At 41.8% G+C, this 271131-nt stretch overlaps 1 protein-coding gene, 1 long non-coding RNA gene and 1 pseudogene across 2 annotated transcripts in view; all 3 read right to left on the bottom strand.

Moving 5' to 3' along the window:
• Positions 1–5613: 5613 nt before the first annotated feature.
• Positions 5614–6095, bottom strand: LOC127697487 (40S ribosomal protein S11-like; annotated as a pseudogene).
• Positions 6096–24180: 18085 nt separating this feature from the next.
• Positions 24181–158268, bottom strand: Xpr1 (xenotropic and polytropic retrovirus receptor 1). The gene is made up of 15 exons (XM_052199884.1): positions 158027–158268; positions 127805–127856; positions 90014–90115; positions 76197–76420; positions 72289–72438; positions 71939–72022; positions 70790–70871; positions 59305–59495; positions 58917–59096; positions 55199–55370; positions 53835–54029; positions 36407–36573; positions 33407–33546; positions 28425–28646; positions 24181–26464 (listed from the first exon to the last, which is right to left on the bottom strand). Exons 1-15 carry the CDS (start codon positions 158093–158095, stop codon positions 26404–26406), a joined length of 2091 nt encoding a protein of 696 aa, XP_052055844.1. The 5' UTR covers positions 158096–158268; the 3' UTR covers positions 24181–26403.
• A 110034-nt stretch (positions 158269–268302) lies between these two features.
• The window catches only part of LOC127697319 (uncharacterized), a 5634-nt gene continuing 2805 nt past the window's right edge, over positions 268303–271131 (bottom strand). The window contains exon 3 of the long non-coding RNA XR_007980445.1: positions 268303–271004. This is a non-coding gene — a long non-coding RNA (uncharacterized LOC127697319). The remainder of the gene's footprint in view (positions 271005–271131) is intronic.

Below are 271131 nucleotides of genomic sequence, written 5' to 3' on the forward strand. Positions count from 1 at the left end.
GACCAGATCTCTCCCCGGGGACCCGGGCGCGAAAACGGACGGACGCCCGGGTGACTGGGGGCGCAGCCGGAGCGCAAAGGCGCCACGCTTCAGCCGACTCCACTGTCGACTGGAGCGGGAAGCGGAGGGAAGCCTTTGTATGGAGAAGGTTTCGGGATGGGTCGGCTGTCTCCTCCACAGGGCCGCCCTGTCACCCTTGGGCGTCCTCTTAGGTCAAGACCATTGGCCACCGCTCTCTGAGGCCTCGGGGTAAGCTAGCGAGGACTGCTCAGCGCATCCACCAAGAGCCGAGCGGGCATTGCCAGCTGCTTGGGAAGGGACGGCTTCTGGGAGAAGGGAGGCTTCCGAACAGACCTGGGTACAGGCCTCTGAGCGACCAAAAAGGCTGGCAACTGTGCCCCAAATCCGTGGAGCTTTCTCTATCTGCCCAGGAGGCGACCAAGTTTCTCCAATGTCCAAACCCATTTTGACAACCTCCCCTCCCCCCAAAGGTGCAGTAAGAAGAACCAGGACATTTCAGAAGTCTCTTCTTTCCTTAGCCAAGTTTCACGTCGTGTACTTAATGTTTTGTGCGGCTACATGGCAGGTGTAGCTCCTGGAAAGGCTGCATAAAGCTAAGGTCCTAGCAGGGTCCAGGAGGCAAACAGCCCTTTGTGCTGGTGTAGTCCTGTAGTCCCAGTTGTTGCAGAGATTAAAGTGGGGGAGGCGCTTGCTGCAAGTTCGAGGCCAGCCTAGGCAGTTTAGTGAGACATTTCCTCAAAATGAAAAGTGGGCTGCGAATGTAGGGCTGGATGTAGAGAATTTGCAAGAAGCCCTGGGTTCAGACTGTTACCATGGAAACAAAAAGGATGTCTACCTCCCCTTAAGTGAGCTGGATCGGGGAGGGCGCACCTAGGCAATCCAGCCCATATCTGAAGGAGACTCCTGAGAAACTTGGCAGAAGATTGCCCAGGACCAATTTAGGAACCAGGGAGGTTATCCTGGGCAAAGCCTGTATAAATGAGCAGGCCCAAGGCCCACAAGGCTCTGGCGAGCAGGAAGCATCTTCTGGTCCATGTTCCCAGAATAAGTTCCTCGGCAGGGCAGGGCAGGGCAGGGCAGGGCAGGGCAGGGCAGGGAAGGGCAGGGAAGGGCAGGGCAGGGCAGGGCAGGGCGCTTTCTGCTCTGGGTTAGTGCTGATCATGTCACAATACACTGAGAACTCCGTCCACAGAGCTCTGTCTCTCTGCACAGGCATTACCCTAAGCACTGCAAGCTCATTTTGCTGTAACCTCAAGGCTCAGAACTATTGTCCCTTTGTACAAATAAGACGACAAAGCTGGTCAGTGGCAGGTCGTCAAGGACCCCCGATCAACACGATGGTCAGTGTGGTTGTGGGCATCTGCAGCATAAGATGAAATATTTGGTTTTTGAAAACTCAAATCGAGGGGTTAGAAAGATGCCCCAGCTTTTAAGAGCACTTGCTGCTGCTCTTGTAAAGGACTGGAGTTGGGTTCCCAGCATTTGTGTGTGTGTGTGTGTGCATGTATGTGTATGTGTGTGTATATGTGCATATGTATGTGTGTGCATGTATGTGTATGTATGTGTGTATGTATGTGTATATATGTATGTGTATGTATGTGTGTATGTATGTGTATATATGTATGTGTATGTATGTGTGTATGTATGTGTATATATGTATGTGTATGTATGTGTGTATGTATGTGTATATATGTATGTGTATATGTGTGTGTATGTGTGTATGTATGTGTGTATCTGAGTGTGTATGTATGTATATGTGTGTATGTATGTATGTATATCTGAGTGTGTATGTATATATATGTGTGTATGTATGTGTGTGTATGTGTGTGTTGGAGTCTGTCGGGCTGGCTTCTTACTCCACCTTCAGGGAATCTGACCCTCCCTTCTGACTTCCAGGGTCACCTTCACACACATGGCATAAATACACACAAATAAAAATAAAAATCTTAAAAACAAACAAAAAAACCTTCAAATCAGGTGGTGATTCATGGCTTTTAAGTCAGCACGTTGAAGGCAGAGGTAGGTGGATTGTTTAAGATGTTAGTTCTGGGCAGCTTGGTCTACACAGTGAGTTCCAGTCCGGCCAGTGTTACACAGTGAGACCCTGTCAAAAAATAAGTAATCCTCAAATCATGTTGGGATGTAGCTCAGAGGCAAAGTGTTCCCCTGGCAAGCACTGAGTTTGGGTTTGATCCCCAGCACCACACAGGCTGGGCGTGGTAGTACGTCCAATACTTGAATTATAGCACCTAAGAGGCAGCTGGGTGGTGGTTGTACACACCTTTAGTCCCAGCAGTTGGGAGGCAGAGGCAGGCAGATTTCTGTGAGTTCAGGGACAGCCAAGGCTATACAGGGAACCCTGTCTCAAACAAACAAAACAAAATATTAAAAGTCAGACCTGCGGAAATGTGAGACCTGTCCCCCAAAAAACAAATGGCAAAACCTCTAATCAGGGCAGGAGAGAAGGCTCGGTGGTTAGGAGCACCGGCTGCCCTTCCGGAGGACCCAGGTCAATTCCCTGCATCCATCATGGCAGATCACAACTACCTGTAACTCTAGTTCTAGTCTAACTCTAGTCCCCACTCTTCTGGGCTCTGAGGGCACCAGGCGTGAAGTAGTGCACACACACACACATAAACTAAAGTTGAATAATAAGAATAAACCTCGGGGGCTGGAGAGATGGCTCAGCGCTAAGAGCATTGACTGCCTGCTCTTCCTCAGTTCAGTTCTCAGCAACCACAGAGCAGCTCACAGCCATCTGTGATGGGATCCGATACAGTCTTCTGCTGTGTCCGAAGAGAGCAACTGAGTACTTACATAACATAAATAAATCTTTAACAAAGAAGAAGAAGAAGAAGAAGAAGAAGAAGAAGAAGAAGAAGAAGAAGAAGAAGAAGAAGAAGAAGAAGAAGAAGAAGAAAGCTCAAATCATTTATGGGGGGCAGGTGATAATTGTTTTAAAAAGCTGGGGTACAAGAGACATCAGCTTGCTCCAGGCCACACAGCTGGCGGGTGCAGCTAGAATGTGAACCCAGTCCCCTTTATCTGGTTCTGCTGTGCTTCCTTCTTCTCATAACCCAGACTCCCACAGGTAATTCCCCAGGGCTCCTGGTCCCTTCCTCCTGAAGAAGTTAATGATCTGTAAGTCAGATTTCTGAACATTTCAGTGAAGGTTTAATGTTTAAAGGAGCCCTGCCTTTCCCCTCCCCCTCCCTCCTGTCTACACCCGCCCCCTCAACCTTTCCCCCACCCCCATACCCCCCACCCCCACTAAGAGGCAAAACAGTCACCTTCGGTTTACTCATTAAATTTGTTTGGGGAGGAAGAGAAGGAGCCTCCAATCCTAATGAGAACAAAGAGCAAATTCTTAAAATCCTAAGTTAAGTCATCTTGTCACGTGGGCGTGGTAGTGCATGCCTACAATTCCAGTACTCAGGGACCACAGCAAAGGAATTGCTATAAATTTGAGGCTAGCCTGGGCTATATGCAGCAATTGCCAAGGCTGATTAGGGCTATACTGCAAGGCCTGTCTTCAAAAACAAAAACAACAACAACAAAACAAAAAACAAAAAACAAAAAAAGGGGGGGGGGCTGGAGAGATGGCTCAGTGGTTAAGAGCACTGACTGCTCCTCTGAAGGTCCTGAGGTCCTGAGTTCAAATGCCAGCAACCACATGGTGGCTCACAGTGATCTGTGATGGGATCTGATGCCCTCTTCTGGTGACAGTGTACTCAAATAAACAAAATAAGTAAATCCTAAAACAACAACAACAACAACAACAAAGCTTGGACATGCTAGCCCCATTTCCGAGGGTACCTCTCTGTTCATCTGGATTCTGCCTATTTCCACAGATAATTGTTGAATTCCTCTGCTGTCTCAGAGTCTAGAGAACAAAAGGAAGCACCGTAGACTATGAGCCTGAGGAATTTCCAGCAACATTGAAGCAGGAGGGGATGGGCTATACACTTCTGTTGGAGCTTCGGGTCCGTCTAGAGCGGTGTAGATAGCTTGCAGGAAGAGCTCTGCATGAGAGAGGGTGTTGTGTGGGAAGGGGGGTCACTGGCAAACTGGGGCTCAGAATGAGCAGAGGGTAACAGAAAGAAAATGCATTTGAGAAAGAATAGCGTCTACACAGCATAGGCAGGTGTGAACCTGCCTGGTCCTGGTAAAACAAACCAGCCCCTCGCCCATTTGAGCAGCTAGAGGAGCCACTCTCTGGGAAGTCTTTGATGAAGGACACCCCTCCCCCACCCCACTCCACCCCCACTGTACTCTGAACCCTGCAGGACTGAGGAGCTGACAGACGATAAATCAGGTTTCACTTGAGACTGAGGAAGGAGAAAGATTGCCCTCGCACGGTGATGGTGGCCCATACCTTTAATCCCACCTCTCAGGAGACAGAGGCAGGCAGATCTCTGTGAGTTCAAGGCCAGCCTGGTCTATAAAGTGAGTCCCAGGACAGCCATGGCTACATAGAGAAACCCTGTCTCAAAAAAAACTAAAAGAAAGAAAAGAAAAGATTGTCCTTCTAGCTAACAAGGTTAGAGTCCAGTCAAGGAAAAACAAGGTGAGAGGGACACCTCTGTGTGCACAGACTAAGGGCCCTTGTCGGACTGGAAGCCTGTCTTTCCCCAGCTGCCCTGGCTTGTCCTTGGGTGGGCACATGGTGAAGGAGGGAGGCTGCTGGTCCCACAGCAGGGTTCAGGGCTGGGCGTCAAAACGACTCTTCAGCAGGAGCCAAAGACAGTGAGACTGGCCTGCTGTGTCCTTCCAGTGCCTGGGTGTCTAGGGCTGAGTCTGACAGGGTGCATGTGGACTTTCTGGTCACTGACAAAGGACTGACAAAGGACTGATTCCATGGTCTCCCCCATGGACGTTGATTCTTTAGATGGGAATGACCCAGGATTCCATATCCCGATGAGCTTGTGGTCTAGTACCAGGAAGCATTCGTGAACCCCCGAAAGACCAATCAGGAGCTGATACGATGCAATCTCACAAGGATCTTTATTCAGAAACGGAGCTTAGGCCTAACTCACTGCCTACCCACAGGTTGGTTCCAGTGGAGAAAGGCCCCAACATTCATTGGAACAAGGTTTTATAGGAAATGACTAGTGAGGGGCGAGTGTTTCCAGTGTGGCAAGCATCTAATTGGGGGGCTGTTGTGTCCTTTAACATGATTGGCTGATCCTGGGAGACAAATCATAAACTTAACTTTCGTTTTCCTTCTGATTGTTGATTGTTAGGCAAGGGCGGGCTTGTAACCTGGAGGTGCAGATTTGTTGTGGGAATTTGTTGAGAGATTGGTGTTAGATGCAGGTCTTGTGAGTGTGTGTGTGTGTGTGTGGGGGGGGGGGTTGCCTGGACCTGGTGCTAGGTACCAGCCTGTTAGTTTACTTGAGTTCAACCTTAGGTCAGGTTCATGTTCATTCTCTCTCCCTCTCCCCCTCCCTCTCTCCCCCACCCCTCCCTCTTCCCCTTCCCTCTCCCCCTCCCTCTGTCTCTCCCTCTCCTCCCCCTCCGCCTCTCCCACTCCCTCTCCCTCTCTCATTGGAAAATAACTTTATTTGTCCTAGGGCATTGGCCAGAGTCCCCTTAGAACTTCTGAAAGTGCTTCCTGATGCCAGGCAGCCTTGGCGACCTTGAGCACACTGAATAGAACAGTCTTACTCAGGGGCCTGCACTCTCCAACAGTGACAATGTCATCGATCTGTACATCCCTGAAACAGGGGGACAGGTGCACAGACATGTTCTTGTGACACATCTCAAAACCATTGCATTTTTGGACATAATGGAGGTAGTCCCGGTGGATAACAATGGTCCTCTGCCTGCATCTTCATCTTTGTCGCGACACCAGACAGGCTCTGACCTCGGATGGAGACATTACCCGTGAAGGGGCATTTCTTGTCTTTGTAGGTGCCCTCCATGGCCTCTTTGGGTGGCTTGAAGCCTAGACCGATGTTTTTGTAGTACCGGGGGAATTTTTCCTTGCTGGTTTCTCCCAGCAAAACATGCTTCTTGTTTTGAAAGATTGTAGGCTGCTTTTGGTAAGCATGCTCTGTCTGAATGCCCGCCATCTTCCTGGCAGCCTGAGAAAAGTAGGTCAGGCTCTCTAAGATGGAGTCTAAACCCAAAACAGTTGGTCTCTCAGTGGAGCAATCTGAGACACACAGCTCCCTCCTGCCTCAACTCTCACAAGCCTTGGCAGCTGCCCTCAGATCCTCACAGTGGCAAGCTGCTTTTCTTTCCCCAACTGCAGAGGCCGCTGCTCTCTCCTTGCCCTTTGTCCAGGTTTCCATCAGCTTGAAAAAATCTCGCTTCAATTCACTCAGTCACTGACCCTGCCCCTGAGGACCCCTCCCTTCACATCCTGAAGCCTTAATCCTTATTATGACCCTGTTTGGAGATGAAGGTTCTTGGGAGGTAATTAGGTCACAAGGATGCGTCCCGTGATAAGCTGAGGGACTTTACAAGAAGAGATGCTGGTGAGCTCGCTGTCTCTCTACCAACCTCTTCCCTGATAAATGAGAGGAGATGTAAACCAGGAGCTGGAAACTCACCAGACCCAGACCACCCTGCCTCCCCGACTCACAGACGTCAGGACTATGAGAAAGAAGTGACCATTCTTCAAGCCACACAATCCAGTTTACCTCTTTTTTGTTTGATTTTTTTGAGACAGAGTCTCCTATAGTCCAGGTTGGCCTTTAACTCTCATATATTAAAGACCCCCTGCTGCTACCCCACTGGTGTGCTCCATAGCATCCTGCCTCTGCCGCACTCGTCCCAGCATCCTGTCCTCATCCTAACATCCTGCCCAGTCCTACGGAAGCACTGACCACACAGGTGTTCCCATTAGAAAACCCACAATGCTAGCGTATGTCTGATCCTTACTGTGTCCTTGGCAACACAAAAGGTGTGGGTGGCTAAGAAAGAAAGAGAGAAAGGAAGGAAGGATGAGAGGGAGGGAGGGAGGAAAGAAGGAAGAAAGGAAGGAAGGAAGGAATGAGGAGAGGGAGGGAGGGAAGGGAGGAATGGAGGGAGGGAGGGAAGGGAGGAAGGAGGAGAGGGAGGGAGGGAGGGAAAAGGGAGGAGAGGGAGGGAGGGAGGGAAAAGGGAGGAGAGGGAGGGAGGGAGGAAGGAAGGAAGGAAGGAAGGAAGGAAGGAAGGAAGGAAGGAAGGAAGGAAGGAACGAAGGAACGAAGGAACGAAGGAAGGAAGGGAGGAGTCTCTACTAGACAAGCATACTTACGGACTGCTGCTTGCCAGGTAGACTTGGGTCGCTCTCAAGGCCTTTGAACATCCGCTCAGAACAGTGAGTCCTGCCCTCGACTCTGAGAATGGTGTTGAGGAGCAAGGTCAGGGTGGGCATTCAGGTTCTGACTGACACGCTCAGGACCTTGTGCTTGCCTGGAACTTCTCACACTGACCACAGGCAGCAGCACTGTCCTCATATTCCAGTTCTGAGATAGGTGGTAATTTGGAGGTGAAACAGCTGTAAGATAAGATAGTGGAGAGGGAGGAGAGGCAGAGAGAGAGAGAGAGAGAGAGAGAGAGAGAGAGAGAGAGAATGTCAAAGTAGAAGAGAACACAAAGGGGCGTGGCCAGTGTGGCCAGCTACTGGGCATCTCCAGATGCCACCATACTTTCTGTCATGTGCCCCTACACACTGCACGTGTAGTGAGAATTCTGAAATTTTGGTTTCTTAAAAAAACAAAACAAAACAGTAATATTAATAAATGTTTTCATTTTAATCCCAAGTGTGGGGGTATGGGCTGCTTCGCAGCAGCTGGCTATGATCCGCCTCATGCTCCATCATGGAGCATGTATAAATGAATAAAAACTCCATAGAGGCATGGTTTTGTCACCTGCACATAGTTTCTGTGACTGTGCAGTATTTGGAATTCTGGGAGTTTTTCAGAGGGTATATAAATGCTAGAGCGCCAGTAGGTTGGTTGGTTGCATTTTGTTAGTAGTTGTGCTCAAAGAAGAAACAAGGAAATAAGTGGGGAGAAGAACTCCACAGAGTAGCAAAGGTCAGCTATAGCACACACATGTACACACACATGCACACTTATGCACACACATGCACATGAGCACACACAAGTACGCACAGCCACACATGAGCACACATGCACACACATGTATGCATACACACACTCATGTACATGAGCACACACAAATACACACATGTACACACTCATGCACACACATGCACATGAGCACACACAAATACACACATGCACACATGGGTACACGTGCACACACATGAGCACACACATGACAGGCATGCACACACGCTAGCACACACGTGCACCAGCTCTCCCATGCCACAGTGGCTGCAGCTAAAACCCACGGAGAGCAGACAAGTGGTTCTTACTTGCCCACGGTCAGCTTCTCCTGCTCCCCAAGATGGGCAGGCCAGCAGCTCACTGGGACAGGGACCTTTCCCAGGGACTTTACTGCCAGACCTCACTGGCTTGGAGGCTCCTCACCGGCCTGAACTGATGCTGTCTTTACCAGGAGGCGGCTGCAGGGCTGGAGTCCAACTGCAGTGGGGTTTTTTTGTTTGTTTTGTTTGGTTTGGTTTTTGGATTTGGTTTTCTTGAGACAGGGTTTCTCTGTGTAGCCCTGGCTGTCCTGGAACTCACTCTGTAGACCAGGCTGGCCTCAAACTCAGAAATCTGCCTGCCTCTGCCTCCCAGAGTGCTGGGATTACAGGCGTGCGCCACCACCGCCTGGCTCAACTGCAGTGTTTTATATCCTAATCCTAATGACGAGGGAATGACTGGGATTAGGAGAGCCGTTTAATGCTCTGCCACTGGACTCTGCACGAGGCTGGCATTAGCACAGGAAAAGGATGTTTGACCTGCAGGCTGTTAGTCAATGGTCACCTTGTCCACATTCTCAGCTATGAGCAAAAATCTCTGGGAGAAGTGGGTGCTGTGGAGGGTGGCTAAGGGTGGAAGTTGTTATCATGTCACACTTGACCTTGAGAAAAGACAGAAAATCCTCTGTGCTATATTGCTAATTGGCTTAATACATAGCAGAGATGATGAAAACCTATCCTGGCAACGTTCTTATGGCAGTAGCTCAGTAAAGAGCCGCGACTATTTCTGGGAAAGCTAAAAAAGGTATTTGACAGGTTTCAACGCTGTGCTGAGTAGAGTCTGCCTAAACAGGATAAAAATATCTTTCCCAAATCCTCCATGCCACAGCCAACATGTTAAATTCACGGTGCATTCATCAGTGGCCCCATCAAAGGTGGAGGCTGGCGGAGGGCATTTGGAACCACCATAACCATTTACTGTGGTCTATAAAAACAGGTGATCATTTAGAAGGTTAAAATCGCTGCAGTGTTAGCGGATAGTGGATGCGGTCGTAGTTTTTACTTTTTAAAGTTGATATGAAGTTCTGGGTTTCATATATGTGTCATTTTACTCTGCCCTTACTTGTTCCCTCCCCTCCACCTCCCTCATTTCCCTCCCCTCCCTCTCTCCCCTCCCCTCCCTTCTCCTCTCTCTTTCCCCTCCCTCCTCCCCCTCCCTCTCCATCTCTTTCACCCACCCCCCCAAAGGAGGTCACTAACCTCCTCCCATTCCCCATGAAAAAAATAGAACAAACTGGACCCAAGATAAATATTAAAATGTAAGTTCCTTAAACACAACACTACTCAAACAGAATCAAAGAAAAAAATATCTTAGGCCAAAAAAGCAGTAATCCATTAGGAGTCCATTAGGTTTGTTTGTGCACAGTTGTTAACACCGGTACCGGTACTCTAGAGGCTGAGGCAGAGGAGCTCAAGTCCAAAGACAGGTTGGGCTGCACGGTGGGACCCCATCTCAAAAGCAAATGCATTAAAATACTACTACTAATAATAATCCATCTAGGGATGGTCTTCACACCAGAAGCCACTTGTAAGATAGCACTTAATAGTGATAGTGCATACAATACAGGATAACTGGAAACGACTCAAATGTCCATTGGGGACAGAAAGGACAATTTTGGCTTAAACGTAAAATGAAATATTGGACAAATAATGGTCGCCATCAAACATGACCGAGTCACACTAACGTATTGTTGGACAAAGTAAATTGAAAACATCATAAAAGGTTAAATAACACAAGGCTAGGGAGAACACTCAGCGGGTAAGGTGTTTGCCATGTGTGCGAGAGGACCTGAGTTTGGATCCCCAGAAACCATACAGGAAGTTGGAAGTGGCAGGAAGGTGGAGACAAGGACTTGATAGACAGCTAATGTAGCCAATAGGTGAGCTCTGGTTCACTGAGCACCTCAAAAACAACCAACCAAACTTACAAAATAACGCATTAAGATGGAAGGAGATTGAGGAAGGAACTCAAAGACAGTCTTCATCTCTGCCCCTGTATTCATAAACACATGAACCCTCACACACAAACTTAAACGATACTTTCCTTAAAGACACATGCGTGTGGGGTATAGCTATTGTGGAAAACAGAAAAATTAATACAGATCAAAGTGTCATTCTCAGTGTGAGAAGAGACTGGGGGTGGGGCGCTGGCGACTGGGCAGAAGGATTAGAGCGGTCTAAAGGGAACCGTGGGGCCCGGGTGTAGCTCAGAAAGTGTCCGCGGTTCCATCTTTAATCCTTAGCGACACACGTACAAATTGCGAAGGTTATACTTTGTAACGGTGAGTGGGGTGTGACTTTATGTTGTAATACATCTGTGTATCTGTGTTTTTCACAATTTAACAGTGTGTTGAAGCCATTTGAAAGAGCCTAGGGTGAGTACAAGCTCTCTCCCTCCGCCTTGCCTGAGGATGCTCCTCTGCCTGCGGGGACACTCCTCAGGCTCCGACCCAACCTCGCACTGCAGAGTTCCAAGATGAAAACCACCTAAGCCCTGGTTGTTCCTGTTGCTTAGCACTGGCTTCAACATGATGTCCCCCACTGTGCTTTGAAACTGAAGCCAGGCATGTCTTCTTTATGGAAGTGGTCTTATCTGGAGAAGCTCGGGGGTGGCTAGGTTTATCCCTCTGTTCACGGTTGCTACTCCAGTCTGTGTTGACTCTTAACCAATGCTCGCCCCCATTTTAAAGATGGTACAGGGAGATCTCTCTGGCTGCCAGGAGACCAGGGGTAGAAACGATGATGATGATGATGATGATGATGATGATGATGTCAACGAGGATGATGATTGATTGGTTTGTTTTCTGTTTGTGTTTTTTGAGACTTGTAGCCCAGGCTAACAGAAGCTGGCCTTGAACTCCTAATTTTCCTGTATCTACCTCTCAAGGTCTGGGGTACCCGCTTGTAAAACATCATATACTGGGCTTGGTAATTCTCTACTGGCCACTTCCCCCTCTGCTTTTTTCTAAGTGTATATCGATTGTATGATTTATCACACTGCTGCCCCATTAGTTTGTCAGGGTAAGCTGGGGAGGCGGGGTAGTACATGGGAGCAGCTGGTCTGTTTAGATTCTCTCATTTGAAGCTACCTCCAGGCCAGAGGGAGATCTCATGACGTCATTGCTTAGTTTAGCATTGGTCCCTTCAGCACCTGCACTGCAGCCAAGCCAGACTGGTGATGCAGGATGTGTTCACCAAGGTCACAGCTCTGACACAATAACACTGAGTGATGAGGCAACAGGAATGAGGCCACCGATGACTTCCCAGGAAGAAAAGGGAGGAGTCAGCAGACGGGACATTTCACCCCATCGAACACTGCAGAAGTCTAGCTGTGTACGTGGAGGGGGGCCTGCTTGGGAGCACAGCTTTTGCTCCAGTATTTTTTTTTTTTTTGCTAATTTTACTATTGCTAATGTGTATTTTTAAGAGTAGTGGCCTTCAGTGAAGATTTCAAAGAAACAAGGATCCTGGGTATATCCCATCAGCCCCTTTGCTGGACCTGCCTGCCAGCCTCGGCTAGCTGACTACAGATGGAAAGAATTTCTCTTAGGGTTATCCAGAGCAAAGCACTTTTTTCAAGACAGGGTCTCTCAGCTATTCCAGGCTGGCCTCTATTTAGCAGATTCAGTTAGCCAGGGATAACACTGACCTTCTGATCCTCCTGCTTTGACCCGAGTGCGCAGGATACAGGCGCGCACCACCACGCCCGATTTCATGCAGTGTCTGGGGTTGAACTCAGGGCTTCATGCATAATAGGCAGGCTCACTGCAGGCCGACCAGCTGAGCTACATCCTGACAATGAAATACATTGTTGGGTGGAGAGGTCAACCAGCAACTGAAATGGGGGGGGGGTTGATAATGAAGGACCATCAAATGGACTGAAAAGATAGAGTCTAAGTGTTCTGTCTTACTCCTCTTTTTAGTCGTTTTATGGGTAGTGCTGGCTTACATGCGCTGGATAGCAAGCCCAGGCCACCGCATATGTTAGGCAAACACTATCTACCACCATCTTAGTCAGGGTTTCTATACCTGCACAAACATCATGACCAAGAAGCAAGCTGGGGAGGAAAAGGTTTATTCAGCTTACACTTCCACACTGCTGTTCATCACCAAAGGCCTGGACCTCAAGCAGGCCAGGAAGCAGGAGCTGATGCAGGGGCGATGGAAGGGTGTTACTGGCTTGTTTCCTCTGGCTTGCTCAGCTTGCTTTCTTACAGAACTCAAGACTACAATCCCAGGGATGGCACCACCCACAAGGGGCCTTCCCCCCTTGATCACTAAGTGAGAAAATGGATCTCATGGAGACATTTCCTCAAGGAAGGCTCCTTTCTCTGTGATAACTCCAGCTTGTGTCAAGTTGACACACAAAGTCAGTCAGTACAACCACTGAGCTACACCCTCAGTCCTTTTTTAAAATTTAAATTTTTACTTTGAGACAGGGCGTTGCTAAATTACCAGACTAGACGACCTCACCATCCCCCTGCCTCAATTTTGGGTAGCTGGGATTACAGGAATGCACCCACCACGTCTGGCTACTATTTTATGATTTTATAAACGTAAGAAGACTAAGTCACAGAATTACCACAGGAACACAGATTGTGTTTGATGAGACCATTGCATGAACACTAACCTGTTGGACAGTTTCCTGTGTGATCATAAATTCTCATTATTTCTGGTCACGAACACTTAGGATTTGCTTTTAAACAAATTGTGATACTTAACAGACTTCTCATCAGTGAGTGACTTAGATAAAAATTCCATTGCTAGGGGACTGGTTGCTAGGGACTGACTGCTCTTCCAGGGGTCCTGAGTTCAATTCCCAGCAACCACATGGTGGCTCACAACCATCTGTAATGGGATTTGATGCCCTCTTCTGGTGTGTCCAAAGACAGCTACAGGATATTCATATACATAAAATAAATAATTATTATTTTTTAAAATTCCACTGCTAAAATTCCTTCCCTGGGGGGGGGGGGACATGAACAATGTTTACCCCTCCTCCTAAGGCTAAAGACAAACCAAGGTACACTCAACCACAGACCACTGTGGGGAGCCCATGAGTTTATTAGGTGACATTGCACACAGAGCAACGGGCGGGGAGTTCTGAGTAAGAGTGTGGGCTGCCTTAATATAGCCACACTAGATGGCCTGTACTCAGGATAAGGACTTCCTGGAGCCAGATGGATGGAGCCTCCCTCCCTAGGTCTTCCCACCTGTATATATCTAGCCCTCCCTTGAGGCCAAGGGTATTTAGGGCAGAATTGCGACAACAGGTTTGGAGTGGCTAGATAGTCAGGTGAGAGTCCCAAGACCTTCCAGGCCCCTCCTTCTGTGAGGGAACGAGCTCACCTGTGACATCTTTTCTTAAAGTAGGTTGGTGGCAATTTAAAGGATAGTCACCTACCACACTCAATTCCCCTTCTCTTCTGGAAGGCTGCCTGTGCCCTGGAGGGGATGACATAGGCATGCGACCAAACTCTGGTGTTCTCTCATTAATCCTTCTGTCTCCAGAACATGACGATTGGCAAGTCTCAGGGGCATTCCTTCTACTACAAAACACCGCAGGATAAAGGACGAGAAATGGGAAGTAGAAAAAAAATCAGAATGGACACAGACTATATTAATAGCCCATGACTGTAACCACAAATGTGGGAAAGCACCTTAGCCGGTACATCATTTAACAGAGCAATAGCGGGTGTGTGTCCACTGGACTGACTCCCCTGGTCACATGCTTTGTCTAAGTTCCCAGTATTGAATGTGAATTTCCCCTGTGGAATGGGGCCTTATGTCCAATGAGGAAGTTGGTTCAGTCCATAACCATGTGTGCCAGTATTGCACTAGCTGGTATACCTCACCTAGCTGTCCCATCACAGAGCACACAGGACCCGTGGCTCAGGAGGACTCTGCCTGAATTCTCTCCAGCACCCTTTGTAGCAGATTCCAGCACTGTAGGAGCTAGCAGGCAGGGAAGAAACAATTCCAGCCCAGTTCCAGCTTTAGTTTTCTAAATCCCCAAACCAAAGCAAGCTCTGTGCCTTGATCATTGGAAGCTCTAGAATGCAGCCAACCAAGGTCTCCCTGGCCTCTGTGGCCAACAACTAGCACTGGGATTCTTGACGATCTTAGTGCTTCCGGGAGCATCTGTCACCATGTTCACAAGATGCTTGGTTACTCTTTAGCATTTACGGGCCAAGACTGTTAGAGACTTTTTCTAATTACCTTAGTGGGTATTGTGTGAGTCTTACATGACCATCAGTCTCCCAGGAAAGCCACAGCAACACCTGGCTTTTGTAACTTTTCTGAACCAATGAGCCATGGCCATTCCTACAGGCACACCCATCTCTAATGGGTTTCCAAACCTGCAAAACAAGCAAAGGTTGGTCTTATGCCGTGTTCTATGTGCAGGATGCTGATGTGTATCTCTGATCCACCATTCATCCGGTAACCGAAAGCCTGTTGTCAGGAGCCCTGAGCAAGTATCAGGTGGTCACAGAAGTTCCCACTAAAGAGATCTTCAGCCAAACATGAACAGGCCCTCACACACCATACCACGGAAGGATTCCATCCAGGTGCATCTGTTGCTTTAACAGATCAATGTTGGGTACGGCAGCATGGACCAGAGGCACTAACTTAGCACCCCGGTCATCCTCTCTGAGCCATTCTATATTTTTCACACCCCGGAGCTCTTCCATGGTGAATGATCAATCCATGAGACCAGACAAGTGGGCATCATCCATTGCTTTCCTCATAACTAGTTCTCTCAGTAATACCTGTCACGGTAGTGCTCCAGCTTATGGTACCTATGGGGACCTCCACTGGTGATGATATATCCCTAAGGGCCATTCATCAGGGACCAATAACCCTCACAGTTCTAAAGGTTGACCTGGGCAGTGGTTCTGAGTTCATTGTCTCACATCGGTATAGATTAAAGACGCAGATACTCATGGGCGTATGAAGTGGAAGTAAGGTTTGTCAAGAATTAGAGAAAAGTTAAAAGCCGAGGAAAAGGAGGTAACCTCAGAGGGGAGTTTCCAAGAGAGGAAAGCCTTAAACTTCTTTGCCTGGTGTTACCACAGGGCTCGTGCAGAACCTGGACAAGGCTGAGGCCATTGCGAAGAAATCGGTTAATTCTCTGGGCTCTTGTGGGCTGAGTCTATGGCAGGTCCATGCTGTGTGTCTGTTTGCTAAGGCTCTGCCAGGCCGATGCTGTTCGTGCACTGCCTGCCCAGCTGGGGCTTGTGCTGTGCTAGCCGCTGACCTGGGCTGTCTGCTAGCTGTGAGCCCTGGGCTGACCTTGCAGGTGTCTTTCTGGCTGTTAAGTATATCCTTTCCTTGTCTTCATTACCCCAGATCCTAGGGTACAGAGCATCTAGGCTACAGACAATCCCATTTTCACAATGAGCTTGTAGCTGTGCTGCGACCGAGAACTCACTCTACCACAGTCACCAACACGTCTCTGCAGTCTGTTTTGGTTACCCCAGCTTTAGTTCCTTGTCTACGGAGGCCTCTGAAGTGGAAGTGATTTACAATTGGTCTGTTACAATTAATTGCACTAGAACCAGGAATATACGAACGCAGGGGCTGGGGAGATGGCTTGGAGACTAAGAACACTTATTGCTCTTGCAGAGAACCTAGCACCCGCATGGCCGCTCACAATCATCTGTAACTCCCGTTCCAGAGGACCCACCATCCTCTGTGGGTGCCTGGCACACACACGGTGCACATGCATACATAGGCAAGACATTCACATAAAATGCAAACACATTTTAAAACAAGAGAGTATAGGAAAGGATGACAGTGCCTCACTCATGTTCCGCCCAGAGCTCTGTTCCTCCCCTCGTGTGCATGGCTTCGTTGCCTCATACCCAGTGGCGAGCTCTCTTGTCCACCTTCCTTTGCCCTCACCATGCTGTTTTAAGCCCAGGCTCTGTTTACTGCAAACTGTGAGCCACCTGCAGTTTTCACCACAGGCCTTTTCTCTTGCTATGTACAGAGGGCTAGATCCTGCATTGTTCTCTCCTGATCTATTGTAGAGGATGTTCCATGCGCAGATGTTATGTTCCACGCACTGACATATAGCCCTCAGCTGTTGGACAGGATGTCCTGCAGGTATCTGTAAGGTCCATTTGGTCCGAGGTTCAATTTTTACCCTGAAGTTTGTGGACTTTGTGCCTGTGTTCACCTATACTGTACAGGAGTCTCTCTTCTCTTAGGTCTACTGATACCTGCTTCACATTGGCCTTCCTCGGTTCCCTAGAGCGGTTAAGTAATTGACTCTAGTGGTGTGTTTTGATTTATCGTTATATTTGGGTTGTTTCTATAGCTTTCTGCTTTCTGGATACTCTGAAGCATCCAATATGGATTGTAATAAAATTTTTTAAAATAAAAGTTTAAAGATGCAAGTACAAAGTATATGAGTAAGTTCACCATCTCCACTTCTCCTAGCATTTTGACTCTTTACATCTTCGTATATTGGCTGGATGCCATTAGCATATTTTAATTTTCTTATTGAAGCTACAGGTACGGCTTATGCAATGTGCTTGGAATACAGGAGCTTGTTTGTGCAGTTACACCAGCAGGCTCACACTTTCCTGGGTTTCAGTCATCGGCATATTTTCTGTTACTTTGCGACAGTCTCATGCTATAGCCCAGGCTAGCTTTTAATTCGGTGTGTCTACTAGGCTGTCCTTGCTTACGGCTCCTCTGTAGCCTCTCTGGTGTGAGATTGTATAGATCGGCTGCCGTGCCTCGCTGTTGGAGATTGTATAGATCAGCTACCATACCTGGCTGTCATTTCTTACAGAGCAGGTCTTGCTGGGTGCTCAACTTTTCTTGGTCTGGGAACGTGTTTCTGTATTTCTAAATGAAAGCTTTCCTGGACACAGTAATTCTGGTTGAGCACTTTTTTTCTCCCTTCAGTACTTATGAGACTCTCCTGCCACTCTCTTCTGACCTGTCGTTACTGTGGACTGGCAGACCAAGGACCTGGGTGTGCTGTTCTCTTGCAGGCTTGGGAACTTTCTCTTCATCTTTCCTTTTAAGAGCTTAATTATTTTATATGTTGGGCTAGATTCAAGTGCGGTTAAACTGACTGTCGACCCTGACTTTCTCTTTCCCAGCTTTATGCCTCGTTTTTGTTTGGGGGATTTTCTGTTATTTCTTTGGATAAGCTTCCTATGCCTTTGGCATTCTGTTTTGTTTTGTTTTGTTTTGTTTTTGAAACAGGGTTTCTCTGTATAGCTCTGGCTGTCCTGGAACTCACTCTGTAGACCAGGCTGGCTTCGATCTCACAAAGATTCTCTCCTACTACTGCTTGAGAGTGCTCGGTTGAAAGGCGTGTACCCCACCCCCATTCTCTCATCCCAGAAACCCTAATTTCTCTTAATGCCGCCACAAAGTTCCTGTCAACTCTCTCCATTCCTTTCCCCGCTCCGGGCTGTGTATTTTTATATAACCTGTCTTTAATCCCAGAGTCTCTATTTGATCTGCCCCACTACAGCTTTCTTCTATTGTTTTGAATTTTTCCAAGTCTTTTTGAAAGTTTCCCCCTCTGTGGTTAGGTCCATTTGAGTACTGGGAGCTCTGCGCTTTCCTCTCTTTGACTGAGTGCCCTCAGGCAGCTCTGACTGCTCACAGATGCATCCCCTCCTGGCTGCTTTCTGAGGTGAGGTCATGCTTTCCTCAAGCACATCCTGGGGTCACCTGCACGCAGAAGCAGTAGGTATTTCCTAGGTCTGTACTCCACTGCTCTTCATCTGGCTTTGTCTGTGCATGTCTTTCCTGAATTTCTCAGCTGGCTACAGTCACCATGTCTACACTGGCTTGTCCTTAATCCTTGGTCCTGATGTATAGGGAGTCTGTTGCTAGAGCATGAATTGTTTCAACGCTACAGGGTAGCCTACACCAATTTATCCCACATATACTTAACTGCCGGTGTGTTGCTAAGATCCAGGAGAGCACCTTGCAACAGCAGTCTGTCTTCTCAAGTTTCTCCCTGTGGCTGGAGCAGGACTGTAGACTTCCCCATAGCTACCATGCTATGGGTCAGGCGCAAGGGGATTCTGCCCAACCACAGACAGATTCACCAACCACAGCTGAACTAGCCTGATTCCTAAGTCACAACCGTGGCTACCATCGCTACCAAACCATGCCATAGCCCGAGCACATAGCTAACACTACACACCACTAGGGTAGGTTCTCCAGCCAGACTGCCACAGCCTGCCTATTGAGGGGTGCTTGTGGCCCCAGATTCCTGCAGCCAGCCATAGGTGGTGCTAGCTGTAGCTTTAGGCCAACACAGTGGGTTATATGTATTCTCTTGGTACTGAGGCACTTCCCAAGGCTCTGCGCACAGACAGGTCTGGGAATGGGGTTTCACCGGACAGCGGGTTTCCAGAGCAAAGACTTGTGCTTAACCTGCCTCAGTAAATAAGTACTTGAAGTACACTATACTGCCCTTGGTCTCCTTGGTTACAACCTAGTTAAATGACCGCAGGGGCCTGTAGAGTTTGGGAACCGGCATCAGAATCCATAGTACAGCAGGCTGACATGTAAGCCAACACAGGTCCATCCCACTTGGGTGCAGGTCTTTTTCTGGTATCAGAGCATTTTAGAACGTGTGTGTGCCTGCTGCCGGAGGTTGCCTGAGGGTGGTAAAGGCACCCCCCTCTTCACATTTGTTAGGTTATCCCTGGATTTTACCATGGAAAGTCTGGCTTCAAGCCTAAGGCCTATGGGCTTCATGGGAACTAACTAAGGAGGGGTCCCTTCAGTAAGTGGGAAATGTCTCTGCTGGGCTGCCTTAAGTACAAGAGGGGTGTGGTGGCAAGGGAGTCTCTTGTCCTGGCTTTCTGTTGTCACGCTAAAAACAGGCACTGGTAACTCACTGGACGTCCTTAGCTCTTGTGTATGTAGTGTTTCTGGCATGTAGAGTTGTTCAACTTGCTATTCCGTAGGGAGATGGTAACTGGAGCATCTTGGCTGCCATCCCGTTCTGTCCCACGCTTTACTTTCTAAGGGATGAAAAGTAATCAGAATAGGTTTTACTAACTGCCCAGGAAAGGGTGAAGAACCTCTGAAATTGGTAGAGAAAAATCCATCTGATTTTTGGGTGCATCTACCCAGAAATTTGGCTTATTTTCCAATGGTTCCATAAAAGTAACTTAAATAACAGTCTTATTACCATCTCTGGTTCATAAAATTAATGAAACCAACTTCAGTTGAAGTAATGTTGATCAAGCACATGGCAAGAACTTGATGTAAATTAATCTTTAAAAATGTAAGAACTCAGGGGCTGGAGAGAGATGGTTCAGAGGTTAGGGCTGCTCTTCCAAAGGTCCTGAGTTCAAGTCCCAGCAACCACAAATGGTGGCTCACAGCTATCTCTAATGCGATCCAATGCCTCCTTCTGATGTGTCTGAAGACAGCTACAGTGTACTCATAAATAAAATTCATAATTCTTTAAAAAAAAAGTAAGAACTCAGCCAAGCCATGGTGATACATGCCTTTAATCCCAGCACTTGGGAGGCAGAGACTGGCAGAATTTGAGGTCTGCCTGGTCTATAGATAGAGTTCCATGACAGCCAGGGCTACACAGAGACCTAAACCTATCCTGAAAAACAAAAGCAAAACAAAGAAAAACAAACAAAAATCCCCCCAAATTGCCCTCTACAATACATATATACAGCATCCTTGTGGGAAAATGTGGGAAACTGGGTCAGAAAGGTCAAACTGATTATTATTCTCATAACCTTTTAGGAAGATTTAATTTAAAAAATCCAGGAAAAGATACAGACGACTAGAAGTCCAAGGGGTGTCTAGACCAGATGTCTGGAGTGGCGGCCTCGATTGATCTAGGGTTACAGATGTGTTTGCTCTAGGTCTTAATTAAAATTGCTAACTGGTTCACATGTGACTGCAACGCTGTGTATCTAGTAAACAGGGAAGTCACAGATACACAAATGCTGTGCTACAGAAGGGTGAGGCGGCAGGGGTTCATACCAATGTACAGCCTGCATGGAGCAGGACAGAGGGGTAATAACACTAAAGGCCAGGCTCTACTGCTCAGCCAGCAAGCCACTCCCTCTTTTCATGCTGGACACATTTCCTCTTAGGGACAGTTAATTTTTAAACTTTGCCTAGTCAGACCTCAGTAGTACTGACTGACTGCCTTCTCACCTTGCCCATGAACTCAGAAGCAACAAGGGCCCAGCTCACCAGTATGCGGTTACAGTGTCTCATTTAATGTTGGAGATTCTTTGGATACATAAAGGACAAAACTTCCTGGGGCAGGGTCTCTCTCTCTCTCTCTCTCTCTCTCTCTCTCTCTCTCTCTCTCTCTCTCTCTCTCTCTCTCTCTCCCTCCCTCCCTCCCTCCCTCTCTCTCACCTAGGTGGCCCAGAACTATGTAGCCAGGGCCTGTCTCAAACTCACAGCAATTCTCCTGCCTCAGTCTGGGGCTCATATCCCACTATGCCTGCTTCTTTTTTTAAAAATTGTTTTTGGATTTAGTAAATTATGTTTTTCTAATTTACCATTGTAAGTTGTTTGTGTTAGGCCCATATACATGTTAATACTAAGGGGAATAATGGTCAGGAATCCAAGACAAACACACAGAGAGACAGCAAACAGGACACAGACTGCTCACTAGTGATGAGTCAGCACGATGTTGGAAAACAGAGCTTGTAATAATGAAAAAGGCCAGAGTTTTGTAACCAATCACTTATTTTCTTTTAAAAACACATAAGCACATTAACTTTTTGCTTTTTACACCATCTAGAATCTATAGAACAGTACCACATTGTGCATTTAACCTACTTATCCAGAAGGAAACTCCACGTCATAAGAATTCTACCCATAAAAGAAGGAAAAAGGAGACAGCTAATAGCAAGTCACAGGTACAACGTGAGTCCAAGCAAGCACGGATTCTTTGACGTCACCTTTTCTGTTTACCAGAGTGGAGAGCAGGAAAGAAAGCTAGGTGCAAAGGGGCAAGAGTCGCCCACAGAGGACTAACCACGATCATAGTTACTCTTGACAACTACAGTTCAGGGGGTCAACGGACAGCATCGTTTAACCAACACGGTGTGGAGGTGTGTGTGTGTGTGTGTGTGTGTGTGTGTGTGTGTACACAGTAGAGGGAGTGGGTTCGAAAAGAAAAATAACAAGTTTCACCCGATTTCCTTCCTAAATACTCTTCACTGATAAAAATTTCTGTGCTAACCCAGAAACCACACATAATGAATCATCATCACAATGTAAGAAAACTTCAAGGATTTTGGGTTTTTTGCAACTGAAATAGGAGTGTTTTACAATTTTATCTTAACAGTTCAAAACAATTACTAAGGTCATAGCAGTCCTTTTCCCTGTCTGCAGCATACTAGTGTTGCCAGGGACAACAGGAGAAGTGCAGGCAAGAACTTAGGAGTTGGAGAGACAGTGAGGCGGGACCCTGCCCTTTCTCACACGTCCACATCTGTCCAGCAGTGCCGCCGGCTGCCCTCTGCCTCGTGGTGGTTCAGATGGACAGGTGTCAAGTGGAAATTGAGTTCAAAGGTACACAAGATGAGACTCAATCAATAGACACTGAATCCAAGGCAAACAGTAGGTCATTTGATTGTCCTCCATAGGTGGATGGCACCGTATTAAAAAAAAAACGGAAGCTGGCATTGGTTTAATAAAATAAACCGAAGGTTTGCTACAAGAAAACATATTCAGTTGTAAATTGATATGGTTTTCCCCACTTCAGGGGAAACTCATCTTGTCCCCCTCAATTCCTCATCCACGATAAGAAAATATATTCTGAAAGTTGTTTCTAGGGGGCAGGCAAGTCACCGTCAGTTCTGAAAGTTCATGTAAGACAGGCATTAGGAGCCATGCCCAGCAGCGCCTCTTCTCCACCAGGCGGACTGCGTACTCTCTAACGTCAGCTCTTGCAGGGCTAATAAAATGTTTTCACTTTTTAAAAATATTCATTGAGTAGAGTGTGGTTAACGTTAGCCAGAGGGCTGCTTCCTAACACTGAATACCACGAACTCACGCTACAAAAGAGTCAACTCTGTCCACCCACATCACCATGTGTTCTGGCATTGTATAAACTTAAAGTATAGGCAGGCTGGGAGCTTTAATGTTCGGTATCATGACACCTGAAAAAGCAGAAATTCATGTTTAAGTGAATGACCACCAAAAAACAATAAGAAAACAGATTGCCATTTTCAAAATGTAACCTGAATTTCTATTTTCCATTGGTCAGTAATGACACTGGCTCATTAGAATAAAGTATGGTTTCTGTAGCTCAAGATTCAACACAATCAACATTTAGTCTAAGAAGTTACCTTAATTTCTGTTTACAGTAAAAAGTTCCTATTGAGAGAGAGGCAGATTTTATTAAACTAGCAAAAACCAACAACCTTAAAACATATTTATGAAATAGTGTAATCACTAGAGAATCCCATGGTTTTAATATAATGTCAGACAGTGTTATTTCTAAATCCTTTTCCTTAGACTAAGAAAGCTCTGCAGTTACTGCTTAGAAAATTGAATTTGGGAGTAAAGAACTATCCTTAAATAATGTGAAGTGGAGGAATAGAGGGACAGGAAGTCACAGCCCAAGTCACATGATTTACTGAGTGCCTTGTTCCTGCTGCCAAGGCCCCAGTCCTCTCTGTCATTACGCAATTCTAGACTCAGGCTCCCTGTCACTGTGCCTCCACGCGCCTGGATTCTACTCTCGCTTTGCCTTAGGTTTGCCTGCTCACAAACCAGGGAAGCATGCTGGAGAGACACCGCCCAAGAGATCTCACTTAGGACGCTGGGGAGTCATGGCTCCTAGGTGGGGCCTCCTCTAAGAGATCACCTGGGGTCTTGCTGAGCACCTGGCATTCACACTGTGTCCCCTGAGTCTAAAGCTAAACAGGTTGTTTAAGGAGTGTAATAATGGGGGGCTAGACATAAAAGGCCTGCACACAGCCATTACACCAAACTATGGGACTGATTGCATCACAGATCACGCCACTGCCTCTGTATGGGAGGGCGTCATCAAGCCCCACTGTAGATGCAGCTCAGGTATAGGTTAATTTGCAAACAACGAGCTGCTAGTGTCTCTTCACACTGCTTTGCTATCTACATGAGTATAAAATGAAAAGTGGACTTTAGTCTGTTTCATTTCTTTTGGGGTATTTCAAGCACTATTAAAAATGGGGTCCTTTCAAATAAAACCAAAATTAAGAGATCTAAGGCTACAATCAGGTAAGTATTACCTCAGGTTTATGTGACATGACATTGGTATGCTCCATCTAGAGTTTCAGGGTACAGGATTATCCAAGAGCACATTAGCAGGACACTGCTCACAGTGCCTAGGGCAGATGAAACTGAGGAAAGAAAAATGCAGTGCCTTTTTCAAAGGAAAACCATTAATGCCTATGTTGTTTCCTAGAGTCTTTTGATGGAGTAATCTCTTTAGAGCTAGGAGATGCAGCTGGAATCTTTACGTACATGGGGCATCTGCCACGGTAATCTGGCCAGCTTGTAAGTCTTCTGAATAGTCAACAGGACAGATACCAGAGAAGGAAGACACTATCACTTATTATTTATGAAAGAAATACTGACTAGATCCTGGAATCCTGGCAGGAGGAGAAAGACCAAACTGGCTCTTTGTTAACTGACATAAAGACATCTAGGAGTCAGAACATCCATCAGGAGTCAACTGTGAGTTGTGTGTGCCGTCATACAGGCTCACTACCAGAGAAAGAAACTGACGATTCACGGGGCTCTGGATATACAGTACCACTGATTTTATTTGTACAAGAAATGACTGGTCACTGAACTTTTCTACATATTCCTAATCATTACTGCTATTACCTCAGAATCCAGTGAAATCTATCCCCAGCTTTAAAGTACAAAACCCCAGAATAGTAAAGAAAAAAAAATCTAAAAAGAAATAATGCAACCTTTAATCTACCAAGGGTCTCTAAATTGTTACCACTGATTATTATAAAGTATACAATTTATTTATAGTTTTGTTTTTATTTTAAATAAACGTTTGCTCTTTAGTTTTGGGGCAAGGGACATGCTTGGCAAAACACAAAAAGCAACAGAACCTACAACATTGAGTGAGTATTTTTGGGGGGAGGTGGTGTTAAAAATCTCAATCCAGAAAGGAGGAAAAAAAAGGAACTTTGTCAGAATAAAAATGGAAGAAACTTTGTAAACGGAAGTTGATGAGTTAATTGGTAGGATTTTAGCAGTGCTGTAACTTTAATGAGTAAAGGTTTGATGCGCAGGAGGAACTAACGACAAGGTGAGAGTTAAGGGCCAGTAGCCAAGTTATAAAACAACGTAATTGTTAATGCTGTTCCTTTCCCTAGTCACCAGTTTCTCTGTCTACAGTTAACCTGACAAGGGCACACCTGAGTGAACGCGTGTGACTCTCCTACGTGGGACTTTCATCTAGACCTGAGGGGTGGGGCCATTTACCTTTTCCTGGTATTTATATTAATTTTCCTGAATAATGGCTGTTTCTCCACCCTGACGGGTGCTGGAGAGAAAATCAAGGGTCTCAGGAATGCTGGGTAGTCACTACAACCAATGAGCTACACCCTTGTGCTGACGAATACCAAATTTAAAACCAATCATTTTCAAGAAAGTCAGATGCTGCGTGTCTTCAGGCTTCTCTACAGAATTTATGAAGGGAGTGAGATAAAGAATAAAGCAGGTATTTACACCCAGAATTTTCTAAGAAATATAATTTTAAAAGTATGACCAGATTTAGAGGCCTCGAATTTAAAAGCAGGCCATGGGAGGGGTGTTGTAAAATTCAACGTCACCTTTTAATACAGCTGTGTTTAAAAATGGCCACCAAGATCTTTTGTGTCAATGAATATAAAGGAGGAAGAATTTGTTCTAGATGCTCAGAAATACAGTCTCCACAAAAGACTTTTTAATTTGATCAGATTCTGGCTGAAGTAGATGAGGCCAGAAGGGGAAACATCTATAATAAAGTGTGAAGAGTCTGAAATGGGCCTTTCTTTCCATTTGATCAGTAAAGATTATAATTCTCCTACATGCAGAAGCACATGGCAAAATGTCATTTTTGTGACTGCACCCACTCCTAAAGAAACAACTGTCAGAACCTTTTCTCTGAATGTCCTCCCCTGGGACACAAGTGGGACAGCTAGTCATGACAGTGATGCTGGAACTCTAGAGCAGCAACTTAAAATCGAGCAATAAAACTTTGGTTTAAAGTTAAAACAAATAAGGGAAAAAAAAATCAAACTGGTACAAGTTGTTTCCTGAAAGAGGTGTGTGGGCCTGACCCTCAGCAATGCCAGCCAACCTCAGTTCCCCCTGCCTCCCTTCACAGGAGTAGCATTCATTTATGGTTACGTTTCATAAATAATGAGAAACTGTATGTAACAAACACATCATATTCCCCACCCACCCGAAACCCTCCCTGGATGAGAAAAGTCACATCAAATTAAAAGTAGCTTTGTGGAGGAGGTGCCGCTCCAAGCTGCACTTTCCCTGCAAGTGCTGCCAGTGCCTCTGCGCCGGCTATGAAGGAAGGGAAAAACTCTCCATAGAAACTGACGGAAAATTTAAAAACCGGTGTCCGGTTTCAAACAGTCAAAACTGCCTGGTGAGGCTGAGTTACCAGCGCTGGGCCTCAGAGGTTCCTTCCCACGCTGTTCTTCATCCTGATGGGCATCTGTATCTTTGTGATTGTAAACAATCCATAAGATATTAGGTTTTTGTTCCTTAAAACATCTTCTGATTGGCAAAATGAAGTATTTGTTTTAAAAATAGAAAATGAAGATTACACCAGAAGAAAAGACACGAGACACGGTGAGCTTGCTCGGAGTCCATAGGACCCGATCTGCAGAGCCCGGGACGCGCTCTGTTTTCTCCTGTTCTCAGCTGGAAAAAGGTGCTGGAGGTTGCGTTGGTCGAGGAAAGGATTGTAGAGTAGAAAACCAAGGATGTTACTCTAGACTTCAGCGAATTCAAGTGTTAGCTTCATCATCTGTGTCTTCTATCAGTACCTTAGTGTCACGAGCCTTGGATCTAGAGGAATCAGAGGAATAAACATGTGCTGATCAGTCACATGAATGCTGGGGTATGTCCACTCTTTCCCATGCATGCACACTACTGTCAACTGCAAGGGGAGAAGCAGGAACAGCAGAGGGTAATGTGTAAACAGGCAGAGCAGTACCCAGAAACAAGGATCTGAGTTTGAGCACTGGCTACCCAGTGATAATCAGGAGCCACAGTCAAACTGTTAGCACTGCTGATGTCAAGTGGCACACCATTTAGGAGGCTGTGCAGATTCTCATACTGTATAAAAGTGGGATCTGGTAACCCGAAACCATTAGCCTCAAGAGGGAAGGCAATGTCTGTGACAGGAGATCTGTTACTCCCACTTGACAGATGGGTTAGCTGACATTCAGGAGGCTAAGGATGTGCTAAAGGTGCATAAATCCATGACATCAGAGCTGAGATTCAGATCTCACTTTAGATTTCCTGCACTCTTTGTACCATAAACCTGTTCTAAATGCCTTCCTCTGGCTGCCCAGAGTTTCCCAGCGTTTCCCTTTAAGCACCTGAAATGAACCCCAAGGAGCCTCCCTCTGGATCAGAAGCTGTGATGTGTTTAGACTGCCCTCTGCTGGCAGCCAGGAGACCTTCACGGTGAGGAGCTCTGGCTTGTCAGGTTTTCGGCACCCTTACCCACCCAGCGCCCCGGCACCCAGACTGTCAATACCTTCCTGAACAGACCTGCAGGCCGATTCAATGCTTTGTCCACTGACCTTCTGTGACTTCTGCTACTTTACTTTCCCCCCTCCCTAAGACTCAGCTTCCCGTTTTCTGCTTTTTCTCTACTCTTTCCAGAAAATTCCCAATCTCTAACTGAGGCTGTGGCAGGCCTGGGCTTCCGTACTCAGTGGGCTACAGCACCTTCTGCTCCTCTCCTCTGCGCTCCTTCAGTCTGACTTTACAGCCCCGACTGCTGATTGGTGCTAGCCTGTAGATTTCCCTCTCCCACTGCACTGTGCAGGTCGGCACAGTCTCTTTTCCTGTCACTCCTCTTTGGAAAAACATGTTTTGTTTTGTTCTCTCTTTTCCCCCTGCAAGATGAAGTTTGCAGTTTTTAGTCTTTGGCTATTTGTTTGTTTCTTTGTTTTTGAGACGGGATCTAGTATAGGCCAGGCTAGCCTTGAGCTTGCCATGTAGCTATTATTCTCTTGCTTCCTCTGTCAAAACTCTAGGCTTACAGTGTGGGTCAGCTCCGAGGAGCACACCCCATTATATTTTCTCATCACTGTCTGAGCACATGCGTTTCCTGTCTACACCCATTTCCATGGGCACAGTCTTTGACCTTATCCAAACACTCCCTCAGCTTCAGAAACTGTCTGTTTTATCGTACCCCCCACTCGGCTATCTATCTAGTCCTTTTGCAGAGTGAGTCGCTGCAGGCCTTACATTTCCTATTACCTTTAGGAATGCAAAGTAAATGGCGGGAGAGAGCCCCAGCTGTGTATTTAACACGGGAGCTTCAATTTCAACTTGCTGGGGGAGGGGTCCTTGCTGTGATGATACCCGGTGAGTTTCACAAATAATGAATTCATTCTTCTTAATCTCCCTCTGAACTATATACATCCCAATGTACAGAAGAGTGGTCACAGAAATTAAGGAATTTGGTCAAGATTACAATGATAGGATCTCTAAACTAACTTGAAGGTTCTCTGCACACAAAACATCATACTCAAGAATAAGATAAGTCATTGCACAACAAAAATTTTCCTATGGTCGTTTACATTCCTACTTAGTAGGAATACTGGCATTTCTCATGTGCTCATGAAGATATCCCAGAAGTCTAACCACTGAGTGCTTTGTTTCTGTGTAGAGAGGAAGCGTGGCTGAACACCAGCCCCTCTGTCCAGTCAGTCTCGCCGTCTAGCAGTCTGTCAGTCTAGCAGCCTTAGCTAACGTTACCCTGCTAACCGGATAGGAGTGCTCTACGTACTGGGAAGCCAGGCGAGGCCGGCGCAGGGATATGCTCTGGTTGTACTTCCACGACCGGTTCTTCTGGCGGTTTCGCACCCCATCCTCCTGGTCCATCATCTGCTCAAGTAGTGTCTGGTCATCCGCGTTGAGGGGGGCCACAGAGATGTCCCGCACGGCTCGGAATTCACCACAGTTATTTAGATGTTCGTTCTCTAGGCGGAAGAAGTTCCATACAAATCGCCTAAACAAAATAGGGTAAATACATTCATGTTAGGATTCAAATATATCACTACGGTAACTTCCAGGAGGCTCAAGTTCCTGCTCACCAAGGAGAAACAAAACAAAACAATTACAGGCTACACTATTAAAATCAAAGAGACAGTTAGGGACATGGTGATTGAGTCAGGAAAACATTCGCCTCCTAAGCAGGAGGACATGAGTCTGGATACTCACTCATAAAAAGTCAGGCACAGTGTGGTGCTTTTGTAATCCCAACAGTGGCAAGATGGGAAACAGAGGCATGCAGGTTCCTAGAGCTAGCCCAGTCTACCTGGCCAATGAGAGACTCTGCCTCAAATAAAGGAGGAAGGTATCCGAGGAATGATAGTTGAGTTTGCTCCCTGCCCCGCCCCCTGATGCACATCTGCACAATAAATAAAATGAATGAGAAAGATGGTGCAAGAACTGGGAGGTGAGGGGAGAAAACAAGAGTTGATTTTGGGACACGATTTTTCTTTATCCAGTAAATTTATAAATTTGTTGAGTGCTTATTAAAAATGAGGAAGTGGCACTGAATAACACAGGAGGGTCTCTGCCTCTATCCTGGCAGTGGGGAAGTGAGTAAATATTCAGCTGTGAGGTGCCCTGCAGACCTAACAGCAAAGAAAAGCAACCCAGAGTCCCCGTCTTAAGAATGCTTAGGGAAACTGATTTTGACAGGTGGCATCCAACAACAGTGTGATGATACCAGAGGCAAGTCACAGGAGACTCCTGGAGATACAGGTCTTAGGCGGGGGACAAGGACGAAAAAGGCCAGCTAAGAAAACATTGTTGGTGCACTGGAATGCAAGCTGTGGTTAAAACCGCAGGAAGTAAGAGAGAGGGAGAGGAGGACCGACCGGCCCCACAGGGAAAGAGCCCACAGCTCACAGTGAGCGTCTGAGGGACCAACAAGACTTGGTCTAAATGGATTACTCTACTGTGGAAGAGCGACTGGAGCAGGGAGGAAAGCCCAGAGCGAGGCTGGGTAGAAGGCTGGGTAGGGCAGTCCAGGAAGGCAATGGTGGCCAGAAGCTGAGACTCTAGCTAGATCTACTAGGAAGATGATGCTGACAGAACCTGTCAAGTGGCCTGAGACATCATTACTAGGACTGAAGAGCAGATCTTGCCAGGCTACAGCCTCCTACTCACTAGACAGGCCTGTGAGGGCGGGCTCAGCCCTCCAAGATGGTGTCATGAAGCATACGGTCTGTCTCTGTTCCAGGGCTTGTTTAACTACTTATGGACACGGTGCACGGCCTTGCTCCTCTGTATGACCAGTCTGCAGCTCAGAATAGTACTCTAAACTATGCTCTTTTCAGGAGTCTTGCTATCCTCTGTGTTTCTCTCTATATTACAGAACTGCCAAGCATGGCTGGCATATACCTGTAATCCCAGCACGTGGGAGCAAGCAGTAGGCTCAAGCTCAACCTTGGCTGCATAGGGAGCCGGTGTTTTAGTGAGCCTGTTATATTAGATGCTATGGTTTAAGTTGTTATAACAGTCCTCACTGTTCTACCCACACTTGTACACAGTGGGAAGATAACTGGTGTCAGCAGACAAGGGTTCATCTCTAACCACAATGCAAAGCTGATGGTGTTTATTATCGTGTATCTTTTTCTGTTTTCTGTTTCTTCCCCCCACCCCCAGGAACAAGTATTGATTTTTAAATTGTTGAAACTTTTATTTATTTGGTTTTGAATTTTCACTATGGTGCACAGCCTGATCTCCAACAATCTTCCTCTGCCACATCCTTTAAAACAGCGGTGACTATAGATGCATACCCCTTTGCCCAACCAGGCATCGTTAACAATGGCCTTCCCTACATGTAACAGGGTCCTCCCTCTTATTCTATTATGGTGTTAAATTACAAAAATTGACTTTTTAACTTTGTGGTAGTTTGAATGAGAATGGCTCCCATAGGTTCATATATGAGAATATAGGTTCCTAGTTGGTGGAGCTGTTTAGGAAGGATTGGGGGGAATGGCCTTGCTAGAGGGCATTGAGGCTAGTGTCACTAGGGATGGGCTTTAGGTTCTCGGCCTGCTACCCATAGATGAAGACAGAGCTCCTGGACACGATCCCTGCACTGTGTCTGCGGCTGCCATGCCTCCGGCCAGGTCACACGCTGACCCTCTGAAGCTGTAAGCACGGCCCCACTTAGATGCTTCCTTTTATCCATTGCTCTGGCCATGATGTCGTCACAGGAAGAGAACAGGAAGTAAGACAAACACTAAACCTTAACTCACAGAATGAGGCTAAATTGTCAAATATTAACCTTTTTACCTACTATCAGAGTCATTGGCTAATGTGTTCAGGATTTCTGCAACTATGCTACAAAACAGCATAATGACAGCACAGGGTCTTTCTGGGAGTCTCCTGGGAGGTTCAGATGATGTCAGGTCATGTTGGCCACATAAACTGTGAGGCATTCCTGTCTTTGTCCCCTCTCCTCTGAAGTTCTTTTAAAAAGTTCCAGTAAAAATTTGACTTCAACTATTTGGAAGACTTTTCTTAGTCTGGAGTTTTCTTCATGGAAAGTATTTTGATATAGATTTAAATTTTGATGTCTTCAAGATTTTCTATTTTCTTGATTACAGTAAACTATGTTTTTTTTTGTTTGTTTGTTTTCTTTTTTTAAAGGAAGTTGACTATTTCATCTAATGGTACTTACAGTCTCTTTGAAGCTGGCCCTGATAACAAAGGCACAGGTTAGCCAATCCTGAAGTTGTGAGAGTAGGAGAGTCGGCCTAGCCCCTTGCCAGCTGCAGAACTTGGGAGCTTGGCCTCCATGCCTTTACTGGGCAGCACAGTGGAGCTGGCTCCAGATGTGGGTGTGGGTGAGCTGGCCTGAAGGCAGGACAGCAGGAAAGCTTACTCTGCCTCCTGCGGTGGAAGCCCTGGGTAGCCTAGCTGGAGCGATGCGGAGAGCTTGCCCTGGTGCTGTGAATAAGGGAGAGTGGGCAGGCTGACCAGATGCTTCCTTTTATACACTGCTCTGGCCATGGTGTCGCAGCAACCATTCAGGCTCAGGTCCAGGCTTTGAGATTGCCCAGCACAAATCTATATCATCTATGAACTGTTAAGGTGCATGAAAACAAGGGTTAGTCCCACTGATCCAGAGCTGCAGGGTCTCCATGACACAGGGAAACAACAGGATAATCGGGAGGAGCCCTAGTGAGGATCCAAGATCGATACTGACATAGAAGCCAGAGGCCTCAAACTAGACCAATGACTTATTCTAATGAACATCTGCAAGTGAAGATGTGTGGACAGAGGGGTAGACTATGGGACACTATGACATACGATAGCTTCCACGATGAGATGTTCTCTATGCTCTATTTTTTTCAACCCAAAGGTTGCAAGGGCAGATACGAGGGGTCAGGAAGATGAGTGGGCCTGGGGCACAGAATGTGAAAATCACAAAGAATCACTAAAAAGTTTAAAACAACAAAAACCCAACTCCAGAGCTCCAGCCCTGTGCTAGGGGTGAGGCAGGGCTTAGCACATCTGTCTGGCCCCATCCCCCACCCTTAGGGCTTCTGACAGGCATGTCCTCCTCTTCTTCCTTTCCCTTCTTTAGCCTTATGTAAGCCCTTCACCAGCTGCTGCGCTTTTGAAGAATCTGTTTTTGTTAAAGTTCCCCACTGCACATTTACTTTCTATTCTGGTAAGAGCTAATCTGTGTGTCTTTCCTTCTTTTTGGTTTGGTTTGCTGTTTTATTTTTTTAAATTCTTTTTTTTCTTTCCTTTTTTTTCTTTTTTTTCTTTTTTTTTTTTTTTTTAGGTTTTTTGAGACAGGGTTTCTCTGTGTATCCCTGGCTGTCCTGGAACTCACTCTATAGACCAGGCTGGCCTTGAACTCAGAAATCCGCCTGGCTCTGCCTCCCAAGCGCTGGAATTAAAGGCATGCACCACTGACCGGCATTTTTCTAAATTCTTAAGCTTTCTACTTTTCTGATACATACATTTAAGGTTATGTTACCAGTGGCTTTTAGTTGTATTTTCCACTTTCTCTTTTCTATCACTTTCAATTTTGGTCTATTAAAAGTATTTTAATAGTTTTGTTATAATTTTAACTTTGACTGCAGGCATTAGTTATAATAATGGTTTCAATCTGCAATGTCTCCAAAGGCTCATGTGTTGGGTCTTTCCAGTATTACTTTGAAGGCGATGGGACACACAGGAGGTGGTGCCTGGTCCCCTGTCGGGAGGAGCCTCCGCCACCGCTGTGTTACTGTGCTCTGCCATGCCACTGCTACCATGCACTCAGACTCTCTCTCAGAAACCTTCCTTCCTATCCTGGACCTCTTAGTTCCCTTTCACAGCAGAAAATGCGGTGCATGTTTTCATTCATTTCTAAATGTCTGCTCTTTTTAAATCTATCTTTTTGTGATGATGATGATGACGATGATGATGATGATGGAGACAGAATCTCTGGCTGGTCTAGAACTCCTTATGCAAACCAAGCTGGCCTTGAACTCACAGTGGTATACTTGCCTCTGCTTTCCTGAGTGCTTAGATTCTGTCCCCCCCAATTTTTTTTATTATATTTAATTATCTTGTGTGTATATGTGTGGACTTGCATGCCATAGCTCATATGTGTCGGTCAAGGATAATTTCCTTCTATCACCTGGCGATCAGACTTGGTAGTAAGTGTCTTACCTGGTGAGTCAGCATACTGGCCTACCACTGGGCATCTTTTAAAGGAATCCTTGGTAGATTGTTGAAAAGTTTGCTTACCGGAAAACCTCAAGGGGGGCAAAGACAGTAGCAATGATGTCCCCAAGATGAGGCTTAAAAGTCGTAGCAGTAATAGAGATTTGGATAGTCCAAGCGAAGCGCAGAATCACATCTTCTACGATGGCACAGTAGTAATAGGCCTAGGAATGCAGACAGACAGACAAAGTTTGTTTCTCACCATTTTCCTCACTAAGGACTCAACAGTGTATCAGATGCTGAGACGTCAGTCCCACCCACACACTCATGGGGAAATGTTACACAAGTTTTAGCTTTCCTAAATAGTGCACTATTCAAAATGAAATGTACGAGTTTCAGAAATCCTTTAACAAATATCACAAGCCCACGCTGTACTCAGGCTCAGTGAGAACCCTGGTCAGCTGAGACTGCACGCAAGGAGAATCGTGGGAAGACAACATCTAAGTCACTAGCACTACAGGGATTAGCACATCTATTCATTGTACCATTTATACTTAAAACTTTCAAATTTCTTTATCCCACACATAATACAAGTTTTGTCTTGTTTTTTGATGTTGAAAAACAAAATGACGCTTGGATTTCAGAAACATGACTGAATATAGTATTCAGCTAATGCGGTTCACCCAAGAGTCTTAAATACACAACTGCCAATAGATTCCAGAACACATGATTTACTTATTACTAAGCAAAATTAGCACTTTAAAATGCATTTCAAGGCTGTGGCATTTTAGTAACTAGAACTCCTATGTACTAAGCTGTAGTATTTATTTACTTTTTAAAAGTATTCGTCTTTTATGTGTGTGAGTGTTTGCTGGCACGTGTATATGTGTAGTACGTGTGTTCTGGTGCCTTTGGACGTCTCTGGCATTGGGGTTACAGAGGGCTGTGAGCTGCTGTGAGCTTCTGGGGACTGAGCACAGGCGCTCCAAGGTCAGCAGGCATGCTCGGGCACTGCGGCATTTCTCCAAGCATGTTTTATTTAATCTTAACAAAGTCTCTTCACCTTCACTAGAGGGACAACAAGAACTGCAATCAGTCCCTTCTACTGCCCTTCTGTCCACTCCATGGAGACAAACATTTATAATTATCCATCCCATTTGCCCTCCATAATTTTAAATGTTCTATTGTTTTAATAAGTCAGTTTTAAGCTTTATCAGTGGACTGCTGATTCATTTGTAAATAAAAACTTTAAGCAGCATACAATCAGTGACAAGCTTCAGTAGGTATCTTTAGTCTTCATTCTGAATACTTCCCCTTGCCCTGGCCCCTCTTCTCCCCACAACAGCTCCTCTTCTACTTTTTTTTTTTTTTTTTTTTTTGTTTTGGATTTGTTTTTTCGAGACAGGGTTTCTCTGTGTAGTCCTGGCTGTCCTGGAACTCACTCTGTAGACCAGGCTGGCCTCGAACTCAGAAATCCGCCTGCCTCTGCCTCCCAGAGTGCTGGGATTACAGGCGTGTGCCACACCGCCCAGCTCCTCTTCTACTTTCAGGTCGCATGTGGTCATCACTCTCACCTCTCCCCCCTTAAGATCTCCTTAACCCTTTCATGGTCCCCTTCCTAGTTTCATTACACACACCCTCAACCTAGGTTCCCCACTGAGAGAAGGCAAGCAGCATTTGTATGAGGGCTTAACAGGATTTCATAACAAAAGTCCATTGGACTTCACAAATGGCTTCTTCACTTTTTTCTTATAAATTTGCAATTATAATTCAAGAAAGTATACACTTTATTTCCTAGAGCATTAAAATATGTAATAATAAAGAAACTGGCTGAAAGATTCTATTCACTACTCTCACTACATGGGAGCTAGTAAATGAGAAGTCTATGACAGAAGACAAACTAAAGTTTATATAGAGACCCTGATCTACAGCAGTCAGCACAGGAACCCACTGTCCCGCAGTGTTTACCGAACACCACAGACAGTCAGAGACACACACGGAGAACGGAAAGCAGCGTTACCTGGCCCGCTTTTCTTTAAAATGTTACTAGGGACTTAAATCTGCGACTTGCGCATGCTTGTGCCTGCATGCTGTCGCCTGGCCCTGCCCCTTATTTCCCATTAGTTGAGAATTATAAAAATATGTTCAATGCTTCAATTCAATTTCAAAATTTTCTAAATTTTCACGTCAGGATCCGTGCTTTCGTGCAAGAGCTCACCTGAAGTCACCTCACACATGCGTGTTCTGCACACTCACTCTGCTTCAGTCCTTAATACTACGGTCACATACTTTACAAAACACAAATTTGATATAATGGTGACATTTTGGTATAGGCTAAAACATTATTAACTCAGGTCTAGAGAGATGGCTTGGTGGTTAAGAGCCCTGACTGCTCTTCCAGAGGTCCTGAGTTCAATTCCCAGCAACCACATGGTGGCTCACAACCATCTGTAATGGGATCTGATGCCCTCTTCTGGTGTGTCTGAAGACAGCAACAGTGTACTCATATACATATAAATAAATACATCTTTAAAAAAATTATTAACTTGATCTTTATGCTATCTACAGCAGAACTTAAGGCCAAAGAACATATCAAGAGCTAATGTAGTCTAACACCCTCACCTTTGAGAATCTCCTGCAGTCTAGCTGCCTAAATGGCTTACTTGGTGGTACAGCTGTTGGAGACAAATAGCTAGATTCTCAGTTCATTGCTTAATATTTTCAAGATCTAATCATTGTATTTACCTTTACTAAATCATCTGTGTAAGAATACCATGCCCCTGTATTCTAAAATGCCAGTAAAATCCTAAAATAATATAAAATATATAAGATATATTATATACAATATGTATATTCTCCCACCCTGATTGAGTTGGCACTCACGTCTAACAAATGTCCCATTGCATCTACCATATAGCAAACAAGATAAAATTTTCTGTGGACTAGATTGGTATCTTGGATAATTATTTTGTAATCATGTTAGTTAATATAAGTAGATCTTGGGTCAGTACTGCTATATGACCTAACTACAGATATATCTAAAATTTTAATTTTTTTCCTTAAGTGTGAACATTCCATACATACTTTTTGAGGGTATACAATTTCTTCCCGGAGGAAAGTATTTTCTCCTGCATTCTTATCAAAGAGACCCCAGTCCATCTTGAGATCCCAGATGAGAGTGTAGCAGGAACTAACGATACAAAAGACGACCCACAGGTAAAAGAACACTGCGGTGTCAGAGTGACCTCGCTCTGGAGAAAGAAGGAAGAGCAAAAGAGAAACAAAGATTATTAGACTGAACTGAAGTTCCTAAGTAAGACTAATTAAAGATATTCTTCATAGTGCTCATAAAGAAATCAAGCTTAAAATAAACATCCTTAGTAGAATCATTGTCTAATGAAGGTTAATAACAAATATGACTTTTCTGAGGTACAAAAACTAATAGTATACAAAAATATACAAATGTTTACTAGGAGTCTATAACATTCCAATGGACTCTTTGGAAGTCTTTAAACATGTCATTTAAACTTCTACCATTAGGTGGCAGCTTAGGGTAAAACATAAGGGGAAAACCACAGAAATATCACAGAGAACCTGCACCACTTTTCTCCAAGACCTCCTGGGTTGCTTTTTACTTTAGAGCATCTCTTTACACACTGGATCTCATCAATGCTTACTGTTCAGGAAACAGGCCACTTCAGAGAAAGTGCGCTAGAGCACAGCAGAGGCTGTGACAAGGCACCAGCCCTTTATCTGTATGGAAATGAGCTTCCCTCCCTCAAGCCACAGAGCAAGCCTGATGACTTGCTTTTTTTTTTCTTCACACAGACATCACTCAAACAAAGGCTAATTTGTCTTTATGCTGGAAAGTTATGGCTTTATTCTGAGAATACAATAAAGCACATTAAATCAGAACAAAAATAATTTGTAAACAGTTATACAATTTAATCTTTTTGGTAGTAAGTGCCCTGTTTACTCTCTGAAATCCTCCTTTGAAAACTCCCTGAGTTTCCATGATGTTCTACAGTTTCAAGATATGGCTAGATAAGCAAGAATCTGGTTCTGAATTATCAGGAAAAATAATGGTGCACATGATCTAACTTCAAAAAGTTTTAAATTTTGGTCAGTTTCTCAGACTGTCTCATGCGTTCTCCACAATTTGTCCTAATAAAATGAACAAGCATTTATTTATTTATTTATTTATTTTTGGTTTTATGGATTTGGTTTTTTCGAGACAGGGTTTCTCTGTATATCCCTGGCTGTTCTGGAGCTCACTCTGTAGACCAGGCTGGCCTTGAACTCAGAAATCCATCTGCCTCTGCCTCCCAGAGTGCTGGGATTACAGGTGTGTGCCACCACGGCCTGGCTTAAACAAGTATTTATTAATCATTTTAAAGTTATTAATGAGTTGAGTATAGAATGATCCAAAGGTACTTTACTGAGTAACAGACGTTTGCTACATAAGTACAGCTGAGTTCAAATAAAGCACAAGGAACTGAAAACACATCAAGGAGATGGGAGTTTCCACAGAAGGAAATGAACATCCGTAGATTTGTGATATTTCTAGAAAAAGAAATAAACAATATTGCAGAAGCCAGGCGGATAAAGTGGGGTCATTCAAGGCTGAAGACATTTTTGAAAGGCTTTAGGTATGAGAGTGTGTTGTGTTTTAAACTTGATGTTTACATCTAGGGTTTGTAAGATATAAGCAGCGCATAAGACAATTTGTAACAACTTGAAATGACACTGGAAAAGACATGGGACTTGACTTCGGAATGCCTTCTTGGGCCTTAGGATCAGCTCTGTATTTTAGTAAAATAAATGCTCAGATATTGATACCAGAATTGCATAGTCAGAAAAGAACTGATTCCTTGAAGGTCTAGAACAACTGGAGTCAGTATGTCTCAGATCATAAGTTACATAACTGCTTGCTGAAACAATCATTATTAAATGGTAAGTCATATAAACTTATAATTAGGAATATGTTAAAATAATGGACACTTGGTGTTTATCACTTCTTCATGGTGCTAAACTCTGTTTTTCTCTACCCTTCTGAGGTTGTATACATTCTATGTGCATGACAGAAACACTGTACAATGCTGGTCTACTGTACATCTTTTTTCAACTCCACAGTCAACAGTCAGTAGCATAAAATTGTGTCTGATAGAAATAATCATATTATGAAAATCAAGAAACACTAAAACCCAGTGCCTTCAATCTATACTCCCACTCAAGAGCTGGTTTATTAAATAAATATACACCAGCATATAATTTGTTTAGCTTCTTACAGACAGTCAGTAGGAGGGAAAGGTAAGTGATTCTAATAGGATCTATCAAAAAAGAACAGAGGAAGAGGAGGAAGAAGGAAGGAGGAAAAGGAGAGAGAGAGAGAAGAGAAGAGAAGAGAAGAGAAAAAAGGAAAGGAAAGAAAAGAACAACAGAACAGAGAGGCTCTGACTGGACAGGAGACAATCCCCAGGTTTAAATTACAGTCACTGTGGTGGTTTGAATAGGCTTGGTCCGACAGACTGTTTGAAAGCTTGGGCTATAGAGAGTGGCACCATTAAGAGGTGTGTCCTTGCTGGAGGAAGAGTGTCACTGTGAAGAAAGGCTTTTAGGTCTCCTATGTTCAAGCTATGCCCAGTGTAACACACAGTCTCTTTTTGTTCCATGTGGCTCAGATGTAGACCTGTCAGCTCCTTCTCTGGTACCATGTCTTCCTGCACTCTGCCATGCTTCCCGCCACAATGATAATGGATTAAACTTCTGAATCTGTAAGTCAGCCCCAATGAAATGTTTTCCTTTATAAGAATTGTTGTGATAATGTTGTCTTTTCAGAGCAATAAAGCACTGAGACAGTCATAAAAGTTTTCTTCAGAAGTATATTGGTCTGAATATATTAGAACACTGAATATGAATTCTAAGTGTCTAACACATTATTAATTACGTATATTTGGAGTTGTTCAGAGGTCAGCTAAGTAGTATGAATTATCAGCTTAACAGATGCATTAAAACATGCTCACAATGAATCTACCAAGGTTTATAAAAATAAAGCAAATTCAGAAGTGGAATGAAATCCAGTTTTCATTATTTATGATAAGCTATGTAATCTACAAATATTATTTCAACTTTTCAAATAATAATCTATTAATTAGCTTGCTAATAAGTGAGGATTTGCACAGAGTAAGAGGTATATATTCAGCAGGTCACAGATTGGTGTTTATCAAGTGAGTATAGGTAGTATCAAGTCTTATTACTGAAAACTGATACTTTTTATTAATTACTGAAAAAATAAATATAAATTATTGTCAGAGGAAAAGAAATTAAAACTGAAAGAAACCAGTGTGTTAATCTTCCTACATTTCTAAATTTTGCCATGTCTTACTAGTACAATTGTTAAAATGGTATGAGCAGCTCCCTGTTTGTAGGCCCATTTCTCCTATGAAACTTCTAGGGGACACAGATGTACTGACTTACCTCACCGACTACTCCACAGTAAGTGATATTCTACCTCAGACTTCAAAGATGCACCTGTGCTGCATTTGGGTCTCATTTTTTATCTTCCCCATTTCCCAAATAAAGAATGTTCCTCCTTTAAATCCTCTTCCTTCATTGGTATTCAGGAGACACACTGAAAGGATGCTACCACCACTTTAAGCAAGCAATTACATCTTATTCTCTCTTGGCTTACCTTGCTAGTCCACTTTAGCAATGGTGAGAATCACAGAAAATCAAGCCATTGCTATTCTACCAGAGGAGTCTCTCTCTTACACATCTGCCACATTAGTGTCAGAATATATGGAATAAATTTATAGAAATGACACGTATTGAATTTAAAATAAAAATAAACTTCATAAGTGTTGCAAAGCCACAGCCATGAGAGGAATGAAAAGTGAAATAAGAAGTGGGAGGAGTGAAAGCAGGAGGTCAGAGCATCCTGCAGCAACCCGTCTCTTTCCAAAGGGAGCTTAGAGACGCCATGTGAAGGGTGTCTTTTCACTCAAAGACATCCTACTCTGATAATGACCACTTTTTAACCAAAAATTAAATAAAAAGTAAAATGGATCAGATATTGTTTTCAAAGTCCAAACTTTGGAGTAAACTCAATTATACCTGAGATTAGCACCTAAAAAATTCTGCATTTATTTCTATAGTCCCCAGATCAAACCACTGAGTTCTGAGATTATTACTGTTCTCTGAGAAATGAATATACACATAATCTGCAACATATAATAACGTAAAGGCCATATGACCTCAGAATAAATTACAGTTTGCATCTGACTAGTTACATGCTTCACAACACTCTCACAGTGACAGGCGGCAGGTGGCACAGCTCCAGCTCCAGGAGCTGGCGACTCCAAGCAGCTGCTCCTCCACCGTGCACAACTACCTGTGTGCTGTTAGGTGTACGGAACATGCTTCGACTTACCGTGTTCCCAGTGCACATGAGTCTACACGACATAACTTTATCCTATGTCAGAAGTGTCAGTACATAGTCACTCATCATTGGTGAGCTTTAGTTAGCACAGAAGACTGCCCGTGACACTCCTTAGGTGGTGAGCATCTTCATATGGAAGTATGAAAAACAGCCATTCTTACTTCCATTTACAGTTAAAGATACTAAAATTCAAAGAGATGGGAAGCAGAAAAATAACTGGTTTTGAAGTTAAAAGATCTGAGATGGAATCCAGACTCTATCACTTCCTAACCTTATGGTTATAGAAGACTTGTACTCTTATATAATTGATTCTAAAACGGGGCTAAGTAGGCCTAAGAATAAAAGAGGAGGAGAGAAATAGCAATTCTATTCAAGACACGTTTGTACCTCAGAGCATGCTTCCCTGAGCCCCTTCATGTTTAAAGTGAAAAGGAAGTTCTAGGAGTATGGAGTACCATTAAAAATATTTCTAAGATACTTCAGGAAAATAATTTCAAACTATATAGAGAGGCTAAGGGAGTAGCTCTGTGGTAGAGCAGTGCTCAGCATGTGTGAGACCTGCACTCAGCCTTCACATCAATAAAAACCCAGCTGGCCAGCATGGGAGCAAGGGGAACACTCCTCAATTGCTGGTGGGAGTGCAAACTTGAATAACCACTTTGGAAATCAATTTGGTGGTTTCCCAGAAAACTGAGAACAGTTCAACTCAAGACCTAGCTATGCCACTTCTGGGTATATACCCAAAAGATGCTCCACCATCCTACAAAGTCACTTGCTTAACTATGTTCATAGCAGCTTTCTTCATAATAGCCAGAAACTGGAAACAACCTAGATGTCCCTCAACTGAGGAACAGATAAAGAAAATGTGGTACATCTACACAACGGAATAATATTCAGCTATTAAAAACAAAGACATCATGAATTTTGCAGGCAAATGGATAGAACCTGAGAATATCATCCTAAGTGAGATAACCTAGACCCTAAAGGACATGTATGCATACACGTACTCACTTATAAGTGGATATTATTAGCCATAAAATACAGGACACACATGTTACACTCCACAAACCTAAAGAAGTTAAACAAGAAGGAAAGCACAATTGAGAATGCTTGACTCTCCCTTAGAAGGAGGAAAAAAATAGTCATACGAAGCAGATGAAGGGAAGGAATAGGGTAAGAGAGGGGATGGGGAATGGTATGGGGGTGTTCAGGCTCAGGTGCGGGGAGGAACAGGAGAGATGGCCAGATGACCATGAGAAGGAATGGAAACTGAAACTGATGGGGGTGGGGAGGTGGGGGAGGCAACTCCAAGATGAAACAGACCTGGGATAAGGGAGGTGCCCAATATCAATGGGAGCATCCTTAGCTGTGACTCACAGCATTGGGGATATGGCACCTCAAAAGGCCACCTCCTGTGGGCAAGGCAGGAACCCCAGTGGAGCAACAGAGACACCAACTCACCCATAAAACTTTGACCCAAAATTTATTCTGTTTATAAGAAATGCAGGGACTTGGAGCAGAGACTGAGGGAATGGCTAACCAATACTGGTCCAACTAGAGATATATCCCAAGGACAAGCACCAACCCCCGACACCATTAATGATACTCTGTCATGCTTGCAGACAGGAGTCAAGCATGGCTGTCCTCTAAGGGGTTCCACCCAGCAGCTGACTCAGACAGATGCAGACACCCACAGCCAAACAGTGGATGGAGCTTGGGGACTCTTATGGAAGAATAGGAGGAAGGATTTGGGGACCAGGAGGGGACAGGAACGCCACAAGAAGACCAACAGAATCAACTAACCTGGACCTTTGGGGTTCTCAGAAACTGGACCACCAACCAAAGAACATACAGAGGTTGGACCTTGGCCTCCTGGACAAATGCAGCGTGGACTTCATGTGGGTCCAAACAACTGTGGGAGGAGGGGATCCCAAAGCTGTTGCCTGGAGGGGGGGTAATATTCTTTTAGCTGGGCTGCCTTGTCTGGCCTCAGTGGGAGAGGATGTGCCAAGCCTCACAGAGACTTGATGTTTCAGGGTGAGGGGATACACAGGAGGGCCCCTACCAGCTTAGAGGAGAAGGGAATAGGGAATAAGGAGAAAGAATGTGGGAGGGGTGACCAGGAGGGGGCAGTGAGCAGGATGCAAAGTGAACTAAATAAAACAATAACAATAATGAAAAAGAAAAAAAAAAAACCCAGCTGAGGGGTGGTGTCACATGCCTTTAATCCCAGCACTCAGGAGACAGAGACAGGCAGGATATAAGTGATAAGAGGGTTCAATATAACTCTATTTAGTAACAGAATGCAAAAAAATTAAGAGAGGCAAAACAATCTAGAAAATGAAGAGTAAGCCGGGCGATGGTGGCGCACGCCTGTAATCCCAGCACTTGGGAGGCAGAGGCAGGCTGATTTCTGAGTTCAAGAGCAGCCTGGTCTACAGAGTGAGTTCCAGGACAGCTGCAGCTACACAGAGAAATCCTGTCACGAAAAATAAACAAAACCAAAACAAACAAATAAACAAACAAAAAGCCATTAAAAACAAAAAGAAAGAAAGAAAATGAAGAGTAAGGTAGGGGGAATTAGTTTACCAAATTTTGAGATTTACTATGCAGTTGCAGTACTGGCAGACACCAAACCCAAAGTAGGGACCTAGGAATAGAGCCACACAAAAATGCCTAATTGATTTTGACCGTGGTGTGAAAGTTGACATTCAATAGAAGAGAGACAGCCCTTTTCAACAATACTAATGCTACTAAAACCTGATACTCATAGATCTAATAGAAACTTTATGTCATAACTTACACAGAAATTAAGTCAAATAGACCATGGAATTACCTGTAAAACAAGAAAATAAGACACCAACAAAAACATAAGACTGAGATTTAACAAACAAACAAACAAACAAACAAACAAAAAACAACTTTCAGCTCTAGACCTAGGTAAAGAGCTGTTCATACAAGGACATGTTGATGAACTAAACTGCCTGTTAAAGCCCACGCTAGGAAGAGAAGCTGGAGCAGAAGCTTCCCTGTGGTGCCCTGGCTATCCTGGAACTCTCTCTGTAGACCTGGCTGGTCTTGAACTCAGGGATATACCTGCCTCTGCCTCCCTAGTTCTGGGATTAAAGGCATATGCCACCACTGATTGGCTGGAAAAAATATTTTTAAAAAACTACTGGATTTAAAAAACCACCCAATGAATTCTACCTAAGTATATAAAGAACTCAACAAATTTAAAAATAGCAAATTCAACCAAAGGTAAAAAATATACACTGATAACTCATCAAGAAAGACATAGAGATTCCAAATGAAATGTCTAAATTCCAAATTAATCATCTAGCAAAGTGGCATGTGTGCTTGCAGGCTGCTCTGCAGAGTGACCGATGAGTCCTCCACTAGTGTGTGAAAATGAGGCAAAACTCCTTCCTGTGACTGGTTCAGCGGCTGACAGCACTGGCTGTTCTTCCAGAGGTCCCAGGTTTAATTCCCAGCATCTACATGGCTGCTCACAACCACCTAGAACTCCAGCTCCAGGAGGTTCCAGGCCCTCTTCTGACCTCCAAGGATACCAGGCTACACATGGTGCAGACATACATGCAAGCTCAACATTCACATACATAAAAACATTAAAAAGGGAAAATTTCTCCAGTATTTTACTTGTGCTTTCGATATGCTTCTATCATACCATGGAGATCAACCAACCAAATGCAGATATAGGATTCTTACACAGAAGTTAAAGCTTACAGGTAAACTTAAGAGGTGAAAAGGGGTATTTCATATTTATGAACCTATAATTTACATTAGTGCCCTTTTTCAGGGTAGCACAGTTAATACGGGAGTAGATTAAGCCAGTCCTACTCCGTCTAAATTCCCAAGCCCATGTTCCAGCTCTTAACACAAGAGGGCTTTTCACTCAAATGCTGCTTTAAACTTCTTTCTGGCAGAGGACCTGGTTACATTGACAAGAGGGAGGTAGTGACACCTTACTGTAGGCAATACAAAAGTTAGGTGGAAGACTTTAAAACCCTATTACAAACAACACAATTTTAAGTAGTTTTTTTTTTTTTTGAGGGGGAGGAGTCAGAAGAGGAGGTGTTTGAGACAGGGTCTTGGTGTGTAGCCTTAGCTGTCCTTAAACTCAAAATCTTCCTGACTAAGGCTCTCAAGTGCTGGGATTACTGGCCACCATACCCACCTGTGAAGTTCTTGATGAAGGAAACAGAATAGTGTGTGTGTAAGAGACAGGGACAAGAAGTACAGTGCAGCAGATTTTAGATTTTGTATCAGTTTTCTCTGCTTTAGTCTTTCTTTACCAGAGATGAAATATCTCGAGTAGACTATAGTGTTCCACTTTATTTGGTAAGTGTTGATTTCCCTTGTGTAAACAGGTACAAATTTTGCCTTTAAAGAAAATATGCTCTAGGGTCTCCTTCAAAACCATTAAAAAAACACAAATCAACGTGAAGCCTGCCTGACTCAAATGCAAACGTGTGTCAATGAAATATTTAGGTGATGAGTAGACGTCTATTTTCTTTTCCACTAAATAGAATAGAAACACTTTTTACTGTATGAAACAAAAATTCTTTCAATGTTTCAATAAAAATCATATACTGTATCTTATTCAAAATATCACTGAAGAAGCCAAGGTTGTAGTTCAGTGTAAGTATATGCTTAGCAAGCTCAAGGCTTTGGGTTAAAACCCAGCACATGTACGTGCTAAGTGTGTACATTTTTGTCTACTACATTCTAAGAGATATATAGATGGCATGTCTTATTTATTAGCACAATAGCCAACTTCCTAATTTTTCCAACACTTGCTTTAATATAATATGTACATATATATTTTTGTTGTTGTTGTTTTGTTTTGTTTTTTTGAGACAGAGTTTCTCTGTGTAGCCCTGGCTGTCCTGGAACTCACTCTGTACACTAGACTGGCCTCAAACTCAGAAATCCGCCTGCCTCTGCCTCCCAAGTGCTGGGATTAAAGGCATGTGCCACCACTGCCTGGCATTTAAAATCTATTTTATTGGTGCTGGACAGATGGCTCAGATGTTAGGAGCATTGGCTGCTCCTCCAGAGGACCAGGGTTGAATTCCTAGCACTCACATGGCAGCCTACTGAGTTCCAGGAGAATCTGACACTGTTACACCAATATGCATGCATACATACATACATACATACACACACACACACACACACACACACACACACACACAGACACACAGACACACACACATATTTTGTTGTGGTTGTTTTTATATGTATCTATGTTTCACTTGCTTGCATGTCAGCTGTGTGCCTGGTACCCTGGAAGCTAGGACAGACAATCCCCGGGAACTGGAGTTATAGACGTTGAGTGAACAACAGGTGGCTGGGAATCAAACCAAGGTCCACTGAAAAGCAACCAGTGCTCTTAACAACTGAGCCACCTCTCCAGTCCCCTGATATTTCTGAAGTGGATTTAAGGCCATAAAAAAGGAGCCCAGCTTCGGCTGCCTTTCAAGCCTGGTGGTGGTGGCACATGTCTTTGATCCCAGCACTTGGGAGGCAGAGGCAGGAGGATTTCTGAGTTCAAGGCCAGCCTGGTCTACAGAGTGAGTTCCAGAACACCCAGGACTACACAGAGAACCCTATCTTGAAAAACAAAACAAAACAAAAACAAACAAACAGAAGACCTGCCTTTCATATCCAGGGCTGCTCTGAACCAAGCTAATTAGTACATGTAGCCATACACACAGCCCATAAATATCACATTTGGTATTAGTATCTTTTTTGTGCTTCTGTTGTGTGCATGGAGGCCAGAGGACAATGTTAGGAGGTCCTTCCTCAGGGACATCCATCTTTATTTATCCTCCACATACAGGGTCTCTCCTACCCTTTACCTTGCCAAGTAGAACTGTTTGGCTGACCACCAAGTTCCATTGATCCACCTATTTCTACCTGCTCAGCACTGGGAGTATAAGCATGTGCCAGCATACTTGGCTTTGTAATAATGTCAATAACTATTCTTCACCTACTCCTGGCGGGTGATGACATTATCCTTTGGCAGACTACCATCTAATACTTCATGTACTGCAGCTGCTAAATCTACTGTAAACTGGTTACACTCTTTCATTTTCTTCCTAAGGAATGCCATAAGCATGTCTTAATTTCCCTCAAGTTCTCTACTCTTTCTAGTTATGGAAGGGGATTTACTACAACAAAAGATATGTATTTTGGTTTTTTGAGACAGGTCTCTTTGTATCAAACTAACTCTGTAGACCAGGCTGGCCTCCATCTTAGAGATGTGCCTGCCTCTGCCGCTTAAGGGCTGGGATTAAAGATATGAGCTACCACACCTGGCTAAAAGATATACTTTTAAGACTCTTAAACAAAATAACAATTGCCTGAGAGCGAATGCTCACTGCCCTGTACCTTTATTTGCACTGAACACCATCACTCACCAAATATTTCTTTAACTTGTATTACTCTGCTACAAGTGAACTGAAACACTGTTTATGTATTTATTCTGCAAAATTATGTTTAGGTCCTTTGCCAATTAAGGAATCAGTTTGGATTGTTTTCCATGTAGTGGTTAGGCTGCAGCTGAAATATCATTCCCTTCAGCTATCTGTTTCCAAGGCAAGAGTATTCTTTGCCTGCCTCGGTGATGTGGGGTTTGGTGACTGGCTTTAGCATTAATTAGACAGGACAAACTTTTTTGGACCTGCTGTGTGATTTTCTTTGGCAGCAAGAAAAGAGGCTTTAAGTGCACTTGTGCAATAGGACTTGCTTTCCGCAGTGCCATGTGAGGAGCTTCCCTTGGCAAAGACTGCTTCATGAGGTGGGACTCCAGAATGAACATACATGGAACAGCCCACTCCCGTTGACAGTAAGAGCTCAGCACAGATAAGTAAATCAGGGCAGAAGCAGCTCTAGTGGCTGAGCTCAGGCTACCCCAGTCAGTCCCCGCAGACCCAAAGAGCCTCCAGCAAGGACACGTTACAGTTATTTAAATTACCGAGTTTTGCGTGGATTTATATGTGGCAATAACAGCTGATGAGTATGCTTACTATAGTGAACTATAAAAACAACTGGAATAGATTCACATACAATCTCCTCTGCTCCTAGAGTACCACATATAGAAGAAATAAGGCCTTATAATCTATTTGCCTGCTTATTGTTTCTGCCTTTTTTCTGCTAAAAATACATCAATACAATAAATTCATTGGTTTTTGCTGATAGCATCAAAATAAAGCTGTATGTATTGATTAAAATGAAAATTTAAAATTCTACCAAGTCTCAATTTTTTCTCTAATCAGACATTGGTGTATAAGTTTAATTCATATAATTTTCACCTCTGCTTCCTTTAAGCATCAAAAATCTTACAACTTCTGAGCAATATAGTATTATTAATTTATATACAAATGCTAACTGTTTTCCTTTGCTTTGCTTTCCTCCTCCTCCTCCTCCTCCTCCTCCTCCTCCTCCTCCTTCTCCTCCTTCTTGTTTGTTTTTTGAGACAGGCTTTCTCTGTGTAGCCCTGGCTGTCCTGGAGCTCACTGTGTAGACCAGGCTGGCCTTGAACTCACAGAGATCTGCCTGTCTCTGCCTCCCAAGTGTTGGGATTAAAGGTATGCCCACCACCATTCAGTTTAAATGCTAACTGTATGAGACGCAAGAACGATATAGAAAACCCATGTGACAAGAGAAGAGAACCAAAGCGGAATTAAAGTCCAACGTGATGTTACTTTTTACAATTAATATTATATAGAGAAGTAATTTATTTATACAGAAGTTTATATATAAAAACAATTATAGCCATTTGAAAATCAGTACAATAGCAGAAAATGGCAATTACTAATTAGCAACAGGTCTTTAGCCAATCTTGTAGAGATAGACTGTAAAAGAGTTTCTTCCCCTGTGAGGACATTACAACAGAATATATTAACTTCCAAAAGAGTTAATGTTTTGAGCTATTTTCAATAGTAAGGCAAAAATGAGAACATTTATCCAAATGAGTTTTTTTTTTTGTTAATAGAAGATATATCTTTTAAAGTTAATAGAACAAAGATTTCCCTAGAGAATTAAAAACCACAATTACCATTTCTATTACAGTATAAGCAGGTTAAAATGTAGACTAGAAGCCTATTATTCAGGGCAGCAAGAGGGTAGCAACTGGCTGAACCCCAGAGAAGCAGCACTTCAGGGCTGTGTGCTCACTCAAAATAATGAAGCAGCTACTGCTCCAAAAATACTGACTGAAGCCAAGAGAACTCCGTGAGAGGCCCAGCCTTCAGAATGCACAAAGGGGTCCATAAGAACTGGGCACCAAGAACATGGCTCTAAGTGAGCTCTAGAGACAACCTCTTTCAAAAAATATAATATCAAATCCTACCCTCAAGTCTCAGGAAACATGAAGTGTAAGCGCCCCTCCCCCCATCCCTATATGTGAACAGTAAGGTTCTAACTCCACTAGGAATTTATGTGAATTACAGAATGTTAGATGCTACAGATGCAATACAATATGATGACATACTCTCTCCTAACAATTTGCTAGAAGCAATAACATCATGCCTTTCTGCTACTGTACTTCCCAAATATCTTTCCTTGCAACGAACCTTAAGGAAGTCAAAACCAATTTAAAATACTTCCCACCTCCTCTAATTTCAATTTCCAAAAAAACACTTGTAGTTGTTGTTTCAAATATGGTCATGTAATAAAATATGAATTTTTAAACATGGAGATTGGCTGCTAGCTGAATTCCTTTGTCTCCAAAAATCAATGATAGAAAATAAATATATTGACTTATTTCAAATGTGGTTTTTTTAATATAACAAAAGAAGCCAAACTGAAATATTATCACAATCTTCCTAAATAGGCTGCCTAAATCCTCACCTAAAAAATGATTCTAGGTACAGAGTTAATGCATACACCTCCGTTTTTACAAATCATGCAGCATAGTATAAAAACAACCGCTGTAACAATTTTGAAAGTGCACTTAATATCATGCTGTTACTATGGTAACCCTGGCAGGCTAGGCAAGAATCGCATCAGAGTCTGAACAAGGTTATGTCATGATCTTTCACTCCTCTTTCCTCATATGTTTCTTTTGCAACAGCACACACACACTCAATAGAAAAGTAGCTACATAATTAGTCACTTTGACTTAATTCTTTTGATTCAGTAATTATTTCTAAAGTCTTTGTTTTTACTTAGGACACTGTCCAAGAAAATAATGTAACTTAGGGCTGAGGCTGTAGAATGCCTGCCTAACACGCATGAAACCGAGTTGATGCTATTACCACATAAAAGTGGGTGCTGCTGCACATCTGTGTAATTCTATCACTCAAGAGGAAAACAGAGAGAAGAGGATCACAAGTTCCTGCTTGCTGCATAATGAATTTGAAGCTAGCCAGACCTACGTGTGGCCTGACCCTGTTTTTTGTTAATTTTTATGTGAGACCTTGTCCTTCCTCCCCTCGCCCCGCCTCTTCTTCAAGACAGGGCTTTTCTGAGTATCCCTGGTTATCCTGGAACTCACTCTATAGACAAGGGTGGCCTCTGCTGGAATTAAAGACATGCACTGATGCCACCTGGCATGAGACCCTATCTTGAAGGAAGGAAGGAAGGAAGGAAGGAAGGAAGGAAGGAAGGAAGGAAGGAAGGAAGGAAGGAAGGAAGGAAGGAAGGAAGGAAGGAAGGAAGAAAGAAAGAAAGAAAGAAAGAAAGAAAGAAAGAAAGAAAGAAAGAAAGAAAGAAAGAAAGAAACCTGATCACAATTCAAATGTCAAAAATGTTGTCATCTCAAGTTCTAGGCTTTTTGGTACAAAATTATTGATGAACTTAATATGCAGCAATCATAAAATATTTTTAAAACTATAGGGATATGATCAACATAAACAATAAATGGTCTCTGCACTTTCCTCTCCATCCCATTCATGGAGCATACCTACAGATATATACTGTGATTTCAGCAGCAGTTCTTACACTAATTCTGTGAAGTAAATAGGCACAGGTACTATTATCTCCACCTTAAAGATATGGCTATGTGGGAAACAAAACAGCCGTGACAAATGGGGCCAAGGCAAACAGAAGTAGGAAACAGCATTGCTTCCCCTCACACTAAGGTGAGGCTAGGGTGAGCCCCGTGGCAGTGACTCCTGGCACATCACCCTCAGGGCCCTGAGCACGATCCTAGTACCACAAAATAGAAATAAAGAACAAGGCAGAGCAGCTCACATCTGTAATCCCAGAACTTGGGTGGTAGAGGCAGGAGGATCAGACCTGTGGTCATTCTCAGCTACATGTCATCTTTCATCTGTGGCTTCTCAGGCTGTGAGAGAGATTTGTGCTGTGGGCTTTCCTGATATACTGCTTATACAAAATAGTACTCTATTTTGAAGTCTTTCAAAATATATGGTTTCAAATCCCCATAAAATTTACCATCCTAACTATTCCTTAGTATATATAACTAAACAAAGCTCAATAATTTTAAGACAGATATGGGGAAAATTCTCTTAGCACTTTGTAGTGAAAGGACATAATGTGACATGTTTTTGTTGGTTTTGAGAATATATAATTTACTATCAGTTTACATATATATGTAGTAGATAAGTCATCAATGTATCAAATATATCAATGTAAAACTACACCACATTAAACTTAAATAGGAAATTTTTTTTTCTAATACAGAACTGCTTCATTTAAAGATAAATTATGCTGGGTCAAACTTCTGTTGACATTCTCCAACCCCCTGGGATGCTAGGGACAGAACATCCACTTCCACATACGCTGAGGTCAGAAAACAACCTGAAGGAGACAGTTCTCTCCCCTTACCATGGGTACTCAGGGACGGAACTCAGGCCGTCAGGCTTGGCTGCAGGTGCCTTTACCTGGGAAGCCATTGCTGGCCCATCCAGCCTTCTCTGTACTTTTTCTTACGCTGTGCTGAGGACTGAACACAGAGCTTCTTGCACAATGGGTAAGCTACACCCTCTGTCCACTATACTTATTTTGAGACAGTCTTACTATGTTGCTAGGCTGGCCTGAACTCACTCTGTAAACACAGCAGGCCTTGGACTTCATGATCCTTTTGTGGCGTTACAGGTCTTTATATAAACTGAAGTTCCCACAGGGAAAAAAATCCAAACCAGCGTTAAAAAGCTTCTACGAGGCTGCACACCATGGCTGAGCTTCCTGACTATAGGTAGTATGAAGACTGAAACCAGATTACCTTAGACTGTCCCTTCAAAAGCCACTCACTGTCCACTCCTGTGTCTGAACATCCCTGTGACTACCAAAATCTGTCAAATGCATTCTTTGTGTGTGGAGAGTTTGGCATTAGTGCCTTCCCCAGTCAGTCCCTACCTCAGTTTTGAGACAGGGTCTCTGATTTAACCTGGAGCTCGATGACATGATTAACATGACTGACAAGCAAGTCACAATGTCTATGTCCCCAGAGCTGGGATTAGAGGTGCTTGCTGCATGCACAGCCTTTACATAGGTGTTGGGGACCAAAGTCACATCCTCAAGTTTGTGCAGCAAGCACTTTACTGACTGAATTATCACTATAGCCCTAAAATGTATGCTTAGCAGAACACCAACCCTTACCATCTCAAAGCTGAAAGTGTTATCAGACATCCCAGACCGATAGAGTTTCCCTTGGTTTGCTGTAGTCTGCTTACTTGCAATCACCAGCAATGTGTTCAGTAAATACCTTGATTTATGATTTTCTTTGTTCTGTAACTAATAAAACCTCATCTAACCACTTCCAGTGGTTACAACCTGAATCTGTGCTCCCAGGCTACTGTTACTTAGGTTTGGCTCAAGAATAAACTATCTCTTATTTCCTGAGGTGAGTGCTGTATTTTGTGTCAATAGCACCAACAGCCTGGGCAGCTTTCAGCTTCTTAATGAATATATTACTAGTATATTCAAGTACTCATTTTTACTTAAGATGGGAGGCAGGTGTTTCTGATAATTTAGCAAAAGGAATCAATAGCATCTTATACTAAATCAACTGTCAAATTTATAAATTCTCTAATAACTTTATAAATCACAGTGCATGCTGGTACTGACTACTGGCATTCCTTAGCAAGAATTAAAATTATGGGAGCTGTGGGCATGTGCTTCCTTCACTGAGGTACTTAATTACATTCTATCACTTAGCAAGAATGGCTAGCTGGTGGCAAAATTATTGGCTACATTTATCAATACTATTCTAAGCACAGAACCTATGTCATAGTGTATATACTCAGTGGCACCAATCTTATGGTATTAACAGTGCCCTCATCTGTCATGACATGAGATACATGTTAGAGCAACAGTAGTTTTGTACTTCTGAATACATCTACCAATACTGCCGCACAGAAAAGGTTACTGAGAACAATTTACCTGAGTATTTAAAAAGCACTCTACTAATCCACATTAGTCACATCTCTTTGCACTGTCTAAGGTGTGGGCTGATGCTGTCTAATCAGCAGACAAAGAAGGAATGCATTTTAGTACTCGGAAGGGAAACCACTGATTGACAGTTCTTGGGAAAAGGTTAAAAATTCAAAAGGAGTGTTCAGCATGTGGCTCTGAACTTAAAAGCTTTTTTTTCTCTTCCCAACAGAAGAGCAGTAGCAAGTAATAGCAGGTTGCCATGGAGACGAGAAACTAGAGGGATCAGAGAACTCAATTTGCAGTTAAATGGGCTGGAAACAATCCTTACTAGTTGGTGAAAGAAAATGATTAAAAATATACTTGATTGCCAGAGGGATTCTTGTGCACCTAGCCATCTCTTAACCTCATTAATGAACAAGAAAATCTCAAAAAACCTCTTAACCATTAAATGAGAACGTAAAGCATCCATAGGTTAAAGCCACGAGCATCTGTCAGGACTCAAACAGTATCACAATTCTTACCCGACTCACTGTGAGTCTTGTTAATGGCATTTGCTAATATTCACTGAAATGAGATGAAAACTGTATTCATGGCTAAACTGGGATAAGCAGGGTCTGGTGCCTCAGCAGAACCAGCAGCAGGGAAGGCAAAGTCCAGGAAACAGATTCCAGGAGTAACAGCTAAGATGCAAACACCTCAGCATACCTTTGTGAGTGCTGTAAAGGGCTGCAAACGTCACGGTAAAGAATGTTGTGGAGTATTTGCCAGCATTTACTAGATGAGGAAAGGCTCTTCTTGTGTCACGGTACCGGCGCAGGCACTGGATGAAGCGAAGCCAAGCGGGAATGCACTGAACAATGGCTCGCACACCGTATGTATATCTGTGGCAAAATTCTGGTTCTGTGAAGATTTCAAAGAAGGAAAAAATATTACAATTCAAAAAAAATGAATTGTTCACACCATTTAGTCACACAGGACAACTACCTATCAGCATGTCCATAACCCTAACCCACGGGTTCACAGTCACCCCTTCCTATGCAGGTGCTATTTGCTCCAGCGCTTTAGTGGCTGATGAGCCAGGATGAGCCAGGATGTACCCAAGGCGACTCCAGGGAAGATTATGTTCTCTTAGATTTGTGAGTATCCTAGAATCAACTCAAGTGTGATTTTTCACTTTTTGTTTCAAGTGTAATAAAACCATAGGAAAAGTGTCTATGAATAAAAGGAAGAAAAACATGTGCTTTGTTCTATGACTTTAAACATATGGAAAACCTAGAACTATCACAGGCACAGCAAGAGAGTTTTGTAAGTGGCAAGCTACGATACAGCATCTACCCAGAGAACACCCTCTGTGATGCCCCTTCTAATCAGGAATAAGCCTATGTTCATTATTGGTTTTCACTACTGCTTAGTGTGGTTTTTGTTTTTGAGACAGGATTTCAATATGCATCCCAGGACTATCCTATGGTTTCAGCCTCCTGAGTGCTGGGTGGGACTGAAGGTGCTTGGTAGGCTGCTACACCCAATTCATCATTATCTTTTGTGAGTACAAACTACAGATCTGACTACACTGGATCTTTGATATGAATGCAAACTTCCTAACTCCATGAACTTGGCATTCCCAAGCCTGGGCCAAGAGCCAGAAGAAGGTCAGGATTCTGAACAGACCAGGATGTTCTCAAGGCACTTGACTTGATTCTAAGCAATCCGAACTTGGATCACCGGCACCTACAATGGCATTGTGAGCATTTCTGTGAGGACAAATTGCTGGCACTCTAGCATTTGTGATACAGCTACCAACACATATGAACGCTGAGAGATAACTACAGGATTCTTTAAGTGTAGGTTGTAAATTTCTTGGCAAATGGTTGTCTAAAACCCTAACACAACATAAAAGCCAAATGATTTCAGATAAGGAAATTGCTAACAGAGTGCCAAGCACATTTAATTCCATGTGTAATGCTCTTGGATGAGTTTTCATCATGACCTTAACTGTTGCAGTTATCATTCCCAATAGTTCGTGGTTTATGCTGGCAATCCAGTGGTGTGAATACAAAATCATACTCTACCTTGTGGATCATTTGGCAACAGGCCCTTACTCTCATCCCATTTAAGCTCAAAACTGTAGAAGCAGATCATATATTCCAAGTCCATGAGAATCACTGACAGGCTGTTCAGCTGATCGGCCAGCCAGAAATCAGCAAAGCCTACCTTATGGAAGGGAGCAGTAAATACTCGAAACTGAGAAAAAGAAAGAAAAAAAAATGAGAAACAGTTCTCCAGTTCAAGGCTGGCCATTCAGAGTGACTGCTGGTAAAAAAGAAACTAATAAATCACAGACACACACAAAGCCAAGACAACGAGGTTAGGTTAAATGGTAAAGTAGTAAGGAGTTGAACTCAACGTTGGAAGGGAAACAGTGTTCATGGGTGAAGTGTGGGGCTGCTGGTAGTTAAAAAGCAAAAAGCAAGAGGAGGGAGAATACACTAGGCACAGTGGTTCATTCCTGCAAGCCTGGTATTTAGAAGGCTGAGGCAGGATTACAAGAAGTTTGAGGCTAGCCTGAGCTACAGAGTAAGACTCTGTCAAGAAAAAAACAGGTGATGATAGCACAGAAAGGCAACCTGGTGTTAGGTTGCAAAACACTTGCTGGACAGGGGACACTTAGGTGACTGATGATGAAGCTCTCTTTGCCTATAAAGGACAGGAAGGGCCAGATGGTGGTGGCGTATGCCTTTAATCCCAACACTACAGAACACTATAGAGGCAGAGGTAAGTGGATCTCTGAGTTCATGGCCAGCCTGGTCTACACTGTGAGTTCTAGAACAGTCAGGGCTGCACAGAAAAACCCTGTCTCAAAAAGCCAGGGTTTCAAACCCAGAATCTTATGCACATACAGCAAGCACTCTACCACTTAACTGCACCTCCAGCCTATATAATATCGATTTCACTAATGTAATGGTAATGCCTGTGTTCACCTTGTAATTTCCACACAAATCACCTTTCTGACCACTCTTTTGAAAATAATGATAAATCTATTAAGCAACCATATTGAACCCTAACTCATGTAATATATTCTCTTACAGCTTATGGAATAGTATAGCTCAATCTTTATAACCATTCTTTTCTTAAGGGGAGTGGGTTGAGACAGATCTTACTATGTAGCCCAGGCTGGCCTCCAACTTGAACTTCTCCTGCCTTTACTAAGTATAGGATCATAGGAGTGTAGCAGCATGCTTAACTTTCTCAGAGCAATTCCAAAGCTAAGCGCTTTGTTATTCGCACTCACACAAACTCATCTTGACTTGTTCTGTATACACCTGTTATAATTGCAAAGGAAATCCTGGTATTGCAGAGCAGAATCAGACACTAGTGCAATCACCAAGAATAAACTCAATTTGTACAGAGGACCCAGATGATCCTGTATGAAGAAGTATGGATAAAGATAGCTTTTATCTTTTTCATCTTAAGACTCCCTTGATTTTATACCTAAGAAAATGTCTAATAATGTATTCCTCTGACACTGTAGTAATTTTGAAAACACGTTTAAACTCCTAGCTCTCTGGATGTATCACTGTATTCATTTAGTAGACACATTCACCCTGGGAATCTAGGGCAACCCTCCCCTCAGATGTGGCTGGTTCTTTCTAACCATTCTATAAGCATTTCTCTTCAGAGATACATTTCTATACGAATTTCTCTTCAGAGACATACAGACTATATCGTATGAATCATCCTGAGTGTCATCTATATCAGATACTGTATTGAAACTAGATTTGGAAAGAGTAATAACAAGCTCTCAAGAGCTGATATCTTTTGGTTCCATGATCCTCTGGAACTGGAATTACAGGCAGTTTTGAACTGCCATTTGAGTGTTGAGAATCAAACCCGGGACATCTGGAAGGACAGCTTGTGCTCTTAACCAAGTACAATGAGCATTCTCTCCGGCCCCTTCAGTTCATGTGCATGTACACAATTTTACTATAGAACTAAAAATACTGGTTAAAACTCATCCATAGTCTGGTGGTGTTGGCGCATGCCTTTAGTCCCTGGACTTGGAGGTAGAGGCAGGCAGATTTAGGGGAGTTCTAGAACAGCCTGTTTTGCAGATTGAGTTCCAGGACAACAAAGGCCACACCCAGATATCCTGCCTTAAACAACAACAACAACAACTACAACACAAAATAAACTAATCTCTAAATGACATAACTAAGGACTCTATTTTAAAACTTTAATTAGCTTACTAGAAGAATAAGGTAATGTTACTACTGGAAAATCTGAGGCTTTGCTTGTGCTTCCTAATTGGATTTCTAGTTGGGCCAAATACGGTGATAGGAAAGAGGACAAAAGACCTACTAAGTATAAAAAGACTGCAGTAGAGTAGACATACTAACATTGCAGAGAGTTAGTACTTAAAGTCCTTAAGTTTTTTTTTTTTTTTAGGGAAGGTAGCATATGTCAATTTCAAAGATTCCCATATAACTATGAATATAAATGGTGAGCAGTCTTTACTATTAAGACTAAGCATTTTTCACAGTAAAAATGGAGGTGAAAACCAAGGGAAATATGAGTTTTATTTTAGGACAAGCCTTTAAAAAACATTTTCAAAGAAATATAACTACAGTAAAAACATCCTATTAATTCTCTGACATACATTTTAGGGACTACATTTATCAGTGAAGTTTGAATAAAATAAATAGGTTAACTGATTTTAAATGACCTATACACAATAACACTTGTGTTTTAATAGCAATATTACAAAAGCAAGAAATTACTGTTTCTTTCTACATCTTACTGCTTCTAGGAAGGCTTTTACTAGTGTGTTAATCCTTCTTCTACATCCTGCCAGCCTATTCAATCAACCAGTCTGCATTTATCAACACACAGTGCAGACCCAGACATAAACATCCACTCAACAGGGATCATTCTACTAATCAGAGAAAGTAGCCATGCATGAAATCATGGCATCCTGCTTAAACAAAGAACACACTGGGGACTGCACACAATGTACACACCTACATCATCCTATTATTGCAATATTATCACAGTAAATTTTCCGAATCTTCCAAGAAAATCTCAATTAGAAATAATTTTATAGAAAAACTAGAGGGGTGGCTCAGTAGTCAATGTACTTGCTGCTCTTGTGGAAGATGGGGGTTCAATTCCCAGCACTCACAAGTGGTTCACAATTGGCTCTAACTAAGCTCAAAGGATCCAATGCCTTCTTTTGGCTTCCATGAATACCAGCCACACATGTGGTACACATACATATACGTAGGCACACACATATATGAATGAGGTAAAAATAAACAAATAGATGCTTTATAGAGATTTTATAGTTAAAGGTAATCTAAGATGATACTGATGCAAATGCAGTATAAAGTAGCCCTGGACTTCTGATCCTTCTGCCTTTAACTCCTAAGTAAGGGATTATATGATGCCACCATGCCTGGCTATCTTTTCTTTAGAAAGGAAAAAAAAAAGTTCTACTTATTAGCACACTGATTAACTAATCATAATGTATAAAACCAATTCATTATTTGGTCCCTTTATACTTCATTTTAGGGGGGAAAAATGTGAAGCACTTTCCCAGGGCTGCCTGGTTATAAACCTTCAAGGTTATCTGATAGCCATCAAAAGCACTTGCTCCCGAAGCTGGGCACCACTCACATGGGGCAATGTGACCCCTGCCTCTGAGGCTGTGCAAGCCAGCAGCCACGTGTGCAGGTGAGGAAGCCAAAGCTAATGCACTATCCTAAAAATGTTGTGCACGCCTTCTAGACTTACCAGAAGTTTAAGCAGCCAAAATCTGGATTTGTAGTAGAAAGTTTTGGTGGGGTTGATAAGAAAGAAGCCCATAAGCCCATAAAGGGCAAGTGGGTACACATAGATAGGGACGATACTAATTGGAGCAAAGAAGCATGCCAGAAGGCTCAGGCACCATAATATCCCCAGGAATCCAGCAATCTACAGAGTATAGGAAACACAAAAGAGAGAAAGTTACTTCTTATCATTACACAGAATAATCTTTAATAAACAAAGATAAGAAAAATGATTAACAATCCCACAATCCTCCAATGGGAGACAGACTCGGGAGTGGAGTACACTCATGAGACTCCCGGCGAGTTGGCCACTCCCTTAGTGAGGACGTGTTCACAGGACTGTGCTTTATTACCTCAAAGAGATGCTGATGAGACAAATTGTTTCTTGGATTAAGTTCAAAGATGAGGACATGATTTACTCCAGCTTGTCTCCAACCATATGTGTTGATGCCCAGTAGAAAAAGGAATTCAATCAGAAGAAAGCCACCCCGATAGATTCTTATCAAGGGCCATACAGTTCTATCTGTTTCAAGTTTAAATACAGCTGAAAGAAAATGTATTGGTTAGTTATAAAATCTACAATGTTCCCTTTAATGATCTTTTCTCTTCCTTCTCTGGGGCAGTCCTAGCACAGGGCATCTCTACAGAGACAATTGTGTCTAGGTTATCTCAAGAGTTTCTACAATCTGCCCCTAGGTTATCTCAAGAGTCTCTACAATCTGAGTCTAGGTTATCTCAAGAGTCTGATACACTTGCCTCTAGGCTCCTTTTTTGGCCTCTTTACTTAGAAAAGTACAATTGGAGTAATTTCCCTCAAACTTTTTATATCATGTTATTCCACTGTTCTCTAAGTTTTTGATTTTGCTTTGTTTTCTAAATTATAGAACAACAGCGTTAAATGACTTTGAACAGTAAAAGCAGCTTTGGTTTTTGTTTTGTTTGCAGGCCAGGCTGGCCTCAGACTCACAGAGATACTCTTGATTCTGCCTCCTGTGTGCTGGCATTAAAGATGTGCACCACCATGTCTAGTATAAGATTAGTTTTGTCAATAGTTGCTTCTTGTATGGTACAATTTCCTCAGCATTGCTTTCTCTGTCATTACACTAGCTACATAACTTCTACCTCACAGATTTGCTGTAAAATGAAAAGATACCAAACACAAGAAGACAATGTGAGAATTTGAATGTCATAAATAAATCATAGTCAACATGTATGGAATGCTTAATACGGTAAAGGCTTAATTTTATTCTTGGTGTGCCTTCCATGGAATAGTTTGAATCATTATAACTGTTTTGTGATTTTAAATTACTATGTCTATGCTGACTAAGAAAACTGGAGCACAGATAGGTTAAGTAATTTGCTCTAGCCAGTCTGGTCTACAGAGTGAGTTTCAGGACAGCCAGGGCTATACAGAGAAACCTTGTCTCGAAAGAACCGAATTCCTGAATCCAAAAAACCAAAAAACCAAAAACCCAAAAAAATAAAAAATAAAAAAAATAAAAAAAATTTTGCACTGGATTATTGAGCTGAAATGTAGCCTTTGGTTGGCCTGGCCTTGAACTTGAAGACACCCACCTGCCTCTACTGCCACACCTGGCTGCAACCTTTATCATTTTATCATTTTGCACACAGCTGGTGCTCTCAAGTGCTATGTTGCTCACATGCTCATGCACACACACACTCAGTACCACTGATTACTCACTACTCAACAGCTTTCCTAGAGTTATGATTCTCAAACACCTTAGCTCTGAGAACTCAAGTTCTGAAAGACATCTAATCTCCAACTTACTTTTCCCAAGCCCATCCTACAATACTTCCAGTGACCGGCCCGTTGCATCTCATCTTTTAAAAAATGAGTTTCCCCCAGCACCTTCTGTGCTCTTTCATTTCATCTCTACCAAGTTATACTTAATTTAAATAACTATTTGTTATTTATAAAAATATTTAGTAACTTAAAAGTAACAGGGTAGAGAAAGTGTTTGCTTTGAAATCAAATATATAAACCAGATATCAAAATCCTAGTGGGATAAACTATTTAACTTAGAGTTTCTAGTTCTCAGTTTCCTCTTGGTCAATGGAAATACCATCTGTTCTCACACTGGACTTGATCCCAGTACTGCATAAACTGGAATTATACATACTGGCTATCAGAGCACTTGAGAGATAGAGGCAGAGGATCACAAGTTTATAGTCATCCTTAGCTACAAAGTAGTTTTGACTTCAGCCTGAACTACAAGAGACCTAATAAAATCAAAACAAAAACAAACAACATACTTCGTTAAGATTAAAAGTGAAGAACACATCAAATACCTAATGCTTGATCCATTAAGAGTATTACGTATACACTGGTTTCTATTACTTGAAAAAAATTATATCCAATATCATCCTAAGAACTGGGGATTCAATAGTGAAGAGTAGACAAGATACCAATGTCCACTTAACAGCTATATAACAGTATATAGTGAAAGGGAAGGCAGTAAAACAGCAGACTAAGACTCTTAGGAGATCACACTTGCCTTATTACAGAATGAAGAATGAGCCCCTGGAATCTCTAGGGACTCCAGGTAGAGAGGAGGCAAAAAGAGCTCGGTGATCTAAATCCAAGGTCACTGACCAGCAGGAACTAAAGTTCCCAGTGACATATCGGAATGGGCTTTGTAGTGCTTAGTTCAGATTTCAGCTTTTATTCTGATGTATAAACTGGTAGAAAGTGTCACATTAATGGATGATTCTAGCTGTTAGGTGACCAATGGACCATAAGAGAAGAAGCAGAGTCAAGAGCAGCTAGAAAATGAGATGAGTGGAAACCAAATTTGTAGCTTTACATTATGAATTCTAAGACATCAGACATATTACAAAATATAGACGATTCTAAGAACCCACAATAAAGCTGTAAGAGTGAGTAGCTTCAGCAAAGTTGTAGAACATAAGGTCAATCAACATACAAAGTTCAGTTGTGTTTATATATATAGCAATAAGCAATCTGAAAATAAAATTAGGAAAATAATTTTAATTATAACATTATCTAAAATAATTAAACATTTAGTAGTAATTTTAACCATGGAGGTCAAAGGCTCACATGTCAAGAGTAAGAAAACATTTAGAAATTAAAGTGGACTTAAGTATATAGAAAGAAATGTCATGGTCATTGACTTGATAAGACTTGATAGTGTTAAGATGGCAGCAAGTCAATCTAGACATTTCATGAAATCCCTATCAAAATTCCAATGGCCATTTTATTTTCAGAAAAAATAGAATAGTCAAACCTCAGATTTACATGGGAAAGGGTCTCCAATAACCGAAACAGTAATAAAAAATTAATAGTTGGAAAATTCATACTCAAGTTTAGAATGTACTATAACAGTGCAATAATTAAAACAGTGTGCAAGGGGGTAAAGAAAGATTTATATACAAATAGAAGAGAAGGAGGAGGAAGAAGAGAGAGGAAGAGGAGGAAGAGGAGGAGGAGAAAGAACAGGAAGAAGAGGAGGAGGAAGAGGAGGAGGAGGAAGAGGAGGAGGAGGAAGAGGAGGAGGAGGAAGAACAGGAAGAAGAAGAAGAGGAGGAGAAGGAAAAGGAGGAGGAGGAGGAAGAACAGGAAGAAGAAGAAGAGGAGGAGAAGGAAAAGGAGGAGGAGGAGGAAGAACAGGAAGAAGAAGAAGAGGAGGAGGAGGAGAAGGAAAAGGAGGAGGAGGAGAACAGGAAGAAGAGGAAGAAGAACAGGAAGGAGGAGAAGCAGCAGCAGCAGCTAGAACCCTAATCTCATAACACAGACACAAAAATTATTTCAAAACTGACAATAAGCTGGGAATGGCAGCATGTGTCTTTAATCTCAGCACTTGGAAGGCAGAGGCAGGACAACCTGGTACACAGAGTGAGCTCAAGGCCAGCCTGATGAGACATTTTCTTAAAGACCTTAGCACATGAACTGAAACTATTAAATATTCATTGGGGGGGAAAAGATAAATCATCACAATGCAGTATTTGGAGAAACACACACACAGACACACACAAAAGAAAAAAATCGATAATTTGAACAAAAAATTCATAAGAATAAAAGAAAAGCTGTAAATTATCTCTCTGAAAAGTAAATAGTTATTCTATATATTTATATATTCTATATGCAAATATAGAATATATAGTAGTTATGTTATATATTATATATATTATAATATATTATATAAGAAAATAAAATAGTTAGAATATATAAAGAATTCTTCTAGTGGACTAGAGAGATGGCTCAGTGGTTAAGAGCACTGACTGCTTTCTAGAGGTCCTGAGTTCAAATCCCAGCAACCACATGGTGGCTCATAACCATCTGTAATGGGATCAGATGTTTTTTTCTGATGTGTCTGAAGACAGTAACAGTGTACGCACATACATAAAAAAAAATAAATCTTAAAAAAAATTCTTCTAGTTTCAGACAAAAGCAAATGTGGGCAAAAGATTTAGCCATCCAAAGACTACATAAATGACTAACAAGCCTAGAAGAAATTCAAATGATCAGTTATTAGGAAAATGCAAGTTAAAAGAATAACAAAATAGCTCACATCCTATTGGATGTGATTTAACAGAACCCTCATACATTACTGGTAGAAATGGAAAGTGGTCTATAACCTCTATAGAAATCACTATAGTGCTTTTCTGTAGTTAACCATGCCCCAAGCCTGCAGCCCTGAGCTCCATTTCTAACCCCAGTGAGGAGGAAGGAACTCACTCACCTGAGTCGCCCACACAGGTGTTCTCTGGCCACTGGACATGAGCCACAGCAAACACAAGCCCATGCCCCCCCCCCCAATATAATAATAGAAACACACAAACAAAAAATTTTAAACTGAGAAGAACCAAAATATTTATGAATACATGAATGGATAAACAAACTGTGGTATGTGTGTGGAATCAAGTACTGAATAATGTCATGACATGAATGGATGCTGAGAACATCCTAAGAGAAGAAGCCATATACATATACATGTTCAAAATTAAGATTTCAGTTACATGAACCATCTAGAATAGGTATATCCATAAAGACAGAAATAAGACAGTAGTTGTCAACAGCTGGAGCACCAGCAATCTGTGACTGAGCTTCCTTTTAGGACAATAAAATGTTTAGGTAAACTGCAACAATACTGAGTTCTTGTGAAATAGTACATTTTGAGGCCAGGGAAATGGCTTAGTGTAAGCAAGCATGAGGAAATGAATTTGCACCATACAGAAGCAGGCATGGTCATTGCTGCTTATAACTTAGTGCTGCACCACAGAGCTAGCAGGCCTGGCAAGTTCACTAACCAGCAGCCTAGCAAAACCACCAGCCTCAAGTTCAGTGAGCAACCTGACCTAAGGGAATAAAGCGGAGAATAAGAAAGACCCCTGCCATCCTCTTCTGGCCTTTCCACATGCATACAGGCTGGGCATACCTGTACACATGCATACAACACACACACAGAAACACACACACATACATAGACAGAGAAAGTGTTAATCTTTGCAATTCTTCTGTTAAGCTTAAATGTTTAAACTGTTTATCACTCACAGATTTAACATTCCACAAATTTCTAATTATCCCTAGGTTAACATCTATGGTCATGGTTTTAGGATATAAATATTTATGATCCTAGCAGGAATATTTCTACATACGAAGAAAATTGTCATGAATAGGAAAATATAATGCATAGTCATGAAATACACACACACACACACACACACACACACACACACACACACACGCGCACACACACACACACATGCACACACACAAACCCATATACTTAAAAAGACTGTTCTATTTGATAGCATCATACAAAATGCTTCTAATTAATAAGACTATCTATGTTGGTTAGTTTTTATTGTCAACTTGACATAACCTAGAGTCACCTGGGAAAGGGTATTCCCAGTTGAGAAACTGCTTGTGACTATGTCTCTAGGAGACTGTCTTGAGTGATGACTGATGTGAGAGGGCCCAGTCTACTGGGGGCAGTACCATTCCTAGGCAGGTGAGCCTGGGCTGTAAAAGAAAGCCAGCCACAGAGTGAGCCAGTAAGCAGTGTTCCTCTATGGTTTCTGGTATAGGTTCCTGCCGTCAATTAGGGCTCTGACAACTCTTAAAGACAGGTTGTGACTTAAAAGTGTAAGCCAAATAAAACCTTTTATCCCCAGCTTGCTTTTGGTCAGAGTTATTTTATCACAGCAACAGAGATGCAAACTAGAACCATGATATTGAACAAAAGCACCCTTGAACTCTACACTTTATTAGAAAAATTGCTATCATCAGTGGCAGCAGCTACAGCCAACAACAACAACGCTGAGGACATTCAATAAGCTGGTAAGTGCCACAGAACTAGCATCTGAATGAAAACACAAGACTACATTTGCTAATGAACCAATTTAGCTTCAAAATGCTTCAGAGACACACAGCAGTCTTAATGGTTAATAGTCACGTTATTCATTCAAGAACACAAACTTTGAACTACACAGTCTCTAAAAGGTGAGTGCACCTGCTCACAATATACCAACTTCTTTCTGGCACGATCTCTCCAGTACAACCCTTTTGTAGGTAGGCTGAGAATTAAATTACAACATTTTTTGCTAGACAAGATCATCACAAAAAAAAATCCCAAGGAATTACAAAATAAGATAAGTTACTATAATTCCTATTTAAGAATGTCACCCCTGTGGATAATGAGCTCATATAATAAAAGCTACATACTGTTCCATTCTAAACTCTCATATAGATTTATAAGTTCTTACTGAAAGGATAGCTAACATTCATTAGGCAGCTGTCTTGGGATAAGTGATGTTGTGCTGATTGCTGTGTACAGTTTTATTAATTTTCACAGCAAAAAACATCCTTTTTTTTTTTAACAGAAGATACATGAAGAAACAGTTAAATCAAGTCCCCTGTCTAAGGACACAGATTTAATTTCAGTATTTCAGCTGCAGAGCCAGCTGCAGTTGTATATAAGTAATATACAAACCACCACATGTCTGGTAACTCAAAACAAAAACCAATGACCCAAACAGAAGCCTATTCTAAACCTTACAACTACAGTCCTCACTGTATTGGAGCAAGTTGCTGAATCTGTTTTCTTTTGTTGTTCTAGGTCCTGATTCCCTGTTGAAATTTATCACAAAACAGCGCCTACACTTTCCATCCCTTTCCAGCCATGGTAAGCACTGTCTTCTAACACTAACTTTTAATGTTTATTGTAAATTAAATCATATAATGTATACTTTGGTGTTTGGCTCCTTTTGTTTACTTTACAATGGTTAACTTCATGTTCCACAACCCTCACCTCTAAGCTTTCATCTGGGCCCCGGCACATGGCTACACCTCATTCTTCTCCCTTCTCCACACATTCCCAGTGGGTAAAAACATCTGTTATGTTGTTGATAGAACATTTCGATTGTTCCAGTCTGGGGACATTAAAACAGTAGTTACTAATGTTCTCGAATGCTTTCTCGTAGACATATGTACTCATTTCTATTACTAGAGATGGATAATAGGTTAATACACAATCAGTTTTGGTAAACAGTGCCAAGCGGTTCTCTGAAGTGCTATGTCTATCTTTCATTTCCACATTACCCCATGATGTGCCACTGTACAGGGCAATACAACTCAAGTACACAGTTCAGTCAATGGCTATGTGAGCAGTTTTTCTAAGATGCTACTATTATATGCAGCAGGGCACAAAAGAATTGCTATGTACTGTAGACTCCTAGAATATAAGCTACATTTATAAAAAATAAATAAATTAAAAATGATTGTAACATTTTACATATGCTACCAATTATTCTCAAAAGAGATGACAACAATCAATAGTCTTGCTATTAATTTACAAGTGCTTATTTTAAACCCTTATATCTACTGCAAATGTTAAGTAGTAAGTGAAATCTGGCATACTTTGATTATTTCAAATTGAGCAAAGAAGAAAAACTAAAAGACAAAAATCCATACAGGAAATATTTCATTTTCATGAAATTAAAACTCTGGGATATGATATTTTTCTGGCAAATTATTAAACATGTCCCCTTGAGAGACCACAGCAATTATGGACATAATTTTTTATGTGAATGCTCAAAGAAAAGATTCGTGCTTGTACATGCATTACTACTGCTGCATTTCCCTTTGACTCTCAACACTGCTATCTTTTCAGTACCCGAGGGGAGATAAATAAAGATAGACAGCTGGCTTTATCTGTTTACCCTCCCCCTCACCAATCACATGGAAATCAAACAAAAAAGGGTTCTGAGGCTAGAACTTAATGCACAATGCTAGATGTGTAAACTGCATGCATTCAAAAACCAAACCGTCACAATAATACATTCTATGTTTACTAAAAACTCAGCTTGTCCTAAGTTAAAAAGTAAAACACAAACAAAACCCCTTTCCATTTAATTCACATGAAAAGAAAGACATCTGCTTCTCCCCTTGTCTACTTAAGCTCCTAAGCACTGATTTCTGGTTTTTCAGAACTGGGGACTGAACTCAGGAGCACGTTTATGACGGACAAGCATTTAGCTACTGAGCTAACAACTCATTCCTCCCCCAACCCCCAAGCTTTGTTTGTTTGTTTGTTTGTAGACTACTCGACAGTCGTGAGACACATAAAAGTGACTTGTGGGTTGACTGGGGAGATGGTGCAGTGAGCAAAGAGCTTATGGTGCAAGTGTGAGGCTGAGTGTGACTGCAAGGGGTCCACATAGAAAGTGAGATTTTATAACACTGGTCTACAATCCCTGTGCTCCAGCAACAGGAGGGCAGGTGGAGCTAGGAGAATCTTGGAAACCCTGCCTCAAAATAAGATGGAATGACGCCTGATGTGGTCCTCTGAGCCTCTGTCAGTGGCATGTGACTGTGCTTACATTTACATTTATGCAAAAACATACACACACATCAGATTTTAAAGCTATTCATGAATGAACAAGTAAAAATAAATTCTCAAGTAATCCTATAAGTTTAAGGTACTGAGTTTGTTGAATAGATGAGGAAACTGTTTTAGAAAAGAAAAGTTGTCCATACGACCTAACCCTAACAACCAATGGTAGAGCTGTAACCGAGACTCAGGTGGGGTTTATGTTTCCATGGCAGCTAGCTTGATAATCCAAGTGAGTGTTGGAACTGTAGAACTTTCACATATTTTATACAACACAGAAACAGGTTACAAACTACCATAAATCTCACCAATATTAAACTGTATGCTATGGGTGCATAATACTTTTTAGCAACTGGTGGGAAGGGGAACTCTCGATGTTTTGGTTGTAAGTAATGGCTCTCTAGCCAGAGAACTCTAATAATACAGTGAAAACATACTGTCAATAGGAAAGTTCATGTAAAAGCCCTTGCAACTAGGGTTATAACTTTATAATGTAAACAGACAATGTTGAGGAGAATGCCTTTGAGAAATAATAAACTTCTGTACATCATTTAATCTCAACTGGTTTTCTCTTCTATCCATTCAGACTTCCTCAATACTTGTTATGCTCCTTGTAGTATTCTAGTACTTAGAGACAAAAGCCCAGGCATGGAGGTGTTTGGGATGAAGTCCAAATATTGCTTACACGATAGTGGGAAGTAGAGGCGTGAGTGCGTGATGGATGCACTGTCATACCACAAACATCTGAAGAAAACTAATGTAGGCCAAAGGGATAGAAATACAGCAGACTATTTTAGTGTAGGGTGATTACAGAAGGCCTTACTGAAGAGACAGCTTTGAATAGAGATCTAAATGAAGGGAAAGAATAAGACAAACAGACACCTTGAGAAAGAGCTCATTAGGCAACAGATGTGTTTAAAGAATAGTAAATACAACTGAGTGAACATGGGAGAAAGTCAGGATAGGAAACAAATAAGCTGCAATATCCTTGAAGGTCTTGTTTACTATGGTGAAGGAGGGGCTGAGGAAAGGAGAACTGGAGAACGAAAACCACCCTCCCACAGACTTGTGGTTAGAAGAGGCCACAGGGGATACATACTGTTATACACACAAGAAATGACTGGAGACAAAGACAGTACTAATGGATGGAGGGATAAGTGATAAAATTCAAACAGTATGAAGACATAGCAGTAAGATTTCTTATATGAATGTGATAAAACATGAAAGACGTTGTTTGGAATCTAAGTGTTGGGCAAAAGTTATGTGTCATGTGTGCTGTCTCCCAGCTCGTAGTGTTAAGAAGTCAGACTCAGTGAGCAACCTGGCTCTTTAATATTGTGACCATCATGATGTTCTGCCTTGCCACAGGCCTGAAGTGTCAGGGCCAAGTGACCAAGGACTAAAATCTTTACAACCATGAGACAAAATAAATTTTTCTTTTTTGTTTTTTAATGATGATTTTAGCTAACACAGGGGTAAACAGGGATTTGGGGGGCTTTATGGGGGGGACTTAAAAAAAATCAAGGGTTATTTTGTCTATTTAATAGGAAATGCCTGTTATACAGCCAAACAGCCAATTAGAACTTTTTCACAGGAGAGAGAATATATACTTGTGAGTCATTAGCATATAGATAGTATTTGTTGCCATAAGCTTGGATAATTTGCAAGGATAGAAAATGAACATAGAAAGTAGAAATATGAGAACTGAATATATTGAAACTATCCAACATTTCAATGCCACAGAGAACACTATGACTTGGGAAAGAAACTAGGAAAGAAATAGTAAATAAATTTAATAGGAAAAACAGGTGGGGCACGTGAAGGTTTTCTAGTTGTGATAACATGAAATGCTACTGAAGGGCTGCTCAAATTCTCAAGCAGGCTTCATAAAGCTGGTACTATAGTTGCTCTTCTAGAAATCCCTTTTTAACTTCTTTGGGTGTGGGTTTGTCTTAGTTTTTGAGATAGGCTCTCATTTACCCCAGGCTGGCCTCAAACACATGCACACACTGTATAGCAAGGAAATTCTCGACCTTTGTGCCTCCCCATCCTACATGCTGGCATTATAGGTTTGTGCCCCTGCACCTGGTTCTATGCTGTGCTGGAGAGTGAACACAGGACTTCATACATGCTAGGCAAGCATTACCACCTAAGCTCCAACCCCAGCCCTACTTTTAGATTTCACTGATTTGAAAACTACATAGCTAAGCCTCTAAAGACTGCATGCAGAGAAGTTATAAGCAGATTCTGGGGAAATGTGTGTGTGTGTGTGTGTGTGTGAGGGTCCCTATAATAAGCAGAATAAATAAGGGTTAGTGTTTGAACTTTGTAACATATTTATCTTCATCTATAACCAAGAAAACAAGTTCTTATATTAATTACACTTTTTACTTAGTGTGTGTGTATGTGTGTGTGTGCGCGCGCATATACTATGTCATACACAAAGACGTCAAGGGACAATTTGTGGGAGTTGGTTTTCTTCTGTAGGGGTCAAAACTCATGTAAGTCAGACTTGGCAGCAAGCATCTTTAACCAGTGAGCCATCTTCCTGGTCCAAGGTTAAGTTCTTAATAACTGGAGTCTAGAAAGAAGTTGAGCCCAGAAGTTGTGGTGCACGCCTTTAATCCCAGCCCTTGGGAGGCAGAGGCAGGCAGATTTCTGAGTTCAAGGCCAGCCTGCTCTACAGAGTGAGTTCCAGGACAGCCAGGGCTACACAGAGAAACCCTGTCTAGGGAAAAACAAAACAAAACAAAAACAAACAAACAACAAACAAAAAACAAAGAAAGAAGTTGATGTTCTAGAAAATTATATCCCAAAGGAAAAATAAACAAATGTCTAAAACTTCTTACAGTAGTTTTCGTAGATATGTTTTGGTATATATGCTTGATTCTTTACAGAAGGGCAGAATATGACATAAACATAGTAAGAACAAATGAGTTGAAAGAACAAATGAGATAAGAATTACCTGCAAACACAAGGGTAATATTCAGCACAATGAATATTCCACAAAATAGGCCAACTCTAAAAGTAGTCCATGCTGGTGCAGGCTGTGGAGAGAAAACAGAACTCCGAGTGAAAGAGGAGAGCAAGCACATGTAACGTGTGCCACAGCAGAGTAACTGAGTAGCATAAACCCCAAAGCTGTACAAGGACAATACATTTTATTCTTTGTAAGCTGACACTGTATTCGGTAAGCTGGCAAACCCTGATTAGCTGCAGTAGCTATATGGATCACTGCACTTTCTACAGAGATCATCAAGTCACCGATAACAGACATAACAGACAAAACAGCAAAACAACAAAACCTCCAGCACTTTTACTTTTTTCTTTCTATCTTGAATGCCTTTTATATCCCTTTCTGACCTTATCACATTGGCTATAATCACTGGGAAAAGGTTCAATGACAGTCCTAAGATGAATACACAGTTTGTTCCTGGTCTTGTAAGGGAAGCCTCAGTGTTCTCCTGTGAATTGTGACATTAATTCTAATTTTTCATTCATATTGGTTATTATATATAAACGTCATTATCAATTTTAATACACTGTTATCACACAAAATATTCTATGATAAAAATTATTTTAATTTATTGAGACATGTTTTATGAGACAGATATGACTTAAATGCTATATAAATAGCATTTAATTAATCCCCCACCCTCCACTTTTACAGGGGGTATAACCATTGTTTTGGAAAAAGCTATATAGTAACCCAGGACATCTAAATCTCCCATATCATGAACAACAAAAAGCCTCATCTCAGCTGATAATACCAAGAAGCAAGTATATATAAAAGAAGCAGGGGAGGAGCTGGGGGCAGCATAAGAGAAACGGGCAAGGCTCTGCAATTCATTTTCCTTGAATGAAATTTCAATTTCTTCCTTGACATGGGGTCTTATTAACTCAGGCTGACCCTGAACTAGTGGTTATCCTGTCTTAGCCTCCTAAACACTGGATTAAAACATGTGTCACCATGCTTGAATCCCAGAGTCTAATTTTTTTTGAATGAGAATAGTAGCAACCTACTTACAAAACCTTGTAAAGAAATGACACCAGACAACAATGTTATGTTATTAAATATGCAAAAGGGACCGAAGCACTGGAAGCCAGCCCTAACCTGAGCAGCTCCCAATGGAGGGACCCGTAATCGCTTCATAGCCTTTTGTCTGTCGCCATCTTCAAGTTCATTGGTGACCACAGCCTAAAAGAGAAATGATCAAGTTTTGTATAAGTTATTCTAAATGAAAGGGATATGCATATATACGCATGTTATAATGTCTTGATAGCCTCTTGAAAAGTATACTGATAAACAAAGGAAAAGCCCGTAAACAAGAGCACAGGTAGTAAATAAGAGCAAGATGCGTACTATCAGCCAGCAATTTACAAAAGCCCGCAGGACAAACATTATTTCTTTAACATACACATAAATGAGGCTGAACATGCATGGCAAACAACCCTGTGCTGTACCTCAGTCTCAGAAATGAGCTGGTTGATTTTCTTGCATGTATAAAATGGGGCCACCTCTACGTGAGCCACTCGCCAGTCTGCTCCACGAGATGTTTCCAGGATCTTGTCATGCTTTTTAAGGATTTTTCGAAACCCTGTAAAATTCAGATTCTATAGGAGGAAAACAGAAATACAATTATCCTTCATAGCATCATTAAAGAAGATAAGATCAGTGAAGCAGTAGACACTGACTGCACTGACCTAGCCAATACTGAGAGCCAGGAGCACCAGCGCTGTCCTAGGAGCATCCCCACACTGCCCACAGAGGAAGGCTCTCTGGGCATAAATTTTCTTCTTATTTTTCTTCCAAGTAAATTAATGAAAATCCTAAGCGCCAAACATTTTTATTTCCAACTTTCCTACATATAACCATTTCAAAATGGGTTGTTTTACTGCACTGGTCAAGAGTCCCTTCAAAAATGTCTTGCATTCATCATTCACTGAATGCATTTCTTTAAATCTTTGTTTTCTAAGGGTTGTTTCTCTCCTCTTCTCCTTCTCTTCTACTCCCTTCCACCCCCACCCCCCAGTGGTAAAGAAGAGATTTTTCACTGCTACAGGCATGAAGAACAGACACTTAGCTAGTTCTCTTAACTTTCACTTTCTTTCCATTCATCTCAGCTTAGGGATGCAAGAGAGGAGGAGAGGCCAGAAAGAACCACTGCACAGAAAGGGCAGCGACAGGGTGGAAGAGGAAGAGACTGCATCTTCTTATACCCAGTCCCTGTGCTCCTCATCTGAATGGCAGGAAAGCATGGCCTGCAGCTCTAGATTAGATCTCTGTGCATCATCTGGATTTGCTAAGGCTTCTTGCTCACTTCTCAGAATCCACTCCTCGTACCATAATGCCCGATGAAACTGGTGTGTGTGTGTGTGTGTGTGTGTGTGTGTGTTTCCATGCAGTGTAGTATATGACCATGCATGTGTATAGATTTCTCCATCTTTCCTTTTTTCATTCAGACAGGGTCTTTGACTGCCAGACTGGCCAGCCAAGACTCCCCAGGCATGCTCTTGTCTTCCCCTTGACCTGGGATTATAGGACTTTTTACTTTAGTCAGTTCTTTATGTTTTCATGAAAAACACTTTCCCCAGCCCTAGATATGACTTTACAATTTCCTTTCATCCTCATTTTAAAACAATATATTATTGGGGCTGAAGAGACTGCTCAGTGGTTAAGTATATGTGGTGTTCTTGCAGAGGAATGGATTCAATTCCCAGAACCTACATCAGACAGTCAATCACAAGTGCCTGCAACTCCAGTTCTGAGGATCCCACGCTCTCTTTGGTCTGTATGGATACTGCATGCAACGTACATACAGATAACCAGGTACACATACATACATACATACATACATACATACATACATACATATATATACATAAATTTTTAAATTTTTAAATAGGAATATTTTCATACAGAGTAGAACAGAATTTTAAAATATCCATTTACTTGTATTTATGAAGCATTCTGCCTGCATGGATATAAATGTACAGTGTGCATGTCCAGTACCCTCAGAGGCCATTATGTCTCTCTGGAATTGCAACACATGCTCCTAAGCACTGGGTCATATGTCCAGCCCTAGAACAGAACTTTTATAGTTATTAGAGATGGCTTAGCAGTTAAGAGTCCTTGTTGTGGCAGAAATCCCAGGTTGGATTCCTAGCACCTACATGGTGGCTTACAAATGTCTGTGTGTAGTCCTTGGTTTTTGTTTGTTTGTTTTAATAATTGTTCAACACAAAAAGTTGCTGAAAATATGGATATTTCCTATTAATTTTTATTTTTTGCATATGTGTTTATGTAACTGTAGGTTACTCATGTACAGGAGCCTGTAGCAGCCAGAAAAGGACAGCACTTAACAGAGATTTGGGAAGCTCCTGGAGTGACTACTGGGAAATGAACTCAGGCTCCCCAGAAGAGCAGCAAGCGCTCTCAACAGTTGAGCACTATGTTAATACTAAATCAAAAACCTGTGGAAAAACATTTAGTTATTGATATGAATTTTTAAAAATTAAAGTATAAAGCTAGGGGGAAAAAATGTCAAAAACGGGGCCCAGGTGTGTGGCTAATTAACCAGGCATTCAGAAGGCCAGGCAGGAGTAATTCAAGTTTCTGATCAGCCTGGGAAATCTAACGAAGGCAAAGGAATTTATCATTTATTTTTCCCTCATTATTACTTTTCTGAATTATTTCTCAACTGGGTTCTCCTTTGAATGTTAAAACATTAAATCATCAAAGAAAATTATGAAATTGATTGGATAGGTACACATATTAACAACTTAGACCATTGTAGATATGGATTTCAAGTACTTTGTATTCAAAAATTCCAACACTTGCTGGGCAATGATGGGGCATGCCTTCAATCCCAGTAGAGGCAGAGAAATTTCCATGAGTTTGAGACAATCTGGTCTAACAGAAGTACTTCAGGACAGCCAGGGTTACACAAAGAAATCCTGTCTCAAAACAAAATAAAACAAAACAAACAACCTGACATTATAAAGAAAACCTTGTTCTGTATTATTTTGAGATAGTCTTAAAGCCTACACAAACTCTTTTCAACTCCCTGTGCAGCTGAGGATGGTCCTGAACTCTTGCTTCCATCTGACTAGTGCTAGAAGTATTGGCATGTGCCACTACACCCAGGTTTATGCCGACCCAACCCAGGACTTCATGCATGCTAGACAAGTACTTAGTAAATCAAGCTGTATCACTGTCACCACAGGTAAACATTTGTTGTGGAACTTTTACTTTTTAGATGTCCTGTTGTCTTACAATGTGCAAACCATAAGTTATAACCAGAGACTAAAATGCAAAGTGGTACATCAGACTCTGAGATGTAAATGTTTATTATTGAAAACCTGTTTTGTAGTGATAGCAAATTACAAATGCATGAATTAAGATTTATTTTAGCATATATGGATGTTTACATTTTTCATTAGGTTTAAAAATATTGATATAACAGCTCAGATTTTTAGCCTTTGCATCTAGCTAGCATAATCTAACTTAATTTTTTGATCTAGTTACTTTAAAATTGGAATTCTTTTAGTGGTAAACTAAAAAGTGAAGCTCTTTTGTTTTATCATAGCAAGCTGAAAAAATGTTAGCTGTCCAGTTGCTTTTGTTTTGTTTTATTAATGCCTGTTATTGAAAGATCCAATACTTTTCTGAACTTCAGCTATTGGTTAGGAATATAAAGACCTACATAATCCACATTGTGACAAACATTTATTTTTGTTCATCAAAGAATTTAAATATGAAGCAAACTGCTGGTATTTGAGTCAAAAGATAACCCTAAGTACTGCATAAATGATTTTTTTAACTGAGTGTGTATGTGTGTGGGGTGGAAGTTGATTTGAGTGTCTTCCTCACTTGCTATCCACTTGATATCACCGAGGCAGGCTGTCTTGCTGAGCTAAGAGCTCCCTGCTTCTGCTAGTCTGGCTAACCACATTCTCTGGGAAATTCTTGTCTGCCTCCTGTATGTCAGAATTACAGGGGGCTGCCAGGTCTGCCTGGCTTTTATATGGGCTCAGGGAACCTGAACGCCAGTGTTCAGACTTGAATGGCAAGTGCTATATCTGCTGAGTCATCCCTATAAAAGAGCGCGCATGCACGCGTGCGCGCGCGCGCACACACACACACACACACACACACAAACTGCTTAAAAAACAAGTCTTGTTAATAGTTTTAATTATTCTAATACATGGTCATTGGTTTTTGTTTTTATTTTTCCACAAAGACATCTAAATTCCAAGAACCCCAAGAATAAAGATGATTTTAACCTTTAGGGGATTCAGTATAGACCAAGGTAATTCTACTTACTGGAATCTTATTTTACAATGCCATTCTGTAGGGTAAGACTAAGCACCTGATAGTTCTGCAGCAGGATGAGACTGAGGTAGAACTCGCTGAAGGCCAGCTTAAGGTCTTTAATATTCCTATGTTGGACACGCTCCTCGTGGGACAGGTGGAACACTGGCTTTCTGCGTTGTCGCAATGTTGTGACACCAGTGCTTTCTTTCTGCACATCCAGGGATGATTGAAGTTCATTCTGAAGTGTAGCAAACCTGCGCTGAGCCTCCGCCAGCTTCTCTGTAAGGAAGAGCATTATCCAGTCAGGTTAAAGATCTTATATATATAATATCATATATATATATATATAAAATAAAATGTATTCATCTACTAATCTTGTATTATAAAAGTGATAAAGATGCCCAATTTTGAATCATTTTTATTTTATTGAATTCTAAATTTTTCTTGATTATACTAATTTGGTTCCCTAGAATTTCTAGGGAAAACATTATACAAGATATGTAGAATACAATAAGAGAAAGCATTTTAGCTCAAAACCTGTGCATTCTACCTTAAACTTCCTCCCTGGAAAAATTGTTTCTGCATCCTTTCTTTTCATAGATAAGACAATGTAGGGTCACTAAGAATAAAACTATAAAATAGTACAATTATTATGAATTTGGAAAACAGTTTGGAGTTCTCAAAAGTTAAACATGAAATTTACCACGCGATCAGCAACAATGATCCTAGGTATATATCTAACAGGACTGAACGTAAAGTACCCCCCCACACACAAGGCACTGATACAGAAGGTAAACACGTCATCCTATCAGCCAAAGGTCTACCAGTTGATGAGTGGGTAGACAAAGGTAGTGTGCTGTATATACAAACGTATATACAGAATGGAGTCTCAGCCGTACAGAAAAGTAAATACCAGACTCCACTTACACAAGCTGTCCAGAACAGGGACAACCACAGAGACATACAGTACATGACAGCAGGGAAGGAGTGCTGCAGAGTGGCTGCTAGCAGGACTAAGGGGGAGCACTTAAGGGATGACAACAATGTTCTGGAATTAAATAGGGGTGATTTACAACACTGTGACTATACTTAAATTACGCATTCTAAGAGAGTAAACGCTAGGGCTAAGGATATAGCCCAGTTAGTAAAGTGCTTGTCTGCATGCATGAGGCCCTAGGATTTATCCCCAGCACATGAATAAATAACAAAACTGATTTTTTTTGTGTGTGTTATGTTTCTTATTTTAAAAGAACTATGTAAGATAACACTTCTGAAGGTCCAGCAAAGGGCCTCCAAGTTATTCTCTGACTGCCACAAACATACTGACGTACATACTGGTTCTACAACTTCACACACAAACAGGACTGGAATTAGAGTTTGAGGCTGTGCTTGCTGTGTCTCCTACAGTGCCTCATCACAAGTTTTCTACAAGTTTTCAAAACCACACTAAAACTAATGCATTGAATGTTAAAAACTAGACTTATTTCTGGACAGGTGTGTTTCTGGTAGACATATATAGTTGTACCTCAATACAAGGACTGGTTCCAAGCCCCCACCTCTGCAAGTGTTTCTACCAGATGGAGTAATGCTTGCAGATGACCTACACAAACGCCCATATACTTCAAGTCTCCTTTCAGTTACTTATATTTATACAGCCTTTTAAACTCTGGGTCACAATCAGATGGTATTATATAGGTGAATATGGGGTTTTCAAAACATCTGGCAACAGTAAAATCTTTCTGAACATGTAATGACAAAAATTTATCTCAAAATCAAGCAAGACAAGGAACTAGTAGTTAGTTTGATAGTGCTTACTCAGGGTGCATTGCACAACTTCATTTAAGCCTTGATTGTGAATACACAAATCCACTTAGCTCTGAACCAAGACTACTTATATGTTATGAAATGCAGTGCCTTTTCTGTATATACAAGGTTTCCTGCTCCTTGAATCACGATGGTGTAATTACAGGAACGGTTTTCAGTCATTTCCTACCACATCCCTCTAAGTACTGTACCAAAATGGTGTCTATTCAGGTTGAACTGCTAGAATGTTTGATTTCATAGGTTGCTATGATCTCCTTCCATCATAGACACACCAGTGTGAGCTGCAGCAAGTAATGACAAAAGTGCCTTACTATTTCTTCAGTATTCCTGTTGGTGTAGACAGAAGTACAACCATCAATGTTTAATATGCTTATATTTTTGAAATTAAAATATAATTACATTGTTTTCCCCTTCCCATTCCTCCCTCCTACTCTTCCCACATACACCCTGTTCTACCTTATGACCTTTATTTCTTTAACCATTGATATAGCTGTCTATCTATCTATCTACATATATATGTATGTGTATGTGTATATATATATATAAAACCTGCTCATCACAAACATTATTTCCTAAGAACAGTGCTGTATGTATACATGAACATTATTTTGCAATCTTTATTTATTATATTATGTGTATGATTTGTGTGCATATGTGTGTGCGCGCGTGTGTGTATGTGCGCATGCGTGTGTGTGTGTGTGTGTGTGTGTGTGTGTGTGTGTGTGTGTGTGTACACCTGGGGGATAGAGGAAGACTGTGTGCAGCTGCTTCCCTCCTATGTGAGTAGTAAGGATCAACCTAAGGTCCTGAGGCTTGCATTGCTGAGTGACAGGACCTGAGGCCTCTGTAGCCCCATTAACATCCACACTGTAAGTTAAACTTAAAATAAAGCTATATACTAAAGTTGGTATTTATTTGAGAAATATGAGTAATATTTTTATATCAGGGTGAGACATGCTCTGTTATGGATAAGTGGATGAATTTGAACAGAAGAGGTAAGGCACAGACAGCAGCGCCGCAGCCTTTGCCACAGAACAGGATATGCAGGAAAGTCACTCTTGCAGGATTTACTTTGAATAACTGTGATGGTGTGGAAAAAAAAAAACCTCATCTTAACTGAAAATGAAATTTTAGCTATGGAGACTATGAAACCAGTTAAATTAAAACAACTTAATACTAAACATGCAGTAAGCTTAAATAAGCTACTATTAATACTTTGAGTACTTTTTTAAATCTTAAAAAATAAATATAATATTTTGAGAAATTTGTTACTGCCAATTAAAAGTATTTCCTTGTATTGTCTGAAACTTCTTATCTAATCCCAAAATGTAAAAAGTGCTACATGGGGAGTGGGTGGGTGGGTGAGTGGGGGAGGGGGGTGGGATGGGGAGTGGGTGGGTGGGTGAGTAGGGGGAGGGGGATGGGATAAGGAGTGGGTGGGTGAGGAGGAGGGGGATGGAATGGGAAGTGGGTGAGTGGGTGAGCAGGGGGAGGGGGATGGGATGGGGAGTGGGTGGGTGAGTAGGGGGAGGGGGATGGGATGGGGAGTGGGTGGGTGGGTGAGCAGGGGGAGGGGAATGGGATGGGGAGTGGGTGGGTGGGTGAGCAGGGGGAGGGGAATGGGATGGGGAGTGGGTGGGTGGGTGAGCAGGGAGAGGGGGATGGGATGGGGAGTGGGTGGGTGGGTGAGCAGGGGGAGGGGGATGGGATGGGGAGTGGGTGGGTGGGTGAGCAGGGGGAGGGGGATGGGATGGGGAGTGGGTGGGTGGGTGAGCAGGGAGAGGGGGATGGGATGGGGAGTGGGTGGGTGGGTGAGTGGGGGAGGGGGATGGAATGGGAAGTGGGTGAGTGGGTGAGCAGGGGGAGGGGGATGGGATGGGGAGTGGGTGGGTGGGTGAGCAGGGGGAGGGGGATGGGATGGGGAGTGGGTGAGCAGAGGGAGTGGGGATGGGAGGGGGAGTGGGTGGGTGGGTGAGCAGGCGGAGGGGGATGGGATGGGAAGTGGGTGGGTAGGGGAACAGGGGGAGTGGGTGGGTGGGTGAGCAGAGGGAGTGGGGATGGGATGGGGAGTGGGAGGGTGGGGGAGTAGGGGAGTGGGGAATGGGATGGGGAGTGGGTGGGTGGGGGAGTAGGGGAGTGGGGATGGGATGGGAGTTTTCGGAGGGTAAACGAAGAAGGGGGATAGCATTTAAAATGTAAATAAAGAAAACATCTAATAAAAAATGATGCTAAGCTAAAAAAAAGTGCTACATGACAAAAGATTTTGTGTTATCTACTGCTACTAAAAATGGATAGTACATGGGGAAAAACATAGCTATGAAATTACTAAAATTTCCTTATCAAATCATGCTGCTTCTTAAAAAACTTATGGAATTTGTAATGACCAATAAAATCAGTTTCTTACAGGCAAACTTTGGGTTGTCCATATGCACAGTTTGTAGTCTATTCTGATACAATATAACTGTTTCTTTATGTAGGCATGTTTAAGAAGGAAGTATGTGTGAAGAATTATTCGTTCACCACCTTTAGGAAGGGTGGCCATCACTTTAGAGTTGATATCAGGATATCAAGAATTGATATCAGGATATCACTTAATATTCACAAATGGAGTTTTTTATATTGAAAATATGGTGCTGGAGCAAGACTGGAAGAGACATGGAATTCGCAGCTGGTGCGCTGAGCACAGTTACCCGGGCTTCACAGGGAGGCACTCATAGCCATCAGAGCACCAGGTAGACCATTTGTTCTGTGATATCAGAAAAATCATTAACTTCACTAAAGGCTGCCTGAATAGTAGCTCATTTTTGAACCTTTGCTTGAACATTTTTCTAAACAGCTAACAAACAGAACAGGGTTAAGGAAAATTCTTTAGGGGGCTGGAGAGACGGCTCAGCAGTTAAAAGCACTGACTGCTCTTCCGAAGGTCCAGAGTTCAAATCCCAGCAACCACATGAGATCTGACGCCCTCTTCTGGATGTCTGAAGACAGTTACAGTACTTACATATAATAATAAATAAATCTTTGGGCTGGAGCGAACGGGGCTGGAGCGAGCAGATGTCCTAAGTTCAATTCCCAGCAACCACATGATGGCTCACAACCATCTTTACAGCTACAGTATACTCATATAAATAAAATAAATAAAATACATCGTTTAAAAAAGAAGATTATTTAGGGGGGAATAAAATAGTCTTAAGAGGCACATGGAGGGAGGAAAATGAGTGGGAGGGGGTGGGGGAATGGGTAGGGGAATGGGCGGGGTTCAGAATCAGGTGTGGGGAGGGACAGGAGAGATGGCTAGATAGCCAGGAGAATGAATGGAAATCTGCATCTGGCAGGGTAGGGGAGGTAAGGGACATCTCCGGGACAAGACAACCTGGATAAGAGAGGCACCCAAGAAGCAATGGGGGGCATACTTAGCTGTGACTCACAGCACTGGGAATATGGAACCTGAAGAGGCCACCTCCTTTAGCGAGGTAGAAACTCTAATGAAACAAGAGAAACACTAGCCCCCACACAAAACTTTCAACCCCAAATTTATCCTGTTTACAAGTAGTGCAGGGACAGGGGATGGAGCAGAGACTGAGGGAATGGCCAACCAATAAGTGGCCCAACTTGAGACCCATCCCATGGACAAGCAGCAATCCCTGACACCATTAATGATACTCTGTTACACTTGCAGACAGGAGTCTAGCATGGCTGTTTTCTGAGCGGCTCCACCCAGCAGTTGACTCAGACAGATGCAGACACATCCATAGCTAAACAGTGGATGGAGCTTGGGCACTCTAATGGAAGAATGGGAGGAAGGATTTTGGGCCCCAGAGGGAATAGGAACTCCACAGGAAGACCAACAGAGTCAACTAACCTGGACCCTTGAGGCTCTCAGAGACTGAACCACCATCCAAAGAATATACATAGGCTGGACCTAGGTCTCCCTGAATTTTTAGCAGATGTGCAGCTTGGACGTCATGTGGGTCCTGAACAACTGGAACAGGGGCTGTGGGGCAGAGGCCAGTCCCAAAAGCTGCTGCCTGTACACAGGATATGTTCTTCAAGCTTGGCTGCTTTGTCTGACTTCAATGGGAGAAGTGCCTAGTCTCACAGAGACTTTAAGTGTCAGGGTTTGGGGATACACAGGGGGGCCCCACCCACTCAGAGGAGAAGGGGTGGGAGATGGGGGAAAATTGTGGGAAAGGGTAACAAGGAGTGGGGTAGTGAGTAGGATGTAAAGTAGAGAAGTTAAAAAAAAAGATTCTTTAGGAAAACATGTACTTGAGGCTTCAACGCAGCCTGGATGGGTAGAAGACAGCCAGAGGCCAATGAGCAAAAATATGTGGTGGAGAGATGGGAGAGACAGAGAAGAGAAAAGATTTGTGCACTATGAAGAGAGGCTGAACTGAAAACACAACAGTGGTGAAGAACAGCCTGACAGGAGTAGTCTGTGCTACTACGTGAGGCCATGGTGAGATCTGGGTCCATGTTGTCACACAAGGCCATGTCTGGGTCCATGGCCTTGCCACAACAGGAGTCTGTGCCAATGTCTGTGGCCTATTTTACCACCGAAGTTCCATGTAGACATCAGTAGTCTGGGCTGCCGCTGCCGCCTGAAGCCATGCTGATGTCCTAATGCTGATCTAAGCTTACCCTAATGGCATGAGCCTGGTAGAGCTGGCCCTGGTCCCTGCCTGGGCAGTACAGAAGAAGTGACTCTGACAGCATGGATGTGGGAGACACACACATGCACACAGACACACATGCACACACGCGCGCACATACAATTTGCAATGCTAGGGATGGATCCCATGGTCTCATACATGCTACTCAAGTGCTCTACCACTAATCTATGCCTTTCACTCTCCTGATTACTTTCCTAAATATCTCTGGTTGATTAAGAGATGCAGACTCAATTGGTATGGAAGGTCAATTACTTGATAAAATAATTGTAACGAACATTCTAAGGTCATAATTTAGTATATGGAATTAGGCAGATTTGTGTTAAAATCTTTGCTATTAGCTCTTAAAATTTTAGTTCAGTTTATTTCTTCAACTCTTGTAAGCCTTTCACAGGTAAAATAAAGATATAACAACTCTCCTAAAAAGTACTTGTAAAGATAAAGTGAATTATAGAAATGCCATGGAGCATAGTTAGCACTTGGCAAATATTGTTATTAAACAATAACAATAACAAGGAATTCGCTATGAGCCATGCCCAGAGTTCTAGCCTTCTTTGCCACTGAGACTATTATACATGCTAAAGTGTAGTATTTAGTTGTTTTTGTATTCTCTGGTACTGCTGCTTCCTTTGCATAAGTATTTCTCAGTCAGAAGTTATTTCTATTGGATGCTTCTAAGACTCATCTCTATCCTTAACTACCTGACTTTCATTTTCATATGCTTCATAATTTATTTTTCATGTTTGTCCGATTAAAAACTAAAATCAGGTTTTGCTGCTCTTTCCAAATTAATTTAACCCATCCTTATAGCTCCATTTATCTGAGATCTGTTTATAAATACCAGAGATCACTTTCTCCATCTCTAAAACATTCTTTCCTAGGAGGTCCAGAAAAATCCCTTCAGTGGGTACTGTAGAAAGTAAGTCACTAAGAAAGCACCTGCATCAGTGAAGAGCTCTGAGTCTGCTTTCCCCACAGAATAGGCACATTCATCAGAAATGGACCCATCATGGTTCTTTGGTTTCAGCAGCAACAAACAGATCCTGGAATAGAAGGGCCAGGTGGTAGCATATAACCCCCCCAAAACAAGGCAGTCATGCTTATTATAAAAGGCAACTGGGTGAATCACTAACAAGAATGGTTCAGCCCACAAGATTTTTAGCTGTGGTTACTTGATTCAGGTTTTTCTTAGGAATGAAACAATGGGCAAACTATTAGAATACTGCTTGACCACTGTACAGCTAGTGACAGACATCTGAGTTTAGTTAACTGAGCACTTGTTTTCAGACCCAGAGCTAATTCACATACAATGAGATCCCTGACCGAAATACAGCCAGTTGCCCGCTCTTGCCATTTCCACTACATTATAAATCTTTTCCCAATCCTTCCTCAAAGGACCTAGTGGCCATCTTCCAGGATGACTGTGCCTTTGAGAAAAAGGATACTTCCAGACATTTCTAGAATTACCAGGAACTGGCTTTTGTATTGGTTTTGTATTACTATATAACAAATCACTACAAACTTAGTGGCTTAAACAAACCAAACATGATGTAGCTCTACTGCACCTCAGGGCCATCTAGAGTTTGTGCTCCTTTTTCACATTCACTGGGATGTAGATGAATTTAGTTCTTCGTAGTCCTAAGACTAAGGTCACTACTTCTCTGTTGAATGTCACTGGAGGGTTGCTTTTAGCTTCTAGAGACTGCTCTTACTTTTCTACATTTTCAAAGTCACCAACAGAGAAACATTTTTTTTGTCTTTTTAAAAAATTGGATATTTTCTTTATTTACATTTCAAATGTTATTCCCTTTCCTGGTTTTCCCCTTCCCAGAAACCCCCTATCCCCTCCCTCTCCCCATGTTTCCCATCCTGCCTCCCCTGCCCCCTCAATTTCCCTACACTGGAGTGAGAAACTCTTGAGCCAAGTCCTTCTTTACTTTCTATGATCCTCCTCCAGACCCCCACAGTCCCCAGGGTTAGCTCAGTCCCTTTTAAGGACTTACTTAACAAAGTTGGGCTAATCTGGAATAATCATCATTACTTAATAAACAATTCATCTAGAACCTGATTATTCCTGAACAAACATCTCTTCTAGCAGGAATTCTGTGCTTGAATGCTATCTTAGAACTATGCCTATGACAACAAAGAACTGGCACAAATTTTCAGAATCTCCAAACACTACTGTGGTTTAACAGTCAAACTAATGTTCAAACCATCAAGTACATATTCAGGTTTAGCTCACAGCAGACAGTTGGTCTACTGACTCACCCTACGGCACCTTCTCAGTCCCAAACTGGGCAACCGTACAGACAATAGGCTACATTCAGATTTCCATACTGATTGTGATCCAAAAGTAAGAACAATGTGGTACAGGGAGCTAAGTGTAAGTTCCTGTAACTCAACAATATCACAAAAAAAACTTTAAAGGTGTCACAGCCACACAGCTGAAAGACAAAGGGATGGTGAAGCCTATTTACATTGTCACTTAAGGTAACACTTGACTTTGTAGAGAGTTGAATAACTCTTGGGAAATACAAATTTTACAGTTAACCAAGTGTTCTGTCCCATAGCTGCTGCTCTCTGGACACAGTGTCTGCACTAAAGCAAACCAATACAGCTCCTAGCACCTGATATGCACCTGCACACCTAATAATGTAAATGCTCAACTACACTCTTGGCAATGCAGCTACTCACCAGATAAAGACTACTCTTAACCCTCAGGTATCATCCCCACTACCCACTGCGACTACCTAGATACTTAGGAGCAGGTTGATTACATTGGTAAGTTTCCTACAATATACAGGATCAATTAAACCACCTCTGTATCATCAACCAGCTAATAAGAATTAATCAATTTACTCTGATGAGCTTAGTTTTTGCTAGAATAGCAAAGCAATTACATTGTTGTAAAAAAAATTAAAGAATCTTTCTTTACAAAATATAACTAGTATCTTAGACTAATTTTATTGCTTACCAGTTCTGCAATGTTACTATCTCACTGATTCAGTGTAAAGACTTCACTATTTTTTTTAAATGCAAGGGAAACTTATGTTGGGCCATCATAATCACTCAATATAGTTACTCTTAATTTTTATACTGCTTTCATTTGGGCTCTGAACACTTGGAACTGCACACCTCAAATACCAAAAGACCTAGAACACTAGGTCATAAAACTCCATTACTCCATTGTGCTTGCGTATTGTAATAGGGCCCTAGATTTAGAAGGCTCTGAGACCTTAGCACAACTGACTCCATGATGGAGTGTGCTACTCAGGCTGTCAAACTCAGTACCACCTGCCAATACTAAAACAAAGGCCTAATCCATCCAAATCCATATGGTGATCTGAATAGGAATGTTCCATAGTGAGTGGTACTATTAGAATGTATGGCCTTATTGGGAAAGTATGGCCTTGTTACAAGAAGTATGTCACTGTGGAAGTGGGTTTTGAGGTCTCCTATACTCAAAGTTCTACCCAGTGTGGAATCCAGTCTCCTCCTGGCTACCTTCAGATCAAGATGTAAACTCTTTCCAGGACAGCCAGGGCTACACAGAGAAACCCTATCTTGAAAAACAAAAATGGAGGATGGAGGGGGGATGGAGGGGGAGGGAAGGAGAGGGGGAAGGAAGGAGGGGAGGAAGGAAGGGGAGGGGGAGGAAAGGAGGGGGAGGGAAGGAGGGGAAGGGGGAGGGAAGGAAGGGGAAGAAAGGAGGGTGGGGGAGGCAAGGGGGGAGGGAAGGAGGGGGAGGAAAGGAGGGGGAAGAAAGGAGGGGGAAGAAAGGAGGGGGAGGGGGAAGTAAGGAGGGAGAGGGAAGGAGGGGGAGGGAGGAAGGAAGGGCAGGGGGAGGGAGGATGGAGGGGGAAGGGAGGATGGAGGGGGAGAAGCATCTTAAAAAATGCTCAACATCATTAGTCATTAGGGAAATGCAAATCAAAACAACCCTGAGATTTCACCTCACACCAGTCAGAATAGCTAAGATTAAAAACTCAGGAGACAGCAGGTGTTGGCGAGGATGTGGAGAAAGAGGAACACTCCTCCACTGCTGGTTGGGTTGCAAATTGGTACAACCATTCTGGAAATCAGTCTGGCGGTTCCTCAGAAAACTGGGCACGTCACTTCTGGAGGATCCTGCTATACCACTCCTGGGCATATATCCATAGGATTCCCCAGCATGTAATAAGGATACGTGCTCCACTATGTTTATAGCAGCCCTATTTATAATAGCCAGAAGCTGGAAAGAACCCAGGTATCCCTCAACAGAGGAATAAATACAAAAAATGTGGTATATATACACAATGGAGTACTATTCAGCCATTAGAAACAATGAATTCATGAGATTCTTAGACAAATGGATGGAGCTGGAGAACACCATACTAAGTGAGGTAACCCAGTCTCAAAACCCAATACGGGTCAAGACCAAAGTGACATACATCTTTAATTCCAACACTTCGAAGGTAGAGTTAGTCCAATCTTGTGAGTTCAAGGCCAGCATAGCCTATATAACAGCAAGTTCCAGGCCAGTCAGAACTGCATTCTGATACCTAATCTTAAAACACAGACACACAGACACACACAGACACACACACACAATTTAGACTATGATCAGCATCCTAAAACTCAATCAGAAAACAAAAGTATAAAAACAGAATAGATTAAAAGCAGATAAAATACTGTTTGATTAAAAAACATTTAAATTATTTAAACATTTGTATATTCATACTCAGAGGTATATTTAAGTACACATAAAATATGAAGGTCTTGCTGGATGTAGTGGTGCATGCCTTTAATCCTGGCAGAGGCAGGGTTATCTCTGAGTCTACAGATCAAGTTCCAGGACAGCCAGGGGTACACAGAGAAACCCTATCTTGAAAAACAAAAATCAACACCAAAAAAAAGATTATGCTTAATAATAAAGTAATTTTTTCTATAACTCAAAATTATCTATTGCTAAGAATAGATATTTATTTTTCTTTGTAAACTAAGAAACACTATGCATTATATCACAAACTACCAATTTAGATTTAATCAGAGATCCCTTCTAAAAACATCACAGCTAATGAAAAATGTTAGTAGACCTGACCTTACATGCTTTTCACTTACAGCCTTAGATCTTACCTAAAGCATTTACTTAATGTCGACACACTCTTTCCAATACTCTTACTTCTGTGTCATGGTAACCAAAATACCAGACAGAAACAGGAGGCAGAATTTGTTCTGGCTCAAGGATTCAGATTTGAGCCCAGCAGTGGGAGGAGTGGCAGAGCAGTGTGAGGCAGAGGCTGCCCAAATCACCCAGAACAAGAAGCAGAGAAAGTAGACTACAACCAAGGGCCAAGGCTAACCTTCAAACGCCTTGCTATCCATGATCCACCTCCTGAGGATTCCACAGCCTCTCAAGACAACAATCCCACTCAGAAACAAAGGGTTAAACATGAGTCTGTCAGAGGCAGTTCAGATTCAAACTACAGAAACCTCCCACAACAGCTGCCCTGCTCTGTCTCCATGGCTGGTTCTTCCTTGACCTTCTAGATCCCAACAGGAAATCACATGTGTCCTTTGGACACTACAATTCTTTCTGCACAGTTCTCTCTTGAACACCTACCCATTTCTATGCTTTATTTATTTGAATAAATAAATATCTATTCAAATGTCAGAGAAGCTCATGTTGGGATTTACTAATGTGGAGGAGAACAATTCTGGGCAAGTATGGTCAAGAGAGAAATACATCAAAGTAGAATTGAACCCAAAATGGACTGTCCATACAGGTAATTAAGTCACCAGGGAGCCAGGCACTAGTGGTGCACACCTTTAATCCCAGTACTTGGGAGGCAGAGGCAGGCAGATTTATGAGTTTGAGGCCAGCTTGGTCTACACAGAGAAATCCTGTCTCAAAAAAACAAACAAAAAACAAAAAACAAACAAAAAAAACCCCCAAAAAACAAAACAAAACAAAAAACCCAAAAAGTCACCAGGGTTATGCAGAAAGTTGAGGTAAAGCTTTAAATGAGAGCTGGACATCTCCATTCTCAGGAAACAACCAAGAGTTCAGCAGCAAACTCTGTAAGATACTGGATGTCCAAAGATCCATTTTGCAGGAGACATAGGAGTGCTGATGTTGAAAAAAAAATGGCAGCTAAAAGAATGCTAGCTCTAGCCTTTGATGGCTTTGGCACCTCTCCATCCAATCTCCCACTGCGCCATGAAAAGAGTAATCAGGCCCATCTGAAGGCTGCTGAGAGAACATCTGAATAAGATGCTTCCAAAAACTGTACACAAGCTAGGAGGAAAAAACTCATCCTTTGAACAACTAATAAAATAATTAAATGAAATAGAATAAATAAATATCTATTCAAATGCCAGAGAAGCTCATGTTGGGATTATTTAAATTAGCTGGGAAACTAATAAAGTCATATGAATAGTCATCCCTGGACTAACCCATAATAGTGAGGGGGGGGGTGTTGCTGTTAGTTTGTTATGATTATGACAGTACTAAGACTTTAGAGGGTATTTCCAGAGACTTTGTCAAGATAAGAAAGAAATTCATAGCCAGGCAGTGGTGGCGCACACCTTTAATCCCAGCACTTGGGAGGTAGAGCAGGTGGATTTCTGAGTTTGAGGCCAGCCTGGTCTACAGTGAGTTCCAGGACAGCCAGGGCTACACAGAGAAACCCTGTCTCGAAAAATCAAAAAAAAAAAAAAAAAAAAAAAAAAAAAAAGAAAGAAAGAAAGAAAAGAAAGAAAGAAATTCATTATTGATCATTATATTACATCCAGGAGATAATTCAAACAGGAAGGGGTAAGTTTAGTAATGTACAAGGGAATACAAGATGAAATCTCTCTGAATCTGACTCACTGATTTGATTCTGGACTCACAAAAGCATCTACTTATCAACAAGGCTCTATGAGACTTGTGATGCCGAAGGCAATGCTCTAGGCAATCTATTATAAGGACATTACTAATCTCTAAAGTACATTAAAACACAAACTTTAAACAAGCTACACATACAAAAATAGAAGTTAATACTTTTTTCTCAAACTCCAACAGCACTTTGCAGATGAGACTCTGGGGACCAGTACTTAAAGGGGTGCAGATAGTGTTTTAGCCAATGAAAGGGCCCGGAGTTAACCTAAGCAATAATCTGGAAGTGGCAATAAAAACTTATAAAAAGATGAAATCAAATTTATAACTCTGAAGGTCTTATATATAAGGGAACCTAAGCAACTTTATATAAATTGTAAACACTAAGGTGCTAGACATGTCCTTAATCCATCCAAACAAGCCCATTATTGCAGCAGAAGCTAGCATAAGGTAGCTTCAAATGACACTGAACAAGTCTGAGGTGATCACAGAAAGTTTCTTTCCTTTGTGACTACTCACCTGAATAAAATGTGTTGATTTTGGCAAGTTCCTTTTCACAGGTTTGGAAAAACTTTTCTTCAAACTTGGCAAAATATCTCTTAACTGTATCCTCATCTGTAACTGAAAAGCAAGAAAAAAACATTCAAATTTAGGGCAGAAGACCAACTGGGGAAAGTAGGGTAAAATAAGGCTCGTTTTCTTAGTCTTCGGAGCTGCAAGCAGAAGCCAGTATGTAAGTACCTGGAGTGGGAAGAGGCTGATGCAGGCACACTACTGCTATAATAAAAGTGACCATGTGAGAAGAGAAATGCTCTAAGACTTCATAAGAGGGAGAAACTTCTGGAGGCAGTTAATCAAGAAGATTCAAGGGCTGGCAGCTGAACTGAGTAGAATTAACTTAATCAAAAGGAAAATTAAATGTTTCAGAAAAGAAAAAAATACAACAACAAAGACATGAAGAAGAGAAAGTGCAGCGTGTTTCAGAAAAATTGGTTAGATTTGTGTTTTATATTATGCCAGTATTCACTTATTTTTATTTTAGCTGTACAGAGGTGGTCTGTTCTGATGGTCCACAGTGTTGGTCAGAAGCATCCCAGTAACATAATGACTCAAAAAAGTCACCTGTACAGTGGGTAAATGACAGCTGATACCTTCAGGTCAAAAGGTGACTCCCAGAAATACCACCTAATCACTTTGTGTGTAGATATGGTTTATCAGATCCTTCAGTCTTCTAGGATCATAAATATCTGTAACATAAATCTAAATATTTTTAAAACATCAAATGGGCCAATGATATGTCTTTCTGTAAGCTAGATCTACTTTGTACATTTTGTCCTAGAACCTACAAACTATTAAATCTACTGGAAATGCAGAATAAAGAGCTTCAGGGACCTGCAAGACCATTTTTTTTCCCCACGTAAGATTTGACTAGACTTCCCAGATGTTAACCAAAATATAGAACCTTTCCATTTTTGGACCTAGAGGACCTTAACTTTAGATGTATAGAAAAAGAATAGGCTCCTTTCCATCCCCAAACTCCTAGAATGTTAATGCAATCCTAGAAACCTTTAAATATTCAACCTGTGTAAAAATAAATGAAATGTCATTTCCCTAAGAAATATGATACACACATAACACATATACATATGCACATACACACACCCTCAGCACTAGAAATACTTTAAAGAGAGATGAAAATCCCTGACAGTTTTAAAGGGTTGTCATATCTGAGCAGTGAGATGGCTCAGAGGGCCATCAAGTGCTGGCCATCAAGGCTGACAGTTCCTGAGGTACAAACAGTGGAGAGAACAGACTCTTCTAAGCTGTCTACAGCTGGCAAGTGTGTCCCCCTAAATAAATAAATATAATAAAAGAACTTTTTAAAAGGTTATCAAATCTATTCATTTAATTTAAGTCTAAGCATAAATTTGGAATGCTGTATTGACTCTTCAAAAAGTATGGAAGACTACTTTATGTCCCCAGGTAAACCAGCAATTAAGGTTTAACAAAGGCTGCTCAAGGCCACTGAGAATCATTTGCTTTTCAAAGAGTAAAGCAGGCCCCAGCTTTTTAAGGAAGCTGACCCTGAGTTCCATGGTAACAGATGCTGCGCTTAGAACAGCATCTTGCTCCAGCTAATTGAAAATAAGAGCAATAAATTATTTTCCTACATTTTTCATTTTAATTTTGCTACCTATTGCTAAAAAAGAAATCCCCAAAGCAGAGATGGGCTTGGCTATGTTTCCTGCACTTTTCTACTACATTAAGATAAAGTACCAAAGTCCAGCAAGGTAATTTAAATATAGCTTCTATTGGTAAGAACAATCTTAAACACATTAAAGTTTATATAGAAGTTACATATTCAGGAATATCAACAATGTAATATATTGCCGAGGACTTAGAAACAAAAACATCCATCTATGCATTAATTGTGAACATTCTACTTTTTTACTTTAACCACTATTTCATCTAAAATATCAGCAGTCTGTTATCTCTATTCACATACAACTTCATGGCCAAGAATTGAAACAGAATACAGTAAGGTTTCAGCAACACAGGGAAGTCAGAGCTGAGAGCAGAGAGACACTGTAAGTAACAAGGGCAGCGATGCAGAAGAAATCAATACTGCTGCTACTGCTGTCCTCTCAGATTAAAGACCTGATACACATAGGAACTGGAGGCAAACCACAGGTAGACGGTTAGGAAAAGACAGAAAGAACAGAGATCTAAACAGACCTGCACATAAAAGAATGGATTATACAGAAGTCTCTCATAAAAACTACACAAAATACAGAAGCCATAAATAAATGATTAACATGTCTACAAAATGAAGTATCTCACTTTAAAAATGCTACAAGTGCAATCAAAAAAGAAGTGGGAGAGGGAATTTTCTATGTTCAGCATTTAATAAAAAATTTATATTCAAAATTTACACTCAGAGTGGGGAAATGGTTTGGCAAGTAAGAACACTTGAGTTCAGATCCCCAAAATCCATGCGAAATTTATTTTAGAAAATGTTTATAAGTCAATATTAAAATTATTTTTTATTTCTTAATAAAATGGGCCAATTAAAGCAATTCATAGAAAAGTGACAAGCGGCCACACACACACACACACACCAAAAAAATTGAAAGGAGGCTCAACATCAAAATTCCAAATAAATTCAAGATCTAAAATATAAAATGAAATTTCACTGTCAGATTGGGAGTGATTTTAAAATAGTAACATTGCTCTGGCAATGATAAGGGTAAATCAACAGTCTCTTTCCCTTGCTGTCGGTAGCTGTGTGGCTCTGTAGTCTCTATAGGAAGATAGTTTGGCAGTAGTTATTAAAGTGCTCAGTATGCTCAATCCTACTCACAGAAAAACATGTTAACAGAATCTGCACAAAATAATGTATGGATTTCATTCACCATTATTTTTTAATGATGAATTAAATGGGTCCAGAGAAGACAAATGGGTCCAATTACACTATAGCAGTATTTTTTAAGTGTACATGACGTTTTTGTGACATCTCCAAGGGGGTCAGTTGTATCAGATAAAGCTGAGTATCTCCTTCCCAGCCAACAACCATCAGAAACTCACTAAAGAGGACCATGAACACAAGCTTTGTACTATCTATGAAAACCAACATACAGAAGTATGTTGGTACTTCTTGGCCACAGAAGTAACTGCTGATGCTCTAGCTGAAGACTGGATGGGTTGTGTGGTCGGAATCAATGGTGGGAATGACAAACATCGTGTTCCCACAAATCGGGGAGTCCTCACCCACAGCAGAGTGTGCCTGCTGCTGAGATGGGCATTTCTAAAATAGACCAAGGAGAACTGGAAAGAGGAAGCACAAATCTGTTTGTGGATGTTAACTGAGTACTCTTAACTTGATTATTGCTAAAAAATAAAAATAAAAAAAGAAGAGAAAGCTATTCTAGGGCCGTGCCTTGGTGAATAAAGCCCCAAAAGAGCCTAAGAGAAGTGAGCACTCTTAACCTCTGAGCATCTCCTCAGCCCTAGGACTGACATTCTTACAGGAATCAAAGGCGCTGGAGAACTCCCTCCTTCCCCCATCACGTAGGGGGAAGGCAATGTTACGGACCATTTCTCAACACCAAAAAGCTACACCACAATACAACCCTCGCAGTATTCTGATCTTGATATTTGCCCCTTTAGAATGATGAGATAGTAAATGTCTTTTGCTTATACCACCAAGCCCGTGACCTTCTGTAATAGCAGCCTAAGCAGACTTCATGAGTCAAATGTGTCCTAAGCTCAACAATTTGTCACACCCCCCCCCCCCCCACACACACACACAAACCCTAAGCTGAAATCAAGCTAGAATGAAATAGAGCTAGAATGAAAAAAGTACAAATCTTGGTAAGACATATCAATGTATCTTATGCCGATTAGCATTAACATGGAAAAAGTAAAGTATGCAAAAAGAATTGATAGTTGATCAAGACTGGTCAGAGAATGCTGCTGCAGAGATGCCTCTGCTCTGGTTAAGCAGTCAATTACAGTAATACAGTCTGAGTCCTACATTTCTACAGTTGTCTTATAGCTACTTCACATTTGTGGGTGACAGACAATTTTTCATCTAGCTCGCCATGCTCTTTAATAATACCAGTCAAGACAACTACTGTAGCTCAGAAATCACTATCAAGTGCTTTACAAACACTCTCAGGAAGATTTTAATTTTATACCAAAGAGGTCATTTAATCTTTTAATGCAGTACCTGGGCTAGCTAGATCAACACCAAACCTCTCAAGCCCAACTTACAACTTCCATGAATTGCATTTCATTTCTGGTGTTTCATAAATTTTTTATGATAGTCTTATACAAAGAACAGTCCTAATTTCCAGATCTGTAAGATACCTAGGCTTTGTCTCCATTATTTAAGTCCTATGTCAAACCATCATGTGCTCCATATAGTATTTCTGAAAAGTAAATGTTGAAATTGCATTAATATTATGAGGACGATTTATTTTGTGTTGATTTATTAACATTTAAAGTCAACAACTGATGAGGGAGTGGCTCAAAGGATAAAGCCACGTAAGCCTGGGGGCTGACGCATAGATCCCCAAGTCCGAGTCAGCTGGGAGAACATGGCAGCTGCTTCGTATCACAGCCCTGGAGACAGAAAACTAACATCTCTGGGGCAAGCTGACTACCGAGGCAAGCTGGAACTGGTGAGTACAACTTACAGGAGTTGGTTCTTTCCTTGTATCATTCGGGTTTCAAGACCCCAACTCAAGCCTCCACTGGTTGGCAGAGACATCTTCCTTCCAGCCCCACCTGCTGTGGATTTGTCAGGTGTTATTCTCAATGGTGGGAGATCTGCTTCCTAGAACTTTTTGGTTGTCATAATTGACTTAACAGGTTACTATACTCTAGTGGGTAGAGGCTTGAGTACTGTCAAACATTCTTCAATGTCTAGGACAGCAATCCTTCCCTGCCCGGGTCCCTTGCAAACAATACCTCCAAATATGTGAGGCTGAAAAATCTGCTTTCCAGCCAGTAAGCTTTACTCACTAGTGAGGGACTCAGGCTATTGTCCAGTGTCACACTAACACTGCGGCCCTGAGGGAGTCTCCAGGATCAGTGCTCCTGGAGGCACTGACTTTTCTGTCACCGTGACTACCTCTGCATTTTCACTGCAGTCTACAGGCAATGACTTATCACTTTATTCTTATCAGAAAGCATTAAAATTTTTAAATATGTGACTATCAAAAATAGGAAGAATATTTAGTGTTACTGGTTTCATGCTTTTAAGAAAACTAGTAAGAATTTTTAAGAGTGTGAAATTTATAACTAGGAATAACTAACTTGAAATTCTATTTTTTTCCCAGAAACTACACTTCATCCACAGATGGGAAGATAAATTATAAAAAGCATATTGCAAATAAGATTCCAAAGATAAAAATGTTACTCTAGAATCATTGGTGTAGTAGAAATGGGAATAGACTGTTATTCATTCAACAATACTATGTCCCTCCTACACACCAAGCAATGTGGCAGGTGTGATGAGCAAAATACATTAATTCTGCTCTCAGAGATACAGCCTACATAGGAAAGAGATGCCAATTAATGTTAACACGGATTCTGAAGAAAAGGCAAAAGAGAAAAACAAACTAAAAAAGCTCCAGTAGTGAGACCATATCAAATCTAAAAGCACTAGGAGAAGATGTGGGGGGGTCTTTAAAGAAGTGTCCTTAGAGATGAACTCTACGGGATATTTAGTCATTCACTGAAGCAGCAGAGGGTCCAAGCAGCACGAGCAGCATCTAACAAGATGCTGAATACGGAAATGGAGAAAGTAAAGCTGAGACTGAGGCTGTGAGGGGACCAGGGAACCATGGTGCCTGTTAAAGCTAGGAAGCGAGCAAGGCCTGAGCAGGCAGGGCCTCAGGAAGACTGGCTTTCTTTCTAAGAAGAACGATTACCACAGAGGGGTAATTATGAGCAGATACGTTTTCTAAATGAGAGCTAGGAAAGACCCATCAGGCACAGCACAGGAAGAGGGAGACCATGGTGGCCTGAACTACTTGAGGATGAGAGGGGGAGCTCTTCACAAGGCAGCCTGTAGGGCTGGGGCTGGTGGGCAGGCAAGGGCTGTATGGTCAACGAACCTCTCTTCTGTTCCTTTCCTCAGTGTGGCCACACTGAAGGAACCCTCTCTTTGCTTCAAATTAAGAACTGTTTAACAGGTAAAATTAGCATTTTTCACAACAGGTTTTGTGCCAATTGCCTAAGAGTTTGATGATTCTGTACATTCTCTCTTTAAAAAGGTGGACATTTGAATAAGTACTCTCAAAATGTCTTTCTTATTTTTACATTTTGTATTCCATAATTTAAATTGCTAATTTGTGCAAACTGATCTGAATTCTGCCTGGTTTCTGTGGCCCTAAACAGGAATCTCTGAGTTGAGTCTGTCTTTGAGGTTTTATCACATAAAGTTTTAACCAAATGTGATTTTTAAATATTCTTGGCAGAACACAGACCAAAAAGTCTTTGAAATCATGCTAGTGATGTGTAACAAATGAAATTAATTTCATCTGTAGTAGCTTTAATACAATCTAAAATATTAATTATGCTAATAAACATGTGCCTAATATCTGCTAGACAAACAAGTCTCCATGTGAAATACTGACAAATACATCCAAACCGGGCATCATTCAACAGTAAAATGAGCTGGTGAGCCTAGTGATTTTCACAAGTTTTTTGCTCTTGTAACTCCTGAAAGATTTCTGAATCTATCTTACACATTTCTAAGTTAAGGATTTTTAACAAATTTAAGTAGTTAGAGACAATGTAATTTCCTTTGGATTGTGATTAAAACAATACTGTGAGAAAAGATATAATGGAATTTAAATGTACAGTAATTTCATCACTACTACCAAAATTCACTACTACTTCCAAATACATAAATAAAAGGACTAGGGACACAGGGCAGCAGTAGACTGCTTGCCAAGCAAGCCTAAGGCCTTGGGTTCAATACTCAGTACTGCATAAAAACCAAAAGCACTCATCTAACACATGAAAACAAAATCTTATAGAACTGAAATCCATATATGTTTTCCTCTTGAACTTATATTTCCATTCTATTCAGATTACAAATTTTATGTTAATATATTTTTATATTTAGTCATTTACTGAACATACCACCATAATTTCCTGGGCATTAAATATTCATATGAATTAAAATTTAAGTACTAAAACTTTTCTAACTACTATGTTTTAAATATTAAAATTCCTCTTGCACTGAGCTAACACAATTATTAGAATGTACTATATCAAAATAACATTAATATTTACAAATATTAAACATAAAATGGCATCATTGAGGATTTGAACATAAATCTCATATTGAAATGGATGGAGTGCCTTCTCTAAACTCATCCATAAATCCTTTGATAAGTGTTATATGGTTACTAGAGAGATAAATATTATATTGCTTGTAAGAATAATGGATATTATATTGCCAGCACATTATAAACTGTAGAAGATCATCTCTTCATTTTGGAAATCATATCCAAAGGAGGAGAAGCTTTGTACACACAAATGATTAGTATATACAAGCAAATAATTACAACAGACATTCCTCCCTACCCCCAAATGTTGGCTATGTGCCAGGCACCAACCTGCTTAGGGACATAGTGATTGAGAAAAAAAACTCAGTCCCTGTAGTCTGAGAGAAAACAGACACTTAGTAATCAGAAGAGCCATTTAGTAATGAAAGGAGAGCCCAGGGCAGGAGAGCACATGCTCAAGGCACTAACCCATAATAAAGAGTTCAAGCAAGCCATGCAGAGGACAGACTGTGCAGCTGAGGTCTGAAGGGGCGACTGAAGGATGTGGGTAGGAAGAACTAAGAGAAAGGAGACCAGGCCAGACTAATCACATGGTCTGAAGCAATTTAGGCAGTTATTGTGACTAGTAAAAGGTAAAGAGACTGCGCTTCATAGTACAGAACACCTAACTGCTGGGGCCTTGCCCACCATATAGATTCAACTGTTGAAGCTCCAACCCCCAATATATTATTCAAAAGTGGGGCCTTTACAATTAATTGGGTTTGGGTAAGATCAAGAGGTTAGAACTCACATTAGAAAAAGAGAAAAACAAGATTACTCTCTGTTGGCACAAACCACATGCCATGTGACAACATAACCGAGAAGAGAGACTTACTTCATTAGAACCCAGCCATTTTTGATACCCTGAGATCTTGGACGTTCAGCCCCCAAGACTATGACAAATAAATATATATTGTTTAAGTCAGTGAGTCTGTGATGATGTGTTTCAGCTGCCATCTCACTAAATGTGTAACTAAGAAAGAATAAGGAGAATTTTCAGGAGCCAAAAACATGGGAAAAAAACCCTGCAAGTGTACTGAGCACTGAAACAAAGGACCTGTAATACCGCACAGGAGCCTGGAGACATGCTGACTGGGCAAGTGGCAGAATCATCCAAGATAAATAGTGTTTAATTGGGTATGGATCCATCTCACCGGAGATAATGTGACATGCTTTCTCTGAAGGGGCTTCATGAGCCACACAGCTAGGGACACCCAGTGGAGCTGTTCTTTCTTGCTTGCTGCTTGTGTTCATTTGTTCCTTGCATTCTAGGTGCTACTATATTTACTCTTCAGTAAACCCTCATTTTACTTGGTTATTCAACTTGTTCTCAGTAAAAGAGCACACGCTTTTACTTATTGCCACACCTGAATATACATAAGCCTTGAAGCCATGCAGAAGAATTGGTGTCTACCTCCAGGATAAGTCTCTGTCACCAGTTAATCAGTTTGTGTGTAGAGAAGTTCAACCCAAGAGCTTAATGTCTACAGTTAGGCAACTTATGCAAAGGCACAAGACTATATAACCCCTGGCTCCCAGATTCTTTCTAGAAGACTGATGTGAGCATATAATTATATCTGATAAGGCCTAAGACAGACCATAGTTGTTCCAATCAAGATTGCCCTTAATTTGAGAATAGAAGGTACTTAATCCTACTTTTTGCTTTATTGATCATCTCAAGTTAATAAAATACAAAATGGAAGGGCGTACCCTATGTATGAAGGGCTGAGACTCTTACCTTCACTGACTCTTTCATAAAACCAGATCTTTTGCTTAATATTTAGAAAGCATCAGAGTAAAAAAGAAGTAGATAATAAGATATAAAGCATTAATGATTTTGAGTAAGCAAAATAAATAGTTCTTTAGAAAAAGACAAAACCTATGCAAATGAGTATCTAAAAACAAAACAAACACACAAAATCAAAGATACCACCAAAATGTATTCTTAACCAGAGAGTCCTAGACAACCTTTAGGGATTTTTTTTAATCGATATATTTTTTATTTACATTTCAAATGATTTCACCTTTTCTGGCCCCCCCACTCACAGAAAGTCCCATAAGCCCTCTTCTCTCCCCCTGTTCTCCCATCCACCCCTTCCGACTTCCCTGTTCTGGTTTTGCCCTATACTGCTACACTGAGTCTTTCCAGAACCAGGGGCCACTCCTCTGTTCTTCTTGTACATCATTTGGGTTTTGGGTATTCCAATTTTCTAGGCTAATATCCACTTATTAGTGAGTGCATACCATGATTAATCTTTTGAGACTGGGTTACCTCACTTAGTATGATGTTCTCCAGATTCATTCATTTCCCTAAGAATTTCATGAATTCATTGTTTCTAATGGCTGAATAGTACTCCATTGTGTATATATACCACGTTTTTTGCATCCATTCTTCCATTGAGGGATACCTGGGTTCTTTCCAGCTTCTGGCTATTATAAGTAGGGCTGCTATGAACATAGTGGAACATGTATCCTTATTACCTGCCGGGGAATCCTCTGGGTATATGCCCAGGAGTGGTATAGCAGGATCCTCCGGAAGTTGACGTGCCCAGTATTCTGAGGAACCGCCAGACTGATTTCCAGAGTGGTTGTATCAATTTGCAACCCCACCAGCAGTGGAGGAGTGTTCCTCTTTCTCCACATCCTCGCCAACACCTGCTGTCTCCTAAATTTTTAATCTTAGCCATTCTGACTGGTATAAGGTGAAATCTCAGGGTTGTTTTGATTTGCATTTCCCTAATGACTAATGAAGTTGAGCATTTTTTAAGATGCTTCTCCACCATCCAAAGTTCTTCAGGTGAAAGTTCTTTGTTTAGCTCTGTACCCCATTTTTTAATAGGATTATTTGTCTTTCTGGGGTCTAACTTCTTGAGTTCTTTGTATATATTGGATATTAGCCCTCTATCTGATATAGGATTGGTGAAGATCTTTTCCCAATTTGTTGGTTGCCGATTTGTCCTTTTGATGGTGTCCTTTGCCTTAAAGAAACTTTGTAATTTTATGAGGTCCCACTTGTCAATTCTTGATCTTAGAGCATACACTATTGGTGTTCTGCTCAGGAACTTTCCCCCTGTACCAATGTCCTCAAGGATCTTCCCCAGTTTCTTTTCTATTAGCTTCAGAGTGTCTGGCTTTATGTGGAGGTCCTTGATCCATCTGGAATTGAGCTTAGTACAAGGAGATAAGGATGGATCAATTCGCATTCTTCTGCATGCTGACCTCCAGTTGAACCAGCATCATTTGTTGAAAAGGCTATCTTTTTTCCACTGAATGTTTTCAGCTCCTTTGTCGAGGATGAAGTGGCCATAGGTGTGTGGGTTCATTTCTGGGTCATCAATCCTATTCCACTGACCCGCCTGCCTGTCACTGTACCAATACTATGCAGTTTTTAACACTATTGCTCTGTAGTATTGCTTGAGGTCAGGGATACTGATTCCCCCAGAATTTCTTTTGTTGTTGAGAATAGTTTTAGCTATCCTGGGTTTTTTGTTATTCCAGATGAATTTGCTCTTTCTAACTCTATGAAGAACTGAGCTGGGATTTTGATGGGGATTGTATTGAATCTGTATATTGCTTTTGGCAAAATGGCCATTTTTACTATATTAATCCTGCCAATCCATGAGCATTGGAGATTTTTCCATTTTCTGAGGTCTTCTTTCTTTCCTTCTTCAGAGTTTTGAAGTTCTTGTCATACAGATCTTTTACTTGTTTGGTCAGAGTCACAACCAAGGTACTTTATACTGTTTGTGGCTATTGTGAAGGGTGTCATTTCCCTAATTTCTTTCTCAGCCTGCTTATTCTTTGAATATAGGAAGGCTACTGATTTGCTTGAGTTGATTTTATAACCTGCCACTTTGCTGAAGTTGTGTATCAGCTGTAGGAGTTCTCTAGTGGAGTTTTTTGGATCACTTAGGTAGACTATCATATCACCTGCAAATAGTGATAGTTTGACTTCTTCCTTTCCAATTTGTATCCCTTTGACCTCCTTATGTTGTCTAACTGCCCAAGCTAGTACCTCAAGTACAATATTGAAAAGATGAGGAGAGAGGGGGCAGCCTTGTCTAGTCCCTGATTTTAGTGGAATTGCTTCAAGTTTCTCTCCATTTAGTTTGATGCTGGCTACCGGTTTGCTGTATATTGCTTTTACTATGTTTAGGTATGGGCCTTGAATTCCTGTTCTTTCCAAGACTTTAAGCATGAAAGGATGCTGAATTTTATCAAATGCTTTTTCAGCATCCAATGAAATGACCATGTGTTTTTTTTTCTTTGAGTTTGTTTATGTAGTGGATTGCATTGATGGATTTCCGTATATTGAACCATCCCTGCATCCCTGGGATAAAGCCCACTTGATCATGGTGGATGATCGTTTTTATGTATTCTTGGTTTCGGTTGGCAAGAATTTTATTGAGTATTTTTGCATCGACGTTCATATCCTGAAAACTGTCTAAATTTTCTTGAACTGTTTAAAAGCCATTGTTTACCCCAGAGAGCACTGCTCCAGAATGCTAATGTCTCTAAGAGAAGGAGCAGCACTGGCTGGGTACCTGAACGTGTGAGCAGCAGTCCAGAGTGCTTGGCTCACTGCCACGGAGCAGCAGAGTGTGGCTTCCTGAGCTTGTGGATGATTTCAGTCACAGACCTTTATGAAACACCTTTACACCTTGAGAGTCAGGGGTAGTAGACCTCCTTGAGTTCAAGGCCAGCCTGGTCTAAATGGCTGCATTCTGGGCCAGCTAGTGTTTACACAGTGAGACTTTGTCTTAAAAACAACAACAACAACAACAACAAAACCTACTAAACAGCTACTTAACAAATGACCAAGAATTCTCATGCCTGAATATCTAGGTAAATAAGATTAATTCATACAAAAACATATTTACAACCACTGAAAACTCAAAACAACCCAAATATCCTTCAGCAAGTAATTGGATCACAATGGGATACTTTGACATTAAAAGAGATTAGTTACTGGTACAAGCTCACATACAAACCTCAAAGGAATTAAGCTATATAAAGGTGCAAGAGTCAGAGTTATACACTGTATTCCTCTTCTCTGATGTTATTCCTACAAAACTACAGTGATGAACAACCTTAGTAGTTGATGGGATTATGTGCAGATGTGTGCAATTACAAAGGATAACTCTAAGAGCATCTATATCCAAATGTCAGCTAAAACATTTATACCTTAAGGCAACACTCTCTGAGTCTTATACATTATATGAATTCTCATATTAAAACTTTGGTTCTAAGCCAAACATACTTTAATCCCAGTGCAGGAAGCAGAGGCAAGTGGATCTCTGAATTCAAGGCCAGCCTGGTCAAGAGGGAGTTCTAGGACAGTCAGGGATACATTTAAAACAACAACAAGAGCAGCAGCAGCAGCAGCAACAACAACAACAACAACCTAGTCTGAAAAGTTACAAAGCAACAAAATCCACTATATCATTCCTTCTTCGCAGAACGATGCATTTACAAGTCACTGCTGAAACCAGAAAGATAATATGCTCAATGAGTACAGGTTACTTGACTTGCAAGACTAACAACCAGAGTTGAGACCCTGAAACCCACATAAAGATAAAGGAGAAAACCAAGTCCACAAAGTAGTCCTCTACCCATGTCGTATCATGCACTACCGTCAACATAATGCACTTGCACAATAACTTTAAACTCTGACCTTAAGCATCTGTGTGGTATGACATGCCTGGGAAACTAGCACAGAGGAGATAGAGGCAGAGGTTTACAAGTTTGAACCTACCCTGGTATCCATAGTGAGTTCTAAGTGGACCTGAGATATAGAGAGACTTTTATCTCCAAGAGGAAAGAAAAAGTCACCATTACATTTTAGGTTCTACAAAGACAAAGCAAGTATCTGTGTTGCCCATTTCTAGATCCTTGGTGTCTCCTGTTAAATGAGCACTTGTGACTGGATGCTATATAATGAGCAGATGTGGAAATAAAACCATGTGATGATATTCGACCAGGAAATAATTAAGCATTTCACGTAAAGGATGGGATTGAAACTGGCCTTTAGAGCCCTTTGCAGTATTTTTATTGTAATAAAGATTTTAATATTTCAAATACTTAGAATTCAATGGGAGTATATAATAAAACTATTCTGAACAAAATCTATCATTTATTCTTATTTACAGATCTGTTTTTTTCCTGGGCATGGTGGTACACACCTTTAGTCCCAGCATTTGGGAGGTAGAGACAGGTAGATCTCTGTGAGTTCAAGGCCAGCCTAGTCTACCAAAAAAAAAAAAAGTCTGTTAGTTATTAAAAGCATTAATTATCATATTATAAAAGAAGGAAATGAAGAATTCAAGTTAAGAGATTCCATAATCAGATGTTATCATTAGATCTAGCTATAAAATATTAAATGTAGTGATCATCCACAAATCAGTCATTCACTACATATTAAGGTTTTAATTTAAGTGATTGGCCACATATACCACAGTAGACCCTTAAGATTATAATGAAGCTGAAAAACTATCACCCGGAGACAAAGGCACATCATATCATTTATGTTGGTGGTAGTGTTCTGTAAACAAACTGCCTATATTACATGTGAAGGTACAGAACATAACTCTGCACAATATATAGTCACTGATAACATGTTACTGGTTTACATATGTATTGTATTATACCTTTTACCATTATTTGAATGCACTCCCACTTATAAAAGTTTACTGTAAAACTTTTCCCCAATATTGTTTATATCTCTGTGAGCACACACTGAGTGCATGTGTGCGCATGTGTTTGGTCCTTGCCTTTGTCTTCTCCCTGTTCTGCCCAGTAGTCTGTCTGACTGCCACCTCACCTGCCACAGGAATAGTGGAATTATAGGAACACTGGCCACACAGCCCGTGTACGGTGCTGCTTTACTCGGCCGAATCCTCAGGCTTTTGCATTTACCCAGAGACACATCACATGACTGACCTACATCATCTGTATGTAAGTTCTCGTATAATAAGTTGCACAATGAGATCACATGATGACACATTTCTCAGAAGTATTTCTATTAGAAGACACATGCAGGAATAGACAAGGGTGTGGTGGCGCATGCCTTTAATTCCAGCCTTGGAAGGCAGAGGCAGGTGAGACTCTATAAACTGCAGTGGGGCCTTGTTTAAGAGGGAGACAGAGAGAGAGAGAGAGAGAGAGAGAGAGAGAGAGAGAGAGAGAGAGAGAGACAGAGAGAGACAGAGAGAGACAGAGAGAGAGAGAGAGAGAGACAGAGAGATACAGAGAGAGACAGACAGAGAGACAGAGAGAGACAGAGAGAGGCAGAGAGACAGAGACAGAGAGACAGAGAGAGGCAGAGGTAGAGAGAGATGTGGTGGGAGCTATACTTTTAAGTTCTGGTGTAGTGGTACTATTTAATAAAGGTACTTAAAACATACTCGCAGGGGCAGGAAGATGGTCCAGTGTTAAAAGCACCTGTCTTGAAGAGGACAGAGGTTCAATTCCCAGAATCCAGCTACCAGACCACAACCATCTAGTCCTAGGGTATCAGAACTTCTCATGCACCATGTATTTCTCAGAAGTATAATGCAAGCAGTGCATATGAGTAAATGCAGGCAAAACACTCATACAATAAAATAAAAATAAATTTAAAAAATTAAGATAAGATCTTACTATGTAGCCTTGGCTAGCCTGGACTTTACCATGTGGACCAGGCTGGCCTCATAGAAATAAACAAATATTTTAAAAAGCATACTTGAAATAAAATTCTGAACAATACTTAAAGACTCAAAAGGTTTTTACTCCCACATATATTTCACTGATTTATTAAACTCAAAAATATTCTAGATTAAAAAAAAAAAGTAAGAGGATCAAGCTTAGTCTTGTCTTCCCAACTGAATTACCAGACGTGTCTGCTTTTGTTTGGAATACATGCTACTTGATGGAATTGTTTAGCTAATATTTTCTTTCTTTTGAAATCTGGTGTTAATTGGAAATCAATTTTTCTTAAGTCTAAACAAGCTAAATGTCTAGAGAGAACCATAATGTAATACTCAAATCTGTTGAAAACCATTTTGAAACACTATTTCATCAGTTTTCAAATAGACTTGAACTATTAAATACAGAACAGACACAGTCTGTCTGACAATATGTACTTCTGAACTGAAGTGTGTATCTCGACTCAGACATCTCTGAGAGAAGCCACAATAGTCCCCTGAGTAGTCAAGGTAACTGGCTCATCCTACTTGAATCAAGGTCACTTTCTGGTCACAAAATAACATCTTTATTACTAAGATGATAGACCCAAGGCTGCATTTCACTGTTTTGACCACTCACAGCTCTTGACCATACTCCTGAATATTCATTTCCACAATACCAAAAATCATTGTAGGTGCTTGCTACTGAGTCCTACCAACTAATATGAATTCAGAACCCTAATCTCAAGTCCAGAATTTATTGATCCCCAGACTAGTCAATCATACTGATCCTGGCCACTGTATCTCATCTGCACCTCAAGCTTAAAAAAAAAAAGAAAGAAAAGAAAAGGAAATTTCTGATTAATAAAACTAAACAGTGTTGTAGCATTTGTATCATATGAGATCCTACTTATTCACCATAATTTTCTGAGTTTTCTTAGTTGTCCTACATGCAAGTGCGTGTTCTTAATGTCTGTCTTCCAACACAGCAATATCTATAATGTAAAAAAATATTTTTTTTTTAAAAAAGGACTGATGAACACTAATGGTCACAGAGAATATGCACAAAGGGACTGACAATCATGTAATGCAAGATTACAAAAGTCACAGACCATAAGAAGTTTAACAAGAAGGGAGGTCCAAGTGAGGATGCTTCAATCCCACTTAGAAGAGAGAACAAAATAATCATGGAAGGCAGAGGGATGGATGGACTTTGGTGGGAGGGAGAGGGAAAAGGGAGGATAGGATCAGGTATGGGGCAGAGACAGGAGAGAAGCCCAGAGGGCCAGGAAAATGAATGAAAATATGGAGCTTCTGGGGTGGGTGGTGGGTGGGGAGGAAACCTCTAGAAAGTCCCAGAGATCTGGGGATGTGAGAGGCTCCCAGGACTCAATGGAGAGGACCTTAGCCAAAATGCCCAACAGTGGGGAGAGGGAACCTGAAGAGAACACCTCCAGTAGATAGGCAGGGCCCCAGTGGAGGGATAGGGTCACCAACACACCTTCAAAATTTTTGACCTAGAACTGTTCCTGTCTAAAAGAAATGCAGGGACAAAAATGGAGCAGGGTCCAGTGACCGGCCCAACTTGGTTCCATCTCACGTGCAGGCCCCAATTCCTGACACTATTCTATATTGTGCTTGCAGACAGGAGCCTGGCATAGCTGTCCTCTGAGAGGCCCTACCAGCAGCTGACTGGACTGAAGACCCCTGGACTGAAGACCCCTATGGAAGAGTTAGGGGAAGGACTGAAGGAACTGAAAGGGATGGCAACCCCAAAGATCAACAAAGTCAACTCACCTGGACCCCTGGGTGCTCCCAGAGACTGAGCCACCAACCAGAGAGCAAACACAGGCTGGTCTGAGCTCCTGCCTCCCATCCCTCTATCCCCCCAGGCCAGCACATATGTAGCAGAGGACTGACTGCCTTGTCCTCTTGCCTCAAAGGGAGAGGATGTGCCTAATACTGTAGAGACTTGTTGCTCCAGGGAAGGGGAATGCTGGGAGGGAACACCCACTCAAAGGCAACAGGGTGGAGAATGGGGTAAAAAACTCTAGGAGCAACCAGGAAGGAGGGGCAACATTTGGAATGTAAATAAAGTAATTTTTAAAAAGACTACAAAAGGGCCAATGTCTCAAGACACAAGTTGTTTCTTCTAGTAAATGTTTTACAAAAAAAAAAAAAAACCCATAATGGAGAATTTACAACTTTAGATGGCTCTGATTATTCATGGAGAGAGATGAAGACATGGAAAGTGGAGAAAAGTTTACAGTATGTTACCTAATCTCCTAACTAAATGGAAACAGACTCTAAGCTTTCAAAAAATAACAAAGGAAAAGGAAGGAAATGAAAGTTTCAGAAACAGACTGTTACTAGGGAAGACAGATTATCTGGTCTATTTCATGTCCTTTACGGCAAAGTGGTTCTAGTGTAATAACTGAAGGATCGATTCTAAAATTGCCTCATTAATATATAATTTAAAATATAAAAAATTGGTACAAATGTTAAATTTTTATGTTTCAAAGTTCTACTTATATATTAACTAGAACAATATTAGAATAGAGTTAATTAGGATTTTGATGACTACAGGCTCCTGAGAATAAGAGATATTGAAGACTTCTATGACAACCTCCCAGCCACCGTTAAGAGGAGGAGGAGAGGGGAGAGAAGGAGGAGGAAGAGGAGGAAACAGTTTAGACAGGCATCAGGAAGCTAGTGAGTCTAAAAATTGTGATTAAGAGGGTTGAAGAGATGGCTCAGAGGATAAGAGCACTGACTGCTCTTCCAAAGGTCCTGAGTTCAATTCCCAGCAATCTCATGGTGGCTCATAACCATCTATAATAAGATCTGGTGCCTTCTTCTGGTACACTGGCATACATATAGGCAGGACACTGGATATTTAATAAATAAATGAATCTTTAAAAAAGAAAAAATGTGATAAAGATGCTGAAGTACAGCTATTCACAGCTGAGGGCTTCTGGCAGGATCGGAGAGTGGGGAAAAGTTCTCAATTAGTTTTAAGGGGCTAGCCATGGGAAGTTTGACTATGTCCCAGTGAGTAACACAAATTGGTCTTAGTGTATTTTGGGGAGGCTGAGGGGTGCAAGGGTGGGCCTGAGGTGATGGGAAACAAGTGAGATTAGGGTATACTATATGAAATTTCACCTAAAATTAATAAAAACATGTTGGAGAAAAAATAATTTTACTAAAAGTCTCAATAATGCATGATAAATATCCTGTTTCTACAGGTTAGTTCCTTAAAAATATTTCTATCAATTGAAGCCAAAACTATGAGGAGAAAGAGAATGTTTAGGACTGATATTTTCTTTGCAATGACACAAAAACAGTCTTTAAAAAACATCATGGCAAGGCCAGGGCATGGTGGTGCATACCTTTAACATGCTGGCAGACCTCTGAGATCTAGGCAACACAGTGAGACTCGTCTCACTACAAAACAAAAACAAATAACAACCAAAAAAAAAAAATCCAAAAAAGAGAAGAACCCCCCACACACAATGATACCCTTGGTCTATCCACATAGTTTCTCTTCTCTTTTAATTACAAAAAGTGACAATGAAATAAAATGCTCTGACACTGGACAGTCTCTGGGACATTTGATAATTCTACTGATCTATGTAAACACAACACCTGTCCAAAGCACACTAGTCTATAAATAATCCAGTTCTCCCAGTCCCCAATGGAAACATTTCAGCAGGAAATGTATCAAGTTGAAAAACAGTCTGGACCCTATTTTGGGACCAGTATTCTGATGGTCAAGCATTTAGCTTTCTTGCCTAGAAAAACAATGAGTTTACAAGTTAAAAACAAATGTGATATACTTACATCTGTGTGAAGCCTCCATCTGTACCAGGACACTCTACCATACACCAGTGAGAAATGCACAGCTTTATTCATCTACTTCTATAGGTTCATTTCACCCTTTCTCAAAATCAAGATGCCAAGTAAAATAAAAGACAAACATCTAATGTAACTCTCTCCATAAATGCTGACACAATGATTTTCAAATATACATTTTACACATTATGACAACGATTTCATTACGACCCACATACCAGGGGCAAATATGACAGTCCCAATGCTTGCTCAAGACAAGACAAGAATATCTCTTCCCTCATCTCCCTCAGGACTTATTCTGACACCATCCCAAATGACATTCTAGACTGACGAAGATCAACTAACAGAGTCTACCTTCAGTTTGTCAAACTCAGCAGCTCTATTAGTCAACAAATAATAACAGGAAGGAAAAAAAATGAAATGATAAATGTATCTACAACACCATCTGTTCCCTCAAAGACGGGAGGGAGCACAATAAAGCGGGGTCTCTTCAGTCTAAATGACAACAAGTATGTTATCAGTCCTCCCTCTGGACATTTTGTTTATTGTGTTTGTTCTGCTTTTTAGGTTTTTTTAAAGACAGGGTTTCTTGGTGTGGCCTTGGCTGTTATGAAACTAGCTCTGTAGAGCAGGCTGGCCTCAAACTCAGAGATCTGCCTCTGGAGTGCTGGAGTTAAAGGTATGTGCCACCACTGCCAGGTATGGTGAATTCTTTTAAGAATTCTAATATAGGTGGTATAAATTTGTTGAGACTTTCTATAAATGCCCAACTCTTGAATGACACAGAATCTTGTTTCCTGGCAATAATATTCTAGGTCTTGGGTTTTCAAACTCTACAGAAGACCCAGATCATTCCCAGAGTTTCTGAGACAAGTCTTTCAATTGATCAAGGTACCTTAGTACTTTAGTTGGTCCAAAGATGCATGATGGAAATTATTGATCTAGTAAAATGTTAAACCTGAATTTTTAGGTCATACATCTGCTGATTCTAAATCATTAATTTTTAAATGTTGCTTCATGCCAATTTCTTTTATTGGATAATATATAATTACCATGCTCTATCTCCTTAAGAATTTTATGATATACCCCTACCCAAAAGAACAGCTCCAGCCAAAAAAAAAGGTGGCACATGCCTGTAATACTAACCTTTGATGGCTGATATAGGAGGATTCCAATGAGTTTGAAGCCAGTTTGAGCATCAATGTAAGAATTTACCAAAAACAAAAGGAATGGGGCACTACGGAGATGGCTCAGCAGTTAAGAGCATGGGACAGTCTTCTAGAGGACCTGGGGTGGATTACCAGCGTCCATATGGTGGCTGGAAACTGTAACTCCAGTTCTCCCCCAACACCGTCTTTTAGCCTCCTTGGGCCCCAGGTACACATGTGGCACTCAGACAAACATACAAGCAAAACATCCATACACATAAAATAAATTTTAAACAATAAAAACAAAAGCTAGGCAATGATGGTGCATGCCTTTAATCTCAGCACTGGAGGGGCAAAGGCAGGGATAGAACTCCTCTGCTTTCAACTACATAGGATTTCCACCATCTCATGTACAGCACTCTAGAGCTAAATTTAAACAGAGCAAACAAAGATGGGGTAGTCCCAGGGGGCCCAGCCACTAACAAGCAGACTAATCAGGGTGTAAGGACAGAACACTGAGAGGGATGAGGCTGAGAGGACAGCTGAGCAGTCAAACTAGACCACCTGGAGAAATGTTTCCAATTTCTAAAAATCATTGTTTCCTAAAGTAAGAATAAAGCAGATATTTAACATTCAAATCCAAACAAGATGCAATAGGTATCTAAGCACACAGCAGAAAATGAGATAGAAAAGACAACAGATGCAGTGAACAGGTTCAGGAAATCTACATATAAATAGCAAGTGTCTAAAAGGAGACCTAGCCTTAAACAGATTATATAAATACCTAAATTTATAAATTAAAAGGACTCATTCTTAATAAAATGGGAATTCCATATTTAAACAAACTCTGGCAAAATTCCTATTCTCTAAATGTTACACAACTCTGAGTATTTTTACTCCTTTCCCCACTTCATATGTCAGAAACTGACTCCCAAGGTGACAGAGGCTTGGAGAGTATTTAGGTGATGTCTCACAAATGGGACTTGTATCCTTTATAAGGGAGCGTACCTGCCCACCCCTTCTACCATGTAAGGATACCACTAGAAGCAACTATTAATGAGCTAGAATAAAAACCTTTATCAGGTGTATCCTATGAGTCAGCCCAATAAAATTAGAAACCAATAATAACAATGATGTTAGAAATCACAACTACTTATAGAACTTTCAGGTAATCCTTGGAGTCAAGAAACTATCAAATGAAACAAGGGAGGTTAGTGACTGGGCCAAAGCACTGTGTGAAAAGTAATACCTGGAGAATTGGGAGGCAGGAGATTTGTTGAATAAATTTCATGCTGATTGAAAACGTTAACACATCCAGATTCCTTAAAGTAAAACTCCTAGAAATTAAACAAAAAGAAAAACTTCTTCTAAAAACTCCACAGCAAAGAAAAGGGCATCATCCTCAAGGCAGCAGTGTAAAGGGCATCATCCTCAAGGCAGCAGTGTGAGACCAGGGCTGCCTGCCCACCAGAAAGCAGTGCTGCCGTGTCTGGGAGTGTCCGTAAACCAGCTGGCCGCTTGCCTTATAGTCACAGTGAAAGCATCCTTTACAAATGATGGTAAAATAAAAGATGTTTTACTGTTTTGTTTTCTTTTAAGGGAAAACCTAAAAGAATCTGTTGCTACGAGACCTTCAGTCAAAGTATCACAAAGGGCAACTCTTTAAGGAAGATTATCCCAAGCTGAAAATCAGAAATTCAAGAAAGGAGAAAGGATACCAGAAAGTGTAAATGAATATTAACTATATAGCTCTCAAGTATTTAATATATGTAGAACTAAAATCTGTGCCTAATAAAGTTAAAGGTTCTGAAGTTGTATAGAAAAGCAAATTTAAAAGCACTAAGTCATACTTAGACCTGCCAATAATTCAAGACTGCGATATGCACTGGTATAAGGGAACGAGACTGTTACAGAGGTAGCCAACTATGCCCAGCTTTATGTGGGAATCCAAACTCACACTTGCATGGTAAGCACTTTACCATTTTGCCCATTCTAAAACTATGACCCAGCCCAGGGACATAGCTTTATTATCTCTCTGAATCACACTAGTTTTTCCTAATTTTTGATGGGAACTCTAAGCTCAAAGAAATGCCTTATATTTCCACTTACTAAAAGCAATTAAGTGTATATATCCCATTGGTTATACTCTGCAGAGCTTCCCAGACTTGGAAATCACTGGACACCAGCAACTAAATATCCTGATGTTTTTTCACACTGTATCCCCATTTTATCTCCCAAAACCTATCTTTCAAATATATGAGAACAACAAAAGAAATACAGGAAACTCTAATGCTGAAATTGTAAAACTATATTGCATTAGCACTTCACACAATGTAAGCATTCCATTAATACTCCTTTGCCACCCCAGACAAGGCTGCAATTTGGGCACTTGAAGTGCTTCTCAACAATGTCTCTCAACAGTGAGAGACTACAGGAAAAATGAGTGACAGGCACCGTAGGGATCAGTAAGGAGGAGAAAAAGAGTACAGGATAAAGGAAAGCAAACAAGTGTACAGGGCATGCATAAATTCAAGGAGATCTTACAGCAGAACACAGGAGAGAAAATAATAAGGGGAAAAAAGACAAAGAAGAGACAGGTGGCCAAGGAAAACAGAAAGACAAACAAGGAGAGTAGAAAAAAAATCAGAGACAATGGGCAGACTAGGTGAGAGACAGAAAAACCAAAAGATAAGGACAGGCGGAAGGAGACTGAGCAATAGTCAAAGAGGCAGACACACTGATTTACACAGATGGACAAACTGAGGAAACAAAAGAGCGGATCAGACAAAGGTGATTCAGAATAAGAAAAGCAAAAAGAGAAATGGATAAGAGGGAAACTGACAAGTCAGTGCAAACATCAGAACAGAGCAGGAGCAGCTGAAGAAAGAGTCAGGAAGAAAAACCCTCAGGGGTTTGGCTACACCCTGTGAAAGTGGCGATTTCATCGACCCTAGAAGGTAAGCAGGTGGGGCTGCAGTACTGAAATAGGAGCAAGGAGGGAGGAAAAAGTGTCCTATCTGCCCCTCCACACTGGGGAACAAGGACTGCACCCATTAATTTATTCCTTAAAGGCATGATCCCTATAATCCACTAGTGCGAGAAAAAGAACTATGAATTATCAAAACCATTATTAATGGCACTGAGCTCTGCACACTAAGTTTTTTCTAGCTGGAGGATCTTTTTCTGCACATTACAAGCAACTCTAATCCACAGTTTCTTATTTCAGATAGTAAATCTCTCAAGGAGAAGCTATGTGTGCTTCCAAGGATTTCTGCTCCAAGCACTTAAAAGAATACTAGAAAAATTATAACCACAGAAAATGATATAAGAACTACTTTTAGAAAGAAGAAAATAATAAATGATAAATCAGTTTACCTCCAGGACATATCAGTCTCGTATCCTCTTTCACTGTGTTGTAAAACCAACACTAGAGCTTCATTTTTTTGCTCGTGTGTGTGTGTGTGTGTGTGTGTGTGTGTGTGTGTGTGTGTGTGTGTAAGTTGTGGGTATGTGTGCATGTGTGTACAATTGCGTGTATGTATGTGCGTGGATGCATGTATATATGTATGTGTTATTTTCTATCATGCTGTTTTTTTCTATCAAATTTTAAAACCAATAAAAAAGAAAGTAGTAAAGAATATAAGCCCAAACATGCAAAAGTCATCTCACCACAATTTATACACAGGAAATAAAACTCCAAAAATAAAACTTTTCTTTATTGTTTCATGGATTTTAAATGCATTTTTATTTAAATAGGGACCTTACAATCAATTATTTTTTGCTATTTATTATGAAACCATCATACAGACACTTAAATAGTTTCTAGAATGAGAATTTCTGTTCTCAGATTTAATAAATCTACATCTAAACATTCCTGAAGGGGCTGGAGAGATGGCTCAGCAGTTAAGAGCACTGACTGCTTTTCCAGAGGCTCTGAGTTCAAATCCCAGGAACCACATGGTGGCTCACAACCATCTGTAATGGGATCTTGATGCACTCTTTTGGTGTGTGTCTGAAGACAGCTACAGTGAGCTCATATAAATAAAAATAAATAAATCCTTTTAAAATAAATAAACAAACATTTCCTGAGTACTCATATATTTCAGGTTTCTAAGTATTTACAAAACAGATCATTCAAAGTCCTTTCCTAGAAAACAAAGTGAGGCCACCGTATAGAAATAAACTTAAACTCTGATTTATCTCTCCTGATGATCCTCAAGCTTCGATGTGTATTACAATGACCTGAAAGCTGTGTACAAACATACAGATCCAAGTCCACAGATTCTGATTTAGTCCACAGATTCAGCTTTATAAGGTACATCAAGCTTCCTTTTTGTTTGGTTGTTTGTTTGTTTGTTTGTTTGGTTGGTTGGTTTGGGTATGAGACAGGGTCTCATCATGTAACCCTAGCTGTCCTGGAACTCACTTAATAGACCAGGCTGCTTTCAAACTCAGTGATCTGCTCGCCACAGGAACACTGGGGTTAAAGGTGTGTGCTACCACACCAGACTGTGTCAAGTTTCTTTTTTCAACATTCTCTGGTAATTCTGATGTGCAACTACAGTTAAAAGTTACCAATTTAATCCATCTTCTTACCCACAGCAAAATTTTTCTCTAAAATCCATTTGTAGCAGCTATCTAACATACAATCTGTAAACCTATTATAACATCAACTTAATTTTAGAACAATTTCAACTTCTTGAAAGTTCAAAAAGCAAAAATGGCCATTCAACATTCACTTCTTCAAAAATCCCATTTTCTGTGGTCTATGGAATGGTTATCCCACCAAGCAGTCTGTGCTAAAGTTTTCTTAAACCCCTGCTATTGTGCGCCTAGTCCCATATGCTGAGGCTCATTTCTAGAAAGGTTCAGTAACCTTTTAGGACATGGCACCCATGGTCATAGCCAATATTCCAGACATGGTTGGAGAGCTCTCTGCATTTTTTTTTGTTATTATTGTTCTGTAAATCTTACTATGTACCAATGACTAGGACTTTATTCTTGACTTATGCCAAGGAAATAGTTAAATCCTTAGACATCTTTAAACTATATGTAACCATGCTATTATTCTTCTTCATTCCTACAGGCTTTTATACCTCCACAGCATTTCAATCTAACTAGTACTGTGCTTGTAACTGTTCTCCTGAGTGATGAACTAGTCCATACATTTTACCAATTTTTGCAATAGAAATAATCCTATCATGTCTAACTTCAAGCTACCAACACTAATATGAGGTTGAAAAGAGACACAGACAATGACCACACGCATGTGTGAGACAGCTCAGGGACCACACCAAGTTTAACTCATCATTTTAGTTAGAAGTTCCCATCACAGTTTCTATGAATGAATTTCAAAGTAACATTTCCCAACTGGTCTCCGATTCTGATACAGTGGTTACAGCGTGGAACTCAGGTATTTGGGCATTTTTAGCAATCCTCAGGTATCTCTAAGGCATACACTCAGATAAAAACACTTGTGGCTTCCATGAATCTGCCAATATTCTTTGAATAGAATTTTTTCAGTAAGCTAAGAGTTTCTCTAATTATATTTTCACTCATCTCACATTTTATCCTCCCTGAGCAGAACCTGGTAGGCCTTAAGGCTCTTACCTGAAATGACTTACCTCCAGCACTTGCCCAGTCAATTAGGAAAACCAACTTCACAAGAAAATTAGGTCAACAGTCACATGACTTGCTTTTGTGAGCCAGTATGAACGGCTAGTAGATGAACAAATTGATGAAAGCCCCCAAATTCATCTGTTTTAGAAGGGTCTCTTCCAGGTAAGAAGCAGGCAGAGGCCCAATCAGCACTCACATGGTTACAACTAGAGAGTGCAATTTACTTTAAGCAACTACTTCAAAGTAGCAAATACCTACAAAGAAAAAAGAAGAGGCCAAGCACCTAATTCTAGAGAGGGAAGAATCAGAGAGGCAAGTTGACCTGCCCACTCAGATCTGCATGCTTACCAATTTAGCTATCAGGCACGAAGCCTGGACTTTGTACATGCAGAGAGAGCCACGTAGAATTTTTAGCAGACAAAAACTTACTTTTAAAAAAATGGGAAAAGAAGGGTAAATTAAATTCAAGGAACCAAAAAAAAGTAAATAATAAAGAGAAAAATTCAATAAAACAAAAATCAAAAACACCTGATGACATAATACGTGATATTCTGACAAGATCCATAAAACTGATAACTTTTTCTTCATACTAGAAAAAAAGATAATGCACAAATCCCCAATATCAACAAGAAACAAAATCTATAACTACAGATCTTAGAGGGAAAAGAAAGGAAAAGAAAACAAAAGAAAAGAAAAGAAGAGAAGAGAAAAGAAAAGAAGAGAAGAGAAAAGAAAAGCCATCTGTGGGCCACATGTCTATAATACCAGCATTTAGAAAGGAAGGTAGAGGCAGGAGGACTGCGAAAAGAAACAAAACAAAAGAAAAAATATATATAGTAAGAAAAAATGGAGGATGTAGCTCAGGGGTACTGAGTACCTAGAGGGAGGCACTAGTGAAAAAGAAAACTACCAGACCAGATGAGGTTTCATTAGGAAATTAACACTTAAGGAAAATACTACTCTCTACAAAGTATTCTACAACACAAAATGAAAGGAAAATATCAACTCACCAACATTGACTCAATTCAAAAAAAGGGGAATTAGAAGCAAGACAATAAAACTAAAGACCAATATGCCAAACAAACACACACACACACACACACACACACACACACGCACGCACGCACGCACGCACGCACGCACGCACGCACGCACGCACACACTTCATGCAATCAATCTCAGATACGGGTGGGTACTCATGTCTTTGGCTGACTCATTATGGTCAAACAACCGTGGCCTCCTAGATTCACTGGAATTATTCTACCATGTGGAGAAACCAAAGCACAGAGGTACCAAACATCTCTTCAGCACACAAAACCAGCTGTGCCCTCTTTTAGGATGTTCAGGCACTTTCTCAAGATGAGTCAAGATCCTCAGCACCACTCAAGCCAATGTGGCTTGAAGAACTTGAACCTTGTCAGTCTTCATACTTGGGTTTTGTTCACCTAGATCCCAATCTTTGTGATTTCCTAGATAAAGAGATAATACTTAACAAGACAGATGGATGACCATCAGACTCACTCCTCACACTGACAGCCCCAAAACCTGTTAGAAATGCTCTCCTTCAGGCAAGACTAAGCCTCTAAAGCCTAGGAACTTCTGAGAAGCTATTCTGTATTTCCATTAGTCAGGGGTTCTTCCTGATCCCCCTGTGTCCCCTCTACCCTTCTCTATACCCGTGTCCCCTCTATCCCCCAGAAAGTATTTTTATTCCTCTTTTCTCTTTTCTTTTTTTTCTTTTTTCTTTTTTAAACTTTCTGGGTCTTATTATATCAAACAGGCTATCCTCAAACTCTCCTGCCTCAAATTCTCCTCTTCCCAAGTGCTGAGATTACTAAAATCTTCACCACAGCACAGCTCTGGATAGTTTTTATTTGATTTTGGTTTGTTTGCTTGTTTGTATGAAACAGGGTTTCTCTGTGTGGCCCTGGCTGTCCTGGAACTCTGTAGACCAAGCTAGCCTCAAACTCACAGAGATCCTCCTGCCTCTGCCTGAGTGCTGGCAGAAGAAAAGCATTTGAGTATATAAGACATATAGTGCTGATGAAAGTTCCGACAAAGCAGGAACAGAACCTCAATGCATATAACAAAACACCAACATCACCAACACATCATGTGCCCATATTCATTTCTAGGAGCTTATGGAACAAAAGAATTACTTTTCAAAGTGATAGTAAAGAGATAGAAAATGGATTTGAAACCAGAGTACTAATAATAACACCTATAGCACTAAATTAAAACCCCACACTGAAAGATGAATCATCTTGTAAAGCAAGTGCATTATAAGAGCTTGATAATAGTAGGCCCGCTTACAACTCCTTAGTTTTGCCCTTATTGTCTCATATTTATTTTTTTAAAAAAAAGTTAGGATCCTCTAGGACTAAAACTTGACCTGACTCCCAGAACAAAAGGTCTGAGAGGAGGTCAGGGTCATTATTAGTCTTGGAGCAAAAGATCTAAATCCTATTAGAAGTCTTGCTGATCAACAAAATTAAGTAGTTGGCAGCTATTGTGGTCTTGACACAAACCAAAGGAAGTGTAATGAAATTTAAATTACAGTCTGCCACACACAATAAGCTGACAATCTTCCAGGGGAGAAAGGCAAATAACATTCACATAAACATGGGCAACAGGTGCCAAACCACAGGTGGGTGACAGCACTAGATATGTGGGCTGCATCACTGAGTGCTTCCTACCTCTTACTCTCTCACCTCGGAGCAGCAGAAAGAAAGATGATTTTACCACTTTTCAGCATTTTTTCTATTTGTATTACCAAATCTCTATTTTCCTCCACAATGTATGATTTCTCATAACTGACCACTCACATTTTTCCTTATGTATTTAAATACATATAAATACTGGGCAGTGGTGGCACATGCCTTTAATCCCAGCACTCTGGAGGCAGAGGCAGACAGATTGCTGAGTTCTAGACCAGATAGGTTGAATTCCAGGATAGCCAGGGCTACACAGAGAAACCCTGTCTTGAAAAACCAATATCCACATGCACACACTCATGCATACATGAGTGATATCTGTAAAGACTCTCCTCTGAGGGAGGCTAATCTAGGTTTGGGTAATGGTTGGCAGGGCTCCAGGCTTCGCCAAGCACTGTGCTTGGAGGTCAGTGTGACGTGAATGGCATGAGACTGTCAGCTATTGTAGTAACCTGAACATTGTTTTTGAGAGAAAGCTAGGTTAAATAGAGTCTTGGATGTAGCACCAGGCCAAGTTTCTATTTACCATAGCCTAGGCTGGCTTCAAATCAGGATCTTCCTGCCTCCACTTCTGGGCCACTACATGTAACTGTACACTGCAATTTCACTCATTTTTCTGCTTTAGCTACACATTACATAACACAAGCTGCATTAAAACATATATGGTGATACAGTTCACCATAAACTCCTTAATGATAAAAAAAAGGACATAACTTATAGCTGCATCTTAAAGGAGTAGATGTTGCTGGTAGCATTTCCTGAGAAAGCACATTCTATAAGACAGAACTAAGCATGCAATATTATTTTTGTATTCTTGATTTTTTTCTGTCATGTTATTCACTTATTTATTTCCCACATCATAGTGAATCATCACATTGTTTTAAATGAAAAGTAGCTACAGTCTTAAATAATGACAACATATTTTACTAACAAGAGATCTGTACTTTTTCTTTCTTACAGGAAAAAACTAAAATATAAAAATAATGCATTTTACAAAATGAATCTTTTCTGAAAATAAGTGAACACAACCAGTTATTTTCTTATTATAATGATAAAAACATTCCTTTATAGAAAACCTAAAAAAACCCAGTTCATATTCTAAAGTTGCACAATGATTACAGAAGAACAGAACTCTAAAATATATTTATCACACTAAGTCAGAGTGTAGATATTTCAACCCAGAGAAAGGTTTGTGTGTATCTGGTGTATATGTAAAATTAATTGCATGTGACAGCACACCAATATAAATTCAATTTCCCTTTCCAATCCCACTGACTGCACCTCTTGTAACAAGTCATCAGGAGCCACAATCTGCCACTCAATCTCCTAGGTGATAAACAATGTTTCATCTCTCACCCTATGACTAAGAAAATGAAATTTTAATCAATATGTATTCCCCATCCTCAGGACTCCAGTCCTCAAGAACTGTGCGTGGGGCTGCTGTGCTTGGCACTCTTCTCCAATCTTTAAAAAAAAAAAAAAAAAAAATCACATTTTCAACTGACTCACACTTTTTAAAATCCAAAGTAGACTTACTAAAAATCTAACATTTAACAAATAAATTATTTTGTATTTTTTAACAGATACACATGTATTTCTCTTTCCATGTTTTCAGGTATATATGCAAGTATTCACTCTAATGAATAGCCCAGCAGCAGTGATACATTCAAACACATACCCACAACACAGTTTCTAAACAAAGAAAACCTTCCTGGAAGCCACTGAAAGAGCCAAGAAGCCATGATAAAATGACAAGATCTGTCTGTCCCAGACTAGAATTAAATGTGATCAGTTTATCATATCATGCAGGAAGGCTATGGGAGACTATAGGATTATATCAAAAGGTCTTTGGAAATGACACAAAAGAGACTCCCAAGGGCCAAGATTGAGAATGTGATAATTAATAAACATAATACCACATTGGACCAAAACATACATATGCTTAGATATATGAATTTGTTAAAATACTTTAAAAATAAAGTACTTCACTGTTAATTTGGGGGAAATGGTAGATAGCTAAAATTATTTTTAAAATTGTAAATAAGGACAAAGAAACAATTATACTACACTCTTAGACAAGCTGTGTCTAAGAATAATCCACAGGAAGGTAAGTTTCTCTTCACAGAACTCTTAACTAGTGAATATAGGCTCATTATAATAGAACCACTCTGTACCTCTTAATTAATGGAGCTATTGCTAGGCAACTGTCATAAATACCTAGTAATATTAATACAAAGCAAGAGAAGAAAACTCTTGATTATTATGTGTGTGTAACTTCCAGAATTGTTAGAGAATAAATTTCTGTTTTAAGCTTTCCAGTTTGTGGTAAACTATACAACACCCAAAATAAATTATTTTTGGAAGATCTACTTTTAGGTTTACCTTTTAAAAATAAGTTCTACTAAATGAGTTTTAAAGTATGATAGTCAATTATTTTGAGGAAATGTCTTGCATTCACCACCAAAAACCTACAGTTGTAAAAGCTCAGAGTTGTCAGGGTTTAAGGGGGATTTTTCAGGCTCCTTTGTTTCTTTTGGGTACAGTTATCATGGATTCTTAGTGAAGAAAGAACATCAGGAAAGTGTAACAAGGCATGAGTTATGAGCAGGGAGTAGTTTGTCAGCACTTGCATAGAATGTTTTTTACCTTAAGCTATCAAATCTGTGCCTGGCATGTTAACATTTTCTCTACAGTACTGACTACACCAATAATTCCCATTTTTCTGTTTGTTTGTTTCATTGTTTGATGTTTTGTAGTTATTCCTTCTTTATTTGATGACCCTCCTTCAAACAATTTTTAAATGAAAGAAGGGCATGCTTACAGCCACTGACACTCTTTGAAGCCAAGGCTTCCTATCTAGCTCACCAAGCTTTAGCTGAAGGCCTTTAAACCATGGCTTCTCCCCAGCAGACTGCTGCAAAGCCACCAAAGGTATATAGCAAACTCCAGAAACAACTGATGACAAAAGCTGCTGGAAATCCTGGTCCCTCCAGTGGAGAACCTTCCACCTTACAGGCCTGCAGCTGTGGCTGTGGCTCTCCCCAAAATTCAGCAATACCATTCCAGCTTCTGGTGTGAAAAACTAACTGCTCAAGGCTCCGAAACAGAGCTAAGCAACTGGTGCTTTGCAGAAGGCAAGTGGCCTCTTTGAAGATACCACCCTGTGTGCTACCCATGCCAAAATGTAACAACTATGCCAAGAGATACCTACCTAGCCCAGCCATATCCATAGAGAATGTGCTTAAGAATACACTGAGAAAAACAAATGAATCTAAACAATTTTTTCCTCCTCTTCCTTTTACTGATTGATAGTTCTAAGTGTTAGATTTCTCCCTCCAATGGGGTCAAAAAGTGCCTAAATATATCAAAATAGAGGACAGAAATAATCAGGTATTGGCTGTGGTTTAATTTGTGTCAATTTTTAATATAAATATGTGATGTAAAGCATTAATACAAGTCAAAATGTTTTAGTACATTTCAAAATTATAACATTTATAACAATTATAAATAAACTTATTATATTGGTTTCTTTTCCTATCACTGTGATAAAATACTCTGACTTAAACACAACTTAAAGGAGAAGGGGCTTGATTAGTTCTCAGTTCTATTGCTAGTGGTTATAGTCTACCATAGCCTGAAAGTCAGTCAAGAGAGCTTGAGGAAGCTGGTCACATGACACCCACAATCAGAAACAAAGAGTAATGTATAAGATAGAAGCGATCTAGTGCTCAGTATCCTTTCTTCACTTATACAGTTAAGATGAGACTTCTCTGCCAGGCGTGGTGGTGCTTGCCTTTCATTATAGCACTCAGGAGGCAGAGGCATATCTCTGTGAGTTCAAGGCCAACCTGGATCTATATAGTGAGTTCCAGCAGAGCTACACAATGAGATCTTATCTCAAAACAAAAACAAACAAACAAACAAAAAAAGGATGGTCTTATATCTATTGATGTAATTAAAGCCACCCCCACAGACATGTCCAGATAGCCATCTCCCAGGTGATTCTACAGTCTGTCAAACAGAGAGCTACCATAACTGCTACAGTTTTCTGGATAATGCCAGCATATGGATTTTTAAAAGATTTTTAAGTTTCTTATTTTTATTGGTGTATTGTTTGTGTTATGTATATATGGGCATAAGCACATACCACGGCAATGTATGTAGAGGTCAGAGAACAACTTTCAGGACTAAGTTCTCACTTCAACCTTTATATGGATTATGGAGACCAAACAGGCCATGAGGGCTTTTTACACAGCACCTGCTGAACTATCTTGCCAGCTCTGAATTATTTTTTTTTACATAAATTTTGTGCTGATGGACAACAAATGGTGCTTATAATATTTTTATCACACAGAAAGTTCCATCCATTCACTGTATTTCTAAGTGGCTTGTCCTACATGCAAGTATATCTTTCACATTGTCTGTTCTGCTCCTGTAAGTGAGAACACAGCACTGTGTGATTAACAGTGACTCTGCATGTTATCCTCAAACTCTTTACTCTGCAGGATCACCAAGATTAAAGCCCTGCATTAGAAACATTTCATTTCCTCTTGCATCCCATCTATAGTCTATTCAGTTGCATTTATTTTTATAATAGAATTCTGTTACCTATTTATATGATTAGCTAATGTCTAAGAATGAGCATTAAATTATCTCTAATTCACTTTCTGTGACAGAGTAGATATTCCTTCTGCTGGAACAGTAATGTTATTTGTTCTTTGGATGCACTTTATTATTAAAACACACTGAGGTTGGTGGCATCTTCAAAGAACATACAAGCCCAGTTTTCTAGGGAATAATCATTTTCATCAGCAAGCTGTTACTTCACAATACAAATAATATAAACATATAATCCTTTTCCAATATAAATATGAAATAAGGATAAATAAGACATACCCTAAATTCTATTTCATGACTCAAGAGTATCAATCAGGACTTTATATCCTTTCAAACAGAAGTTAGTGAAAGATTTTTTTTTCTTAATCTTTAAAGAAATAATAATAGATGGTTTGGCTCTTATCTCAACTTCCAATTCTTAGTCATTTATATTTCTTTATAGCTTTCAAAGTTGCTAGAAGTAATCTGAGCATTCTATTACCACTCTATGGTTTAGTCTTCTCATACAACAATTCATCACAAGCAAAAGGATGTTTGAAACATAATGACAAAATAACACCAACCAAAATAGGAACAGATACTCTTTGTAGCTGCCAGCTTAAAAAGTAGAGGATTAATACAACTTTCTTTCATAAATGCCAATGATTTTATTTTTAGGTCATAAAACTATGAAAAATAATTTTCAGAGATAATAAGACAACCTAACAAAAAGGGAAATAGAGACTATGAGACTATATCATGAAAAGTAATATATCATGACTGTACTCTTGATAGTAATCCTACACATGCAGAAACTACCTCATGAATATTAGAAATGCACTCCAATCTTCAGAAGAAAAAAGGGCTCATATCTGCTAAAAACAACAAAGATACAGGGACAGAGGTGAGACACGAGAAAACGCCTGAAGTGGACTCTGTTCATTCAAGCAGATAATCAAAATGAATTATTTACAAGCATACTTTTATCTTCAATACCAGTAAGAGCTCAATCCTAAGGAGCTTAGGGAAACTGTAGCACATCTGCTAATCAAAAATAAACAAATTGAAAGTGAAATGTTCCAACAAAACCCATGAATAAGACTGGAGGGAAAGTGGTGAGATTTAAAAAAATGGTAGAAAAACAGAATAGTATAGTAAACAGTGACTGACATCAAGTCATATAGTTATAAATGAACTAGCTGTATTTAGCTAAGGTTGGCCAAGTATGTTTCCAACCAAGAGGAAGACATTACAAAATAGAGAGAAGAAAAGCCACCATTCTATCTTAATTCAATATCATTTAAATTTTAACTAGACTGAGTAAACAAATGCAAAAAACAAAACAAAACAAACAAACAAAACCTAACAATTCACATGTGATCTTTCAAACCCTTACCTACATTTCACATATCTTTGAAAGGAGACATAGCAAACATGTAAAAACACAAAAGAATCTTAGTATCCTGCAAAGAAAATGTAGTCTCAATAATCTGTCATGCCCTGGGCATCAAAGCAGTACAATGCCACAAAAACAGAAGAACTTTAAAATTAGGTTCTTCTTTTATGTGCTTTACTAATCTTAAAGAAAGCTACTTGTCACATCAGACAATATTTCCTGACATTACAATGTCAACATTATAAAGCACTAACAACAAACAAAATGTCTGATCATCTATTTAGCCAGCAGATGAGATGCTATATTCTAGAGAAGAATAAAAGGAAAACAAAACAACAATCACTACACAAAGAAGCAAACTAGGTTTATTTGTTTTTCTCCCCCAATAACCATAGTTTGGCTTCATATAAATTGGAGGTAAGAACTCATGTATTCCTATTCATTTGTGAATCAAGGAAATGTATAAAGGTCATGTATATTTTGGATACTAGATAAAAAACAGAAAAAAACCAATCTAGAGCTCAAAAGACTCTATTCTTCTGAATTTCGGCATGGTGGCCCACTCTCAGCTAAGGTGGAGGGTTGTAAGTCCAAAGGCAGCCAGGACAGCGTATGGTGACATTGTTTCCACAAAACGAAACAGAACAAAGCATCCACAAAATATTAGATAATAACAAGTGTTGTGAAAGCAATAAACAAAACAGGATGGTGTAAGATAACAGAACTGAATGGTTATTTTTAAAGTGGATATTCAGAAGTTACTTGGAGGACACATCTATAGTTCAAGAAAGGGACAGAGAACAAAGTTCTAATACTAATGCAAGCTTTGCCATACTGAGATTCAGAGACACAGGCAACGGAATGGGAGCCAGCAAGCAAGTGGAGGGTAAAGGAGGTGAAATCAGCATAGTACCAGACAGGGGACTTGTAGGTCATAGTAAGAAATGTTTAGACTGCATTCTTGGGTCACAGGAAGCAACCCTGTTAAACTCAGTGTCTTATACTTTCTGTGAAACTGCTGTTAAAGATCCTACCTACCACACAAACCAAGCACTCTTCATAGAGGTGAAAAAAAATGTTTTTCTTTTATTTCTTACTCGAAGTTGACCTTTCCTGAGGAACTAATATATGTCTGTCTCATACATGTTTAAGATTAAAACAAATTAATATTGTGTGTATGTGTAGAAGCATACGCTACAGCACATGTGCAAAGGTCAGAACAACTCTATAGAACTTGTTCTCTCCTTTCACCCTAACGGTGTTCCAGGAGCCAGCCTCAGGTCATCTGGCCTGCATGGTGAGCGCCTTTACTCCTCAGCCATCTCCACGGCACTAATGTGTACTCTGAAATTATTTTCTCTTCTGCCCTATTCTTGGAACTCTGGGAAACCTTAGTGCTAAATCTACATTTAGCTTCTAGCAGCTGTATAAAACCTTATGGTATCTATTTTCTTTTACAATAACATTTTCACTTTAGAATAGTTTTGAATTTACCAAAAAGTGACAAAGAATGTACACAGCAGTCCCCTCACACCTCCACCCTTCCCTGTCATAGACACCTTATATAACACTTGACCACAGTCAGTAATAACGGCACATTATTATCAGCCAAAATCCATAATTTACTCAATTTCTCCTGCTTTTACTGTTTTTGATATTTGTGGTAGTTGCTATTATATAACTCCTTATAATACTTATTATAAGCTTGCTCTAGAGCCAGATCACAGACTTCAAAGACTACATTTGGAGAACAAACAGAAATTTTATAAATGTTCTTTAATCTTAGCAATAAGCTACAACATTTAACATATCTAAATAACATAGAACAGCAATTACTCATATTCATAATAAGCATTTTAAAAATAATTGTCCATTAGATAATATTAAAAAAACCATTCTTTATATGACCAAACGTGGTAACACATGCTTATAATCCTAATGTTCAGGAAGGACAGGTAGAAGGGTCCAATTTCCAGTAGTTCAGGCTTTCTGGTGGATCAGCAGTCAGTCGGGGCTATGAGAGACTGTCTCAATAAGTCAATCAATAATAAATAAATTGGTCGTTATATGAATAAACTAACAAATTATCAATGAACCTACTTACCTCTTGGCTAATTAATGTCTAAAGGAGGGTTAGCATTAACCTCCTTTAGAGGTTAATACTTCTAAAGTATTTAACCTAAAAATATATACCCTAAAAGTATTTAACATTTATGGCAGAAGTTCTCAAATGTGGTTATACAAATAAACATACAAGAAGTACTAGGAGATGGCTTATACCTATCTCAAGCATTACAATGCCTGTGTCCCACCCCTAAGATCCTATCTTAGCTAGTGTGACATAAGGACAAAGGGCTATTTATTGTTTTAAATTGAAAGACACCCTGACATCCCCCCCCCCAAGTTTGCTGAATGTGAGGTATAACTGGTAATAACAAGTTGAAGATAAAAATATTCCTCTCTGGTACTAAAGTTTTTAACTCTACTAAAACTTAAGATCTGTGTGGAACACAAAAAGAGATTGAAGACAGAAGTACTTTTAAGATGTCATCTATTTTGCCAAATACTTCCCTGAATCTTAGGGGCTGGTAAAATGGCTCAGCAAGTGAAGACACTTACTGCCAAGTCTGACAACCTTAGTTCAATCCCTGGAACCCACCTACTGACCTCTGTATAAGCATGCCCCACCACTTTAATACATACATTAAAAAAAGAACTGTTGAAGCTAAAATCCTGTCTTAAACTTTGTTATTAAACTTCATGATTGTATAAACAGAAAAGTTGTGTTGCCTAACTAATTATAAACTAAGACTGGATGGATGGATGGATGGATGGATGGATGGATGGATGGATGGATATAAACACTGAAGGAGGAAGGCATCAGAGAAAACACTGGACTAAAGCAGTGTGATTTACAGTTCTAAGATGACGTGTTCACTGGGGGTTTTTGTCAACGTGCCAATTTAAAAGGAAGAAAAGCTTCCTTTGGCTCACAGTCTCTGAGGCGTCAGTCCATGCCTGGCTAGCTGGGGTGTTTCTGGGCCATGGCTCAGGGCAGGTAGCATCTGGCGAAGTACAGCAGCTCAGCTCACGGCAGAGTACTACCTGACAGACTACAAAGGTCTGAGGACAAGGCCTGTCATTCCAGGACACATTCCCAGTGACTTGCTTACTCCAAATAAGGCCCAGCCTATCTCCAAAAGTTGCCAGAACTTTCTACACTAGTGTCACCAGATAGGATCAAGCCTTTATACATGAGCCTATGGGAGGCACTTCATATCCAAACAATAACAGATGATTCAAGAATATAATACAAGATCCATCACAATGTTGTATGTGAAAAAAACAAAAGGTATAATAAATAAATCAATAAATCCAAAACCAAAAGACATACATAATAAAACAAGTTACATAGCTTGGTGTTTAAAATATTTTTCCTTAAAAATAAACCTATTCTGTGACTGAGTTAATTCAACTTACCTTCAACAGAAGGTGCCTGGTCCTGAGCTGAATACAGCATATCCTTGAATGCCTGTCAGAAAGAAAGAAAAATAATACATGAAATCACCAAGTTAAAGGTATGCTGGAAGCAGAGGCTGAGCAATTCTTTTTCATTATCCAGTAACTATGTTTAGTTTCCTAAATTAAGAATTTAGTCAGTATTTCAGGTAACTTTAATAATCCATCAGTATTGTGTAAAGGGCATGGGAAAAATGAAGACACCTGAAAGATCAAATCCCTCTAGACTAAGAAAAATGCCCTGAAGACGAGGCTGTGAGACTGGTTCTGTGGACAGACAGAACCAAGCCCAGTGACCTGAGTTCAGACTCTGAACTCAAATACTAGAGAGAGAACCAACTCCCAAAAGTTATTCTCTGAGCTCCACATGCCTGCATATTGCACACTAAATAAATAGAATGTAGTAATAAAAAGATCCTAAAGATAAACACTGGACCTACGTAGTAAAATGTGAAAACTAGAAAAACTCTTGTAGCTGAGCTGGCCTAAAAGTCACAGCAACTTTGGCTCTGTGTCCTGAGTGCTGGGACTCTAGGCTTGAGCCACTATATCTATGCCCAGAAATCCTATTTTTAGATATAAATCTTCATCAGTGAAACTCTGAAAACTTAGGACTGTTAAAAAAAAAAAAAGATTTTATAGTTTTTACCCTCAAACTGCAAAGTAGATTAGCTAACTACCACATGTAGGTCATTTGAGTAGTTAAAGTGTACTTTCTCAACATGGTGCTGGGGAACAAGAATAAAAAGCACTTCTCAGACCAGAGAGATGCTCAGCAGGTAAATGCTGCTAATACCAAACCAGATGACCTAAGTTCAAACCCCAGGACCCAGGTGGAGGGAGGAGAGAACCAACTCCCCAAGCTGTTCACTGAGTTCCACAAGTGAAATGTGGCACCTGCTTCCCTCCCCTCAAGAAAATAAATTACATGTCTTAAAAAGCAAAGAACTGCGGGCAGTGGAGCCGCACGTCTGTAATCCCAGCACTCTGGGAGGCAGAGGCAGGCGAAATTTCTGAGTTCGAGGCCAGCCTGGTCTACAGAGTGAGTTCCAGGACAGCCAGGGCTACACAGACAAAACAAAACAAAACAAAACAAAACAAAATAAATAAAAATAAAAAGCAAAGAATCATGATAGCTCAGCAGTTAAGAGCTGCTCTTCCAGAGGTCCTGAGTTCAATTCCCAGCAACTCACTGCCATCTATAATGAGATCTGGTGCCCTCTTCTGGTGTTCATGTAGACAGAGTACTCACATACATAAAATAAATAAGTCTTAATATTTTTTTAAAGTACGCTAATTTAAAGAAAAGAGAGCCTCTTTTCTTCATATAAATCAAAACACTCAACCCATCAAGTGGATAAGGTTCCAGGACTGAAGAACTAGTCATAAGCTTAGGACTTTAAACCAGTGAACTACTGCCAACTCTCAAACTGGTATATGACAGAGTTCTTCAATCTTAATATAATTGACATTTGAGGCTAATACTTAAAGAGGAGGAGTTCTCAGCATCTCGAGTGGCATCTAGAAACATCAGCATCAATCCTCACCTCCTAGCAGTGATACTGCTAAATGTCTCCTGGCAAGCAAAATCACACTTCCCCAGAACCACCTGCCCACACTTTTCAAGCATATAAATACTGAAAAAGAAGAGACAAGTCTCGTGGTCGCCTGCTCTCTTTAAAGAGTATTCACATCTAGCACATTATACTCTTCCCAAGTGAATTTACTATTTGCTTTGCTTTAATAATCAGTCTGTTATTCCACATCTATCCAAGACAAACTATATAGAGAAAAAAGATCTCTGACAAAACAAGAAAAATTTAAATTCTTAGATTAATTCATCTTTATTCACTTTAGTGAATGTTTTATAAAAGTGTAAAAAAATCTACCTATACAAGAACTTTAATGTCACATTTAAGTGCAAAAATATTCAGTAAGATTCACTGTACAGAATATGAGGCAATAATACATCTGAGATATAATAAAATGCATATCTGGTCATTATGTATAGCACTTAGCTAACACTCCTGAAAACTTTGAAATATATTGTCTTTTACATACATATTGCTCAAGGGATAAGGCTTGGAGGAGAACTCCAGAAAGCTTCAGGAAGGAGACTAGTCAATGGAAATAATAAGTGACTAGAAATTTTAAACTTTCAGGCCTAGTTTCAAATCTCTGGGGAGGACAAAGTGTTAGAAATACATTTTATTACCTCCCTATACATAGTCAACTATGTCTGTGTAATGATATATCCCAAATGTGTAGAAAAGAGAGGGGCTTGGGAGGAAGGAGAAGAGTTATTTGAGTTTCTTTTCTAGGTCCTTGAAAACTGGAAATTGCTAGTCATATCCATGGAAGGATGGAAGGATCAGTTCAACTTGTAGACTGGATTATGTTGACGCTGAGTTTCTCCTGGACTGAGTTTCTAGGCTGGTGTCCTCCAGAGCTATCTGCACAGGGCCTATTGTCCCTCTTAAGTGTCTCAAGGGTCCAATGTAGCTCACGTGCTATTTATGTGGCAAACTCAGACACAATAGATGTTCAAAAAATAGTATATAAAGTATTTTTCTTTGATCATAATATAATGAAATTAGAAATCAGAAAAAACTGCAAAATTCATAAAATGTAGAAATTGAACAATGTTCCCTTAAACAACTCATAAATCAAAAAACTCATAAACTAGAAAAGTAAAACACAAATTTATGAGTCATAGTGAGAGTAGCTGCGAAGAGGAAAATGTATACTATGATAGTGCAAAAAGCTCAAGCTGACATCATAACTTTACAATCTAAGGAACTATAAAGAAAGGAATAAACTAAATCCAAGGCTCCCAGAAGGAATGCAATTATTAGAGTAAGCCAATCACACAGAATAGGAAAACAAGAGAAAATTCAAGGAAAGCAAAGATGCTTCTTTGACAATATCAACAAAACTAACAAATCTTTAGCTATGTGGACAAGACAACTGAAGTAAGTAAAACCATAAATGGAAGGTAGGGCACTGCCACAGGTTCTATATCAATAAAGGCACTGCCACAGGTTCTATAGCGATAAAGGCACTGCCACAGGTTCTATAGCGATAAAGGCACTGCCACAGGTTCTATAGCGATAAAGGCACTGCCACAGGTTCTATAGCGATAAAGGCACTGCCACAGGTTCTATAGCAACAGGGGCTACCGGGATGGAGGCACTGCAAAAAAAATGTATACTGACCAGGTGAGTAAACCAGATAAATTCCAGGAAATATATAAAACTACCAATATTAAATCATAAACAGAAAATTGGAGTAGATATATAATGAGGAAGAAAGTTGAATCAATATTACATGTTTACAAAAGGTAAAAGGAGGAAAAATAATAAGAAAGAACATTATCCACCCAGTATTACTACATCAAAGCTAAAAACATTACAAGAGACTGAAGAGATGACTCAGCAGTAAAGAGGACCAAAGTTCAATTTCCAGCACCTCACAGCAGTCCACAACTGTCTGTAATTGGTCCCCGTGGGCCCTAGGCATGCATGTGGCACACTTACATAGATGCTGGGAAAATACCTATACAGAAGGAAGGAAAGAAGGAAGGAAGGAAAAAGAAAGAGAGGGAGAAAGGGAGGGAGGGAGGGAGAAAAGGAGGGAAGGAGAGAAGGAGGGAGAAAGGGAAGAAAAGGAGGGGTGGGGAGGGGAGAGGGAAGAAAAAGAACAAGCTTAAAAAAAACCACACACACACACACACAAATGGGGCTGGAGAGAAGGCTCAGCGATTAAGAGCACTGATTGCTCTTCCAGAGGTCCTGAGTTCAATTCCCAGCAACCACATGGTGGCTCGCAATCACCCATAAAGAGATCTGATGCCCTCTTCTGGTGTGGCTGAAGACAGCTACAGTGTACTTACATATAATAATAAATAAATCTTTTTTAAAAAACACAAATATATCTCTAATGAAAGCTAATACAGACATTTTCAAGAATGTACTGGATGTATAACTTCAGTGCATAGTATTCACCACCACCACCACCACCCCAAAAATGCCATGCTGATTCAAAGGACCTGGAGATTTATTTCTCCAAATAAGAGCTATAAAGAGCTGACAGCCACATACACAGATGCTAATAACACTCACTGTAAGAGGGCTACAAAACAAAGCCACTGCAAGATAGTGTTGACAAGAATGAAAAATGGAGAGACTGGGGAGATGGCCCAATTGGCAAGTACTTGCTCCACAAGTCTGAAAACCTGAGTCTAGTCACCCAGAACTCACATAATAATGCCCAGCACAGCAGTGCACACCTGCAATTGTAGCGCCATGGAGACAGACAGGAAGAGGATCCTGGGGATTTGTTATCCAGGCAATCTGTCAGAATCCACCAGGACCAGATTCAGTAAGACACCTACCTCAAAACATACAATGAGGGACAATAAAAAAAGACACCTGACTTCAATCTCTAGCCTCCAAACAGATGTGCACAGACAAAAACAAATAAATATAAACAGACAGACAGACCGACAGAATGGATGGATGGATGGGTGGATGGATGGATGGATGATGGATGGAGAGAGAGGAAGGAAAGAAGGAAGGAAGGAAGGAAGGAAGGAAGGAAGGAAGGAAGGAAGGAAGGAAGGAAGGAAGGAAGGAAGGAAAGAAAGAAGGAAGGAAACTATCAACAGTTATTTAGAAGTCAAAACATCTGAAAATAAGTATGTCTGAGAATCATTGATTTAGAAGATTGTTTTACATATGTGTTAGAGCTAAAGATATGGCAGACACAAATACCAGTCAATAACTGTATGTCATTCTTTCTCATTTCTGTGCTTTAACACTTCAACTTAGGTTTCGTCTTTACAATTTTATGAGATGAACTCTCACAGCATCCTTACAGGCAATCTTCCCTGCCACAAGATGCCCAGCTTCTATGGCTATCTGGAATCTTGGTAGAAGTCTCTCTAAGTCCCTCTGTCTAATATTCTGCATGCATGCAAAACCAGCCCCACATGCACGATGCTGCCAAGTTCTGCTGTCGGCTCAGGTTGTAATTTGGCCCCCTTCTACCACAGCTATGGTGCCCCCTGTACACCTTGGCAGCTGAACCTGGGAAATACTTCCCTTGGCAATTGAGAAGGGCATTGAGGAGTCTTAGGCCCTAGAGGGGAACTTCTACTATTCTGCTAAATGGACATAGTATTCAACTGACTCCTAATGACTTTCCGTAATGCCCATGAACAGTGCATCTCTCAGCCTTATTGGAACAGCTTTTACTTTCAGAACATAGTGATTAACATAAAGGCTCACAACTGGCCTAGTAGTATACAGGTTCTCCTCAAGGGCATTCTCAATTTAGTCTCTCTCCTTTTAAGTTAATTTGTATTTTGGATTCTTGTTTTGTTTTGTTTTTGGAGAATTTTGTACACTGTGTTTTAATGATATTTACCCTCCCTTCCCCAAATTCCTCCCAGATTTATATCCCCTTCCCTATAGACCCAACATTGTGTCCTCTTTGTTTTGTTTTGTTTTTAACCAGTCAAGCTAAATTTGTGCTGCCCATATACTCTTGGATACATGGTGTTCCACTGGATGTGGTTTACTTATCAAGGGGCGCTACACTGTTTTGTCTTTTCCTCTCCCAGAAGCTAACAGTTGTCCCACACCTAAGGGGTAGGATTATGTGCTCCCTCCCCATGCTGGGATTTGGGCTGGCTTAATCTTGCACAGATTTTGTACTCATTGTCACAACCACTGTGAGGTCATACAAACAGCTGCGTTACTATGTGAACAGTCTTTATTGTTACCTCACCCATAGTCCAACCCAATTAACCCTCTTGTTCCACTAGTCCCCTTTAAGATTTAATGCCGGTGCATTCTATCTCCCCTCATACTGTGGTGTGAATGAGACTATCCCCAAAAAGTTCATACATTTGAATGCTTGATCCCTAGTAGATGGAACTGTCTGGGGAAGGATTCGGGTGTGGTCTTGTTAGGAGCTGGTATCAATGGGGGTGGACTTTTGCCATGCCAGGCTCATAATATTCTCTTTCATTCATTCTCATTTATGTTCTCCATCCTCCTCTCCCTCCTTCCCTCCCTTCCTCTCCTCCCCCCTCCCCCACCTCTGCCTGTTGCATGTGTAGAAGCTTGCAAGCCCTCAATGACTGCTCCAGCGCCATGCCTGCCTGCTTGTTGCCATGCCCCCATCTCACTGTCACGGACTCACTCTCTGCAACTAAAGCAAGACCCAGTTAAAAGCTGTCTTCCACAAGCCGCCTTAGTCATGGTGTCTCCTCACAGCAATAGAAAGGAACCTGAGACAGCTCCTTGAAGGGCCATGAGGGCCCCTTACTAATGTCCCAACACCTGTGGTATTTGAAATGAAACATATTTATATGAAGATTCAAATACATACATGCAAGCAAAACACTCATAAAAACAGTGTATACTGTTATAAACTAGAGCCTTTGATGGGTGTGGTCTGGCCTTCAAGACACCTTTTCTATTGTCCCAGTGCAAAGTGCGAGGTTTCTCCCTCTCTGTGCTGTCTCCTCAACAACTATACACATTTTCTATGACGCCTCCTTGCTTTCAGCTTTAAGCCAACCATGCTTCTTTCACAGAACATTCTCAGATCTTTCAGCTCCACGTGCTCCTTTCCTACAGACCAGGGTGAGAGGAGTACACAGAAACCACACCACAGCTGGATGCTATCCTATCCTAACATTTCTTCTACCAAACAAATTAGATTATTACTTTTCATCTTAAGTCTTGCTTAATTTACCAGAACTCAGGCAAACTGCAAACAGATTCTTTGCCAGCATATAATATGAATGGCCTCTCAACAACTCCCCAAAGAGAATCCTGTTCCCTTCTGGAACCTGTAAGCCCTCCATTGTCCACACTTCCCCTGGAATTCTGATTTTCTGAGATCCTCCCAAAACGGCGCAGTAAGCCCCCCTTCCTAAAACAAATTTATTTTTTACCTGAAATTCTTCTGACTATTCCCACTTATTTCTATTTTTCCTGTGTCTTGTTTTGTCTTTTGTTTGTTTTGTTTTTTGTATGAGGTGTGGTAAACAGTCTGATAACCCTTGCTTCCTGGCAGGAGCACTGGCATGCAGGTCCCTCTAGTACTACAGACAGCAGGCTTGTGTAGGCAACTGAATATTGCAAAGACGCCAGGGTAGAACTTCGGAAGATGGATCCTAAGATATGGTGTTTTTCTTCTTGTTCTGTCTAGTATCACCCACTCTGGAGAAAGCCAGCCAAGAAAACCTCAAGTAGCTCCATCAGGAACTCCATGTAGTGGAGCTGAGGCCTCAGAAAACTGTAGCACAAACCCACAAACTCTGTGGCTGCGACATCCCACACACTGCTTTCTCAGCTCTAGAGAAGACTCACAATTTCACACAACTACCTGGGTAAGCTGCTCCCAAACTCTTGCCACACAGAAACTGTGTGAGAGTTTTATAACAACTTACCATAGATAGATTAGTATACAATTAATATGGCAAAAATAGATTAATTGCCAAATGGTAATTAATATAACAGACTAGATTTGAAAAAAAGTTATATAATCAAACGTACCTGTTAATAGAGTGTAAGTAACATCTGGTTTGTTCTGATAAAAGCAGCTTAAGTTTTTATTCCTATAAAATTAAAGACTACAGAAAAGTTTGGCAAGAAGGCTCAGTGGCTAAGAGCACCTGCTGCTCCTGCAGAGAACCTAGGCTCACTTCCCAGCACCCCCTCCACATAACTCACAGTTGCCTATAGCACCAGCTCCAGGAAATCCATCACAATCTTAAGGCCTCCATGGGTATCTGCATGCATATGATACACAGACATAGATGCAGGCACTCATATAAAACAAATAAAAGCTAAAATTTTAAATAAAAAAAACCCTATTGGGTCTGGGTGGATGAGATGGGTCAGTGATGAAGGACACTGGCCGCTCTTCCAGAGGACCTGGTTTTGATTCCCAGCACCCACATGGTGTATCATAGCCTATTACATATCCAGTCACACACATGATACAAAGACATATGCAGCTAAAACACTCATACATATTAGGTAAAAATATTTTGTTTAAAAATTAAAAGTACAAAAAATATAGAAGGAAAACTGAGCAACTTCAAGTTATTTATTTAGTAATAATGAAAAGATACATTCCCATGTCAAAGCCACCACTACCACAATTTAACTTACACCAATTCAAATGCCCTTGAAAAATCACTCCCAAGCTAGAAGAGATCTGCAGAAGACTAAGACAACGTTGCCTTTGTCTACGGACCTTATTCTGATGAACAAATAAGACTGGTGCAATGAATTCTCTAACCCTTAAAGTTTACACAGATCATTCCTACATTCCTGGGCACAGAGCAATGTCATATCAACCTTTATGAGCCACTGTGTCTAACCTACCACAAGTTCAAAATATGCACTTACAAACTATTCTGACTCACCATTGATTTTAAGTGTTCAGCTGATTATGATTTTTATTAAACCATTTTACAGTGTTTCCAGTTTTATGAGATATCAAATTGCAAAGTGCTTCTCAGTAATCCCAAATTTATCTTTTCTTTTTATACAACATTCAAATCTCTTTCATTCACTACACACAGAAATTGTTTCAAGGCTTTGCCTTCTAGATTTCCTAAATGTGTGATGTGTGGTGTGTGTATGTGTGTGTGTGTGTGTGTGTGTGTGTGTGTGCACTACTAAGACGATTCAATTTAGTAAAGCATGTTAGATTTTGGTCAAATAAAATAGTTTAGCCATGTAACACTGCTAACTGTTCTTCTAAGTAAAAGGCTGTCTTTTTATAGGGGCAAAAAGCCAAAAAGTAAAAATAAACTCTAAAAGTAACTTAATTTTACAATGCTACTGCCTATATGTCTATAAATTCTTTTTAATCCAGGGGTCTCAGACTACTTCATGACTCAAATTTAACTGTCAAAACCTTTAAGAAATTAAGCATTACCTATAAGATATTGTTTCCTATTAACTTACTACTACACTTCAAGATATGTTAAACTATTTGTATTAATAAAGTTCTACTTCAGCACACCTGCGCTGCTGTCAGCTGGCAGGGTACACTGTCATTTTATGTATCCTACAGATAGGAAAGCACCTAGGCAGTATCAGAAGTATCCCGGTGTGCAATGTCTGGATGTGGCAGTGCCACTGTTGCTGTTAGTTAACAGGAACTTCCATTTTTAAGAGTTTATGAAGCTCGTAGTTCTGGAGTTGCAAGAGCTAGGCACTGGCATCTGCTCAGCTGGGGTGGGGACACTGGCAGCATCACAGCATGACAGATGGTACTGTGTCAGAGCACATGTAACAGGGGAAGAGCACATGATGACATAGGAAGCAGAGAGCAAGGCAGGGCCTGGCTTGGTCTTTTTATAGCAATGTTTTCATAAGAACTAACCTGAATCACATGAGAACTACATTAATCTCTCCCAAAGATGACATCCTAAACACCCTTAAGAGGCCACACCTCTTAAAAGTTCTGAAACTTCATGCCACTACCAGAAACCATACCTCCAGCACATGAAGCTTTGGCACATCCCAAGCACAGTAAATAGAGTCTAAAGGACTGTTGCATCTAATTCTCACAGCAATCCTAGTGAGGCAAATACACTCATTATGCATGTACCCAGACGTGTCTACATACTCTCCATTAGTCAATTCCTTTCATTCCATATTACCCTCCTAAAATGGCATCCTTGTGATCTAGAGTTCATGGATGAGATGGTTGTGACACAGATAAGCACAATGACCTGCCCTAGCTCAGCTACCACAATTTCCATTTCAGTGATATCAAAAATCAACTTTTTGATTTTAGACAGGACTTCTCTGTGTAACCGTGGCTGTTCTGGAACTTGTTCTGTAGACCAGGCTTGCCTTAAACTCAGATCCACCTGACTCTGCCTCCTGAGTGCTGGGGCTAAAGACACGTGCTACAACCACCCTACTGCAGAACTCTGTAAGTTCCAGGTCCACAGTAAGCTCTAAGCCAGCCAAGGCTACATGGTAAGACCATTTTTGAAATTAAAAAGAAAAAAAATTAAATTTTAAAGGGCTTTAGTTCAATGAATTAAAATCATATAGAAAACACTTTGTCATTTCTAGGAAATAATCAATAGCAGAACACTTTGTGGCATTCATCTTTCAAAGCATAAGCTTAAAGATATATGTATGGACCATGTGATTGTATGTGCCAATTTTTCTGTTTACTGATAGTTTTGTTATCCACTATTAGAAAAATGGAAAAGATCAAAAACCTAGTGCTAAATACTGGCTAACTGAGTAAGAAAAATATAAAAACAACAAACCAAGTTCTCTAAATTAATCCCGGAAGACAGATGCGAGCATTCTCTCACTGCTCGCTGCCTTCAGCCTCTCTTCCTCTTCTTCTAAATCACTCTCTTCACTGTGTCAGAGCTCGCTGACATTTAGTCACTTTAAAAGAAGTTTAAACTTCTATGTGAAATAAGATCAACAATCTTGCTCCTCCTCCTCTTTTCCTCCTCTCCCTCCCTCTCCCTTCTTCCTCCTCATCACTTCTGACTTTGGAGCTGGAACTGAACCCAGGTCCCTGCCCGTGTCAGTCACACTCTCACATGTCCACTGTCAACAAATCCAATGATCAATTCTTTGTTCACTTTTCCCTTCAACATATTGTATTAAACTTTGTCAAACCAAGTGTTTGTGGAAGTCTTGATACTAATTTGGAACGAACAAATTACTAATTTACACTTAATTAACACTAAATGAAAAAAAAAACCCACTTAATTGTACCACAAATCCTGAAAGACACCACCACTCTCCATTTTGGGGGTTGGGGGGTACTGGGGATTGACTCCTGTTAAGATACATGCTCTACCTGCTAGATTCCCAACCCCCAAAGTGCTTTTTAAATGGCTCTCCTAGTCACTCCAAGTAAGAGTACTAATTTAGGTCATGGAGTAACTCTAGGTCAACAGTGAGGGAGTGCGCAGTCCAGTTATACGCCATGTTGACACCATAAATCTATCTCCTTCCCTCTCAAAGCTTAATGACAACATAGGGATTATCTTAAGTATAAGCAGTAGAAGAATGGGAAGGGAGATAAAAGACAGCAGGCTCAGGACATCTGCCAAAACCAGAGCACAGGTAGAGGAGTGAACGGACTTTACCACACACCATGGAAAACATGAAATACCTTCAGAGTAGGAAGGATTCCAGCAAGCAGCAAGCCAATGCAAGTCTATAAACCCAGAACAGGCCAAGACCTGGAAGTAGCATGTGGCTGAGAAGCCAGTTAAAGAAGAGGCTAAATATAGGATTGGTTGAGTAAAGTAGTTGACAGGTCTACTCCTGACTTACCACAATACTTTCCACATATACCCTATCAGACACCAACATCAGTTAGACCAAAAAACAGAATTATAGGAGAGAGGAAGGATTAGGATACTGACTCCAGACCAAGCAGAGGACAAAGGTGACCAGCACAGACTAGATAACCAAGTCTATTCACTACCTCTAGGGTCCTAAGCTGGTTTCTCCCCACTAACTCTCATAACTAAGAACATGGCAACTAAGAAAATCTAAGTGGGGGGCTGGGAACAGGCTCAGTGTGGAAAAGCACTTGCTGGGCAAAACATGAAGACCTGAGTTCAAATTCCCAGGGCCTGTGTGAATAGTGAGAGGTAACTCCATGCACAAGTAAGCCCAGAACTTCGGGGATAGAAACAAGGGCTCCCTGGGCTTTACATGCTGCCGGCACAGCTCCAGGGTCAGAGGCAGATCCTGGCTCTCAAAGGACAAAAGTAGAGAGTGACAGAGCAGGGCACTGAGCTCCGCTGACCTCTGAGCATGTGAGGTACAAACACCAAACACCAGAGAACTGAACTGGAGGAAAACTAGAGCATTGCTCTTGACTCTCTGTCCAAAACATGTGAATACGATGGTTATATAACAGCCTCAACAGAGCTCATTTGCATACATCACTCAAGAGTAATGTCAAGCACTTACTATTTTATTTTAGATAAAGAATCCTCCTGTGAGTTTGCTTTAAGGTAGTTATCCATCTTTAATTTTCTTAATCAAATCTTAGAGGCCATCAACCTTACACTAGAAAATGCTATTCTAGGTTACTTTCACTAACAAGGGAGTTATTCATCCTGTACGCCTTCAGGAATTGTGAGAAACACAATAAAATTTTCAGGAACGCAGTACATGAGCAACATTAGAAACTAAGTCTCCCCCAATAAAGATGCTAACTGTAAAACTACTCACACACACAATGAAATAACAAATGTATAAATCTTATTGTTGTAAACTTTCTTAAGTGAAAAGAAATTAGTTTAATAATAAAATAGTTTAATAATAAAAATCATCTCAAAAAGTTGTTTTGTGTGTGTTGTTTTTTATTCAGAATATGTGGTTGTACAGCCAGAAATTCTACTTTCCATAAATTTAGCAGGGTCTAGATACTGGCACTTCTGCAGTTTTAAAATTATTCTATTTAATTCTTTCAAAGCTCAAGAACAATTTCATTAGAATTTGAAAGAAAAATACTCAGGCTGGAGAGATGGCTCAGCAGTTGAGAGCACTGCTCTTACAGAGGTCCTGAGTCATGGTGGCTGACAACCATCTGTAATGGGGTCCAATGCACTCTTCTGGTGTGTCTGAAGATAGCTACAGTGTACTCACATACATAAAATAAATAATTCCTAGGAGGGAAAGAAGGAAGGAAGGAAGGAAGGAAGGAAGGAAGGAAGGAAGGAAGGAAGGAAGGAAGGAAGGAAGGAAGGAAGACAAGCTATACATCAAGCAGCTACTCAGAGGAGTAAAATGGCAGACAAAAGACTCGCCATGGAGACATGGGGCACGCAGTGACATGGAGGGAAGGCAGTGTAAGAGCGTGTGGAGAAGGCCATGGTAAGTTCTGGCCTGCAGCTAAAAGAAAGGCAAAATAGAAGAAAAAGGGAAGTTACAAATTTCATGCTGGTTTCATTTGACTTATAGGGACAGTGTGTATGTGTGTGTGTGTGTGTGTGTGTGTGTGTGTGTGTGTCCATCTGGGGTGGGGAGTACACAAATGCCACAGTGTGCCAGCTGAGGACAGAGGACAATTTCCAAAAGTCAGTTCTCTCCTTTATTATGTGGGTCCCAGGTACCAAACTCTGGTGACCAGGCTTCTCCGCAGGTCCCTTTACAGGAACCTGCATTTCTGCTTTAGAAGCAGCCTGAGTGACTATAGACAGAGTCATCAGACCAATCTTTGAGAAACAATTTTCAACAGTTCAAAACTGAGACCTTGGTTCGACAAGCCTACCAACACTGGCATCTGCCACCATGCATGCTGGGAAAGCCGGATTCATGGACAGAGTAAAGGTGCAGCAGTAGTAAGTAGTAAATGAAATCTAAATTGGGATACTCTGCCCTTGTCATGGCCATGAATAATAAAAAGTTTTAGAGCTTTGTAGTAGCCACTAGCCACATGTTACTATTAAATTTTTAATTAGCTAAAATTAAATATTCAGTTCTGCAGAGTCATGAACCACATTTCAAAGACTCATCAGTCATATGTGACTTGTGGCCACATACTGGACTACACAGATACAGAACATTTCCTGTATCACTGAAAGGTCCCTGCACAGTGCTATGCTGCAGTTGCTGATCAAGATGAGTGCCAATGCTGCTTTCCTTAGAACTAAATATCCCTTCTAGTGATAAAGGCTGGAGCAGTCAAGTGTCTGCCCTAGTTCGATAAAAAAAATTATCACTGCCTACAATAATATACAGACCAGGTGTTTTACATACAGTATCACAATTACTAAAAATGGCATTTACACCATTCTACATAAAGAATCTTAAGATTCAGAAAAGGTTTATAACTATTAAATAATAAAGCCAGACTTCAAATGTCTTAAAATCCAACTAGGCTGAGGCTGGAGAGGTAGCTCAGTGATAGAATGCCTATATACTATTGACAAGGCCCTGAGTTCACATCCTAGTTTTGGAAAAAACAAAGCTATGAACAAAACATTCATATACTAGGATAGGAATTAACACTGTCTTTTTAAAATAGTCTTTAAAATTTATGTGTGTGAGTGCATTCATATATGTAACACAGCACGTGTGTGGAGGTCAGAGGATAGCCATGGGAGGTGGTTCTCTCCTTCTCCCATATGATTCAGATCATCTTTTGAGCTGGTACTAGATACCTTTACCTTCCAAGCCATCTCTCCAGCCCAGCACTAACATTAACTTAAAAGAGAGAGAGAGAGAGAGAGAGAGAGAGAGAGAGAGAACAGGAAAGAGGTCAGCAATAAAAGTAAAGGTGGGGCTAGAGAGATGGCTCAGCAGTTAAGAGCACTGACTGCTCTTCCAGAGGTCCTGAGTTCAATTCCCAGCAACCACATGGTGACTCACAACCATCTGTAATGCGGTCCAATACATTCTTCTAGTCTGTGTGTCTGAAGACAGCTATGGTATACTCATATAAATAAAAAATAAATGAATTTTTTGATTTTTTTTTCTTGATTTTTGGTTTTTTCGAGACAGGGTTTCTCCGTATATATAGCCCTGGCTGTCCTGGAACTCACTCTGTAGACCAGGCTGGCCTCGAACTCAGAAATCCGCCTGTCTCTGCCTCCCAGAGTGCTGGGATTACAGGCGTGCACCACCACCGCCCGGCTAATAAATAAATTTTTAAATTTATTTATTTAAAAAAAGTAGGGGCTGGAGATATTTTACATATATATATTTCTTTTTAAAAAAGTAAAGGTGAAAGGGCATTTCAACAGTAACCATGGCAGCATATCCAGGCATATTTCAGTAAAAAGGATATCATACAACAAATTAGATGTACCCAAACAGCACAAAACCTTGACCTTGCAGAAGGAAATGAGTAAACCATAACTCTAGCTTTCTAATCACAGGCTCAACTGGTCTCATAATTTACCTCCCCTCAACAGGCTGGTGGAGAACACAGAACAGAATGATGTAAGGCAGGCCTGTTTTCCTAGAGTGTGAGTGCTGAGTGCAGTTGTCACTGTAAGGAGTAATTCAGCACACGAGTATTTACACATTATCACTTCTTTGTGAGTTTACAATATTCAGTCAACCACTTAATTGTACACCATTGGCCAAGCCCCATCAATCTAGGGTCAGTGAAAAGATCAAATTCAGACAGAATTCACCAAAGTAAAGGCATTCTGTGAAGCTTCTTGGCAACCAGTGAAGTAGTGTCCCCAAGAAAGGCACTGACCTCAAATGACACCTTTTATTCAAATTCCAGCAGCATTTATTAGTCCCTGTAGCAAATGCCCTGAGTGTCCTAACTGCCAAGTTTCTCACAAATCCACTCCTCTTTTTCCACCCTTTTTCTCAGTCAGCAGGCCCAGTGCACAGGAAACTACCACAAGCCTAGCAGAATTGATTTGAGGGAGAGCAAGGAGATGAGGTACATGGAATGGGGTGGAGGGAGGAAAGAGAAGGGGAAAGTGATATATTTATAATCTCAAAAAAAGTTATTTTAAATAAAAGTAGAATCTGAGCCGGGCGGTGGTGGCTCACACCTTTAATCCCAGCACTTGGGAGGCAGAGGCAGGTGAATTTCTGAGTTCGAGGCCAGCCTGGTCTACAAAGTGAGTTCCAGGACAGCCAGCGCTACACAGAGAAACCCTGTCTCAAAAAAACTAAAAAAAGTAGAATCTGGACTGAGAAAAATGATTTCATAATCTTGATTCATCCTAAACTACTGGTGTGACCTTGGACAACTACTAAAGTTTGATTATCTTTCTTAAAAAATAAGGATAAACACCTATATGTCAATAGGCCTGTTGTAAAGATCACACAGGAACTTCATTCAACAAACATAAAGAGTAGTTAAATATGACAGAGAGTGAGCTAGATGCTAGATGGACAATATCTACTATCTGCTTGACACACAGTATGCATCTGATAAATATTACATACATTGTAACAACAAATGTAAAAACACCACTAATGACAGAAATGTCTTATCTAACACTGAAACACTATATACCAACGGAAAAACCATATAGTATTAATTTTAACATAACCCAGTTTCACTTAAAATGTGGACTATATAAAAAACTGATTAAATAAAACATTGGTTCAAGCCTTTATGACTTTTTACTACACTATTTGATAATAGTTTTCCTAGTTTTGATCATAATCTACCTAAAGCATCATCTAAGATACAAATAACACACACATCACTTTGTGTTGTCTCTTTGAAATCTTCTATGAGCCAGGAATAGTAATAATCATAAATAGCATTTAGGAGACAGAAGCAAGAGGATGGCAACTCTGAGCTACACACTGAGATTCAGGCAATAAGCAAAGAAAGAGTCACACCCAGGAAATAATCCCTCCCAAGAGCTTTTCCAAGTGCATTCTACAAACTGTCCAATATAAATACTAAAATCAAATACATATATGTTATACATATAACATATAAGTATATATATGTTATATATAACACATAAGTATAGCACTCTAACATCGTCTAGATTAGTATTTCTCAACCGTCCTAATGCTGTGGACCTTTTTTTTTTTTTTTTTTTGGTTTTTTGGATTTTTGGATTTGGTTTTTTTCGAGACAGGGTTTCTCTGTGTAGCCCTGGCTGGCCTGGAACTCACTCTGTAGATCAGGCTGGCCTAGAACTCAGAAATCTGCCTGCCTCCGCCTCTGCCTCCCAAGTGCTGGGATTACAGGTGTGGGCCACCACCGCTCGGCTGTCCTTTTTTTTTTTTTTTTTTTTTTAATTTTTATTTTTATGCGTACGTACACTGTCAGTTTTCAGACACACCAGAAGAGGGCACTGGATCCTATTATAGATGGTTGTGAGCCACGATGTAGTTGCTGGGAACTGAACTCAGGATCTCTGGAAGAGCAGTCAGTGCTCTTAACCGCTGAGCTATCTCTCCAGCCCCTGCTGTGGACCTTTAATATAGTTCCTCATGTTGTGGTGAACCCCCAACCATAAAATTATTCTTGTTGCTACTTCATAACTGTAATTTTGCTACTGGCATGAGTCATAATGTAAATATTTTTGAAGAAAGAGGTATGTCAAAGCGGTCATAGCCCACAGGTTGAAAACCACTGTTGCAGTCATATTTGTCCTGACTTTGGCTTGGCAACTTGGGTTATAGGCGGTAGAAGTTGTAGGGTCATGTAGCATATGTAGCCTATGCTTCAAAACAAGCAGGTATGTTATGGAGGGAAAGACCATCCGTTTTTAACCTTAAGTCCTCCTTTTATCTCTGATAAAAGCCTAGAACCCCTCAATCCTATCTCCTAATTCAAATGGCTCTCTACTTGTGCTCAGACCTTATAATAGTGAGATGGTTATTTTATGTAGGTAAGTAAATAGCATCACTGATATCCGAGTCTCATCATTTACTGAGTTTGAATTAGCATACAGAAAATCCATTTAGGTTGTTAATTTGATCTAATAATGTGATGGTTTGTATATTGTTCACCCAAGGAGTAGCACTATTAGAAGGTGTGACCTTGCTGGAGTAGGTGTGTCACTGTGGGTGGACATTAAGACCCTCATCCTAGCTGCCTGGAAGCCAGTCTTCCATCCACTAGCAGCTTTCAGATGAAGATGTAGAATACTCAGCTCTGCCTGCATCATGCCTGCCTAGATGCTGCCCTGCTCCTGCCTTGATGATGATGGACTGAACCTCTGAACCTGTAAGCCAGTCCAATGAAATGTTGTCCTTTATAAAACTTGCCTTGGTTGTGGTATCTGTTCACGGCAGTAACACCCTAAAACATAAGTTGGTATCAGGAACTGGGTTATTGCTGTGATAGGCCAATAACCCTGTCCCATCCCTTTGTTTGGAGGAATGTGGCTTTTGGGACTTTGGAAAGCAATGGAATGCTTTAAATTGGGCTTAATGAGCTATCCTAGTAGAAATATGGAAGACTTTGTTGATGAGTATGATTTGAAGTGTGCAGACCTGGCCCAAGAGGTTTCAATGGACAAGAATTTCAGAATGTGACCTAGAGACTGTTTTGTGGTATTTTGGTAAAGAATGTGGCTGCTTTTTGCCCTTGTCTGAAGAGTCTACCTGAGTCTAAGGTAAAGAGATTTATATTGCCGGGCAGTGGTGGGGCACACCTTTAATCCCAGCACTTGGGAGGCAGAGGCAGGCGCATTTCTGAGTTCGAGGCCAGCCTGGTCTACAGAGTAAGTTCCAGGATAGCCAGGGCTACACAGAGAAACCCTGTCTCAAAAAACCAAAACAAAACAAAAAAAAACAAAAAACAAAAAACAAGAGAGAGAGAGAGATATTTATATTAATTGCATTGACAAAGGAAGAATCCAAAAGCCCAGCAGAGAGTTTGTTCTCTGGTTAAATCTCATGAAGTGTTTTGAATAAGCCTAGCAAGCTTAGAAAAGAAAAATGGCTAAGGTATTAAAGGAACACCAATGGAACTGAATCCTGTGTTCTAGGAGATAACAGATTAAGTAAGGTGAGGGCAAGATCCTACCCAGATAAAATTCTGGGTATGTACCACCAGGCAAGGTGGTACATACCTTTAATCCCAGGAGATAAAACCAAGTAGATCTCTGAGTTCAAGGCCAGTCTGGGACAGAGCAAGTTCTAGGTGAAGAAAAATTTAAGTCTAGGCCTGGTGGTGGTACACATCGTTAATGCCAGAGAACAGGCATGCAGATCTCTGAGTTCAAGGTCAAACTACAGAGCAAGATCCAGGACAGCAAAGCTCAGGAGTGAAGGAGTTGGACAAAAAGAAAGCCATATAATAAAACGAGGGGGTGTGTTCCAGCTCCTGCAAGCACTTTGGCAGCTTGAGCCATGTGTCCCTGGCTTTACACTCAAGAATAAAAGGAGACTACTGGACAATGGACGCTGGTTAGCTGGAACTAAGAAATTAGTGGTGGTTAAGAAGAGACCAGCACTGCTGGGCAGTGGTGGCTCACACCTTTAATCCTAGTACTTGGGAGGCAGAGGCAGGAGGATCTCTGAGTTTGAGGCCAGCCTAGTCTACAGAGTGAGTTCCAGGACAGCCAGGACTACAGAGAAACACTATCTGGAAAAACCGAGAGAGAGAGAGAGAGAGAGAGAGAGAGAGAGAGAGAGAGAGAGAGAGCAACATCACTGAGGTGAGATCTTCTGGGAACTGTTTTCTGAGAGCACAAAGAAGCTATATTTCAGAGATAGCCAAGGTTGTTCCTTGTGCTGCAGCTGCACTTGATAATGTGTAAGAGTCACCCATGTCCCATATGGAACTGGTTTTGAATGCATGAAGGATTCATGAAGAGCAGCTGAGGCTTGGCATGGTGAAAGGCCATGGAAGGTGAAGGTGTAACCTCAGTTGCAGTTGATGGCCCAGGACTGAAGGGGGTCATGCAAAGTCTTGGCACCATGAAAAGAGCCTATGAGAGACTCTTGCTGAAGCCTAGCTGCAGGGGAAAACCCCAGTGTACTGGAGATGCCAGTACCATGGGATGATCAGCAAGAACAGCAGCAGCAGTGGAGTGGAGTCAACCTGAGCTAGAGTGCTACAGAAGGCAGAGCTGGAGAAGTAAGATGATGTGTGACTCCCAGACATTGAAACAAGAAGCTGTAACATTGAAGTTGCCTTGAAGACCCCAAAATGTTTGAGTTGCTAGACCTGTGGGCTATTTGCTGCGGAAAGCTGCTAAGAGGGAGTGAAACCAGCCCAGAAAAAAGAAGTTTGCTGCAGTCAACAAAGATGAAAAAAGGAGGTGGCAATCTGAAGACTGCTTTGACATCATACATAAAAATGCAGAGTTTGGAGTCTGCCCAGCTGGTTTCCTGTCTTGCTTTGGGGATTACAGTTAAGTGATTGGATGAATCTCAGAAGGGACCTTGGACTTGGACTTTTAACACTGTTGAGATTGCTATAGATTATGGGGATTTTTAAAGTTGGACTAGATGTATTCTGCATTATGCTATGTTTAGGTATGCCCCCCATAGACTCGTATGTTTGAACAAGCCTATGGGGGAGTAGAATATGATGGTTTGTATATGCTCTGCCCAGGGAGTGGCACTATTAGAAGGTGTGGCCTTGTTGGAGTAGTTGTGTCACTGTGGGTGGACATTAAGACCCTCATCCTAGCTGCCTGGAAGCCAGTCTTTCACTAGCAGCCTTCAGATGAAGATGTAGAACTCTCAGCTCTGCCTGCATCATGCCTGCCTAGATGCTGCCCTGCTCCGACCTTGATGATGATGGACTGAGCCTCTGAACCTGTAAGCCAGTCCAATGAAATGTTGTCCTTTATAAGACTTGCCTTGGTCATGGTGTCTGTTCACAGCAGTAAAACCCTAAGACAAATAGGTTAGATCCAGATAAATGTATTAGCACAGAACATCTATTACTTTGTACCAAAAAAAAAAAAAAAAAAAAAATCATTCTTGAACCTTTAAGGCAAAACAATAACAAATATGGCCATGCTAAACCTCAGTGAGGGCCAACCGTAAGTAGAAGACCATACTCCTATAGCAAGCTCTACCAGCAGCTATTTGCAAGACTGACTGATCCCACGCCTTGACCTATATGCCCTCAATTTGTCCATTCTGAAAACAAAGACATTAAGGCTGTCTTTTCAACTCTAAAACTAATTTTAAGACAAAATATTGTTTTTACTATAAAACTGCAAAGAATTAAAGTTAGGCAGCCACTAGAAGCTCACTTAAGCCACCTGGACACACTTAAGAATGCACCTCAATTAAAAAATTAAAGAATACCTTGACACAGGCTAGCCAAAATAAATGCATGTTACAAATGAACATCAATCAAATTTATGTCACAATCTTCAGTTATGCCTGGTTTTCTTAGCATACATAAAAACAGCTAAGAACAATTCATTAGAACAAATACTATTAACGGTGGAAGTATTAGCTCAAATGAGCATAGCCATTTCCTAGAAAAACCTCTGTCTGACATCTGACAGATAAAACTTGAGGCTCCATTCTCCTAATATAAACACTGATAACCAAGCCCTGTTCAACCTTGAGCTCTTTCAAAACAAAGAAACAAAGAAAATATTTTTAATATATCCTTCTTACTTTGTGCCAGGCATTGTTCTAGGAACTCTTGGTGTTTAACTCATTTAATTCTCAACAGTGTACATGTACAATCCCAGGACTTTCTCCAAGCTCAGACTAGAGTGAACCAGCTCAGCTGTAGTTCAGTAGCAGAGTTCTTTTGTTTCTTTGTTTGTTTTTGAGACAGGGTTTTTCTGTGTAGCCCTGACTATCCTGGAACTCACTCTGTAGACCAGGCTGGCCTCGAACTCAGAAATCCACCTGCCTCTGCCTCTCAAGTGCTGGAATTAAAAGCATGTGCCACCATTGCCCAGTTCAGTAGCAGAGTTCTTACCTAGTATATCTAGGCCTGCCTACATTACACAGTGAAACTGTCTCACTGACTTTGGAAATGTCAATTGAACAAATAAACTTTGGAGATGGCAATTTTTATAATAATCCCACAAGAATTATACTACCATTATTGCTAATTTACACAAAAGGAAACCAAAGCACAAAAATGTCAAGTGACTTGGAATAAGGAGATGGCTCAGCAGGTAAAAGCACTTACCATGCAGGCTGTGTGTGGTGGCACATGCCTTTAGTCCCAGCACTCAGGAAGCAGAGAGAGAGAGAAGGATCTGTGAGTTCAAGGCCAGCCTGGTCTACAATGCAAGTTCAGGCTAGCCAGCACTATACCAAGAAACCCTGTGTTGAAAAAACCAACATCAACAAAAAAATCACTTGCCATACAAGCCTGATGACAAAAGGACCCAAGATAGGATGGCAACCAACTCTTAAAGTCGTCCTCTGAACTCAAATGTTCACTCACAATACACACACACACACACACACACACACACACACACACACACACAAATACATTTACTGAGAAAAACAAATGTCAAGTGATTTGTCTAAAGCTGGTGAGCTTCAATTTGAACCTGCTCAGTCTGGCTTTAGGAACTGTTCTTTGCATTAGCACGCAAACTAATAAAACAAATCAGGGTAACAGCTCAGCCACTGACCAAGCCAAATGACCTTCATCATTTAATCTCTATGATTTCATTCTCATTTGAACAAAAATGGGAACTGACAGTTCCTTTCAGGTCTTACATCCTACTAAGACATAAGCCTTGAAGCCAACTGAGCCACAACTGAGGCAAATCAATAGCTCATAGTGACATAATTCATGCCCACCTTTCTCCTTTTACCATAACTCGTCCCCTTGTCCTTTCATTTATCTTCATAAGATCCTTTATTAGCTGTTTATCCATAATGTTATGATCACTTTGAGGAAGCATAATCAACAGAGGTGAATTCTGTCCTACTGAGGACCCTACGACCTTCCAAACCCAGCTGACATGCTATAGAATAAGAGTTACAGAAACAGGTCAGTGGTACTGAAGCAGGTTAGAAGAAGCCCCAATGCATGTATATATGCATGTATGTATGAACACTTATTTTCATGAAGCAATACCAGGTGGGAATTAAGAACTCGGGCTCTTGCTGTCTCATCTGAGCTACCTATAACTAGGAGCAGCGACACAAGCACAAGCTCAGCCTCCCCTTCCTCAGACAGTGGCAGCCTACCTACACTTCCTGCTCTTAGAAGAATTTGTTTTTTGTTTTGTTTTGTTTTGTTTTGTTTTGTTTTTTCAAGACAGGGTTTCTCTGTGTAGCCCTGGCTGGCCTCAAACTCAGAAATCTGCCTGCCTCTGCCTTCCAAGTGCTAGGATTAAAGGCATGCGCCACCACCCAACTAGGAGAAATGTATTTTAAAGTGTTTACCACGATGCCTGACATGAGCCCTCAATAAACAAGTAAATAGAGTCAGATAGATAGACAGACAGACAGACAGATAATTACATAGATAGGTAGGTAGATAGATTAATAACAGCTGTCCACCACTGGTTACACTCCCTCACAAAAGCAGAAGCTCCACAGTATGACAGACTTGATTTGAAATTGTAGCTCTACTGACTTAGTGACTAGCCCCGTGAAAACTGACTAATTTCTAGGTTACCTCATCACATAAAATGGAGATAATATGTACCCTGCAGAACAGTGTGAGAGCTAATACAATATAAAGCAGCCAATGCCTAGTCCCTAAGTGACGTTAGTCCTGTCCTTATTCCTTATTCACCATATTCCTACAAATTCAAAGGAACTAAATACAATGAAATCAGGGAAGCCAGAGTTTTCTTCTCTATGGCTCTGTGTAGCAGTCACAGGGTAATCCTCACCCTACTGGAGTCTTTTATCCTCTCACAGTTTGTAAGAACAGAACACTTTTTTTCAGGCAATCTTTCTGAAAGAAGTCCTGTGCTCAAAGGAAGACACTTTTGAGGCCAGCTGTATGGCACATGACTTCAATCCCAACACCAGGGGGATCTCCTGAGGCAGAGGCAGGAGTATCTCTGAGGGCTTGAGGTGAGACCCTGTATTAAAGAAAATCTTCATGATCCTATCACTCATTTGTTTTTGTTGTTTTTTTTCTTCTCCCACAAGTACAAATAGTAGTTTCAGGTGCTTCTTGAAATGTAAGGTTAGACCTCCAGCAGCTAGTAAAAGGTATGCTTGTATACTGCATATTAAACATTCCTCCTTTAATTTCTAATATACTATATCAATAGACATTGGTATCCTCTGTAATTTTAAGAATTTCAAATGGTTTTGGGAATTAAAAAAGAAAACCATTGTTCTAAAGAATAAAAAAAAATCCCTATAAAGCACACTTTCTGGGATTTAGGGATATAACTTAATTAGTAAAACTGTTTATCTAGCACATGTGAAGAACCTTGGGCTCAATTTCTAGTAAAGTATGAACTGGGAGTGATAGCTCATGCCTATAATTCCATCACTTGAGAAGTAGAGGCAGGAGGATCAGAAGTTCAAGATCATCCTTGACAACATAGGGTGTCAAGGTCAGCCTAGAACACATGAAATTCTTTTTGGAAAGGGAGAGTGGAGAGGAAGGAGGAAGGAAAATGGGGAGAGGAAGGAGGGAGGAGAGGGCAGAAACAGAGACTTGGTCACTTTCCTGAGGCTGCATCCCACCTTTATATCTTCAAAAGACCACTTGCTGAGGCTAAGGACTGGAGGCCTGGCTCAGAGGATAAGAGTTCACTGCAATCATGAAGACCTGAGTTTGGATCCCCAACATCCATGTAAAAGCCCGGTATGACAACATGCATCTGTAATCCTTGGGGCTTTCTGGCCAGTTAGTCTAGCCAAATCAAAAGATCCAGGTCCAGTCAGAGACCTGTCTTCAAAACTTATGGTGGTGCTTGCGTGTGGTGGCGCACACCTTTAGTCCCATCACTCGGGAGGCCGAGGCAGGCAGATCTGTGTTTGAAGCCAGCCTGGTCTACAGAGTGAGTTCCAGTACATCCAGGGCTACAAAAAAAAAAAAAGACTAAAGAAGTAAATGCCTTTCATTCCAGCACTCTGGGGGCAGAGGTAGTTGGATCTCTGAGTTTTTGACCAGCCAGAGCCAAATTTTAAAACCATCTCAAAAATAATTAAATAAGATGGAGATGGACAGAAGAAAATAGTTGATGTTAACCTCTGGCTTCTAAACCCCAGTACACATAAGTGGATGCAGGCAGGCCTGTATATACACTTGACTACATCACACACACATACACATACACACACACACACACACACATACACACACACAACCGACCATTTATTCACTATTTATGAATACTCAGTGATAGAGCTGTACCTTATGACTTATAGCTCCTTATTTCTAATCTAAGTTCTCTTTAATAGTATAGGCTTCCTTTTTCATAAATTTTTCCTGTATAAATATTTTTGATCTAACAATTTATCATAGTTTTTCAAAGGCCTAGCAAGGTTCAGGACTGTTTACATTTTGAACTTAATTATGTTGGATATAAACTAAAAACAGAACTTATACAAGGCATACTTGAGATGTGTGTTAATTGCCAATGCCAGAGGATGTAAACTGTGACTTCAAAGGGTTACAGTAATAAAATAATTGCGAAATATTTGTGACCTTCTTGTCAGCTCCAACAAAGTACTGCTACTTTACCTATAGTTGGGCTGAAGGCTGTTTCTAGATGTTTCAGCTGTCGTCCTCATGCTGTCACTGTGCTTATGTTACTGCTATTACTGTTAGAGCATCTCTATACCGGTCTTAAGTCTTATCAGCTAACCTAGGCACCCATAACTGTACTCACTGCTACTGGCTGGCCATAAACAATGAAGAGTGAACCAATCCCTGACAACACTGACTCCCTCAGAATTTAAAACAAGTGAGTGGCCTCCTTAGCAGAGTACTATACCAATCCATTTACTACACATCTAGAAAACATTTTTTCTTCCTTCTCATTTGCATAAAATTAACTAACTAATAAATTTAACTCTTACTCCATAGGGTTTGGGGTATACTGTTTTGGGGTCTAAAATTCAAATATACCTGAAGCCCCCAGCTCGTATGACTCAGTCTCTGAAATGTTTTTTTCCAAATGAGGAGTGAAGCCAGGGCTGGTTTTCCATGGTCACCCCAGGTCAAATACGATTCTTAGGTTCTTATGATCTGGGCCTTCACCCAAAGGCTGATCCAAGGCCAACCTCAGGAATGGAGGGACAAGTATAATCTTACCAGGATACTTACCCTAACACACTTTACAGAGACAAGAAAGAACAAAAAAAGAACATTTATTCACTCATTTAAATCATATTTGTAAATGTCAGGCAGCTCACTAACAATCATTTATAAGCACTATTTAAAATATACTACACTGTATTTGTATTTGCAGAAGTCCTGTAAAGGAAGAGCGTGGTTTGTGCTCCATCGGGTGGCCGAACTGGAAATTTCAAACAAGTTCCAGCAAGGCATGTGAACCCTAACTAATCAACATAATACCTTTGAGACACTGAAGCCTGCAACACAAGTTTTCCCATGGGAGGGTTCTAGAAATGAGAATCACAACAACCTGATGGCATTGCTTCCTTATACTGAAAAATAAGGAAGTGCAGTTCATGCAGTGCATTCTCCATATCATGCAACAGAAAATTAGCTCAGGACCATTACTTTTTGTTTATTGAAGTTAAATCTTAGCTCAACAGTACAGTGACTGGCTTAGCATGCCCAAAGCCCTGAGCTCAATCCCCTGAGCTCAATCCCCAGCAATGGAAACATAGTTTCACTGGGTTTTCCAGTCACAGAACAAAATCTGAATGAAAAAAAATTAGTTTTTAATGTATTCCATTTTATTTATTTATTTATTTATTTATGTTTTTTTTTGTTTGGTTTGGTTTGGTTTGGTTTGGTTTGGTTTTTGAGACAGGGTCTCACTATGTAACCTTGGCTGTCCTGGAACTCACTATGTAGACCAGCGGGATCTCAACACACAAAGATCCTCCTGCCTTGGTCTTCCTGGTGCTGAGAACCACTGTGTCTGGCTTTTCATTAAAGTTTTCGAAAAGATGATTTTTTACGCATTAATTTTATATTAGGATTTAAAAATAGTTCCCTAAAATCTCTTTGTAAACTTAATTAAACCATAACAAAGCACGGAAATATAGATGAATGGTAAATCACATGAGGCTTACTCAGAATCCATCAATGTTCAGTTCCCCAACACTACATGAAGATGAACAGCCTGGAACTCTGGGAGGAGGAAGTTATTTCATCAGAGTCACACAGCTAAAGTGACCTGGCTCCCAATATTAAAACATAGTGCTCAAGAAGCTAGCTGGGGGGGTGGGGGGGGGGACTCTCGGGCGCGCATGCATACATGCATGCATATGCAAAGCAAGGTGGCAGAGATAATCTTTAAATTTCCCTTTCAATTCTTGAACTCTGGAGACCTCATTGTTTTAGCATTTTATGCTTTCTACAGTATACACTGAAAAAAGTCATTCTTAGTCCTGAACCCTCCAGAGAAAAATCACATCATCAATCAAAGGCTTCAAACATGTTTGCCTCTTTTGCTAATATTCTGTAAAATATTAACTGATCATACTAGTCTGTTTGGATGAAACTGCCCTGGGTTAATTTTGATTAACCTATTACAGACCCCTTAACTATACAACCACTGATTCCACATTTCTTGAAAATACTGTTAGCGAGCCTTGCTGGTGTTCTATCTTCCACACTGAGATTTGTGCTTGGGTTATTATAAACAAGGAGAGTATCTGCTCATTTGTGTTTATTCCCAGTAAAACTATAAAGCATCACCTAGATGTCCTGTATATGGTCCTTCCAGGCTTCGCTATTCTTTTGTGCTTATTCTGCCTATGAATGCACATTTTTCGAGTTGAAAACTATTAATTTTCAGGATATTGATATGCTACTATCATTAATAATTTCAGCAATTCAAAAATTAAAAAGAATTAAAAGTTAAACAAAACACTTAGGAGATAGAGTAGGCCTTAAAAGGCTCTGGCCTCATATGTATTTTTTTATAAAAGAGAAGAAAGCAGGAAAAGCAAAAACATTGCCTCACAGCTAACATACACAAGAACCAGTACTTAACAATGCAGCCACGTATGCACAACATTATACCTAATTAAATGTTGCATAGAATTATAGATGTAAACAAGCTCCTCAGTTCCTATCGGAAGCTCCTCCAAATTCAAGAAATATTTAATGAACTGACAAAGAAGCTGAACAGTTCCTGTTGGCTCAGGGCACTAGAAGGCATCCTAGGCTTGGACTAAGGGTAATACATCAGAATTTCACCATCAATGCTTGAAAAACAAATCCACGTCTGTTCTGCTAAGTGTTTTGGAGAGCATCATTTTCAACTATGAAAAATACATATTACAAAAAATTAAATGAAGGTCTTTTTCCCTAGCAAAAGTTTTATATAGATACCTTTTATCCCTGGTTTGTTTGTTTGTTTGTTTGTTTGTTTTTGAGACTGGGTCTCTTCCCTGACATTTTAAGTTGCTAACATTCCCAGACCTTAAAAATTCTTACACATACCTCTATGCTATTTTTAAAGGAACAGCATCAAATCTTTGGAAATAATACACAACACAAAGACTGCAATCCCATGATGCAAATGTCTTTAATGGTTCCAACTTACAAAGAAAAAAGCCCCTTATTTTTCATCTTGCCTATGAAATGATAAATTTACTGAGGTAGGAGCTACATTGTAGGGGAATCTCTGTAGAATAAAATTTCAATTATCCACAATAAATGAATTTTTCAAAAAGTAATTTATAATTGGTCTGAGAAAGATAATGCAGTCACTCAGAAGCATAGGAATTCTGTCCCACTGTGACCAATCTAGAGTAACCATTTAAAAATAATAGTAACCAAATAGACTGTGTAAATTGAGGAGTCCCAGAGTCACCGTGGTTACTCGAGCCACAAAGCTGACATTACAAATCAAGGATTAGTTGCATTTCTTAAAACTAAATCAGGCTTCCCCTTCCAGTCCAAAATAGTTGGAATTAATTCTATAAAATAGTCAAATGTTGAAATACTTAGAAAGAATCACAGGATATATCCAACTTTGGTTCCTCTGACCAAAAAAAGCAAGCATTCCATAGGGTGTAATAGTAAATGCTTCAGCATGCTCCAGCACTAACCTCTGGGAAGAACTGGCAGCGGTGCTGAAAGTGCTAGTACAATGATGAAAACCCAATGCCCCTCTTTCAGGGAAGCCCACCATCTGGATTCTAGTCAAGGCTTTAAAACTGATTGAATGTTATTACAAACAATAAATCAACAACTCCACAGCTTGAACTGTTAGGACCTTTTCTTACAGAATGTGGCAAAGGAAGATTACAAGGAAAACTGACAAGAGAATATTAGTAATGAGCCTTTCATTTCTGACATTAAATACAATATATTACAAGTAAACTTCTTTTATAATCTTCAAGATTCTGTTTAACCTAAGTATCCCTTTCCTCGGTCTTCAAATATTACATTGGCTACATGAATAAATGAACTTATTACTGTTGCCTAAACATCCTATCACTAAATTCATATAAAAGTTAAAAAGGAAGTCCGAAATATTTTAATTCATAAAACCTAGCTAGTATGTGTATGCATGTTCCTATTGATTTTATACTCTTTGTTCCTGCTCATACCATAGACGGGAATTCCTGGAGGTTACAGATCCGCTGTCTTTTTCTCTCCAGGAGCTGAACTACTAGCTTCTGAGAATAACCTATTGCAAGCTCAAAAAAAAAAAAAAAAAACAACTTTCAGGTATCCTACCTTTTAAGTACGTAAGTGGATTTCACTGCCTTTACTTTTCCCAATATTGATACATGGTTCCTTACAATATGTATTTTTAAAAAACCCTCCAAAAGCTGTACAGGAAGAAACTGAAAGGAGGACTACGACTCGTGTAATACACAAGTAAGGTGCAGTATTTACATTACAGTGATTTTTCTCCCTACCAAAAACTTAGCAGAAAACCTGAAATTTTAAATAATTCTCTTCCCTCCGTCGTCTTCCCTCCATTCCAAAACCAGAGAAGAGTGAAAATCCAAAAATGTGATTATTTTGTATAGTTCGTGCAATCAGTACAAAGACGAGACACGTCTCCTTATCAAAACAGAACTATTGGTTCAATGCGTTTGAAAACTATAGCCACTGCATTAGGTGAGGCACATTTCACCAAGTTTCAATCCTGTTACAAAGCCTTTGTCAACAGTGGGCAAGTGGAGGTAAGCCGACAGGCTGGGTGGAATGAAGGCAATCGCTGGAGGCGTTTATCTTGCAAGAGCAAGATTCTTTGGCAAGAGGTGGGCAGCGAAAAGCACCTAACCTTGGCAGAGGGGGTGATCTCCCGCGGTGGAGACCGGAGGTCAGGGTGAGTGGGGAGGGGGTGGCACCGAACCGCCGCGACCCCGGGCCGCCGTCGCACCTGCGGCTTGGCCTCCCACCACCATTCCCTAGCCCCAGCCCGGCTGTGCCCTTCCTCTCGCCGCCGCCTGCATATCCGTTACCCCGGCGGCAGAGAGCTGCGGGGGAGGGGAAGGACGGCCTGGCCGCCGGGGGCCAGCAGCGCCCGGGATGCCGCAGTGGCTCCCCGCAGCGGTGGGTCAAAGTCCGCCCGGGCCGGGGAGCTCAGGGCAGCAGCGGAGGTCGCGGCTAGGGAGATGGCAGCCCCTCCGAGGCCGCCCCAACCCCAGCAGCCCCGGGTACCTCATACTGGATGTACTGCTTCCTCCACTCGGGAGTGATGTGCGCGGAGAGGTGCTCGGCGAACTTCATCCTGCCGCGTCCCCCTCACTCCCACCCGGCTCCGGCAGCTACAGGCGGCGGCGGCGGCAACAGCGACTCCGACTCCTCCCCACATGGGCCCCGGCGCTGCGCGAAGCTGCGCTTCTCTCCTCCTCCGCCGCCGCCGAGGTCTCCTCAGAGCCGCCCTCCCGCCATCTTCCTCCTCCTCTCCATAGCCCCGCCCCGCCCCGCCCTCTAGACGTCATCGCCATGGTAACCGCCTACGCCGCTCCCGTCGGAGGGGGCGGGGTACAGAGGAGTGGCCTGGGGGCTTTCCTTCATGCTCCGCCCCCTTTGGGCCGGACGTAGGAAGGCACCTCCCCTGACCTCTTCCGCCTGCCTCCTGTCTCCCTTCAGCTGCTTTCTACACTCTGCCTGGGAAACAGCTATGTTGTTACTGCAATTAATATTGGTACTGGAGCAACAATAATCCACACAAGACTCTTATATTTGCAGAGAACTGTGCAAATATTATTTCCATTTTAATATTGATTCTTCATGAAACCCTTAAAGATAAATCAGCAGTAATCCAAATTGAGTAGTTGAAACAGTTAAGAGCCAATTGTATTTAAGGAAACTGTATTTGCATGCTCTAGGTGCTCGATAAATGCTTGTTGAAATCAATTTAAAATGCCAGTGCCAGAAAGTTTGTGCTGCTTCTGTATCTCAATGTAATTGTCTAGTTAGTCCTAGAGCAGCTACCAGACAGGCCATCTGGATTCAAACCAGGACTGAAATTGTGATCCTGCTGACTGGGACAGAGGGAAAGGATTGAGGAGGAAAACAACACTGAGAGGAAAGAGAATCCTCTCCTCCTCCACTCCCTGTGAGACAGTCCCGTATCCATCCAGGCTGACCTCTGGAAAGATACCATGGAGGCAGCAAAGTACCACATTCAATGAGAGAGTGACTGCCCTGAAGGACTTATCTGAGGGAAAAGCCCAAGTCTCTGGTGGAGCCCTGGATAACATAGTAGTTGACATTTTTTTTTTAGTATGTCTATTCTTGTCCCTGTACCAAGCACTGTTCTAAACCCATTACGTGTAACTTTATCCTCTAACTCTTACAAACCTTTGCTGAGACTCAAATGCTTGCTAGGGAAGTATTGTGCCTAGGACAACACAGATCTCTGTTGGCTTCCCAACACACACACACACACACACACATACACACACATACACACACACCACAAAACACATTTTTCCCCCTTCCCCTCCCCTAAATTCCCCTTTCCAATAAAGTTCTATGAATGTTTCTTCAGGAGAAAGACAGGGTATGAGGCTTGGTCAGAAAAAGCACACCTTTCTGGCAAATGTTTGTACAAAAGCCTCAACCTCTGCTGAAAGAACAGTCAGAGGGCTGGAGAAAAGGCTCTAAAGCTAAGCGCAGGCCTGAATTTGATTCCAGAATCCATGTCAAGCAGCTCATAACCACCTCTAACTCCAACTCTGGGGGTATTTGTGGCACCCAAGGACACCTGTACTCCCGTACAAGTACCCACACACAGACTCATACATATATTCTTAATTAAAAATAATAGATGTATATCTCTTTTACAAAGATAAAAAGGATAAGCAAAGCCAAAGAGAAGAACAGAAGGAGAAGGTCATCTTCAACCTGGTGACCCTCTGCCCATCAAAAAATGCCCCCTCTTCTAAAACAGTCCAGTGCCAGGAGAGAAACATGGGCAAAAGGGAACAGTTTCCACTGGGTACACCATTGCCACAGCACAACCCTCCCATGCCTTAATTGTATGTAAGATTCAAGAACTGTGGTCCAATTGAAGGAAAAATGAAATCCTTAGTACTAGCTCTAAAACCAATAATTCCTAGTTTTTTCTCCAGCCTGACTCAAAGCCCAGCTGCCTAGCCAAATACAAAATCTTTATTTATCCACACATGTGGATAAGGAAAAAAATGAGACAGGGCCTTATTATGTAGCCATGGCTGGCCTGGAATTCTCTATGTAGACCAGGCTGGCCTCTAGCTCAACAGAAATCCTCCCCTACCTTGGCCTAGAATTAAAGACACACACCATCGTGTCCAGCAGAAATTTCTTTATTCCTAACATTGTTACAAATATTTTAATAAATTCTTCAATGGCATTTGCTGAACACCTACTCTCAGTAGAGAATAAATCCAAGTGCTTTAAGAATTATTTGAATAGTTTTGCTCTGAACCAGACAGGCCCTTTGCTTAAGAATTCCCTTGTGAATATAATCTTTACTTAACCAAACTGTGCTGAGTGAACATTATAATATTCCAGTCATACCCTTTGGGAATGAAGGACAGTTCAAAGTGATATAAAACTGTCTTAGAAGGGAATCACAGTCTCAGTCAGGAACACACTGATGGCCTACGATGTGATCTATGCTGTAAGGAGACAAGTATCTCTGGCTGAGGAGAAAGTAAAAGCTGGCATGTCGCAGAGGTGCTTCTGAAATCCAGTCCCAAACAATGATCTGACAAGCGGAAAAAGCACACCTCAGAGACCTCAAGGGCAAATAGCAGGATGCCAGGGCTGCGAAAGAGTGTCACAATCTTATCTGACCCAAATAGCGTCCGAACTGTCAGTGACATCCCCTCCAGCTGCTGGTCTGATCATTTTCTGTTCACTGCATTGCCATTAAAAGCCTGTTAGACCCTGAGTGAGCTCTTGGAGGACAGATTGCTCACTTTTCTTGTCTTCTAAAATTGAGCACAGTGACTGGCACTTTGACATTCAGTAATCGCTGAAAAGGAAAACAGGAAAGGAAAGAAGAGAGAGAGAAAGGAAGGATGAAGAGAAGGGCAAAGGGAGGGAGGGGAGACGGAACCAGGAAAGCAAGACGGGCCAAACCATCTGAAGGAAGTCAGAACAAGATTGTTAAAAAAAAAAAAAAAAAAAAAAATGGGGACTGGAGGCTGGAGAGGTGGCTCAGTGATTAAGAGCACTGACTGCTTGTCCAGAGGTCCTGAGTTCAAATCCCAGCAACCACATGGTGGCTCACAACCATCTGTAATGGGATCTTATGCCCTCTTCTGGTGTGTCTGAAGACAGCTAGAGTGTACTCATATAAGTAAAATAAATAAATCTTAAAAGAAAAAATAAAAGATTGTAAAAAAAAAAAAAAATGATCACAACACCAACATGGACCCTGTGAGGAATTTTTAGTAAGTGCCTAACTTGGGTCTGGGCAAGCAGTGCATATAACTGTTCCCAACACTGGCTCTAGCAGTAGACCCGAAATAAACTCCTAACTCTCATATTTACAAGCCAAAAGCCCCAGTTTCCACAACTCTCCAAAGACAATTAGAATACCTCCCTAACAAATTATTTTGAGGATTGAATGAGATTCTGCATTGGTAGCACTTTGCATGAGTATGGACCCTGGTAGAGCACTCCATAACTGGTAACCTCCAGTGTATCAGCAAGCGCTTCCTCTGCACTGGCACTTCTCTGAGCACTTGCAAATGCACATGTAATCCTCATGAGAGCCTGTAGGAGGTGGTTGCTAGCCTTACTTTGGAGCCAGGTGAAGGCAGAGAGGGTAACCATCTTACAGGAGATCACCCATCTAGAGAGTGGTAGGCCTGCATTCGAGCCCCTGCTACCCAGCTCCAGAGGACCTCTGAGCAGCACATTCTGTGCCTGTGAATGCGAAAGTTTAAGCCAGATGTAGCACATGAATCTAATGACAGGGGAAGTAGGTGTTGCCATACACAGGGGTGAGGAATGCAAGCAGAGGGTGGGTTTGAGAGCACCACTGACTTAGGTATTTGGAAGTCTCCAATTGAGTATCTGAATCTCAGGCTTCTAAGGGGTTGAGACTGAAGACTGGGAAGTGGCTCAAGCTTAAGAGATAATTAAGTCCACCAGAGATAAAGCATAGATCGGAAGAGAAGAGAGGCAGAGGAAGCATCCCTGTGTGATGCTGATGAAGAAGGGTTGAGGAAGGAGGCCAGATGGGGGCAGAAAGACAGTTAGGAGTGAGTGATATCAAGACAGCTGTAAAAAATGGTTTCATAAATGGTCAATAAGCCAAATGTCACAGAGATGTTGAACTGTGTGACTTCTAAGCTCCCAGGTTTAGCAAGTCGAATGTCATTAATAACCTCAGGAAAAGGATAACACAAAGGTTTGGTGGAGCCTTCATCTGTCCCATGTTGTCTTTATTCTGTGTACCTGTTGTAGAGTGGCCAGGAGTGAGGATTTAATAGCACACTCAGCAATTTATTTAGAAATTCATAAGTACTGGCTCCGAACCCTTTATATTTATCACACATAATTCTAAGTTTGGGAACAATTATACTTCCCACAAAGTAACTGTTTTAAACCTTAGAATTATGTGTGATAAATATAAAGCCCAACTGTTGCTTGAAAAAAAACAAAAAAAAAAACAAAAATGAGACCGACTGGTGATCCAGCAGAAAGCGGAGGAATTGACCGGCTGAGAAAGCAAACCTTAAGGTGCACCTCCCGCTGAGACTGAGTAAGCTACAGGATCACAGAGTAAAGATCACGTTCAAAGTTCAGCCCAGATTCACGCTCCTGCAGGACCCAGTGCAGCTTTAAAACGTGATCGTTTTACAGACTCAGCAGAAGATTGATCCTTGAGATTTAAATGATCTGCGGCTCCTTTAAAATTACACGAAAAATGTGGGATTTTTCTTGTTATTTGAATATTTTCCCAGAAAGACTGCATATCTCCAAAGTTTGCCCAGTTCAAAAACATTCATACGGATAGTGCCTGGACACCAACTTCCCTACTTCTCTCTCCAGAGAAAAAGCACACTGGGGCTGGAGAGATGCTGGGTGGTTTAAGAGTATTGCTTGGTCTTCTAGAAACCCTGAGTTCAATTCTTTACACCCGAAGGGCAGCTCACAACCATCTATAACTAGCTCTAGGGAACCCAACACTGTCTTTGGACACTGCATGCATGTGTTTCAATAGACATACATGTAGGCAAACACCCATACACATAAAATAAAAATAAATCTCAAAAAGTAATTAAAGCCAGGCGGTGGTGGCACACGCCTTTAATCCCAGCACTTGGGAGACAGAGGCAGGCGGATTTCTGAGTTCAAGGCCAGCCTGGTCTAAAGAGTGAGTTCTAGGACAGTCAGGGCTACACAGAGAAACCCTGTCTCAGAAAACCAAAAAAAGAAAGAAAGAAAGAAAGAGACAGAGAGAGAGAGAGAGAGAGAGAGAAATTAGACACACCTCACTGGGGATGTGTCTGTGTGGTATATGTGTGTGTGTGTGTGCCTGTGTGGCTATTTAGGCTAGAGGTTGACATCATTTGTCTTCCTCTATTGCCCCTCACCTTGTGCTTTTGAGACAAAGTCTCTCCCTGACCAGTAAATTCCTGGTAACCAGCACTGGGGTTACAAAGCCTAGCTTTTAAATGGTTGCTGAAGATTCAAACTCACATCCTCATACTTACATAACAGCGGGCACTTTACAGCCTGAGCCATCTTCCCAGACACTTGAGTGTTTTCTTGTTGTCTTTGATGTTGTAAGGTATTTTGCAACTTACAAAAGAGCACCCTTGTACCGGGCACAGCTCCATGATAGAATTCCTGCTTAGCATATGTAGGGCCTGTGGTAGTTTGAATGTGCCCAGGGAGTGGCACTATTGGGGGGCGGGGCATGGCAGTGCTGGAATAGGTGAGACCTTGTAGGAGGATGTGTGTCACTGTAGAAGTGGGCTTTGAGGTCCTACACTCACGCTCTGCCTGGTGTGGAAGAGAAAAAGCCTCTTCCTGGTTGCCTGGAGAAGCCAATCTCTGCTGGTTGCCTTTCGAGCAAGATGTAGGACTCTTGGCTCCTCCAGCACCATGTCAGCCTGCACACTGCCATGCTTCCCACCGTGATGGGAATGGACTGAACCTCTGAACCTGTAAGCCAGCCCCAAGTAAATGTTGGCCTTAATATCAGTTGCCTTGGTCATAGTTACTCTTCATAACAATGGAAACTCTAAGACAGGCCCCCTAGTTGTTTTGGTTTTGGTTTTGGGTTTTGGTTTTCCTTTGTTGTTGTTGTTTTTTTAGTTTTTGTTTTGTTTTGTTTTTTGTTTTGAGACAGGGTTTCACTGTGTAGCCCTTGACTGTCCTGAAGCTAGACTCTGTAGACCAGGCTGGCCTCGAACTCAGAAATCTTCCTGTCTCTGCCTCCCAAGTGTTGGGATTAAAAGTGTAGCAGCCCTATTTATAATTGCCAGAAGTTGGAAAGAACCCAGATATCCCTCAACAGAAGAGTGGATGCAAAAAATGTGGTATATCTACACAATGGAGTACTATTCAGCCATTAGAAACAATGAATTCATGAAATTCTTAGGCAAATGGATGGAGCTGGAGAACATCATACTAAGTGAGGTAACCCAGACTCAAAAGATGAATCATGGTATGCACTCACAAATAAGTAGATATTAACCTAGAAAACTGGAATACCCAAAACATAATCCACACATCAAATGAGGTACAAGAAGAATGGAGGAGTGGCCCTTTGTTCTGGAAAGACTCAGTGAAGCAGTATTGAACAAAATCAGAACAGGGAAGTGGGAAGTGTTGGGTGGGAAAACAGGGGGAGGGAAGGGGACTGATGGGACTTTCAGGGAGTGGGGGTCCAGAAAAGGGGAAATCATTTGAAATGTAAATAAATATATCAATAAATTAAAAAAAAAAGTGTACGCCACCACCACCCAGCTTGGCCTCCTAGTTTTAATCTGCAGCACAGCACACATACACACTCAAAACATTTATGACATTTGCTTTTGTTCAACATCCATTCAATAAATCCTCATTAAACAAGGGTTAACCACCAGGCTCTCTACAGGGCGCAGTGGCGAGGGCCATGACTGAAATTCCCTGATTCAGGAGCCTGCTGAAACTTGAGCTACACCAACAGAACGGAGCGGTGGATAGCCGGTTACCCGGGACTCCACCTATATGGAGGAAAAAAAAAAAGAGACAGGGCGGGGAGAGAAAGAATATTGAATAATTTTATATAGGGTGGTGAGGCTAGGCCTTCCTGATAAGGTTAGTTTGAGTAAGAGAGACGTGAGGGAAGGCGGAGTGAGAACCATGTAGAGGTTGGCAGTGGCTGTGGGAGGTGAGAACAGCTTTCAAAGCTGAGGATTCTGCAAAGGGCAAGGTCCTGAAACTGGAATGTGTAGAGTTGGGAGAACAGCGAGCAGAGAGGAAATGGTACAGTTGGAAATGGAAAGTCGTAATGCCAGAGGGGGGAGGGGAGGCTGCATCGCTTATGCTGACGAGGAATGGATTGAGACCCTCTGGGCCTTTTGCATGTTTACCTTTTGTGGGGGGAGGAGGAACTTTACACGTCAAAATAACCTCTCTTTTGACATATCTATGCATTTAAAATGAGTGGTGCATGGCAAAGTCTCCCGTTTTATTCACAAGTATATACTGATGGCATTACGAAGGTTTACAGCGCTGCACAGCCGGCATCACTAATCAAGTTCCAGAGCTTTTTGGGGGGCTCAAACTGGAGCCTGTCTCTCAAACAACAGTTCTTTATTCTTTCTTCCCCCAACCCAGAAAATTTCTCTTGTACATTCTGACTTGATAACATTTTCTTTTTCTAGTTCCCAGATGTGTGTGTGTGTGTGTGTGTGTGTGTGTGTTTGTGGATGGGTTTTGGTTTATTTTTTTTTCACTTAGCATATTCTTTCCACGGTTTATTCATGTTGTAGTATACGCCAGCATTTCCTTCTTTTTTTAAAAGATTTATTTATTTATTTATTTATTTATTTATTTACTTATTTATTTATTTATTTATGATGTGCAAGTACACTGTAGCTGTCTTCAGACACCCTGGAAGAGGACATCAAATCTTGTTATAGATGGTTGTGAGCCACCATGTAGTTGTTGGGATTTGAACTCAGGACCTTCGGAAGAGCAGTCAGTGCTCTTAACTGCTGAGCCATCTTTCCAGCCCTCCCCCCATTTCCTTCTTTTTAAAGGCAAAACATATCTCATTACATGCATGGTTGACCTAGCTGTGGCTGGTTCAAGCTCGCTCTGTGCTTTGACTATGGTGCAGACTGTTCTGCGCACACCCTGTAAACTTCTGTGAGCCTCCAGCACAGTTCTTGAATCACATGATGCTTCTGTGTTGAGTTTTCTGGAGAAATGTCTATCTTTTTCTTTTCTTTTTTCTTTTTTTTTTTTTTGTATGTCATCAATCAGATAAGGCATAGCTATTTCTGTTGTTCAAAAAACAAAGAAAAAAGGAGAAAGCAGGGGTGAGTCTATAACAGAATTTTATCATACAATTCTGGGGGCTAGCAGTAAAAATCCCAAGGTTTCACTAAGACTGTGTTCCCTCAATGACACTGGTGGGAAATTTGTGCTGCACCTGCCTGAGCTTCTGATACTAGACCTGTTTGGTGTTCTCGGCTTGCTATTGTACCAGCCCCTCTCTGCCTCCTTCATCATGTGGTATTCTGCCTGCCTGGGTTTTTGCTTCACAGGACATTCTCTCTCCCTTCTGCTTTTTCTTCCTACAAAAATACCAGTCTTATTGCATTAGAACCCATTCGAACCCACTAGAAGCTCATCTTGGCCTATGAGCTCACAGTAATGGCTATTACTGGTTGTCAACTTGACTATATCTGGAATCAACTACAATCCAGAATTGGAGGGCTCACCTGTGATCCAGATCTTGAAGCTGGAAGACATAAGTTTCTGACCTGGATCTTAGCATGGAGATCTTGAGGCATAGTAGCCATGAAAAGCTTAGGCCCAGGCAAGGCAGTCTTTAATCCCAGGAGACCAGCAGACTAAGGCAAGGAGAGCTCTGAGTTCAAGATCAGCCTGGAACAAAGCAAGTCCAAGATCTAGGTATGGTGGTACATCTTTAATCTAGACCACACCTTCTGGCCATATCGTCCTTCTACATAAGGACCTTGGAAGAAGGAAGATTCACTCTTTGTCTGCTTGCATTTACTTGCCAGCACTTCTACAGAAGACCAGGTGAAACAGCTACCCTTGTGAGACTGGCCAACTACTAGATTCTTGGACTTCCCATTCATAGCTGGCCATTGTTGGGGAGTTGGACTACAGACTGTAAGTCATCATAACAAATTCCCTTATTATATAGAGACTATCCATAAGTTCTGTGACTCTAGAGAACCTTGACTAATACACTCACCTTAACATCATTATGCTAGCAAAGGCCCTAAGTCCAAATAAGATCATATTCTCAGGTAGGATTTCAATATATCCCTTTGAGGGGTTACAAATCATCCAACAACACAGAGAGGCTATAAATCCACTATTGAAGAGATTATAAGTACTCTCTCCAAGAGAGATCAGGAGCCAAACAGTGAAGGTGTTGAGAGATGGTAAAATACTGAAATATATTTTAGAGACAGCAGGTAAGACTTGCTACCAACTGTGAGTTAGAGAGGTATCAAGGCCTATGGGAGGCTGACCTTTTTCTGAAGAGAAAGGGAGGAAGAGCGGATGGGAAGGAGGGGGAAATGCAGTTGAGATGTAACATAAATTAATTACATTAACTAATTTTTAAAAATTAAACCATTTTTTAAAACTGAGGTATCAAGGAAGACTCAAACGCCTTTTGCACGAGGAACTAGAAGGATGGGCTGGGAAATACCACAGAAAGAGGAAATGTGAGGTAGTGGGTGGAGCACACAGAGGCTTCAGACGTGCTATATTGAGAATGTTTGCCAGACATCCAGGTGGACATGGCCAACAGGCAACTGGGAGTCTGGAGGTGAGCAGAGAAGCAAGTCCTAGATGGAGATATGAACTCCTCAATTGACCGGATAAAGATGGTGTTGGAAGCTCTGAGTCTCCGGTGGATCACTTGGGGAATGAGTACAGAGAGAGAAGAGAGGACTCTAAGGACAGTCCTTGGTGCTCCCAAGTGGACTGATTACAGTGAGGAGGAGGAGACTGCAGGAGAGAGAGGAAGTCAATACAGTGGGAACTCATCATTGCTTCAAAATGCTTCCTTAAAAGGGAGCAGGGTAATAAGGTGATCATCAGGTTAGAATGAAATAATAGAGACTCTCAGACAGGAGAAATAACAGTGCATATATATATATATATATATATATATATATATATATGGATGATTCAGAGTAGAGCTGGGGGAATGATTATTCAGGAAAGAGAGGAAACATAAATTTTCTCGACATAAAGCCAACCATAAATATCTTTGTGTTTGGCTAGACAGACAGGAACAAGACTTCCTTTGGGTTAGAGATTTCAAGTAACTTTTATTCCTTGCATGTTTTTTTAAAATTGTTTTTAATTAAATCTACAAAAGCAAGGAGTTCTATTTTAATAACTTCAGAGTCAGTGACATCCAATGAGTGTGGAAATGTGCCCCTGCAGCATTTGATTGTGCAAGCTACAGGGAAGAAACCAGTGGATGGAGAGAGAGGGAGGGAGGAGGGATGAAGGGAGGGAGGGAGGGAGAGGGAGAGAATCGGGAGATGGAAGCTCAAGCTGTGGCTCAAGGAAGGCAGACTAGCCCAGCTAAAGGACTGGCTTGAGCAGAGGAGGGACCTGACTTCAGTTCAATCTTGGGGGTGGAGATGGTGATGATGACGACTATGATGACGACGATGACAACTATGACAATGATGATGACAATGGCAATGATAACCAGGGCAAAAGTAATTAACTGATGATAGGGAGGGAAGCTAGAGGAACACACATATAAACTCTCTCTCTCTCTCTCTCTCTCTCTCTCTCTCTCTCTCTCTAAGACACAACTGAATCCATTTGCTCAAGGCAAAGAGGTCTGGCTTGAGCAAAGGTTGTAAGAGCCCTCTGAAGTCTCCTGAAGCAGGGGACTATTTGTTTGTGACAAAATGGCTCAGGCATTCTGGTGCAGACATTGAGGGAAAGGGTAAATGGTTCTGAGATTAGAAATTGCAAAACTTTCTTCAAGACAATCGGTAATAACAGATGATAACAGCTGGGATGTATTGGGTTTTGTAGTCATTCTTTAATCATAGCAATGGATGATAAAACTAATATTAGGATAAAGAACTGCAACAAAGGGCAAGGGTCTTAAAAGAGTAGTATGGTCTCATTGTGTTTAGAGGGCACTCACCGGGTTTTGGTTATCTTCACTGGTGCTACCTGCCTAGACTGCAAGTCTGCTGAGTCTGATGCCAAGGCTAGACCAATACCTTCCCTAGGTTTAAAAAAAGCATACCTCAGCTCTTGACAAGGAGATAGATTCAGGCAAACACTTGCTCCTGCCAGTACTCCTGGCGAAGTAGCCAAAAACATGGTGATAACTAGAGCGCATCCTCGGAGGGTGAAGCCGACTTAGGAGTCCAGCAATGAGAAAGGGAAGTGTCCAAAGCCGACTGCTAAAGATAGGGTACCACGCTGCTGCATCCTCTGCTCTGTTCTTGGCTGTGAGCTTTTCTTGGCTTCTGCCTTTTTCTTAGATCTGTTTACCTGCTTCCACATTGATACTGTGAGCTACCCAAAACCATGCAATAAAATCTATTTCTGTTTAAGGTAACCAGAGTCCAATTTTGAAGCCAAGAACATTGAACAGGGGGTAGGAATTAAAGACTGTGCTCACAGCTGCTGCTGAAGAGTTAATAGCCCCATACAGAGTGATTTTCAATGGATGTCAGTCAGCCCCTTTCACCAGCCACCATGGGGTTTGTCCAAGGGGCTCAGGAATAAAGTGTCCATTGTAGCGAGGCTGGAGGAGTCCCTTCATCAGTGGAGATCTGGCAGCCAACAAGGACCAGTGCTGAGCCCTTAACACACTCTTATATTGGAGTGGAGTTAGGCCAGTCGGTAACAAGGGAGTAGGTCATTCTCATCTCTCTCCTCTCATCCTGGGGGCAGGGAGATGAGCAGGAGCTTCTCACTGGAACAGAGACTTGCTCTGGATATGGGTTTTTGATCAGCTTCGTTTCTGCCAGTAATGAGCCTGTGAACAGCAGTAATCACCATTCACTACTGCTTCTGCCAAGAAGGTGAGGGAAAGAGACAATGGCTTCACTGGTCTCACCATGTACCTTACACGCACACCCAAGTACAGAGTGATGGAATAGCATGTTGGTGAGTCATAGTTGGGAGCTACGCTACCAGAGGAGATAATCCTCTTACCAAACTTAGCAAACTCATCATTTTATGTTTACAAGGTAAACCCTTTACCAACTGCACTCTCTAGAGAGACAGACAGACAGACAGACAGACAGACATAATACAGGATCCACACTAAAGCCCAGGCTAGCCTCAAATTCACTGTAGCCCTGGCTGGCCTCTAACACAAGGCAACTGTTGCTGCTTTATACTCCATAATGCTGGGCCTGCAGGCCTAATATGGCTCTTCCTGATGCTAAGTCAACAAGTAAAAGAACGTTCATTTGCTGTTGAAGTGGTTGCTTCTGACTTTCAGGTTGAAGTAGATGGTGATGGCGATGGGATGGGTAGGTTGGGGTACGTCTACAAATAAGGGGCCTCTGCAGAGCACCCCTTACAATGCTTCTTCCAACAGTAAAAGTTGAGTGTGTTCCAACTCCTAGCAGCAGGAGCAACAAGAACTCTAACCTGTTGGGATAAAGGTTTCAGATAGCAGGGAAGGAAGTGTAACCAGCCCAAGTGCTGACTGAGGAGCTTAGAAGTAAAAGAAAGCTGGCGATCGATCCCAAGCCCCTGGACTTACACAGAAGTGTAAGAGTTGCTGCAGGGTTCTTCCTTGTTTTGTTATCTATAACATCCTGAATTGCTCTCTTCATTTTCCATGTGGTGTGTGTGTGAGTGAGTGTGTGTGTGTGTGTGTGTGTGTGTGTGTGTGTTTGTGTCTTTTACCAGGATCAAACCTAAAGCTTTTCACATGGTAAGCAAGCACCCTACCACTGAGCTAACATCCCTAGCCTAGTAACTTTTCTTATTATTTTGTTGGAAGTGGTGAACTTTATGTTAGATCTTAGGTTAAAGGTATTTAGACCAAATTTCAAGTGCCCAGGAGTTCCTCATAGCCTGCCATCCTCTCCTCCAACCCTCCCAAGGAAGTTGTAAACATCCAATTCCCTTAAGTTAGTCCCCACCTGCTTTAAATTGCTAGGATAGTTTTCTGTTATCTGCACGTAAACCCTGACCGAAAAAAGCAAAACAAATAAAACAGCCTCGAATGAACAAAAAGGCACAAGGCAGGTTATTTTGGTTTGGGATCAAAATGATTATCAAACAGTGGCTTAGGTTATTTGTTTTGGGTTACTCACAAGAGCCTTTTGCTTTCTGTTCAGGCAATAAAAATTGCTGCGGGCCATCATGTAGTTCGGCTTTGACATGGCTTTGTCTTTCATTATACTCACAGATGTCTGGATCAAAGGAGAAGAATCACTATTTTCTGCTAATGCTTTAAAGTTAGAGAAATAACCTTTCCCAAATTGCACTGGGCTCCTTAGGGACAGATACCATGCCTATCTTAGTCGCTCTTAACAGCACTTAACATAGTAGATGCCACAAAGCAATACAGGTAGGCTCTTTAATACATGAGGTTTCATTCTTTCTTTCTTTTTTCCCCACCTCCAGGAGTGATCTGAATGACAAGTGTCAAATCTATGGAGATCCATTTTTTTTCACAAAAAATATGTGATTAGAATCTAGATCAACTCCCAGCTCATGCGATAGAGGGAATTTAAGTCAAAGTGAGAGACCTACAAGCACAGTAGGAGGGAGATCCTTCAGAAAGGGAGAGGTCTGAAGCATTTGCCTGGTGGGCCCAGGCCAAGGTGTCCCCTGAGAAATCATTCCACTGAGCAGACCTGGTCTAAAGGGGGGTTGTTTGGGGAAGGGAGGGGATTGAGGGCTTGGAAAAGTGGTAGAGGCAGACAGATAGGAGCAGAGCTGTGAGGCCAGAGAAGGGGGGGATAGAGGACAGGGGGGAAGGAGAAAGACTGGCCAGGAACACATGGGAACAGAGAGAGAACTGAGGTGGTGAGCAGTCATTTTATATGCCCCAACACCTGATGGCAGCAGGTAATAGCAGCAAGTGATGATATAAGCCTTTGCTAGGGCTGGGCGGTAGTGGTGCACACCTTTAATCCCAGCACTTGGGAGGCAGAGGTAGGCAGATTTCTGAGTTCGAGGCCAGCCTGGTCTACAAAGTGAGTTCCAGTACAGCCAAGGCTACACAGAGAAACCCTGTCTTGGGGGAGGGGGGAGCCTTTGCTAGGTCCCTGGGAGGAGCCTAGCTAAATTGCCTATAACCTTGGCCTTGTAATTGCTTGTAAAAGGCCTTGGACCAAATTTACTAAATTCATGAGTTGCCGTGGTTAGTTGCCAGTACATTCAATTAAAAATACTGTCCCAGTATCAAAATTTTAAAAAGGTCTCAGGCTGACTAGATGCTCAGTGAGGAAAGGCATTTGCCACCAAGCCTGATGACTTGAGTTCTATCCCTGGGTGAACCTAAAATAGAAGCAGAGAACTGCTCCCACAAACTGTCCTCTGCCTCTACTCGAGAACCATGCCTGAGCGTGTGTACAAATACATACACATATACACAGTAAATAAATTAATAAATATAAAAAAAGAAATGTAAGGTCTCAGTAGCTGAGCAAGCCCCTGGGTTAGATCCTCAACAAATGAATGAATAAATTAACAACTTAATTAATTAAAAATCCTGATCTCACAGAATCTTGGCTTTAATGCTTAAGCTGTTTCTTAATTATCATGTATGTAATATTAGTATATCCTAGTTGTAGAGAATTTAGAATGTCTAGAAAGTATAAAGCAGTGCACACACACACACACACAAACACACACGCACATACACATACAACCACACACACACACACACACACATTACACAGTAAGCTCCTATCACATCATCCAGAAGAAAATAATATCAACATTTGGATATATATATATATAAGTTTTGTCTTTTTAGAGTAACACGGTTTTAGTAATAGGAAAAGTGTAATATTTGGATCAGAAGCAGGACCTGCTTTCTTAAATCTTTAGTGACCTCGACACCAAGATACAAGTCTCTAGGGAAGAGCTGCTCTCTTTATAGACACTTTCACAAGCTACCCCAAGCCTCCAACTTGAACAGGAAGAAGGAGGCCCTTGTAGCATGATAGACTAGCATTAGGAAAAACCAGTCAGGGAAGGCCAGCATCTCCAACAAACACTTTACAATTCCTCACAACACATAGGTTTTGTTTCCACCTCCCTTACCCTCTGGCTGTATCATGAGAGCTAAGAATCTGGGTTGAAGTTGCTGAGAAAAGGGCTTGGAAAAAAAAAAAAAAAAGGTTAGATATGTGCAGATAGGGTAAAGGGTGTGCCTATGAAAAGGGCAGTGTGTCCAAATGAGTGGAAGAGTGAAAGGTAAAGATCTGAAAGTTTACTGGGCGTGAGCATGTTAAAGACAATGTCTTAGTCAGGGTTTCTATTCCTGCACAAACATCATGACCAAGAAGCAAGTTGGGGAGGAAAGGGTTTATTGAGCTTACACTTCCATGTTGCAGTTCATCACTAAAGGAAGTCAGGGCTGGAACTCAAGCAGGTCAGGAAGCAGGGGCTGATGCAGAGGCCATGGAGGGATGTTTCTTACTGGCTTGCTTCCCCTGGCTTGCTCAGCCTGCTCTCTTATAGAACCCAAGACTACCAGACCAGGGATGGCACCACCCACCAGGGGCCATCCCCCTTGATCACTAATTGAGAAAATGCCCCACAGCTGGATCTCATGGAGGCATTTCCCCAGCTGAAGCTCCTTTCTTTGTGATAGCTCCAGCCTGTGTCAAGTTGACACACAAAACCAGACAACTTCTGGAGGCTCAAGGAATGAGAATCAAGGAAGAAGCTAAGAATAAGGGAAGAGGCACCCAGAAGGGAAATACCAACTTTATTAACAAAAACTGCAATCTCCTTTGGCTGTCTCTTCAAGTTGAACTCTGATTACAGTCTTTAAAAACAAACAAACAAAAGCATTTGTTTCCTCCCTGAAGTCCTGATAGACCATACAGCTCACAAAAGGCATCGGTAAAGAGGAAAGCCAAATGCCCCATTTGGAGATAAATCAGGCACTTGGTGTTACTCGGTGGTATATTTGAGAAATATTAAAATATCTCCTCTGTGGTGACTCCAGTGGCTAATCTCAAGGTTGTTTGGATTCAGGCTCGAATAATTCAGTCATCTACACCGTTAATACTTTTTTTTCAAACTTCTCTGGAAAGAAACTTGCTTACTCTGATTCTAAAATACCTCTTGCATCTGTCTCTGCCTCTACAGGATCAGTCACTGCAGTGTTTTGAGTGAGAATGGCCCCTATAGACTCAGATGCTTGAGTGTTTGGTCCCCTCTTAGTGAAACCGTCTGGGAAGGGTTAGGAGTGTGGCCTTGTTGGAGCAGGTGTAGCTTTGTTAGAGGATGTCACTGGAGGGTAAGCTTCTAAGCAAGCCCCTAATTGAATGCTTTCCTTTGTAAGAGTTGTCTTGGTCATGGCGTCTCTTTATAGCAATAAAGCAGTGACTCTGATAACCGCCATCTTCTCTCATCTCAGCCTGACTCCTGACTGACCCTCCTTCATCCCTCCTCATCTACTCAGCACTCAGAATGATCTTTTATTTTATCTTTTGAAAGGCAAAGTTTTACTTTTAAATGATTACAAGTACACCAAATAACATATAACAAGTTGAGTCCTAGCATCTTGTGATTTGGGTTAGGATATACTAACAGCAGCTGAAATAAGCATGTCATATTTACTGTCCTAAATTATCCAGGATAGAGTACTACAAGATTGGCTGCTTCTTCACAGGAGTTACAAATAGCTATTTACTACTTTTTCATAGATAACTCCCCTTATCTTTAAGAATGTAGAAGGGAACACTTTACTCCCTTTCTTTCTTCAAAGAACTTTTTTCTACTAGACTAATAAAAAAAGTCAACATCGATATCATTGATACCATTACTTGCATGAAGACACAGGAAAACAGGTGACATATACTCCTTACACACACACCAGAGGATGAAAGCTGCCATTTTTCTCCTTTTCTCTTCAGATATCCTTCAAACTTCACATTAAATGTTAAAGACTACCCATGCTCAATCTAATTTAGGTCCCCCAGAGTGACACAGTATCTGATCTATTCTCCACAGTTCTTATTAAAGTTTGTCACTCTAGGTCTGCTTGCATGATTGTCATGGTCTTGGTTCCCCCCTACCAGATCATGGGTTCAGGGAAGTGCCAGAGTTCAGCCTCAACTTGGTTGGGGTCCTGAGGAAAGGGTGTTTGGAATTGGTGACGTCAATGAGGTACAGTGCCTTGTGTTCTGCTCTCCTGAGATCTCCAGACAGCTCACTGCTAGAGATAGCTCTCTCGTTCTAGAAAAAAATTCTAAAAGAACTGTGTTCACTCTCCAAGCAGTTCTTTCTGGGTAGCTCTCTCTTGGAGGCCAAAGCCCAGACTTTTATTTACATATCACTTTAGTTACTCCAGATTCCCCTTTGATTATCCCAGGAATCAGCCTTTTAGGATCTTAGTTCCTTGATTCTTAGAAGACGACAACAAGTATATTTTTTTTAACATGGCAAATGAATTCAGAGATCTGTCCACCTTTGTAACCACAGACAATAAGCTAGCTGGGTGGGATCTCCATCTTGAGATTGTCATTCCTGCCCCGACTGGGTCTCAACTAGCTTTGTCCTAGGCTGATTTTGAATTTAGGCATCTGCCTGCCTTTGTAAACACAAAGAATAAACTTAGGTGGGTGGAATCTTGACCTGCAGTCACCACTCCCAAAATCTCTTTATCTCCTTCCTTAATAACTTTCTGACAAGCTATATTTTGCATAGTTGAGAAATTATATATTCTTGAACTAGTGTCTTCAGAGATCTTTTCCACAGCCTTAAGGGCTGTCCTGAAGGTCATAGCCTTTACTGTTTTGCTAAGGACATTAGACATACCCTTGCCTCCCAGACTCATGATTATCTGATTATCATGGAGTCATTATCCTTGGCAAAGAGGACATTACCTGATAATGGTAGGGAGAACATTTCCCAAAGGAGGAATATAAAGTAAATCATATACATTATTATACAAACAAGCCCCATGCCCAGAACATCCATCAGCCCTCACGCAGGCCCATGCCTTGCCAGCTCTGCTCCAGGAATTGTGTCATACCATCCCTCCCACATGGTAGGACTTAGCAGTGAAGATATAGATTTTTGCTTCTGTTCTGTCCTCGTGTATGGTACAGTGCTAACATATGCTCACCCTATCTATCTATCTATCTATCTACCTATCTATTTATAGATCAATCAGTTGATAGGTATTTTTATCTTTATGTCTCCTTTTTTCTTGTTTTTTTCAAGACAGGATTTTTCTATGTATCCCTGGCTGTCTTGAAACTCGATACAAACCATGCTGGCCTTGAACTCACAGAAATTTGCCTGCATCTGCCTCTGCCTCCTGTGTGCTGGAACTAAAGGTTTGTACCACTAAACTTAACCTCAGTGTTTCTTGAATGGAGGACTTAGGTAATCTAGATCCAAACATTTTTTTTTTAATTTTCTTTCCAAAGATATATTTATTTTTTTTATTTAATATATATTTTTTATTCGATATAATTTTTTATTTACATTTCAAATGATTTCCTCTTTTCTAGTCCCCCACTCCCCGAAAGTCTCATAAGCCCCTTTCTCTTCCCCTGTCCTCCCACCCACCCCTTCCCACTTCCCCGTTCTGGTTTTGCCGAATACTGCTTCACTGAGTCTTTCCAGAACAAGGGGCCACTCCTCCTTTCTTCTTGTACCTCATTTAATGTGTGGGTTATGTTTTGGGTATTCCAGTTTTCTAGGTTAATATCCACTTATTAGTGAGTGCATACCATGATTCACCTTTTGAGTCTGGGTTACCTCACTTAGTATGATGTTCTCTAGCTCCATCCATTTGCCTAAGAATTTCATGAATTCATTGTTTCTAATGGCTGAATAGTACTCCATTGTGTAGATATACCACATTTTTTGCATCCACTCTTCTGTTGAGGGATACCTGGGTTCTTTCCAGCATCTGGCAATTATAAATAGGGCTGCTATGAACATAGTAGAGCATGTATCCTTATTACATGGTGGGGAATCCTCTGGGTATATGCCCAGGAGTGGTATAGCAGGATCTTCTGGAAGTGAGGTGCCCAGTTTTCAGAGGAACCGCCAGACTGATTTCCAGAGTGGTTGTACCAATTTGCAACCCCACCAGCAGTGGAGGAGTGTTCCTCTTTCTCCACACCCTCTCCAACACCTGCTGTCTCCTGAATTTTTAATCTTAGCCATTCTGACTGGTGTAAGGTGAAATCTCAGGGTTGTTTTGATTTGCATTTCCCTAATGACTAATGAAGTTGAGCATTTTTTAAGATGCTTCTCTGCCATCCGAAGTTCTTCAGGTGAGAATTCTTTGTTTAACTCTGTACCCCATTTTTTAATAGGGTTGTTTGGTTTTCTGGAGTCTAACTTCTTGAGTTCTTTATATATATTGGATATTAGCCCTCTATCTGATGTAGGATTGGTGAAGATCTTTTCCCAATTTGTTGGTTGCTGATTTGTCTTTTTGATGGTGTCCTTTGCCTTACAGAAACTTTGTAATTTTATGAGGTCCCATTTGTCAATTCTTGATCTTAGAGCATATGCTATTGGTGTTCTGTTCATAAACTTTCTCCCTGTACCGATGTCCTCAAGGGTCTTCCCCAGTTTCTTTTCTATTAGCTTCAGAGTGTCTGGCTTTATGTGGAGGTCCTTGATCCATTTGGATTTGAGCTTAGTACAAGGAGACAAGGATGGATCAATTCTCATTCTTCTGCATGCTGACCTCCAGTTGAACCAGCACCATTTGTTGAAAAGGCTATCTTTTTTCCATTGGATGTTTTCAGCCTCTTTGTCGAAGATCAAGTGGCCATAGGTGTGTGGGTTCATTTCTGGATCTTCAATCCTGTTCCATTGATCCTCCTGCCTGTCACTGTACCAATACCATGCAGTTTTTAACACAGTGCATACCATGATTCACCTTTTGAGTCTGGGTTACCTCACTTAGTATGATGTTCTCTAGCTCCATCCATTTGCCTAAGAATTTCATGAATTCATTGTTTCTAATGGCTGAATAGTACTCCATTGTGTAGATATACCACATTTTTTGCATCCACTCTTCTGTTGAGGGATGCTCTGTAGTATTGCTTGAGGTCAGGGATACTGATTCCCCCAGACTTTCTTTTGTTGCTGAGAATAGTTTTAGCTATCCTGGGTTTTTTGTTGTTCCAGATGAATTTGATAATTGCTCTTTCTAACTCTGTGAAGAATTGAGTTGGGATTTTGATGGGTATTGCATTGAATCTGTATATTGCTTTTGGCAAAATGGCCATTTTAACTATATTGATTCTACCGATCCATGAGCATGGGAGGTTTTCCCATTTTTTGAGGTCTTCTTCCATTTCCTTCTTCAGAGTCTTGAAGTTCTTGTCATACAGATCTTTCACATGTTTGGTAAGAGTCACCCCAAGATACTTTATACTGTTTGTGGCTATTGTGAAGGGGGTCATTTCCCTAATTTCTTTCTCAGCCTGCTTCTCCTTTGAGTATAGGAAGGCCACTGATTTGCTTGAGTTGATTTTATAACCTGCCACTTTGCTGAAGTTGTTTATCAGCTGTAGGAGCTCTCTAGTGGAGTTTTTTGGGTCACTTAGGTAGACTATCATGTCGTCTGCAAATAATGATAGTTTGACTTCTTCCTTTCTGATTTGTAGCCCTCTGACCTCCTTATGATCCAAACATTTTTTAAAAAAAGGTTCCTAAAAGATAATTCCCTTGTGTTTTCTGCTAATACAAGGAATATAAGCTAACACTCAATAAGACTTTGTACATAGATTGAATAACAACTAACTTTAGATTGATATCCCGTGTGGGAGGAAAGGCATCACATCTTAGAGACAGGTAGGAATAAAGACATGCAGGTATAATTATAATCAAGCCTTTTCTTATTGTAGTGAAAGTGAAAGTTGTCATGGTGAGGATTAGGTACAAACATTTATAATTACTTTAATAACAGGAATACTCACAAGAAGAATAAATCAAAACATATTCTTGTTAAACCTTGCTGGGCATGGTTGTGTTATCCTAGAGTGACAGATATGGACTGGTCCCAAGCATCTCACTCAGTGGATTTAGTCGATTTGGCAAGAGACATGTTAAAATTAAATGTGTGGTACATGGGAAATAGCCTTTTCTAAAGGGGAGAAATTTTTTTCATCTCTTTAGCAGCAGGCCCAAGAAATAGCACAACCTAACAGTTATCAAGGAGAAACCTTATGCTACAGTTACATTTTCAGGGAAATTAGTTCCAGCGTCTATCATAGGAAACCATAGTCATAGCTTGAGAAGCTAATTGCTACTTACTGTAGGACTCCTGGTGGAAATGATTGTTCAGATACATGCTGCTTGTAGCCTGCTTTTACTAATCAAACTCTCACCAACGTTAATAATATACTGTTTAGAATTAACTGACCTTTGAAAAGAAACAATGTAACCAGTCTTGCGGTGCTTTGGATTCATAATGTAAGTATCTCTCATAAGCTCAGACGAATATATAGCACTGAATGCTTCAGTCCTACCCCGTGTCCCTGCTTCTCCTTCCTGAGTTATTCATGTCCCTGATTCAGAACAATACATGTATGTGTAAGATGTGGTGATTAGACCTAAAGTCACTGGCTGGAAACAGAGTGATGTTGAAAACATGTCTCCCACAGAAAATGTTTAAAACAGCATGCGGTCTTGGAGTGATAACATCTGTTTGTCTCTTTGTGTTCTGTTCTGAGTCAATAGGGTCAAAAGACCAATCTCTTGCTTTGTGTGACTCCTGTAGAAGACTGATCAAGACAAAACTTCTTCCTTCTTTATCCATAGCATAGTTGCTGGGCTAGTCAGCAAGGAGAAAGGATGCCCTTTGTTTGAAAGACTAGAATTCAGCTGGGTGTGGTGGCACACACCTTTAATCCAGTATTCAGGAGGCATAGACAGGTGAATCCCTGTGATTCTGAGGCTACATAGAGTTCTGGGACAGCCAAAGGTACATAATGAGACCTTGTCTGAGAGAGAGAGAGAGAGAGAGAGAGAGAGAGAGAGAGAGAGAGAGAGAGAGAGAGATCTTCAGAAAAGATAGGGTTCACGCTTATTTTAATGACCCCCCCCCAAGAGTTAGACTCTTATGTGACATTTCTTCAATTCCTGTTGACTTCTGGACATGTTTGGGAATAGTAGAAGTTTTATTTGTGGCAACTAATAACAATAACTACCATCAGACCTGGCAGAAAGAAAGATAAGACTCACCAGCTTGCTTCAAGGACTCTGGTTCAAGGTCAGTAACAGCAGGAGGGATGAGTGAGCCTTCAGCAGTGGCTTCATTCCGATTGGTCTCTAGGCCAGCTGAGCTAAGGGAGCAGACCTGCAGACGAGTGGACAGAGTTCAGCGTGGGGTAGAGCACTGTTTCACATCTATAAAGGGGATGGCGAGGTACAATTGTGGGGGTGGCAAGGTAATGATGTGGGAGCTGTGCGAGTTCAGAGTGGACAGAATGGACCACCAATAACCAGATCAGAGATGGCTCATGACAGCACAAGAGAATGCAGTGGCATCAAAGACATGCCAACACTCTGGGAGAGCATCATTCATCTGAGGCTTCTTTGTTGGTCTATATTGTTGTACTATATTGACTTTGCTACCACTGTGAAAGGCACCATTGTAACAAGTCAAAGTTGGAGAGAGAAATGCACAAGGACATAAAGAGTCCAGCTGGTGGCCACGCAGGAGGCCTCCTATGTGTGCTCTCAGAGATAATTGGAAAGAATTGGTAGTACATTGCATGCCCTAAAGAATGTATTGTACCTAAGCCCTAGAACTTCATAATGTGACTTTGGAAATAGAGTTTATGAGGAAATAATTATGTTATGATGAGGCTTTAGGGTGGACCCTAATCTAATGATACTGGTGTCCTTATAAGAACAGGGGAATGGAGGCTGGCAAGTACTTGCTGTGTAAACATAAGACCTGAGTTCAATCCCCAGTACCCATGACAAAAAGCTAGGAAATCCTAACACTGGGTGGAAGCTACAGGAAGGTCCTACCCAGGCAGCCTAGCCTAATTGGCAAGCTCCAGGTTCAAAGAGAGCCTGTCTCAAAAAATCATGTGGAGAGTGATTGAGCAAGACACCTGACATTGAACTACACACACACACACACACACACACACACACACACACCATACAGAAAAAGAGACAAGGAAATGCTATTTGACAACAGAAACCCAGGAAGCACGGCCGTGTCCTCAGAGGCAGAGGATGGAGTAACGCAGCTACAAACCAATGGACACCAAAGATCATCAGCCGCTATTAGGAGCTGAGAAGAGTCTCCTCAGTCTCTTCAGAGGAAGCACCTCACCACGACTGTACCTTGCTTTCAGATGTCTAGCTTCCAAAATTGAGAAATAATAACTTTCTATTATTCTAAGCCCCTTAAGTCATGACACATTGTTGATTGAACAAAGCAAGGTAAAAAGTACAGGGCTGGAGAGGTGGCTTACCAGTTAAGAGTGAGTATAAAAACAAGTGCCACTCTTGCAGAGGATCCAAGTTTGATTCCCAGACCCACAGTAGGAAGTAGATTCACAACTGTCTCTGTAACTCCAGCTCTGGCGCCCTGATGACTCTAGTATTTGTGGGTTTTGGCACTTGTGTGCCTATATCCACACAATACACATAATTAAGAATAGTGTTTTTTCGGGCTGGAGAAATAGCTAAGCAGTTAAGAGCACCAACTGCTCTTCCGAAGGTCCTGAGTTCAAATCCCAGGAACCACATGATGGCTCACAACCATCTGTAATGAGATTTGATGCCCTCTTCTGGAGTGTCTGAAGACAGCTATAGTGTACTTACATATAATAAATAAATCTTTAAAAAAATTAGTGTTTGTCTTAATAGCATATATTCCAGAGGAAAATTGGAGTGGGCTACCCTGAAGATGTGGGTTACTGGGGCAGTTGGTTCTGGATTATAAATTGTTGTTGTTGCTACTGTTGTTTTGGAGGCAGGGTCTTACTATGTTGCTCTCACTGGCCTGGAACTTGCTATGTAGACCAGGCTGGCCTCAAACTACAGATATCCATCCTCCTGCCTCTGTCTCTTGAATGCTGAGATTAAAGTTCTACACTGAGATATCTTGCCTATGTCCTAGATTGTTAAGTTTTTTTGAATATTTATGAGGTGAGTAGAGTAGTATATTCGTATGAATCAGGTGACCTTTTTTCCTCTCTTAAACTATGGCAGACCAGATCTCTCATTTAGAGTAATTCTCCCATAATCCCCTTGGAAAACCTAAAGAAGGTAGGGATGGGGTTGCGTTAAACTCAAAATCCAAATGATATTATCATAAAGCCAGGGTCTTTTGAGGATGCAAACTCTTTTTAGCATGCAAGCATGCCAAGCCAGGCACAATGGTACACACCTTTAGTTCCAGCACTTGGGAGTCAGAGGCAGGCAGATTTATGTGAATTGGAGACCAGCCTGGTCTACTGAGTGAGTTCCAAGACAGCCATAGCTACACAGAGAAACCCTGTCTTGAAAATCCAAAAACCGAATCAAACCAAAGCATGCAGTTATGACAATTGAGCAAGTGCCCTGGTGCCTTGGTTTCTGTTTTAACAGAAGAATCTAACTGCAGTTTCTAAGTTGTTTAACTAGAAGGAGACCATGCAACCTTTGGGAGACACAGTGGCCAAGGTGCAGCTGGAGTTTTCTTTGCTTGCTTCATTATCTAAGGCCTTACCCGCCTGGTCTCATACAGAAACACATGAAAGACCTGCCTGCATCCAATTAAATGAGATAATGTCTACCAGGGTCTTAAAACAGCACTGAGTACAGAGTAAACCTTTAATAAATGTCACAATACCGCAGTGGCAGTGGCAGTATTATCTGATGTGACTCTCAGATGCTTCTGTCTCCTCCACATCCAGGAGCTGCAGAGAGCTGTTGAGCAAACCTTACCCCTAGGCAATATGGTGCCATTAACACTCAAACACCAGCAGCCTCACAGTTTTTCATTGAAGCCTCAGTTTCCCCAGTCAATCCTCTTGTCTGTTGTCTATAGCTTGGTTTTCACTCATGGGTTTTCACACCTCTGCTACCAGCCTTGCTCAGCTCACCCCAGCAGTTGGACTAAAAGTGTGTGTACCTCTGAGAAATACAAGTCTAGGAAAGAAAAGGAAAAGAGTTCACCTAATCTATCAACCCACACGTATCCACCACTGCATTGTTTCTCTCCATTATTTGGACATAAGAGATCTGCTGTCTCTCTTTATTTTCCCCTCTTCTTCATTCACAATATCAGTCCATAGACAAATGTAGTCAGTTCTCTGTTTTGGGTATCTGCAATCTGTCCACTGGTCTATCCCCCAGCCTATAAAAATCATATCGTGTCACTGGCCACTTAAACCTTGTCAATGACTTCCTGTTGCTGCCCAGATCAATAAAATCCTTCCCACGTTTACAAGACTGCCCTCTAGACTGGACTCTCGAATCGGAGCTCTGTCAGCTTTGCTAAGCTCAGCTCTTCTTTTGTAGCTCCTGTACGCTGCATTTTAGATTATGGGTAACTCAATATACTTTCACTGTCTTATTTAAAGAACTAACATTTTTACGAGGCTTACTATGTCCTGAGCACATAGCAACTCATTTAACAGAACAGCTAACCTAGTACTGCTGCTTTATAGATAAGGAAATAGCTGGGTGAGGTGCCACACACCTGCATTCTTAGCGTTCCAGGTGGAGACCAGAGGCTGGGGGTTCAAGGTCATCTGCTGCCACCCAGTAAGTTTGTTCTCTGCTGTGTAGCAGGGCCAGCCTGGGCTAGCCTGGGCTATACAAAATTGTCTCAAACAAAACAAAAACAAATAAGGAAATAAGGGCACGGAGTTAAGTGGCTTTCCTCGGGAATAAAAAAATGACAAGCCAGGTTCTGAATCAAGAATGCGGTCTATAGAGTCCACATCACTCCCTCTGTCTCTGTTCCTCAGACTCTGCCCTGTACACGACATCATCTCCATCCTCTTCATCTGCTGGCTTCCCATACCTTCATACCCCAGGGGAAGCATCTCTTCTTTTGAGGTCAGACCTCCTCTGTCTGCATCTTATATCTTCCTTTCCTTCTCTTATTGTTACTTACAATGTGTTTTCTATCGATTTTGTGAGTTCCATGAGTCCACAGCCTTGTCTGTTGTATTCTCAATCACATCCAGACTTCTTGACATATAGTAAGTAGGTAAGCATTTTCTAATTAAATTAAAGGACAGGTAATTATTAATTACCTCAAAGCACTGCTGTGTATCTAGGACACATAACTCAGCATCTAGACCAGAATATGGACTTTATAAGTACTTATTTGATATTATGTTCAGTAAACGGCATGGAGTCCAGTTTGAGTAATGCCAAGGGTTTGATTTGTTGGTATAGCAAGCAAAGAGAGTTGCATGGTAAAAGGGATTATCAATAGTATATAATCTTACAAAGGCAAATATTAGCATTTCAAAATGCCTCCTTCCAAGTCCAAGATGGTTTTGGATTTTCATTTAACCACCGGGTCCAACTTTGTTATTGTGGGCTTCAGCAAAGTGTAATTGGTATGCTCTGGGAATCTGGGCATCATGGGAGCCGTGAACTAATGACCCAGGTGAGGACAAAGATCAATTGTCATGCACTCCGTTTAGCACAAGCTATGCCCTACTCAAAAAAGGTCTGGCTATCTAAAAGCCTAATCTCTGAGAGCACAATTGAAGACTTCCTATTCCTACCTGCTTTGGAAAAAGTAAATAATTTATTATCCACAAAGGGCTTCCGGGGTACTGGCTTGATCCTTTTAAAAGGATACATCTGGACACTCTAAATTCATTACAATTCTAGACTTGAATGCTACCTGCTACTTTTTTTGTTCTTCTCCGAACAGAGTGGTGCCAGGGAGTCTAGAGGCAGCAGCCGGGCTTGCCAGGTTCAAATCAGCATTTCTCTGGGTCTGTGCTTCAGCCAACCACAGCAACAGCAGGCTCAGCCTGCAAGGAGCATAAACCTGTCACCTCTGAGTGACCCTCAGCAAGAACATTGGAAGAAAAATGAGGATGGCTTCCAGAGAAAGCAGCTGACCCATCACCTGCACAAACATGTACCTAAGTGGCTTGCTGCAAGTGTCCTCTGAGAAGGGGTGTGGGTTAGCTGAGGAATTGTCAACATGTGGAGTCAAGTCACAGGACCCGACCCCTGGCAGAACCACAGATGACTGCATTATCTGTCAGAAACCACCAGCATCACATAGCTGCTTCATTCCACGCTGTTCTATAAAATCATGTCCCCGCCAGCTAAAGGGTAATGGTTGTCCAGGACTCTTGTCATAGAATCAGCATCTTTGGTCCTATTTTCCCACCACAGGAGATATCTACTCTTTTACAACATTCTGATCTCTGGTTAGCTCTTAATTATATTTGCCGCCAAGAACCAGTTAATGAAGGGATATTTCATGGCCTTTAGCAGAAACCTCAGATTCAGCAACCAAGAAACTGAAAGCCCTGACCTCAAGGCAATCCCCACACCAGTCTCCTGCCTGATGCATATTTCAAAGGTTTCCAGGTTTTAAAGCATGGATTATCTTTGCAAATGAAAAATTCAACAAGCAAAAGCAGTTAGTGCAGTTAGTACAGCTCTAGTGCTTTCCCAAAAGGTTTCTCAGGGTAACCAGAGGCAGACTTTCAAGTAAAAATAGAAACAATTATGCACTATTTTTTCATAATTTTCTGTTAATTTTGCTGCCATGTATAGTGTATATTGATTCCCACCTAAGCTTTCTTGACAGTATGATAAGCATATATCAACCTATTGAAAAAATTAAGCATATTGATAAAATATTTAATAGCTTCAGGAGCATTCAATACCCAGCCACCTCCCCGAATTTGTTGCTTGTCTTTGTCTAATGAGGATCTTTCAAGGCAATAGTTATTTGAGCTTGAGTCAAAAAACAGTCTTATTCTTTCAGATATTTCAAATCTTCTATTTATCAGGACAATTACTTAAGCAGAATGTAAGCAAAAAAGTTTACCACTAAACACATACAAGATTTATGAGTGTTATATTCAATTAGTATGACACCCTATATTAATTACTTCATTGGTATTAAAATTAACCATAGACTAAGTCAAGCAAAGATACTAAAAAGTGGTATAATGTAAAATGGGGCCAATTTGTCTCCCATGGGCCTTAAAAATACATATAATATCCATTTTTACTTCAATGAGGAAAAGCTCTCATTTGTCACTCCCTCAGAATGAAGATTTAAAAAAAAATTCATGCATCAAACCAAACTCTCAAAGTCTTTCATAGGCTTGATGCCAAGGAAAAGAAAGAAAATGAAGGGGTGTGTGCGCTCCCAAATCTGGTTTTTAGTTTTAAAAAGCCCACATTGTCATAAATTTGAGGTATGATCCAATTTTATGATAATTTTTCTGTGTGACCATGGCTTCATCAATGAAACAAGAACATTAATGCATATCCATGCATCTGACAAGAATGCACAGTTTTTTTTATGTAAGTAACAATATTGGAATACATGAAAATATACACTATAAAAATCCTATTAATTTGTTTTGCAAGTTTAAATGACAAGTTGCAATGGGACAGCATCTTTTCACCTTTGCAGAACTAAGTCCCTTTATCAAAGGGAAATGAAAGCATATTGTAATGTTTATAATGCCTTCTCTGCAGGAACAGAGATGAACAGACACAAACACAGGTACACCTGGTTCTGACTCCCAGCATAGTGAGTAGTCTCTGTAACTCTCCCCACGCTGGGACTTCTATCATATTTTCATAAGCATTTCTATTTCTCAGCTTTTCCTTTAAAATAAGATTCTGTTTATCAAATCTCAATGGAAACCTTGAAAGCAGAACAAAGAAAACAAAACAAAAACAAAAACAAAGAAACAAGACAAAACAAATCCTACATCCGCTCTTTCCTCTAACAAAGCCTGACCTGGGTTCTTCGAGAAACATCCAGAAATTGCTAAAAATGGAACAGCTTTTTATTGGGTCTCAATTGACTTGTTCTTCTCTGGACCTGTCAAAATGTTAAATAATAAATTGTTATCTCTGAATAGATTCCTCCTTGCCCAAGAAACAGTTAGAAAATGTGTTCCAGATGAGTCATTTAACTGGAATAATTTTCCTTTGGATTAGTAGAGTCATTAGAGACCGAAAAAAAAAAAAGTGAGTAATTTTCCATGTATCTAGGATTTAATATCTCAGATGCTTCCCTTGCCTTTTGTATCACAAGGCAGTTTATTTAAAAATAAACTACAGGCACAGCCCCCTCTCTGCCTCTCCGAGCCCTTCCTCTCTAACAACCAAAGGCAGGCTCATCAGTAGTAGCCAGGGTGTCAGCCGGGGCAGCGCAGCTCCTGGTGCTTGTGCGTCACCATCCTGAGCTAGGAACCAAGTCTAGAAAAGCCACACAGTCTTCCTCCTGTCCTCTCAGGCCATCCTAGCCTCTTAACAACGAGCAGAGCAGAGCGGCAACAATGACAACAGCCGTTAATGGCAATTAGAATCCCTGTACTCCGCCGCCGCCGCCCTATGAACCATTCAGAGGCACAACCTCTGTAGCTATGTGGAGCTGCAGCCAGATAGCCTCCCACGTTCACGGCTGTTAGCTGGGGGGAGGGATGGGAGAGAGTGTGGCTCGGGCTCTAAGAGGGGGAGGAAGGGAGGAGGCGAAGCAGGGCAGGAGGCAGAGGCGAGTGTTTGACAGGAGTATTCCAACTGAGAAAATCATTTCTCGCCCGCAGTAAGAAGCAGGTGTAACACGGAAGCAGATTGGAGAGTGTTGGTGACCTCTGCAAGAAATTACAAGGCCGTCGGGACATTCATCAGGAGGGGCAATGCCCTGCATGGAAACCTCAAGCTTATTATTACCTTTTTTTTTTTTTTTTTGGAAAGGAGACAGTTTTTAAAAATGCATGGCCAATATTTCTACCATTTGCTTGTCTTGTTATTGTATATTGCATGGATACTCTTCAAGGAAAATTTGATCAATATATTAGATTCCTGGCAGGAAGATGCTATCAGACAATGCATGTATGCCTTGACACAGCTCAATTTCCATCTATCCAAGAGGGTATTGATTTTTCGCTCTCTGAAGCACACACACACATACAAAGAGGGCTTAGGGAAGGTGGGGGTTGTGCAGGCCCTTATTCAAGAACAGATAACTCTGCCATTCCCCCAAATGCATTCAAAATACCCTCTGGCTTGGGGACTTAATATTTGGATGATCTATATAAACGCCTCACATCAGGAATAAATCAATGGCTGATGAACAAAACCAGTCATTTCTATGTGCAGTCTGAATGCTAAGAACTGTATCTGAATCAGGGACATTTCAGGGAATGAGGCCTTCATTGAAATCCTGTTCCAGCTAGTTAATGCAAAATGTCTTCTAGAAGCCACAGCCTCCTTACACAACACAGAATTAGTATATCATTAGTATACTAGTATATATTAATATATTATTATATCACTGGATCACAGTCATTTTACCCAGCAGCTGCAGGCATGTAAACGCCTCCTTCATGTTTCTGTCTCTATCACTTCCTTGTTCGAATCCATCTCTTTCTAACTTAGATTGTTATGACAGCAGCTCAAGCCTCTCACAGAATCTATCCATTGTTACCCTTCCGGATTCAGGCTGCGATGATACTTCCTAAGCCCTCTGTGGGAGGGTGTGATTGTGTGGACCTTCCTTACCAAGTTGTAAGCATTACCTATGTCATTTCCAAGTTCACCATCAATAGCCAGTTGAGAGACCTTCTAGAAATCTCTTCCCTTTCCTTTGCTGAGGCAAACAGCAGTTTTCAAGATGGCGGTCACTCCATACATCTGGAAACCTGAGTGATCCTGACCGGAGTTTATGCGTCATGGGTGGGACTCCCTGGATCGAGGCATCAGCAGTCGGACTTTCATGAAGACCCTGCATGCAGGGAAGTACATGGAAACAAGGTGGGGTGAGGGTTCGAGGGGGTTGGGAAAGACGAACCGCTGATGACCCAGCCTTCAACGGAGCCACCTGCCAGAAGTCACACACTTGGAATTCTCCAGCGCTGTCTCTCTAAATCTAAAAAATGGGAGAATGATCACACCTCTTCCCATGATGCAGGTTCCATCTTAGATATTTTCTTCAAACCTGATCATTGCTGAAGTTTATATAAGTCTAAATTAAAGGTGGTTGAAAAACTAAAAAAAACTAAAAAAATATTTTTAATCATGTGATTTTCCATCAAAATGCTACATATCCATATACTCATATGTAGGTCTAACTATGGGTCTAAACAATAATTCTGATTTTACAAATTTAATTATTACATAGTATAATATTGACAGAATAAGCTAGGTAACCTATGGTTTGAATAGAACATAAATGTCACATGTAGTAGGTGTATCTGCATTTGTATGTCTCAAACTATATATGCTATCAGTGCTTCCTCTGCTTGAATCTGCTAAGATATAAGCTATGCCAAAAGGGAAAACTCTAATACATAAATAGAATGACAATTCCAGAAATGTTCATAGTATCTAGAACACAGTAAACAAACCTTTAAAACTACTGAATATAAGCCCGGCAGTGGTGGTACACATCTTTAATCTCAGCACTCAGAAGACAGAAGTAGGTGGATATCTGAATTTGAGGCTAGCCTGGTTTACATTGTGAGCCCCAAGGCATCCAGGACTACACAGAGAAACCCTGTCTCAAAAAACAAACAAAAAAAGAAAAAAATTAATGCACATATTATGCATGACATTTCAAATAATTAAGGAGAAATGGGTTAGAAAATTTGCCTATTAAGTTCAAAACTCCAGAACTCACATAAAAGTGTGGAGCCATGGGCTGTATATGATCCCAGCACTAAGGTGAGGTAAGGGAGGCTACAGGTACATCCCTGGAACTCATTGGCCAGTTAGCCTAGCCACTTGGTGAGCTCTAAGTTCAGTAAAAATAACAGAGAGAGCAATTGAACAAGACATCCCTCAACCTCTAGTCTCCACACATGTATACACACACATACATGGGCACCTGCACACATACATGCACAGGCCCACATAAACACCCACATGTAACACATATGTAACATCCATGTAACACTCACATACACACATGGGCATATAGCAACAAGATGCCATTCTTATCTATGAGGCAGATAAAAATCTTAAAACCTTAACAATTTCCATAAATGACTGAGCTTTGGGGACATAGACATCTTTCTTCTTCCTCCTGTTATAACTTTATTGGGTGGCGATTATTCTTATCTTTCAAAATTATAAATATGAACATTCAACCCCAAATTCTATTTCTAGGAACCTAACTTGTGGAAATATATCTAATATTAACATTTGAATATACATCGTGCATAAAGTCCCTTGTAACTGCTTTGTTTACATTAACCAATCATGTGAGCCAAGTTCTATTCACAGCTCATTTTCTTTTAAGATTTATTTATTTGTTATATGTAAGCACACTGTAGCTGTCTCCAGACATCTCAGAAGAGGGCATCAGATCTCATTTCGGATGGTTGTGAGCCACCGTGTGGTTCCTTAGATTTGAACTCAGGACCTTCGGAACAGCAGTCAGTGCTCTTAACCTCTGAGTCATCTCTCCAGCCCCATGGCTCATTTTCTAAATGAGGAAAACAGGCAGAGACCCAGCGAGTCACCTAGTTAACAGAACCAGGAAGCCACACTGGAACGACTCAAGTACAAAAGTCTCTTTACCCTCGTATTGTCTCGCCAATATGCATAAGTATTTAATGAATTATTATTTATAAGTAAAAAATTGAGTAAAATATAAATGTCCACAGAGCCGAGAAATGGCTATACAACAAATTATCACAGAACACTAAAACATTATACGGGGATTCAAAAGAATGAAACCCAAAGAATTTAAAGTACTAGTCACACATATTCTTAGTAGCATCATTCATAAAAGTGAAAACTGGGATTAGCTCAAATGTCATCTAACTAAGGAATGGATAAAAAAAATAGTGTGTACATGTGATGGATGTTCCTCAGCCATAGGAAGGAATGAAGTATTGCTCTATACTATGACATGGGTGAGTCTCACAAACATGCAAACTGAGAAAAGTTACATGCAAAAGCCTGCACATTTTCTTGCCATATTTGTATGAAATATTTACAACAGGCAAATCCAGAGTAACAGTCGAATTTATTAGTTGTCAGTTGGGAGCAGGGACAAAGAGCTAACAGATACAAGGAGTGGTTAATTTTATCCTCAATTCGACTGGGGATGATAGCATACCCATTTCATCCAACCACAGCATCATCCTATGGCCCATTCTAGAACAGAGACTTCCATGGCCTGGTAGCCATAGCAACAAAATAAACAGAACAAGACAGTGGTAGTTGTAGCTATGGTAGAGAAGAGTCACAGGAAACTCACCTGGAAGTCCCACCTTTTCTTCCTACCACCACTTCCTTCTCCACTAGTTGCGAATGATTTGGGAGGCAGCTTCGTTGAAGGTGGGATTCCAGGAAGCAGTTTCCGTGAGGTCCTCGTCCGTGATGGGCTGGGACTTTGTGAAGATGAAGCTGTTTTGGTGTTACCCACACTCCAATATATAATCCCTTGCCCACGCACTAAGTAAACCCACCAAATGCATTGATTTTAAGATGGACTCCTGTGGAGTCCATGCCTTGGTTTGTCATGTCTGCCCCTCTTGGATGAAAGGAAGCTTGTTCACATCTCCCCAGAAGTTATCACAGCATTGGGTAAGTGGTTCCCTATGGCCTCCCTGTCCTCCATAGCCTACTGAAGGCACGCTGAAGAACATCTAGATCTCCGGGAGTTTTGTGAGCTAATTCCTGTAATTCTCCCTTACCTATATTTACCCACAATTGTATCTGTATCTTATGGCTTTTCTTTCTCTGGAAAAAAATCTAAAACATACCATACTGCTTCTGCTGCTTGTGTGTGTGTGTGTGTGTGTGTGTGTGTGTGTGTGTGTGTGTAATGTTCTGGAATTAGTGTGGTAACTGAAAAGTGTACTAAAAGCCATTGAATTGTGCATTTGAAAATGAATCTTATGCTGTGTGAATAATATCTCAGTTTTAAAAATAATCAGTAGCTGAGTGTGGTAGTGTATACCCTCAATCAGGAGACAGAGCCAGGAGGATCTCTAAGTTTTGAGGCCAGCCTTGTCTACATTGCAAGTTCCACAACAGCCAGGACTAAGAGACCCTGTCTCAAAAACCAAAAACAGGCAGGCAGTGGTGGCACACAACCTTAATCCCAGCACTTAGAAGGGAGAGGCAGTCAGATCTGCAAGTTCAAGGTCAGCCTGGTCTACAGAGTGAGTTCCAGGACAGCCAGGGCTACACAGAGAAACCCTGTCTTGAAAAACCAAGAAAACAAAAAACAAACAAAAACAAAAAACAAAGAGAACTATAACTGCATGCTGATACAAAAACACAGTAAATGAAGCAAGCCTCTACACGATGTGAACAATGTGCTCCCCTTATGAAACAGGAAAGACAGATGTGCTTGTAACTGCATAGGAGAAATTCAGGAAGAGCACAGTCTGATCCACTATCAGAAGTTTCTACTAGAAAGAAAAATGCATTTGGGAACCTCAACATTTTACACTCTCAACTTGTTTTGAATTTCTTTACAGTAAGAAATGTATCACTTTCATAATTTCAGAATCAACAAAACAAAAACAAAAGCGTTCCAATGTAAATAAGCGAGTGAATATACAAACTGGATAAAGCAGAGGCAAGTCTCCAGGCTGTGATGGGAAAGGACGTGTAGCTTAGGGAGCGTCGCCCTGGCCCAACTCTGCCTTAAGGACCCTTGTGCTTTCAGAAAAGCCATCTGGCATCTCTCATCCACAGTTTCCTTGTCTGTCAAAGGAGGGCACAGGACCAAATGGCCACACGGGGATGCTTTCAGCTGAAGGATTCCACAAGCCATTCTCCTTCCTTGTTTTGTTGCCAAGGTTACTGGCAGCTCCATTCTTTCAGAACATATTTTAGACGAGACATCAAATATGGCCATGAATTTACACATATTCCAGAACCATAACCTTAAGGGAAAAGATCGTCAGCCTCATTGCTCAGCTGTCTGCTTAGCTGTGACCCTCTCTGCTCTATCCATTAGCCATGACATACACAGACCGTGTGGCTGATTGGAGGAAGAAAATTCTTGGACAATAAGATAATTGGCCAGACAGCTCAATTTTTTTGGTTGTTTTTGTTTAATACACTGAAATCTCATTTTCAAAAGCATGTTATCCTGAAATAATTTATTTTGCTTTCATCATGGGCATAACCTCTAAGCTGGCTTTTCATTAAATTCTGCTGGCCCTGGACAGACAAAGAAGATTTTTAAAAAGAAGGAAAGAGAGAGTAGAGAAATTGCCCTGGGGATTCTGGGATGCAAAGGGGGAGGGGTCGATTACATATCCTACCTGAATGAATAAACCTGGGTGAGAGAATGAAGGACACTTCTCATCCCTTCTCCATTGGTTTGTCAACTGCTGTGCCTAATGGCCAGCTTGCTGAGGTACATGGTGGAGACTGTGTGCATAACTGAAGAGTCAGGAAAGGATCCTGCAGTAGCTGTGGTTCCTGCTGCAACAGCTGGACCAACATCCTCAAGCACACTAGCTCAGAAAGTGTCAGCATCCTGTCTGGTCTCTTCCTCCAAGGGTGATGAGAGAAATACGGTAGAGAAAACACAGAGGCTGCAGCCGGGAACTTCTGAGCCCACATCCTGTCTCTGCCTATCTATGGTTTCTATGTGATCTTATAAAACTTACCAGAAACAAACGAACAATCAAAAAACCAAACTCAACCAATATTGACATGAAGATTAAACAGAGGAACATGTACAAAAAGCCTACAGCCCTTGAGCTCTTGCACAGAATGACTGGGAAGCATGCTAGCTTCTTGTCTCTGAAGGCCTTGGGATTTTGCCTGGACTGAGCCTCAAGACCCATGCTTATTTCTTAGAGTAGCACCCATCTTTTTTCTTACTAATTTAGTACTTTTAATACTGTTTCCCCCCTCTGCTTTTTTTTGATCCTGGGCTCCTCAAGTTTGCATTTCCCCTGGGGAGGGGTGTCACAAATCATTTAGCCATCTATCAGGAAGTGTCACTTTAGTCTGGTTCCTTTAAAACCACTTCCCTGTGCCTGAGACCAAGAAGACTTGACTCCAGGGATGGGGCGGGTACACATTATTACTCCACCCATTTTCTCACAGTCAGGCCTCCTGACTACTAAACTCCTGTTCCTTTCTAGGACAGAGATGGATGGCGGCTAGGCTGGCAGGTTCAGTGGGTAATCTGGCTCTTTGATTTGAAATGTGTGGAGACTTGACATTATTTCCCCCTTTTCCCCACCTCATTGCAAACCTTGAAGCTGTGACAAAAGGAATTCCATTTTAAATATCTTGTTACTCCTTGGCATATAGAAACCCCTGCATTGTATGTAAGATTCTAAAGGACTTTGAACGTTATAATTGAGTCTTCAAGTAGTTAAGGTGGTAGGCAAGGTGGTGCATGCCTATAATCTCAATACTTGGGAGGCAGAAGAGGAAAGATTACAAGGTCAGCTGGGCTGTATAGCAAATTCCGGGCCTATCTGGGCTACATGGCCTACTAAGGGGAGAGAGACAGACAGACAGACAGACAGAGAGGGGAGGAAAGAAAGGAAACATTTCACTATGCTTTCTGTCTATGTGTGGATAAAGGAATAAATACATGAGAGTTAGCTGTCTATACTATGGAAATTAAGTTCTGTTCTCTATCTCTCTGTGTACATGGATACATGTATGGCTGTGCATGCCAGAGTCAGGTGTCTTCCTTTTTTTTTTTTTTTTTTTTTTTTTTTGTTTGTTTTTTTTGTTTTTTGTTTTTCAAGACAGGGTTTCTCTGTGTAGCCCTGGCTGTCCTGGAGCTCACTCTGTAGACCAGGCTGGCCTCAAACTCAGAAATCCACCTGCCTCTGCCTCCCAAGTGCTGGGATTAAAGGCATGTGCCACCACTGCCCGGCTGTCAGGTGTCTTCCTTGATTGCTATATGCAACTTATTTATCTGTGTATGTATCTATTCATTCATTTATTTATTTATCTGTGTATGTATCTAGTCATTCATTTATTTATTTATCTGTGTATGTATCTATTCATTCATTTATTTATTTATCTGTGTATGTATCTATTCATTTATTTATTTATCTGTGTATGTATCTATTCATTCATTTATTTATTTATCTGTGTATGTATCTATTCATTCATTTATTTATTTATCTATGTATGTATCTATTCATTCATTTATTTATTTATCTGTGTATGTATCTATTCATTCATTTATTTATTTATCTGTGTATGTATCTATTCATTTATTTATTTATCTGTGTATGTATCTATTCATTCATTTATTTATTTATCTGTGTATGTCTCTATTCATTCATTTATTTATTTATCTGTGTATGTATCTATTCATTCATTTATTTATTTATCTGTGTATGTATCTATTCATTCATTTATTTTGAGATGGGGATCTCTCCCATCACCCTGAACTCACCAATTTGGCGAGACTGGCTGGACAGTGATTATCAGGGGTTCTCCTGTCTCTGTCTCCCTAGTATTGGATTATACACATGTGCCACCGCTCTCAGCCGTTTTTGTGGCAGCTGGGAATCCGGACTCTGTGTGGCAGCTACTTTCTGAGACAGCTCTCCAGCCCCAGCTTTATCTCTTCTTTTCAATTAATTAATTTAGTAATTCATTAACGTATACACATGAATGCTTATGTGGGTTTATGTGCACACCATGTGTTTGAGTACCTGCAGAGTTTAGAAGACAGTGCCAGACCCCCTGGAACTGGGTTACAGGTGGCTCCATGAGCTGCCTGACGTTGGTACTGGGAGCTGGATCCAGGTCCTTTGCAAGAGCAGTAATCTCTCTTAAGCTACCTAACCATCTCTCCGGCATCCAATATCGTCTTTCTTGTTTGTTTTGGGTTTTATTTTGCTTTGAGACAGAGGTTCTCTACATAGCTCTAGCTGTCCTGAAACTCACTCTGTAGATCAGGTTGGCCTCAAAGTCAGAGAGCTGCTGCCTCTCCCTCCTGAGTACTGAGAATAAAGGTGTATGCTATCACATCTGGCTTAGAGATAGGTTAACTTTTACCCTCAAATGATCAAATAGGTTTACATGGGTATCATATGCAGATGAGAGAAACTTACTTATATACCCTATATCTCTATAGCAGTTGTGTATATAACAGCCAGCCCACTCTCTTCCCACCATCTATTCCTGTTTGTATATATGCATGTGTGGAAGCAGGGGTCTACTACACGAGTGGGTATGAGTTTGGAAGTCAGAAGACAACTTCGTGTCTTGTTCCTTCTCAAGTGCCAGCCACCTTGTGTTTTAGGAGGCTAGGCCTCCCCCTGGCTTGAGTTCTACCATTAGGCTTGGCTGACTGACTAGTGAGCGCCACAGATCTGCCCGACTCAGACTCCCCAGTGCTGGGATTATAAGCACAAACCACTGTGCCAAGATTTTTAAACACGGTGTAGTGGGGTGTAGTGGTTTAAATATGCTTGGCCCATGGGAAGTGGCATTATTGAGATGTGTGGCCTTATTAGAGGAAGTGTAGCCATTTTTAGAGGAAGTGTGCTACTGTGGGGTTGGCTTCGGGGCGCCTGTGCTCAGGCTCTGCGCAGCGAGGAATGAGAGTCTCCTCTGGCTGCCTTCTGATCAGGATGGAGAACTCTCAGCAATGCCAACATCCTGTCTGCCTGCAAGCTATGATACTTCCTGTCATGATGGTGATGGACTGAACCTCTGAAACTGTAAGCCAGCCCCCAATTAAACGTTTGCCTTTGTAAGAGTTGCCGTAGTCAGAGTGTCTCTCTTCATAGCAATGAAACCCTAAGTAAGACACATGCATTCTGAGAATCGAACTCTGTCCTCATTTTTGTATGGAAAGCGCTTTATATACTGAGCTATCTCCCTAGCCCCCAGCCTACTTTCTTTTTCTTTTTTTTTAAAGATTTATTTATTTATTATGTATATGAGCACACTGTAGCTGTGCAGATGGTTGTAAGCCATCATGTGGTTGCTGGGAATTGAACTCAGGACCTCTGCTCACTCTGGCCCCGCTCACTCCAGCCCAAAGATTTATTTATTGTTAAGTCTTCAGATGCAGCAGAAGAGGGTGTCAGATCTCATTACAGATGGTTGTGAGCCACCATGTGGTTGCTGGGATTTGAACTCAGGACCTTCAGAAGAGCAGTCAGTGCTCTTAACCACTGAGCCATCTCACCAGTCCCCTAGCCTACTTTCAAGTGATATGCCACTCCTTGGTCTTTTGCTCATCACTTTCCTATGTTGCTTATTGATGCAGAAGCCAGGTCAGCCTGGATAGAATGGGCCTTATATGTTTGAGGAGTTTCCAGGTTGTATGTCTGACTGCTCAGGATACAGGATGTGGTGTGTCCATTCACTGGAAGCCATGCCAGGCTCAACAGAATTTAGATATAACGCTGTCAAGGATATAACTATTACATGATAGGCATATGGTATAAATGATCTTCTGTCCTGACCACTGGAGCAGCCATAGACATGGGCATTCAGTCACCCAAGGGCGAAGGAAGTCATATGGTAAGCAAATAATTTTGTATCAAGATCATCATGCAATAAATAGCACAAAGGATCTTTTGAATTCACGGAGTTTAGACTGTAGGGAAACTCCAGGCCTCTGGCAGACGCAGGAGTGTCTTTTTTAGGAAAGATTGTGGTCAACGGAAGTAGGCAGGATCCCTTCAGCTCTGGCTCCTCTCCCTGCTGAGGAAGCGCAGTATTTCTAGGAGGTAGCTGTGGGTTTTCCCCAAACAGGGCATCCTTGTAGAGAGTGATGCTTTGTCCCGGAAGAATGACAGCAGCTCTGCCTTCAGTCCCGGAGCATTCTCAGACAGATCATCCTAAGGGTTCAGCCGGGCCACTGGGAACAACACTCAGCACTTGTTCTTCCAGACAGGTCATGGCCAGGATCCAGAGTCTTGCTGCAGAACAGCTGACACGGTTTTAACCTGCTGGAGCTTGTGAATGACCTGGCCAGTGCATGCCGACTGAGTCAAGCTTCAGCACTTGAAGCATAGCCTACGCAAGAACGCACCATGTTGTTCCATGTGTCAGAGAGACCTGGAAACCCATATACATCACCTCTGTTAGGAAAAGAGCAACTGAGTCACAAGAACTATGAGAATTTCCAGTTATAGCCGGGAAACAGGCTGGGTCTAGATTTGGGCTTAATTGGAATGAAATTGACTATGCAGAGAGTAAGAACTGAATCACGTAAAATAACATTTCCTATGTATCACGCACTATTTGTTCAGATTCATGTATGTTGCATGCAGGGTACCTGCTTCCTTTCATACAGCACAGAGGTGAGTTGCAGGAGCATTCAGACTCTTTCATTTGGACTCCTGCAGAATCCTAAGGTCAGTGTTATAGTGTGACTTATCTTGTGTGCCTGGCCTTTTCCTTAAAGGATCCCCAGTAGCTAGTCAACTGGCCCTTTAAGAATTCTTAGCTATTAGAAGAATAGCTTGGCCCTGTGACCTTCAGTGTTGGTTGCCTCTTGGGTTTCTGGGAACAGGATAGGTTGTGTGTGTGTGTGTGTGTGTGTGTGTGTGTGTGTGTGTTGAGTGGCTGAGTGAAAAGGGGGTTTGGGGTAGCAGGCTGAGAAGAGAAGGCAGTTGGTATAGAAAGTATGCTTAGGAGACAGTTGAATAATGAGAAGCAGAGCTGAGCAGATAGGCTAACAGTTGTTACGTAACCGTTGTTATGGTTTGGAGCTGCCAGTATTGGGAAAACTGGGAGAAGGGACTGTTTTAAGCAGACTGTTAGGAGCTGACGAAGGTATGGTTGGGAGAAATGTTTGAAGGGACTGGGCTGGAAACTGAGAGGAAGGCTGGCAGGGAGCTAGGAGAACTGGTTGCTGTTATAAAATAACCATTTAACAGTGTGTCTGGCCCTTGGGCAGGCCCTTGCGAACTCAGGCTTTAACCATCAGAACTGAGTCAGCCAGGATCTTAGGAGACAATGCCAGGATCTTAAGAGATATCTCTCAAGTTCTTTGTGCAGTGATTACCACTGTAAATGTTAATACTCCCGTTTCCCCCAGCCTCATGAGGCTGCATTTACTTAACCTTGTTCCTTGCTTAGGTCACTCTACCTTTCCCATGTGTGGCTGTCCTAACCTTAACAAGTCCTTAACCATCTTCCCCAATCTCACATAACCCTCACTCCCGGGAGAACCTCCTCTGCAAATGTAACTCTGCCTAGCCTCATCACCATCTCTTTTTCTCTCTTGTCCACTCGCCTACTAAGCCTCTTCTGCTCTCTCTGCACACTTACTTGATCCATCCGTTTTTGCTCCCCTCTTCTGTTCTTCATCTACTGTTCCTTCTCCTTGACTCTTCTCTCAAGCAGACCTCTGCTTTGACTCTTCTTTTACTGAGTGGACTCAATACTCTTTTAGGAACCAAATATGCTTTAAATTTGGGCAGAGTGGAAGCTCAGGCATCAGATGAATGAATGATCCATCGCATCAGACATAGAGTATAAAGGGAACTGAAGGCAGCGTATCAAGTGGAATAGCACGAGAACACGACAGTCACAGACTGTACCAATCCACAATGTTCTAGGCAGAGGGAAAAAGGCATAGGTTTCAGGATCTATAAATAAAGGCAGAAAAAGAGATCCCAGATGGGCCCGGGTGAGGGCCGCAGAAGAAAGATTCTCAAGCTACTCAAGGAAAGGGTCAAGTCTCCATTGCAGGGTGCATGAGACATGCCCTGTAGATAAAGGAGAGAATGAGGGCTGGCAAGCTTGTCTGGCAATCTTAGAGAGGCTATCAATGGTGGCCATTCGATTTCTTTGAATTCTGCCTCTACCTTCCTACCAATTCATCATTACCAAAAGTGCGTGCATGCATGTGTGTATGTTGTAAGATGGTATGCACAATTATAACTGTGCTCTATAGTTGTGTACAATTATTGTCACTCAAAAATAAAAAATTAGCACACACCTTTAATCCCAGCACTTGGGAGGCAGAGACAGGCAGATTTCTGAGTTCAAGGCCAGCCTGGTCTACAGAGTGAGATCCAGGACATCCAGGGAGGGCTACACAGAGAAACCCTGTCTCGAAAACCAAAAAAATAAATTAATTACTTAATTAATTAAAACACATTAAAATGATGAAGTAGAGAAACAGAGCTTTCAACTCCGCTCTTTCCTGCGAGATCAAGAACAGACTTGGCTCGCACATTGGTCACCCTAGGGCTCTGCGGTAAGGGAATTCACTCTGCAAGTGGGCTTCTCCATCAACAGACAAATCATTGAATTCTGTTGATTTGATTTCCTCGAAAGACAGGCCACCTTGGTCAGTTACAGGCTGGTAGTTTAGCCTTATAAGAACCTTGAGTATCGTTCTCACCCTAACGCATTGGTTTCAAAAACTGAAACTCAAGAGGCTTAAGAAAGTGAGGGAGAAGGCAGGTTCAAGTCTTTAAAACCAAGTACAACTCCATACAGGAATAAATCACAAACCACAGAACAGCAGTCTGTTAGACAGAGACAATTAAATGAACTATGCCTACCAATTAATTGCCATTAGGTGCTACTGACCAATATCTCACTTGACATTTTCCTAAGCAGAAACTGGATCAGATTATGTAACAAAATAAGTATTCTTCCAAAATAATTTCCTTTACTGTTGTTACTACTACTAATACTACTTCTACTACTGTTGCTGGATGTATATATGGTGTGGGGGGTTGCACATGTGCCACCATATGTGTGTGGAGTCAGAGGACAGATTTGTGGAGTTAATTTGTTCCTTTCCATCATATGAGTTCTGGGAATCAAACTAAGATCACCAGGCTTGCACGCACTGAGACATCACACACACACACACACACACACACACACACACACACACACACACACTTTCTCTCTCTCTCTCTCTCTCTCTCTCTCTCTCTCACACACACACACACACACACACACAAATACACATGTGCATGCACATGCACACAAACACACTGTCTTGAGTTAAAATGCTTCTTGGGGCTCTGGTGTTAGAAATGAAATGGGTCTGGGATCCCAAGAAGGTGACCTCAGAATCTGAAGTATTTCAGCATGACAAAAATTTTGCCTGTGTAGAAGGGTTCATAACTATGCCAAATCCAACCAGCCAGTACACCCATCAGGGGTCCATACTCTGGATGGTTGGAGCTCAGCCTCACATTCTTTTTTTATTCATTTATTTATTTTAAAGCAGATCTAGAATGTTCTTTAAAGTGTCTTAAAATCCAGAGTAAAAAATATTTCTTAAATAACCCTTTGTCCTACGATCCCTTATAAGAAAATGACATTGTCTGAGACAAACATATCACTTAAAAAACACAAAAGCAGAATACTGAGGAAGCAAATTACTCCACTAAATCTTTAATTTAGTAGCATAATAGGACCCCTAATCTTTGCATCTGGTCTATTGGCGAATGGGACCTGAATGTGGAGGATCAAACCTGTAGATCTGTCCTTGATGCTGTGCTAAGGTATCTAGACTGTTATCAATGGCACACAGGCACCCTAAAATACAGTTTGCTCATCCCATTGGGGCTCAGTCAGCCTCACATTCGTATGCTGCTGGTTAACTTAAAGCAGCACAGTTGATAAGCAGAAAACAATTCGAGCACTGAGTGTCAACTTGAGTGCATAGTTTGCTGCTGACCCTGGAAGGATTTGAATCTCTGCGATGCAGCTTCTTTGCAATTGTTTAAAAATGAAATTTTTGCCTTATTTAACTCTTTGATAGAAAAGACAGTGTATTTCTTTTACATTTACTCAGTGGGAGAAATGGTTCAGCAATCAAAGAGCGCTTGCTGCGCTGCTACAAACGGCCTGAATCCCGTGTTGCGCGCATGTCAGATGGCTCCAGCTCCACGGGGGTCCTACACTCTTTTCTGGCCTCCTTTGGGCACCCATACACATATGCCAGAAACATGGACACACATGCAGGTGAATCGTTAAACCAAGAAACAATATTTCCTTAAGCCAAGTAAATAATAAACATGTTTATTTGTTTAGATAATTTTATTGTGTGTGTATGGATGCTTTGCTTGCTTGCTTGGCTGTTTGTATGTGCACCAGGTGTGTTCCCGGTTCCCTCAGAGGTCAGAGGACGGTGCTGGAACCCTAGAACTGGAATTACAGTTATGAGCCACCGTGTGGGCGCTGGGAACCAAACCTAGATCTTCTTGCAAGCACAACAGAGTGCTTTTAGCCACGGAGCCATCTTTCCAGCTCCAAGTTTGCGTCTAAACAAGAATTTGTTTTTCATGAAAAACACCTACAGAAAATTCATCTACGGTATTTGCCTCTTTCCTCTGCCCAAATAAACATATACTTGATATCCATTCATCCGAAGCATATACATAATATGTGTGCATCAATCTGTAATCTACCCCAGGTACTGCTCAGGCCTTGCTGTTGAACGGTTTTTGAATGCATCAGTTCAGCCTGCTTGATGGTAAGGCGAAGAATTCAAGGGACTCTTTCTGACTAACTTTATTTTGATGTCCCTCTTCCCATTTGGAGTAGAAAAATAACAGACGCACATTGTGAAAAGACTCACATTCCGGCTGTCCTAGGAAGTAAGAAGCCCCAACGATCCCACCCCCGGGCTAACAGCTATTAATAGCATGGTACATACTCTTTCATTTCCTTTACTCATATACTAACACATGTTGTATTTCCACATATTTTATATAAATGGCATCTGCCAGTGCATACTGTTTGACCATTTTTTGTTTGTTTGTCACTTAACAGCTCAACTATTTTTGTTGGGACCTATAGACTAATCTTAGCCTTTCGACAGACGAAAACACCTACTTTACAAAAACAGAATATATGTATACTATTTTACCAATGTGTGCCTTCATGAAAGCAAGGTCCAGGTGAGAAACGGGTGCTATTGTGGGCCAAAGAGATGACTTAGCAGCCAAAGGCACCTGTCTCCAAGCTGGCTAACTTGAGTTCTATCTCTTGAACCTGCATACACATACACTATGGCAAGCACACAAACACACACACACACACACAGAGAGAGAGAGAAAGAGAGAGAGAGAGAGAGAGAGAGAGAGAGAGAGAGAGAGAGAGAGAGAGAGAGAGAATGTAGCAAGAATGAAAAGGAAACTGATGATATTGACATTGCTATCTATGATACCAGTCACCATTTCTGGGAGAGAAGGCTCAAAGGAGATTATTAGTTGCTACTGCAAAACACTAAACTGTAGAAACTAAGATTTTGAAAAACAATTAGGCAATTAGATATGCCTTTCGAATGAACAGCCAATAGACAGAAGCTGCAACGAGGAGTACTGGAAAGTATTGGAAAATACCTTCCCGCGGACCTGCCTTTAGGTGGTAGGATGACAGGCCCAGGCATTTTAACAGCTTGCTATCAGCTAGAAACACGCTTCTCAACACCTCTGCTCTGAGCTGTTAAAGCTTCTCATTTAGTGAGAAACACAAGACAGATGATTCAGTGTGCCCGGCAAGGCAACTCATTAACCCATCAAAGGCCTTTCTTCTTGATCTGGGGAACCCATAGAGGAAAAAAAGTAATCCTTAACAAGAAATCATGCCTGCTGGAGGGAACACACACAGACCAGGTTCAATATGGGCTTTCCTCTCCCATCTGGAATGACCAGTTGGCCCTTGAAATCACACAGATTTCCAACAAGAATTGATCCTGCCTGGGGGCCAAATAAGCCCACCCACCCCGCAGCTGTCTGGGAAATGGGAAGCCATCTATGTGCTAGGACACACTCGCAGAAGGCAGTGAGGCAAATGAGGCAAAGTCCAGGACTTTGGACGTCCACAAAGAACCGAAAGAACAAGCCAACCCGTGCCAGAGCAAATCTGACAGCTCTTATAAACAGCTGAAGAAACTGTTTGATGGCAAATAGAATCCATCTTCTCAGCTGAGCCCCCCAAATCAGCATCAGGCCAGGGAGCACCTGAAATCTGGCCTGCTAATGCCTCCACGCCATAGACCTTGGGAACAGGATCTGTTATCTTCTTGCCTGTGATTATGGGGGTTACTGAAGGTAGGTAGCTACAGGGAAGATAAATGTTTCGGAGCACTATTCTGTTACTATTTTCGCAAACACCTCCCCTATCCTTCTTGTGTTTTTCTTCCATGGGAAAAAAAAGTTTAGATCCTACTGTAATCTTTGGTTTGAGAATCTCCCTTCTTCAGCTGAGAAGTTTAACAGTACCAAGTATTTAGAAGTCAATTATACCCACTCGTGTTTTGTATGTGCCATTAACACAGGTTCCAACAAGCAGATTGCTAGAAGGTTCGTATACTCTCTCAATGCAATACTCTGGAAGGAAGGACGCGGGTTTGGAGGCCAGGAGGGGTATACCTGAAGTTTCTTCAGCTGTTTATAAGAGCTGTCCAATTTTTTCAGAGACTGTATTTTCATCAGTGCTTATATTAGTAATTATTAGAAAAAGCATTTGTTCCACTTTGCCCTACATTTCTCTAGGTTTGTGCCTGTGTTTTCAGTATGATAATGAATGGCATCTACTCAAATGTGCTCTGGTTTAGCTGCCATGAGATTATGTTACAAAAAAATGATGGGGTGCTTCAGTATGAGGCACGGGTGGAGATTATTGAGAGACTTTCTAACAGATTTAAGCACTGCCTAGAGTGGAAAGAAAGCAGCTTAGGTAAAGAAAGCACATTCCCGGGACTGGAGAGGTGGCTCAGCGGTTAAGAGCACTGACTGCTCTTCCAGAGGTCCTGAGTTCAAATCCCAGCAACCACATGATGGCTCACAACCATCAGTAATGAGATCTGATGCCCTCTTCTGGTGTGTCTGAAGACAGCTACAGTGTACTCATATATATAAAGAGAAAGTATATACCCATGGGTGGGCGTGGCTCCCGTGAGAAGTATGCACTTAGAATCTTACCATTAGCCATATATATGACTTTGGTTACCTTGGCCACAAGGATTCTCAGAGGTACTTTTGGAGAGGAATTGGGTAAGATCAGAGGCTGGTATGGTAAAGCCACAGTCACTAGGTTTGCATGAGGGAGTTAAGGCTTGTTTCATAAGTAGGAAGTTTATAGCGCTGTGAGATCACCAGACTATTGCAGGTTTACATCCGAGTACGAATAAGGCCATATCTATTTGGTCCTTAATCATGGTTCCCTGATATTTTAATATTAATAATGTATTTGTGCCAGGTGGTGAGGTGCACTCCTTTAATCCCAGCACTGGGGAGGCAGAGGCAGGTGGATCTCTGAGTTCGAGGCCAGCCTGGTCTACAAATTGAGTTCCAGGACAGCCAGAGCTACCTAGTGAAACCCTGTCTCGAAAAATCCAAAACCACATCCCCAAAATGCATTTGCTTATTCTGTGTCTGCTATAGAGTCATGGCTCCTGGGTCAAGGTGTAGTGGTTCCCGGGTGGGGGTCGGCTTTGCAGGGGCTGGGCCTTGCCTTGCACCTCGTGGGGGCAGCCGTCCTTGTTTCTGCCGCTGCACTGTATTCTTTAGGATATCTGGGCTGTGAGTTGCATTTCAGCACAGGAATGCTGGGATTACAGATTCATGTCACACCCCTGGCTTTTTATATAGGTTCTAGGGTCTGAATTCGGGGTGTCAGGTTTTCAAGACTAGCACCTTTACCTGTTGAGTGCTCCCCCTGGATGTATTTGAACATCCTTACTTGAAATATGTAAAAGGAATATTTCTGTGAAAAAAAAACCTTCAAGGCACATGTATTTATGCTGGATTTATTTATTTATTTAAGTGTTAGGCCTACATGCAAGTCTATGCACCACATGCATGCCTGTGCGCCACATATATGCCAACAGTACCCACACATGCCTGGTGAAATGTTCAAGCTACTTTTAGCTAAAAGAAGGAAGTTACAGAACTATATACATCTGACCGTGTCTGCAGAAGCGTGTGTCATGGCTTGCTCCACGAAGCAGCTGGCTTCTTCCATTGTTTCTTCCTCCAGACCCCATTCCACAAACTCATACTAAATAAACATCAACCTAAATACTTAAGTGCTCACTGCAGTAAGAGATTAAGGGATACAGTTTCTCCCTTAATCTTCCTATTATACCAGATACAGTTACTTTACTAAGACTCACAGATACATTCTCCAGGTGTCACAAGATACAATGTACCCTGTTGTGTCTCATCTATATTGGAAGAAGATTCACAAGGCCACTGACTGGGATTATCTTGGAAGAGTGAGTGCAGCCGCCTGCCTTCTGTATTCTAATCCATATGAATATATTGCTTACCATTTTAAAAATTAGTTCTAAAGGAATACATGCACAATTCATTTGATTTGTGCAGAGAGCAGTTTGGTGTGAGAGAACCAGCTCTCTGGTATTATTCCTGTTCTTTGGAGCGGGTATAACCTGGTCGACTTTATCTCCCAATTATCAGGCTAATTGAAGAGGGAAGTTTGCGGAAATAGAGGAAATATAGCCTGTCCTTTCCATGGCCATTTTAACCCAATCAGCTCAACAGATACATGAACTGTTTCCTCTAAATGTCACTGGAAGTAGATTATAAAAACATAAACCAACTACTTAGAAAGGAGAGGTGGGGGGACTTTAACTTATTTTTTTTCCTTTCCTTTCTCTGATCTAGCATGTAGGATGAGGGCAGACCCAAAAGGCCGAGAGACATATGAAGAGTCCAGGAAATCCCTGTGTGGAGGCCATGGGTCAGACTGTACCATTTCCATTTTCAAGTGCTACAAAATGTGGCGTCCACTTCTGATTTTAGAGTAGAACAGTGAATGAAGAAAAGGAATAAAAAGTGGAGTTGGCTCTTCTTGGTGGGCACACACGTTGACTCCTCTTCTTCCTCTCCTCTCTTGACCTCACTTCCGCACCCAGTCACCAATTATCCTTGAAGACTTCACTGCAGGTCCTCCTGTTCCTCCCTCCCTCCCAGTTTCCCTCCTCCTCCTCCTCCTCCTCCCTCCCTCCCTCCCTCCCTCCCTCCCTCCCTCCCTCCTGTCTCCCCTCAGTCCCGTGAAGACCGAAGCACTCTTCCTTCTGTCTTTGTTCTCTGCCACCCACTCTCACGAATGAAGGTTGTGTTTTGTCATTTGTCCCAGTTCCCATTGCCACTTGCCAACTAGATCATAACTTCACTCACAGTAGAGACATACAGTGGGTCCTAAAAGAGGTTTGCTTAATGAACAAAATGTAGAGATGTTTCGGTATGTCTTCATATCCCAGGATGTTAGCACAAACCTCACATTTACCTTCTGGTGTGAGATGGTAGGTGGGGACCGGAGGGGACAGAGAAGTCTTCAAAGCATTGGTTTGTAACACCTCTTGTAATCCAACTGCTTTGTAGTTTCCCTAGTTACTTACATCACCCCACCCCCACCCCGAGAAATTGGAGTAGAATTTTGGAAACACGGATTTCACACACACATTGTTGCTGGTAGTGGGGTTTGGTTTGCTTTTTGCTTAGCAGTTGTACACATTACTCTGGATAAGCTGGTATAGGAGACACAGTCATTTCTCTGTAACCAGGGTGACCTGGAGCACTTCAGCCTGGGAGGAAATTGGTTTCTCGGACTCAGTCGCTCACCCTGCAGGAGTCTGGGCACCGGCTCAGCGTCCATCAACATGACTGGATTAGTTGCTGCTCCATCTGATATTAACAGTGATGGCGCCTGGCTACAGGCGACCTTCCCTGCTTTGCTAAAAGAGGTTGTGACCTATTCGCACACACAAATTCAATGGGAGTGTGAAAATCTGCATTTGACTGGAGCGTTGACATCACTAATTAGAGACGAGGTAATGTGAACTGGGCAACCTCTTTTAAAGACCCAGCGAGTGTGAAGCTATTAACTACTCAAATATCCTGAATGAGCTTACTGTGTATGGGCTCTGATTCCAAAATCAAACTGATATCTGCAGGGGACATTAGTGGAGAGAGGGAGAGGGGAAGAGGATGGACAGTACCAGACAGAAAGTCATTTGGAGACACAGAAATTAGTTGGTGATTAGTTAGACCACATCCCTGACTCTGACGAAAAGACTGAAGAATGGGGGTCCCATCTGTGCTGGACACTTGGGAAAGGAGATGAACAGGGGAGAGACATTTAGTAAAGAATTCTGAAAGAATCAAAAGGAGCCCCAGCTGTGTGGAAAGGGCAGCCTTATTGGGTCTGTGACTACCTAGCTAAAATAAAGACTCACAAAGGGCTCTGAGTTGGAAACTCCAGAAAACACTGTTGTGTGTGGCAGGATGGATGGAATTATGGACACAAAACCCACAGCTCTCATCTTAAAGGTATGAATAAGAAACATTATTCTAAAGCCATTTTTGGGTGACTATGGCCCAGGAATACGGATTTCTTTCTTTCTTTTTTTTTTTCTGTTTTCTTTTTTTTTTTCCCCCAAGACAGGGGTTTCTCTGTGTAGCCCTGGCTGTCCTGGAACTCACTCTGTAGACAAAGCTGGCCTCAAACTCAGAAATCCACCTGTCTCTGCCTCCTAAGTGCTGGGATTAAAGGCATGAGCCACCACCACTGCCTGGCTTGGAACACAGATTTCTGTTACCCTGAATTTCTTCTTCCAAGTTTCATAAGCAGTTTATAAAGTTGTTCGAGTTTTTCAGAAAAAAAAAGTCATAAATCAAGGTTAACTAGGTGGAAGTGGCACATACTTTTAATCCCAGCGGTCCAGAGATATAGGCTGGTAGTTCTCTGAGTTCAAGGCAGCCTGGTCTACAAAGTGAGTTCCAGGACAGCCAAAACTACACAAAGAAACCTTATCTTGAAAACCAACCAAACACCAAGTCAAGTGTAAACTACACTGGTGAGTCCATCAGAGAGGCAGATACAGAAAGATAGCATATTTTCTCTAGGCCCAAAATGTGGATGTGAGCTTTTAGAGTTAGTGGAAGCTAGTGGTCTGCTGAATTACAGATTCCAAAGGATTTTTTTTCTATTAGTCACAGGATGATAATTCTGAAACAGGTGGGCAAGGACTGGCTGGTTCAGAGGGCTAGAGCTAGCCCAAGATAAGGTAACTAGTCTTTGGGCTTGTAGTGTTCTAATCTCCCCACAGCATGGCAGGCCTAATCAATCAGTCTCTGTAGGATTTCCAGCAAGACTGTTTTGTTTGTTGGGTTGTTTTCTGATAATGTGTGTTCAGAAAACTTGGAAAATATAAACAAGCATAAAGGACTCAATAAAGCAAAAATAGAAGGCAAAAATCATTGTCCTTTGGGGCATATAAGCCTCTGGTCTTTTATCTATCTGTATTTGCATATGTGCAAATCTCTTATAAGAATGTAAACTATACCACACACACGTCAAATGGTATGTCGTGAAACCTGCTGGTAAACTGTCTGTGAGCAATTGTTTTCTGTCTTTGTATGGTTCCTGTGCTGTCCTTCCCACCCCACCTGCTCGGTGGGCTGCAGGCGACCAACCTCACCAAGGCTGACTAACGTAGTCAGACCCAGGAGCCCCTTGTTTACTGACAGGATGAATAGCTCAGCTGAAAATAATAACAAGGTCCTCCTTTGTGTCTTCGCATCTATCTTCTTTCTAAGTATAAGAGGCCTTTAAGCAAGGATGTGAGAAAAAAATAAAATAGATCAATTAATGTGATCCCCAGCCTAACATGCAGAGCATCCCATTTGAGAAACTAAACCTTGTAATCATAGCCTGGGGTAAGAAAGCCAACTCCACACGTGAAGAAAAAAAGCTGAGACACTGGGAAAGCATTCTTGCCTTACAGCCTAGTCTCCTGTCTTTTATGTTTCATACTCCTCTGCCCTCCCCCTCCCCCCACCCTCTTGAGATGGGAATTTAAATATACAGGCTCAGGCTGGCCTTGAACCCACGATCCTCCTGCAGAGCTGTAAAATTACAACCATCTGTCACCATGGCTAGCATGTTTTGTTTGTTTTGTTGTCAGACACTCTGGTAGTTCAGGTTAGTTTTGAACCTGATCCCCCTACCTCCATCTCCCGAGTGTTAGAATTACAGACATGTGCCACCACCACACCTAGCTTGTTTCATACTTTGGATGTCAGTCAGAAGTGTGAGCCTCAATATCTCCCAGTAGGCCCTCTCTCTCTTGCCTACTACCACTGCCTGAACTTGACGATCATTTCATATGCAAATGTTTGCAAAAGGCAGCCATCTTGCCTTCCTGCCCTTAGAGTTGATCCCTTCTACCTGCCTCCCTCCCAGTTGCGGTTAAAGGGACTTCCTGATATGAATAGTTACGTCTATTTTTATTTACTGTCTTTGTGTAACAATCCACCACAAATCACAGTGACCTAAAATATCCATTAAGTTATTGTATTTGCAGGTGTCACAGGTCAGGAATTCTAAGCAGGCTCTTCTCTGACCTTGTCAACTTCATGTGACTCCAGCTCTGGTGGGGGCAGAAATACCCGGGTTGAACGATGCTTCTCTGTTTGCTTGAATTGCCCCCTGGTCTGCAGAACTGAAGACCCTGCCCCAGAAGTCACAAACTATATTCCATTGGTCATAGTAGTCATACCATGCCCTAGTTCCAGGAACGGGAGTATAAACTCCACTCTTGGTGAAGGGAAAATGTCAAAATTAGTGTTCTATGACTCAGAACAGCCTATTATCTGTCTGTCTACTTAGTAGTTAGGATCTCCTACCTATCTGTGTAGCCATAAAAGGCATCTTAAAGGATGCACACCAACTATTTAAGTTTATATTCACTCTTTGTTCATCACACTTCCTAAGGAAGAAAGGAACCAAAACAAAAATGATGGGGATTTGGGGTGATTTTCATTTTCTTTCTTTTTTTTTTTTTTTGTTTTTTGGATTTGGTTTTTTGGAGACAGGGTTTCTCTGTGTAGCCCTGGCTATCCTAGAACTCACTCTGTAGACCAGGCTGGCCTTGAACTCAGAAATCCTCCTGCCTCTGCCTCCCAGAGTGCTGGAATTACAGGCGTGCCCCACCACTGCCTGGCGATTTTCATTTTCTAAAGGAAATTCCATCTTCTGTTTTCTAAACTCAGCAAAACCAAGCACACACACCACGATGGGTGGAGGGTTGACTCACTGAGGAGCCTGGCTGGAGGCAGAGCTGGCTGAGACACTCAGCAATGCAAGTCCACCACCTCCTTCAGTGTACCTAAGAGAAGCCAGAAACCTGGAAGTCAGTGCAGGGGCTGGAGAGAGCACAGCTGTTAGAGTGTGTACAACTCTTCCAGAATGCCATTGCCAATGCCCAGGTCAGGTGGCTCACCCTGTGACTCCACACACACATACATGAATACATATTTGTAATTTAAAATAATAAGCTTACCCTTCTAAAAGTGAAAGACAAGTCTTTTGTATAGGGAGTGGCTCTGGATTCTATCTATAACCTATCCAACTACCTGTCACGGGAAATATGTTCTCATTTTTAAACCAAATGAGGAGACCTAACGTGATCGTTTGAGACCTTGACTCTGTCTGTCTCCTGGAGTTTGGGGGGACATGGGAATAGTGACTGAGAGAAGCTCAAAGGCTCAAGGCAGGAACATAGGGGTGGGAGGGACAGAGAGAGAGAGAGAGAGAGAGAGAGAGAGAGAGAACAAACTCAGGCACAAGGAACTTCCTGTTCATGAAGGAAGGGGCTGACTCTCAGATCACATTAAAGAAAAAGAGGGAAAGAGCTGGCTCGCAGCCAGGTGGTGGTGTCACACGCCTTTAATCCCAGCACTTGGGAGGCAGAGGCAGGTGGATTCCTGAGTTCAAGTGAGTTGCAGGACAGCCAGGGCTACACAGAGAAACCCTATCTCAAAAAACAAAACAAAAAAAACCCCAAACAAACAAACAAACAAAAAAACTGGCTCACATCCCGTTCCTACTTCAGGCTTCCAAGACTGAAGCGAGGAGGGATGAAAGACAGTTTAAAATGAACGGAACTCTAAAAGGGTGATGTTCAATTTGATGTGGCATTTATGGGACTTAAATGAGAGCATTCTTAGGACTGGAGCAAACCAGAGATGCTAAGGAGTTTTCTCTAGAAGAACAAAAAAAAATGTGTCCACTATATTCACGATATACATACATAATACACACACACACACACACACACACACACACACACACGATATATCTTTATCCTTTCTGATTTAAAAAAAAACACTTTGAGGCATGGTGGCTAGCTAGGAACTCACAGAGACCCCCTGCCCCATCTGTTTTCTGCCTCCTCCCCTCCCAGCAAGTGCTGGAATTAAAGGTTATTGACAGGACATCCAGCCTGATTTTCTTTTTTTTTTCTTTTAAAAGATTTATTTATTTTTTATTTCTATGAGTACACTGCAGCTGTCTTCAGACACACCAGAAGAGGACATCAGATCCCATTACAGGTGGTTGTGAGCTGCCATGTGGTTGCTGGGAATTGAACTCAGGACCTCTGGAAGAGCAGTCAGTGCTTTTAATCACTGAGCCATCTCTCTCCAGTCCCTAGCCTGATTTTCTTTTCTGTTGATCATTCATTTCTTGCGATTAATTAAAATGCACGGCTGAGGCTGGACAGGAGAGCTCACATCTGTAATCCCGGGACTTGGGAGTCTAAGCTCAGAGGCTTCCTTTGAGCACAAGGACAGTTTGGGTTAAACAGTGATTTCCAGGCCAATCTAGGCTACAGAATGAGACCCCATCTCAAGAAACAAAAATCAAAACAAAATAAACAAAAAAATCAAATAAAACAATTGGGGTTTGGTGGTGCACACCCTTAATATGAGCACTCCAGAGGCAGACAGACCCTGTCTTAACAAACCAAACAAAATGCACATCAAATTGAACTACTGTGCTTAAAGACTTTGATGTCTTTGCCTTATAAGAACTTTTAAAAGCTTTTAAGAATTTTTTATTTTTAGACAGTCTTACCATGTAGCCCAGTGTGGCCTGGAACATGTAATCCTCCTGCCTCAACATCTCAATTACTCATCGTGATCCTTCCCTATACTGTAGCCTCCTTCCAAGGCTCACCTCACCGATACACACATTCTGTAGTCCAGTGATACTGATAGGAATATTCTAAATGCACCATGGCCTCGGTTCCTAACTCAGGCTGTTCTTTAGACTTGGAATACCTAACTATCCTGCACCTGTATCCCGCAACCAAAGGTTAGGCTCCAAGTCAGCCTTCATCACAGGTACCACCTTGGCAGACCAGTCCTCAGGCCAAGAGATCCAGTAGATGAGGGTAGACTTTCCTGATGGAATCTCTGATCTTGCCAAACTGAGAATCTGAGAACTTGGAACCAGATAACATCACAGAGGCTCTGCTTCCTTAAACATCCCATCATGCAAAGAGTGGGCAGTATGCAGTCCGTGTTTCGTAAACACGGAGGGTCAAGAAAGGCCAGGAAGCATTGCTTTTCTGCATCAGGCTGGACATGACCAAAGATGTTTAGGTCTTTGTGCCTTCATAAAACAAGGAAGAAAGTGTCAGGGAGAGTTTTGGAAACAAGATGAGTCGGGAGTATTGTCTTCTTTACCAGACTACAGGCCTGACCACTAGTCTCCCCAAACAGCACTGCTCTGACCTTCCACGGATCTTGACATCTGAAAGTCCCTCACCTTCCTGCAGATCGGTGCTCTGTTTTAGCCTGCTCTTTGTCCCAGGGCTCTTTACATTATGTCCTTTCTCCTGAATCTGCTGCCCATGGGAACAAAACACTTGGGGTGCTTAAACATGGAGTGCTGAGGACCCCGGGGTATATGTTGCTTGAGACTAAAACCAAACCAAACCAAACAACAACAAAAACCCAATAAACACAAACAAACAAATAAAAACCTGAAGCTCTCTTTAAGAAAGTAGGACCATACAGTTTTGGTAACTCATTCTTTGACTTAGAAGTTCTTATCCAACCCTTATCACATTTTTTAATTTTTGTTTTGTTTTGTTTTTTGTTTTTTTGGATTTGGTTTTTTTGAGACAGGGTTTCCTCTGTGTAGCCCTGGCTGTCCTGGAACTTACTCTGTAGACCAGGCTGGCCTCAAACTCAGAAATCTGCCTGCCTCTGCCTCCCAGAGTGCTGGGATTACAGGCGTGAACCACCACTGCCCAGCACATTTTTGAATTTTTATCCAACAAAATACATTAGCGTTCTTTTGCTCATTAGTGATTTCCTTATTAAATAGACAATTGTCACATGGTCAGAATCAGCCATTGATGACGACTTGAGCTCTAACTAGGTTTGTTACAGAGCTGCCTCTCGGTGCCCCCTGTTAAAATCAAGGGCTGTCAGGAACTTCTCGGACTCCGGTGGGAATATTGTAATGCTTCATCTTTATACAGTGCTTTTAGAAGGGTTCCGTACACACGATCTATATGTCACAAAGATCCGCAGAGACCATAATCTTGGAGATTTATAGGTGAATAAATTTGTAAAAATATAATCCCAGCATCCAGGAGGTGGAGGCAGGAAGAGCAGCCGTTCAAGGCCCTCTGTAGCTACAAGGTGAATTAGAGTTTTGATAGTTTGGGATTCATGAAACTTCATTTTAAAAAAAAAAACAAAAAACCACGAAACAACAAAAAAAATCAGAACAACTCAGCGGTGACATTTCTAAATGTCCATTGCAAAGACCCTCCGGGAGGCAACCTAGTCCATCCGAGACGCCTGAGGAGGAAGGTACTATGTTAAGAATTCACCTAATGATTTGCTTTTCTTGAAGCCTGCACAGTGTTTGGGTCAAATTATCCCAAGAATGAATTTAAAAGCAGCCCTGTGTCTTTAGGAACACTCACTCTCTCCCTTGGCGGTATAACTTGGCCCTGACTACTGAGAAGACAGTTGTGTCTCTCCTCAGAGGGTTTCTTCTCAGCCACCTCCAGGGGCAAATCTGCAGGACAAGTTAGGGAGGATTTTCATTATGGAAAATTTGATTCATTTGCTCCAATTACGTATTTTTGTTTTTATTTAAAGATCAAACAGATTCCCTCTGAATAAATGGAACAACGGCTATAGCTTCTTAAATATAATAAATAAGATTCAACTCTCTGTCCAGACAATTTCTAGCAATAGCCTTTGGTGAGTTATGCAAACCCCTGAGCCAGCCTTTTCCCTTTGTCAAATTCAGCCTAACGTGTAGTGAAGCCATGCATGTTTCTTGCCTATGTCCATAATTTCTGTTTGGTGATCCTCCTCCCCTTCTCCCTACCCCTGCTTTGGTTGTGGTCCCACCTTCTTAATCTAGGACCATTAATGCTTCTAGGAAGCATTACAGGACCAATCTGAGAGCCTCCAGCCATGGGGCAGTTCAGAGCTGAGCACGTGACAATTTTCCATTAGATGGCTTCTGAGTACTCAACGGAAAACACAGGTCTTGAAGGCTGTCTTCGACTGAAATGCAGACTCTGGAGGAGAAGTTGTCTGGCCAACCATGTGCGCTATAGGGAACCTAAGGACAAAGCCAACACGGGAAGGAAGATGGATTCCCAACCAGGAGATGGAAGGAGACAGGTTCAGATGATGTTTAAGTCCCACCATCGGGAACCAGTCCTTTGTCTGGCCTTCCCAGCTTGTTATTAGCCAAGGAACACTTTTCAACTATGTCTGTTCAGTTCTGATCAGCTGAGAGAATTCTGAGTGGTATTCTACACAAATGTGAGAATAATCGCTTCTATAGTGCTTAGCACACAGTAAGTGCTCAATAAAGGTAGATTTGATTGTGCTTCTAATAGCTCAGTCCAGAAAACAGCAGACTCAGCTTATTTTGAATGGCACCATCCTTTCCCAAACCTGGTAAAGAGCTACTCTGTGGTAAGTTGAATTCTGGGAAGTACAAAAATCTTTGTTTTTGAGAAAGCCTTTCCTGTCCCCCCAAACCTCCCTCTCTTCCTCTGACTATCCTCTTCTTTCCTCTTTCCTCCTTTCCTCTCTTCCCCTCTTCCCCACCCCTCCAGTACTCGTTGTCTTAGATGGCCAAATAATCACGAACCCTTTACCAGCTTTAGAGGTAACTTTTCCCTTTTGCCTTAGCACCTGTGTGAATGAGTTCATTAACTCCGTTCCTGGAGGTAGATTTTGATAGTGGCCTATGGTGATAACATTTCCACTGAGAATGAAAGAGGGACAAAGTGACATCCAGAGACCCCAAGGCTGGAAAGTCAACCGTTTCTCTGCAAGGTTGCTTCGCCTGAGCCTTAGGCATTCTTAGACATCCCAATCTGATATTATAAAAGTTTGATTGTAATGTGAACACAGAGAAGGATTCTTGTGAGAACAGCCATGCAAACCTTTGGTAAACACATCCAGTTACTCCGTTCTCCTCCGCCCAGGCAGCCCTAAATCTCACCCTTAGCTGCAGTTGTAAGGGAACCAAGGACCACCTAGGAAGTGGCCTACCCAAGGGGTGCAGCAGCCCAGAGGATGGAGCAGAAGCACTGGACAATGACATCTTTTCTCTTGGGCGTATCCAACGAGGACATAGTTATCTTCGATCCTATAAAATAGATGACCCAAAACAAAGAATAGAGAAGCTGTCTGACCCATGCAAAGTAAACATTTTACAGCTCTGTCAGAACAAGGATGCATTGCTCCCGAGTGAGGAAGTGAGTCATAGTTCAAAGAAATCAGGCGGGGCTTCCTAGCAGTCCCTGAGTGCAAGTATAAGCAATTTCAGACTCCATTAACTCTGCAGGTGGCAGTTTCTCCCTTCTCTTCCGCTCTCCCTTCCTTGAGCCCTTCCTCCCCTTATAGGCTTCGTTTGGGGTTTTTTGTTTGTTTTTTGTTTTGTTTGTTCTTCCTTCATAAGATACATGCCAACAGGCTATACACCACAGCCTCATTCTATGGCGATGAAAAGATTCCACCCCCCAGTTCTTCACGTGCTACCTGACACCCAGGGCCAGCGATTCCCACTGCCTGCTTCCCTCAAAAGGTTCAGAATCCTTGCCAGTCAGACCAAAGCATAATGCTCCCGAGTAGGATGCCACTTGCTTGCTAAGCCTGGAAACCTGTGGAAGTGTGTGTGTGTGTGTGTGTGTGTGTGTGTGTGTGTGTTTAAATCAGAGCTTAGAATGAATCAGAGTATAAGCTTTTGGTAAATGACCATTATTTAAGTATGAATCTAAATACCTCTTCTACCTGAGATGATTCTGTATTTGCTTCCCCTGCCCTGCGGCAAGTTGCATTCTATATTTTATCTTCTACTTAATATTCTTTTATCCCATTCCTCTATCCCACTGCTTATATTTGAATAATTTTTACACATACCCTAGCCTTATACAAATTAGCATTTCTAAGTGTCCCTATCACTGGATAGCACGCATGATCATTTGACAGCAAGAAAATGTATGCAAGATGCCCAGAAGCAAAAGAGAATTATTCATAGATACCATGGGACAGGATATTATGAGATTAAATATCAAATTAGGGGGTTTGAGTATGCACAAAATTACATTCCATATAAAACAGCTTCTGGCTCAAGTTCATTAGCAACTCAATCCCACTATTTTGAAATATTATATGTACTAAGGACACTTTTAAATGGCTTTGTGATAAAAAAGAAATAAAGATGGTTTAAGGTGTGAGCAGTGACAGGGATCTGAAGACTCAAAGAAGAGACACGTCTGGATGAAGAAAAGATTCATTCATTCAGTGTTTATTGAACAATTACAAGGTAGAAGCAAGACCAGGAGAGGTCAAAGGTGAATGACCCAGATTGTGTTGAGGAGATTACCGGAGGTTTCACAGAACTAGACATCTAAGAAGGATGGGAGATGCTGGGCTAGCAGGGGAGGGGGAGGGCTCTAGGAGATCGCAACTGCAAAGTCATGGAGGAAATTTGACTGCTTCTGTCAGATTGGAGTAAAAGGCTATCAGAAAGTTGCTAACAAAGGTGGTGGAGACACACTCGCAAGAGCTTTCCTGGGTCGAGGCAGACACCATAGACAGCCACCCCTTAGCTGTTCTTTCCCCCTAACAAAGCGCTGGGCTTTGTTCAGATGGTAGAACATTCAAAGCAAGAGCACAAGTTGTAATCAGCCCAAGTCTATTGTCGTAATATATTTTGTGATAATATAACAATATCAGAGACCAGGTGGTGCCTATTTTAAAAAAGAATCATACCTGGACATGGTAGCATAGGCCCTTAGTTACAGCACTTGGAAGGCAGAGGCAGGAGTATATCTGTGAGTTTGAGGCCAGCCTGGCTTACATAGAAGTTCCAGGCTAGACAAGAGTAAGTATATAGTGGACCTCATCTCAATAAACAAAACCCCAGAAAATAAGTGTGTTTACATTTCTAGAGGCTGGCAAAGACCAAGGAGATGGCACTTGCTTAGACTCTTCCTTCCTTCCTTTCTTTCTTTTTACTTCTTGGTCTGCCTTTCAGATTCAGTTGACAGGGGCCCTAAGTATACAGATTAAGGCCACCAAAACATCATTTTCTATATACTACCAAGAGTTTTTGAAAACCTGGCAAGATAGCTAACAGGGTAACAGCACTTGCCACACAAGCCTGATGACCTGAGTCGGACCCCTGAAATCTACATAAAGGTGGAGGGAGAGGAACAGTGCCCCAAGTTGTCCTCTTATCTCCATACATGTGGTATGGTATGTGCACTCACACATGCACATATGCATGTGTGTGCATGTACACACAAACATGCGCACACACAGATAAATAAGTGTAATAAAAAACTATTAAGTCTTACAATAGGAAAAAAAGGGTTTTGTTTAATCGTTCTTGTTTGAATGAAAGCACTCAGAATCCAAGCATGGTGGTGCAGACCTGCAATCTCAGCCCTTGGGAGGTGGGGACAGGAGGGCCAGTTGAAAGCCAGCCAAGGCTACAGGAGTCTCTAGCTCAAAACCAAATCCAACCAAAACAGCAGAGAAAGCCCTCCTACACATCTTTGTCCACATCCCCTTGAGTTTTCTAATGGGCACAGACACCTTTATCCCTCAGACCGGCTTCCTGGGAAGAGGGTCCATTTGCAAACAAACAAACCTGTTCTTTTTTTCATGAGGGTAAGAACCAATCGAGCCCATTAAAAGTGATGCTCTTACCCAGGGGGAGATGATGCAAGCTAGGCATGAAGCCCAGAGACTGTTGCCAGGATACGTGGCTGTCAGGTAGCAGAGGTCACAGGACCTCAGAAAGGGTTTCATAAATGACTAATTCGTTTTTGTTTTATTTTGTCCTTATAAAAGGATTGCCTTGGGTTCTCTAAGAATTACTACACTTCAAATATTCCGCCAGCACATTTGATATATGCTCCTCACATGGTTTCATCTAATGAGGGAGAGGTCGAGAGAGCAGAGGTCCAGACACTTGCTGTACTCCAGGCATCTCTGAAGGACCACCCCAGAATTCCTCACAGGACCAGAGGAGACCCCTGCTGCGATTGCAGCATAATTCAGCATCTTTCTCTGCCTGTCAAATGACTTACACTTATAGAGGTATTTACTGTTCCTGCTGGTGATCCCAATAAACTTCCTGCGGGTATCAAAGAAAAATCAGAGCTGGACAGTTATGTGGTTTAAAAAAAACAAAAAACGGGTGTTATTCAGCAATTACCATAATGAGCAGAAGCAACATTGTTTGAGACCTGTGTTCAGTCCTGAATTCAACCAGAACAAATGGGCACTTAGTGCCCTGGAAGAAAGAAGGGGTTCAGTGAATAGGACATTAATAAGATGAAAACAGGGTCTGGGTCAAGGGAATGTTGGCCAAGTCGGCTTGACAGAATTCTTCTTTCAAAAATGTGTTATTAGTACAAGGCAGCTGCAGCTTTGGGACAGAGGGTACAAGACCTGGGAAAGCTCAAGCCAGGTGAAATCCCAGCGTGGAGGGGGAGGTGAGCACAAAGTCTCAGCCTTGGCTGAGTGCAGTTGGTAATTCACAGCTGTCAGAACAAGGAGAGCAATTTTTCTTTAAGGGCGCAGCCTCTGGAAGATTGAACACACACCCAAAAGTACATAGGCAGCACAAATTGAACTTCATGGTTTACAAATAATAAACACACAAATTTGGATGTGGAGGAGATGTGGGGTGGATCAGAAATGAGCTGGGGAAGGGATGGGTATGAGCAAAATACAATGTCCAAAGTTCTCAATAAATAAATAATATTTCGTAAAAAAAATACTGTTTTGTGTGTGTGTATAATATGTGTGTGCCACTGTATGCACGTGGAGGCCAGAGGAACAATAAGTTTTCTCCTTCCACCATGTGGGTCCTAGGAATTGAACAACAGGCTTGGTGGCAAGTTGCCTTTATCTGCTGAGCCACCTTGATGACCTTAATTTTTTTTCTTTCTTTTTTTTTTTTGATTTGGTTTTTTCGAGGCCGGGTTTCTCTGTATAGCCCTGGCTGTCCTGGAACTCACTCTGTAGACCAGGCTGGCCCCGAACTCAGAAATCCGCCTGCCTCTGCCTCCCAGAGTGCTGGGATTACAGGCATGCGCCACCATCGCCCGGCTCGACCTTAATTTTTAAAATGTATTATTAGAGTGTGTTTTCTTTAAACCTGTAACAGGACTCTTGATGTTGATACTCCTGGGTGATACAGACTTTCCAGGAAGGACAATGGAGTCCACAGTCCAAGTCACTTGAGTGCCTAGAAGTAAGAATGAAGAGGCAAGGGGTAACCAAGGAAACAGTTAGATGGGGTAAGCAAGGAAACTGCAGCTGTATATCTTGGTAGCTGTGTCATCTGGTGCTCAGAATGCCTCTTTGTGGTTAAACTTCCTTGAAGCTGTTCATAGGTTCTTCCTGGTATATCGAAAACTAAGGCACTGCAAAACTTTCTCAGTTGCCACATAAGCTCACAGAAAGAGTCTGTATCCCTAGTCCTGGCTTCATCAAAATATCACTCTCTGTTTTCTATAAAACCCCATCCTCTGCCCTTTGTGGACATTTCTCCTTTTCCTTCCTCTCCTCCTTCCTCCTTCCTCCCTCCCTCCCTCCTTCCCTCCCTTCTTCCCTCCCTCCCTACCTTGTCTATCTGCCTGCCTGTCTCCCTCCCCTCCCCTCCTCCCTCCCCTCCCCTTTCCTCTCCTTTCCTCTCCTCTCCTCTCCTTTTCTTTTCTCCCCTTCTTTCTTTCTCTCTTCAGCTCTGGCTGTCCTGGAACTCACTATGTAGACCAGACAGATTATCTAGCCTCAAACTCACAGAGATCCTCCTGTTTCTGTCTCCCAAGTGCTGAGATTAAAAGTGTATGCCACTCGGCCTGCCCCTGTTGTGGGCTTTTCAAGAAGATCATGGGAGGAATTACTGTAACTAGGAAAGTTGATTCAACATGATTTGGGAGAGGAAAAGGATCAGCTTAGCCCTGTGAATATGACACCCACCTCATAAATATTCACAAAAAGTTATTTAAAACCCAGTGTGTTGCTACACACCTCCTCCCACCAGCCCACTCTGATTTCTCTCTGGGATATATGTATTATTTTGTTTTACTAAATAAAATTCCTTCCTAAATAAAGTTCTGCTATAGCTCTTGGTATGTTTTGGTCGAATGATTTCTTTGGAGAAGACAAGAACCATAGAGAAGCCTTCTTCATGTAGTAAGAACCTGCCAGAGTGTTGTTTAGAACAGTCTTCTCTGCCATATGCAAATTTCTGCCTGTATGCTGGACACACACACACACACACACACACATCCATTTCTATCCTGATATCATTTTATTATGCTCTAAAATTATATTAATTCTATCAGAAGGCATCTAAATCTTGGAATTAGTTTTAAATGCTTTGAATTAAGTATATTTAATTTTCAAAACAGCAGAATCATTAGTCAAATGAAGATTTATTGATATGAGCTGGAGAAATAGCTCTGGGGATAAAATCCTTCCCATAAAAGTATGAGGAACTGACTTCAGATTTCCAGAATCCATGTAAACACTGGGCAGGTATGGCATCCCACTTGTAAGCCCCGCAAAAGATGCAGAGATGGTTCAGTGGTTAAGAGTACTGACTGCTCTTCCAGAGGACCCTGGTTCAATACCCAGCACCCACATGGCAGCTCACAACTGTCTGTAACTCCAAGATCTGACGCCCTCACACAGACATAAGTGCAGGCAAAAACATAGTAATGTGTGTAAGATAAAAATAAATAATTTTTAAAAAACAGACTATTCAGTGTGTTTCTAAGCTAGTTAGGGCGATAGTGAAACTCTGTCTCAATGAAAAATAAAAACAAAAGAAACAAAAAATTACATCTTAAAACAAAAATTAGGGACCGATAGATGGCTCAGCTGGTATAGGCATTTGTCACCATGACAGATGACCTGAATTCAACTCCAGAATCCACACAGTGGAAGGAGAGGGCCGACTTCTGAAAAGTGTTCTCTGACTGCCATACTTCAGCCACAGAATGCACAAGTGTACACTGTGCGGCGCAACAAACAAACTAATAAATAATACACTTTATTGTATCATCATCATCATTGATTGATTGGCTAATTGACTTATGACAGCATCTCTCTATGTAAATGCAGCTGACTTTAAACTCAGAGATCTTCCTGCCTCTGTCACTAAAGTCCAGGAATTAATGACATGTCCCATTATGCCCAGTGGGGATAATGTGGGGCTGGGGAGATTGGCTCAGCAAGGGAAGCACTCACTGCACAACATGAGGACCAGAAGTAAGTGCCCGGTGGGCCTGGCGTGGCAGCCTGTGGGAGGCAGGGACTCCCAGGAGCAAGCTGCCTCGCAGGACTGGCCAGGTTGGCAAGGTCTGGGTTTGACTAAGAGATCCTGCTTCAAAGAATAAGGCGGATAACAACTGAAGACGCCTCTTAATGTTGGCTTTGGGCCTGCACGTGTATGTAAGTACACACATTTGCTGGTCCACCTATGCCCATACACATAGGCCCACACATGTAAACACACAGAGAAACATACACACATCACATGGACATATGCAGAAAAAAATCTGAATGAACTCCAATTTATTTATTTATTATGGATTAGTTGTGCTGTAGACAAGTGAATCACCAGGAACAGCGGCCCGTGGATGTAGAGACTGGGGTGGATGGTCAAGGAGCAATGACCATAGGTCAAAGATAGGTCATTAATTTTTTTTAAGAATAAGAATCCACAGGTATGGGCTGGAGAGAGGTAACTTTTTAGGAAGGAAGGTCAGAGTTGTTGGAGAAATAAGGAGTTGCTTAATCATAGACCTTACTTTTACCCAAATTTGGGACGTTTAGGGCTCAAACAATGGAAAGCTTGTATGTGCACTCAAGAGCATGCGCCAGTATGCCGTAACACACATATAGAAGTCAGGGGACAGCCTTGGGTGTTGGTCCTCGGTTGTCATCTTGTTTGGGATGGGCTCTAATCAAGATAGCTCAGGAACATGAAGAGATGCTCTGGCCTATGCCCCCCATCTTTCTACAAGTGCCCTGATATTACAGATCCGTTCTACCACCCGGTTTCCATGGGTTCTGAACTCAGGTGCTAGCATTGTATGGCAAGTGTTTTACTCACTGAGCCATCTCTTCAGTCTGAGGTTTCAAAGCCAATCTTGCCAGTACTCTCTACCTCTGTGTCTCCTGGAATCATTTGGCTCTCTTTAGGCTGCCATTCATACCTGGTAGAAGATGATCCAGTTTATACTGATCACACAGCTAGAATCCCAAGGAAAACAAAGCAATGAACTCTATCCTTGGGTGGGGGGCCCATGTTCACCTTTGGCACACTGCATTTCTTGAGGCATGGGCTAGGAGAAGCAAAGTCTATGGCTAGACGAAAGCAGGAGAGTGACGTTAAAAGGTGGACAAAAGATAGAAGAAAAAAAGAAAGATGCCAGACATGGTGGTATACACGTGTAGTCTGAGCACTCAGATTCAAGAGGTTGATGCAAGAGGATCCCAAGTTCAGGGCCAGCCTGGAACCCTGTCTCAAAAAGCTAAAAAACTAAAGAGAGTCCCTAAAGAAATGGCTTACAGGATAAGAACATTGGCCACTCTTTCAGAGGACTAGGGTTTGATTCCCAGCACCCACATGGCAACTCACAGTCACCTGTAACTCTAGCTCCAGGGAATCTAGTGCCCTCTTCTGGCCCCCACGTGTCCCAGGAATGCCATGGTACACAGAAATGCATGCAACCAGAACATGCACACACACAATTTTTTTTTAATTTAGTCAAAAAATAAAAGGAAAGAAAGGCAGGAAGGAAGGCAGGGAGGAAGGAAGAGAGGAAGGAAAGGAGGAGGGGAGGGAGGGAGGAAGGAGAGTTGGAAAAAAAAAGAGGGAGGGAAGCAGGGAGTGGGTCCTGAGTCCTTTTTACCAGTGTGATTGATAGACACATCATCCAATCCATTAGGGCCCAAGTAGACACAAAGGCAGAAGAGTGGCTGCTTTCTCCTGGAACTCGTGTTCCCATCTCCTCCTGTCAGATATTGGTGCTTTTGGTTCCTGGGTGCTGGAACTCCAGAACTGATTTCAATAGTTCCCCTAGTTCTTAGGTCTCCCTATGTGTCTGAGTTACACCTGTTTTTCTTCTTGCTCCCCAAGATCACAAGGGTCAATTCACATATTTATACATATATTCATTTTTGTATTTCCCTTGGGGTATGTTTTCCTGGAAGGCACTAATACCACCTGTCTGGAGGGGATATGAGTGATTAACAATGGGTGAGATGTAGAAAGATTGGTGTTTATACTAGGGAGGTAATAAACTAGGGAGGTAAAGGCAGTCAGAAAATTTTACCATTCATAGTTATAACCTTTTTTTTTTCTTTTTGGCTTTGTTTTTCCCATCAAGTAAAAATCAGGGTATTTTGCTGAGAGTATCTAGTTGTGGACAGAAGTAGAAGACTTGAAAAAGTGGTGCAAGGGGTAGATAGACTCAGGAAAGGAAAGACCCAGGCACGGATGCAGGGACTGTCCAGTTATATCAAGGTGGGAGATGCTAAAACCTTCTTCCTCTTACTCAAGGCACAACTCAGCTACATTATCCATAAAACCGTACTCCACCGGACGGCATGACACGCTCCTCCAAGCTCCTTGCATTTGACCCCACTCCTTAAAGTTCCTATCATGTTTGTACAGCAGGAGCCATGCTGCTGACCAGCTCACCCAGATCCACGTCTGGAGACTGGACAGAGTCTAGGAACTGATTTTCTGAGGATCCTAAGTTTGGGAAAGCAAGTATCAGAAGTTTTGATAGAGACACCTTTCTAAACATGTCAGAATCTATTGGGCTTCTGAGGTTAAATAGCAAAAGTTCTGCTAGGGAATTTGTTAGTGACTAATACAGTTTAGGGGTGTGTGTGTGTGTGTGTGTGTGTGTGTGTGTAGCAGTATGATACTCCCCTGAGGGAAGATCTCTTATCTGAGTAATTGTCACTTTTCTACAGGTCCTAAAAGTTTTTTTAACAGGCTGCAAGCCCAGTGTCTGCTATATGGATAAGTAAGTAATCCCAGTATTTGGGAAGCAGAAGGGCAAGCCCAGTCTAGGCTACAAAATGAGTACCAGATTAGCCAAGACAACATAGCAAGACCCTATCTCAAAACCAAAACATCCCACCAAAACAACATCAGAAATCTTTCCTCATTTCCTTTCCCCACATTTCTTTGTTTAAACTCACCTTTCCTGTTCCAGTCAGGTCATTTAAAGAGAATCTAAAAGGATAACTGGACCACTTCCAACCACAGTGATAATCACCCATTTTTTTCATTCTCCTTTTCTACCCCTCCTTTGGAGACACCACTCCCACCCACCCCAGACGGATGCTGTGGCTTGTATAAAACATTCTGGCTTCAAGTCAAATGGGCAATGCAGGAGCGTGTAAAATGGCTTTGCTCGACACATGAAAGCATTCATTTAAGCAGCACATGGCTTCGATCTCTTTATTACCTTTTGGGAGGGCAAAGCATTAGGGGACATAAAGGTATCATTACTGTAGGAAAAGTGCTGAATAAGGAACGCCCCAGTGGTAACAACTCCTCGAAACTGCCCTGGTGAACAGGAGATAAGGGAAGCTATTGTTTATTGTGCCTGCAACCTGTTTGCCTTACGGGGGACCATACATGCCTTGCCTAAGCACAGTGATAATGACATTGTAGCACAGTGATAATGACATTGTAACCTTGAACAAACACTTACAGCTCAGCCGCTTGTTCTCCATTTGTAACTGTATCTTTAGACAAGGCTGCAGTGCCTTCATTCCAACTAAAAGATTAAAAGATGCCTGAAGACGTCTGCGAAGCCTTTGTTTCTGCATGTTTATGTGTAAATTAGGCTGACATTAACACAGAGTCGGTGTCTAATAAATATTCATCGAAGGAGTGGGTGAGTAGAGACAGACTCCACTGGTAAGGATTAATAAAAACATTTTCCCAGGAGGAGGCAGAGAAATAATGTCTTTAGACTCTGTCTTTTGCAAGTACCCAAGAACTGTGTTAATAAGCTTGGGGATTTGGAGGAGGAGACAGACCTCACACCTCTGAATGTGGGCTCACGATGGAGGTTAGCAAGTCAAAAGAAGGTGCAGCCATTCTTCAATCCAAAACAGCTGTGTTATTTGTCTAGCGACGAACACATCAGCAGGCAAGAACACTGGATTTAATTTCCACGTGTGCTACTCATTAGCTGTGGGTTTGCATCTGCCTTCCATTGGTAAAGTACATACATCTCACAGGGGCTGTCTGAGAATTATATATTAGGCATAATTTGGACCTTAAGTGCTCGCCAAAGGTCTGTGGAAACTTTTAACAAGTGGGACCTACTGAGAGGTCTTCTACTAATTGGGACAATGTCCTCAAGTGGATACTGGAACTCCCGCCCACGCCCTCTCTCATTCCTACCCATGCAGTCAGTGGTTTTGCTATGCCACAGGCTTGCACTATAATACACCACCACAGGCCCAAAGACTGGGCTCCAAAAACTAAACCAAATGTAGCTTTGGTCTTTTGATACTTTTTCATTGAATATATGACTCTCTCTCTCTCTCTCTCTCTCTATATATATATATATATATATATATATATATATATATATATATATAATGTGTGTGTATGTGTGTGTGTGTGTGTGCGAGTGCCTACATGCCACAGTGCATGTGTGGAGGTCAGAGGACACCTTTTAGGAGTCAGTTCTCTCTTTCCATCATGCAGGTCCTGGGGATCAAAATTCAAGTCATCAGGCTTGGCAGCAAACACCTTTAGCCCTTGAGATATATCTTGACAGCTCCCATAAACCTTTGCTCTTTATAAGTTGATTATCTCAAATACTGTTACAGTATTAGAAATCTAACTCAATGCTATATATAAATACATATAGAGTTGAGCCCAGTGTATTCATTTACACAATGAATATAGGACAGGTACTAGGGACCCAGTACAGAGAACACCCTAGGCTTTGGGGAAGTTATAGTTGTGTGGGGAATAGATAGAAATAAGTGAACATTATGAGGTTATGATGGGTGGTGTATTAGAGATGAGGAAGAATGTCTAAATGGGACTGGTTAACTCAAGAAAGTTGTTTTATTTGGGGAAGCAGTGGCCAAGCTGAGATTTGAAGAAGAAAGAAACAGGAAGTTCATTTCAGACCAAACAGCAACACGTGCAGAGGTAGTCTGGCATGGAACAGCTCTCTGAGGAATGCACTGGCTGGAGCAAAGGTTGAGTGTAGGAGAGGGGTAGGAAGTGGCAGGGGAGGCAGGAAAAGAACAGATCTTGAAGAGTATTGGATGCTAGAAAGTAAACTTTATCATGAGAGGCTTGAGGAAGCCCTGCAGAGTCTTGAGGGCTAGTCAAAGATAGATTCACATTTAGAGAACACTCTGACTGAAGGTGGGTGAAGAGCTTAGGGGATGCGGCCTGGATGTAGAAGGCCCAGTGAGAGGCCTCTAGAACAATCCAGATTCCAGAAACTGAGTTAAAGTAACAGGATGGGAAGAAAGATTTGAGGCAAGGCCAGCAGAATACAGAACTGCCAGTGAAGAAACAGGGAGAGTCTAGAATGATCTCTTGCCAGAGAGGTGGATGGATTCCAGCAAGATTGGGAGATCACCCGAGAAACAGGGCCGGGTTGGGGCTGGGTATATGAACATGGTTCTTCTAGGTAGTGGTTCAGGGGCACGCTCTGTGGCTATGTATTGTAATGCTAAAATCTGTACAGAAAGGTATGGGAAATTCTACAAGTGAATTCCCATGTTCACATGCTTTTGTTGTGCAAACCTTGTTCCTTCATTTAAAACTATTGGTTAAATAAAATTGGCTACAGCCAATTACTGGAGTGGGTTTTGAGTGACATGGTTGGGGGTGGAGAAGGGAGAGGAGTAAGGGGAGACTAGGAGAAGAAGGAGGAAGAACAAATGGAGAGGAGGAAGCCATGCCCGGACCATGAGGGCGTGGCCAGGAGAGACAGCAAGTGTCTGGGCTACACCGCTGGGGGGAAAAGCCAGATTGGCATTTAGAAAAGTAGATTAGGGATTACTCCCAATAACTGTCAAAGCCAAATGAAATAGCTACCACCGAGTCTCATCTATTTGTAAGCTAGTCAAGGATAAGCATAAATTAGGTCCACTACATAGTAAGCTTTGCTTTTTTTTTTAATCAACGAGCTGTCTGCATAAACACATCCAGGATATCCTTGGCTATGTGAATTTTAACACAAAAGAAGTCTGACCAAGACTTGGTCCTCTAATGCATACTGTCTTTGGTTCAATGGTGATATATATATATTTTTTTTGGGGGGGGGTTGGTTTTTTGAGACAGGGTTTCTCAGTGTAGCTGTCCTGGAAATCACTCTGTAGACCAGGCTGGCCTCGAACTCAGAAATCTGCCTGCCTCTGCCTCCCAGAGTGCTGGGATTACAGGCCTGCGCCACCACCACCACCACCGCCAGGCTCCCCTTCCCTCTTTTCCTCCTTCTCCCTCCCTATTCCTCCTCCTCCCACCCCTCCTCCTTCTCCTCCTCCTCCTTCTCTCTTTGTTTTTTAAAGATTTATCTATTTTTTATGTATATGAGTACACTGTAGCTGTACAGATGGTTGTAAGCCTTCATGTTGTCGCTGGGAATTGAATTTAGGACCTGTGCTCACTCCAGTCAACTCTACTCGCTCCAGTTAACGTTGCTTACTTAGTCCCTGCTCACTCAGGCCCAAAGATTTATGTATTATTCTAAATAAGTACACTGCAGCTGTCTTCAGACACACCAGAAGGGGGCGTCAGATCTCACTACAGATGGTTGTGAGCCACCATGTGGTTGCTGGGATTTGAACTCAGGACCTTCAGAAGAGCAGTCGGTGCTCTTAACCTCTGAGTCATCTCTCCAGGCCCCCTTCTTCTCTTCTTCCTCTTTGTTTTTTTCCTTGCTGCTTGCTGAGTACATGGACACGAACTGCACGCGCCACCTTTGCTTGCAGCTGAGCATGGTCACAAGGCTAAGATGCACTCTAGACAAAGAAAGTACGTGAACCCTCACGCAGGAAGTGCTAAAACCTCACTTAAGGTTCAGCCCAAGTCTACCCTGAACCCTTTCTTTTTTGATCCATTCCCACCTGGATCATTTTCCTGCCTGGAAGAGAGATGCTGCCATCTTGAACAATGAGGTTGAGACAACTCCAAGAGGATGGGGTTGGTTCCTGGCTACTCCAGAAGGGACCAGCCACAGGGGACAGTGAGCGTCGCCTACTGGGGCTGTGTGCACACATGCCCGGGGAGTTATCTCTGACCTCTTTTATTTGTCTAACTTAAAGAATTATATTTATTTCTTTTGCTTACATTCTTTTGTTTGCTTGTTTTTATTTTCATTTTTGATAACTCTACCAGCTGAACCCAGGGCCTGACACATGCCAGGTTCTACCACTGAGCTGCATGGGCAGTCCATTTTCCACTTTTATTTTGAGACAAGAGTTAAATTGTCCAGGCTGCTCTTAAACTCACTCTGTAGCTCACCTGGCCCTTGGATTTAATTATCCTCCTGCCTCAGCCTCCCCAGCAGTTAGAATTACAGACTTATGCCACCAGACAAGACCTGTTTAATATTTTAAAACAAAAAACAAAATAACAAAAAAACACCAGAATTCTAGTAGTTTCTCACTTGTATTAAAAGCTAATCCTAAATTATAACACAATGTATGGGAAGGAATTAAAACCACAGAAAAAGGAACAGGGCACCTGGGGACCAAGCCTAGATAGAAATAAGAAACACCAGAGGGTAGAGAGGGCAGGACTCGAGTGTCCCTTCTGTATTTCCTCCAGCCACTCCAGAAGGGTTTTTTGTTTTTGTTTTTCTGTTTTGTTTGTTTTTCCAGGATGAAACAAGAACACCTTCCGTACAAATTAAACAGTTAAATAATTCCTTGCAGTCACAGGCTGCCTTGCTCCAAACAGAGAGGAGCCTGGCTGAGTGTTGGTAGGGAAAGCAGAGGCAGCCGTTTTCACGTGCATGTCACATACCATCACCGTCGTCACGGCGACATCAGCAACCCCCACAGTCTAATTCTGAAGCATTTTTGTACCGCAAAAAAGAAATGATACCCAGTGTCCATTCGCCATCACTGCTATTCCACGGTAATGACTTTTTAACCGTTGTCGTTTCGAGTTCTTTATAAATTACTGGGAAGCCAATATCCTTTCCGCGTAGGCGTTCCCGCAGGACTACTTAACTGATCAGGGACAGTGGGAGAATAAATCTGTGCCCTTTTAAATTTCTCCACTCAGAAAAAAAATTCAAACATTTGCAAGAACACTACAAACACCTGTTTGACCTTGTCCCAGATTGCTCGGTTGTTAACATTTGCTACAGTTGTTTTCCAAGCATATTTGTGTGATTGTTTTTCTGCAGTTTGGGAGGAATGTATAGACCTAATGTCCCATTATCTCCTAATATGTTAATACTTCCTAAGCACAGGGACATTCTCCCTCGTAATTACACTGCAAACATCAATACTATCTAATTCACAGACTATATTGCGTTTTTTCCTACATATCCCAATAATATCTTTTACGGGGCCCAAAATTCAATTCAGGATCACGCAGTGCATTTAGTTGTAATGTTTCTCTCATTTCCTTTAATTTGGAAACTGGTCAGCCTTCCCAGGTCTTGCACGTCACTGGGATTTTCAAGGAGTTCAGCCATTTGTTTGGTTTAATATGCCTAAGTTTGGTTTTGCCTGGTGTTTGCTGATGCCTGGATGTAGTTATGCACTTTTAACCTAGAACAACACAGGATCTTGTTTCATTCTTTTCATTGGATCCTACCAGAGCTACCTGCTGGTGATTTGTACTGGTGTTGCTGGATATGGTCACTCAATTAAGTGATGTCTACCAAGTTTCTCTTCAGAAAAGTTAATTAGCAAGCATTTTGCGCTTGTTAATGAGGAAATAATAATCACGATATAAATACAGTTTCTCAACAAATTTCCTCTGCTGAGTTTTTAATCCATCGAGGATTCTTGCCTAGATTAATTAATTAATGGCAATTTTCTAATTCTATCATATTCCAATTTCATTGTGTTTTCTATGTTTATTAGCTGGCTTATACTGTAAGATACAATTTTCTTTTTTATTAAATAAAACTTGTTTGTTTATATCACTTTGGACTCTTATTTATAGCAGATGGTAATACATTATTATTGATACTTGATTCTTATCTCTCCTCAGTTGGGCCCACAGAAGCCCCCCTTCCTGGTGGTTTCCACATCCTTTTGACCTTACATTCCTGAATACTCCTTCACTTTCCAGCAAAATAAGATGTATATTAACCATAGACTTGGTGGCTTAAAAGAACAGAAATGTATTTGCAATTTTTTATAACCAGCATTACTGGGTGGGTTGCTATTTAGATGTTGACAGGACCCTGCTCCCTCCACAGTGTCTAGGAGAGAACCTATCCCTGCCAGTGGACAGATACTGGCATCCGAGGCTTGTGGTAGAATTGTTCCAATCTCGGCCACACTGCCATCTTACCTTTTGTCTGTAATCTCCGTTTTTTTCTTAGAAGGAGTAACCCAAGTTAATCTCTACAACCTAGGACCTTTAATTGAATCACATCTGCAGAGCTATGTGCAAATAAAATGACCTTCACAAATTCCAGGAATTAGGAAATGGTTTATTTATGAGTGGGTCAGTTTTGAGCCTACCACACCCTAGAATCAAGACCTCAGGTCTTGAAGGAGTTCTGGTTCCTTTGTTTAGAGAAGGATTTTTTAGGCGAGATGCAAATTCACCACTCATGCCCTTTGCCATGTCAGTGTTTCTACATCTAGTCCAAATGTATACACAGAGCTTGATGCATGCACACATTAAAACAGATACGTGTGTAGATATAGGAAAGATCAAGACATATGCACAAACATAAATCTGCATTAATTTGTCTATTTACATTTAAAAATCAAGAGTTCACATTTATGTCTTTAACTCTAATTCAGCATCATGCGGTTCACCCTGGTCCTCTTCCTTTGTTTATAGTCTAGTTATAAAGTCTCTAACAGTGACAGATGGGGCTCCTGTTATCACAACAGGTCTCCTTTCTTGCCTTGTTCGCCTTGAACCAATTTCCTCACTGCACCACCTGAACCCACTCGGTCCTCGGGAAGAGCAGCTCGTGCAGTGTGCAGAGATGAGCATTTTATTGGAGAAATAAATTGCCTGTGCTGGACGGGCCTTTCTTCTGCTGAGCTCCAAGCATCTCCATTTGTGATCTCCCAGTTGTTATGCCCAGAGAGAGGTCGTCGAGTCCCAGAAACAAGAGAGTGGCTTTTACAATCCACTGTCTTCAAGTGCTCCTTTGTGACTGGCTCCAGGGCGAGACTGGAAGATTTCGAAGTGGAGACACAGCGTGGGTATTCACATTGCGCAATGCCCTCTCTCATCCGTTAAAACCTGTGAAATGCTAAACGTACTGAACCGAACATTGCTCACAGGCATAAAATGTTTTCAGTTAGATGGACATCTTAAAAACCTAGGAGATGCTCCCCTACCCCGCCCTCCCCCCACCCGCCCTGGGGGAGAACAATTTTAAAATCCACTCAGAGACAATAACAGATGACTTTGCCCCTTGCCAGCTCCCTTTCTGATGCTGTTAATGGGAGGAAGGGTGGAGTTCAACACAAACACAGGATTTCTACATCTACTGTGGAATAGCGCTGTCTAGGCTGGGGTGTTGGGGAGACAAGCCAAGAGAAATTGGTGAATTGGAACTCGTTTAGTGATGTCTCCGGACAAAGTTCTCTTTGCTTTCTGGATTGAAAAAAAAATGTGTGAAAAAGACTCTCCTTGCCTCTCCCTCTTTCCCCCCTCTTCCCCCTCCTTTCCTTCCTACCCCCCCATCTACCTCTCTCTGCTACTGCAGTTCTTGGGTTGCTTAAGCATTAATAATGTTCCAAAAACGCAACAGATTTTGTTTCTGCTGCTACGGCGTATGCCAGGCATCTGGGGTGAGATGAGGAAAATGGGAACCCGCAAGCCTTTGAAACTGCAATGATCATGGAGGCTTCTGGTAGCAGAGACGTGTCTGTTTTCCTATATCAGTGACAAAGGTTCGGAAATCAAAGCGGGGAAATTAAGAAAGGAAAAAAAGTATCTCTGGTTACTACATATCACCATCCTGAGATGGGACATGTGTATCTAGACACTGGCAAGTCAGATTTGTGAGCATTAACATGTTTGTAGAGCTCATGTATGTGGTATTAGCATAAAGCATGGAGATTTTCTCTAATTTTATCAACTGGCTTAAATATTCAAAGGAGTAGTATCTGCTTCTAGGTGGCTACCCCGTGAGCCTATACGGAATTCTGAGCACAGTGTGGTCCTTGGGAATCTTTTGGATATTATCTTTTGGAGTTAACTCCGGAGTCATATAATAAACTGCTTATAATTTTAACCTTGTGACTATGGAAACGATTTTCTCTACCCAAACTAGGATTGTCAACCCTTTATTATCCATTTTTATACTCCTAATTTGACTTTAAAAGATTTTGGTTTTTTTTTTTAATCACTCTTGAAGATCTTTCAATGCAACTCAAAGCTGACACTAATAACAACTTACTGGCCTCCTTGGGAAGTGTAGACACTTTGCATTCGTTTTTTACTTATTTTTCTCTTTTCTCTCAAGACACAGCCTTATAAAGCCCAGGCTGGCCCTGAGCTCTCTATACAGCCAAGAATGACCTTGAGTTTCTATCCTCCTGTTCACAACCCTGCACGCAGTGTGCAGCACTGTACTTGGTTCTATGAGGTGCTGGAGATCAAACCTGGCTTTGTGCAGGCAAGGCTACCAACAACGCTTCACCTCCAGCCTTCTCGATCTTTCCAGATAACAACACTGAGGCTCGGAAGGAGGTTGAATAACTTGGTCAGGGAAGTTAACAACAAACAAAACCAAAAGAGACTAAGTCTGACTTGCCACAAGTCATCTGTCTCCAAATTTCAGGTTTTATTTTTTTTTGGGGGGGGGGAACCACACTAATGGGCACCCCACAATTGTTCTTGAGCAATAACACTAACCCTAGAAGCATGCCTCACTCTCCAGCCCCCCAACAAGACCATTTCAAAGCCCGGTGCTTATTTGCTGCAGAAATTCTTATTCTAGTTATTTAAAAGCTGTCTCGTTACTTTATTGGCCCTGATACTTTATTTCACAAAGAAAATGTTTACGGCTGAAATGCTGATGGAAAGTTGCCCATGAGTGAGCATGGCAAGTGTCAATATTACCACTGAGAAATGATTCTGGGGTGCTGGAGGTGGAGGGGTGTGTGTTCGTCCACATGCATACAGTCTAGTATCCCAGGCCGGAAGGGGAGGGTGGAGACAGGCTCCTCAGTATTAAAACAAAGCAATGTTTTCTTTGTTTTGCTTGCTTTGGGACCCCCTAAGGATCCCCACTGAATTCCAGAGAATGAAAAGAGGACCTAAGATAATGAAAAGCTTATCAAACAGCACAGGGTTTTAAAAGCGTGTAAAATACAATATTCCTGCGTGATCTTGTGTTATACACACCTTTGCCTCAGTACAGGAAGGCTCTGCCTGGTACAAGCTAGATATATCGAGATTAAGGAAAACATCCTGTTATGTCCATTGTTTAATAATTCAATGCAAACCCTTTTTATTATATCTTTTAAACAATTTATTTTTTTTTAAATCATTGTTCTAAGAGGAGAGCTAGGAAAAGAAGCCGCTGCCTCTGGGCACAGACTCAAGACTCAACATGCAAAGCTGCAATTTGCTGCACACACCGAACCTGCCTGCACCCCAGCTTGTGAGACACACTTAGACCCACCACTGTTCCAGCCCATCCCCCCCCCCAACACACAGTTGCCAACGACAGAAGGATTTCTGAACAGATTGATAGCTGCTGTGTAAACAGTTGGGTGTAAGAAATGGCTCCATTTTCACTAGTCTATTGTTTGCTTGTGGAATTAGTGTGTGTGGCCTTGCACCTGACAGAGGTCAGGGCGTTGCATGTTGGCACTGTGAAATGCTACATTTAAACGGCACTGAACAAACGCCCAGGGTGCCTCAGGCCCATCCTCGTTTTATTCAAATATTTCTAACCCCCTTTTCTTTCACAGTCTTCTCCTTTTCAATTATTCATGACTTGACGGTAAGATTCATGGGCTGCAGGGACCACGTCTGTTTGATTCAGTGGTATACATTCAGCAGACAGCACAGTATGTGGCCCGTGGTTGATACTCAGCGCCTCAGAAGCCAAAAATTCCCGCTGTATTGGGGCTCCAGGGTGGCCATGGCCTGAAGCTCCTCTGTATTGATCAGGTGGAGTTAGAGGGATGATCAGAAAGTGCCACCACCTGAGGCCCTTCTGGGGACCATTTGGAAAGCAGATTTCTATGTTTCCTGAGTAGGAAGAAATCAGCACTTTGAAACATCACCCTAGAAAGGTTTGCATGCTGCTGCTTTGGAAATATAACAGTGGCGTGTTTGGGGGTTTTGTTTCCAATAGCTAGATATCTGGAGTATGGCCTCAACACTACCATCACCATCACTGAGGCAGGAGTCAGAGATGGGTGGAACCCTGCATTGCAGCCAAAGCCACCATTATGGCCTCCAGGTTCTCCAAAGTCCTTGGTCTGTGCAGAGACCAGCACTGGCATGATCTTAAGAGGGGGAGGCAGTCAGTCGCCCTGGAAATGAATGTGCCCTGAGCAGAGGAGTAGGTAAGTGAAAATCCTAAAGCTAAAGAGGGGCTGGGGTTTGGGGGGGCAAAGCCTAGAGCACTCGTGAGACACAGTTCCTCTTGGACAAGGAAACCCTTCAGGCCAGCCCCACCCATGTCACCCATTCTGACATAAATCTGGGTAGGAAAGTACCATATTGTGAGGGAGGGGTGTGGAGGCCTAGAAGTCAAGCCAGCTTAACTGAGAACAAGCAAGGAGACGGGGCTCTCATTAGAACATGCAAGTCAAGTCATGGGGGGGATGGGAGGGTGAGGGGCAGTCTGTCCCTAGAGACCTCTGTTTAATTGGTCTGGAGTGCAGTCCAAAGCATCAGTCATTTTTAAAAGCTTCCCAGGTGATCCTAGTGTGCAGCCAAGGGTCATAAGCACAGTGGCAGGGCAGGGGGTGGGGGAAGGATGCAAATCAATCTGGAGAAGCTGTGAACCCCACTTGGCTCCTCAGTCCATGGACTGCTCACCTGCAGGCCCATCCCATCCCAGGCATTGGGACCTTAGCCTAGCCTATCACCAGTTCAGAGAAACTTCAGGATGCTGATTTTAGTGGCTCCGATAACTTGGCTATTCGAGATAGTTTCCTCCATACTCCCCTTTTGGCAACTTAGTCCATGCCCTGAATGAGTGGAAGTCTAAAAGCCACACATTGTAAGCAAGGCTTGGGATGTAAACTTCTAGTTTAACTTTTTTTAAAAAAAGTTATTTATTTATTATATGAGTACACAGTTTGTCTTCACACACACCAGAAGAGGGCATCAGATCCCACTACAGATGGTTGTGAGCCACCGTGTAGGTGCTGGGATTTGAACTCAGGACCTCTGGAAGAGCAACTGGTGCTCTTAACCTCTGAGCCATCTCTCCAGCCCTCTAGTTTAACTTTTGACTGGGATTGCCAACAGCAAATAAAAATACAAGATTCTTGGTTAAATTTTAATAGTAAATAAGAAATTGATAACTTTACAGTATGTCTCATGAAATATTTAGGACCTGTTTATATTAAAATGTACCTGTTTGTCTGAAATTTAAACCTACAGAGCATCTCCTTCTGTAATTGTTAGGCCTAAATGCCTATGTTCAAATTTAAATGAGTATGGTTAAAACCATCGCTTAAATGATTTTGTTTGTTTGTTTGGTTTGGTTTTTTGTTCGTTTGTGTTTGTTGTTGTTGTTGTTTTGGTTTTTTGAGACAGGGTTTCTCTGTGTGGCCCTGGCTGTCCTGGAACTCACTCTGTAGACCAGGCTGGCCTTGAACTCAGAAATCTGCCTGCCTCGTGCTGGGATTAAAGGTGTGTGCCACCACCAACCAGCTCTTTGTGTTTTTTGAAATGGAAATGAAAGAATTACATTACTGTGAGTGAGTTGAGTGGATATGTCTCTCAGCTGTCTATAGATGTCCAAGTTAACACTCTAGTTACACTGTGTCCCTTGCACTCTCAAAAATGTTCAGACTGAATTTTTGGCTAGAGCCCTAGAAATTTCTGGTCATCATACTGGAAGCTTGAAATACCAGAGTGTGTCCCCTGCTGTGGCTGCTGACCCACTGTCCCCTTCCCTGACTGGAAGAGGTAGACATAGACCCTTTAGGAGCCCAGAAGAGGCTGGGATGGCAAACCTTCTCCTTGCCTTGAGCATGCCCCATACTTTGAGGGGTGCAGAAAGCCTTGGATGCTATTCTGTTTTGAGTTAGGGAACTCCTCCTCCTCCTTGCCTACCAGGTCTTAGAAGTAAGGGTCATAGTAGTGAAACCGTGTTGGTATTTACCTCCAGCCAATGACTTTCATCCTTCTGCTAAGAGTCACTTGGACAGAGGAAAGAGAGCATGCCTGACCTTGGTTTCACTTAGGAACTAACAAGCTAGTTCTTTGCTAGAGGAAAACATTCAGTTCTGAACCGACTCTGCTCGTGTTCTAGTTTGTTACTTCAGTGCCCCTCTTACTGTGGTGGCCTGGCTATATGTTCCACTTTAGGCAGCTGAGGAAATTCAGCTCTGATTCCTGTTCGTCCAGCCTGCATCCCTGTGTGCAAATCCTGTGTCTGTACTCCCTGAGTACTTTAGCCATATATGCAACACAGACATTAACCTCAGTGGCCCCTTTGCAATGGCCACCAGTCTTTCTTCTCTGGGATTTGCCAATATGTACCTCCTCTCACCTATTCTGCTTAATATAGGATTGTTTAAATCCCTGAGTTACAACAGTCCTTAAAATACACACACACACACACACACATACATATTATATATATATATATATATATATATATATATATATATATATATATATATATATATATATATATATAAAATGTTGTGTATGTGTGTTCAAAGGGGGGGGGCAATTCCAGGAGATAACTTTATGGAGTTAGTTTCTCTCCTTCCACTGTGTGGATCCCAGAGATTGAATTCAGATTGTCAACTGGGTGGCAGGTGCCTTTAGACACTGAGCTATCACATCAGCATCTCTTTTATTTTTTTTTCTCAGTTCCTGCCCACCCCCAGAGTTAAAACATTCTTAAATTCTTAAATCTCTGGATGTCTGCCTTCCACGATCCTAGTGTCTGTATGATGTTTCAGGATCTCATACCTGAGAACACATGCGTGTGTGTGCACATACACACACACACACACACACACTCTTGAGTTCTCTTCCATGCACCTGGTTGGGCAGACATTCTGTGGGGAAATGACATTCACAGTATAGTCACAGTCCTCAAGTGTCTTAGATCTTGCCAGCTCTAGGGTGTGATTCATAGTCACATTTGTCTGCCTGGCCAATACATCTGCCTCCTGGAAACAAAAGAACAACTCTGGTAAGTCCCGCTTGGAAGCCAACCTCCAAACCTACTGATTTCCAAAGGGCCAGGCAACCTAACTACCTGCTTAATGTGGATAGCTGATCTTTTTATTCATTCCTGGACAGTGTAGGAAGGCCAGAGAGGAGAGAAGAAATCTAATTCAGAACTATCATGACTATAGTCGCTGATCTTTGTCTTACTAGACTAGTTTGTGATTACATCTTCCCGCTTATCCTTGGAGGGACATACGGCTTCTCACAGATCGGGATGCACAGAGAAGGGCCCCCCAGGCAGCCTCAGAAAGGCTGCTTACCCAGCCACACCAGATGGCCCGTGTAGAGGCCCTGCTCTGAGCTGTCAGACAACCCAGCTCCGGGAATTGTCTGCATGTCTGGATCTCCGTGGGTCTCTTGTTCCCCAGAACCCTGCTGTGTGCTCCACCTACCTCCTGAAACACCACCTGTTACCCTGGTGGGATTGTCCTGACAACGAAAATCAAATCTCCAGGTCCCACTCCATTTTCTGTGATCGTGGAGATGCCTGGCTTGGTTCTGCTTCTTGCTCTGTTTGCAGCTGGGACTGCCGCTGTGTACCTGGTCCTCATGGGGTTTAGGTTTGGTCTTGCCAAATATCCCTCATCCAAATGTGTTCTAGGCTCCCACTCCAGCAGCATCCTGACAGAGAAAACAACAATAACAACAACAGAAGGAGGAGAAGGAAGAGGAAGAAAAGGAGAAGGAGGAGGAAGAAGAGGAAGAGGAGAAGGAGGAGAAGGGAGATAACAAGCACGGCTGAAGAGGAAGGAGCGACCAGAGAGAGGTTCCAGGGAGAGCAGGGCAAATACACCAGAGAACCTAGACACCAGGAACCTTCTCTGCACCTCTTCTTGTTGTCATTAATTCATTGAAGCTGGAACACAGTGACTCAAACCCCATTGTGGCACCAAAAATAGAGGAGCCAATCCAGATTTCCGTGTCCTAAGATGACTCACTATATTATACTATTAAAAAATGGCATAATGTTCTTGCAAAACCGAGTTGGATTAAGCACATATCTAATATAGTTTAGTTTGTTAAAAGCACTAATGTATACACTTTTAAAGAAGGGATTAACTACTGTGCAACCTAGATACTAACTTAAGTCATTGGAGGGGAAAGAAACACCTTGTAAAATAATAAAATGGTGGATTTAGTGAGAAGAAATGTGCTCTCTGTTAATGTAGCCAGTAAAGGTGTAGGTTACTCAAAGTCATCCTGAGGAAGGCCAAGCGTATATTGCTATTTAAAAAACAAAACAAAACAAAAACAAAAACAAAAAACAGCTGTGATAGTCTGTATATTCTTGGCCCAGGGAGTGGCACTATTAGAAGGTGTGGTCCTGTTGGTGTGTCACTGTGGGTGTGGGCTTTAAGACCCTCATCTTAGCTGCCTGGAAGCCAGTATTCTGCCAGTAGCCTTCAGATGAAGATGTAGAACTCCTCAGTTTCTCCTGCACCATGCCTGCCTGGATGCCGCCAGGTTCCTGTCTTGATGATACTGGACTGAACCTCTGAATCTGTAAGCCAGCCCTTATTAAGTGTTGTCCTTATAAGAATTGCCTTGGTCATGGTGTCTGTTCACAGCAGTAGAACCCTAACTAAGACAACATCATTTTCATTACTTTGAGAGCCAGGGAAGAAACTTATCTTTATTCTTTTCCGACTCTGGATTGTAGTTTAAATCTAAATGCCAGGTACCCCTACATGTAATTCCTTGTGTTTTGTTACTTACAGTGACACCTTCAGAAGAAAGTCGGAACAATGGCCTGTGGTGGCCTCTGCACAGTCCAGATGGGTGAGACTAACAGGGATGTGAGAGTCACCAGTGCCTTGGGAACTTCAGTGTGGTTAAAATTGGCAATTCCATCCAGTCACAGAGCATTTTTGCTTCCTATTCTACTCTAGAGGGATGGTCACCCTGTCACAATGGCCAAGGCTTCTTGGGTCAGGAAGCCAGAGTGACGATCACACCATTATCTAGATTACCTGCTCCAGGTGAACATGGAGGAAACTGGGAAAGAGCTTTGTGAAGATCCAGGACCTTTTGGGCTCGCTGTAGGATGTACTTGAGTCCACTTTGTCTGGGCTGGAGAGATGGCTCAGAGGTTAAGAGTACTGACTGCTTTTCCCAAGGTCCTGAGTTCAAATCCTAGCAACCACATGGTGACTCACAACCATCTGTAATGGAATCTGACGCCCTCTTCTGGTGTGTCGGAAGACAGCTACAGTGTGTTCACATATAATAAATAAACAAATAGTATAATATATAATAAATATATATTTATAAATATATAATCACTATATAGTGATATTATAGATATATATATAATCACTATATATAGATATATATATCACTTTGTCGCTGATTTCTTTAATGTCCCTGGTGAGTTTTTGGTTCTTTGGGAATAAGTATCTGAGTTTCCTAATGCTGCCAGCAGGACAGGTTAGCACAGTGGTTCTCAACTTGTGGGTTGTGACCCCTTTGGGAGTCACATATCAAATATCTTGCAAATCAAATGTTTACATTACTATTCATATCAGTCACAAAATTACAGTTATGAATTAGCAATGTAATAATCTTACAGATGAGATCACCACCATATGAGGATGTATTATTAAAGGGCTGCAGCAATAGGAAGGTTGGGAACCACTGGGCTAGTGTGTTAGCTGTAACAGCAGAAATATATTCTCTACAGTTCTGGAGCTCAGACATCCATATTAAAGTATCGGCAGTGCTATTCTTCCCCAACAGGCTCCAGAAGACAATCCTTCTTGACACCTTCGAGTTGCTGGGATTCCTATATGGCTTTATAGTTCCAATCTTTGGTCCCGTCTTCACATGGCTGCCTTCCCCGTATGTCTGTCCCTTACAAGGACTTTTCTACCAGATCTGAGTTCCACCTTAATCCAGCATGATCTCTGCTCCATTCTTTATATCTGCAAAGATCCTATCTTAAATAGGTCACATTCTGAGAGTTCAGGTGAACATGACCTTGGGGGACACATTCAATATCTAGCAGAGCATTGTCTCATAATTCCATAAAAGCTTTGTTTCCCCCATTTTTCTTGAGCACAGATAACCTAGAGATGCGCATCTTCTATGGAAGGCTTGCACAGAGATTATGAAGTATCTTTCTGTTGCAATAATCTTCAAAATGGCCCAATCTCACTTCTCCTCAGAGGACTGTGGCTTACAAATTGGCCTAGCTATGGAAACAGACTGAGGGAACATATATAAACAATTCCAGGAAAGCAAACACTAAAGAAATGTAGCACACTCCGAGAGACCTTGAAACTGAAATTTTACAAAGACCTAACAGCTTGCAGAATTTAAATAGTGGTTTTGTTCACTGTCTGTGTTGGTATGGAAAAATGTAGCCAGAACAAAAAGAGTGTGATAGTTACAACCACAGCAAAGACAATGAAAAAATAATTAAAATAAATCAAAAAGGTCACGGCTTTGGTCTTCCAGGATCTCTTGCACCCTACTATCCTGAGCTCTTTAATTGCATGTCCCTCCATCCTGATCAAAATCTGGATTACGGAATATAGCAGCTGGGTAGATGCCCAGAGCATCAATTAATAAGTAGGCAGTAAAACATCAATAGAATACATTGCTTATCTGATGTCAATTAATGCGGACCTTCACATGAGAATTTTTTATAGAACTGGCTAAAAGGTAGGACTCTTACATTCTCCTCAAACAAGACAGCATCTTCAAATGGGAGCTTCAAAATATTTTTCACCCACTAAGTAAATACTGAATAAATCTTTAAAGAGCATTGATTTGAAAGGAGGCTAGGTTATTAGACTTTCTGACCTGTCTGGATCCAGCCCTGCCTACCTGGCCTTACCTGCATGCTGCTTCTCAACTGGTTTTCTCAGATATTCTCAGACTTGCTTTGAGTAAACATTTTCATTTAAGGCTCTAGTTAACACTCAGAGGACAATTAAAGGACCAGGCCAGAGAGTATGGGATTATGAGAAGAGTTCGCTGGTACACCTTTTTTTTTCCCATTAGGAAAATGGTATCTCTTTTAAAGGGCAACAAAGCAATTGCCAAATTGTTTTGTAACATCTCATGGGACTTGGATAGTACGCCTGCTCAAAGCTGGTAGGTAGGGTTTTGCAGGTGCCAGCTGCTTCCTGAAGTTTTCAATGATATCTTAAAGCAAGCCAGTTTCCATTTTGGTTTTTGGTGGTGGTGGTTGTTGTTGGTTTTTGTTTTGTTTGTTTGCTTGTTGTTTAGCTGAGGACCAATCCCAGAGCTTGCTATATAAATGCTCTCTCTACCACTGAGCTAAATCCCAAACCCCCAACTTCCATTCTAACTGGCCTATCTAAATACGAAAGAAAAAAAAAATCATCGGATCCCCTTTTCATGGCCAGTTGACTGTGTACCTTGATAAATTTTCAAAGCTGAATGTTTGGGTCCAATCTAAAACACCGTGAACAAAGTCAAGGAAAGCAGACAAGGAAGGACCATAAGACTGTGGCATGGCAACATCAGAGAAATAGAAGGGAAATGTGTCCCCAGACCACAGTCAGGGAGACTGGGCAACCATACAATGCAGTGCCTAGATTGTGATAAAATATATATCTGGATCAGGGACAAGGAAATAGCCCAATCACCAAAGTGTTTGTGGAACAAGTTTGAAGACTTGAGTTTATGGCCCAGCAGCCATGTGAAATGACCAGGCTTGGCGTTGAGACCGGAGGATCCCCAGGGGCTCCCTGGCCAGCCTGGTTCGTGAACTCCAGGTCCTAGTGAGAGGACTTATCTCAGAAAATGAGGTGGACGCCTTCTGAAATCCAACACCTCTGGCTTCCATGTGCATGCACACGCGCAGTTGAACACATATGTATAATCACACACATACAAACACGCATACACACACACACACAAACTATGTATGGAGCAATGGCTTATGAAAGGCAGATGATGGGTGTAGAGCAGCCAAGTCACTGACATCGATAAGACACATCATTGAGAGAGAAGTAAGATGTCCCTTGCCTTCCACGTGTGCACCATGGCACTTCCACCTTCTTTGTATGCACTAGGGCATGAGTGAGCATGTGCGTGTACACACAAGCGCATGTGCATGCTCACACACTAAATAAATGCAATTTTTTAAGTATAAAAATGAAAAGCAAACTTGAAGCCAGGTAATCACAGAACTCAGGAGGTGGAGACTGTGGGTGGAAAGCTCAGAGGGGGCTGTCTGAGCTACACAGCAAAACCTTGTCTTAAAAAAAGCAGCATATTAGAAACTAACTAGAGGGGGCTGGAGAGATGGCTCAGTGGTTAGGAGAACTAGCTGCTCTTTCAAAGGACCCAGGTTCAATTCCCAGAACTCACATGGCAGCTTATACCAGTCTGTAACTCCAGCTCCAGGGGATCTGACACCCTCACACATGCATACAAGCAGATAGAACACAAATAGTCATAAAATAAAAATAAATAAGTAATTAACATTTTTTTAAAAAGAAAAGTAAGTAGAAAGAGGGTTTGAATTTCATTAACTCTCATTTCAGCTGATATTTTGGGGGCCTTTACAAGTTGTGCTTAAAATTTTAACATAGTGAAACAGAACAAATTATAAGATCTACTATTGTTATAAATGAAAATTTTCATCCTACATGAAATGCATTACTGATTCTGAATATCTATAAAAGTAAAAGTATATTTTCTTTTCTTATTTTTTTTTAAACCTGTGCTGGCTAGTTTTATGTCAACTTACATAGGCTAGAGTTACCTGTCAGAGGGAAACTTAATTGAGAAAAATGTCTTCATAAGATCCCACTGAAAGGCATTTTCTTAATTAGTCATTGACTATGGGTGGGGCCCTCCCTGGGCTGGGATCCTGGGTTCTTTAAGGAAGCAGACTGAGCAAACCATGGAGAGCAAGCCAGAAAGCAGCACCCTCCATGGCCTCCGCATCAGCTCCTGCCTCCAGGTTCCTGAGCAGTTTAATTTCCTGCCCTGAGTGTTTTCAGTGATAAACAGTGATGGTGGAAGTGTAAGTCAAATAAACCCTCTCCTCTACAAGTCCCTTTGGTCATGGTGTTCCATCACAGCAATGATAACCCTAACTACAAAACCTAAAATGAATTAAGATAACAAAAAGCATATTTGTACTATGATTTAGTAGTTGCCTCAGCTGGACCTTTTGTAGACATTTCAGTTTTGTTAATATTTACTTATAGGTTACCAGAAAATTATGTACATAAGCTATTAATCATATCAGACTGTAGCCCAATGATCAAAGTTCAAACTACAAGGTAGATATGAACACTCTCAAGTAAATTGTGTGCCTTTCTCTTTTAGGGCTATATTTTTTTAATTAATTAATTAATTAATTAATTAATTCCTTTTTAGAGTCAATGTCTATGTTGCCCAGCCTGGTCTTGAACTCCAGTGTTCCAGAGATCCTCCTGCCTCAGCTCCAGAGTAGTAGCTGAAACTACAGAGGCATGCCGTCACACCCAGACTATTTTTTACTGATATGATTATGCAGTTCTGTCTGTGTGTGTGTGTGTATGCGTGTGTGTTTCATCTCTGCTTTCAGAGAGAGAGAGAGAGAGAGAGAGAGAGAGAGAGAGAGAGAGATTGATCCTCTAGGTAGCCCAGCCTTGAACTCACCGTCTTCCTTCCTCAGCCTCCTCAACACTGAGATTCCAGGCACAGGTCACAACAGGTCACAATGCCTGTCTTATGTATAAGAGGCACAGAAATGAAGAATGACCATTCTTCTGTACTTCTGTACTTCCATTGTAACTCTTATTGTTTCTCTCTCTCTCTCTCTCTCTCTCTCTCTCTCTCTCTCTCTCTCTCTTGGTATTTTGGATTTGGTTTTTTCGAGACAGGGTTTCTCTGTATAGTCCTGGCTATCCTGGAACTCACTCTGTAGACCAGGCTGGCCTCAAACTCAGAAATCCGCCTACCTCTGCCTCCCAGAGTTCTGGGATTACAGGCGTGCACCACCACTGCCGGGCTTTATTGCTTATTTCTATTTTGTGGCACTGAAGTTCGAAACCGAAGCCTTACATTACGCTAAGCCAAAGATGAGTCAATTCCCAGCTAATATCTGTTTATCACTACAAATGTATCACCAAAACATGTAAAACTATATAAAGGACCGTTTAACATGATCTATTCTGGACTTTAAATATAATTGGGTGTCAAATAAATTGCTAAACGGAAGCTTAGTGATAAGTACTGAAAATTTGTTAATTATCCTTTCAATGTACTTTTTCTATAATAAAATGTTTAAGAGAATAATTATAAATGTCTGAGATGATAGACATGCCAATTATCCTGTGTGTGTGTGTGTGTGTGTGTGTGTGTGTGTGTACTGGAATGACACACTGTATACCATAAATATATACAATTACTATATGTCAATTAAAATCCATTAACAAATTTAAATTACATTTTATTTATTTATTTTGAGTGCACGCATGCGTACCCATGAATACTCGTCACAATTTAGGTATGGAGGTCAAAGGCCTTCTTGAAGGAATCAGTTTTCTCCTTTGTCCACGTGGGCCCTGAGGGCTGAACTCAAGTGGGCAGGCTTGGCAGTGGGAGGCCTCACTCACTGAGCCCTCTCACAAGATCTACTGGAGGCACATGGTGCTTGTGTCTGAGGGATTAGACAATCAGACCATAAAGGTAGCCGTCCCTGGGGTGAAACAGGACACAGAGACTGGACCTGAGTACATTCGGGACCACCCTCACTAATGAACCTGCCTAAAGATAGGACTGTGAGGGTAGCTTTCTTTAAGGGCTCAGGGATAGAACGGAACTCAGGGGAATTTTCATTGTCCGGATGAATTTTAAAATGGCAAAGTAGCTTCCGGATCTTTATTACTATTGTGCATTCCCTTGGGGACCCTAGGATAAAAGAATCTAAAATAGGCCTCATATTGGCCAAGAAATTAATTAGAATGAAGAGAATTGTAATAATTGAGACCCGCCAGTAAAAACAGCAGGAGCTAAAGCATTCAGTGGTAGATATCTTCCTCCAGAGCCCGCTTCAGTTAATAAGAACTTTATTTTTAATTTTTCATTAATTTTTTTTTCCGTTTTTTGGATTTTTTTTTTTTTTTGAGACAGGGTTTCTCTGTATAGCTCTGGCTGTCCTGGAACTCACTCTGTAGACCAGGCTGGCCTCAAACTCAGAAATCTGCCTCTGCCCTCCCAGAGTGCTAGGATTACAGGTGCGTGCCACCACTGCCCGGTCTCGTTAATTTTTTTTTTTTTTAAAATAGTTTTTCTCTGCAGTTCATGTTGGCCTGGAACCCACTGGGTAGCCCAGGCTGGCCTGGAACTTACTGTTCATCCCAGGCTAACCTCAAAATCAAAGTGCTGGGATCACAGCTGGGAGTCACTACACCCAGCAATAACATTCTTCTGATCACTGCAATGATCAGGTCCCCGTCATAGTAGAATTTCTGGATCCCTAAGTTAAAGAACAAAGGGCCAGGTGTGTAAGGGACTGCAAAAGCAGTCTATGGCACAGTGGGGACTCCAGCTTCCTTGCTCCTTCCTAGAGAAGACAGGTCGTGTGAAGAACCTGCATTTGCAGAATCCATTTGCTACGTTTAGTGTCTCCCAGCGACAGCTATAGAAGTGTAGTTATTCTGTTTGTAAGAGGATACGCTATTTTAAGTGGAGTTCGATATAATCAATTTCTGAGTCGCTTCCTTAGAAACAACTAATGCTACTTTTCTTTTGGCTTCTCGATACTCTTTTTCCTTCCTGTGTACGGTTTCTAGTCTTAGGCGTTGCTTAGTCGCTGGCCAGCCCTTAGCGGGTCTTATAATGGCGACCTTCTCTTTGTTTTTTTTTTTTTTCTTTTCTTTTTTTTCCTTTAAATTAATTTTTATAGTAATGGGTTTCATCGCAGCAATTCCACACCCATGTTCCCTTTCAGGGGCCACTTAGTCCGTTCGCTGTACCCCTTCCGTTTCCCATTTGCTCCTCTGGCTAGCACTCTGGAGTTGAATCCTAGAGTTGTGCTTTAGAGCCAATTTTAGCCTAACTCTTTTTATCTGGCAGATTAGAAAATGGAACTCCTGGGAAGCTGGGTGATTTGCCTGAGATATCTCATCAAGGTCAAGGCAGATCTGGGTCTAATTGGGGGTGCTGGGAGGGACGGCTTTGTCTCTAGTCCAGGATACACGCCCAAAATGAGGCTACTGCCGTGGTTCTGAAGCTAGCAAATCAGACAGACAGGTGCTTACAGATGCATGAACACACAGCACCAAACAATAGCTCTCCCTACAGAAGGAGAGCCTGGCCGGTGCTTGAGAGCTCTCCTGAACCAGAGCAGCAAAAGGAAAAAAAAAAAAAAAAAAAAAAACATTGATGCCGCCAGCCAGGCCTGGGATGGGGCTGGCAGCATGGAGAGCTCGTGGACAGAGACTTGGGTGAGGCTCTGGCTCCATCGAGTCCCAGCTGGCTTCTGTGGGAAGCCTCTTGGTTTCATGACACTGTTGTAGGCATCCTGCGGATTTTACATCACCCAAAGCTATAAATGGTTTTGCATGGGGGGCGGGGGGGAAGGCAAAAAAGAAAAAAAAAGAAAGAAAGAAAAAGAAAAGAAAAGGGGGTGGGGGAATTACAGGTCTCCCACAGCCCACAAAAATATGCTCCACCTAAAAAGAAGGCCATAATTTGGCTGCATCCAGCTGGGTTAAACAAAATTGGAGCCAAGGTTGTCCTGTATTGTCCCGAGAGGTGGCCCAGCATTAGCAGGAATGAGAGAAACGCAAAATCACTCACACAATGGACGACATTTTCTTCACGGAGACAGCATAGCAATAACGCAGCAAGACCTTGGCGTCCGCCGGGTTAGACCTCCTGGCTACATTAAAATCACTTGCAAGCTATTATTTATAATTTTATAGCATCTCACATTTGCAAATTGCCTAGTGATGAATTGGAACAGCTCACTACAACAAGGTGAGTGGGAAGTTGAGTATTTTAACTCTTTTTTTAAAATTTGCATACCAAGAAATGGAGACACACAGTAAGCCTCCATGGTAGTCTGCTGATGGCCTATTTATTTTGGCAACAGCCAGAGATTTGTGCCTGGCCCACTTTAGGCTCACCAAATAAATGTTCCTGTTTGCCTGGGATGGAGGGGTTTTCTGGTAAGTGCTACTCTCAAGAGTATTAAAGCTAGGAAAGTGCTGGGGAGAGAGAGACAGACAGAGAGAGAGAGAGAGAGAGAGAGAGAGAGAGACTATACACTGTACACAGAACTAATTTCTGTCTGAGCTATCTATTTAGAATTGAGTTTTTGTAGATAGAATTTTATTTTCTGGAGATAGGATCTCATGTATTCCAGTGCTATGTCCCATCATGCCTGATTTCAGTTTAAGCAGTATTGGGGATTGACCCAAGGCTTCAAGGCCTGCTCAGTAAATACTCTACCACCAGATGACCTACATCCCCCACCCTCTTTGTTTGTTTGTTTACTTGCTCATTTTACCGTTTCTTACTGTTTTATCTTGCAGTGTTTCAAACAGCAGCACCTCAAACTGAATTTTTTATTGTCTTTAATATAAGAAACCCTTAAGTGATATTATGTAGCTGATTGTTCATTGTTGTCCAATTTCAGGGAATTCATATGCCCACTACTGACAACCTCTGAAATGTTTTTGATAATTATGTGTCAAAAAAAGATAGCTTAAAGCAAAATGCAAGTAAGAGAATTTTATTTTATTTTATTTTTTTATACTAAGCAATCAACTTAGAAACCATTCTGTCTCCCGAGAGAATAACTTGGTCAAAGGTCACACTTCATATCTGGTTTATTCTCCTTGACAGGAGAACATTTAAACCTATAAATTCAGAGAGCCACCAGGACAGATACAATGAAACATTTTACCTCTGGCTGAGAAATCCCTTGAGTTAAAATTGTTTCCAACTAGAATAACAGACTATCTTATCAGCAGCCAGGAGGATAGAACCGGGACCAGCCTGCCAACATTTTTATGGTGGGACGTCATAAATTGAGTGGAGCTTTCATTAGCCTTATAGGCTTGAAAACCCAGAAGGGTCTGAGGGAGACAGCTACACCCACTAGCAGGGCCTGGCAGTGTGAGGCCTCGAGAGACAAGTCAGAGGGCAGGCAGGCTCCAGACACACTGTGGGTAGCAGTGATAGCTGCCGATTACACTTGATCTGCAGAAGTCCGTTATTCATGCATTCCTTTGCCTCTGGTGGGAGATAACATGACCTATTTAAAGAAGATGAAGAAAGCAATGGGGTGCAAAGAAAGAGTCAAACAGATACAGGGCTAGATGGGAGGTTGGGCCACCTTAGCTGCCAGTTTCTAAAGACTACTGTGAAGAGTAAAGAAGAAATGTGGTGTGAGGTAAGCCCAACTCCAGTCTTCACACGGAAGCAGTGTAAATGGAACCTGGCCTTCCTCCAGGAAGTACACAGTGTCTTCCAGAGCAAATAAAAGCACGCCCTTCCCACAGCCACAAACTTCCAACAGCCACCCCCACCTCCCTGTCACCAGCCTGAGGTCACCTTTGATAGGCACCGAAGAACTAACTTACTTGGAATTTCCATATCCCCTGTGCCGTTCTAAAGTATTTCAAGTACACATTGGTCCTCTGAGTAGCCAGTTCTCTCTGGTGAAACTGGTATTTTCTGAAGCATCCACATAGAAGGGGGCTGGGATATAAACACTGTGGGCCTTGAGAGAGGTACTTAAGGGTTGCGGCAGCCTATTGCAAGTCTAGAGGTAACTACCGGTCAGTTTTTTCTTTTCCTGCACTGTCCATCCCTGGGTAACGTAAGCATCCCTTACCTGGGAAAGGGTAATGTGAGTCTTTCTGTGATCTCTCAGAGCCAATTGGCGTTACTATTCTAAGGTTCCTTGCGGCTTGGCATAGCTCCATTCTCCAGCCCAGGCTCTTCATTTTGTCCTGGAGAATTTCTTTTTATGAACTATGTAGGAGAAATCATTTTCTCTACATCACACTCAACACATAATGCTTCTGTTACCAGCATGTGGGGCATTTTCCCTATACCAAACTCTTCCCCATCCATTCCCCCAGGTGGTAACTGACTGGGAAACCTACATTTCACTTAATTCCTACACTGTCTACCTAAAGTTAGCATTAGCTCTCCTAGTACCAGTTACTAGACAGTTACCCCCTCCCCAACCCCTGCTTCGGGCAGCAATTGAAAGTGTGGGTTCCCATTCCTCACAGCTTCTCTCTGACATGGTTAGAAGACAAAGGCTCCCACAATGTTCTTCTCAAATTTAATCACTTGCTGTAATAGCTCACATAACTAAGAGCCAAAAATGTTTGCTAGCACGGGGCAGTGGTGGCATATGCCTTTAATCCCAGCACTTGGGAGGCAGAGGCAGGTGGATTTCTGAGTTCAAGGCCAGCCTGGTCTACAGAGTGAGTTTCAGGACAGCCAGGATTATACAGAGAAACTCTGTCTCTAAAAAACAAAAGTGTTTACTAGCTAAGTCACTATTCCTGAGGATATATTATGGGACAGAAATACACAATCACATGAAGATATACAGAGAGATCGCTGAAAGGATGCTGACACAGGAGCCTCTGCCCCTGAGGAGTGTGGTACCTGGCCTCTCTCCTGACATGTGGTTGTAGCCTTGTTAACCAGCCCAGTTCTTCAAACCCCATATTTTAGGCATTTCTTTTTTTTAAAAAAAGATACTTTTTTCCCCTTTTTTCAAAGATTTATTTATTTATTTTATATATGCGAGTACACTGTAGCTATCTTCAGACACTCCAGAAGAGGGCATCGAACCCCATTACAGATGGCTGTGAGCCACCATGTGGTTGCTGGGAATTGAACTCCGGGCCTCTGGAAGAACAGTCAGTGCTCTTAATCTCTGAGCCATCTCTCCAGCCCCGTTTTAGGCATTTCTATGGGGACATCATTATAAATAAAGCATAACTGGTTGATCATTAACTCATTCTTTTGTTCCTCTCCCTTTCCTTCCTGGAAGTTTCTAATCATGGAAAGGGAAAGTCTCTCTCTCTCTCTCTCTCTCTCTCTCTCTCTCTCTCTCTCTCAGCATGGCACATCCATCCATATGTATGTATATACACATATGCACTTCATACATGCTCATAGACATTTCTAACAGCAATGATGATGTCTTGGTTCGTTAGTTCATCCCTACCTCAGAAGATCCCAGAATAGTAAATGAGACCGACTGACAAGCCACAGGAAGAAGTTCCATTCTCTTGTAACCGTGACTTCTCAGTGCGCATCAGACCCAGGCAGAGTCCCACAGTATGCAGGGGTTCTTCACTCTAGAACAGACTGTGGGCATATACCTAGGAGCCAGGCCAAGGGTCATGGCTGCAAGGATCTGAACCAGCCACAAGGACATGGCTGCAGAGGACTGTGCACTAGTCAGCTTATGATGTGCTTGGTCAGTTTATATCAGCATGTTCTCTGGGGGAACAAGGAACAGAATGGGATTATGTGACTGACAGCCTCCCCAGGACCTGAGGAGATAAAGAGGGTGGAGACTTCAAAGAAAAGAGGGACCATGTTATCAAAATATAAGGGAAGTGACATTTCTGGATGAGGTCCCCTTCTTCCAATGCTCCCTCCCTGACTACACAACCCAGTGTTTTAGCACACCTTCCTTCCAGTAGATAAAGGAATGATGTGTTTTTTGTTGTTCTGTGCAAAAGTTTATTTTACCAAAACCCACTTACTACTAGAAATTGAAATGCATATATATGTATATATGTATGTATATGTATATATACATGTATATACATATATATATACATATATACATATATGGAGCCACAGTGATGGCTTAGAGGTAAAGAATGCTTCCTGTTCTTCAAGAAGACACCCTGGGTCCCAGCACCCATGTCAGGCACACACACAAACACACACATACACACACACAAACACACACAGCATACATTCACGTAGACACACATACACATAAAAGTTTTAAAATCTTTTAAAAAATCACTGAGGCTGAAACTAATACAATAGACTAAAGGAGAATTCTGAAAACCAAGTGATTAATGGAAAAGCTAGAAAATATATTAAAAATATAAAAATATAAATATAATATATATATAAATATATAAAAATTAGTTTTATTCTTGTTACATAGCAAGGTGGGTTTTTCTAGGAGCCAGGTTCAGTCACTACTTTTCTAATTCCTTAAATGTCCCACCAAGGCATGGACTTCTCTCTCTTCCTCTGTCAACACAGTTCAAAAATTCAGGGACTGAGGCAGAACATTTAGCTTAGTAGGCACAACCCTTGCCTATAGTGCATGAAGCCCTGGACTTGACCCTTGACTCTGAGCATCACATAAACCAGCCTGTAATCCTAGTACTTGGAAGGTGGGGGCAGGAAGATCAGAAGCTGGAAGTCATCCTCAGCTATTTGGTAAGTTTGAAGTTAGTCTGGGATACATCAGATCCTGTCAAAAATAATACCAAAAAGAGCAAAAACAGAACTCAGAAATGGAGGTTGACATGGTGACTAGTGGTTTTCTTAATTACTTTGGGTGTCACCGGAGAGAAACATCCTGGGTGTCAGAGTCATGAATGGAAGTCCTCATGTGCTGTCTCCCAACGTCATTGTTGTCTGAGCATAGGGTTGGCTGCCCTATCAAATTGCTCTTACTTGGCCATTGGGTTTAGGGCATAGTGCTCAGCCACATTAGAGAATAAATAACTTATCAGTTTCTCTTCATCTTTCCATTTCTTAGGACCTTCATCTGTCACTGATTTCCCTAGCAAGGAGAAAATAATATGGTTTTAGCTCTTTCCACTCTATGATGAAGATCCCTAAAACTGGAATTACAGGTAATTGTAAGATGCCATGTGGGTGCTGGGAACCAAATCCAGGTCCTCTGTAAAAGCAGTAAGTGCTCTTAACCACTGAGTCATCTCTCCAGCCCCTAGACAGATGTTTAAAGAGAGGGAATAGGAATACTTTAAGAGCAGAGGAAGCCTATACCTGGCCTCTCGCAACGTGCCAGTTCCTGAAAAGAGTTAAGGGAATCTTGTCATTTTAGAGCTTGCAGAAACTGGGGCAAAGAGAATCCTAACTTTTTTCCTTACTTCTTTTCCATTTCAATAGGAAAGTCTAGCCAAGGACTAGTTGTGCTCTGCTGGAAAGAGTCTGTGCCATTCCCAATATCTTAGTTTTCCATTGCCATGAAGTGACACCATGACCAAGGCTACAGTTTCAGAGGTTTAGTCCATTATTGTCACGGTGGGAAGCATAACGGCACACAGACAGACATAGTGCTGGAGAAGTAGCTAAGAGTTCTACATCTGTATCTGAAGGCAGTAGGAAGAGACATAGGGCTGGCTTGGGCTTTTGAAACCCCAAAACCAGTCCCAGTGACACACTTCTTCAACAAGCCACACCTATTCCACCAGGACCATACCTCCTAATCCTTATCAAGTAGTTCCACTTCTTGATGACCGAGCATTCAAATATGAGAGCCTATGGGTAGCCATTCTTATTCAAACCACTATACCCAGGGATGCCACAGGATGCAAGGACCTGTAAGCAGCAGAGGCTTCCTATGTCAAGAAGCCCTGTCTCTTTCCTTAGCCCCTGCCACATTGCTAGTCTGTTCCTCTAGCCCCTATACCCCATGATCCAGATTTCAGTCTCATCAGAATGCATCCAACCCCAGGATTGGTCTCTGGTCCAGGTTTTAGTCATCCTCAATGCATCCTTTACTATCTTCTGAACAGTCTATCACAGCCTTGAGTTTCTACTGTTGGAATGTTTTGGTCAGCAAAATCGCCTTGTTCATGAAGGCCACTGTAGAGATATTAACAAATAAACTGTCATATGCCTATTACCAACATTCATTAATTAAGGTTTTGCCACATTGATTTGATCTAGTTCTTTTCTTCTTTTAACTGTATTGGGGTTTGAACTCAGGGCCTTGTGTAGGCTGGGCAAGCACTCTACCACTGAGCTATGTGGTCAAGGACTTGTTTCTGTTTTTAATTGTCGTTTGCTGAGATACCTCAAAGCAAATGCCAGACATCATATAATTTCACCTCTGACACTCTTAAAATACTGACCTTTAAGAAAACAGCCACAGTGTCATTATCCCAACTAACAAAATTAACAATCCGTATTTTGGCATCATAGTCTACCCAGCCTGTAATTAAACTTCTCCGATTGTCTCCAAGGTGTCCTTTTAGAGTTGGTTTGTCTGAATCAGGACCCAAACAAGCTCCCCACAATATGTTTGGTTAGCATTTGGGATTTAATATTAATTTTCCCACTGTTGAGTAGTTTTGGTTTTGGCTGATTAGAGTGCTTGGGGGTGCAGGGGTGGAGGGGTGTTGATTTGCTGAGATCTGAGCTGACACCTGGTATTGAAGGTGTGTGGCAGGTGTGGAGAGGTGGGGGTGGGGGTGGGGGTTGTAGATGGGTGGGAGTGGGGTGTTAAGGTTTTAGCATCTGAGGGGACAAATGGTACTGATCTCGTCCTCAGGCCAGACATAAACATAATAATTACAGCTAACATGTATTAGCCCATGTATTGTCCACAGGCTACATAACTATGTTATTTTCCAATTTTAACTTTATATAATACAATATAAAATGTAAATTCTATAGTATGTTATATAATACATTGTATATGTAATATATAATTTAAATATATAATATATAGAGATATATTTATATCATAATTTTATAATATGATTTAATCATAATAATATAAAATAATTAGGAGCTTTTAAGGGATTTGGGGGGGTCTTTGCTGGGGATTCAGGGGGAAAGTGCTGCTTGCTTCTGTTGTGGGGAAGTCACAGAGTTTTGTAAGCCTGTCAGGCAGCTATCTGACCCTGTTCCTTTGTTGCCAAATATAATGTTTTGTTCTTAAAATTCTCAGGATGGGCATGGTGTGGTGGCGATCCCGTCATCCTTTGTTCTGGACATGTGTGTGTCATTCCTCCTCCCATTCCCACTCCCTGCCGTAAGTCATATGGATATAGTCCCCAAATGTCACATTCCTGGCGACAGGCTCTGTGATTCATCCCTGGTGACAACAGAAGGCAGCCTGGAGTTCAGGAGCTTGGAGGGACTTTCTCAAAGCTCTCTGAGTAAGTAGAAGTGTTACTCACCACCCGTCATGGTTGCTGACCCTGGACGATGAGATCACGCACACACTGCAACACTTGGAGGGTCCCGTGTTGTTAAATACTGCTCCATACACTCGAGATGCCACAAGACTACCTTGAAATGATGAGTAAACCTGAGCTGGGAAATATATGTAGAGGGGGCTGGAGTGATGGTGCAACCGTTAATAACACTGGTTGTTCTTCCAGAGGATCTGGGTTAGGTTCCCAGCAACCACACGGCAGCTCACAACTGTCTGTAACTCAAGGATCCAACACCCTCACAAAAATATACATGCAGGCAAAATATCATTGCACATAAAATAAAAATAGTATGTGTGTTTGTGTGTGTGTGTGTGTGTGTGTGTGTGTGAGAGAGAGAGAGAGAGAGAGAGAGAGAGAGAGTATACAGCCCAGCTGGATTTGTTTCATATGGACAGCAGGCAGAGGCACTGTGGAAGATGGACCTAAGCACAGGAAATCTCTGTGATCTGAGGCAAGTCAAGGTAAAGGGTTGAGATGCTATGAAGAAAACACCAGAAACAGATCAAGACTGGCTCAGAAAATGCCAGAGCTGAATCTGGTCCATGAAAACTAACACAGTGTTGAAGCAATCCGGGATCTGGTATCTTCCTAAATTAGACATATCTTCCCAGGGTATATCTGAGAACCAAGCTGGAATAAGCTCAAGAAAAGAAGACTTTACACTCAGGAGGCCCCCTCCCCCCCCTCCCCCTCCCCTCCCCTCCCCCTCCCCCATTGGGCCTTACTGAAGTGCAGTGGCCTGACCTCACACCTGGGCTGCACCTACATTAAAGGCATTGCTCTCTGAAGAAGTGCTGCCCCAAGGATCTGCCCCTGTGACACCTTCCCCAGGAAATCCCCTGGTGCAGAAATCTGCACAGAGCTCACTGAACCCCATAGGACAGCCAAGCTGGTGAAGATGAAGGAAGAGCTGTTTATTGGGGATAGGGTCTGGGCATCTGTGATAACTGTTAACTAAACAAGGAGCCAGCATCTAGGCAAAGTAGTTGGGTTCAAACTTCCACAACGTGCCAAAGCTCTAGCTATTCTAGCCACTTTAATCTTTGAGGGGGAAAAAATACATGTTTTAAAGATTTGTTGGTCCAGGAGCATGGCTCAGTGGTTGTCTAGCATGTGTAGTGCCCTGGGTTAAGTCTCCAGCACCATGAAAAAAAAAATCGGAAATATCATCATCCTTTTTTTTTTCTCTGCTTGAGGGGCACAAATCTCTCTCTATATATGTGTATATATATTTATATTTAAATTTAAATCCAATGGACCTGCACTCCTAATGACCCCCTTCAATGGTAGGGATGTTTAATGATAGTTTAGCTTATGGAAACCCCAGTGACCAGGTTCCAAACAGTCTCAACTGGGAAACCCAAGTCTTTTTCTTTTGGAAATTCTCAATGATAGGTTTTCAGAGCAGCTGATAAAACAGTTAATTATAGTGAGGTGTTTGGCTCCCCGGTCGAAACGTACACTTTCCTCTCCTCTACGATTGGAGCCTCTAGTCATGTTCCCTTAGCTGGGCTAGCTAGTGTTACCATCTGCCTTCCTCACTCGGGCGAAAGGCTAAATTACAACATAGGTGGAATGTCAGAAGCCAACGCAAGATCTAGCACAAGAACCTTCAGTTGAACCTCTCCTCGGGACCTCCCCTCCCCTGCGGCTTCCCCTCCCCTCCCCCCTTCCCCCCCCCCCCCCCCCCCCCCCGGCACGCTTCGCTCCAGCTGTGTCTGTCTCAGACAAGCCAGTCAGTAGAAGATTGGCAAATGTCGGGTAGACGTCTGCTTCCGTTCAGAGGCTCTTTAATTTGGGGAACACTGGAGCACATTGAGAAGGCACTGCTGGGCCCATCAGAATAACAAATAGAAAAAAAAAAAGGTGTTTCTGAAACAGTCCTGAGGGTGTTAATGCTGCAGACTGGTGTGGGGGGGGGGGGAGGATGGCTGCTCCCTCCCTCGCGCCTCCTCCCGGCCCCCTGACCTGTTTATCCCGCCTAAAGCTCATCTCCTTGTTTCTGCTGGACCCACTCCTACACTTTCTGCAAGCGTTTGCAAGCTGTCACCTTCTCAACATAACCCCGTCTGACCCCTCTGCATTTGCTACCTAGCCCTGTCACAGATCTCCCCTACTTGCTCTCCCGTTCCTCTCTGGTACTTGACACCTTCTCACTTCCTGTGTAATCTGATCATTTGCTGCCTAACTCATTCATTGGCTGTATTGACCAGCAGTTTCGTCACCTAGAAACAGGTTCCTTTTTAATTTACACACTTGATACATCCCTGGAACACTGCCTGGCTCCTAAGAGGCTCAGTGGATACTTGCTGCACTTGCTAGGTGCGGTGGCACATGCCTTTGATCCCAGCACACGGGAGCCAGAGGCAGGCCAATCTCTGAGTTTGAGGCCAGGATGGTCTTCAGAGTGAGTTCCATGACAGCTAGTGCTACACAGAGAAATTCTGCCTCAAAAAGCCAAAACCAACCAAACAAAAGAGATTGGTTGTTGATGCTGATTTTGCTAGGTGTGTTGGTTCATGCCACACTTGGAAGGCTGAGGCATGAGGGTTTCCATGAGTTCCAGGGCAGCTTTAGACTATTTTCTACCTGTTTCTGTTTCCAAGCTATTTCCTTTGCATAAATGCCTCCTCTAGAGCTGGAAGCATGGCTCAACAGTTAAGAGCACTGGTTGCTCTTGCAAAGGTCCCCGGTTCAGTTCCTAGCACCTACACAGGGGCTCACAACCATCCGTAATTCCAGTTCCAGAGGATCCAGCATCCTATTCTGGCTTTGTGAGCACTACATATATGTGGTGCACACATACACACATGCAGACAATACACATATAAAATAAAAATAGACAAATCTTATTTTTAAAAAAATCTCCCCTTTCTATCTTTTCTTCTTACACGGAGCCTTCATCTTTCTACTAGAGGCAGCTTAGCTCTTTTTAACTATCCACATTAGCTTCCTGCGAGTTATTTTGGTGCCCCTGGTTATAAAGTCTCTGAGAGGAAACCCTATTCTGAATAACTGGACAAATCGAATCTGAATATGCATATGTGGGGTGATGGAAAATTCTTTTCATGCTACAATACAGTGTTTCTTAAGACAATAGCTATTATGTTCACTTTATGGGAGAAAAAAGGCAATTTGCAAAGTCCTTTCATGCGCGAGGTTTTTAATCCTCCTAAGCATTCTTCAGGCTAGGTAGCAAAGGTATTATTATGTTCGTTTTACCTCTGGGAAAAGAGAAGGTAGGTTAAATTTAGATAACAGCAGTTGCTTCATCAAGATTAAATGATATCATCATGGAAGTTTCTGGCACAAAGCTGGAACTCAAGATAGGTTAGTTTCCCCTTCCCTAAGCTATCTCAGAGACGCTGCTGAGACAAAATTAATATATATCCTGTTAAGCCAAGTGCTTAACAAATTTTAAGCTCTGTGTCTCTGTAAGCTGTTATCCAGTAGCATGTTTATTCTCATTTACTGATAAAGTAACAGATTCAGAAAAGCAAATAATTTGCACAAAGTCACACAGCTAGCAAGTAAAATCAAGATTTGAACTCAGTTCCACAATCGTGAACTCCCTCAATTACATAAGAATACAATGTCTTGCTGCTTAGTGACACACACCTTTAATCCCAGCACTCAGGGGGCAAAGGCAGTTGGATGGCCATGAGTTTGAGGCCAGCCTGGTCTACAGAATGAGTTCCAGGACAGCTAGGGCTGTTAACACAGAAAAAACCTTCTCTTGAAAAACCAACCAACCAACCAACCAACCAACCAACTAAACAAAGAATACAATGTCTCTTTGGTAGTGTCAGTCACCTTTCTTTACTGTGACAAAATCCCTTTGGCTCGAAGTGTCTGATTTCAGCCTGTGGTCACTTGGGCATGTGGCAATGTAGTCACTGCGGGAGGCTGGGGTGGGTGTGGGGTGGGGGGAAGCTCACAGTGAAGGAAGTAACTTTACCCCACTCAAGTGGGAAACAAAGAAGCCAGAAGGAGCCTGAGTTCCAGTGTCCTTTGAGGGCAGAACCCCAGTGATGTGATTTTATTCCACTAGACTCTGCCTTCTAAAGGTTTTAGCACAGTCCAGTAGAACTCTGTTCTACAGCAAAAGCTTGATGTGTTAGTGGCATGTATGGGAAGTGTGAGCACAAGCAGGAGTCTCCAGTCACCTGGAAATGGTTTCCTTTGAGAAGGAAACCTTAGGATCCTTCAAAAGTTCCATTGAGTTGTTCCTGCCAATAGCCAGGAGTAGGCAGGAATGTGGCCGGTTCTTTTTAGGAATCCTGGAGAGGCTTCCAGAAAATTCCATGAACTCTTCTCCAGCTGTTTCAAACTCTTAATGATGAGGATGATCTTGGGGAGTTTTAAAAGCTGTAACCCTAAAACGGTACATCTTTTGTATCATCTGTATAACCTTTACCATGTTACTAATAAGTTGGGGTCTAAAAGCTACTTCTCGACACTATATCAGTGTTTCACTTGGAGCCTTGAAGCTTGGCAGGCGATCTGACTGAACAAGGTAGAAGTATCACATACATTTATTAAGCAACTTCTAAAAAAACCAAAACCCCCTAAACCTTCCAAATTTGAAATGGACACTTACCAAAGGCATAGCCCACCGCAAGCCCTTTTAATGCTTTAAAAAGTCTCTCTTTTATGCTCTCAGGCAAACAAACCTCTTTGTTCAGTAGACACACAGTAATCAGTGGCATCTGATGGCGAGTGAATGAGTTGTTGGGATAGAGTTTATATAATAGAGGAAGCAGTGGTGAAATGATATACAGCCCCGCTCTAGCAGGTCTGCGTTCCCTAACGTGTCCTCCCTCCCGTCCTCGGCCACATTAAACCGTCACACATACCTTCAATGCACACCCGTTCACCCCATTCACCCCATTCGGCCATTCACCCCAGGCCTGGCACAAGTGAGGACCACCTGAGTACTTCCTCTACGTGGCTTCATCCAAGGGTAGATTCCTGCCAAATAATTACTTTCCAGGAACCATATGACTCGGTTCTGCTCCTGTAACACAGCCAGGGTGGTGTGCCAAAGAGCTCTGTGCAAAGATGGGTCTTATTCATTCCATGCCATTGTATCAGAAGAATCCACCATCAGGCTGTTTGCCCATCAATTAAATTGCCTAGTGAGAATGGAAGAGCCGGGAAAGGATTCAGCAAGCTGTTTCTTCCCGTGTTTAAATGAATTTATATTAAACTCTGAAAGAGGATTATGATTTTTCCCTTCCTTAACATTAAGCCCATTACAATAAGTTGAAAACGGAAAAGAAATGTGATTACGTGATTTCCTTTTTCTATTAAATTATTTTTACTGCTATTTGTCATTTCAGTATTTTCATTAAAATGTGATCATCCTTCAGAATAAAGACTGGATCTTATTTCAGGATGATTACAGAAAAGAGAACTAGCCAAAGAATCAGAGAACCTGCCATTTCAGAACCATTTGAGATTTAAACATAGAGTTTTTCTTACCAAACCAAGGTGTCCTTTAAAAAAAAAATGTCTTCATGGCTGCCTTAACTGCTTACCTGCCTCTAAGCCTTGAAACTCCAGCAGGATGTGTTATTGCGTACACTAAGGATTAAGACCTTTCGTTTTCTTTGTAGGAAACTGCTGAGATTAGTAATGAGCATTCTGTTACAAAAGGCACCAAAAACCAGGTCAACAACCCCTGAATCCAGTGTGGAGAAGGCAGAGAAAATGGTGATGAGAAGGGAAGGAGGCATCAGACTGCCCCCTAGTGGCAGTCAGGGCATGACACAAGGTGGTAGGAGGGGGCCACCAGGTAGCAAGACGCAGAGAAAGAAGTGGGGGAGGGAGAAGGAAAGAAGGAAAGGAAGGAAGGAAGGAAGGAAGGAAGGAAGGAAGGAAGGAAGGAAGGAAGGAAGGAAGGAAGGAAGGAAGGAAAAAGGATGGATCTAAGGAGAAGTCACCTTCATTTCTTATAAGGTATTTTTTCTTAAATACCATAGAGGAAAAACAGAAAATAATAACGTATTTCATGCAAATTGGGCTCCAGCTCACTGGCTTTCTTTTTAATGCTTGCCACTTTATATTCAGTTCACTGCTCCAGTGAGCACAATGAAATGTTGCAATTCCATTAAAAACCTCAAAGAAAACAAATCCAGGTCCTTCAGAGTTAGCAGGAAAGCACTTTAAAAGCTTCACAAAAGCTATCATTTGTGCATTCAGAAAACCATTAGGACTGCCTCCTTTGGAAATATGTGTGATTCTTGTCATCTAATTTTAAACATTCAAATTTTCTTACAGTGACCCTTATCCTCAAGCACAAATTTCTCACGCCTCACCAGACAACGCAATCAATTTCTAGAACGCCGAGATGTGGACTGGATTTATTATAGTAAAGAGACATGTCTGTCAGGAGGAAAATTAGAGTCAGGACTCGGAGAAGTGGCATGCATTTGAACACTGAGAAATACAGCAAGGTACATGAAGGTTCCCAGACAGCCACAGCTGAGACAGAAAGGTGGCTGCCAAGTGGATAATGGGGATGTCAGAGGTCCAGACTGAGCCACACTGAGCACACCGCTTCTTGCCTTACAAGTCTTGGACTCGGGCATGCAGTGGCTGGCAAAAGCATGAAGACCCTGGGGCGGCCGCTTTAGCTTGAACCCCAGCTCTGCTGCTCACCGAATGGACTTGGAAGAGATTGGTGCCTTCAAGTAGCCTTGAGAACAAAATTCAAGGCAACCCAGGGCAAACTCCAAGCTCTTTCATTAATCAAGACTAGCACCTCCTTTTGTGCCCACCAAACCCAGTTTAAATAGGTTTATGAAGCTGATATGCTTTCCAGGTTCCCCTTATCAAGGAGAAACTGTGGTTGTGTACAAACATGAGGGTTGTGGGCATTGGAGCCAGATTGTCGGGGTTCAGTTAAATGCCAGGTCAGTCACTCACTAGCCAGGTGTCCACTCTCTGTCTCTTTAAGGTCATTCTCTTCATCACTGGAATAGGATAAACAATAAATTGGCTTATTATTTTCATCCTTGATATTTAAGACATGGTGTTATAGGGAGCCCACCAGCAATAACTGCTCAGACACAGTCTATAGTCAATTCAAAGTCTTAATTCCAGCCAGCTGGGACTACACTCAGGTATTCAGAACCGACATGTAGCATCTAGTGTTTAGAGTAGGTTTTTTAAAGGCAAAAACCACAGCATCTTGCTCAGCAGCTGAAGGAGAGGTTTTTACCCAGGCAGGCAGTTTAACAGAAGCTAAGATAAGCTGTTAGCTAGAGATGGAGGATTGTACAAGTAGGCAGTTTGACAGAAGCTTAGATATGTTAGCTGGGAGGGGGGAGGGGCTGGAGAGATGGTTCAGCGGTTAAGAACACTGACTGCTCTTTTGGAGGTCCTGAGTTCAATTCCCAACAACCACATGGCAGCTCACAACCATTCATAATGAGATCTGATGCCCTCTTCTGGGGTGTCCAAAGACAGCTACAGTGTACTCATATATAATAAATAAATGAATGAATCTTAGAAAAAAAAAGATAAGTTAACTGAGACATCAGTGACCTTGAGTCCCTAGAATAGAGTTGGGTAATTTTCCACAGGGCTTTTCATCAAAAGCAAATTATAGCTAAATCTAACATGGTCTCAGCAAGAACAAAAGGTGGATTAATCTCTGCACTGGCTTGCCCTGTCACAATGAAATTATATTGTCTGGTCAAGTTGACTAAGTATTAACACATCACTTGGGGTTAGAGACATAGCCTGGTGGTTCAGCACTTGCCTAGCATATAAGAGCTCCTCAGTTTAATCTCCAGCAGGGCAAAAATAAATAAAAATAAAACCCAAATGGCAAAAAAGAAATCATAACTTGCTTAACATCTGAAAAAGGAAGGTCCTTCAGAAAATACTTGATTTTTCTCTTTTTAAAATTGTATTTACCTTTGTGTGATCTGCACACACACCAGAAGGCACATGCAGGGAGGTCAGAGTTAGTTCTAACTCAGGTTGTCAGACTTCCTAGCAAGCCCCTTTACCCACTAAACCCTCCTGTCAGACTCCACAACTCCACAACTAACTTTCTTCTTCTTCTTCTTCTTCTTCTTCTTTTTTTTTTTGGTTTTTCAAGGCATGGTTTCTCTGTGTAGTTTTGGATGTCCTGGAACTCACTCTGTAGACCAGGCTAGCCTCGAACTCAGAAATCTGCCTGTCTCTGCCTCCCAAGTCCTGGGATTAAAGGTGTGCACCACCACTGCCCAGCCTAACTTTCTTCTTAAACAATAGAATTATTGAGCTTAAAATGGTGTAATGTAATTTTTGTTTCTTTTAAAAAATACAAGAAATATATAAGAATATGTTTTCAGGGGCTGGATAAATGGATATATGTATATTTCATATACATAAAATAAAAGGAAGAATATGTTTTCATTTTGCTCCCGGGTGTGGGGTATGGGGCTGATCACAATGCCCACAGCCGCTGACTACGACTTGCCTTATGTTCTAGCACAGGCATGATTTTGCCAGCTATAGATAGCTTCTGCTATTGTGTGGTGTTTGGAATTCTGGGGACTTTTAATCTGCTCTAAACTCTCCAGCTGGTAATGCATGAGTTTCTAGATATCACCCCAATATTCTGTATTCATGAAAGACACGTATACACAACCTTATATTTTAAATACCTTAAACAGCTCAATGGCTGGGCCACTCCCTAACTCCACATGGCTAATACTCCTCTCTGATATTCCTTAGTTAATACTTACTAAACCTACATTTTAACCCTTACTGCCCTGGACCCTGCTGGGCAGCCCTCCTGGGGCCGCTTTCTCCTTGCACCTACATGTCGGCTGTCTCACCTTCCTGCACGTTTCCAGCGTCCTCATTATGGAAGAATCCACTTTTCCTGCTCCCAGTCCCTAAAAGTCCCGCCTCTGTCTCCCTGCCCAGCCATTGGCCGCGGTGACTTTATTGACCAGTCAAAAGCCCACTGAGGACAAGCTTCCTTTAGTTCTACAGGAAGGACGTGGCAAACAGGTTTTTGGGTAACATAATTAGCATGAGAACACCAACCACTCCAGGATCTCTGAGTGGGGTAGTTGGTTGGAGGTTGGTTATTGTTGGTTGCTGCTGGTCTCAATTTGTTAAGTAGTCATGTGCAAAGAAGAAACAAGAAGAAATGAGATATCTTAACTGTGATGATCAAACTTACCCCCCAAAACTCGACACCCTTAATCAAAAGGAAGTAGTTGGATAATAACATGGCCCCTTCCCCCTTTATCCATTTTTCTTTCCTATCTAGTGTTAGTGGGTTGAAAGGATGGAGAAGAAGAAGGTGGGAAAAAGGTGGAAGAAAGAAGAAACTAAAGGTAGTTAATGCCAGCCAGCTACAGTGCATGCACCAATGATCCCAGCACTTAAGAGGCATTGACAGAAGGCTCAGGATGGCAAAGTCATCTCAGATGCATAACAGATTCAAAGTCAGCTTGGGTTATGAGACCCTACCTCAATAAACCAAATGCAAAAAGAATTACTGCTTTTCTTACACAGGGTTATCACAAGGTTATCACAAAGGTGATGTGTAGCACAACAATATAACTTTAGATATTTTATATTCAAACAGATATATACAATCCACATCTTATGGTATGTGTATCCATGTATAACACATACAACACAACATGAAATTTTGAGATTTATAGACATAGTCACCACTAATTATTCTATGTGCAACAATCCTGAAATATATGGATATATTTGCATCTTTTGAGCTCATACTATGCACAGTTGTATAGTCAGCTGCTTTTCAATCAACAATATGGTGTGAACATTATGAAATTTGTTTTTTGAAAACATGGCGTTTAATTTCTGCACACATTTTACTAATGAATATGCAATAACTCAGTCAATGCTACATTACAGAACATTTGGATTGTTTCCAGCTTTTTGACTATTATAAAGTATAATGTTTACTTCTTAATTATGGAAATTCCAGTAGAGAAAGCACCGAACCTTCTGAGGCTTTAACTTCCTGTTGCCAGATGTCCCATCTGAGAAGCCACACCACTCTACAGCCCTCTAGAAACATTAAGAAAGGCCAATTTTGGGGAAATCATTTGAAATGTAAATAAAAAAATATATCGAATAAAAAAAAAGGAAAAAAAAAAAAAAGAAAAAGGCAGGAAAAAAAAAAAAGAAAGAAAGGCCAATTTCCTGAGTGGTGGGAACATGTCTGCGACTCTCACAGGTGAACACGAGCACTCTGTCATCTCCTGGATTTCTAATGCATTTTATTTTCCCTAACATAATATTTATTATTTGAGAACTTCATACGACTCACCCCATGGCATCTGCTTCCCATTCCTCCCAGATACACCCTTCCCCCAAAAAACAAAAACAAAAGAACCAATACCAAGTTCAATTTGTGTTGCCCATATATACTCAACTGAACATAGTTCACCTTCCTGTGGCCGGCCCTTTAAAGAAAACTGAGTCCTCTGAGTTGGTCCCCCTGGCCGGACCTCCGGAAGCTGCCAACAGTGAAGAGCTACACTTCAGCATCTATATTACAATGTTAAAGACGCTCTTCAATAGTTTGATCCCTGGACTGTTTCTTTTCTGGGATGAGGAGGTCGGCACAGAAGCCAACCTCATTATCTCATTCTCAGACATAAATGCAGTTATGGGTACCTCTGCAAACGAAGCTTCCTTGCCCATAGAAGCCGGCAGCAGCACAGATCACAGACATCAACCGCTCTAGCCCCAGCACAGGTGATGGACATTAACATGGTCTCTGGTAGCAACATGGACCAGAGACATCAACATGGTCTCCAGACCATGGACCTCAATGTGGTTTCCCCGTGGGCAGCACAGGCCACAGATATCAGCATGGCCTCTGCACAGCAGGGAGCAGGGGAGCAGCATGAATCACAGACATCAGTCTCTCATGGAGATTTAATCCAAAAAAAACCGAACCATTCTTCATCTCAGGTATCTTGTTGTTAAGAGTCAGGGTTATCGTGCAGTTGGGCAGTGCGTCTGGAGCAGGACCTGCATGAGCTCCAGGCTGCACATCGTCCTGCCCTCTATGCTGGCTGACATGCGGGTAACCCAGGCACAGTGGCAGCAGGTCCAGCAGTGGCAGCAGCAAGCCAGGCCTGTGGGGTTCCCAGTTGAGCTGAGCCCTACTCAGCAACGCATGCTCCTTTGCCTGCCCTGGGCCCACTCCCACTCCAGTTCTGCTTCTCCCTCCAGGTATGCCACTTTGTTCCACTATCTTTTTTTTTTTCCAATCCCATAAAACCACTTTCTCTAGTGAAGTTTTAAATATGCTTCTGAATCACTTGCAATCCATTCCTCCCTCCCTTCTATTTCTCTAGATGGGTTGTGTGTGGGCACTGGCCTTTGTACGTAGAGGCCAAAGACAGCCTTCAGAATTCCAGTCTCTGACCCTATCCATTGCTGGGGTTACAGGCTTGTGTAACCATGCCTGACTTCTGAAATGTGGGTAGGGGTCAAAATAAGGCCTTCATACTTGCATGGGAAGAATTTTATTTACTGAATCGACCCCCCCCCCAGTCTATCCACTATAGTTACTGTTTACATTTATTTGTTCGTTCGTGTGTGTGTGTGTGTGTGTGTGTGTGTGTGTGTGTGTGTGTGTATACATATCACTGTGCACTTTTGAAGGCCAGAAGATATCTTTTGGGAGTTAGCTCTCCCCTACCATGTGGAATCTGGGGATGGAATTCGGGTCTTGAGTTGATGTCGAACACTATCATCCTCTGAAATAACTCTCCAATGCAGGGTACATTTTAAAATAGCAATTGTAAGTTCCTAGGGAACAGAGATACGATTCACTTCATTTGTCTCCCATAGCAGTTGACAAATACTTATATAATAAATTGGTGAAACAATATTTTTTATTGTATTTGGTCATAAATGCTCAGATCTCAGTCATGTCACTGTGTAACCATCTCCACCGTCTTGATTGGTTAATTGAGGGGCAGAGGACTCTGAGAAGCTAGTTTTAAACAAGACAGCTAATGGTACTTCATAAGAAGCAGTAGATATAATTGGCTTTGAACCTATGTTCTTTCCTGTGCACAGTGTTGGACTTATCAAATGCCAGGCGAGAGCTCTTTCACTGAGCTATCTCACCAGCCTTTGGTCTGCTGAGACAGACTCTTTTGATTTTATTTTTTTTAATAGTATAGAGTAGAGTTTATTCAGGGCATGGGGAGGGGAGTTGAGAGGGTAGTAGGATCAGAGAAAGGCAGGGAGAGAGTAGAGAAGTAGAGGCTGGCCATGAACTCATGGAGAGAGGAGGGGAGGGGAGGAGGAGGGGAGAGAGGACAGAGCAGGAGCAAGAAGAGAGACTGACTCCTCTGAAGGATTCCAGTCTTGTCTTGATCCATCTTCTGAGTGCTGGTGTTACAGGTAGGAGCCACCAGGCACAGCTCTCATTTGAAAATCTCTCTCTCTTTTTTTTTAAACTTTTCATTGATTCGTTGTGAATTTCACCTCATGCACATCAGGTACCCCAATCCCACTCCACTCCCCATCCCTCTGTATCTGCCCTCCTGCCTTGTAACCTCCACCCTAAACGAAAGCAAAAACAAAAGCAAACAAAATAATCTTGCCATGGAAACTGTGGTGTGTCATGCGGTATGTATACCACCCCCCCCCCCAAAAAAAAACAGCTTTACTTGCAAATATTCATTACAATGGTCTGGTTGGAGGACTCTGGCTCCTGTTACATCATCAATACTGGATCCTCACCAGGACTTCTCTAGGATATCTTCTTGTCCTGTGTTCTGGGGATCCTGCAACTTTGGCTCTGGAGAGTCGGCCCCTTCACGGGCTCCAGCGGTTCACTGATGGACTAGATGCTGCGGTGGGCCAGCTCAGAGCCATGGATCTGGGCCTGGGTGGTAGATGAGTGGTCAGCTTGCTAGTTCTGGGCTCACACCACCTCTGCCAGGCGAGGAGCAGGGCCCTCTGTGCAGCCCACAGATATCAACACAGCTCCAGGCCAAATCAGGGACGTCCTTTGGTGTTAACATAGGCCGTGGCCATCGACACAGACCCCTGCTACTGTAGAGCCGTGGACCCAGACATGGCCCTCTGCGGCAGCATGGGACATACTCATGGTCTTAGGGGGTAGCACAGGCTACTCATATTAGGCTGTTCCTCACCACCCTTGAGTATCCAGTTCTGCCTTCTTCCTAGTACAAACCCACTCTTTCCTGTCTTTCCTTCTCTTTCCTGTCTCCCCACCACATGCCTGCTCACCTGCAGTAGTGGTAGGCAGGCCTCTCTAGTTTGGAAGTTTTTAATACATTGTCAGTTAACCATCTTTTCCTACCAAGCTTCATCCCCCATTAACTCTTGTAGTAACTCATTGTTCTAAAGAAGATGCAGAAATGTGCTATAACCTCACTCTCTGTTAGTCAAACTGCCGCTCAAAGAAAAACTTCATTCTCCCACTTCTTTTATAGGAAAAACAAAACAAAACAACAACAAACCAGTCTCCAAGCTGTTGCTGCTGTAGCTAATGTAGATCAAGAAAGAACAGGGCCTAGGGCATCAGGAAGTAGAGGCAGGCTCAGTAGAGAGCAGACAGAGGGGGGGCTAGAGTGGGGCCCTGACCAGACACTACCCATCTGGTTCTACATTGCTACAGGGCTGCGGTTCTTCCAAATGCTCAACCGAGAGGGAAATTCTGGGATTATTTGTCTTGTAAACAAAGGAGGGGCATCGAGAAGGGTTCCACAAGACAGTGGCAGTTGTCATACTGAGCTGTCCGGGATTAGGTTAAATGTTCTTTGGGTTGTTTGTTGTTGTTGTTGTGTTTTTTCCCCAAATAAGCAAAGGCAACTGCTGGTAATGTGGAAAGGCACAGGAGAAATAATATTTCATTTAGCAAACTTAGGGGCCCAATTTCCCGCCTGTTAGCATCAACTAGTGTAATGGTTTTGCCGCAAATGGAAATGAGTTAGAAATCAAGCAGTTTGAGAATAAACTCCAGGTGGGGACCTGACGCTATCAGGTATTTTGAACACGCCACACTCCAGGCAGCAAAGCCAGTCACTAGGAGATTGGGTTATCGACTTGCCTTGAAGTGCTCCCTCTTTTTCCTGAATCACGGATCATACCCTTCTTAGAAAAGTGCTCTGTGACATTCTTATTGATTAGGCTTCAAAAGGGAGTGGAGCTGAGGGAGGGGGCTGGGCAGCCTCCTGCTGCACCTCCCTGGGACCATGGTAATGTGTTCACCCCAGAAGGACCTCCCTCATCAGACTGGGATTCTCAACGCCTTCTAACTGGTTGATTCCTAGACTCTTCTGGTCAGCTGCTCTCAGCGTATTTTCTCCTTCTTCTACCTGCTCCATGTTGTCAGGTCAATTGTCCTATGAGGTATAAGAGAAAGCTCTTTGTCTCTGGACAGAAGACACTTAGAAAAATGTCACTCTATTTCCTCCCAGATCTTCCAAACACTTTTCCTCCGTGAAGAGAATCCTAGGTGACAAGTGCAGAGATAAATGGTTCGTCTGGAAGACAAAGTCACAGCAGAACAGTATTTTCTTAGGATGTTAATTAATAGCCTGCTAATTGTGGGATTTAAATCATATAAAATGGCAGATACCGAAGTGCCGTTTTGAAAGAGGCTCTGAGATA

Source organism: Apodemus sylvaticus, chromosome 12 (genome assembly GCF_947179515.1).
Source record: "Apodemus sylvaticus chromosome 12, mApoSyl1.1, whole genome shotgun sequence".
Classification (NCBI taxonomy): domain Eukaryota; kingdom Metazoa; phylum Chordata; class Mammalia; order Rodentia; family Muridae; genus Apodemus; species Apodemus sylvaticus.

Excerpts from the sequence above, each read along its gene's own strand:
- Xpr1 (XM_052199884.1), bottom strand. The coding sequence starts at position 158,095 with ATGAAGTTCGCCGAGCACCTCTCCGCGCACATCACTCCCGAGTGGAGG. Across the intron at positions 70,872-71,938 it reads CTCCATTGGGAGCTGCTCAG|CCTGCACCAGCATGGACTAC; the intron begins GTTAGGGCTGGC and ends TTCTCTCCACAG. Across the intron at positions 59,496-70,789 it reads TATTACCCTTGTGTTTGCAG|CTGTATTTAAACTTGAAACA; the intron begins GTAATTCTTATC and ends ATTTTCTTTCAG.